This window comes from Odocoileus virginianus, chromosome 4 (assembly GCF_023699985.2).
Source record: "Odocoileus virginianus isolate 20LAN1187 ecotype Illinois chromosome 4, Ovbor_1.2, whole genome shotgun sequence".
NCBI lineage: Eukaryota > Metazoa > Chordata > Mammalia > Artiodactyla > Cervidae > Odocoileus > Odocoileus virginianus.
In genome coordinates, this window is record NC_069677.1 from 83,795,425 (window position 1) to 84,083,782 (window position 288,358).

A 288,358-nucleotide genomic window follows, 5' to 3' on the forward strand; every position below is an offset into this window, starting at 1 on the left:
TGGGATGATTTGAGAGAATAGCATTGAAACATGTATATTACCATATGTAAAACAGATGACCAGTGCAAGTTGAATGCATGAAGCAGGGCACTCAAAGGCAGTATTCTGAGAGAACTCAGGGGGACGGGATGGGGAGGGAGGTGGGAGGGGAGTTCACAATGAAGGGACACATGTGCACCTGTGGCTGATTCATGTTGACGTATGGCAAAACCACCACAATGTTGTAATTATCCTCCAATTAAAATAAATAAATAAATTTTTAAAAGTTAAAAAAGATTCTGGTGGATGCAGAGAGTTATCTTCTGGTCGCCCAAGACAAACCTCATCAGTTCCCTGCTTATGAAACCCGCTGCCTGATGACCTGGAGGGTCTGCCTCTTTCTTGGATCTCTCCTTGCCCTCGTGTACAGAGGCTAGTTTATGAACCAGCATTATATATCCCATCACTGGAAGCAGTTGCATGGGCTGAAGAGTGGAATGGCTAGCTGAAGGCTTGCTTTCAGCACCAGCTTGGAAATCAGTCTTTCAAGTTGGAGGTAATGTTGCAGACTGGTGTGTGCCTTAAACCAGTAGCACATATATCATGTATATCCCTTACAGCCAGACTGCAGGTGCCTGAAAATCAAGAGGCAGACTCTTCCACTGCAAGTGCAAGTTGGATTCTCTATCACAGTTTCTTGATCACAGTTAAGCAAAGGAGTACCAAGATGCCCCGTGTGGGTCACGGGTTCCACACGTTCTTCCTTGAGTGTGGAGCAGCCCTACCCTCTCCACTGCCCATATAATGACTTCTCCTTTTGCCTCCTGGTCATAGATTCAGGAACCCAGGGTTCCCAGACATCATCCACCATTTACATCCAGTAGAACAGGGAGTGTTCCTTTTGGGGACCAGGACACCTAACCCTGCAGAATCTAAACTTGGAGGACATGAGGCACAGAGTTCCCCAGTGGACCATTGGCAGTGATCTTAAGTGGGGCCACTCCTGTTTCCACCTTTGGGTTTTAGACTCAGGTAGCTTTCTTGTTGGGAAACAGTGCCATAGATGGCTCCCATCTTTGCAGAATTACTACCTCCACCTTGGCACTTCAGCTGTGCCTTTAGCTGACTGTCCCAGTGCCCAGTCAGGCAGCAGATCTGCGCTCACTGCACATCCTGCTGTGTAAAGTGCACCCTGCATTTCCTTTGCTCTAAGGTGGGATCCTGTGCCACAGGAACTAACACTCCATAAGCCCTTGCTGGCTGACACCTGTGGACAGGACGTCAAACCTACCTGTGCAGTATGAATCTATTTCTGTGAAAACAAAACTGCTGGCCCTTCCCGAATAGAAGAGTTCCAGCAGAGCAAACGGCTGGTTGAACGTCTCCGTGAAAGGAACCACATTGGGAGCTCTTCATTGGTCTCTTGCTGACAGGTTAGACCAAGCGAGCGGTTGGATCAGCTTTGGGCCCATAAAGAGCCTCCAGCTCCATGACGTTGGTCATTCTGTCCTTGTACCCATCGTGCCAGCACACAGGTTGTCAGTAAGCAATGCTGTCCAATGTCAACTGTTAGAATTACTGTCTGCTCGGTGACTTATTGTGTTCACAGGTGCCCTCTGGTGGCACCAACATTTATACCAAGGCCACTCTGCTTGATGCCCATCCCAGGACGTCTTCGCATGTGCTTTCCTAGTCCCCAGTCACAGAGGTCACCTAGCACTGCCCTGTGTCCACATATATTCTCACCTTGGGCCACTACTTACACACAAAAGTGAATGACAAGGAACTCTGCCCAGTGGGGGATATGTCTCCACTGCTGTCTTTGAAGGCCAGCCCTGCATGAGGCTGTAATGTAGCTGCTGTCCATTTTCATGCTGATCTCAGGTACCAAGTCAGGCTTAAAATTCAATATTAAAAAACCTAAGATCACGGCTATCCAGTTCCATCAATTCATGGCAAATAGAAGGGGAAAAGGTGGAAACGGTGACAGATTTCCTCTTCTTGGGCTCTAAAATCACTGTGGATGGTGACTGCGGCCATGAAGTCTAGAAGACATGCAACTAGAAGACAGTTGCTCCTTGGAAGAAAAGCTGTGACAAACCTAGACAGTGTATTAAAAAGCAGAGACATCACTTTGCCAACAAAGGTCCAGATAGTCAAAACTATGGTTTTTTTCCAATAGTCACGTACAGACATGAGAGTTGGACCATAAAGAAGGCAGAGTGCTGAAGAATTGATGCTTTTAAAAAACTGTGGTGCTCTAGAGGACTGTTGAGAATCCCTTAGACTGCAAGATCAAACCAGTCAATCCTAAAGGAAATCAACCCTAAATGCTCATTGGAAGGACCGATGCTGAAGCTGAAATCCAATGCTTTGGCCACCTAATGTGAAGCACCGACTCAATGGAAAAGACCCTGATGCTGATAAAGATAGAAGGCAGAAGAAGGGGGTGACAATGGATGAGATGGTTAGATGGCATCACCAATTCAATGGACATGAACTTGGGTAAACTCTGGGAGGTGGTGAGGGACAGGAACACCTGGTGTGCTGCAGTCCATAGGGTTGCAAAGAATCGGACACGACTTGGTGACTGAACACCACCACCAAGCCAGTCCATCCAGGAATGAGGCTCAAGATTTCCCCCCTCTGTCCATGTGTCCTGAATGCTTCTCCATATGGTCATAGGTGTGAAAGGAGATAGGGGCTCTGATACAGCAGCAGTGGGTGCCCTGTGGGTCTGGGCTACCTATCCTGCACTCACCTGTGACCCCTGAACAGTCTCATGTTCAGTATTGAACATCCTCCTTCCACCTGGTGGTGGATTGCTGCTGGGCCAAACCACCCCGATGATCTTGTGAGTTTGGCAGAACCCCCTAACAAGGCACTGTTTTGTCTGCATGGTCACTTGGTGCCCCAAGACCAAATGGTCCATCTCTATCAGAGCACAGAAGCACACTAAGACTTTTTTTCCCCTAAAAGGCAAATAATTCTCTGCTTCCAGGGGCATGGCAGAACCTAGGGTCCTGCTTCGTGAATCTCCTGCTGAGATGTGCCAGAAACTCCACATCATATCATTTCCCACCACCACCACCACCTGCTAGACCATATGGCTGGGGCAGCACAACTGCTTGCATCACAGCCTCAACCAATTACAAAACCTCTTACTTTTCTGGATTCTTCTCAAACTTGGAAGTCTTCCAAGTCACCCAGTATTTGGGCCAGAGCACTATTCATAGGTGTGGAATATGCCATTTCCAGAACCTGAAAAGATCCAACAGTATCTTCCTTTATTGATGGCTGGAGGTGCAAGATGCAATAATTGTCTTTGCCTTTTGGAAGGGATGCCCTAGGGCACCACTGACCATTGGATCGCTAAAAATGTTACAAATGTAGCAAGTCTCTGAATCTTCACAGGGTTTATCTGTTACTCTCTGGAGCACCTGTATCTTACCAAGGCCTCCAGCATCTTTGTAATATTATTGATGTAATGGAGCAGTGTGATATGCTTCAGGATGGTGAAGTCTTTGGACTACAAGAGAGCAAGAAAGGTAATAGCCTTCAGGCAAAACTGCATCTGTGTTCCATGTGAATGTGAAATGCTCCTGATCCTTTTGTTTCTGATGGACAGAAAAGAACACACCAAATCGGTAGCCACCCCCTGCATCTGACACAGAAACTACTATCAGGGCTACCACTCTGTTGAGTTTGCAGTGTACTGCCATCCTCCAGGATCCAATTTCTGCAGGGATCATACTGGTGAATTTAAGACTTGGAGGACCACCATGCTGTATCCTTTAGATCCTTAAAAGTGGCCCCCAGTTCTGCCACTGTCCCCCCCAACCCCAGAGATTCTATGATCTTGACTGGAACAGATCAGTTTTAGAGGTTTCCATTTGACTTTTCCCGTTGTGATAGCTTTAACCCTACAGGTCAGGGACCCAACTTGGGAGTAGTGTTAATTACCAAATATATCAATGCCAATTATTCAGTTTGGGACACGGGAAATGACCACCAAGCAGGTCCACAGAGCTGGTGGGCCTACTGTAAGCTGGACCTTGGGGAGGACTCCATTAATTATCTGGCCACCATATGCAGCCACTCTGACAGGGGAGCCGTGATGATAATGCAGATGTCTGGATATCAAAGTCAATTCAGACTTTGTGTACATCAGTCTTTAGAATATTTGGCTATCCACTTTCCCCCTGGGTGTAGTTATCAAAGGAAATGGCTATTAGACTCTGGAAAAGGACTTCAGGATTCATTTCTGTTATGTACTTGTGGTATACTGCAGGGTCCTTCTTGGTATTTGGCCACCTCTTCAGTACCACATCTGAAAACCAGCTCAGTCCAGAAACTGGCTGTTTGATCCTGATTTTCTTATTCATCCATCCTTAACTTTTTTCTGCTGGTGTCTTCAACTGCCCATCCGTTTTGCCTCTAGGGATGCTGTGTTTTATTAACCATTTCTGCAACTGTCCACAGGTCAGGGTCCCTTGGCTACCACTCAGACCTTGCTGGCCACTGTAATTTGCAGTACTGACTTCTGTCAGCTACAAGCTCCTTCCTGGCCTCTTTTCTACTAGGATTCACCCTGCCCCCCCCCCCCCCCCCCCAATGCTGTTCTGAAGCAACCTTTCCTACTGTCAGCTCTTGCCTACAGGGGTGAGCCACCACTGACTAGTGGGAATGGCCATGTGTGGGTATGCTGGCTGACGCCTCCAATCTGTGCTCCAGCATCGACTGTCAGACATGTGAGTAAATGAACCTTCAGGTCATTCCAACCTCCAGCCTTCAAGCTGTTCCAACTGAAGCCCTAGATGATGTAGGTCAATTCTACTATGCCCCAGCCCTCAGCAACTTAGGATAATAAATGATTCTTGTTTTAAGCCACTAAGTGTGTAGTAATTTGTTATATAGCAATAGACATAGCATCACTTTAGAAGTTTGCTACCAGTCTTTGCCTAGGTGTTAAATCCTGTATCTTAGAAGACTGATCATAAGTCTTCTACCAACTTTACACTCCAGTTTTCCTCTGATTTCTGCAGGGCTCCTGCCGGTGAATTAAACAAGGATGCTGGGGACCACCACTTATCAAGCACACTTATAATCCAGCCTCACAAAAACTTGCCTAGCTCCTGGCAGTTGGCTGGTTCTTACAACCTGTCATGGACTAAACTGTATCCCTGGAAAAGATGTTTAAGTCCTAACCCGCGGGTACTTATGAATGTAACCTTATTTGGAAATAGGGTCTTTACAGGCGATCAAATTAAGTATTATAATTAGGGCAGGTAAAAATCCAACCTAGATAGCATATTAAAAAGCAGAGACATTACTTTGTCCACAAAGATCCGTCTAGTCAAGGCTATGCTTTTTCCAGTGGTCATGTATGGATGTGAGAGTTGGACTGTGAAGAAAGCTGAGTGCCGAAGAGTTGATGCTTTTAAACTGTGGTGTTGGAGAAGACTCTTGAGAGTCCCTTGGACTGCAAGGAGATCCAACCAGTCCATCCTAAAGGAGATCCATCCTGGGTGTTCATTGGAAGGACTGATGCTGAAGCTGAAACTCCAATACTTTGGCCACCTCATGTGAAGAGTTGACTCACTGGAAAAGACCCTGATGCTGGGAAGGATTGGGGGCAGGAGGAGAAGGGGATGACAGAGGATGAGATGGCTGGATGGCTTCACCGACTCGATGGACATGAGTTTAAGTAAACTCCGGGAATTGGCGATTCACGGGGTCGCAAAGAGTCGGACATGACTGAGCGACTGAACTGAACTGAAAAACCCAATAACTGGTATCTTCAAAAACAGGGAATTTGGACACAGAAACAGACAAACATATAGGGAGAAAGGCACATAAACATCAAGGCAGACTGGCACAATGCATCTACAAGCCAAGTAACACCAGATTGCCAGCAAACCACCAGAAGCTAGCAGAGGAATAGAAGATCCTTCCTTCACAGCCCTGTCACTTCATTCTAACTTCCAGCCCCCAGAACTGTGAGATAAACTTCTGTTAAGCAATCCAGTTAGTGGCACTTTGTTGCTGCAGCTCTGGCAAACTAATATGTTCTTTTGAGGGGAAGGGGGTTATTGTTCAGCTGAATTATACTAAGAAATAACCATAATTATATGCCTATTGTCCAACAGATTGGGGAGTGGGGGGTTAGGTTGGTAGGGAAAGGTGAGCCACATGGGCAGGCTCCAGAGGTTCAAGACACTCGAGGGGGTAGTGTGGGATAGGGTGAGGGTGGGGGGTGAGAAAATCTTTGACGGCATCTACCCAGATTTCCCTAACCAGGATCCCAAACTTAGCAAAACAGAATTGTCTTGATTGGGTGTTTACCATCATAGACTCTTGAGCCTAGTCCTTGTCTTTCTTGTTTCAATGAAGGAAATGAGGATTTCTTCGCATGCAATCAAAGAGACTCCATCACTTTCAATGGTCTATTGGTAGCCATCAGCTGTCCATCATTTTTCTGAAAAGCATCAGTAGCATTAAGGAATACTGGAGTGGGTTGCCATGCGCTCCTCCAGGGGATCTTCCCCACCCAGGAATAAAACCTGTATCTCTTATGTCTCCTGCATTGACAGGCAGGTTCTTTACCACTATCAGCACCATTTAGATGATGCCCACTTCCAATATCTTTCCTTATAGCTAATATTTCCATCATAAAACGGTCACTAGGGCATTCATTCACTTCACTGGTTCACACTCCTACCTCAACACAGGTGAAAAATTAACTGGGGCAAGCACTGCTCATCAGAGGCCTTCTGTATTGGTCCAGTGGCCAGATCGTTCTGCTGCCTCCGTCACCTGAAGGATGTGATGTAGGAAAGTGACCCTCTGCCTACAGTTGTGGTTACTCACGTCCACCACAGTCCAGTGCTGCACCAGGCAGACACACTTCCCACCGCACTGCGCAACAATTCCCTCTGGATTCTCGAGTGTGTGTGGGGGGGTGGTGGGGCTCAGTGCAGCTCCACTACCCAACACCCCCAGGCCCCGCACGTCTGTAGTTCCCTCATGTCTGTCCTCGCACTTCCCAAGGTCACCGCACCGTCTGAAATTGCTGCTGGAGCTCCTCCCAAGGCTGTTTTGAAAAGCACTTGGGCTAACACACGTCATAACGGGTCTATAAAGGACGTCCAAAGTGGCCCGGGGTGTCTAGCTGGCTCCTGGGAGTTGTGAAAAGCCCCACGAGTGAAGCCCACTCGTGTTGGAAGGAAAGCATGTGGACGCATTCCTCAAGAACAGGCCCAGCGCGCCCGGAAGCCTCAACGTTCTCCATCTCAGCTGCACCCCACCGTCCGCGCGGATTCCACACCAGTGCCCGCTGCTCGCCCGCCTAGGGGCCTGAAGGATCGCCGCGCACTGACGCCCCCCTGAGTCCAACGGCTCTAGCACACGGGCTGAGAGAGGCCTCGTGCCCAAGACCCCAACACTGAGCCGGCCGCCCTCTCAGCGGAGCCGCCGCTCCGGCCGGTCCGCGATCCAAGCCTCCCGCGCAGAGCCTCTCGGGAGTGACTTTCTCCCGGCTCAGTCAATGGAAGTCCGGGATGGCTTCGCCGCGTCCTCGCAGCCAATGGCAGCGAGCGTCTGGTGTTGCTGGGCGGGGCCAGGCGCCCACCAGGCTGGCGACCCGCCGCACACGCGCGCTCCCCTGCCCTCTCTTCCCACCGCGCACGCGCGCTCCGTGCAGGGCCGGCAGGGCTGTCGGGGACGCGCGGGGCGGTGGCGGCGGCGGCAGAGGAGCTGCCCGCGCTCGTGCCCGCGCCCGTGTCTCTGTGGAGCCGCCTGGGCCGCCCCCCTGCCTGCCACCTTGGCTCCCCGAGGGCCGATGCGGGCCGCGGGGCTGAGGGGAGCGACGTAGCTGTCGCCCGCGCGGCCACCTGGGCTGGGCCTGGCGCGACCCCGGCCCCGACCCCGCCCGGCGCGAGGCGGCGGGACGGCAGTCCTGCTGCGGGGCCATGGCCGAGCGCGGGTGCCCGTTGGAGGCGGTGCCGCTGCCCGCTGAGGTGCGGGAGAGCCTGGCCGAGCTGGAGCTGGAGCTGTCGGAAGGTGAGCGGCCCGGAACCCGGACCCCCGCCCGGCTCTCCTCCCAGACCCCTGCCCACACCCGGCCCCACCTTAATGCGACCCGGACCCCCGCCCGGCGCTCACACCCGGGACCCCGACTCGCGTCCGGCTTCCGGCGCCCGGCCGGTGGCCGCGCTTTGGGTGTGTGGCCTCAGGCGCGGAAACCCGGACGGGGATGACCGCTGTGTCCGAGCGGGCTGCCCAGCCAGGGCCCGCGTGTCAGCGCGTAGGGACGGCGCCGGCTGCATGCCCGCGTGCCTCGGTTTCCCCTGCGAGACAGGGTGGTCGCCGCACCTACCTCTCGGGATAGTTGGGAGCCTGGAGTGCTTTAACAGGTGCAAAGCGCTGAACACTTTGAACGAGATTGTTAGCCCCTCTTAGGGAATTTTTTAAAATTAAGAAAGCATGTGCAGTAAGTGGTTGGTTGTTTAAAATAGACTGAGTAATTGGGCCTAAGAGGCGTGGGTGGCGTTACCCCCTGTAACCTCCAGGCTCAGGTCCCGAATTCCGCGTGGCTGTCAGCGCAGAGTTAGGTCTTGGCCGGGGTCGGGAGACCTCGCAGCCCTCGGAGAGAAGCATCTAAATGCGTAACTGTTTTTGAAATTTAAATACATTTTCAACTTTTAGAATCCATTTTTTCCATAGACGGAACCGGGTTTCACTGGAATCAGGCTAGTGAATTCTTACAACTATCTAATAAATATGCACAGGGTTGTGCTAACTCACTAAATCCTCACCCACCTTAGGGAGGTAGGTGGTGCTGTTATCTTCGTTTTACAGGTAATACAGCATTTACATGCAACTGCTTTGAATTTAACATCCAGATTTTTAAAAGTTCTGTGACATGTGACATTTTTCTTTTTTTCAATGAAACTGCAACTGGAAAAGGGTGGACTTGAGAATTCTTGGTGATGAGATGCTCTTGGAAAATCTGAAAAAACTGAATTTAGGAATGTTTCTGACAGGAACTACTGGCCTGAGTTTGTTCTAGTTCTTCATCCAGGGAAAATCATATAGTTACAGTTTAGATTTTACACATTTCAAATATGTTTTTGAATAGTGCTCCTAATTTCTGCTCCAGTGTGTTAGTTATTCCTTCAGGTCCTTGTTTTGTGGTTGTGTGTTTGAATTCTTCCTGGGAGTTGACAGATAAGGTTGAGAACTTCATAATTTGTAGGACAGAACACACGTTAAGACAAGTATTTCAACAAAAGAAACACTGCTCTATTGAATCCTTTTATACTGTTGTCATTTTAGCCGTATGTAGAAGATGTATATTTGCATAAAAGGTATAAGATTAAGTGTATGTGGATAGTAGCTTAAGCTGGGGAAGTGAAGACAGTGTTGAAGGGAAGGGACAGCAGAGTGTAGTGCAGCCAAGACCGGAGCCGTGGCCTCTGTCCTACCCCCTACATCAGTAAAGTTTTATTTATATAAGTAAAGGAAGATGTTACTAATGAAATATGGTTCTAAAGCAACCCAGACTAGTTTCATTTTCATTGTCATTTTAATATTTTCAAGTAGAATTGGAAAGTGGGACTTTTATTTGCCCTATGTGATGTTTCTCTCCTCCCCACACACTCACTCCCCACCACTTTAGAGAAATGTCTAAAGTAGAATGCTGCTGTGTGCAGTTGCTCAGTCATGTCCGATTCTTTGCGACCCCATGGACTCTAGCCCACCAGGCTCCTCTGTCCAAGGAATTTTCCAGGCAAGAATACTGAGGTGGGTTGCCATTTCCTTCTTCAGGGGATCTTCCCAACCCAGGTATTCTCCTGCATCTCTTGCATCTCCTGCATTGGCAGGTGGATTCTTTACCACCGCACACCTGGGAAGCCCCTAAATTAGAATAGTAATGTCAAAATTGGATGCCTTCACAGCAGTCACATTTGTCTGGATGAGTTAAAACTTAGAGGTGACAGCGGGTACAGGGTGGAGGGAGAAGGAAACAGCACAGACCAAACAATGCTGAACTGCTTAAAAATGAGGATGATGAGTGAGTAGGTGGAGCACAGGGGATCTTTAGGGCAGCAAAACTGTTCTATGTAATACGGTAATGGTAGACACAAGTCACTATGCATTTGTCAAAACCCATAGAATGTAGAACACAGAGTTAGCTATGGACTTTAGTTAGTAATAATTTATCAATACTATCTATCAGTTGTAACATATGTATCCCATTAATACCAGTCCGGGATGTGGTGTGTGCACAGAGGGGGGATATGTGGGAAGTCCCTGTATTTTCGAATACTTTTTTTGTGAACCTGAAAAAAAAAGAGAAGAGAATAATGGTGTAAAGTTTATTGTTTGTTTTGGTGGCCTGCAGAGATTTAGAGAGGAAATTCCTACACAATAGGTTACATTTGTCCCACTCCTGTGTTTTCATCCTGGTTAGTAGGTCTATTCCATGGCTTTAACTTTGTTTTTTGTTTTCCTGTATTCTGATACAGCAGGGGCTTAGCCTGGACGGAATCGAGCAGAAAGCAGAAAAGCTCCATTTGTGGATATGAGGAAGGAACTTCTTTTCACAAAGCCTTTTTTTCTCATTAAACGTCTTTGATTTCTAAAATTTGTGATCTAATTCTTAGTTTTCAAAATGACAGCCTGACATTGCCTTCATGTCGATAAACATTTGTTGTGCTTCTTAAATATTCTGTGGTATATGAAAGTTCTCAGTCCAAATTCCATTCACCTGTCAAAGCCCAGCCTGGTGTCTTTGTGTTGTGACCCTTCCCTCATACTTGTCCTGTCTTTTGGAGTTCTTGCCACTTTCTGTTTGTTTGTGTGTGTGTGTGTGTGTGTGTGCTTCTGAGTACTTAAAGACTCTTTTGATGGGCTCAGTGGCAGTGTTAATCAATGAGGTTTGTTTTTTTTTTTTTAGTATTAACCCCACCCTCACATAAGAACTGCCTTAAGCCTATAGGTGTTTTTTTTGTTAAATAGTTTACATATTTCTTTATGTATTTTTGGTTGCAGTGGATCTTTGTTGCTGTCCTTGGGCTTTCTCTTAAGCATGCGAGCTTCAGTAGTTGCAGTGCGTGGGCTTAGTGGTTGTGCATTGCTTAGTTGTTCCTCAGCATGCGGAATCTTCCCAGACCAGGGATCAGAGCGTGTCCTCTGCATTAGCAGGTGAATTCTTATCCACTGCGCCAGCAAGGAAGTCCAGAGTGTGAGTTATTGATATTATTTGGTGAAATATGTCCACGTTTGAAAGAGCTGCATAATTCTGTGAACCGATATTTTCCAAATGGCCAGTGCATCATGTTTCAGATCTGTGCATGGGTGAAAGACCCATTCAGACATATACCAATGGATTGCAACATAACAGTATGATAAGTTCGTTGATAAGGTTTTAGATTCTACATTGCAACTATTGTTTAAGAACCTGCAGTTTGCCTAGTTTGGGTGTGGTATTGAAAAATGTCCACAGTGAGCTGAAAAGACTACTGAAATACTCCTTGCTTTTCTAGCCCGTGTTTGTGTGAGGCTGATTGTGTTTCGTAGACCTTAACCACATATCCTGCAGGCCATTGAACTGAAGCAGGTGAGGAGAATCCACTTGTTTCTGAGAGGCCAGATGTTAAAGAGGCTCGTAAGAGTAAAACAACACCTGAAATCACTAAATGCTTTGGAAATTATTATTATTTATTTATGGTAGGTTTAGTGTACAGTTTTTTAAATTAATTAAATATTTAAAAATTTCACAGTTGTAATTTCTAATGTGGTAAACATTGATAGCTTACAAATAAAAGCTGTTAGGGGTCTTCAATAAGTTTTAAGAGTGTGAAGGGTTCTTGAGAGCCACACCTTTGAGAACTACTAGACCATGAAATGGCAGATAGATGGGAAAACAGTGAAAGGCTTTCTTTTCTTGGGCTCCAAAATCACTGTGGATGGTGACTGCAGCCATGAAATTAAAAGACACTTGCTCCTTGGAAGGAAAGCTATGACAAACCCAGACAGAGTATTAAAAAGTGGAGACATTACTTTGCTGACAGAGGTCCATATAATCAAAGTTGTGGTTTTTCCAGTGGTCATGTATGAATGTGGGAGTTGGACCATAAAGAAAGTTGAGCACTGAAGAATTGATGCTTTTGAACTGTGGTGTTGGAGAAGACTCTTGAGAATCCCTTGGATTGCAAGGCAATCAAACCAATCCATCCTAAAGGAAATCATCTTGAATATTCATTGGAAGGACTGACGCTGAAGCTGAAGCTCCATTATTTTGGCCACCTGATGTGAAGAACCCACTCATTGGAAAAGAGCCTGATGCTGGGAAAGATTAAAGGCAGGAGGAGAAGGGGAAGACAGAGGATGAGATGGTTGGATGGCGTCACCAACTCAATGGACATGAGTTTGAGCAGGCTCCAGGAGATGGTGAAGGACAGGGAAGCCTGGTATGCTGCAGTCCATGGGGTTGCAAAGAGTTGGACATGACTGAGCGACTGAACAATAAGACTGTGTAATATGAAAAGCTTTTAGGGAAATACCTAGATGTCAACATGTATTTCTTCTACTTTTTATAGCATTTTTTTTTTAGCTGTTGCCCAGTATAATGCAATTTCTGTTTATATTTTTATGGGCAATCAGATGTTTCAATTTATAAATTATATGTTTGAAAATCCTTAAAAGTTATACTTACTGACTAGCTGCTTGTATCAATATGTCCATCCTACTTTATGCAAAATCCATTATTAATGATTCAGGTATATTCCCTTTAGAACTGTATTTCTTGTTATAGTAAATCATCTTAATGAGTTGTCTCTTTAAAGAATTTGGATTTATACGTTTTTAAAAGAATATCAATACTAGGATTTCCACTTTAATATCCTAAAATTTTGCACATGCTGTTCATTGCCAACTTTCTGTACCTGTTGAGTTCCTGCCTTTGTTTTAAGACTAAATTTAAGCTTCACTTTCTTTTTGAAGCTCTGCCTTCCTCTGAGAACAGCCCTCCTGCCCCCAACCCAGAGTTAGGTGCTGGCTTTTTTGTTCCTTTAACACTTATTTTGTCATTCTTACAAGATTTATCACAATTTTGTATTTATTGTTTACTTGGTTTTTTCTTTGCCAGTTCATACGGAGAACTTCCAAAGGAAATTTTGATCTGTTCATCTTCCTGTCTGCAGCCCCTAGGGCATTTTAGGTATTCTAGTAGATCTTTGTTGAATTAATGGAAGAATAAAGTACTTCCCTGGTGGTCTAGTGATTAAGAATCTACCTGCCAGTGCAGGGGACATGGGTTCAATTCCTAGTCTGAGACAATCTCACATGCTGCAGGACAGCTAAGCCCATGCACCACAACTACGGAAGCCCGCCCAGAGCCCAGGCTCTGCAACAAGGAAGCCCCCTCAGTGAGAAGCCTGAGCACCACAACTAGAGAGTAGGCCCCGCTTGCTACAACTAGAGAAAGCCGGCAGGTAGCAACAAAGACCCAGCACAGCCAATAAATAGATAAATAAATAATTTTTAAAAGAGTAAAACCACACATGGTATTTATTCTCAGCTTTAAATCAAGAATCCTCATTTATTGGCTTGAATACTTAATTTTTTGGTACTAGTTTCTCAGATTCAGTGAAGCCCTGGGAGTCCTGAGCTGTGCCTCAGGGAGCCATTGAACCAGGATGGAGTGTCTGTTGCTCTGAACTCCTGGGAGGGAAAGAGTTACACTGAGATGAGTGCACTGTGAATCTGGTCCAGCCGGGGAGGACCCGCGGTGGAGCTCCAAGACTATCCACTTGGCCCTCCCCTGCTGGCCTCTGGGTCCACACTGACCCCACACGGAGGCCATGACTCCTGCTGCAGGAGTTGAAGCTGCCTCATTCCTGGGAGGGACTTTGGCTCCAGAATCCCACGTGGCCTGACGCTCCTGGAGCTGCCTGGAGTCCAGGGCTTCTCCTTCCAAACCCGCCTGTCTTCTTCCTCCACAGTCACGTTTAACAGCTTGCAGCCTCCTCTGGGCCCCTCCCCGTTTTCCCACATAAATCTCTTCACATCTGATCCTGTCACCACATCTGCTGCTTGGAGGACCTGAACTGCCTGCAGGGCCACTGGTCTAGACCTGTGTTGGGAGGGCTGTTTGTCTGCTGTTTACTCGGCAGGTCTGTCTCCTGTATCCATGACCAGGCTTTTTGAGATGGCTCCTGGGACATGGTTGTTGGTCAGCGTGTAGTGAATTGAACTGTCTGCCCTCTTCAAGGCCCTCTTGTCTGTGGCTGGCTCTTGCTTAGCGGGGCATCGCGATGTTCAACAAGAGCAGGGCTGAGCCTGCTGTCCTCTCCTCTGTGTCCCAAGCTGAAGTGCTGCCCAGGTCCACTGACCTGTTACCTTCCCAGTGTCTGTCGTAGAGGAAGGCACCATTTGCCCTGTCCATTTGCTCCCTGTTAACACCTGCTGGAGGAAGGGAAGTTGGGACTGTGAGGAGGGGACTTCAGACTGGGGGTCAGGAAATCCCTCTGGTTAGGCGGATGGTGGCGGGGGGGGGGGGGGGGGGCGCCGTGCACATGGCCGGGGGTTAGCACTCTATGCAGCTGGGTTAGCTCGGACGTGGATGTAGAGGAAGGAGCCTGGTGAATGGTGGGCCCAGGAGGGTGGACTGTGGATAAACACTGACCCTAGGGTGCTGTGGAGGAGGGCCATGCTCTGACAGGTACCTCCTGCAGGGTCTCCATCCCCGTACTGAGACCGATGGAGGCAGAGGGTGAGGTGAGGAGGGGGAGTGGGGATGCCAGCCAGGCTGCTCCGGAGTTCCGCTGTGCCAGGGGGGAGTTGTGCCTGCTGCCTGTGTGGTAAATGTTTCACGCGTGGGAGGGTACCAGGACGCTGCAGATTTGCTATTCTCGTGCTGTCATTGCTTCCCCTGTGGCTTGTGGCCTAATCTGAGCCACAGATGTGAGGTAAGGATCCTGTCTCCCCCTCGGCAGTCACGGCACCTGTGAGTGCCTACCGTCCCGCTCAGCACTGGGCACTCAGCCGATGGGCAGGAAGGAGTAGGCGGTGTCAGGGTGCCCTTCGGGGGGACAGCCCAGTCTCGAGGGTCAGAGCCCTGCTCTTGGCGCATGGAGGGCCTCCGCAGGGTCGTTCAGGTCCCTGTCGTCCTTTGACCTTCAGCCTTATCAAGTGAGAGAAGTGCACATTCAGGACTGACGGGTTTGAGTAGAGATGGGCGTGGGGCACCAGTCTGCTGGAGGGGAGAGTCCTCCAGCAGGACCCGGGTCAAGGCAGCTGCTGCCCGCGGTCATGTGGGAAGTCCGCAGGGGTCAGCCTGCCTGTTGCTGCTGAGCCCTTTTCTCAGTGCTGGGGGCTGGGGGGCTTTGTCGTTTTAGTTGAAAACTACTGAAGACGTGTCATTCTGAAAACTCTTCAATTTCATCTTTTCATCTTTGCATGACACGACATGCAACATTTATTTAATATAAAAATGAACTCATGCAAAGCCCTGGGTTCTTCTACTACGACACAGCCAAGGAAAGGGTGGGAAGGAAGCAGGCTGACGTGAGTGGGAAGTGAGCTGCTGGTCCGTCCTTAGATGAACTCTTCCTGTAGTGTTTTATTTGTCATGAGTTTGCTTCTGAGTGAGGCTGACAGTCCTTTCAGGTCAGTCTTTATGCCCTTAAATTATGTAACATTTCTTGTGTTAAAGCTGTGTGTTAAAAAGACTGGGAAAATATATGCTGTTTGGTAAAGAGAAACCTTGGGATGGAAACACCTACACTGGTCATCTCTGTCATCTGTTGATGAAGTGTCTCCTGGATGCTCCTTGGCCCCTTCCCCTTTGCACACAGGAAATGAATGGCCTGTGTTCTGTGAGTTCCTGGATTCTTGGGTCAGCACCTCAAGTCATTGCTGGGGGACCATGAACCATGCAGGGGTTTCCGTACAGACTTGGTGTATGTTACTCAGTTCAGTTCAGTCGCTTAGTCGTGTCCGACTCTTTGCAACTCCATGGACTGCAGCACACTAGGCTTCCCTGTCCATCACCGACTCCCAGAGCTTGCTCAGACTTATGTGCATCAAGTAGTGATGCCATCCAACCATCTCATCCTCTGTCATCTCCTTCTCCTCCTGCCTTCAATCTTTCCCAGCATCAGGCTCTTTTCCAATGAGTGGGCTCTTTGCATCAGGGGGCCAAAATATTGGAGCTTCAGCTTCAGCATCAGTCCTTCCAATGAATATTCAGGATGTTTTCCTTTAGGATGGATTGGTTTGATCTCCTTGCAGTCCAAGGGATTCTCAGAAGTCTTCTCCAACACCACATTTCAAAAGCATCAATTCTTCAGTGCTCAGCTTTCTTTATGGTCCAACTCTCACATCCATACAGAACTACTGGAAAAACCGTAGCTTTGACTAGATGGACCTTCATCGGCAAAGTAGTGTCTCTACTTTTTAATATGACGTCTAGGTTGGTCATAGCTTTTCTTCCAAGGAGCAAGTATCTTTTAATTTTATGGCTGCAGTCACCATCTGCAGTGATTTTGGAATCCCCCAAAATAAGGTCTCTCACTGTTTCCATTGTTTCCCCATTAGTTTGCCATGAAGTGATGGGACTGGATGCCATGATCTTCGTTTTTTGAATGTTGAATTTCAAGCCAACTTTTTCCCTCTCCTCTTTCACTTTCGTCAAGAGACTCTTTAGTTCCTCTTCACTTTCTGCCGTAAGGGTGGTGTCATCTGCGTATCTGAGGTTATTGATATTTCTCCCAGCAGTCTTGATTCCAGCTTGTGCTTCATCCAGCCCAGCAATTTGCATGATGTACTCCCTGGTGGCTCAGATGGTAAAGCATCTGCCTACAATGCAAGAGACCAAGGTTCAGTCCCCGGGTTGGGAAGATCTCCTGGAGAAGGAAATGGCAACCTACTCCAGTATTCTTGCCTGGAAAATCCCATGGACAGAGGAGCCTGGTAGGCTACAGTCCATGGGGTCACAAAGAGTCAGACACAACTGAGTGACTTCACACTCACTCTGCATATAAGTTAAATAATCAGGGTGACAATATACAGCCTTGACGTATTCCTTTCCCACTTTGGAACCAGTCCGTTGTTCCATGTCTAGTTCTAACTGTTGCTTCTTGATCTACATACAGATTTCTCAGGAGGCATGGAAGGTGGTCTGGTATTCCCATCTCTTGAAGAATTTTCCACAGTTTGTTGTGGTCCACATAGTCAAAGGCTTTGGTGTAATTAATAAAGCAGTAGATGTTTTTCTGGGATTCTCTTGCTTTTTCTATGACCCAGCAGATGTTGGCAATTTGATCTCTGGTTCCTCTGCCTTTTCTAAATCCAGCTTGAACATCTGGAATTTCTTGGTTCACATACTGTTGCAGCCTCACCTGAAGAATTTTGAGCATTAGTTTGCTGGCCTATGAGATGAGTGCAACTTTGCGTTAGTTTGAACATTCTTTGGCATTGCCTTTCTTTGGGATTGGAATGAAAACTGACCTTTTCCAGTCCCGTGGCCACTGCTGAGTTTTCCAAATTTGCTGGCATATTGAGTGCAGTGCTTTACTTCCTTACCCAGCTGTGAGGAAAGAATAGACATCCTATTTCTTTAGTCTACACTGACTGTCATGATCTAAGATCACCGTCTTGGAAAGAGAGAAGGAGCTTTTATTCCTTTTCAAACTTCAGACTTTTTCTACAGAGTCTTTGGTAAAGAACCTTTAAATTGAGAATTTGAAATGTCAGAAGGTATGCCTGTGCTTGTTGAAAACTGGCAGCTGAAAAGAGCATGTCCTGGTAAGCTCCTCCACGCGTGGGTTTATGTCCTTAGGTTTTGTCTGAACACGAAGGAGCCTACGGATTAGGCTTCTCAGGAAACGGCTAGGAAAACTAAAACTAGGACCATTTTGAAGGTTATAGAAATAGAGATTCTGACTTTATCATTAGATAATCTTGGTGTTACAGATTGAACTCTGTTCCCCAAAATTCATATGTTGAAGCCCTAACCCCCAGTGTGACTACATTCCTTTAAGGAGATGATTAAGGTTAAATGAGGCCACACGGGTTCCTGATTCAGTAAGCCTGGTGTCTTTAAGAGGGAGAGACATGGAGAGCACATGGACACGAGGGGGGCGACTGTGAGGACCCCGATGGGCAGCTGCCTGCATGCGAGGAGCGAGGCTGCGGGAGGGACCAGCCCTGCGACACCTAGGTCACACGTCCAGCCTCCAGACCTGTTGTTCAGACCTCCCAGCCTGTGACATTTCCCTTAGAGCAGCCCAAGACCCTCAGCCTGTCATCCTGTTCTCAGCAAGCTTCTGCAGACTGAACAAAAACGCTCATGAGCTAGTGAGGCTGACAGGCTGAAAAACTGGCAGTATTGTGAGGTGTATGTAGGGCCCCATCAGCTCTGATCATCAGACTGGGCCAGCAGGGCCAGTGGAGGAAAGACAGATTCTTCCGGCTTTGCTCTGAAGGCACGTGTGAGGAGGGTGAGGGAGAAGACGGCAGCATGTGCTAGACAGAGGGGGACGAGCCAGAGTAAGTAGGCTGGGCTTCCAGACAGTGTCCCCTTGGCAGGTGGTGGAGAGAACAGGTTGGAGGGTGGGGGCTCGCTGGAGGATTTGTGCAAACCCCAGGGAGGAGTTTGGACCAGACTCTGGTCTAGCCCAGCACTGAAGCAAATGCAGGTGCCACCTGCAGCCAGTGGTGGTGTGGATGAGAGGTGACGGGCCTCCTGAGGTCTGCGGGGTGGGAATGTTTTGTGCTATCCAGTATGGTAGCCATGAGCCACATGTGGTATTCAGCACTCGAAATGTGGCTCGTGGGTCTGGGGAACTAAACGGTCATTTAATTTACTTCTAATTAACGAAAGTTTAAATAGCCACATATGAGTAGTGGCTGTTGTATTGGACAGCACAGCAAAGCATATGCTCTCTAAAAGGCACTCTGCTGAATAAGAGTCATGCTCCCAAAGTATGCAGTCTTCCACCCCTTTTCTCAATAGTGGGGAGAATATTAAAATTAGATTAGTGTGTACATTTAGAACCACAAAACCTTGAAGGCAGAGATAGCCAGTTTTCTATTTTTTAAAAAGGACTAAGGGGTAGTTATTCTTGGGTGCTTTGCTTTAAGCACATGTTTGTTCATAAATGATGGAGCCAGCAGGTCATTTGTCCAGGTGTTAAGGAACAGTTGAAATACTCTAGTGTGATCTCTTGTCAGTCTCTCTTTCCTGCTTTGATTTGGATTTTTCTGGCAGCACGTAGAGAGTAGTTTGGGTGAGTGTGACAGGGGGAGCAGAAACCTGGAGCGCACACTGCCATGGCCCAGGGCAGGAGTCTGTGCTGGCTTGGAGGGCGGCTGAGCCCCTGGGGAGAGTGGGCTGGAGTCGGGTCAGCGGCCGTGGTGTGGAGGGGGGGCACTGCAGGAGGCTCTTGAGTGACTCCTGAGTTCCTGAAGTGAGTGCCGGGGAGATGCTGGGGCTGTTCCTGAAGATGTGTGCACACGCAGAACACGTCTGTTCATACCTGTTGAATGTGAGGCGTCTTGGGGAGATCCGCGCATTTGACATGCAGGACTGGCATTTCTAGAAAGGGCTGGTCTGACAGTAGAAACTTGGCAGCCATCAGTACAACTGTCATAATTGGAACAAAGACAGTTGCCGCCTGTGAAGAACTGAATAATGCAAAGAAGGCCTCTAACAAACCCTCCAGCAACCCAGACCCCAACGGGAAAGACAGCAAGGGGAGGCTGCAGGGAGACCAAAGCGGGCACTGCTGCTGGGGCAGATGCAGGAGCATGTGTGGGCGTCTGTGCACCTGAGGCAGGAGAGGCTTTCCAGACAAGGGCATTTATTCAGGGGCATAGGGTTTTCCAGGTCAGTATTCATGGCCAGTCGTCAGGTAAAGAAGACTCTTCCCTCCCCACGTCTCACTGAAATGGTGGCAGTGTTAAAGATGTAAAAAGCCGTTCACAGCAGTCTAGACTCTGGGAAGTCAGAAAGGTCAGTCATCAGGGCGAGTGCTGTCTGTGTGGGATGCGGGAGCGAGGCAGGCGAGTCACCGCCGGGAGGAGCAGGGGTGGTGGGGAGGGAGTGTGTGCGTCCACTGTCCACTGGTCTCCAGGGGCCCCTGAGAGGGAGGGGTGCTTGGAGGGCAGACCCCCCCACCAGCTGCCCGAGCAGAGCAGCTGATCCTTGGAAAGTTCACAAGAGGGAAGCTCTGCAGCTGGGAAATGCTGGAGGGAGTTCTTTCAGCTGCAAGAGGCTTCTAAGTTCTGGTCATGAGGGGTGAATGTGAATCATACTGTAGTTTGCTTTCATCTCACCAGGTGATGTGTAGAAGAACCTGCACCCGGGCGTTTACAGGGGCTCTAGGCATAACTGCCCAAACTTGGAAGCAACAGGATAGATGTCTTTCAGTAGCTGAATAGATAAATAAACTGGTACACTGGGACAATGGAATATTATAGAATATTTAGAACTAGAAAGAAGTGAGTTATCAAGGCAAGCAAGACAGGGAACAATCTTAAATCCCTTTACTCAGTGAAAGAAATCAGTCTGAAAAGGCTGCGGATTCCAGCTATTCTTGAAAACTATGGAGACAGTAAAAAGATCAGTGGCCGCCAGAGGTTCACGGGCTGGGGAGAAGGATGAGTAGGCAGAGCACAGAGGATTCTTAGGGCAGTGAGATACCCTGTGCAATAGCTTAATGACTGTTATATGTCATCATGCATTTGTCCAAGCTCATGAGGTGCATGACAAGAGGGAGGGCTTTGGAAGCTGAGGCTTCCGTGTCAGGGCCGGCTCATTTTCTGTAACAAATGCACCATCGGGTGGCGGATGTTGCTGGTCGGGAGGCTGTGCCTGTGGTGGCAGAGGGCGTATGGGAGCCCTCTGGACCTTGCCTTCAGTTTTGCTTGTAACCCTTAAACTGCTCTAGGAAAAGTAAAATAAAGCAAAAGAGGAAGAAAGAGAAACCCTGGGAATTAAGTCTACAAGCCCAGATGGTTTCACTGACAAATTTTATCAAGCATTTAAAACAGAAATAACACCAATTTTATGTAGTCTCTCTCATATATTTCTTAACTTTTAATTTTGGAATAATTTTAATCTCAGAAGAAGTTATAAAGATAGTAATAGAATTCATTCCGTTTCCTGCAATAACATATAACCATAGTATGTTATCAAACCAGCTTCCATATATTGTTAATCACAAAAGATTGTATGATTATTGTGCCAAAAGATTGAAGTTCAGAAGTGAAATAAGAAATGAAATCTGTCTAATACCTACCCCAAGCCAAATAAATCATTCTTCAGGAGTAACACTACTAATAATGTGTTGGGTACCCTCCAGACATTTTCTGCACACTCAAAAATATATCTACCTACATGCCTGCGTATAGGTTTCCCTGATAGCCCATCTGGTAAAGAATCCGCCTGCAGTGCAGGAGACCTGGGTTTGATCCCTGGGCTGGGAAGATCCCCTGGAGAAGGGAAAGGCTACCCACTCCAGTATTCTGGCCTGGAGAATTCCGTGGACTCTATGGTCCATGGGGTCGCAAAGAGTCGGACACAACTGAGCAACTTTCACTGAGCAACTTTCACCAGAGTTACATCGTTTTTTATATGTACACTGTTTTTCAGCTTGCTGTGTTTACTTAGTGGGATATCATGGATCTGTAAGTGGTTCCCCTCCCCGTTGCCCCAGGTACCAGGGTATTTTTAGGACCAACAGTGTTCTGTAGTAGTAGTGTGGGGCTGCAAACTCACCTCTTCCTGCTCGTTTTTGTGGACAGGCTGTCTCACATTGCTTTTATGTGTAATGTCTGTTGCCTGTCCTTCCTTGTTTCTGTGACCTTAAGGAGTTGTTGAGTGTTATCTGGAATAGGTTTTTAGAAACTGTGTTGCCGAGTTAGAGGCTTGATATCCTTTGGGATTTTGCCTTTGTAATTCATTTGGTTTGCGACCTGGAGGTCAGCCTGTGCCACGCGTTGTGCCCAGTGTGTGGGGTAGTGAGACAGTTGCCCACAGACCGCCAGAGAAGCACCTTCTATGGACATCCTGGCGTGTTTCCAGAGCCACTCAGGCCTGAGTGGCCAGCAGGGGAGACTCCCCTCTGCTGTGTCTGGGCCTTCCTCTGGCCTATGGGTGGGGTCGCTCCCTGTGTGCAGTGGGTCGAGGAGCATGCTCCGCTATCTATCTCTATATTGCTTACCATACCTGGGGTCAGGGACCTTGGATATGAGTCCTTTACTGGTTCATTAATATTGGCTGAAGTCTGTCTTGGATCCCATGTTGCATTCAGAGGCATATTGGGTTGGTGGTTTATGTTGGATACTTGAAAACATGTAGCTGGTCATATGTGAAAACATGTAGCTGGTTCTATTCAGTTGGTCTGGACAACTTTCAGGAGACCATGGGCACCAAACTGGGAGTTAGCATGTTTCCTTCCTGAATACTCCTTGCTGCCTTCACCACATGAGCACTCATTGAAATGGGAGCATAGGAAGAAACTGTTTCTAGGAAAATAATACTTAATCTTAAAATATCATGAGATTGGAATTGACATATACACACTTATATATAGAAAAAGCAAGGGAATCCCAAAATACACCTACTTCTGCTTCATTGACTACACTAAAACCTTTGACTGTGTGAATCACAACAAACTATGGAAAATTCTTCAAGAGACAGAAATACCAGACAACCTTACCTGTCTCCTGAGAATCCTGTATGCAGGAAAAGAAGCAACAGTTAGATCCAGACATGAAACAACGGACTGGTTCCAAATTGGGAAAGGAGTACGTCAAGGCTGTGTATTGTCACCCTGATTATTTAACTTTATATGCAGAATACCTCATGCAAAATACTGGGCTGGATGACTCAAGCTGGAATCAAGATCACTGGGAGAAATATCAGTAACCTCAGATGTGCAGATGACACCACTCCAGTGGTGGAAAGTGAAGAGCAACTAAAGAGCCTCTTGATGAAAGTGAAAGAGGAGAGGGAAAAACCTGGTTTAAACTCAGCATTCAAAAAACGAACATCATGGAATACGGTCCCATCACTTCATGGCAAATAGAGGGGGAAAAAGTGGAAGCAGTGACAGACTTTATTTTCTTGGTCTCCAAAATCACTGTGGATGGTGACTGCAGCCATGAAATTAAAAGATACTTGCTCCTGGAAAGGAAAACTATGACCAACCTACACAGTGTAACCTGTGCAGAGACATCACCTTGCTGACAAAGGTCTGTCTAGTCAAAGCTATGTTTTTCCAGTAGTCATGTATGGATATGAGAATTGGACCATAAAGAAGGCTGAGCGCCAAAGAATTCATGCTTTCCAGTTGTGGTGCTAGAGAAGACTCTTCCAAGTCCCTTGGACAACAAGGAGATTGAACCAGTCAATCCTGAAGGAAATCAACCCTGAATATTCATTGGAAGGACTGATGCTGAAGCTCCAATACTTTGGCTACTTGATGTGAAGAGCCGACTCATTGGAAAAGACTCTGAAGCTGGGAAAGATTGAGGGTAGGAGGAGAAGGGGATGACAGAAGATGAGCTGGTTGGATGGCATCACTCATTCAATGGACATGAGTTTGAGCAAGCTCTGGGAGATGGTGAAGGACAGGGGAAACCTGGCGTGCTGCAGTTTCTGGGGTTGCGAAGAGCCAGACACGACTGAGTAACTGAACAGCAACAATGATGTATAAAATAGATTAACTAATAAGGACCTACCTCTACTTAATACTTTGTAATGACCTACCTGTATGAGAAGTGAAAGTGATAGTTACTCAGTTGTGTCTGACTCTTTGCGACGCAATGGACTATATAGCCTGCCAGGCTCCTCTGTCCATGGAATTTTTCAGGCAAGAATATTGGAGTGGGAGCCATTTCATTTTACAGAGATCTTTCCTACCCAGAGGTCAAAGACCCAAAGTGTCCTGCATTGCAGGCAGATTCTTTACTGTCTGAGCCACAAGGGAAGCTACCTATATGAAAATAGAACCTAAAAAAGAGTGGTATATGTATGTGTGTGTGTGTGTGTGTGTGTGTGTGTGTATGTAACTGATTCACTTTGCTGTATAGCAGAAACTGGCCTAACGTTGGCAATCAAATATCTCCAGTAAAATTTAACAAAGAAATTGAAGGAAGTCTTGTAAAACCAAATGCTCTGCTTGTAAATAGGGATTTAGCTTTTTTAGTTTAGTGTTGCCGTATTGTTTTCATTTAAATTTGTCTCTATATATTTTCATATATTCTAGAGGAAACAATTTTTTTTAGTGGATATTGTTTAAAAAAACACATGTGCTTTAAATTTGTTAAGAAGTTGAAAGTCAATAAACAAAATCATCCAGTCCCATTCTGGACCCAGCTGGGGTCTGTAAGTGTCTGGTCAGGGTACAATGAGGAAGACACAGCCCCTGGGTCACTCTAGTCAGCAGTGGGTCAGATGTGCTCATTATAGCAGAGATTGAAAGTGAAAGTGAAGTCGCTCAGTCGTGTCCGACTCTCCGCAACCCCATGGACTATAGCCTACCAGGATCCTCCATCCATGGGATTTTCCAGGCAAGAGTACTGGAGTAGGTTGCCATTTCCTTCTCCAAGGGATCCTCCCGACCCAGGGATCGAACCTGGGTCTCCCGAATTGTAGGGAGATGCTTTACTATCTGAGCCAGCAGAGACTGGATGATAATAAAAATGAAGTGCTTAACTATTTACAATAGCAAGAATATGGAAACAACTTAGATGTCCATTGACAGATGAATGGATAAAGAAGTTGTGGTACATATACACAATGGAATATTACTCAGTCATAAAAAGGAACACATTTGAGTCAGTTCTAATGAAGTGGATGAACCTAGAGTCTATTATACAGAGTGAAGTAAGTCAGAAAGAGAAAGATAAATATCATATACTAATGCATATATATGGAATCTAGAAAGATGGTACCAAAGAATTTATTTGCAGGGCAGCAGTAGAGAAACAGACATAGAGAACAGATTATGGACCCAGGGAGAGGGGAGGAGAGGGTGAGATGTATGGACAGAGTAACATGGAAACTTTCCATATGTAAAAGAGATAGTCAACGGGAGTTTGCTCTGTGTCTCAGGGAACTCAAACGGGCTCTGTATCAACCTAGAGGGGTGGGATGGGGAGGGAGATGGAGGGAGGTCCAAGAGGAAGGGGAGATATGTATACCTATGGCTGATTGATGTTGAGCTTTGACAGAAAACAACAAAATTCTGTAAAGCAATTATCCTCCAGTTTAAAAATAAATTTAAAAATTGAAGTATTTAATGGAAAAAAATGTCAGTAGAGTGAGATTTATTATATGATATTGTTCAGGTAAAGTAAAAATACCTGGACTTTAAAGCGGCATATGTTCTACAGAACATGTTCAAATTAAAAGGCACTCGAGGCAATAGAGGAGTTTCCTGTGGGGTTGTTGGGAGAGTAAGGTGAAGGTGAGTGATGACTCACAGGATGGGGGTGGGGAGGGGCCCGACTGGGTGAGCCGTGTTCGAAGCAAGGGCTGTGTCAAGCCCAGGGCCAGACAAGACTCCCTGACCTTAGGCTCATCTTCTGTGGGTGGTGGGCTAACGTTCTCCCATAGGGCTTCAGGGAGGCTTAATGTACGTGTCAGACATTCAGAAGGGCTGGCCCTTTGACAGCTGAGGAAGTACTTGGTGCAGTGCTCGGCGTGTGATGGCAGGCTGCCTTCTGACTCCCAGCAGCCTCCTTACTTGGCTGGCTTGTTTGGTGTGAGTGATGGTGGGGTAACGAGGGACAGGGAGGGGATGCCAGGAGGGCTTGCAGAACACTTGAAGCTCTCTGTTGAAGGCAGTTCACTTGAAGAACAAGATACTAGTGGACACTGTAACGTGTTTCTGGTCAAAAACACACAGAATCCACCCGAGTGCTTGAGTTGTCCAGGAAATCAGCTGGTGTGCTTAGATGAGAAGCGTTTCCCTGCGGACATGTTTCCTGCCTTGTTCCTGGGTAGGTTAGTTCCTTTTTAGGCTGTTCTTCTTTATGATAATTTATCAGAACCCGAGTCCTGGCCTAGGCATGCCCTGTGGGCTGCGAGGGTTGGTTTCTGTGGGTCCTCACACCAAGACTCCATAGCTCAAATCTGCACAGTCACGTGGGCATCCAGTGAAATGCACATCGGATTCTGTCAGTCCGGGGTGTGGCCTCAGAGTCTACAGTTCTAACATGCTCCCCTGAGATGCTGATCTCAGATTTTGGATATTGAAGTGTTTACATACTGTTGGACTCAGCCTTCCTGAGGTGTAGTTCTCTGAGCTCTGGACCAGCTTGTCGTTGTAGAACCAGCACCACGATCACAGCGTGGACCATCTTCACCCCCACAGGATTCTCTCATCCAACTCTGGTCAGTCCTCCCAAAGCCCCTCCCATGGCGGCAATCTGACGCTTCCTGTAACAGTGTCTTTTCCAGGTGTCATGTGACCGGAACCATTCCGCATGGAGCCTTTGGAGCCTGGCTTCTGTCGCTTAGCTCTATGCCTGTGAGACCCACCCAGACTCCTGTCTGTCAGCAGTTTGCTCCTCCTTACTGCTGCATAGCGCTGACTTGTGTGGACACCTCATCCTTTCTTTATTCAGTCACCAGTAGAAGGACATAAGTGTTTCCAGGTTTTCCATTATGAATGAACTTCTAATTAAAAATTTTTGAGAACTTTAGAAGAAATGTAATTCTATTTTTCTATTGTTATTTTAGGTGACATCACTCAAAAAGGATATGAAAAGAAAAGGGCAAAGCTGCTTGCACGCTGTGTACCCCTCATTCAAGGTGAGGTTAACACAGGTCTTATGAAACTGATTTAAAAATTGATATTAGAGTTTGACTTTGGTAGTTTCATATTTTATTAATAAGGGCTGGGAAAATAATGTGTCTAATATTAAATTATAAAGTCCAAAGTCATAGATTAAAGTTTATGTCTCTGGTTTGGTGTAGATTTCATCCCCAAATAGGATTTATGTTATTTTCATTATAGTAGACCATGATTATTTTTATGATTTTAGTAAAGAACATTTCCTTACTTATGTTTGGAACATATATTATAAAGATGTGAGTTCTCCCACCTTATATTGATCTTCAGAGTCAGCACCTTCAATGTTTCAGCACAGTTTTTGGGGGTGGAATTTAAGAAGCTGATTTTAAAATTTATATAGAAGTTTGAGACTTCCCTGGCAGTCTAGTGGTTAAGACTCCATGCTTCCACTCCAGGGGGCGCAGGTTCCATCCCTGGTCAGGGAATTAAGAGCCCCACGTGGCTTGTGCAGCAAGGCAAAAAAAAAGAAGTTAAAAAATATATATATGTAAGTTTAAAGGGCTAAGGGATTCAAAATAATGATAAAAAAGAAGAATAAGGTTGGAGGATTTGCTGGTTATGATGTGAGGAGTTAATAGCACTCTGTCATTAAGACAGCCTTGTTTTGCCCAAGGGTGGATAGCTCGATTCACAAACAGAACGTGGACCCAGACAGACATGTATGGCTGTGGGGACCAGGCTTATGGTGGGGGTGGTGTTGCAGCTCATGATGCCGGCACGGTTCCTTAAGACCAGAAGCCAGATATGAAGGGCTTTAGTGAGAAAGGCAAAACTTATAGCACCTTTGGAAGATTGTATATGAAAACTCACCATCTCTAGACAGGAGGAGGGATTTCTCAAGTCCCTGGAGGTACCAAAAACGAGCAACTGAAAAGGAAAAGGTTGGTAAATTAGAGTGTGTTAAAATTAAGAATCATGTTTTATCAGAAGTTCCCATAAAGAGATTATAGACAAGCCGCAGTATAGGAGAAGATGGTCGTAACCTACATGAGAGGAAAAGGGCTGGAGTCCCGAGCCGGCGAAGCAGCAGCATCCAGGAGACCTTTTGCCAGAGTGGGAATGGTCTGCAGCCCCATTGTCCAGTCCACTGAGCACTTACACGTGTGGCTTCTGAGCACTTGAGGTGTGGTAGTGTGACTAAGACACTGCATTTTTTAAATTTAATTTTAATTATTTTAAACTTTATAAAGAGCCAGAAAGTTTCCCAGTGTGATTTTTTTTTTTTAAAGCCCAGTAGGAAAATGGCCTAAAGACTTGCATAAATATTCTACCAGAGGAAACCCTAATTGTTAGCAGGCAAACGAGAAGCCCGCTGGGCTGCTCCCAAGGCCCTCTGTGGCAGGCCAGTGCCCAGGCAGCACCGCGGACAAACAGCAGGCCTCCACCCTCGCACAGGTGCTATTGTTTTCTACTTTGAAACCTAGGTGTCTGCTTACTTGGCTATTAGAATTAGTAAACGTCTTGGTTTGTACAGAAGACAAATATCAATAGCTTTTCTCTGGCAATATTTCTGTTAATAAAATAGCTCACATTCATTATGGCAAAAAAACCTGTCAAATATTTTTAATACATTTAGCAAGAAAGCCACAGGACCTATATTAGCATCATACAATCTATTTGAAAGAAGTAACCAGGATCCTAAAATATGAAGAAATATACCAGTATCTTAGATGCAAAAATTTAATATTATGAAAGTAGTAGTTTCTAAATTAATATGTGACAAAATGTAATCCAGTCTGAATAGCAGTGGTTGATTTTTTTTCCCCCGCAAACCTGGCATTGGAAATAACTCACTTGGAGGAGAAAAGTTCTGAGAGTAGCTAGTATACTGTTGAGGAGGAATACCAGGGAGAAAGGCTTGGCCTTCAGGGTGTTAAACTTTCGTCACGTGCACTTGGTAGTCCCAACCACAGGGTGTTGGTAGATGCGTGGACAGCTGAACAGTGTAAGGGGAGGCCGTCTAGAAACGATCCAGAATTCAAAGGAGGGAAGATTTATCTAGTAACTGGTGCCGTGCCTGTGGAGGCCACAGTGGGACCCCCTTTCCTCTACAGCATCAGTGGACGTAAACTTCAGGAGTGAACTCTAAGTATGTTTGTAATTACAAAATACTATAAGATTCAGGAGAATATCGAATAATGTTTGACTAATGACATGATGAGAGACCTGGGGGGCGGCGGGGAAAGAGGTTATGATTGTCTCTCTAGAAATGAAGCACTGCAGAGTGACTGAGCTGCAGCCAGCTGGCCATGGCCTGGGGGCATGTCAGCATAGGGTGGAGCCTCTAGCTGACCAGGGCTCCCTGCAGGTCCTTTGGGGGCTCCTTGCATGCATGCATGCTCAGTTGCTCAGTCATGTCTGACTTTTTCCAACTGTAGTATGCCAGGCTCCTCTGTCCATGAGATTTTCTAGGCAAGAATACTGGAGTGGGTTGACATTTTGTTCACCAGTGGATCTTCCTGACCCAGGGATTGAACCCACATCTCCTGCATTACAGGCAGGTTCTTTACCACTGAGCCACCTGGGAAGCCCTTTGGGGGCGCCTTAGTTGGATAGAATTAATAGAATTCAAAGAATAGGACGTACGGATGGGCAGTAAACATTCAAGTATGTTCAACCCGTAGATACAGGAATGCAAATTAGTGAACTATTCTCCTGTCAGATTGGCAAGATTCTAAAATTTGTAACATCCAGTGCTGACAGAGACATGGGGAAATGGCACCCTGTGGGAATGCGATTTGCTGTGGCCTGAGAAGTTCTCTCTTGATACCTGTTAAGACTAAAAATATACCTACTCTTTCATCCAGTGGTTTCCCATTGGGCTTTATATCTTTCTTAAATTAATCAATCTCAATAAAAGCACTGTATTTTGGGATAAAAATGCAAGGATGTCCCTATATTTACACATCACTTTGCAAGTATACCTGTTTATAGTCCGTAATGCATACGATTCTGTGTTCTCCATTATGGATTTTAGGGAAATTTGTTCCAGTCAGTCCAAGAAAAAAAAAGCCAGAAGCAGTGCTGATCAGTATTGCTTCATGTTGCATACATGTATGTGTGTATATGTTCAGTTTTGAAATGCTAACTAGCACTCCAAACCTGGTACATAAACATGAGCAACAGCAGCATTCTGCGCCCACGCCTGGAGGTCGGCCGGTCTTGGGGGCAGCTCCTTCCTGTCTGCAGAGCCAGAGCTGGTGTCCCAGGGGCTCCTCAGTCACAGAGGTGCCTGGAGGCTCAGGTAGCGGAGTGAGGGCCCCACGTCTCCTTTCCCCTCTGTCCTCTCTGGGTGTCATCCTAGAGAGCTGGGGTCAGGTGGCCTTTTCATGAGCAGCGTCGGAGGTCATGACCCCCTGAAGCCCAGGTGGGGCAGTTCAGATCAGGTCAGTCACTCAGTCGTGCTCAACTCTTTGCGATCCCATGGACTGCAGCACCCCAGGCTTCCCATCCATCACCAGTTCCCAGAGCTTGCTCAAACTCATGGCCATCAAGTCAGGGATGCCATCCAACCATCTTGTCCTCTGTTGTCCCCTTCTCCTGCCTTCAGTCTTTGCCAGCATCAGGGTCTCTTCTGATCCAAAATATTGGAGCTTCAGCTTGAGCATCAGTCCTTCCAATGAATATTCAGGACTATTTCCTTTAGGATTGACTGGTTGGATCTCCTTGCAGTCCAAAGAATTCTCAAAAGTCTTCTCCATACCACAGTTCAAAAGCATCAATTCTTTGGTGCTCAGCTTTCTTTATGGTCCAACTGTCACATCTATACATAAATACTGGAAAAACTGTAGCTTTGACTAGACAGAACTTTGTCAGCAAAGTAAAGTCTCTGCCTTTTAACATGCTGTCTAGGTTGTTCATAGCTTTTCTTCCAAGGAGGAAGCATCTTTTAATTTTAGTGCTGCAGTCACCATCTGCAGTGATTTTGGAGCCCAACAAAATAAAGTCTGTCACTGTTTCCATTGTTTCCCCATCTATTTGCCATGAAGTGATAGGATCAGATGCCATGATCTTCGTTTGTTGGATATTGAGTTTTAAGCCAGGTTTTTCACTCTCCTCTTTCACTTTCATCAAGAGGCTCTTTAGTTCTTCTCTTTCTGCTATAAGGGTGGTGTCATATCTGAGGTTACTGATATTTCTGCTGGCAGTCTTGATTCTAGCTTTGCTTCATCCAGCCCAGCATTTTGCATGATGTACTCTGCACATAAGTTAAATAAGCAGGTGACAGTATACAGCCTTGACATACTCCTTTCCTGATTTGGAACCAGTCTGTTGTTCCATGTCCAGTTCTGTTGCTTCTTGACCTGCATACCAACTTCTAGGAGGCAGGGAAGGTGATCTGGTATTCCCATCTCTTGAAGAATTTTCCACAGTTTGTTGTGACCCACACAGTCAAAAGCTTTGTTATAGTCAATAAAGCAGAAATAGATGTTTTTCTGGGATTCGCTTGCTTTTATGATGATCCACCAGATGTTGGCAAGTTGATCTCTGGTCCCTCTGCCTTTTCTAAATCCAGCTTGAACATCTGGAAGTTCTCAGCTCACCTATTGTTGAAGCCTTGGAATTTTGAGCATTACTTAGCTAGTGTGTGAGATGAGTGTGATTGTTCATTAGTTTGAACATTCTTTGGCATTGCTGTTCTTTGGGACTGGAATGAAAACTGATCTTTTCCAGTCCTGTGGCGGCCAATGCTGAGGTGGGGACAGGCTGCTGCTTTTCAGGGGGTTCTAAGTGCTGGTGGCTAAAGCTATTTTTCTGGGACATCTTGAAACAATCTAGTGCTCAGGCACTGTTAAATGACCCTGCAGGCTCGTGCTTGTCCTTTACTCAACACATGACGTCCCGATGGCCTGGGTGTTGGCTGGCCATGGGTGTTTTAGTCATGGGGCTGCAACAGGCACAGAGAGCTCGCCGCCCATCAGCTTGGAGACACAGATGTCACAGGCCCAGGTGGTTAGTACCCGAAGTCTCCGAGCCTCTCATTGGCTTTCCTCCAGTGTCTGAGGGCGGCTGTCAACACCTGGGTGATGGGTTCGTGGGCTGCTTCCTGCTGGGCTTGCTGACCCCAGGGCCAGTGCGGGGGAAGGGAGAGGGTTTCGAGAAAGCTGGCCCTAGAGAGCTGGCCTCATGCACTATGTGCATCAAGCTGGGGGCCCAGAGCTGCTGACATCGATGTCTCAGCCCCGACCTCCAGATTTAGGGTCTTCTGGGCTCTGGGGCCCCGGCATGCGTGGTTGTGCAGCAGTGTGTGAGAGGTGTGTGCTATTCTGCATGGGTTTTTTCTGTTGTTGGAAAAGCAGGTTGTTTACTGAAGGTGTTTCTGTGAAATTGTTTCAGGAGTAGACCCCTCCCTGCAAGTGGAGAATCGCATCCTCGGGCCCGCACAAGCCTCGGCCCCCGCGCCCAAGCAGCCCAAGCCACGGCCCAGCAACGCCCGGGATGAGCGCTTCCGGTCAGGTAGGGCTCTGAGTGCTGCGGTCCTCTGCTCGGGCACCACAGCTCCGCTGCGGAGAGGGCCTCCTCTGAACTGTGACTTACCGCATTGTGGTTTTTCAAGAAAGAAACAAAACTTCCATAGATCTAGTACGTTTTAGTGTAGCCTGGAGTGTGAGCATGCTCCTCTCCGCAGTTGTGTATAGACATCTTAGAAGAAAGCAAAATCTTCCTCACCATTGAAATCATTTCTGTAAATGCCTGTGTCCATTTTTCTGCTGGAACTTTGGGGCTGGTGTTGGTGGATTTGCCCAGTTGGGAACCACTCTACTACTCTACGTGTTTAGGTAGTTTATTTTTCTCTAATTTTGGAGATTTCCTTCTAATTAGATTTCTGCCACTCTGTTAGTGCTTTTATAAATATTTGAATTTGTCTCTGGCATTTTATTTGAATTATCAGGACATCCATTGAAAAAATGCATGCTTCCAATGATCCTTTTACTCATTTATTATTTTTGGCAGAGCTGGGTCCTTGTTGCTCTGCGGGCTTCTCACTGCAGTGGCTTCTCCTTTTGTGGAGCACAGGACTTAGGGTTTGTGGGCTTCAGGAGTTGTGGCTCCCATGCTCCAGAGCACAGGCTAACTAGTTGCGGTGCACGAGTTTAGTTGCTCCGAGGCATGTGTGATCTTCCTGGACCAGGGATGGAACCTGTGTCTCCGGCACTGGCAGGCGGATTCTTTACCAGCAGGCCACCAGAGAAGCCATGTGCTTCCTGTTACAGATTAGGTATCAGTAGCTTTTGAACACTTTTTTGCTTGTTTAACATTTTCACTGTTGTGTGATTAAATATTTCTTTTACATTTAAACTCAGTAAGCTTTTATAAAAGAAAACTTTCAAGATAGATAAAGAAATGGCCGTTTCGTTTTAAGAATTTTTTTTAATAAAAATGAAGTTTTTATTTTATTTTTTTCCCCAATTATTTTTATTAGTTGGAGGCTAATTACTTTACAATATTGTAGTGGTTTTTGCCATACATTGACATCAGTCAGCCATGGATTTACATGTGTTCCCCATGCTGAACCCCCCTCCCACCTCCCTCCCCATCCCATCCCTCTGGGTCATCCCAGTGCACCCCGAGCACTTGTCTCATGCATCCAACTTGGACTGGCGATCTGTTTCACACTTGATAATATACATGTTTCGATGCTCTTCTCTCAGATCATCCCACCCTCGCCTTCTCCCATAGAGTCCAAAAGTCTGTTCTGTACATCTGTGTCTCTTTTTCTGTCTTGCATATAGGGTTATTGTTACTGTCTTTCTAAATTCCATATATATGTATTAGTATACTGTATTGGTGTTTATCTTTCTGGCTTACTTCACTCTGTATAATGGGCTCCAGTTTTACACATCTCATTAGAACTGATTCAAATGTATTCTTTTTAATGGCTGAGTAATAGTCCCTGGTCTATATGTACCACAGCTTTCTTATCCATTTGTCAGCTAACGGGCATCTAGGTTGCTTCCATGTCCTGGCTATTATATGTTTATAAAAATGAAGATTTAAAATGGTTGGTTAATGTGGGAGTGTGATGATGTGGTTTGAGGAAAATATTGATCAGATAATTTCTTACTGATTTAATATACATTTAAAAAAACTTCCCCACACTGACAATGATTTCTTTTTGTATTACATCAATGATGCCTGTAACATAGAACATTGGAAACGGCCCCATCAGCATTCCACCAGTGGAGCCCTGGGCACAAAATGGACACGTGTCCACGCACCCTGAGTGAGGTCACCAGAGGTCCCCTGCCTGTCCTCACCTCCCGTTCCCTGTCGCCTCTGTTTACGTGTAACTGATGCTGAGGACCTGATTTCTGCCCTTGTGAACTGTATCTGGCTCTTGTTCTTTAGTTTCTGAAAATAAGACCTTCTCCATAAATGTTCTTTGCTCATGTTTTCTCCAAGGCTTGTCTTCTCTGAATTCTCCTCCAGTGGCTTTTGTAGCAGAAGTTTTTAATTTTCATGAAGTGTGGCTTATCCCTTCCTTTTCTTTCTTGAATAGTGCTTTTGTTCTTGTATCTAAGAAATCTGTGCCAAACCCAAGGTCACAAAGACTCTTACCTGTGTTTTTTTCTAGAAGTTTTGTAGTTTTAGGTTTTTACCTTTAGGTCTGTGGTTTAGATTTTGTCAATTTTAGTGTGAGTTCAGGGTGTGTTACAAAGCTGACTTTCTTACCTGTGGGAATCCCGTTGTCCCCATGCCCTCGCTCCTTTGTCTAAATGCAGCTGCTCATGGGTGACTCTTTCTGGACTCCGTTCTGTTCTCTTGATGGGTTCGTCTGTCGTCATGGCAGTGCCAGCTCTCTTAATGATGGCAGCTTAGCAGTCATTGTTCACATGGGTATATCCACTCATTCCTCCAGGTTTATTCCTTATCATTGTTCCCTTGTATATCCTGTGCCTTTCTTCCCTCTGGCACTTTTACAATTTTTCTCATCTCAGGTTTTGAGTGATCTGATTGTTATGTGCTTTGGTATAAGTTTCTTTGTTTCTTGTGCTTGGGGTTTGTTGAGCTTCTTGAATCTGTTGCTTTATATTCTTGTGTTGGTATTGTGTAGGTTTTTAGTTCTTGATTGTTATCTGTACTTAGGTTGTTTGTTTGTTTCTAAGGCAGCCACAGTGTAAAAAGTCTGTGCTCACAGTCGAGCCAAATCTCTTGCAGGGACTCCTAGGTTTGTCTCTCTTCTGAACACAGTCTTTCATGGGTGTTTCAGTTGTATGTCTGGGAGTATTTTTATTAGACCCTGAAGTTTAAATGGTACTTTGGCTGGATATAAAATGACAGGTTCAAAACTTGTTTCTTCAGCTGTGTTGCCTTGTATTTGGTGATTACCATTGGTAAATTTAGCCTGTTTCTTGATCCATCAAGACTGTTTCTCTAGAAGCTTTTAGGATTGACTGGTTATCTTTGATGTTGGTAAAATTTTATTGTAATATGTTTAGATGTAAATTTTTCATCCTTAGTACCCTATGAACCATTTTACTATAAGGTTTCTAAATGCTATTTAAAACATCTTGTTGGGGAAAAATGTGAACATATATAAAGGTGGCCTTGGTGGTGTACTGAGCCCTGGACTTGCCCAGTGCCACGATTGCCACCATGCTCAGGCCCAGTCTTGGCTTCTTCATCAGCTCCTGCTGCTTCTTCCCTTCCTGTGTGACTCTGAAGCAAATCTCAGAGATCATGTCATTTTACCTAGATGTCCTAATACTCTTGGTTTCTATATCTGAAAAGAGTGTGTGTATCTCCATGGATAGCTCCATTATCACAGAATAATTAGCAGTAATTCCTTAGTATCAAATACCCATGTCTTCAAACTTTATAAAACAGTTTGCACCCACGATCCAGATAAGATGTACATGTCACAGATATTCCGCTGGTGATAACTTGGTCTGGGGCCTTGGCTGTGGCCTGGCTGCTCCTGGCTCCCTGGCTCTAGCAGGTCACTTCGGGACCAGTGTTTTCCCACCACAGGCACTGCAGACCTGTGTCTCTCCCCTCCCTGGGATGTTGGCAGGGTTGATCCCTTGGTTCATTTAGGGTGGATTTGGTGGCAGAACGGCTGGACCAGTTCTGTGAAGAGCAAGCAGCTTGTTCTCATCACACAGCACAGGAGAGCCGGGAGAGATGCTCGGCTCTTCCCATCCAGTTAATGTTTTTCAAAACAGTAGCTTGTGCCACTGGCATCCTCCAATGGCAGCCAGTTAGTTTTACTTCCTCTTTTTCTTCCTTTCTTTTCTCTGATCTTGTTTTTGTCCTTGGTGGTATTCAGACTGCCCCAACCTTTTTCTTTGGGGGTGCTTCTCTGTCGGCTCCAGCATTGGGTTGCTGGCCAGGAACTTGTTGGTTGGTAGGATGAGATTCTCCAGAACCCTCTGCCACTTCCTGCACCCTGGAACCCACATTTCTCGGGGTTCTTGCAGTGAGGACAGTGTTATAAGACTGCAGCCTGGATGGTAGGAGTGCTCATTGCACTCGGGCTGGTCATCATTTCTAGATATTTTTAGAGACTGAAGTAAGACATGCTATTTAAAGATAAAATGCCACATGTGTTCATGCAGATAATTTCCATTCAGATTCAGGACTGCAGTGTTCCCCTCACTCTGGAGTCTCTGTGTGTATCCCTTCTCTCCCTGTTAGCGTCTTGGTTTCTAGGGAGGAATGATGGGGTGAGGCCATCAGCCCGTCTTCGTTGGCTCTCTTGCACTTGACCACAAGTGTGGCGGTGTGACGGGACCCCTACCACCCCCCGGCCATGCGACTACAGGAAGAGCTTGGTTCCTTGCATGGCTCTGCCCATCCTGGGGCTTGACCGGGATGGCAGCTCAGACAATATGACCACAGAGCTTTAGTGCTGCTTGTAGTGGTTTATACCATAATCAGAGTGCATTAGGTTCATCTGTTTCATTTTATTTTCAGTTTTGGGGATTTCCTGGTTTAAATCTGAAAATACTTGCGAAGTCGAATCTATAAACCAAGGAATATTTGTAGAAATCTAGGACCAGTGTGTGGACCCACATGTAGGCTGACCTTGTGTTCCTTTTATACTCAATGAAACCAGATTAAAAACATGAACCTTCATCAGGAATCTTGTAACAGGTGCTTTTGCTGCTGTTGTTTCTGTGCAGATGTTCACACCGAGGCCGTGCAGGCAGCTTTGGCCAAATACAAAGAGAGGAAGATGCCCATGCCATCCAAGAGGCGCTCTGTCCTCACGCATGCATCTGTGGAGGCCTACACACCCCCAGGTACTGATTAGGGTTGGGACGGCCTGGGCAGGGTTGGGGCAGCTTGGGCAGGGTTTCCCATTGAGATGGAGCAGGCTTCTGATTGAGGTGAGGAGTGTGTGTGTGCTCATGCACGTTTCTGTGCATGCAGTGAGCTTGCTTCGAATAGCTTGTCTATATAGATTTTAATTTTTTCACTAAGATGTAATTTGTGTCTTTTAGTAAAGAGAGGAACCAGCAGTAAGTGCTTTATGGGGTGACAGAGTTCCATGAATTCAGAAATTTAAAATTATTCTCCTTGAGTTGGTCAAAAAGTTCCTTGAGTTGTTTTTTAAGAAAAAAGACACATTTCTCACTTTCATCAAGAACTTTATTGAACAATGTAGTCACCATTTTGTTCCACTACCTTCTGTTATTTTTCAGACAGTTTCATATTTCCATTCCCCAAACTTGTTATCTTTTTGATCAAAGAACTGTTCCAGGTGCCTTTTATACAGTCTTCCAGGGAACTGAAAATTTTTTCATTAAGAGAATTTTGTAAAGCCCAAAATAAATGGACATCCAAAGGTGCAATGTCTGGTGAATATGGCAGATAAATCAGAACTTCCCAGCCATACTGTAACAGCTTTTGCCTGGTCATCAAATAAACATACGGTCTTGTGTTATCCAGATGGAAGCTGACGTGTTTTCTCCTGACTAATCCCAGATCTTTTTGTTGAGTGCTGGTTTCACTTGGCCTAATTGGGAGCAGTACTTGTTGCAATTAGTTGTTTGGTTTTTCGGAAGGAGCTCATGATAAAGGACCCCCTTCCACTCCTACCATGTACACAACATCACCTTCTTTGGATGAAGACCAGTCTTTGGTGTAGTTGGTGGTGGTTTATTTCGCTTGCCACGTGATCTCTTCCATTCCCTATTATTGTACAAGATCCACTTTTTATCAGCTGTCACAGTTTATGTTAAAAATGGAATGTTTTCATCGTGTTTAAGTTGAGAATCATACGTGGAAATACAGTCAAGGAGTTTTTTTTGTTTTTGCTTTTTTTCTTAACTAATGTGGAACCCAAAGATCAAACTGATGAATATAACCGAACTGGTGCAAATTATTTTCAGCACTTGATTTGGATATTTTGTGTATGTCAGCTATCTCTCACCTGGTATAACACTGATTGTTCTCAGTTAATGTTTCAGTTTGACCATGATCAACTTCAACTGGTCTACCTGACCATGGAGCATCATCTAGCAAGAAATTTCCCTCATGAAACTTAGCAAACCACGTTTGACATGTCTGATCAGTCACAACACCTTCTGTACACACTGCACAAATCCGTTTTTGCATTTCAGTTGCATTTTTACCTTTCTTGAAATAATAAAGCATAATATGTGAAAATGTTGCTTTTTCCCTTCTATCTTCAATATTAAAGTTGGTACATAAAAATTCACTAGTTTTGATAAGTTTTTTTTTTTTTTTAATGAGTGCTGATATGACAGCTGTCACAATACAGCCTAACAAAATTGTCTTGAATGAAGTTGAAGACAGCTAAGCACTACTAGAGCCATCTTACAGAAAAAGCAGCGAACTTTTTGGCCAACCCAATATTATGTGTTATGTTGTTACCAGGTTTTAAATGGGAAAGAATAAGGCCATTTGGAGGGTTTTTGATTTGTTTTGTTTTTGTTATTTCGTTACCATTAGAAATGAAAACTCTTAATGCGGCCTCTCTTCAGGATAGTTAGTGTGTTTTAAGTTTCCTGGAAAGCTCATCCAGGTGCTGGGAGCACAGTACTGCCTGTCTGGTTATTGAAGTCACAAAGCTGGTGACAGGCATGTTTGGTTTGCCGACGTGGTAAAACATCAGCCACACCAGGTCCACAGGATAGTGCAGTGTTTTGCTGATGCTTCCTGACTTAAAAAAAAGTTTATGTTGTTGAAAAAAAGTCTTAGAAATTTATGCCAAATTATTTTCTACCAAATATAACCATAGATACTACCCAGTTTTTAAAGAACTTCCTAATAATAATGAAACCCATGATAAAATGCAGACTTGACAGAACCAGAATTCAGGTTAATTGTATTGCCCGAGGCGGGGCTCTTTTCAGAGCTCAGGCACATCCTCTAGGGTGCGCAGGTGCTGGGCAAGGCCTTGCTGGGATCAGGCACCCACGGGGCATCGGTCACCTCTGCTATTCGGGGCCCCCAGGGCCCCACGGCATGCACTAAAGTGGTCAGGGTTGGACCAGCTGCATCCCTGGGCATGGCGCCCTGTGACCAAGTTCTTCGGGGGAGCCCGGGGTGCAGCCAGCTTCCAAGCGGCCCTGGGTCTCACTCACGGTCAGTCACACGCAGGCCTTCCTGGACGTGCGGGTGCACAGGGCGCAGGCCGGGCCGGTATGGGAACCCCGCCCCCAAGGATGCCCCCCTCATGCCTGTCGTCGTTATTTTGACCACAGACACGTCATCTGCCTCAGAAGATGAGGGCTCTTTACAGCGCCCCGGGCGACTGGCCTCCGCTCCGCTGCAGAGCCGCCCCAGCGTCGAGCCCTGGCCCGAGCCGGCCATTCAGGGCTCGTCCACCTCCTCCTCCGCGTCCTCCACCTCATCTCACCCGGGAGGGCAGCCTGCCGCCACGCCCAGTGCTGCCGCTGCACTTGCCGGCCCCGCGGCCCTCACCCGCGTAGGTCAGTACAGCCGTGGGGACCCCTCCAGGCAGAGGAGCCCCCGCCCCTCCTCAGACCCACCTTCTCCTCTTTGTGTGGAAAGTGTCCTTTTGGTAACACAAGTGGTTTCTGGTGCCTCTGTGGTTTGGCAGCCCCAGACCCTGGGTGGGCCTCCCCTGGAGACCTGGACAAGAGCTGGTGCTTCTGCTCTGGCCGGGCGGCCGGCACAGGTGGACAGTCCCTGGCCATCAGGAGGCCTGCCACCTGCAACACGGCCTTTTGTTCCTCCCTTCTGTGCACAGCCGCAGCCCTCAGTTGTCCCTGCGCTGGGTGTCCCAAGGTGGGGCTGGGGCTGCAGCCATGGAGAGCCTTTCTTCCTCTGCACACAGGGTTAGACAGTCCTCAGTCTGAAAAGAGGTGTAAGTCACAGCTCAGTCATAAAGATGCCGAGACCTTTTCCAAGTCACCCAGTCCTTTAAATTATATTAATCTTAGAGAGGAAAACATTGCTAAGCTTTCACCATTTGAAGTCATATTTTTTGATGCAAAAGTCATAACTTAGTTGGCATGCAGAGTGCACATGCATTCTTGCAGGAGTGCCTTAAGAAGTACTCCTGGGGTGGTGCATTGCTGTTGTTGGGGGTCATCTGACGAGGAGGAAGAGCTCAGTCGGGGACTGCCCTGGCTGAGACCACACAGCTGGCTGTGGTGGAGCCAGGCTGACCCATAGCTTTCTGATTCCTGTTCCTTTTCTTTGCTGTTGCTGTTCTGTTAAAACCAGAACAGTGCATCTGTGGTGCGCCCATGACAGGCCAGTGTTTCTGATGGCGTCCCAGCAGGTTAAGTGCCCCTCAGGCATGTGCTGGTCTCAGGCTCTGAGCTGCTTCCATGCAAGATACTGGTCATTTGGCTGGACTGGGTGTTGTAAGTGACTGACGCCTTCATTTCCTCTGTGGGCACATCACTGATGCTCTTCGTTTGTTACTGGTTTGAGTCAGTGCCAATGTCTGTACATTTTTGTTGAGCTCGTGATGTCTTCTTAGGTGAGAACTCACGATGCCTTGACCTGCTTCCAGCATGTGGAGGAGCCAGGGTCGCGCTGTCAGGGCCGTCCTGGGCAGTTTGCTTTAGGAGAGAAGGCTCCTCTGGAAGTACCCGCCAGGATTGTTGTGGTCAGTCTCCTGGGGAGCCTACAAATGGCTGGTGATTACAGCCCACCTGTCCTCAAGGAGTTTCACAGGGGAGAGCTTGAAAACAGCATTAGGTGGACACATTCTTGCTGTTTGTCATGGCGATTACACTCTTTGGAAATGCACAAGTACCTCCACTGTGAGGCAAGCGGCAGCATTCGGTGTTCTCTTCTCTTCTCGCTTGGTCCAGCTTTCCGAAGCTCTGTCCCGGGTCCCACAGTGTGAAGAGTAGGGCAGAGCAGTCACTGTTTGCTTGTATCAGCCACTGCTGAGCTGTTGTAAACACTGCTTCCTGGTGGGTTAGAAAGAGAGGCATGTTTAGCTTGAAAAACTGACTGTAGTTTAAAATGTCTAACCAGACAGCCCTTGACTTCACAGAGTTGTAAGGTGAGCCTGAATGGGCCTCTCTTTTCTCAGAAAGGTCCTGGCTGTAAAGACTTCAGGGTGGGTTGTCGCCTCTGTGGCCGAGGGGCTCCTGACTCCTGCAGGTGAGGCGGAGCCCCTCTCCCCTCCTTCCTGCTCACCTGTGCTCACAGGTCTGAAAGTCTGACTTGCTCTGTACTTATACCTCACTGTTGTCTGTAGCTCTCATGCCCTACTTGTGTGACCTGAATTTTAAATCTGAAAAATATCCCACTTCCCTCTCCTTGTTATAAAAGTCATCCTTTTTTTAGTTTCTCACACTAGGAGAATTCTTCAATTTGGGCTAAGGAAAGAAATATAGAAAGAAGGTGGCTATAAAAAAATTATAGGTAGAAAATGTTAAAAAATATTTGTTGGTTTCAGTTTGGGGCTAGGAAAATCAAGTGCATAAAACATTTGGACACAAGTACCTGTATTTAAAAGCAGTACATTTAATTACAGTAGTTCATTTTGTAGTGTAGTTTGTTTATTTTTATGCAGCTATTTAAAAAGTTACTTTGTAGTTGAGAATTACCATTTATACCTTTTTTCATGAATATAGTTAAAATCTCTCATTTTTGCTAGATTGGAAAGGTGGGGAGATTTGTTTTTAAACTGAAAGAATTCTGTCGTAAGCATACTCTAAAATGCTGATTTCATAATATCTAGCTTTCTCAAGGATTGTGAAAACTCTTGTCATTTAAGTTAGGTTTTTCTAAATGGTGTTTTCTGCTATGTAAGTTTGTGTAGTAAGTCTGTGTTTTGTTTCCATATAAATTCATCTTTCTACATATTTAAAAAAATTTTAGATTGCGTACTCTCTAGGTTATGATGATAGATAAAAAATAAGTATCAAAATCTGTGATGGTGGGAACATTCATTTGAAGACTAAAGAGATTACAGAGCAGTATCCATTCTCGAGAGTGGACGAGTGTCACGCTAGGTCCAAACTCGGTTCTTTCCTGGTGGAAGACTGAGTTTTAGCAGTGATGCTCCAGCGGCAGTCAACCAGTGTCAGAACAGATAAACATGCCATACGGTGAAAATGGAGCCCAGAATGGACATTCAGACTACGGAAGGAGTGGTTTAAATACTTTTTGTATCTAACATAGTTTGCCTTTAAATGCGAGGTGAGTACATTCTGTCTTAAGAGCCTGATTGTAGCCCCTTAGTAATGGGACATGTTGAACTAACTCTAGGGATAGTTTTTAATCTGTGTAGGCTTATTCTGTGAAGATTGCAAAGGTTTGTGTCTGCGTGGCATTCAACTTGCTTTTTAGGGGAGTAGAGGTAGTTTATAGAAGCCTGGCAGTTTTTTCATAATATGACAAAAAATATTATTGATTTAAAATATATTTCTGCTTCATTAAGGGAGATTTCTTAGTAAAATAGTTTTTTCCTATTATGACAAAAATATTATTGATTTAAAATATATTTCTGCTTCATTGAGGGAGATTTCTAAGTAAAATCTAAGTTCTAAGTAAAACCTCCTTAGGCCAAACTGGGAAAAGTGTATTCCTCACGGCCATTCTGTGCTGTGGTTGGTGTTTCTGGCCTAGTTCCCTCTGAGAACTGGATGGCCATGTGCACGCAGAACTGTCCAGGCCATGTCCAGAGTTCAGAGTTCACAGCATCTAGTGTGCTCAGTCAGCCAGGCAGACAGAGTCGATCGGAATGCCACATTCCTTGCTTAGAGCTCAGCTACTGAAGCTTTAGTCGAATGGAGTTTGAACAGCAACTTGATGTTCATGTTCTTTTGAATTAACAGCCACTTTTATTTTGGGTTTGTGTTTCAAAAGCAGATCTGCACTCTGCCCCTCCTGATGTCACCACGGGCCTCGTGCAGCATCAGCACGCATACTGCGAGCGTCCGCAGATGACCTCCGTGAGAGGAGTCCCTCGGGGCTGCCGCGGGAGTGTCCTGGAGACGGCAGGTGGTAAGCATGCCTCTCTTCCTGCTTGAGACAGCAGAGCCCAGGCCCTGGATCTCAGGGTGCCTGGTGAGCCAGCCGTCAGGTGCAGTCCTGGTGCATTTAGACTGCCCGTGTGTGTATCATGTGGAGAAGTGATCAGGAATAGGTCAAGTCGGGAATGAGGAGAAGGAGGGAGGAGAAAGCCTTCACACTGAAGTGGATGCACAGGCTTTGGATCTGTGGTATTGTGGGAAGAGGAGAAGCTGGGGAAGTTCCTCCAGCACTGCAAGTACAGCCAGCGATAGCTGCCCCAGTCAGTCCCTTCTGCGCTTGTACTGTTTCCTTTTGAAACAGTTGCCGGTGGCTTTTATCAAAATCACATGAAGTTTTTCTTGCAATGTGCCAAATTTGAGTTGCAGAAAAATCCAGCAGTTCTTAGATCTGAGACCTTAACATGTTTCTAGGCTCCTGAGCAGCTGGTCTGATTTTGTTGGTGTCTTTCAGTTCCTTGTTCAGATATAAGAGGAGAAATGGAGTCAACGTGAAGCAGTCTTCTTGTTGGTTAGATAGATTAAAAAAAAAATTAGCTTGTTATTCTTTATATTTAAAAATTTTTAAGAACTTAGTTGAGGTGTAAATGACGTATCTACTGTGTGTATTAAAGTGTATAATTTTATAAGCTTTTAAAAAATTTTTTGTTTATTTGACTGCACCAGGCCTTAGTTGCATCGTGTGAAATCTTCAGTCTTTGTTGCGGCATGTGGGATCTGGTTCCCTGACAGGGATTGAACCTGGGTTCTTTGCATTGGAGCGTGGAATCTTGGCCACTGGACCACCAGGGAAAGCTTGACAGTTTTATAAGCTTTAAGATACATGTACTCTGTGAAATCCATACTGTAGCCAGTATACCTGGTGCTCCTGAAATCTTCCTTCCTTGTGCGCTTTTGTTACAGCTGCTTGCTGCCTTTTTTGGCTTCCCTTCAGGCAACCACTGATTTACTTCCTGACACTGTAAAGTAGCTTGCATTTTCTAGGATTTTATATAAATAGAATCACTCAGCATTTACTTTTTATTGTCTGTCTTCTGCTACCCTGCACAGTTATTTTGAAGTTCATCCATGTTCTTGCTTGTATCGTAGGTCATTCCTTTTCTTGGGAGATGAAATATCCCTGCATTTCATCTTATCAGTTCAGTTCAGTCACTCAGTTGTGTCCGAGTCTTTGGGACCGCATGGACTGCAGCACGACAGGCTTCCCTGTCCATCCCAACTCCCGGAGCTTGCTCAAATTCATGTCAATCGAGTCAGTGATGCCATCCAGCCATCTCATCCTCTGTGGTCCGTTTCTCCTCCTGCTTTCAGTCTTGCCTATCATCAGGGTCTTTTCCAGTGAGTCAGCTCTTCACATCAGCTGGCCAAAGTGTTGGAGCTTCAGCTTCAGCATCACTCCTTCCAATGAATATTCAGGACTGATTTCCTTTAGGATGGACTGGTTGGATCTCCTTGCAGTCCAAGGAACTCTCAAGAGTCTTCTCCAACTCCACAGTTCAAAAGCATCAGTTCTTCGGTGCTCAGCTTTTGTTGTGGGCCAAGTCTCACATCCTATAGATGTGAGATTTCATCCTATAGATGCACCATAGTTTTATCTTTTTACCTACTGACGGGTATTTTGGGTGTTTCCAGTTTTTGGCTGTTAGAAATAAAGTTACTGTGACTATTCCTTTACAAGTCTTTCTGTGGATATACACGTTCATTTGTTTTGGGTCAGTATCTAGGAGTAGAATAGCTGGATCATACAGTGGGTTTGAAAGAGAGAAAGTAAAGTCGCTCAGTCGTGTCTGACTCTTTGCGACCCCATGGACTATAGCCTACCAGGCTCCTCAGTCCATGAAATTTTCCAGGCAAGAGTACTGGAATGGGTTGCCATTTCCTTCTCCAGGGGATCTTCCCAACCCAGGGATCGAACCAGGGTCTTCCACACTGCAGGCAGACGCTTTATCATCTGAGCCATCAGGGAACGTTTTAGTTTTTAAAGGAATTGCCAAACTGGGACTTCCCTAGTGGCCCAGTGGTTAAGAATCTGCCTTGTAGTGCAGGGGACGTGGGTTCAGTCCCTGGTCAGGAAACTCAGATCCCACATGCTGCAACTACTGAGCCCAAGCACTGCAGCCACAACTACTGAGCCCAAGCACTGAGGCCACAACTAGAGAAACCTGTGCACTGCAATAAAAGATCCCCATGATGCAACTAAGACCCCACACAGCCAAATATAATAAGTATAAATTAACATTTAAAAAAAATAAACTGCCAAACTTATTCCCAAGTGATTTCACCTCCCTGGTACTGGTGATGAGAGTCCCGGTTCCCCCACATCCTTGCCAAGAATCGGTATTGTTGGTTTTCACATGCACCATCCTTGTAGTTGTGCAGAGGTGTCCCCTTATAGTTTTAATTTGCATCTCCCTAATGACTGATGATGTTTAGCATCTTTTCATGTGCTTATTTCCCATTTGTATATCTTTTTACAAGGGTCTGTTCAGATCTTTTGCTTGTTTTTTAAAATGTGTTGTTTGTTTTCCTAAGTTTTCAGAGCTCTTTATATAGTCTGGATATAAGTTCTGTATCATGTTTGTAATTTTTTTTTTCTCCCAGTCTATGGCTTGTGCTTCCATCCTTTAATAGTGAGAGAAGTCTTTCATTTTGATGAAGTCCAGTTTACCATTTTTTTCTTTCATGGATTCTATTTTTGTGTCGTATCTAATATATATTTTCCTGACCCGAGATCTAATGGTTTTCTCCTATATTTTCTCCTAGAATTTTGTAGTTTTTAAGTTTTATGTTTAGGTACATGATCCATTTTGAGTTGAATTTAATATCAATGCAAGATATAATCTAACTTTACTTTTCTGTGTATGGATGTCCAGTTGTTCCAGGATCATGTAATACCCCCTCAGGTTTCTTTGGCATCTTTAATGAAGATGGACCACATATGGTAGACATATGAGAAGGGTCTACTTTGGGGATCTGTATGCTGTTCCATACAGCAGGGATCAAAACCATCCCCAGGAAAAAGAAATGCAAAAAAGCAAAATGGCTGTCTGAGGAGGCCTTACAAATAGCTGTGAAAAGAGAAGTGAAAATCAAAGGAGAAAAGGAAAGATGTACCTATTTTAATGCACAGTTCCAAAGAATAGCAAGGAGAGATAAGAAAGCCTTTCTCAGCAATCATGCAAAGAAATAGAGGAAAACAATAGAATAGGAAAGACTAGAGATCTCTTCAAAAAAATTAGAGATACCAAGGGAACATTTCATGAAAAGATGGGCTCAGTAGAGGACAGAAATGGTATGGACCTAACAGAAGCAGAGGATATTAAGAAGAGGTGGCAAGAATACACAGAAGAACTGTACAAAAAAGGTCTTAATGAACCAGGTAACCACGATGGTGTGATCACTCACCTAGAGCCAGACATCCTGGAATGTGAAGTCAAGTGGGCCTTAGGAGGCATCACTACAAACAAAGCTAGTGGAGGTGATGGAATTCCAGTTGAGCTATTTCACATCCTAAAAGATGATGCTGTGAAAGTGCTGCACTCAATATGCCAGCAAATTTGGAAAACTCAGCAGTGGCCACAGGACTGGAAAAGGTCAGTTTTCATTCCAATCCCAAAGAAAGGAAATGCCAAAGAATGCTCAAACTACTGTACAATTGCACTCATCTCACACGCTAGTAAAGTAATGCTCAAAATTCTCCAAGCCAGACTTCAGTAATACGTGAACTGTGAACTTCCAGATGTTCAAGCTGGTTTTAGAAAAGGCAGAGGAACCAGAGATCACATTGCCAACATCTGCTGGATCATCGAAAAAGCAAGAGAGTTCCAGAAAAACATCTATTTCTGCTTTATTGACTATGCTAAAGCCTTTGACTGTGTGGATCACAATAAACTGGAAAATTCTGAAAGAGATGGGAATACCGGACCGCCTGACCTGCCTCTTGAAAAACCTGTATGCAGGTCAGGAAGCAACAGTTCAAACTGGACATGGAACAACAGACTGGTTCCAAATAGGAAAAGGAGTACGTCAAGCCTGTATATTGTCACCCTGCTTATTTAACTTATATGCAGAGTATAGCATGAGAAATGTTGAGCTAGAGGAAGTAAAGCTGGAATCAAGATTGCTGGGAGAAATATCAGTAACCTCAGATATGCAGATGATACCACCCTTATGGCAGAAAGTGAAGAAGAACTAAAGAGCCTCTTGATGAAAGTGAAAGAGGAGAGTGAAAAAGTTGGCTTAAAGCTCAGCATTCAGAAAACTAAGATCATGGCATTTGGTCCCATCACTTCATGGGAAATAGATGGGGAAACTGTGGCTGACTTTATTTTGGGGGGCTCCAAAATCACTGCAGATGGTGATTGCAGCCATGAAATTAAAGGACACTTACTCCTTGGAAGGAAAGTTATGACCAACCTAGATAGCATATTAAAAAGCAGAGACATTACTTTGCCAACAAAGGTCTGTCTAGTCAGGGCTATGGTTTTTCCAATAGTCATGTATGGATATGAGAGTTGGAAAGCTGAGCACTGAATTGATGCTTTTGAACTGTGGTGTTGGAGAAGACTCTTGAGAGTCCCTTGGACTGCAAGGAGATCCACCCAGTCCATCCTAAAGGCAATCAGTCCTGGGTGTTCATTAGAGGGTCTGATGTTGAAACTGAAACTCCAATACTTTGGCCAGCTGATGTGAAGAGCTGACTCATTTGAAAAGACCCTGCTGCTGGGAAAGATTGTGGGCAGGAGGAGAAGGGGACGACAGAGGATGAGATGGTTGGATGGCATCACTGACTCAATGGACATGAGTTTGGGTGGACTCCGAGAGTTGGTGTTGGACAGGGAGGCCTGGCATGCTGCAGTTCATGGGGTCGCAACGAGTTGGACATGACTGAGCGACTGAACTGAACTGAACTGATCTGTTCCAATGCGTTTTCTGTCTTTATATCAGTACCACACTGTCATGATTTTATATATGTGGGTTTTTATATGTGGTTTTATAACAAATCTTAAAATTGTGTACTGTAGTTTGCCTTCAGCTCTTCATTTAAAAAATTGCCTTACCTATTCTAGCTCCTTTGTATCTTAATGTATAGTTTAAAATCCATTTAAAATTTCTCCCATTTTTAATTTCTACCAAAATTCCTGCTTGGTTTTGATTGGTACTTCATCGACTCTCTAGATCAGTTTGGAGAGAATTGGCCTCTTCACAGTGTTGTACATTTCAATTGATAAATATGATATATCTCTCCATTTACTTAGCACTTTAAAAAATTTTTTCAGCACTGTTTTTGTAGCTTTCAGTGTACAGGTGTTGCACATATTTTGTTAAAATTATCTCAAAATATGTTATATTTTTAGATACTATTACAAGTGATATTTAAATTTTTTCCCAGCTGTTTATTGCTAATCTTTAGGAACATAGTTGATTCCTGTATGTTGACCTTACATTAATTCTAGTAGCCTTTTTGGTAGATTCTATAAGATTTCCACGTGCATGACCATGTTGTCTATGAATACAATTTTACTTTTCTTTCCAAATTGTCCACCTATAGGAATATTTGGTTTCCTGGCTTTGTCATAGTGTCTAGGACTTCCATTTGTGTTGGTTAGAAATGTTGAGAATGGACACAACTTGCCTTGTTTCCCATTTAAGGGGGAAAACATGCACTTTTTCAATTTTTTATTGTGATGTTAACCATGGATTTTTTAAAAAAATAGTTGCTCTTCATCAGGTTGGGGGCATTCCTTTTTTCCCTCTAGTTTGCTGAAAAGTTTTTATCATGATTTTTGTTAAATGATTTTTAAAATCTGTTAAGCTCATCATACGGTTTTTCTTCCCTAGTTTGTTAATATAATACATTTCATTGACTGACTTTTGAAGATTAAGCCAAAGGAGGTATGTTCTCAAGGTAAACCCCTCTTGGTTGTGGTGTCCTGCTCTCTGACATATTGTGGATTTGATTTACTAGTATTTTTTTTAGAATTCGTGTCTGTGTTTGAGATAAATACTGGTCTGATATTTTTGTATGGTTTGGTGTCAGGATAGTACTCATCTCAGCATGAATTGAGAAGCGTTCCTTCCTCTTTTGTTTTCTAATCAGAGGAAACAGACTTTCTGCCTAGAGTCAGGTCTGTGTCTTTGGAGGAGTCATCCATCCCATCTCTGCTCTCCAGTCCCCCTGTCGTCCTTGCGTGTGCGGGACCCGTGGTGCTGGCTCACTGTCTTAGTTGTTAGGGTCTCCTTTCTTCGTCTTAATCGTCTTAGCTAGTGAGCTAATTGAACTTTATCTTTCAAAGAACCCGTTTTAATTTAACTGTTTTTCTCTATTGTTTATATTTTCTGTTATGCTTATTTCTACTCATCTATGTTACTTCTCTCCTTCTACTTACTTTGTGTTTCCTTTGCTCTTTTTTTTTTTCAGTTTCTTTTTTTAAATCCAGAATATATTCATTGGGATGTTTTTCTGTTCATCTTGATTCAAGGTGCTTTTGGGGCTGCCACACCTACCTTCTTGAATCGTCTGTGCTGCTTTTGTGATGACGGAGGTGGTGCCACGGTCCCAAATGCTCTCTATAAGTCCTTAAAGAAGTTTCCAACTCCTAGTATAGGAAAATAAGCAGAACATACAGACAATTCACAAAAAAAGATATAAAAATAGCTATTACACATGCTGTTCATTCTTTTTTGTTACTAGAGAGATCCACATTGTTGGTGGGAATGCAAAGTAGGTCAGCCTCTCTGAGGGAGCAGCTGTTAAAATCTGTGTCTGTGCTTCCATTTGTATCAGCAGTGCAGCGTGGGCGTTTACCCCGAGTGCACACCTCCAGAAATCAAGAAGTGTGTACATGCAAGCTCACTCACTGCTGAGCTGTCTGTGCTTGCAAAACACTGGGGCCTGCCTGCCATCCAGGCCTCTCAGACTGTGGGCTAAACTGGGAGCAGTCACATGGTGGAGGACTGGGCAGCTCTCAGGAGCAGTGGGAACTGCCTGCCGTCCAGGCCTCTCAGATTGTGGGCTAAACTGGGTACATTCACATGGTGGAGGGCTGTGCAGCTTTCAGGAATAGTGAGAAGATCTTTATGACCTGGAATGAGGGTGTTTTCCAGGAGGTGTTATGTGAAAAGGCAAAGAGGAAAGGAACGTTCATAATTTACCACCTCCCTTGTGAGAAGCAGGAGAACAGTCAACAGGAGGGAGGAGCCAGAACGCATGGGTTGGTCCTGCAGAGATGGGGTGGGGTGGCCAGGAATTCAGGGCAGAGTGACAGTTGTTCGAGTTTATCTTTTTATATAGTTGTGATTCTTAGACACATGTTCTGCACATTTAAAACATAAACTAAAAGATGAGAAGAAGGGGGGAATCCCAAAACGGAAAAGAATTGTAAATAAATAAGTCTGATTGTATTCCCAAGAACTGCATAGCCACCCTTGAGGGGTGGGGGAGGGAGCTGTCAGTGGGGGACGCAGTACCCTCAGTCCTGGGCAAGGCTCACCAGCCCGAACTCTCGTTGGTAGCTGTTCCTGTGTTGGTTTGGGTAGGACTCGGGGAATGATGTCATGTCTGTGATGGTGCAGCACTGTGGCGTTGCTGCTGGGGGCCAGGCTCCTGCTGTGGAGAAGAGGTGTCTGACAGGGAGCTCAGCACCAGGGTGCTGTGTGGACCCCGGATTCTAAGACAGGGACCTATGTGTGTGCTGCTGCCTGCGTGCATGTGTGTGTTGTGTATGGGGTGTATGCACATCCATGAGTGTGCATGCGTGTGCATGTACACAGGCTTTTTAGCTCTGTGTGCTAGAGGAAGCAAAGACTGCAATAGCAGGGAGCGTATCTCACCACTGTCTTGGTCTTCGGTAGCTTTTCTCAGGAGAGCCGGTAAGGAAGGAAGGAAGTCAGGTGGCAACTGTTAGTGTCAGTGGGCTGCTTAAGTTGAAATATAATTGCAACCATTGCAATAAAACTTGCATCTGACAGAGCGGTGGTGGCTGTTACACGGAGGGAGAGAGCTGGATGGGGGTCAGGGTATTTGTGAGGTCTTGAAGGGTCTCCTCTCACAGTGCTTGTTAGTTGCACTAGAAAAAAATAGTGACAACAGTGGAGCGCTCGACAGCAGTGTGCCCAGAACCTCAAGAGAGCAGTGGGGGTCCTGTGCATCTGGATGTGATTCTCAGGTGCTGTTTAGCCAGCAATGAGATATCTGAATTGAATCCTGAGAAAATGTCAAGCAAATGCAGAATAAGGCATATTCTACTTAATAAAGGAAAGAGCCAGACTCTTTCAAAGTGCTGGTATCATAAAGGGGCCTGCCAGAGGCCAAGCCAGTGAATGCAGATTTCAGTTGTTGACCTCGCCCAGGAGAAGGGAGGTGCCACACGCCTCTTGGTGCACAGGGGTGTCTGGGGCGCCAGGCCTTTTTCTCACCACTTCTACCAGTGCACTCACCCATGTTCCCTGTGCCTTTTCCTCTGAGGACTTGTCACTGTGGTGGCTGCCCTTTTTTGCTGGCACATGTACGTATTTTTGCTTCTTTTCATGCAGCAGACTGTGAGGTGTTTGAGGGCAGACTTACCTGTTGGCTAACTTTACATCCCCCAGAACAGCATTTCTTAATAATTAATGAGGGCACCAAAGAGCTTTTAGCTTATGTGGGTTATCTCTGGGTATTTACCATATTAGAAATTAAAGATTTGTTAAAATATTTATTAACTTATTGAAAAATAGCAATACCGAACTCATTACATCTTAGCGTGAACAGCACAGTCACAGGAGCAGCTCCCGTGCAGTGAGGTGCCGTGAGAGAGCAGGCTTGTTTGCAGGTGTGAGAGCAGCGTCTGCATGATTCCCATCTGCTGGGTGCCCACACTGTGCAGCCTCTGGAAACCTCCACTGTGCGTGTAAAAGAGAGGAGAGGAGAGCGAATGGCATCTCGTGACCTCACGAAGCCCCTGAAAGGGCCTCGGGCACTCCTAAGGGTCCCTGGGCCACTCTGAAAACCACTGGCTCGGAATAAGTTCTGGTTCCTGGAAGGCGTCAGTACGTGTCTGTCAGATGAACTGATAAATTCCAGGCTGGCCATTTGATGGACCATCAAAGCTCGGTGAGGTTCACGAGCTGTGATGCGCTCGCGTGGTTGACCTCTGGCCTCAGCGCTCTCTTCCTGTGCTGTGACAGGTGTCCCCGTGAGCAGCAGGGTGTCCTCCAAGATCCAGCAGCTCCTGAACACCCTGAAGAGGCCAAAGCGCCCTCCCCTGAAAGAGTTCTTTGTGGATGACCTTGAAGAGCTGTTGGAAGGTGAGCGCTCCGACCCTGGCCCTCCAGTTTGTGCGAGCAGGGCACTGCCGGGTGTGATGACAGGGTTATCCCCGCGGCAGATGCAGAAAAGCATGCTCTGTGTCCAGACTCCGGTCACTGTGTGTGCAGTGACCTCCCATCACACCTGATCCCGGCACTGTGTGCACCAGGCGTAGCTAAGAGCTGGCGTCTCTGTGCCTTGCCTCCTGGTAAGACTCTATGTGTAGGAATACATCTAAGACTTCAGTTTATCTCCATGATTTAAGTTTTTATTTAAACTTTAAGTCTGAGCTGCTTGTCTTCTCTTGGTCTTAAAGCATTGTGTTTTCAGCAAAGTTTGGGCTCTTCTTTAGAATTTCTGCCTGTCATTTATGAATTTTATATATATATTTAGGAAAGAAGAGCATAGACTTACTGAGAAGTATAAATCTATAGGAGAAGAGAAGTCAGGTCCCATACAAGACTCCAGCATGTGACGTGTCATCGTGGCCTTGGGGCCACCTGGCCCCCCAGCCCTTGGTTTCAGCACCACTGCCGGGCAGTCGCCCCTTAGGCCAGCTCTGGTGTCTCCCCCTACCTGGGGGTTAGCGTGGCTGTTAGGGCTTGTCTGTGTAATCACATCACGCCTTTCAGATTCAGAGTTCAATTCCATGAATGCTTTTTAGAAAGTCTTTCTTATATTTGGGCAAATCGTGGTTACATATCCACTGAAAATATAATAGATTTTACTTTATTTTTTTTCTTCCAACATGGTTTGAGTCCAAACTGCAGTGGTTATTCTGTTCTCATCCTTCATAAGTGAGGACACCTGCTTCTCAAATGTCTTCAGGTGAAAGCCTGGGGTCCTTGTGACTGTCTGGTTACAGTCACAGGACTCATCCTGATTTCTTTCCATCCTTGGTCAGCTGGTCTGTGACTATTGTAATGATAAGGAAATTTAAAGAAGTGATGGTAGCCTTTTTAGAGTTGGTGCTTTTGAAGAAGAGAATGATAAAACGTAAGCCTAACAAGCAGAGTGTGTGCCTGGTTCTGGAAATGCTGGTCTTCACGTGTCCGTTTTGCTTGCAGTGCAGCAGCCGGATCCGAACCAACCGAAGCCCGAGGGCAGCCAAATGGCGGTGCTGCGAGGGGAGCCGCTGGCCGAGGGCTCCTGGCCGCCCTCGCTGCTGGCCGCCTTGCAGCAGTGGGGTACCACACAGCCCAAAGCTCCGTGCCTGACTGCCCTGGACACCGCCGGGAAGGCCGTCTACACCCTCACCTATGGCGAGTATCAGCAGGAGGCGAGGGGCCACACAGATGTGAGCTCGCGGGACGGGGGAGAGCAGATTCCTGACGATCTGACACAGTGGGTGGGGAAACAGCCTTGCCTCACCTTCCCACGCGCTACCCTTCCCACCAGCAGGGACCACCCCCTGTACTCCACTTCTGTGTGTGCCTTTCTGACCAGTGGAGTTCAGTTTTGTTTCATTTCGAACTTTGTAAAAATGGCATTAAGCAGTGTTTGGTTTTTTTTTGGTTTGGCATTTTTTGGTTCCATTTTCGTCTTTACGTAACACAAATCACATGCCTTGGGCTCAGTGTGTTTTCATGGAACACTTGGCCCCAAGGTACTCCTGGTGCCCAGGCCGGCGTTGCCCAAAGCCAAGGCCAGTGCCCTGCTGACCACGGGTGTGAGTACGTCCCGCCTGCCTGGGCTGTGTCATGTTCGGCGCTGTCTGGGACTCACCCATGTACCATGTGGTCAGTTCATCCTCGTCCGTGGGTGTTGTTTCATCCGTCTGCTGACGTCTGCACTGCACAGTCTGTGGACATCTGGGTTGTGTCCACGGCAGGGCTGCTGCGTGTTGTACTGTTGTGATCATTCTCTGTGGGTCTTTGGTGGACGTGTATTAGGCATCTGTGCTGCTGTGGGCATGGGGTGACTGGCCGTGCAGTTTCAACACCCCGACTCAGTGCTGGACCCTGTCTCCTTTCTCCTTCCTGGGGAGTGTGCATCACGGTGCCCAGTTCAGTGCTGACTCTGGCTTCCTGGTGCTCAGGGTGCTTCTCACATGCTTGTGGGCTATGTGAGCCCTCTTTCTAGGAAGTACCCGGATCTTTAGCTCATTTCTCTGTCCATTTGCTGATGCTTTTTATGTTTCAGTTAGGCGCCTTTTCTCCAGTACATGTTTTGCAAATGAATTCTTCCACTCTTTGTACTGCCTTTTAACACTTTTCACTGTGACTTTAGATAAATAAGAGGCCTTAGCCTAATGCAGTCTAATTTATGTATTTTCCTGCTTCTCTGTGCTTTCTGTCCAGTGTTGGAAGCCTTTGCCAAACCTTAGGTCACACAGGTTTTCTCCTGCCTTCTCATCTGGAGACGCCTTTTACTTTTCATACTTAGTGCTACGATCTATTTGCAGTTTTCTTTTGTGTAGAGTGAACTTGGACTCATTTTCTCTCCTCTGAATGTAATTGATCCACGATCATTGGTGAGAAGCAGCACTTCACCCAGGGATGGCTTTGCAGTCCAATGGCTTTTCACCAGGTGAAAGATGTGCTTGTGGGTCTGTTCTGTCTTACTGTCTGCCATTCGTCCTGGCTTCCTGAGTCACTGGAGCTGTGAGTCAGTGTCGGATGTCAGTCCTTCTGCTCTGTGATTGATTCTCAGAATTTCCTTGACTCTTCTTGGCTCTTTGCATTTCCAAGTAAACTTTAGAATCACTGCATCCATTCCAGAAAAAATCCTCCAGGAGAGTGACCGACACTGCATTGAACCCATCCGTGTCGCTCTGATTGCGGAATCCTCCAGTTCTCAACCCTGGAATATTCCCCTTTCAAGGTCTGCTTTAGTTTCTCTCAGTGAAGGCTTATACTTTTGAGTTCAGGAACCTTGAACTTCTTTTGTTAGATTTATTCCTATTGGAATGGAATGATTAAGTCTTTTCTATGCCTTGTTGCCTGTATATAGAAAAGCAATTGCTTTTTTAAATGGTGACTTTGTATCTGGTGATCTTGCTAAAGTGATACCTTAGTTCTTTTTGATCTCTTAGTGAGTAGTCCTGAGCATGCTGTTCACAGTCAAGTACCTATGGGCAGTGATCTGTCATCCTGGCCTTCCTGGTGCTTCTGTTCCTGGGGGCCACCAGTGCATTGTGAGCCCTTCCCCGTCTCAGATGGACAGCACTTGGTCTTGATGCAGATGTTTACTGTAGCTTTTTTGCTTGTTTTATGGTAGAAATTCTTCATCAGGTTAATGAAGTTCACTTCTATTCCTAATTTGCTAAAAGCTTTTTGACATGCATTGACTTTTTCTGCTTCCTCAAGATGATCGTGTGACTTCTCTGTTCTCCTCTACTAGTTTGATGAGTTGCTGTTGTTTTGTCCGTCTGTTGTGTCTGACTTCTTGCGACCTGATGGACTGCAGCACACCAGACTTCCCGTCCTTCACCATCTCCCAAAGCTTGCTCAAACTCACGTCCATTGAGTTGGTGATACCATCCAGTCATCTCATCCTCTGTCACACACTTTTTTTCCTGCCCTCAGTCTTTCCCAGCATCAAGGTCTTTTCCAGCGAGTGGGCTGTTTGCTTCAAGTGGCCAAAGTATTGGAGTTTCAGCTTCAGCATCAGTCCTTCCAATGAATATTCAGGACTGATCTCCTTTAGGATGGACTGATTGGATCTCCTTGCAGTCCAAGGGACTTTCAAGACTCTTTTGCAGCACCACAGTTCAAAAGCATCAGTTCTTTGGCACTCAACCTTCTTGATGATCCAACTTTCATGACCACTAGAAAAACCATAGCTTTAACTATATGGACCTTTGTCAGCAAAGTGATGTCTCTGCTTTTTAATACACTATCTAGGTTTGTTATAGCTTTTCTTCCAAGGAGCTAGCGTCTTTGTAATTTCATGGCTCTAGTCCCTGTCTGCAGTGATTGGGAGCCCAAGAAAATAAAATCTGTCACTGCTTTCACTTTTCTCTCTTCTATTTGCCATAAAGTGATGGGACTGGATGCCTTAATCTTAGTTCTTGAATGTTGAGTTTTAGGGCAGCTTTTTCACTCTCCTCTTTCACCCTCATCAAAAGGCTCTTTAGTTCTTTATTTTCTGCCATTAGAGTGTTGTCATCTGCATGTCTGAGGTTGTTGATATTTCTCTATTAATTTCAGCTTGTGAGTCATATACAGTCTAGATGTACTGCTTTCCCAATTTTGAACTAGTTCATTGTTCTTTGTCTGGTTCTAACTGTTGCTTCTTGACCTGCATACCAGTTTCTCAGGAGGCAAGTAAAGTGGTCTGGTGTTTCTGTCTTTTTAAGAATTTTCTACAGTTTGTTGTGATCCACAGTCAAAGGCTTTAACGTTGTCAGTGAAACAGATGTGTTTTCTGGAATTTTCTTGCTTTTTCTATGATCTAATGGATGTTGATGAGTTCCATTGGATAATTTTCAAATGTTAAGCAGCCTGTACATTCCTAGAATAGATCCCACTTGGCCCTAGTATCTTTAAGTAAATGCCTGAGTTCTGTTTGCCAATATGTTGTTTGCAGGCTTTGTACCTGTGCTCATTAGAGAGATGGGTCTGTAATTCTTTAGGAAAAGAGCTTACTGCCCACTTGTGAAGACAGCCTTCACCTGTCCAATTCAGCTTTTGGGTCCAGGTTGCATGAGGGGTGGGGACAGGACCTGTGTCCTGCTCAGCCAGGACTGTCCTTGGCAGTGTCCAGCGGCTGCAAGGCCACTGTCGACTCTCCCCTTCACAGGCCCTTCTCGAGCCTCGTTCTGCCTTGGTGCTTCCCAAAGATCCCGGCCTGAGGCCCTTGCCTCCTTGTCCTGCATCTTAAGTCTGTACCCACTATGCCCATACGACACCATTCGCTGCTCTGCTTCTTAAGTCAGGACTCCTGCTGTTTTCTTTCCTGGGCTAAATGTCCCGTCTTACCTCCCTGTTTCTCCCATCACCTCTCCTCTGGCTGCGGGACTTCCTGCATCTCCCTCTTAGAAGGGGGTCAGGGCTGTTGGGCTCTGCAGGCTTGGTGATGCCTTCTGAAAAGTTAGAGGCCAGGTTGCTGCCACTCTCTGACTGATGGGTTGTCTCATCCCTCTATGGCTTTTGGCTCTGCCTTGGGTCTGTCTTGCTGTGATGCATTTAGCTGTGATGTTCTTTGGAAGCTTCTGCTCAGGGACCACATGCCTTCTTAAATCTATGGAGTGGTATCTTTCATCAGTTTCTGGAAAATTACACCCATAAGTTCTTGATATAGTGTTTCTTCCCCGTTTATCTCTCCTGGCCTTCTGGGACTCTGACTGCATTTATATTAATACCTTCTCTGAGTCCCATGCACCTTTAATAATCTTCTTTTATATTTTGCATTCTTTTTTATATATACTTCAGTTTGGAGATTTTCTGTTTTCCTTTATTCAGATTCTCTAAACTGGTGTATTCTGAGTGACCTCATCCACAATCTTTGTCTTATATAGCGACTTGAGGGCTCTGAATGGCTTCTCCAAGGCTTCCACTTGCATGCATGGCTCAGAGATTCAGTGGACTCTTCTTGAGGCCCTGGTCTCCATGCCCCAGCAGCAGCAATTGATGGGCATAAGACCATGAGGCGCCGATATCCTATGGGTGGCAGGACCCCAAACACCCCAGTTTTTGCAAGAACAGCTGTGGAAGATCAGCGCCCCTCCCCAGGGGTCAACTCCTTGGAGTCAACTCCCCCAGCAGATGGTCTTGCATTTTATCCAGCTTTAAAATCATTTTGGATGGGAGTGCTGCTCTGCCATCCATCACTGCCCATTCCTGCTTAGCAGTGGAGCCTCTTACTATATGCATTAAGAGTCATCCGTATTGTTGTATATAGTTGTGGCTCCTTCATTCCCATTGAGGAATGAATACTATTTCAGAATATATGTATCCATCATCCTGTTGGTAGACACTATGTCATTTCCATCTTGATTGTTACAGTCAGTGCTGCCTGGTACACAAGCGTGCATTCTTGTAGAGCTTGTATTAATATTAGGAGACGAGGCGGTAGCTCGGTCTAGGATAATGACATCTTTACCTTTGTCAGGTAATTCCAGACCTTTCCAGTTTGCACTCAGCTGCCTGGTGTGTGAGTCCCTCTCCCTGCCGTTGGCTGCATTACCTTGAGCTAATCTGCTGAGAACGCAGTGATAGTCATTGTGGTGCTAATCTGGTGATGGCTGATACACTGCAGGCTTTCCCTGTTTTCATCCTTTAGGTTTTCTCTTTTGTTAAATGCTGTTGAGTCTTCTGCACATTTTTACACAGGGCTGTTTGTAGCATTTCTGTGTTCTGGATATCTGCACTTGTCAGCAGCTTGTGCTACAAGTGTTGCCAGCCACGTGTCCTGACTGCTCACGGCTGCACGGCTAGCCTCCCCCTTCCCTCCTGGGCTGGAGCACTGCTGTTCTGCCATCTGCATGGAGACCCGCCACCTGCTGGAGGGTGTGTGTGTGTGGTGTCTGTGACAGTGTGTGTATGTGTGACGTGTGTGTGTGTGTGGTATGTTGTAGTGTATGTGTGTGAGGGGTCCAGACGCACCTCTCAGCAGCTGTGGCGCTGCTGGGTCACCGAGCATCTCCCTGACTGTTCTCTTGAGTGAAGAGCAGAAATGAAGATAGGACCCACCTTGTGAATTATTGTTGTAGAGGTGAAATGAACTTCATGCCACTTGCGTAAGGGGATGAGTGAGACATAGTGGAATGAAAATGCATTCACTGTGATTTCACACTTGATTAAACTAAGAGTGAAGTGTTAATATGATCCCATTTTTAAAAAATTATGCATATTATGTGTGTGTATACACATACGTACATAATAGAAAGAATGCTTTTTTCAGCTGGCTTTTCTGTATTTTGAATTTTTTTTATAATGTTTTATTTTTCTGTTAAGAAAAATAAATCTGTAACTTGTTTCTAAGAGAAAACTATGATGTTCATTATCACATTGTGCAAAATAACTATCAATTGGCAACTATTAATATCTACATTTTCACAATAGAGTAATAATGGTATATTGTGGAGTGTTGTGATTGCTACATTAAAATGGTAATTATTAGTTTCTTAAATTTTACATTGTTTGTATTTTTATTTTATTTTAGGCAAACTTTGGAGTCGAAGTTTAAAACTAGCTTATACGCTACTTAATAAACTGACTAATAAGAACGAACCACTGCTTAAACCTGGAGACAGAGTAAGTAACCAAATGAACCTTTGTTGGAGGGAGTGAGCGAGAGTGGAGGCCAAAACTCCATTTTGTTGACATCAGTGCTGTCGATTATTTTGACTCACAGCATTAACACAAGCGGTTTAAGTCAGCAGTGAAAAGCACTGAATGTTGGGAAAGTTTGTGTCTATGCAGATAAAACGATGGTTCCTTTTATTCTCACTCATTGCACAGTCTCTGATTCTTCACTTTCTTTTCTGTTCCACTTCATATGTGTTGGTTTTAATAAAAATATTAATCTCAGGTATTAATGTTCCATTTCCAAAGCTGATATTTTGTGAGGAATTGCTGATGTTACTTTGAAATTCTGGGTGTTTTATATTCATCCCCTAGCCTGTTCCGTGTGGCCAGGAAGCCCCCTCTTTCCCGCTGGCCAGAATGGAACAGGGGAGGCTGTTGGCCTGCACTCCCACCAGTGCAGTTCCTCATCCTGCACTGCCCAGCACGGTCCACAGTGGCTCCATGGGCTGTTCAAATTAACCCAAGAGTTGTGCGAATCCTGTTTCCCAGGATCAGTCAGTCACTGCTTGTGACCGACAGCTAGCATATTTAATAGAGAAGGAATGCTGAGAAGGAGCGTTTCCGCTACTGTGGGAAGTTCTGCCCACAGTACTGCTCTCGGCAGTCTGAGCCAGACATGAGGAGGCCAGGTATAACAGGGAGTTCAGAATGGTGAAAGCCAGGCCCGCTCAGCAGTGACGTCCCCTGTGAGGAGGGGTGCCTGAAGTCAGCGCACCCAGCAGAGGAGCTGTGAGTGGACAGGATGATGCTGAGTTTCAGGCATCTCTCCAGGCGCCTCAGTCTTTAATGTAAATCAGCAGCCAAGGATGTGTAAGGACAGAAACTTGGGTGTGAAAGAGAAGAACCAAAGGGCCAAGAAATGGGCAGATAAATTAAAGGAGAGGTGGGGGAGAAAGGTCACAAGAAACTGTGAGAAATTCTTAAAGAGATGGGAATACCAGACCACCTTACCTGCCTCCTGAGAAATCTGTATGCAGGTCAAGAAGCAACAGTTAGAACTGGACAGGGAATAATGACTGGTTCCAACTTGGGAAAGGAGTACGTCAAGGCTGTATATTGTCACCCTGCTTATTTAACTTATATGCAGAGTACGTCATGAGAAATGCCAGGCTGGATGAAGCACAAGCTGGAATCAAGATTGCTGGTAGAAATATCAGTATCCTCAGATATGCAGATGACACCACCCTTATGGCAGAAAGTGATGAAAAACTAAAGAGCCTCTTGTTGAAAGTGAAAGAGGAGAGTGAAAAAATTGGCTTAAAACTCAGCATTCAAAAAACTAAGATCATGGCATCCAGTCCCATCACTTCATGGCAAATAGATGGGGAAACAATGGAAAGCAGTGAGACTTTATTTTTCTGGGTTCCAAAATCACTGCAGTTGGTTATGCAGCCATGAAATTAAAAGATGCTTACCCCTTGGAAGAAAAGCTATGACCAACCTAGACAGCATATTAAAAAGCAGAGGCATTACTTTGTCAACAAAGGTTCGTCTAGTCAAGGCTATGCTTTTTCCAGTAGTCACGTATGGATGTGAGAGTTGGACCATAAAAAAAGCTGACCACCAAAGAACTGATGCTTTTGAACTGTGGTGTTGGAGAAGACTCTTGAGAGTCCCTTGGACTGCAAGGAGATCCAACCAGTCCATCTTAAAGGAAATCATCCTGAATATTCTTTGGAAGGACTGATGCTGAAGCTCCAATACTTTGGCCACCTGATGCAAAGAACTGACTCATTGGAAAAGCCTCTGATGCTGGGCAAGATTGAAGGCAGGAGGAGAAGGGGATGACAGAAGATGAGAGGTTGGATGGCATCACTGATTTGATGGACATGAATCTGAGCAGGCTCTGGGAGTTGGTGATGGACAGGGAAACCTGGTGTGCTGCAGTCCATGGGGTCGCAAAGAGTCGGACACGACTGAGCAACTGAACTGAACTGGGGGAGAAAGGAAGGGAGGAAGAGGAAATAAACCCGCCTGGAGGAAAGATAGAGACCGAAAATAAGTTTTTAAAAATATTAGTATTAACATCCCTGGAGATCTGATGTGAGGATATATCTCTGTAAATCAAGGAAAAGATACTAATAGGGGAGACTGAGAGATGGAAAGTAGGAAGAACAGTGCAGGTTAGACTTGATCATGAAGGCTGCCCTCTAAGATGACTTCTAGAGGAGAGAGGGGAATTTTGCATCATAATAGTGATGCCAAACCATTTCCAGACCTGGGGTGAAGGACCTGTGGGGATGCAGGGGCCCACACCAAGGCACCTGCCCAGGTACTGGAAGGTGGGCATAGCTTTCAGGGAGAGTGGGCTGTCTGGGAAGACCCAGCAGCCCCAGGGCTGGGCTTCTTGGTGTGATGCTGGAGGACACGGAGCTGTATTTTCAACCTTCAGGTCTGTTCCTGGGCAGTCCACAACGATGAGGATGGGGCACTGTTTTCAGACAGGCAGCACTCGGACAGTCACAGAAGTGAGGATGGAGCACTGTTTTCAGACACATTGCACTCAGATAGTCACAGAGGTGAGGACAGGGCACTGTTTTCAGACAGGTAGCACTCAGACAGCTGGCTCTGAAGCACTGTCTCGGGAAGTTAGCAGAGGAAGTACTTGAGCATATGAATGAGTGGTCAGACAGGAGAGCTACCAGGGTGACCTCAAGCTGTGGGCCAAGGAGCAGCCCAGACTGGACCAGGAGGATGAGGCCCCAGGTAGGCCAGCTGGTCAGCAGCTGGTGAAACTGTGAGCTTACCTGCCTGGCTAGTTATTTGGAAATACTACTGACCGGGTTTGACAACCCAGTGGAGCATTTCTGAGAAAGCTGGCTGGTGCACACAGGGAATGAAGCTGGTGAAAGAGGCAGTGACTGTCCCACCAGAAGACAGGGCGGAGCTTGGCTGTGGAAGTGTAAACGGTACCAGATGATACTTTGTGTACCTGATGCTTTAGGACACACCTGCTGGAAACCCGGACTCATGTTGTGCTTTACAATGAGTCTAAGAATCACTCATTACTTTGTCCGGAGGAAAGTTCTTGCAAGGACATACTTACAGATATTTTATTGACTTGTAAGTGGATACACATAGTTGGGTTTGTTATAAAAAGGCTGACGAGATTACAGAGAGTTAGTGATCGGAGGCGGGTGGCAAGTTCATCCTCCTGTGGTAATGTATTTTTTAAAATTGAACAGACACAACTCTTTATAAGAGATTCTCTAAAAACGCGTTCAAATCAGTTGCTCAGTCGTGTCCGACTTTTTGCAACCCCATGAACTGCAGCACACCAGGCTTCCCTGTCCATCACCAACTCCCCGAGCTTGCTCAAACTCATGTTTATCAAATCAGTGATGCCATCCAACCATCTCATCCTCTGTTGTCCTCTTCTTCTCCTGCCTTCAGTCTTTCTCAGCATCAGGGTCTTTTCCAATGAGTCAGTTCTTTGCATCAGGTGGCCAAAGTATTGGAGCTTCAGAATCAGCATCAGTCCTTCCAATGAATATTCAAGTATATGCTCTACCAAACATCCAGTCTCAAGGCTCACAGTCCTTTTAGTGGGACGAACACTTATTAACATCAACCTTCAAAGGAGATCTTTGCCATTGTCAAGAAACTTGTTAGAAACTTGATTTCCAGGCCTCACATACAGAGTGAATATAGATGTAGCTCAAGTTTTGTCTTGTTAAAGGGTTGTTATCCAAGGCTCTGTGTTAAGAATCTCCTCATATACTATTCTGGCTTACCATTAGGTTTCAGGCACACTTATTGCAATGTTACAGGCTTACAAATACTCCTAAATAGCTTTTGATTTAACCAGATTTTGTAAGACATGGAAGTTGGGATGATGGGAGAAGAGAAAGAAAGAGGGCAGAGGACTCAGGGTTCGTCTGCTGTAAAAGGAAGTAAAGCGCCTGTCCAATAGCTTCAGACGTGAGATGCAGCAAGATGAGCACAGTGTCTGAAAAGACGAGAGAGTTGGCTAAGGGAGGGTTTAAGATGTGTTAGAAGTGGTTGCCTTGGGGGGTGGGGAAGGGTGTAGGGTGCTGGTTTTCATTAGTCCTTTTTGTCATTTTAAATCTCTGTGCTCAAAAAAGATTTTTTTTTTATAAAAATGTAAGATAAATGTAATAGAATATGTAATTTTGGGGGCCATGCTTGTGGCATATGGGATCTAGTTCCCTGACCAGGTATCAGACCTTGGTCCCCTGCATTGGGAGTGTGAAGTCTTAACCACTGGACCACCAGGGGGTCCTGAGAACGTGTGGTTTAAACTGTGGCAGCATGATGACCAGATGAGAGCAGGGAGGGGACCCCCTGTGGAGACTCAGGGAGCAGGCAGGTGTGGGGGGCGGGGTCTTGCGAGGTATTCTATGCCCCCAGCTCTCCGCTGTTAGCGTTTCAGTCTTGAGTGAAGATCTGGCCAATTAAACTTCAGTGTCCAGATTTTCCCTTTTGGAAGATATTTGGATATACTTTGATTCCGGGTTCTCTTTTCATGTCCAGGTGATTTTCTCCTGGGCTACTTGATGGTGGGTGGTGGTCCATCACACCGTCCCTGAGTGGTCAGAGTGGATGGAGGTGGATCTAGACCCACTGGCAGACCCGGCCCAAATTGCTTTGCCAGACTTGCTTTTTATTAGGCCCAGGAATTTATTTTTTTTATTTTTTTATTTTTATTTATTTATTTATTTTATTTTATTTTTTTTTTCCATTTATTTTTATTAGTTAGAGGCTAATTACTTTACATCATTGCAGTGGTTTTTGTCATACATTGAAATGAATTAGCCATGGATTTACATGTATTCCCCATCCCGGTTCCCCCCTCCCACCTCCTTCCCCACCCCATCCCTCTGGGTCTTCCCAGTGCACCAGGCCCGAGCACTTGTCTCATGCACCCAACCTGGGCTGGTGATCTGTTTCACCCTAGATAATGTGCATGTTTCGATACTGTTCTCCCACCCTCGCCTTCTCCCAGAGTCCACAAGTCTGTTCTATACATCTGAGTCTCTTTTTCTGTTTTGCATATAGGGTTATCGTTGCCGTCTTTCTAAACTCCATATATATGTGTTAGTATACTGTAATGGTCTTTATCTTTCTGGCTTACTTCGCTCTGTATAATGAGGCCCAGGAATTTAAATTAACATGTTTTGTTGCATGTGGAGTAAAGACTTTAACCTAAAAACTATGTAGTAGAAGTTACATGGTTGTGGAAACTTAAGAACCAAGTATTAACACACAAAGTAACATTTTCTGAGCTAAAATCTGTCTCATCAGGTATGCTGATGACTGACTTCTCCCCAGGTGGATTGCAGGGTTTTCCTTTGTGCTCTTGTAGGTGGCGCTGGTGTTCCCGAACAGTGACCCAGTGATGTTCATGGTTGCGTTCTACGGGTGTCTCCTGGCCGAGCTGGTTCCTGTCCCCATCGAAGTGCCGCTCACGAGAAAGGTAGTGCATGATGCCGGCTCGGGCTCGTGGTCCCTGAGGCTTGGTCCTGAAGCCCTGCGTCCCGTGCAGGTGTCTTCCTGTCCTTGCTCCAGGCGCCTCTTGTTGGGGGAGGACGGGCAGGCGGGCTTCAGAGAGACTAGGGCAGCTTTGCCCAGATGCCCGTTCGCGTGTCTCCCTGGGAGAAAGGTGCAAGAATGCCTGTTGGTGCTGATATCCCAACAGAAACGAACGTCTTTTCTTCTAACGAATAGAATTTGGGATCTGATGAGATTCTGTTAAACCGTTTCTCAAAATGATGTGCTTCTTGATAATAATTTTCACTTCTGGGTGAATCAGTCATTCCAGAGATGTGTTACAGCTCATTTCTTAGTGATAAACACATGACATGAGATCCTCCTGTGTTCCTATCACCTCCAAAACAGTGAGCAGATCTCATTGCTCACAGGTGGCTTCCAGTGGGGGAGGGCCTGATGTCCTAGATAGCTATTACACTTTAGATATAAATACCAGTAATGTGATTACTGAAAAGTATATTTTTCTAGGAGTAGACTCAACATGTATTTTAGAAAATCATAGTTTTCTGTTGTTTCCCAGTGTTCAGGTAATTATTAACATGAGCATTATCAGCAAGAAATATTCGAGTTCAAGAATCCTCAAAGTAAAACTTGTGAATAAATGCAGTATATCCCAAAGGGTGATACATATGATATGCAGATATTTGAATACAGGTTTCTGAGGGAAAGAGTTTGTAAAACTTATAAGAAGAAAATGATAAAACGCTACTAAAGGACGTATTCTGTGTAAAAATAATTAAGATTGTTAAAGGTCAGACCTCCCCAGAATAATCTGTATATTTTAAACACAGATCAAGTGTAAATTTCAGTGCTATTATTTTTGGAGTTTATTAAAATGCTAGTAAGAGTAATTTGCAAGAAAAACTGAGAAGTTAGTCAGTTACCCAGAACTTTATCTTTTGAACTTAAGAACTTAAATATTTCATTTTGAGGGAAATGATGCACACACCTCTCAGGCTCACCTGGTCTAGTTTTGCAGGTGCTGAGGAAAGCCGTTCTGTGTGCAAGCAAGCCCCCTGCCCCTCTGTTTCTGCAGGATGCTGGCAGCCAGCAGGTCGGGTTTCTGCTGGGCAGCTGTGGCATCTCCCTGGCCCTGACCACAGACGCTTGTCAGAAAGGCCTGCCCAAGGCTCAGACCGGAGAGGTGGTGACCTTCAAAGGTGGGCCCATGCGCGGGCAGCATGTGGCAGGGTTCTCTGCTAAACTGGGCCCTTGGGCGTCCTTTCCTGTCAGCAGCTGCCACAGAGACAAAGGGGCCTTCAGCAAAAGCGGGGTCTTGTTTTAGACCCTGGTGAGTCTTGCTCCTCACCTGGCTCAGGGTCTGTACCTGCGCTGGCCAGCCTGGCAGCCACTGGTCATTAAACATAAGTGTACCAAGGTCAAGCGAGACGGGGGCTCCTGCCCACCGTTCAGTGGCTCGGGCAGCGTGTTGGATGCAGAGGTGTTGGGAGGGAGCAGGGCCCTCTGACCCTGCCTCTGCGTGTCCATGTCTGTGCCCTCACAGGCTGGCCCCCCCTCACCTGGCTGGTGATAGATGGGAAGCACCTGACCAAGCCCCCCAAGGACTGGCACCCGGCATTGCAGGATGCGGGGCCCCGGACCGCCTACATCGAGGTATGCCCTTGCTGGGCCCCGTGCTCAGGCCCCTCCATGTGGGCTTTTCCGTCACCCCAGAGCCTCCCCTGCTGCCTCCCTGGGACCACCTGCGTGCCGTGTCGCCCCTCACCCACCGAGGGTGAGCCTGACGTCAGCTGAGGGCATCACTTCGAGGGCCCGGGCATACTGTGTGCTCTGGTTGAACCTGTGGTGGGTGAAGGACAGCCTCCAGAAATGTCACCTAATGAGCTCGTGCTTTGGAATCTTTCAGTACAAAACCAGCAAGGAGGGAAGTACGGTGGGAGTGGCGGTGTCGCATGCGTCCCTGCTGGCGCAGTGCCAGTCTCTGACCCAGGCGTGCGGCTACTCGGAAGGTAAGGGTTGGGGCAGCTCTCCGGCCCCTCCCAGAGCTCACGCAGCGAGGCCTGTGGGAGGGGAGGGACACGGCATGCTGTGGCCCTGGGGCTTCAGGGTGACCTGAGAAGGGGGCGGGGCCTGGGAACGAGCGACCCTCCGCTGCCCTCCGTCCGCTCCTCGTCTGAGAGGAGAGGGAAGTGCGCACTCCTGCGGCCTCTGGCGTGTGGCTGCTCCCTGTGTTTCCAGAGGAGCGGTCAGCTTGTTCTCTGTGCTAACTCGCAGTTGTGTGATCTGCTTTCACATTTACCAAGATTATTGACTGGTTGGGACATGGCATTTGGAAGTGCTTTGTATGTTTCCTAGAACTCCTTATTTGTTGATGATGTAATCATCTCAGGGTGTCTCTGAAAATGCACGTGACTTGTGAGGAGGGTCAGTTGGTTGTTTAACCATCTTTGTCCACTTTCAGCTGAAACATTAACAAATGTGCTGGATTTCAAAAGGGATGCCGGCCTGTGGCATGGAGTGTTAACAGTGAGTGCTGTGTCTGTACTACCTAACTGTGGGGAGGTTGCTAATGTTTCACGCCCGTGGGCAACACCAAGCCCCACTGTGGCTGGTGGAGTCAGCCCTTGTGCTGTGAGTGGAGCTCTGACACTCTCTGTGCCTCTTCTGGTGGGGCCCCCTTCCCCCACAACCACGGGTCTCTTCGCAGAGCATCCTGAACAGGATACATGTGGTCAGCATCCCGTATGCGCTGATGAAGGCGAACCCACTCTCCTGGATTCAGAAAGTGTGTGTGTATAAAGGTAACAGAGGAACGTCGTCTGTCTGTGTGCCCTTCCTTAGAGGGGTCTTTGAGTTAATCTTTGGTGATTAAGAAATAATGCAGCAGACACAGAGCTGTGGGGGGGGGGGCGGGGCCAGGGCAGGCACCCCCTGCCCCACAGCCTGACTCTCCAGTGCTGGGAATAGGGGGCTGTGGAGGACGGCTCTGTTCAGCATGGCCATAGACTCCTGACTTCATGCTGTCACATAAACGCTCCTGATTCTTAGCTCTTGAGATGGCTTGAATTTGAAGTTAGGGCTCTTCAAGCCACCAGTAGCAAAGCTGATTGTTCAAACAAAGCAGTTTATGATCCAGAGCAGGGGGGCTGCCCGCAGGGCCACACCCACCCTGCTGTCCATCCAGAGTCAGTCGGTGCTTCCCGAGCATGGCCACCCCTGCGTGATCGGGTGTCCGTAGGTTCTGCTCCAGCAGGGCTTGGCGGGCCTGCTGTGTCCTGGGTGCCCCATTCATGTCGACCACACTAATGACGTTGCCAGTTATGGAGTGTGGATGTGGGCCGTGCCCTGTGGGGGACTGTCTCTGATGACCCTGTCTGACAGATGAAAACCGAATCCAAGGGGGGTGTTTGGCAGTGCCCCCTCCCGCTAGAGGGAGCAGGGTCCCCCCGTGTCGGGGAGGGGCAGCCGGGGAGCAAGTGGCAGGTGTGGTGGGAGCAGGGGAGAGTCAGAACGGCCTCTTCACTGCTGGCTTCCAGGCAGGCCAGGTTGGGGAAGCCCAGAGGCCGGGCTGTGGGGGGCACTTGGCCTGCTCCGTGGGCCTGCCTGCCCGTGACGCAGACACATCCTGCTCCCCCACAGCCCAAGCTGCACTGGTAAAGTCCCGCGACATGCATTGGTCTCTCTTGGCTCAGCGAGGTCAGAGGGACGTCAGCCTCAGCTCCCTGCGCCTGCTGATCGTGGCTGATGGTGCAAACCCCTGTGAGTACCGCCCACCCCTCACCCCCGGAGCCCCTGTATAGTGTGGCCCTGACAACCCTGGGCTCCTGGGTACCTGACTGTTGGGAGGGCACCCCACCTTCTAGCACCCCGAAGCCTCTTATTTCCTCCATCCACCCCTGAGCCTCTCGTCCTGCCTCCAAAGCACCATAGGCCGCTGGCTCCTCTGTGTCTCCACCACACTCTTAGCGCAGCTGCTGAGCCACCAGGTGCCCCTCCCCAGGCCGGCCGGCCCGCAGACCTCAGAGCCCAGGACTCTGAGTGCCCATCACTTCCCTGGTGCGCCGAGCCATCCAGACGTCTTGTTTGTCCCCTGCTGGATGCAAGGACCCATAGCCAGGTTCCCCTCCTTTCCTGAGCCTGCCCGTGGCAGAACGCTGCAGGTTGGGGTGCAGCCCTGGTCCTGGTGGGAGCAATGCCGTGCTGACTTAGGCCCTGAGCAGGCAGCACCACCCCAGACGGTGGCTGGGCAAGCGGGCAGAGAAGCAGGGTTGAAGGGCTGGGCTGCCCCTGGAGGGAGAGGCATGTTGAAGCCACTGGCAGACTGCAGCTGCGAGGCGCTTCCAGGAGTGGGTGCTCACAGGGCCAGGCCTCATGCTGCAGAAGGTTCAACTCCGGCTCTGTAAGTGGCCGGGGTTGCCTCCCATTTGCACAACTGCCAGTAGGTGGGCAAGGCTGTCAGACCTCAGACTCAACGCCAGGGGTGAGAGTCAGCTTCTTATTTGCTAGTGATTTGAAAACACATCCTGTTTTTTGTGGAAACAGCGCCCCCCCCACCATGAGACTGACGGGTTGACTGAGGTGAAGGGGTACAGCATCCGGGCCTGGTGCCTGGCATCCTCCACACTGGGTGCCTGATGGCCTTCCGCTCAGCGCTCATGTCCACTGTGTCTCACGCAGGGTCCATATCCTCCTGTGATGCATTCCTCAACGTCTTCCAGGCCAGAGGGCTGAGGCCAGAGGTCATCTGTCCCTGTGCCAGCTCACCGGAGGCGCTCACCGTGGCCATCCGCAGGTAGCTGATCATTCGCTCTGTCTTGTAGACACTTAATTTTTCCTCGTTCAGCTGAATTACCTGTGAGAGCAAATTTGGTTGATTGGTTCCTGAGCAAGAGAAACTGTGAGCAGTGCCTGGTCTGGGGCCCATCTCCAGGCATGTTCATGTCCTAGCAGGGCTGCCCCAACTGCCACGTCTGCACCCCCTGTTGGCCACACTTGCCTCCCCAGCTGTCCTGATTTGTGACACTGTACCATGGTGCTCCCTGGACCACCATCTCTGGATTATTGCAGCCCAGGACTCGCCCTGTTCTGATGGGGTTGTGAGGCCTGAGAGAGACAGCCTCCTGCTCTGTGCTCACCCATGTGACTCCCCAGGCCCCAGCGAGGTCGCCTTCCTACCCAGTCACCTCTGCTCACCTAAGGCTGCTGTCCATGCCCCCAAGTGCCATCCTCAGGTAGAGGGCAGTGCGCTCAGATTTGCGGGCACTTTGTTAATTTCCCACTCTCAGCTCAGTTGTTAAGAGAGTGAGTTTCAGTTGTGGTCTTGTATTACGTTGTTTATTTATCCATGGCAGTAAGAAATCCTAACATGTTGATAAGAATCAGCATTAAAAACATCACCTTTATCCTCCCCAGACCGCAGGGGGGGTTCTTCATGCCTTTGTTCTGTGGTGACCTCTTTTGCTCAGCAGAGTGGTTTTTCTTACTGGAAGAGACGTGATATTTGATTCTCAGCCTCCCAGATTCTGCTGCTGCGAAACCAATCAGGCCCAACTTGGCATTGCAGCACTGGCCACTTTACTGCCCCTGGCTTCCTGTAGTCGGGAGTCGGGACCACTCTTTGGGTCAGGCTGCTGCGGCTCTGTGGCCTTTGCATGGAATGGGTGGTGCGGCCTGCTGTTCTTCTGCCGTGGCTCCAGGCCACCTCCTCTGGTCTCAGGGTCCTCTGGGCTTGCTCCCAGGAAGCATGGACTCTGCTTACCTGCTGCCTGGGGCTCTGGGCACTGTCCCAGTACCACCTGGTGGAAGCGGTCACCTTTGTGCCCTCCTTGGAAGGCACGCAGTATCACTGCATGGTCCCCGCAGCCCCCTGGTCCCCTGCTGTGGAGCACATGGGGTGGGGTGTCAGGTCTCGCAGCCAGCATCCCTACAGCCTGGCGCCAGCTGGCACTTTGCTGCACATCATCCTGTTGTCAGGGAGCTGTCCCCTCGTCAGTTAAGAAATTTTGTTTCCAGGCCGCCTGATATGGGGGGCCCTCCTCCAAGAAGAGCTGTGCTGTCCATGAGTGGCCTCAGTCATGGGGTGATCAGAGTGGACGCTGAGGAGAAGCTGTCGGTCCTCACAGTTCAGGATGTCGGCCAGGTGATGCCTGGAGGTGAGGGCACAGCAGGTCATAGTGGGGAAGGGTCTTGTACTGTGGCTGGGTGGGCTCTAAAGAACAAAAATACTGGGCTTCAGATGGTCCACGTGGGCTGGGATTTTTGTTTGTAACATGTTTTCTGTTTTTTTGCCTCCCTTTGTATCAAGGGCAGTGTGTTTGCCCCATGACCCTGCCTTGGTCCCCTCAGGGCTGGGGAGTAGTGACAGAGCTCCCCTCTGGAAGGTCGTGCACCAGGCAGTCACATGCTTGTCCCTCGGCATGGCCTGCAGCCCTCAGGCCCTCAGCTGCAGTCACCAGTGATGGGGTTGTCTTGGTCCTGCTGAGGGCCTGTTAGGTGAGCAGCAGCGGGACCCTAAAGGCTCCAGGAAGGTTGCGGGCCAGGATGGCGCGTGAGTCACCAGAGGGGCGGCAGTGGGGGAGGGTGACAGCACCGTCTCCCCACAGGACCCCGCCTCGCCCTGAGCAGTGTCACAGCAGGGAATTTCGAGCAGAGCCAGCCAGAGGCCGGTGGCTTCATGAGTAAGGGGTGCCCTACATGTGCTCTGAGGCTGCCCCTTGCCGTGGCCACCCTGTGGTGCTCCAGCTCCCCTCCTGCCTGTGCCCACCCTGCTGGCGACCCTGGAGAGCAGCTTCTGTCTCCACTCAGGCCTTGTCGTGGTGCGCCCTGGTCCCAGGCCCGGGACCATGTCTGTAGCTGCCTCCTGCAGGCTCTCGGAGCAGGCTGGGCACAGAGGGAGGGACATGGCCGCATCTGGCCCAGTGCTGGTGCTAGGGGTCAGCACAGAACAAGGATGGACATTTATTAGGTTGGTGCAAACATAATTCTGGTTTCAGAAATAAATTTTAATCATTGTAACTAGGCTCAAACACATCTTTATCAATCAAAATAGGAACTATTACAGTCAACACATTTTTTATTAATTTTTAATTAATTTATTTTAATGGGAGGCTAATTATTTTACAATATTGTACTGGTTTTTGCCATACATTGACATGAATCAGCCATGGGTATATATGTGTCCCCCATCCTGAACCCCCCTCCCACCTCCCTCCCCATCTCATCCCTCAGGATCATCCCACACACCAGCCCTGAGCACCCTGTCTCATGCTTCGAACCTGGACTGGTGATCTGTTTCACATACGATAATATACATGTTTCAATGCTATTCTCTCAAGTCATCCCACCCTCACCTTCTCCAAGAGAGTCCAAAAGACTGTTCTATACATCTGTGTCTCTTTTGCTGTCTCGCATATAGGATCATTTTACCATCTTTCTAAATTCCATATATATGAGTTAGTATACTGTATTGGTGTTTTTCTTTCTGACTTACTTCACTCTGTATAATAGGCTCCAGTTTCATCTACCTCATTAGAACTGATTCAAATGCATTCTTTTTAATGGCTGAGTAATATTCCATTGTATATATGTACCACAGCTTTCTTATCCGTTGGTCTGCCAATGGGCATCTAGGTTGCTTCCATGTCCTGGCTATTGTAAACAGTGCTGCGATGAACATTAGGGTACATGTATCTCTTTCAGTTCTGGTTTCCTCGGTGTGTATGCCCAGCAGTGGGATTGCTGGGTCATATGACAGTTTTAGTTCCAGTTTTTTAAGGAATCTCCACACTCTTCTCCATAGTGACTGTACCAGTTTGCATTCCCACCAGCAGTGTTAGAGGGTTCCCTTTTCTCCACACCCTCTCCAGCATTTATTGTTTGTAGACTTTTTGATAGCAGCCATTCTGACCGGTGTGAGATGGTATCTCATTGTGGTTTTGATTTGCATTTCTCTGATAATAAGTGATGTTGAGCATCTTTTCATGTGTTTGTTAGCCATCTGTATATCTTCTTTGGAGAAATGTCTTTTTAGTTCGTTGGCCTGTTTTTTGATTGGATCGTTTATTTCTCTGTAATTGAGCTGCTAGAGCTGCTTGTATATTTTTGAGATTAATTCTTTGTCAGTTAGTTGCTATTATTTTCTCCCATTCTGAAGGCTGTCTTTTCACCTTGCTTATAGGTTCCTTCATTGAGCAAAAACTTTTAAGTTTCATTAGGTCCCATTTGTTTATTTTTGCTTTTATTTCCATTACTCTGGGACGTGAGTCATGAAGGATCCTGCTGTGATTTATGTCAGAGAGTGGTTTGCTTATGTTTTCCTCTAGGAGTTTTACAGTTTCTGGTCTTACATTTAGATCTTTAATCCATTTTGAGTTTATTTTTGTGTATGGTGTTAGAAAGTGTTCTAGTTTCGTTCTTTTACAAGTGGTTGACCAGTTTTCCCAGCACCACTTGTTAAAGAGGTTGTCTTTTCTCCATTGTATATTCTTGCCTCTTTTGTCAAAGACAAGGTGTCCATAGGTGCGTGGATTTATCTCTGGGCTTTCTATTTTGTTCCATTGATCTGTATTTCAGGCTTTGTGCCAGTACCATACTGTCTTGATGACTGTGGCTTTGTAGTAGAGACTGAAGTCAGGCAGGTTGATTCCTCCAGTTCCATTCTTCTTTCTCAAGATTGCTTTGGCTATTTGAGGTTTTTTGTATTTCCATAGAAATTGTGAAATTATTTGTTCTAGTTCTGTGAAAAATACCGTTGGTAGCTTGATAGGGATTGCATTGAATCTATAGATTGCTTTGGGTAGTATACTCATTTTCACTATATTGATTCTTTTGATCCATGAACATGGTGTAATTCTCCATCTATTTGTGTCATCCTTGATTTCTTTCATCAGTGTTTTTTTATAGTTTTCTATGTATAGGTCTTTTGTTTCTTTAGGTAGGTATACTCCTAGGTATTTTATTCTTTTTATTGCAATGGTGAATGGAATTGTTTCCTTAATTTCTCTTTCTGTTTTCTCATTGTTAGTGTATAGGAATGCAAGGGATTTCTGTGTGTTAATTTTTTATCTTGAAACTTTCCTATATTCATGGATTAGCTCTAGTAATTTTCTAGTGGAGTCTTTCGGGTTTTCTATGTAGACGATCATGTCATCTGCAAACAGTGAGAGTTTTACTTCTTTTCCAATCTGGATTCCTTTTATTTCTTTTTCTTCTCTGATTGCTGTGGCTAAAACTTCCAAAACTATGTTGAATAGTAGTGGTGAGAGTGGGCACCCTCGTCTTGTTCCTGATTTCAGGGGAAATGCTTTCAATTTTTCACCATTGAGGATAATGTTTGCTGTGGGTTTGTCATATATGGCTTTTATTATGTTGAGGTATGTTCCTTTTATTCCTGCTTTTTGGAGGGTTTTTATCATAAATGGATGTTGAATTTTCTCAAAGGCTTCCTCTGCATCTATTGAGATAATCATATGGTTTTTAATCTTTCAGTTTGTTAGTGTGGTGTATTACATTGATTGATTTGCAGATATTGAAGAATCCTTGCATTCCTGGGATAAAGCCCACTTGGTCATGGTGTACGATCTTTATAATATGTTGTTTGATTCTGTTTGCTAGAATTTTGTTGAGGATTTTTGCATCTATGTTCATCAGTGATATTGGCCTGTAGTTTTTTTTTGTGGCATCTTTGTCTGATTTTGGTATTAGGGTGATGGTGGCCTCATAGAATAAGTTTGATAGTTTACCTTCCTCTGCAATTTTATGGAAGAGTTTGAGTAGGTTAGGTGTTAGCTCTTCTCTATATTTTTGGTCGAATTCAGCTGTGAAGCCATCTGGTCCTGGGCTTTTGTTTGCTGGAAGATTTCTGATTACAGTTTCGATTTCCATGCTTGTGATGAGTCTGTTAAGATTTTCTATTTCTTCCTGGTTCAGTTTTGGAAAGTTATACTTTTCTAAGAATTTGTCCATTTCTTCCAAGTTGTCCATTTTATTGGCATATAGTTGCTGATAATAGTCTCTTATGATCCTTTGTATTTCTGTGTTGTCTGTTGTGATCTCTCCATTTTCATTTCTAATTTTGTTGATTTGATTCTTCTCCCTTTGTTTCTTGATGAGTCTGGCTAATGGTTTGTCTATTTTATTTATCTTATCAAAGAACCAGCTTTTACCTTTGTTGGTTTTTACTATGGTCTCTTTTGTTTCTTTAGCATTTATTTCTGCCCTATTTTTTTATGATTTCTTTCCTTCTACTAACCCTGGGGTTCTTAATTTCTTTATTTTCTAGTTGCTTTAGGTGTAGAGTTAGGTTATTTATTTGACTTTTCTCTTGTTTCTTGAGGTAAGCTTGTATTGCTATGAACCTTCCCCTTAGCACTGCTTTTATTGAGTCCCATAGGTTTGGGGTTGTTGTGTTTTCATTTTCATTCATTTCTATGCATATTTTGATTTCTTTTTTGATTTTCTGTGATTTGTCAGTTATTCAGAAGTGTGTTGTTTAGCCCCCATATTTTGGTATGTTTGGTAGTTTTTTTTTTTCCTGTATTTGACATCTAATTTTACTGCATTGTGATCAGAAAAGACACTTGGAATGATTTCAGTACTTTTGAATTTACCAAGGCTAGATTTATGGCCCAGGACATAATCTGTCCTGGAGAAGGTTCCGTGTGCACTTGAGAAAAAGGTGAAATTCATTGTTTTGGGGTGAAATGTCCTGTAGATATCAATTAGGTCTAACCGGTCCATTGTATCATTTAAAGTTTGTGTTTCCTTGCTAATTTTCTGTTTAGTTGATCTATCCATAGGTGTGAGTGGGGTATTAAAGTCTCCCACTATTATTGTGTTACTGTTAATTTCCCCTTTCACACTTGTTAGCATTTGCCTTACATATTGTGGTGCTCCTATGTTGGGTGCATATATATTTATAATTGTTACATCTTCTTGGATTGATCCTTTGATCATTATGTAGTGTTCTTCTTTGTCTCTTTTCACAGCTTTTATTTCAAAGTCTACTATATCTGATATTAAGTGTTACTACTCCTGCTTTCTTGTGGTCTCCATTTGCATGAAATATCTTTTTCCAGCCCTTCACTTTCAGTCCGTATGTGTCCCTTGTTTTGAGGTGGGTCTCTTGTAGACAGCATATATAGGGGTCTTGTTTTTGTATCCATTCAGCCAGTCTTTGTCTTTTGGTTGGGGCAGTCAACCCATTTACATTTAAGGTAATTATTGATGAGTATAATCCTGTTGCCATTTACTTTGTTGTTTTCGGTTCGAGTTTATACACCTTTTCTGTGTTTCCTGTCTAGAGAAGATCCTTTAGCATTTGTTGAAGAGCTGGTTTGGTGGTGCTGAATTCTCTCAGCTTTTGCTTGTCTGAAAAGCTTTTGAATTCTCCTTCATATTTAAATGGAATCCTTGCTGGGTACAGTAATCTAAGTTGTAGGTTTTTCTCTTTCCTCACTTTAAGTATGTCCTACCATTCCCTTCTGGCCTGAAGAGTTTCTATTGAAAGATTAGCTGTTATCCTTATGGGAATCCCCTCATGTGTTATTTGTTGTTTTTCCCTTGCTGCTTTTAATATTTATTCTTTGTGTTTGATCTTTGTTAATTTGATTAATATGTGTCTTGGGGTGTTTCACATTGTTTATCCTGTTTGGGGCTCTCTAGGTTTCTTGAACCTGGGTGGCTATTTCCTTCCCCATTAAAATGGAAGTTTTCAACTATTATCTCCTCAAGTATTTTCTCATGGCCTTTCTTTTTGTGTTCTTCTTCTGGGACTCCTATGATTCGAATGTTGGGGTGTTTGACATTGTCTCAGAGGTCTCTGAGGTTGTCCTCATTTCTTTTAATTCATTTTTCTTTTTTCCTCTCTGCCTCATTTATTTCCACCATTCTATCTTCCACCTCACTTATCCTATCTTCTGCCTCTGTTATTCTACTGTTGGTTCCCTCCAGAGTGTTTTTGATCTCAGTTATTGCATTATTCATTATTGATTGACTCTTTTTTATTTCTTCTAGGTCCTTATTAAACATTTCTTGCATCTTCTCAGTCTTTGTCTCCAGGCTGTTTATCTGTAACTCCATTTTGTTTTCAAGATTTTGGATCATTTTTACTATCATTATTCTGAATTCTTTTTCAGGTAGACTCCCTATCTCCTCTTTTGTTTGGTTTGGTGAGTATTTATCGTGTTCCTTTACCTGCTGAGTATTTCTCTGCCTTTTCCTCTTGTTTAGACTGCTGTGTTTGGGGTGGCATTTCTGTATTCTGGCAGTTTGTGGTTCCTATTTATTGTGGAGGTTCCTCCCTGTGGGTGGGGTTGGACAAGTGGCTTGTCAAGGTTCCCTGGTTAGGGAAGCTTGCGTTGGTGTTCTGGTGGGTGGAGCTGGATCTCATCTCTCTGGAGTCCAATGAAGTGTCCAACAGTGAGTTTTGAGGTGTCGATGGGTTTGGTGTGACTTTGGGCAGCCTGTATATTAAAGCTCCGGGCTATGTTTTTGCGTTGCTGGAGAATTTTCATGGTATGTCTTGCTCTGGAACTTGTTGGCTCTTGGGTGGAGCTTGGTTTCAGTGCAGGTATGGAGACTTTTGGATGAGCTCCTATCGATTAATGTTCCCTGGATTCAGGAGTTCTCTGGTGTTCTCAGGATTTGGACTTAAGTCTCCTGCCTCTGGTTTTCAGTCTTATTCTTACAGTAGCGTCAAGACTTCTCCATCCATACAGCACAGATGATAAAACATCTAGGCTAATGGAGAAAAGATTCTCCACAGTGAGGGACACCCAGAAAGGTTCCTTGAGTTACATGGAGAAGAGAAGAGGGAGGAGGGAAATAGAGGTGACAGGAGGAGAAGAGGGGAAATCAAAAGGGGAGAGAGCAGTCTGGCCAGTAATCAAATCCCTGTGTGCTCTCCACAGCCTGTAACACCCAGAGAGGTTCACGAAGTTACACAGAGAAGAGAAGAGGGAGGAAGGAGATAGAGGTGACCAGGAGAAGAAGAAGGGGGGTCAAAAGGAGAGAGACACATCTAGCCAGTAATCAGTTCCCTAAGTGTTCACCACAGCCCAGAATGCCCAAAGAGATTCACAGAGTTGGGTAGAGAAGAGAAGGGGGAGGGAGAAGATAGACGTGAGCTCGGGGAGAAAAAGGAGAGTCAAAAGGGGAGAGAGCAATCAAGCCAGTAATCACTCTCCCGCGTAAAAATGGGTACTGAAGATTGGATTCCGAAAGGTACAAAATTGATAACAAATACCAAAAAGCAAAGATTAAAAATCTAGAGTAGAGGTTAGACTCTCAAAAGCACAATATTAAAAACACAAAACAAAATCGGAAAAATTATAAAAAATATATATGAAATTTGCTTTAAAAATAGTCTTTTTTTTTTTGCAAGGTAATAGTATGTTATAAGTGGGCTTCCCTGGCGGCTCAGACAGTAAAGAGTCTGCCTATGCTGTGGGAGACCAGGGTTCAGTCCCTGGGTTGGGAAGATCCCCTGGAGAAGGAAATGGCCACCCACTCCACTATTCTTGCCTGGAAAATCCCATGGACAGAGGAGCCTGGTGGGCTACAGTCCATGGGGCTACAAAGAGTTGGACACGACTGAGCGACTTCACTTTCAGTAGGTTATAAAAATGAAAATCAAAGGGGTAATAAAGGACTTAAAATTTTTTTTAATTTAAAAAGTGATAATAGTAAAAATACATCTAGGAATTTCTCTGGAGCTGTTGAGGGCAGTGTGGGGTCAGTTCAGTTTCAGATGGTTTCTTGTTCTAGCTTATACTTCTCAAGGTCTACCCCTTCCAGTGTAGTTGGTGTGAAATACAGGGTTTTAATCTGTTGTACCTGTCACTTCCAAAGTGGTTCCCTCTGTTTCTTTTGGCTTCTTCTGTTTGCAAGTCTCTTCAGTGTCTAATTTCCGCCCTGACACAAGGGGGTGAAGGTGGTCACTTATTTAGGCTCACTTGTTCAGTTGTGCTGTGGGGAGGGAGGAACACTGCAAGCAAATATCACTGGCGTGTGTGGGGAGTGCTCGCAGTGTCTGGGCCACACTGGGTTTGCCCCAGCTCACAGCATGTGTGCTTTCCCGGTCTACACTGCTCAGGCTCCAGGTTGCTCTGCAGGGGAACTCTCTAAAGTGGGTCCTGGGTTGTGTGCCCTTCCCAGGTCTAAGCCGCTCAGGTTCAGGTTCTCAGGTACTCCACAAAGGCACAGACTTGGTTGGGCCTGCGTTTGTGCCCTTTCCAGGTCCGAGCTGCTCAGGCGACCAGGTGGTTGGCGAGAGCACTCTCGCCAGGTGGGACAGTGCAGCTTATCACCTCCCCCGTCCCAGCTGCTCGGTTTCCTGGGTGCGCAGCGGGGGTGCCATCTCAGGTGTAACATGTGTCTCCTCTGGGGAGCTGATCTCTGGCTGCGGCCCTCCTGGCGGCTGTCAACCGTCAGAATCCCAGGAAGACTTAGTTAGCAACTGGGAGCCTGCTCTCCGGTTGGTAGAGGATGCCGTCTCTGGGTCTGAGATTGCCCCTTTCCAGCTCTGGCTGCCGCCCGCCTGCCTCCCTGCCTCCGGTGGGGGATGGGCCAGTCTGTAGCTGGCTAGCTCTCCTTTGGTATTTACTCAGTCCTTTGATCTGTAAGCAGGCCCAGCAGTGCCTTAGGTTACAGCTTTTTGCGGGAAAGTTCTCTCTTTTTTTTTCTCTCTCTCTGGCTATGCCACAGTTTGGCTTGCTCTCTCACGTTAGCTCCCTCAGATTGTCCTCAGGGCATCCAGGCCTGGTCCTTACCCTAAGCATGCAACCCGCCCCTCCTTGTTCAGTCCCTGCTTGCTGGTGGTGGACCGAACATCTGGGCTATGTCTCCGGTGGGAGCGCCACTAGGCACGTAATCTGTGGGTTTTATTTATTTATTTATTTTTCCTCCTGGTTATGTTGCCATCTGAGATTCCAAAACTCCCCCAGACCCGCGGTGAGAGGGTTTCCCGGTGTTTGGAAACTTCTCCCCTTTCACAACTCCCTCCCTGTGACGGGCCTCTGTCCCTAACTCTTTTGTCTCTTTTTTATCTTTTATATTTTGTCCTACCTCCTTTTTGAAGACAGTGGGCGGCCTTTCTGGGTGCCTGGTGTCTTCTGCCAGTGTTCAGAAGTTGTTTTGTGGAGTTTGCTCAGCATTCAAATGATCTTTTGATGAATTTGTGAGGGAGAAAGTGGTCTCCTCGTCCTATTCCTCTGCCATCTTAGGGAGTCAACACAATTTTGCCAGTGAGGAATAAATTTGCTTATTCCTGTAGCATAAAAATCTGTGCTTCGGGATTTGATGAACTCTTCGAAAGCATTTTCTGCATCTTGCTGGTTGTGGTAGCATTTTTCCTGCAAAAGTTGTCGAAATGCTTGAAAAAGTGGTAGTCAGTGGGCGAGAAGTCAGATGAATATGGCAGATAAGGCAAAACTTTGTGGCCTGATTTCGTTCAACTTTTGAAGCATTGATTGTGCAGCATGCAGTTGGGCGTTGTCATGGAGAAGAATTGGGGTCTTTCTGTTGACCAATGCCAGCTGCAGGCATTGCAGTTTTTAGTATATCTCATTGATTTGCTGAGCATACCTCTCAGGTGTAATGGTTTCACTGGGATTCAGAAAGCCGCAGTGGGTCAGACTGGCAGCAAGCCACCAAACAGTGACCGTGACAATTTTTTTGGTGCAAGTTTGGCTTTGGGAAGTGGTTTGGAGCTTCTTCTCGGTCCAACCACAGAGCTGATTGTTGCTGATTGTCATATAAAATCCATTTTTTGTCTCATGTCTACAGTCCGATTGATTCGTTGTTATTGTGTAGAATAAGAGAAGATGACACTTGAAAATGATAATTTTATTTGATTTGCAGTCAGCTCATGAGGCGCCCACTTACTGAGCTTTTTCACCTTTCCAATTTGCTTCAAATGCTGAACGACCATAGAATGGTTGATGTTGAGTTCTTTGGCAGCTTCTTCTGTAGTTGTAAGAGGATCAGCTTCGATGATCCTCTCAGTTGGTCATTGCTAACTCCCAGTGGCTGGCCACTACAATCCTCATCTTCAAGGCTCTCATCTCCTTTGTAAAACTTCTTGAACCAACACTGCATTGTGCCTTTGTTAGCAGTTCCTGGACCAAATGCATTGTTGATGTTGCAAGTTGTCTCCTCTGCTTTACAACCTGTTTTGAACTTGAATAAAAAAAAAAAAAATCACTCGAATTTTTGGTCTAACATAATTTCTTAGCAGAAAAACATAAAGCAAAAAATGTGCATTAAAATGATGCATAACAACCACATTTATTTAAGAATGTATTCCAATATCAAAAGGCAAAGTTCAACAGTGCAAAACTGATCTTTTGACAGTTAGAGACGTGAGTTGTCTTTCTTCCCTTGCATATATATGTCTACCCCAAACAAGGACTCCTCAGTTCTGCAGATGAGCAAATCCTAAAAGATGATGCTGTTAAAGTGCTGCACTCAATATGCCAGCAAATTTGGAAAACTCAGGAGTGGACACAGGACTGGAAAAGGCTAGTTTTCATTCCAATCCCAAAGAAGAGAAATGCCAAAGAATGTTCTAATTACTGCAAAATTGCACTCATTTCACATGTTAGCAAGGTAATGCTCAGAATCCTTCAAGCTAGGCTTCAACAGTACCTGAACTGAGAACTTCCAGATTTGCAAGCTGGATTTAGAAAAGGCAGAGGAACCAGAGATCAAATTGCCAACATCCACTGGATCATAGAAAAAGCAAAGGAATTCCAGAAAAAAATCTACTTCTGCTTCATTGACTGTGCTAAAACCTTTGACTATGCGGATCACAACAAACAGTGGAAAATTCTTAAAGACGTGGGAAAACCAGATCACCTTATCTGTCTCTGGAGAAATCTGTATGCAGGATAAGAAGCAACACTGAGAACTGGGCATGGAACAATGGACTGGTTCCTGATTAGGAAAGGAGTATGTCAAGGCTGTATATTGTCACTCTGCGTATTTAACTTACATTCAGAGTACATAATGTGAAATTCCAGGCTAGATAAAGCTCAAGCTGGAATTAAGATTGCCGGGAGAAATATCAGTAACCTCAGATAAGCAGATGGCACCAGCCTTATGGTAGAAAGCTAAGAGGAATTGAAGAGCCTCTTGATAAAAGTGAAGGAGAGAGTGAAAAACCTGACTTGAAACTCAACATTCAGAAAATGAAGATCATGGCATCTGGTCCCTTCACTTCATGGCAAATAGATGGGGAAACAATGGAAACAGTGACAGACTTTATTTTCTTGGGGTCTCAAATCACTGTGGACTGTGAAATTAAAAGACACTTGCTGCTTGGAAGAAAAGCTATGACAAACCTAGACAACTTATTAAAAAGCAGAGCCATCACTTTGCCAACAAATGTCTGTCTAGTCAAAGCTATGGTTTTTCCAGTAGTCATGTATGGATATGAGAGTTGGACCGTAAAGAAGGCTGAGCACCAAAGAATTGATCCTTTTGAACTATGGTGTTGGAGAAGACTCTTGAGAGTCCCTTGGACTGCAAGGATATCCAACCAGTCCATCCTAAAGGAAATCAGTCCTGAATATTTGTTGGAAGGACTGATGCTGAAACTCCAACACTTTGCCCCCTCATGCGAAGAGCTGACTCATTGGGAAAACCCCTGATACTGGGAAAGATTGAGGGCAGATGGAGAAGGGGAGACAGAGGATGAGATGGTTGGATGGCATCACTGACTCAATGGACATGAGTTTGAGCAAACTCTGGGAGATAGTGAAGCACAGGGAAGCCTGGCATGCTACAGTCCATGGGGTCACAAAGAGTCAGACATGACTTAGTGACTGAACAATGACACTTCTCCAGAAACAGGGACTCAAGGATAAACATCTTATGGAGTAAAGAACAAGGTCTTAGTGATTCTTAGCTTTTCTGAGGTGAACACAGGAATTTTTTAAAAGATTGGTAAAATACTATAAGAGATGATTCTTCTGATTGAAAGTATAAGGACTTCCATAGTGGGACTCATTTTATTCTTAAACTTGGGTCAGAGTCTGTATGTGTGCACCTGGTCCTGTGTATGTGTTCTGCCCTGGGTGTGCGTATATGTGTGCACACATGTGCTTACCCTGGGTGTGTGTCTGTGAATGTGCGCATGTGCTACCCAGGTGTGTGTGTGTGTGTGTGTGTGTGTGTGTGCATGCCCATGTGCTGCCCCAAATGTGTCTGTGGTCCCTTTAGGGGTGTGTGTGTGCATGCATGCACATGTGCTGCCCTGGGTGTGTGTGTGTGTGTTCATGCTCTGCCCCCCCCCCCCCGTGTGTGTGTGCACACATGTTTGGTTACGCATGTGTTTTTGCTGCTCTGGGTGTGTATGTGGGTGCTTCCCCTGTGTGTGCATGTGTGTGCACATGTGCAGACGTGTGCCCCCCAAGTGTGTGTGCATGCGTCTATGCCTCCCAGGGTATGTGTATTTGTGTGCATGTGCCCCCCCCCGTGTGTGTGCACACGTGTGGGCCCCCTCCCGTGTCAGTGTGTGTGCTTTTTGCCCTGGGGGTATGTGTGTCTGTGCTCCCCCAGGTGTGTGTGCACCTGTGTTCTTACTGTCCAGGGTGTGTGTGTGTGTGTATGTGTGCGTGCATGCTTCCCCAGGTGTGTGTATGTGTGCCTGTGCCCCCCTTGTGTGTGTGTACCTGTGTTCTTACTGTCCAGGGTGTGTGTGTGTGTGTATGTGTGCGTGCATGCTTCCCCAGGTGTGGGTATGTGTGCATGTGCCCCCCCTCTGTGTGTGTGCACGTGTGTTCTTAACTGTCCAGGGGGTGTGTGTATGTGCGTGTGCATGCTCCCCCAAGTGTGTGTATTGACAGGACAGGTACAGCTCTGAGTCAGGTGCACGGTCCTGCCCTGAGTCAGCCCCAGGGTTTTGTCCCCAGTATGTGCAGGATTTGTGCCTTTTTGTCTGGTTGTGACATGGGAGGGTCTTTGTGGGAGGGAGGTTGGACTGTGTGCAAGTGTGTGTATCTGGGGGCAGGCCAGGCGGCAGCAGCACCCTTGCTCTCTGCCCCTCTGAGGCCGTGACCTGATCTGTGAACCAGCAGAAGGGCCTGAGCCAGAGTCCGCCCCCATCCCCAGGACCATCTTCCTTGTGTGTCTTCCTCACTTGTCCTGGAGGTGAGAGTCAGTCAGGGAATGTTCAGGCGGAGGTGAAGGCTGGACTTTGACCAGTACTGTGGGTGTTTGGTTCTTGCCTGAGCAACTGAGTTCCATTCACGGGATGCTGCGCATCCTGGTGTGTGTGTCACTCTCATCAAGGCGTTTCTGGACATCTGCTCAGTGGCCAGGCTGGTAACCGGGGCTGCAGGGGCCAGACAGGCAAGGCGCCCAGAGCTGAGCACTGGGCCGCAGCTGGCCATGTTGGTGGGGCTGCTGCTTGGCGAAGACAGAAGGGGGTCACTGGGCTGTGGGAGGGGCCGCAGGAGGGACCTGCGCTGGGGTGGGGTCGTCAGGCCTGGAGTGTGAGCCGGCCTCAAAGACAGAGGTGCGCAGTAGCATCTCCCATCTCACAGGGCTCAGGAGGGCAGTGCAGGGTGGCCACGGAGCCCATGTCACTGGGAGCAGTTTCTGTCACCTGCACGAACCACATACAGAACACGCAGGCTCGTGGCCAGAGGGGTGTGGGTCTCCACGGCTGGAGCATGACTGTTGGTGTCCACCCTGTGGGTGCTGTTCACACAGGTCTCTGGATGGTCCACCTCAGCGTATGTGTGTGCCTGATTTCCAGGGTTGTTTTCTCTCTTCAGCTAACGTGTGTGTTGTGAAGGTGGAGGGTACCCCTCATCTCTGCAAAACTGATGAAGTTGGAGAGATCTGTGTGGACTCCAGTGCGACGGCGACAGCATACTATGGGCTGCTTGGGATCACCAAAAACGTCTTTGAGGTCCCTGCAGGTCCCACAGCAGTGACGGGAGGGCGGGCAAGGCATGAAGGAGTGTGGCCTTCCTCGGGGTGCCTACAGCCCTGATGGACCCTGGGTGGCCCAGGGGAGCTCCTCGGGTCTGAAGCCATTGGATCCTCAGGAGAATTCAGTGCCTTCACAGGGGTGGGAGGGGAAGCCTGGGTCCTGTAGGCCATGCTGGCAGGAGGCTGATGGAGGTCATGTCAGCTGATAGGGCCTCTGGCCCCAGCGTGGGATGGGGCTGGGTGGGGAGCCCTGTCCCCTCCAGGGAGATGTGGTGATAGCCCTTCTAGGACTGTTGTCCTCTGCATTCTGTGCAGACTGTCCCTGTCACTGCTGGGGGCGCACCTGTCTCGGACCGACCTTTCACCAGGACGGGGCTTCTGGGCTTCATCGGGCCTGTGAGTATGTCCTGCTGCCAAACCCAGGCCACCAGCCAGGCTCAGAGCTGGGGAGGGGTCTGTTTGATGTCCGTGGTGCCCAGGCCCCAGGACGGAGTTCCATCCCGCCCAGCCGTCAGTGCTGTCATGCTGGGGTTCCCTGTCCATGGCCTTGAGTCCTTTACAGACTTGACCCTCACTTGTGCCCACCTCTGACCTTCCCTGCCCTGATGCCTGCTCTGGACACCCCCCCACCCCCACCCCAGCACACCAAGCTTTGGGCCCCTTCACCCTGGTCCCCGCACCTGTGTTTCCTGTCGCCGTGGGCTGGGGGCCTGCAGGGCCTGTCTGTGAGTTGCCTGGCCTGCGGGCTGTCGGGCCTCTGTCGCAGGCCCTGAGCCACAGGGCCTGCCGTGTGTCCTCTGCCCAACCAGCGTCCTTGCCTTCAGGATGACCTGGTCTTCGTCGTGGGCAAGCTGGACGGGCTGATGGTGGTGGGATTTCGCAGACACAACGCGGATGACGTGGTGGCCACTGCGCTGGCCGTGGAGCCCATGAAGTTTGTCTACAGAGGCAGGTGATGCGCGGGTCCCCTTGCCTCACCTTTAGGTTCCTTCTCCACTTAACCCTCGAGAGGTCCCCACAGTGGAAGGAGAGCCCAGTGCTGTGAATACGCAAAACCTATTAACTCCCGTACATTGGAGAACTTCACAAAGAACAGGATGATGTTTGCAGGAGGATGCCTGAGTCAGAGTCCTCACCATCTGCAGAGTTCACGATTCCTCGAGGGTGAGACCCAGACCAAGACCTGGGTACGGAGACTGGGCCAGCACCACCCAGGAGCTGTGTGCCTGAGGGCAGAACCTCAGGGACACAGGCCAGAACGGAGGCCTTTCCCTGAGAGTTACCAGGCGCCGTGCTTTCCTAAGGTCGAGTCAGTTTACCTTTCCTGAATGTGTCAGGCAGGCACTTCACAGGTTCTCATCCAGAGAGCAGATAAGGGGGCCCAGCCGGTCGGGGCCCCAGGCAACTGGGATGGGGAGCAAGGGCCCTGTCCGGCCTGTCCAGCTCAGGGCTCTGTCCTGGAGGAGGGGCTCCATTCCTGGTTGGCCCACTCAGCCACCTGTTTCATTTTATTCTTCTCGTGGGAGTGCTTCTATTACTCAAACAAGGGTGCCTGTGAGCCTGGCCAGAGCCTTCCTGTGAATATGTTGTCGTTCAGTCACCCAGTCGTGTCCATCTCTTTGTGACCCCATGGGCTGCAGCACACCAGGCTTCCCTGTCCCTCACTATTTCCCAGAGTTTGCTCAAACTCATGTCCACTATACCTTAAAGAAATCATCAGGGACTTCTTGCCAGTGAGGGGTCAGCGTGGCTGCCGGCCCTTGCCCAGGTTGGGGTGATGGCCCTGGATGACTGACCCACCTGGGGGAAGCCAGCTGGGCAGGTGGCCCTGGTGGGTGTGTGCATCTTGGAGCTGGGGCACAGGGCACACACAGAAACTGGAGGCACTGTTAGCACAGGCGTCCACGGCGGGGACACTGGGCAGCCCGCACGTGCTCCCGCTATGTCAGGGAGACCGCCTGGCGTGGCTAGTGATACCCGATGCCACCTGGAGGGGACGCTGGCCCAATGGCTGACTGGGGTGTGGGGTGGACGTGTCTGTGGCTGGAGAGGCGACCTATCTGCCTTCACCACAGAGGAGCTGAGCACTGGGTGGATACCTGCAGGAACTCTTGCAATGTGAGGTCAAGGCACCACAACAGACCAGTTGTTCAGAAGGTGGAATAAATGTGGGGCAGAGGCGGCTGGGGAGGGAGCTGATAAGCTGGAAAGCCAGAAGAAGAAACTGCTCCAAAAGTGAAGAAATAGGAAGTCTAAAAAATTGAGAGAAAAGTGAAGTGAGCGGGGCTGGCATCCAGACAGTAACCTCAGGGAGGGGAGGGGGTGCATGTGTGAACCTGAGGCTGGAGGAGGTAGCCACAGGGCGGGTCTCCAGCCAGGATGCACCAGATGCCCCAGAAGAGGGCCTGGAGTGAAAGGATGACATGTTTAAGGTTTTCAGAGGAACTTTTAGCCTAGGTTTTAATATATTCATCCCAAGATGTCACTTAGCTGTGCAGTTGCAGTGAAAATGTTCTTGGGTATATAGGTTTCAGAAGTTTTGTAACAAAGACTGTTTTTGTGAAAACACTTTCAGGTAAGGTACTAAGAGAAATAAGATGGATGAAAGTCAGGAAATGTTAATCCTGGGTGAAGCTTGTATAAAAGAGAAAGAGTGTGTGTGTGTGTGTGTGAGTGTGTGTGTGTGCATGTGTGCACTTGTGTGCTCAGTGGCCAGAGGAATGAGTGAGCAGGTAGGTCTGTGAGGCCCAGGGCTTGTGTGGCAGACATGCCAGCTACTGGTCTTGTGAGGGAAAAGAATCTACTTGAGTCTAAAGGAAGGAAAAGGCAACACACAGAAAAGGTGAACATGTCAAATTCTTCAGAGGGAAAAGAATCTACTTGAGTCTAAAGGAAGAAAAAGGCAACACATAGAAAAGGTGAACATGTCAAATTCTTCAGTAAGACATGAAATACAAGTCCGCAGACGTCAGTCACAGATGTGAGCAGAGTCACTCATGGTGAGAGATTTCATCAGCTGGACTGAAAAATTATGTAATTAATAGATCTTCTGGACACACATTTTTACATGAAGAAATCATCGCATGGCTTAACATTACAATTAAGGAGAAATTTCTTTAATAGTGTGAGCCTCGTCTTTTCTCTGCACCCAGGTCCTGTCTGCTTTGTGAATGGAAACTCATTTTTCCACATTGGAGGAGGTTTGGTTCCTTTTACGTTCTGTGGACCACGTCTCCCTCCAGCCCCACTGCAGTTTCCATCTCGTGGGGTGGGGTGTCCGCACCCAATCATGCCGGGTGGTCATCGCTTCCCTTCCTCCCCCAGGATTGCTGTGTTCTCCGTGACAGTGCTCCATGACGACCGGATCGTGCTGGTGGCGGAGCAGCGGCCTGACGCCTCCGAGGAGGACAGCTTCCAGTGGATGAGCCGCGTGCTGCAGGTGGGCGTGGGCCCACGGCTCCGCCAGCCCCGGGGTGTGGAGCAGGAACTAGGCCCCGACGGTGCCATGTCTGCAGCAAATGTGTGCTGCAGCTGGAGGTGTGTCCCACCTCGCGAGGCCCACACGCTGCCACTCCCTGCACAGCCACATTCGTTTTCTTAAATACTAACCTAGAAGCAGCAACTCTCTTGCGGGGCTGGGAGTGAACTTTGCCTTCAGTGAAGAGCACAGACTGTACGTGCGGTCAGGGAGCGTAGTTTACTCAGCTCACTGAGTGTAACTTATACATGGAAAGAGCAGATTTGCAGGGGTCCAGACTGGTGAATTTTGACAGGTGTACACGCCCCGGTAACCACAGCTGAGAGCACTTGCGCCATTCGGGGAGCCACCCGCCGCTGTGTTCGGGGGCTGAGCTCTGCCCCCCACCAAGGGTGACCTACAACCAAGCCTCAGTGTGGGCTCCTGATCCGATTGTCTTCCTCGGTGGCGCGTTCATGAGTTCCTTGTGGTGTGTGCATCAGTGGCCCATCGCTTTTTATTGCTGAGTTGTGTTTCCTTTGCTTGTTTGTCCATATCTTGGTGACACTGGGTTGTTGGTTTGGGGCTGTTATGGATAAGGCCGCTGTGGACAATGGTGTCTGTCCAAATCTCTGGGTGAGTTCAGTCCCGGCAGCTCTCCAGAGAGGCCCCTGGTGTCCCAGCAGCTTTGGGCAGTTGTGTGGCGTGTGCTCGGCCTCGGCCCCCGGGGTAAGGACATGCCTACGGAGCAGAGCAAGTCCGGCATCAGCGAGACGAGAGAGCCCTGAGTGTCAGAGGACCAGTTTTTCTACTAATGCTGACATTTATACTTAGTGAAGATGTTTAATGTTTCATTGTGGAGTATTACTAATATACCAGTCATACAAAGAAGACTGTAACAGCCCCCGTGTGTCCACTGGCAGCCTCAGTCAACACTGACCAGTCCAGGAACCATCTGTACCCCACTGCACTCCCAGCTTCTCCCTCAGGAGAGCTTTGAAGCAAATCCCAGACTCAGAGATTTTACCTGTAAATTTTAGTATTTATTTCTTTAAAAAAGGAGTGCCAGTATCCCATCTTAAAAATAGGCATTAATCCTTACCAGATGCACTTTTACAGACCTCTCCTCCCAGTCGACAGGTTCACCTTGTTTCGTTGGTGGTTTCCTTTCCTGTGCAGAAGCCTTCTGGTTTGACACGAATCCACCTGTTTATTTTTGCTCTTGTTGCCTTTGCTTTTGGTGTCAAATCCAAAAAACCATCACCAAGACTAACATCAAGTCTACTGTAGCCTATGTTTTATTCTAGTATTATCAGTTCAGGTCTTCTATCCAAGTCCTCAGTCTATTTTGAGTTAGTTTTGTGTGTGGTGTCCAGTTTTTCCAGTGCCATTTATTGAAGGCACTCTCTTCCCATTGTCTGTCCTCGTCTCCTTTGTCATAAAGAGGCAACCGTGTGAGTGTGAGATTACTCCTGGGCTCCCTTCTGCTCCGTTGATCCATATTTTTGTGCCAGGTCCACACTGCTTTGATTACTGCAGCTTTACGATGTTTGAAGTCAGGGAGCATGATACCTCTAGCTTTGTACTTCTTTCTTAAGACTGCTTTGGCAACCCAGGGTCTTGTGGTTCTCTGCAAGTTAGAAGTGTTTATTTTAGTTTTGTGAAGAATGTCATGGGTACATTTAGTTGTGTTTTTTTTCAGTTTCTTTCATCAGTCCCTCACAGTTTTAAGTATACATGTGTCCCTCATCTCCTTGGTTAAATTTATTCCTGAGCATTTTAGTTCTTTCTGATATATTTAAATATTTAGTCACTATTCAGGTTTCCCAAATTACCTAATGTTCAATATGTTTGTTAAACTCAGGATCAAAATAAGGTAAAAGCTGCACTTGGTTGGTCCAGGTTTTTAAGTTTTCTTTAATGTGCAGACTCTTCCTTGTTTTATTTTTCTTGCAGTTTGTTTCTTGACAGGTTAGCCTGGTTCATCTCCCAGTCTGGGCTCTGACAGCTCTGCCTCGTGGTCCCGTCTCTGTCCTCCTCTGTCCCCTGTGTCATTGGGTAGATCTTGAGGCCTGGCCTGACTCGGGCTCAATTTGCTGGCCAGGGGCCTCATGGGAGGTGGATATTCTGTCCACTGGCTTGGTAGGGCTTCAAGGGAGCAGAGGCGTTTCAATTCAGTCATTCCTTGCCCATTGGTAATGCAGCTGCTTTGAAAAAGTGTCTTCTACAAAGAGTGCTGTGTCCTCTGAAGTCACCAGGGGACGTGGAGTGAACGTTGTGCAGGAAAGTGAGATCCAAGGTTGATTTCTGGATCCTGTACTGTCGGCATGGAGTAGCTCTGGTTTTTGTCTCCCTGTGAACTAGTGGTTGTAGTAACTATATTTATATGTAAGTGGGAGCCTCTCTGGATTGGCTCCTGAGTCCTCTCAACACACCTCTGGGTTCTGAGGGGTCACATGGAGAGCAGGAAGCTGGATGCCAGGGGGCGGGGGGCATCTCATGTCCCACACCTGGCCCAACTGGGACCCTTGGGGCCCTGCTGTCTCCGAGAAGTGGACTTGGGGCCACAGTCTGGGCAGTAAAGAGTAGGAACCGGACAGAGCAGATCCTCTGCCTGTAAGATCACCCACAGCGTGCGTGAGTTTATGCTGCTGGTTCCAACTCAGGTTGAAGGCCTCAGAGTTTTCCTTGTCTCTCTGACCTTTCTCCATGATGAAAGGTTGCAATGATGATGACTCCAGCAGAAGTAATCATGTCCTGGCGCCACGCTGCATACACTCCAGTCTCCATGCAACCTCTCAAGTGTGAGGTTTCGAGCACAACTTAGGATGTTTTTTCAATTCTTTTTGCCAATAGGGTGTATCCCTCTAGGACGGAATCAGTCAGATTGCTGTGTTTAAAGTCACTTTAAGTAGATTCTATCTGAGGGGTGTGCCAACCTGATCCACTTGGATTGAGTTCATTTGTTCTATTTTACTGTCAGTTGTTAGGGATTGGTTTTTAAGTTTTAAGTTTTTTGGACATAAAATATTTACATGGTTCCAACTCTGAAAGCAAAGTGTATTCAGAGGAGCCTGGCTTCTGTCCTCTGTCCACGCTTCTTCCACAGGAAGTCAGTGTCTGCTTTGATGGCTTTTTCTAATGTGAGCAGTTACAGATTTATGTTGGAGTGTGCACATGCACACGTGAGTATAAATGCTAGGAAATGCACAGCTGTCTCACCATGTTTCTCTTAGCAAAACGCCCCAGAGGTCACGGTCTGCTTGACCTTTGGGTTTGGGTGTTCTGACCCTCCTGTAGCTCCCAGCCTGGAGTTGGTCGCATGTGCTCAAGCACAGGCCCCTGTCTCATGCTCCTTCCAGGCCATCGACAGCATCCACCAGGTGGGCGTGTACTGTCTGGCCCTGGTTCCTGCCAACACCTTGCCCAAGGCTCCTCTCGGTGGGATTCACGTTTCTGAAACCAAGCAGCGCTTCCTGGAGGGGATGCTGCACCCATGTAATGTGTTGATGTGCCCTCACACATGTGTTACCAACCTTCCCAAGCCTCGGCAGAAGCAGCCAGGTTAGTGCACGTCACAGCACATCTACTGCGTCTGTAGACAGTGGCAGCCACGCTTGTGTTTAAAGGTGCAGGCCTGTTGAACCCTCTGTCCCTGGGGTTGGAGCTGAGAGCCAGAGTGAACAGCACAGCAGGTCAGTCCCCACCTCCTGCTCCCTGGAAGGAGCCCATCTCCACGCCCCAGTGTGGGGGGCCCACGTGGCACTGGATGTGGCCTGGAGGCTGCACGGTGGCCCCAGGGGCAGAAATGATGCCCAAGAGCAGACCTGGAGCTTGGGATCTGAAGAGCCGCGGGGCGGCCACCACAGCCAGCCGTGGGGGCCAAGGGCGCTGTGTGTGCTGCCGCTCAGCACTGCGATCTGCCGCAGCAGCCAGGCAGCGCCGGGGAAGCTTCCCTTCCCTGGTGGGACTCTTATATGTGTTCCGTTCCTTTGGCAGTGTAAGTCTTAAGTAAATGCTAATGACTTTTGTTGATTATTAAATATATAAAATACCATTAAGTCAAGCACATTTAATCAGTAAAACAATGAAATGTACTATGAGTTTAGCTGTGGCTAAGGCCGGGATATCCGCCTCATGCTGAATGTGTTAATCGGGTTCACTTCTGAGAGCGAGGTTCTCTCTGTCACTCAGCACCACCCTCCTACCTGGTTCCTGACCCTGTATTGTAGGTAAGAGGGAGTTGCCTGCCCGTTCAGAAGGTTACCTGTCAGAGTCATCGCTTCTCACTCAGGTCCCCTCGTGTTCCAGAGGTTGGACCTGCCTCCATGATCGTTGGGAACCTGGTCGCCGGGAAGAGAATCGCTCAGGCCTCAGGGAGGGAGCTGTCTCACCTGGAGGACAGTGACCAGGCGAGGAAGGTAAGAGGGTGGCGTGGGGGGAGGTGGGGCCTTGACCCTTCCCCACCCAGGGGTGGGATGGGGCTGAAGAGGTGCCTGGGACGGCCCCAGGCCTGACCCCTCCCTGCCTCTCCCGCAGTTCCTGTTCCTGCCCGATGTGCTGCAGTGGCGGGCCCACACCACCCCCGAACACCCGCTGTTCCTGCTGCTCAATGCCAAGGTGAGGCGGGCACTGCCGCGGTGGGCGAGGGCCCATGTCACACTCCAGCCACGTGCTCAGGTCTCCCCGGAGGACAGCGCTCCTTGACCTCCAGGCGCCCGGCAGGCGTCACGTTTGTTAGTCGCTCAGTCATGTCCGACTCTTTGTGACCCCGTGGACTGTAGCCAGCCAGGCTCCTCTGTCCATCGCATTCTCCTGCAAGAATACTAGAGTGGATTGCCATTTCCTTCTCCAGGGGATCTTCCTGACTCAAGGATTGAACCCAGGTCTGCTGCATTGCGGGCAGACTCTTTACCGTCTGAGCACCAGGGACATCTGGGTGGTGTCATTCTCTTCGTGAAAACCTCAGCTTCCACACAAGCCACAGTCACATTTCTGTGGATTTGTATTTAACAGGGAAATTCTCATTACCTTGTATTTCGATTATGAAGAGCATGCTTATAAATGGGGCTTCGCTGGTGACTCAGATGGTAAAGAATCTTCCTGCAATGCAGGAGACCCAGTTACTATCCCTGGGTCGGGAAGATCCCCTGGAGGAGGAAATGGCTCCCCACTTCAGTATTCTTGCCTGGAGAATTCCATGAACAGAGGAGCCTGGTGGACTTCAGCCCGTGGGGTTGCAAAGAGTTGGACACAGCTTAGTGACTGACACTTACACTCTTCACTTTCACACATGTAAATTCTCCTAAGTAAACCAAAAACAAATGTTTATTTTGTAAAAAGTACTTTAGACCTTCTTCCTTTGTTTGTAGCTGTAACACAACAAATAGGGCTTACAGCCCTAATCCTAGTAACTTTCAGTGGGTGTTATATGGTACCAGGAGCTTCTCAGGTTTAAAGGAGAAACTGTAAGTTATGGGCCAGTAGACAAACTATGAAAACAGAGAGTAACCACGACCACTTTGCATGACTCACTGTTACATGTGTCCCGGCCCGGGAGGACGCGTTTGCTCTGACGTTTTAGCAGCTCCAGTCTGGTTCTCAGAACTGCTTACTGTTGGCCACTGTTTCTTCATTCAAAAAATATTGATCAATATCTGCTACATATACAGTGTTAAATAAGATTTTTTTTGAAAAGGCCCCTGTTCCCCAGACGCCGAAGCAAGTCTTCCTGCTAGAAAACCAGTGCTCAGGAGAGGTGCTGTCTTGCTGCTCACATGTATCTGCAGACCTGGACAATGTTCTGGAGACGTTTGTTTATGATTGATTGAATTTCGAAGCCAATAAGTAGCATTGACCAAGATAAAGTCAGCTTGTGGGAGAATCTTAAGATGGGTGCAGCCGGGACTCTAAGGCTTGCGAGGCTGGGTACTGGGTTTACCCTCGGTGTGTGCTGGGGACCTGGATGTGAGCCTGAGGGTGTGATGGTTTAGTTTAGTTGCTAAGTTGTGTCCAACTCTTGCGACCCCGTGAATTGGGAACCTACCAGGCTTTTCTGTCCATGGGATTCTCCAGGCAAGAATACTGGAGTGGGTTGCCATTTCCTTTTCCAGGGGATCTTCCCAACCCAGAAATCGAACCCAGGTCTCCTGCATTGCAGGCAGATTCTTTACCGTGATGGGGTCCACAATTCTGGGTGATTCCTATGGGTTGTAAGAGGCTGAGGATGGGAGCAGGGGGCCAGGGCCGTGGTCTAGGCACAAGCTAGCCATTCAGAGAAGAGGACAGGGGCTGTGGATGAGTGTGAGGTGTGGTTGGAGACAGGCTTGTGAGGGCGGCCTGGGTGCAGACCAAGTGTCTGTGCAGATGAGGCGTTTCCCAGGGAGGAGGGACCACCGGTGGGAGTGTGCAGAGACACCACCAGGCCTAGGGTCGGCCACCAGTGCTCACAATTGTCTTTACAGCTAAGAGCTTGGGAGGGCCCTGCAGATCCTTTCCAAAACCTTGGAAATATTTGCATTTCTTCTGGTTTGTCAGCCTCCTCAGGTTTGAATTGTCCTTAGGACCTGAGGATGTGCTGGCCTTTGACCTGGGAGGAAGCCTGTGCCTCTGCGGGTGGTGTCCCTGGCATGAGGTGGCCCCTGGCCTTGGGGACTGGCAGAGCTCTGGGCCTTCGGGCTCCAGCGTGTGCCTGGTGTGGCGCTCTGAACCTCAGCTTGGGTGTGAGGAGTGAGTCTGACCCACCGTGCGAAGCCCCCAGGCCTTCGTGCTGGGGCCCCAGCCGAGGAGTGGTGAGAGTTTAGATACTCCGCTGGGCCGTCCTGGAGGGTAGTGGTGGTTAGTTAGGCTGAGTGACACTGTGATTCTCCTGAGGACCGAGAGCATGGGGTCGGCAGGGGGAGGGAGGGCTAGATTGGAGCTAGTCCCGGCCCAGCTGTCCTCTGCAGACCGGGTGTGGGGTAGCCCTACCAGCCACCCGTCCACCCAGGCTCCCTGAAAGACCCACCTGTGGTGACCCAGGGCTTGGAGCTGGTGGGTGGGGCAACTGAGCGTGCGTCAGGGTTCAGTTCAGGGATGTTTGTTTACTGCTTACTATTTACTTATGTGTGTTGATGTCCAGGAAAAGGGCTGCTTCTAGAGAGGGAAAGGATAGAATTGGGGGTGTATGTGGAACGGTGATGATTTATTTTATAAAAGAGACATTGAAACAATGTGGCAGAGCACTAGGTAATGAAAAAGTGGATGGCTGCTCGTCACATTGTTCTTTACAGTATTTTTATATGTAAAATATTTTGTCATAAGAGCCGAAAGGGCTTCTTCACTCGCCAAGTCTGCCTGTGGTGGGCAAGCAGTCTCTGGGAGGCACAGAGGCCAGGGAGACAGCAGGCAGAGCTCGGGTGGCACCCATCCTGGCCCCTGGCCGCAGGCTGCACGTGGAGTGTCCACGTTCCCCACCCCCGCGCCCGGCTCAGCGTGCCCACGATTGCTTTCCTAGGGCACAGTCACCAGCACGGCAACCTGCGTCCAGCTCCACAAAAAGGCCGAGCGAGTGGCTGCTGCTCTGACGGAGAAGGCGAGGCTCAGCGCCGGGGCCCATGTGGCCCTGGTCTACCCTCCAGGTAAGACCCGTGGGCCCTGCCCCCACCCTCGCCCGCCCTCTGTCCACGTCTGTACCCTGTGAGCACCCGCGGTGAGCTGTGAGTCCAGCCTTGCCTGTCGCGGTGCAGCCTGCCTTCCTCTTGCTCTTCTCACCAAGTTGTTCTTTCCCTCCCTTCCCCCACCCTGTTTTATTACCAAAAACAAAGCGACCAGGTCAGATGACGGATCTTGGCCTTTCCTGGCCCAACACCGGCTCCACTCTCCTAAAGTAGCCTCTGTCCTGACCTCCATGGTCATCGTTCCTCCCATTTCCTTATAGCTTGACCTCCCACAATAAGCATCGTTGTCATCACAGTCCAGTCCAGTTCTCTTCAGCTCTGATACATTTTTAGTCTCCTGTGACCTGCAGGCTGTCCTCTTTCCGTCTCTCCCTGGGCCCTGAGCATTCCTGCTGTCTGGAGTGGCTTGTGTGTGCCGGGCGGCTGCTCCTGGGCTCCCACGAGGAACCCTGCATCAGATTCACTCCCCTCGCAAGACCCTGAGCGCCCTTGGGTGCTTCCTCCTCTTGTATACTTAGCACATTGGCATCTATCCATGAGCTTGTCCCATGTTCATTAACTCCTTAGGGGTCACTAAATGGTGGTGTGTTAACTCTGACCAGCCATAAAACTAAACAGACACTTCCCCTGATTAGGATCTGGTCACCCAGTGGTAAAATTCGCTGTGAGAGGCGGGATGCTGCGTCTCTGCTGCTGTCAGTGAAATGAGCTCTGCGCCCTTTCGCACTCCCGTGGGAGCTGCTCCTGGGCCCTCGGGTGTGACCTCCCATCCTGACCTTGCCTCTTTCGTCTGCTGGAACCAGGTGCCTGGCCAGCTCTCCATGGAGCCTGGTGTTGGCAGCACCAGACTGGGCACTGGGAGCTCATCCTTCCTGGGCTGGCCGCTGTCCCGTTAACCCTTTCTGTGATCAGAGTTCCAATTTGAAAATGAGAGTCATTGCTTCTCTTAGAGGCAGTGCCTCCTGAGTTCATGCTGTCCCATTCATTCAGACTCAGGATTGTAGGTTTTCACAGAACCTCGTCTCCATGATGTCTCTGTCTCCGTTTGTACTGAGGGCCTTGACTTCAGGCTGGGAGTCTGTAGAACTCACATGTGCCCAAACCACTCACATGCTTCATCCTGTGTCACATGCAGGACCCCCAAATAATGGCAGTCATACATGACTGCCCCACCCCCACCCCATGTGAGTTTTCACACAGGCTTCCTCCACCCACTTTCCCTGTGGCTGTGCTGTCTCACGGGGTGGTGGGGGGGGTGGGGTGGCAGGGGACACTGCGAAGCTGGCCTCTCCTCACCCGCAGTCCGCCAGGCTTGTGTTCGGGGCCTTCCAGCCACACACATGTCCTTCTTTCCGTTCCGACGGTACTGTTGCGTTGTCTCTGATGAGTGTCTCAGGAAGGTTCATGGGGACACTGTCCCCTGAGCTCTGGCCTGTTGCTGCCAGTCTGCACACTTTGTGGTGAGAGTCGTCCCTGCTGGGGCCTCAAATGTGCCCATTTTCTCCCAGCCTCATGCATCGGGTTGGACTATGATCTGTTTTTCTTCTTCTGTGACTCACTTGCACTTTTGCTCTCAGTGGTAGGACATTTTCCCTTCTTAAAGTCCACTGTGTGATTGTAACATTGTTACAGATCAACGTTCCCACATGGAAGGCAGCTGTGCTCACCACCCTTCCTCCAGGCTGGGCCACAGGATGTGTCAAGTGCCTTTGAATACCAAGCTGCAAGCCTGCCTTCTAATCTCGGGGGAGCTTTCTCGAATCACAGAGTGTTCTCTCTTCCCTTGCTTGGATCGTCTTGGCGTTCTTTCTCCTTGCTGCTCCCATCGCGCGTGTTAGCTCTTCTCTGCCATTTTCCACCTTCTCTGTGTCCCTGTCTTGTTTGCTCTTGGGCTCCTTCCAGTTCCATCTCCATTTCTGAATTGTTTTTTAAAATAACTTCTAGTTCTTTCCTCATTTGTTTATTTCTCATTTCGGTCATTCTCTTATATCTTGTATCATTTTCTTAATGTATTGCATCTTAGCACATGCTAAAAGGGCTGCAGTTCTTATCTGCTTTGTCTGGACAGATGATGATCGACCTCTGGTTCTTTTTCTTGTACCTTGTGTGGGACTTGGCCACGGTCAGGGAGCCTCCCTTCTCCTTTCTCCTTCTCTGCCCTGCCATGGGCTGTCCCAAGCTGGGCTGGATTGCTGGTCCCAAGTCCTCAGCTGCTCTCTGATCAGACCCACAGGGGTGGGGACAAGACAACCTCCTCCGGGACCTCCCTGATCAGGATGGCCATGCCCCTAAGGGCTCCAGATCCTCCCCGACTGCCTCCAGCCCCGGCTGCCCAGTGCAGCCCGACACCCCGTCCTTGCGGCAACTCTGTTCCGCCTGCTGGGTGCTGCTCTGACTCTCCTGCCCCTCTGCCCTGTCCTCTCCTGTCTCATCTTGGGGTTTCAGTCCTGGCAGTTTCTCTCCTGTGTCTGGCGCCCAGGTGAGGGGCACTCAGAAGACCCTGCACTTTTCAGTGGCAACCTGTCCTTCCCTGAGCCAGGAATCCCAGGTTTCTGCAAGTGCTTCCACAGGGTTACAGGGGATGATCACCGCCCTCCCCTCCCCTCCCCTCCCCACTTCCTGTGTTTGTGGTCCTTTCACTTGGAAGCTTGTTGGTTCCAGCTCAGGAGTTTTACAAGGAAATACCCGGGTCTGGGTCCTCTCTCACTTTCTTATCCACTTAATCCTCATCTCAGGAGAATGTTCTTTCTCGTTACTGCCTTTTCTTCATCTTTTTCCTGCTTCTGGAATGCCGGAGTCCTGTTTTGGGGGCTGTTCTCTGAGACCCAGGTCTCCTGCGTGATGGCTTCCTTCATGTGTCCTCGGTGCCACTCCTGGGAACCCAGCCCTGCAGCACCGTCTCCCTTCAGCGTGTCTGCTGGGACGTGACTTGTGCTGGGCACTTTCTCTGCTGGTAAAATCCCGGGGCTGCTGTGGAGTTCTTCCCACACAGAGCCTGGCTGATTTCTTGACACAGATGCTAGGTGACGTGGATGCTCCAGGATTCCCACTGGCATCGCAGTTACTCCTGCTGGTTCCAGTTCCAGGAGTGTGAGGTCATTTTTGTCCAGAACTGATGGCAGTTCCCATTCTTTCCTTATCCTTGGACGCAGTGCAGGGCACGCACCACTGACCGAGAGGAGGCACGGGGGACACACGGGCAGGCTGGGGAGGGGGCGGGTGGACATGCTGAAGTGACAGGAGGAAAGGAGGAAAGACGGATGGGGGCCTGATGCTGCTCTCTGCTTTGGGGCATTTTTGACGCTATTCGTAAAAAGTGATAGTGCATGGTGAAGGTCTGAGTGTACATTTTAAAAACTTCGTAGCAGGAGGAGAGTGTGATTGACAGCTGGAGGGCAGACCACACCCTGCTCGAGGTGGGAGGGGGCAGGTGTTTGCAGGTGCACATAGGACCTGGTGTGCATCTCCTGTGAGGGGTGTGTGACCCTGCAGGAGCTGCAGGAAGTGGGGTGCAGGCAGGGGATAGCAGGAGCTGCATGAGCTCAAGGGTTCGAGCTGCTGGCGGTGCTTTCTGTGTGGCGCGTTGGGCAGGGTGGCCGTGCTGGTGTGAGGATGCTCGCACATGTCAGCCTGCCTGTCAGCTCATCTGTCCCCTGAGCTGCCCACAGGCACAGTGAGGATGGCTGGTCCCTGGTGGGGGAGCCTGGGCCGTAACAGTGACCACACTGAGCGCCCCTGGCCCTGTTGGAGCATCGGGGCTTGTAGTGTGGTGAAACCCACGAGCTGGGTCAAACACTGCATATTTAGTTTGACTCAGGAATCAAAACAGCCTGAGCCTGATGTTTTGTAGCCTAGTGATGCCAGGCAAGGCCTTGTCTCAGTTGAGGGCAGTGTCTTCAGGGTGTGGGGTGCAGGTGGTCTTAAGTATGAATGAGGTCAAAATGGGAAAGCTAGATTTTAAGTGTGGTTCGGTTCCCCCTGGTTTTAATTACAGAGAATTTTAAATACATAGACGAGTTGAAGGAGCTGTGAGTGGTCCCACATTGTGTTGAGAGATTGAGAGCAGGGCAGGGACATCCTGGCCCCTCCCTGCGGGTGTAGGTCTCCCCAGGGAAGGACTAGCCCCCACGTTAGGGTGGAGCTGCAAGGAGGAGGTGTGGCGTTTCTGGGGTGGGCAGCTCACCTTCAGAGTGTCCTGCCAGCCTCACCCACCCACCTACAGACTGCCCCGGAGGGCAGAACGCGCTGCTCCACGAGGCCTGGGCCTCCCGTCCGCCACGGGCTCCTTTGGGCTATGGCTGCACCCCACCCACCCCCTTGTCTCCTTGGATCTGGGCCGGGGCGACCTGTCCCTCCCAACAGAGCTGTTTGGGGTGCACGCTGTGGTGCGAGGAGGGTGGTGTTGTTCACACACAGTAGGTGGACCCACAGCCTGGACATTTGGGGCTGCCTTTGACCCGCTGACACCCTCTGATCGTGTCTCCCCAGGGGTGGACCTCATTGCTGCCTTCTACGGCTGCCTGTACTGCGGCTGCGTGCCTGTCACCGTGCGGCCCCCACACCCCCAGAACCTCGCCACCACACTTCCTACTGTCAAAATGATTGTGGAGGTAGGTTGGCATCGCGGCCTGACTGTGGTGGGCCTGAGTGCGGTGTGCTCCCAGGCGCTGTCTCAGCTGTGCCCTCAACCCTGCGTCCTGCAGGTCAGCAAGTCTGCGTGCGTGCTCACCACGCAGGCCATCATGCGGCTGCTCAGGTCCAAAGAAGCAGCGGCCACCGTGGACGCCAGGACCTGGCCGACCATTCTGGACACAGGTGTGTGTGTGCTGCCCCTTAGGATCAGCCGTCTCCTTCCTTTGTTGCAGGGATTGCGCTGTCACCACCCAAACACAGAAGCTGGGTGAGGAAGCTTGAGTAGGTGGTGAGAGGAGCCTGGCCAGTGGGGTACTGGCAGCCCATCCAGCACCTCGAGCCTAAAGCAGGTGCCCAGAGTGGAGGGTGGCCAGTGGGGAGCAGAGGTCCTTCCGAGGCCATGAGCCTGTAGACAGACGCCTCCTGCTGCACTCAGCGCCTTGCTGCACGCAGCAGTGGGCAGTTGTGGGGACCAGACCGCTTCCACAGTGCATACCCCTGCCGGGTTGCCAGGAGAGTCACATGGGCCCTCTGCCTGGGCCTGCTGGGTCAGCCTGAGGGTTGAGAGGGTCCCAGCCCCTCCCTGTCAGGACACCCCAGACCAGCCGCTTTCTGCAGGCTCTGTGGGGAATTCAGGGTACACGGCCACACAGGTGCCTGCTGGCGAACAGACAGGGTCCCTCCTTCCCCATCATGCCTGTGGGTGTGGCTGCCTGTCCTTACCCACCAGGGCACCGCCCACAAGAGGAGGTTTAGGACCATGTGTCCATGACCACCTGCTTGATACCACTATAGGCTCTGGGAGCTGGCCCGGGCAGCTGGTGGCAGGGGGTCTGGGGTGGGCTCGGGGCAAACAGGCTCGAAGGAGTCCTGTTGCCTCACTCGCTCCCTGCCCCACCTCACCTGTGCCCACCTGTGCATGGCCAGCGCTGTGCCCCGTGGTCCTGAGGGAGTGGGATGAAGTTGGGTGAGGGAGCTTGACCCAACTTCTCAGTGCTCACTGCGCAGAAGTGGCAGTGAGCCTGGCTCATCACAGGCTCCGGGACCCAGCTGAGTCTCTGCTCCTCCGAGGTCCTGGGAGGGCTCTCACGGGCTGCCTTCTCCCGTCTGTGTCCACCACACCCACTGTCAGCCGCCACACACTCAGTGTGGTTAGCGAGGGTCCTCTCCACGTGGCCTCCCCCATGTGCACATGCAGCCTGACCTGTGCTCTGAGCTCCCTGCTCCCCTTTGCCTGCGAGCACTGAAGTGGCACCCCTACCACCTGTGTCTCCTGGTCCCCAGATGACATACCCAAGAAGAAGGTGGCCAGCATCTTCAGGCCCCCGTCCCCGGATGTGCTCGCGTACTTGGACTTCAGCGTGTCAACGACAGGGATCCTGGCAGGTGTGAAGGTAGGTCCTCTGGCTGGAGCCCCCGTCCGCTTCATCCCTGACACAGAGGGTGCTGATGCGGGTCTCTGCAGGCCCTTCTTCCTCCCAGAGCTGGAAGCAGCAGTTTTGCTCCTCAAAGTTTGTGTTAAATATCAATAAACCCCCAAATCAGGTTAGCCTGAAGAGTAATGCATGTCTTGATGTTTTATGGTGATACCTAAACTTTCTGATTCATGACTCTGGCCTCAACAACCAAGTGGCTTGGATGAGTCTGTCACCAAAAGCTCTGTTAAAATTCTTTATTGCCCTGAAGTCTCGCCTAGAAGGTTTTTAGCGTGCATTCCTGGGGATCTTTTGGTGCATGTGGCTTTTACTCCTTCAGATGTCGCATGCGGCCACCAGTGCCCTGTGCCGCTCCATCAAGCTGCAGTGTGAGCTGTACCCGTCCAGGCAGATCGCCATCTGCCTCGACCCCTACTGTGGCCTCGGCTTCGCCCTGTGGTGTCTCTGCAGGTGGGTGGAAGGTGGATGTGCGGGTGGGTGGAGGGTGGGTGTGCAGGTGGGTGAAGGGTGGATGTGCAGGTGAGTGGAAGGTTGGTGTCAGGTGAGTAGAGGGTGAGTGTACAGGGGGGTGGACTGTGGGTGTGCAGGTACAGCTCCACCCACTCCTCCTTACCACCTGCTAGCTGAATTGCTTCTCTAAAGTTCCCCCCCCACCCATATCTCTGAGATACATTGTTAAGGGTCCAGGAAGCAGAGGATACATGTGTGAGTGGCTGGAGTGTGGGTCTGAAATTGAGTTAAAGGGTAAAAGTGCATTTTTATTAAATGCACACTCTCTGTTACTACCATTCCATCCAGGACAGGGAAGTAGGGACCCATCTTCAGGAGGAGAAGCCAGCCCTGCCCGCAGCGGGCCCCTCACAGTGACCCCGGGTCCTTGAATGTGGGTCGGGGGGACCTGCGTCCCACGGGCGGGTGAGCAGAGCAGGAGGGGCACTCTGCCTGGAGGGGCAGATCCCTGAGGGGCGGGATGCGGTGCTGACCCGCCCCGTCGCTGCCCCAGCGTCTACTCGGGACACCAGTCGGTACTGGTGCCCCCGCCGGAGCTGGAGACCAACGTGTCCCTGTGGCTGTGGGCCGTCAGCCAGTACAAGGCGCGCGTCACCTTCTGCTCCTACTCCGTGATGGAGATGTGCGCCCGGGGCCTGGGCGCGCAGACGGCGGCGCTCAGAGTGAGTGCGGGGGGCCTGGAGAGCCCCCAGGGCCAGTTCCGGAGGGAAGAGGGGGCTGGAGACAGAAAACCCTCCCAGGGGGCCCTGCCCTGCGCTGAGAGCTCCACCCCCACGCATACCTGCGGAGCTCCTGCAGCGGCCCCTCCCTTCTTCTGGGGTCTAGTGGTCTGAGGCCTAGTGGTCCCCAGGGCCTGGGGCTGGAGTGTCGCGGCGGAGGACGGGTGTGGGGGCGCAGAGGCGCAGACCCCAGGGGCTGGGGTTCCGTGCGGTTCGGCCCTTGAGCGCAGATGCAGGCGTGGCACACGCGCTCCTCCCGCAGATGAAGGGCGTGAACCTGTCGTGTGTGCGCACCTGCATGGTGGTGGCTGAGGAGCGGCCCAGAATCGCGCTCACACAGTCCTTCTCCAAGCTGTTCAGAGACCTGGGCCTGCCCGCACGCGCCGTGAGCACCACGTTCGGCTGCAGGGTCAACGTGGCCATCTGCCTCCAGGTAAGGCAGCGGGGCTTCCTCTGGGCGCCTGTGCACACCCTGCGCTGCCCTATCCTCTGGTCCCTTCTGCCCTCCAGCCTTTTGCATTTTCTAAATATGGCTTTGAGAACTGAGCATTTTCGTTTAAAAAAGATTCTGTTCTTGATGAACAAAGGCTTATTTGGAAAAAGGGCAAGTTTTCGAAAAGTGACAATTACGGAGAGGAATTTATAAGCTGGATACAGTATGTAACTAATATTCTAAAGCAAGATTAAATTTATTGCTTTGTAAGACACCTGGCAATTTTAAATGGAAACATTAATGAGTGTGATAATTTATATTGCCCTAAATTCATTCTTGAAACACTGAGGTATTTTACTTTTTAAAAGGAAACAAAATTTCAGAACAACTCATTATAGCAGTGGTATTCTGCTTCTTCAGGGGCCTGGGGCTCTTTTCCAGGCTAGTATCTCAATCCCTGTTCTTTCTAAAATGCATTGCATGCACCTGCTCCCGCATTCAGGGTTGTTGGGAGGAAAGGCCTCAGGAGAACCACAGTCCCTCGTCCCCCAGCCCCAGTCCTGACCAATGCCTGCCGGGCGCAGGGCGTGTCTGGACTGGGGAGATCAGTGTCCTGTTGTCCAGTTCCTGAGACACCCTCTCCACAGTATAGATGGCTGACCGTCCAGGTCTCGCTTGGACCCTTACCGAGTGGCGGGAAGAAGTGGATGGGTCCCTCGGGAAATCCCTCCTGATGTCGATGGTGCCGCTGCACCTCGACGGGTGGTGTGGGGGTGGTGGCCGTAAGCGCAGCCCTGTGTCCGCTCAGCGTCTGGGAGCCGGTCCTCCTTCCTGGCTGTTGCTGTGTGCGCTTCGAGATGCAGTGATGCGTTTTGCTCTCTCTCAGCTCCTTCCTCACGTGCCTGTGCTCTCTGTTTGTGTTTCCTGTGGCGTCTCTTCCCTGTCTCGCTCTGCTGGCCTCCTTTGTGTCTGTCAGCCCAACAGGCTGGGAAAGCTGGCTGAGCAGGTATGACCTTGACCTCGACCTCGAGGTGCCTCTGTGCTTCTGTGAGTCCACGTGGCCTCTCGTGGTCTCTCTCCTTTGTAAAAACGAGTTTAAGAGCAGAGTAGTTTCAGAAGTATTTAGCATTCACAGTCTGCTGCCTCTGGAGGAAGAGCCGTCTTCATTCCAGGACAGACGTCGGTGACGTTGTCTGGGATCGCCAGAGGATGGTGTTGGGGCAGAGTGTCGGTGTAGTTTGACGTTCAATGTCTAACAGAAGGGACGGGCTGTCCTCTGTCAGGGCCAACGTCAGGTGTCAGGTGAGAGGAGCGGAGTGGCAACATCATTGAGCATCCTGCTGAGGCCTCGCCCCTGGAGGGGCCGCACTGTGCTCAGCCCTCAGAGAATTAGGTCCGAGCAAGCACGGCTCAGGGACATGCCCCCAAACCCACGGTGGTGTTTTCTCAGGGACCGGTGGGAATCGAAGCTGTTGGGACTGAAATGTGAGATTGTTTGACTTGATCTCTCCCTTCAGTGCTGGGGGAGGTTTCCCGCCACGTCAGCAAGTCTTGTAGGTGTTTGGAGGAAGGCAGACGCCTGCTGAGGGCAGAGCAGTTGCCTTCTGCCCCCACCCGCGCCCCCTGGCTGGGAGGAACTGTGCCTGTGTGCATGCCACACCCCTGGAAACAGTGGGCGGGAGGTTTGAGTGAACGTTCCTCTGCTCCCCTTGCAGGGCACAGCCGGCCCAGACCCCACAACTGTCTATGTGGACATGCGGGCACTGCGCCATGACAGGTAACAGCCCCCGGCCCCCTTCAGCCTGGCCCTCCCCTGCTCACTGTGTCCTTCCTTTTTAAAATAAGTTATTTTATTTATTTATTGGCTGCACCACGTCTTCACTGCAGTGCTCAGGCTTCTCATTGCAGTGGCTTCTCTAGTTGCAGGGCACAGGCTCTAGGTGCTTGGGCTCAGTAGTTGTGGCACATGGCCTTAGTTGCCCCTCAGCATGTGGGATCTTCCCGAACCAGGGGTGGAACCCATGGCCCCTGCATGGGCAGGAGGATTCTTAACCACTGGACCACAGGGAAGTCTCACCATGTCCTCCTTTAATCAGTCATTTCCACGACCAGGAGGGGAACGACCTTCCAAGAGTGACCGAGCATTTGACACTTGGATTTTTATGGGTAAAAAACAAGAAGACCCGTCTCCAGGCAGGATGTAGGCATCCTGTCAGCAGATGTGTCCTGGGGGCCACGGTGTGTGTGCCTACAGGTCTGGGTCCCTCCCAGCTTTAGAGCCAGATCCTGGTTCTGACCCTCACATTCAGCTTGAGGGAAACCATGTTGGACCTTCCTGGAGGGCGAGGCCAGCTGGCCAGGGGCTCCTGTCCTGAGCGCTGCTAGTTGAGCCAGGCACCTGAAGTCACTGTCCCAAGGTCACAGCAAGATCATGATCGACGGCTAAAGGCTTGGCTGTCGTCATGGGACTGGCCGTCACAGTGCTAATCAATTCTGATTACCTTATGAGTTGCCTTCTTTAGAGATTGTTGTCTGTGTAGTCAATTTTATTTGTTTTCCTTGTTCATTTATAGGGTACGTCTGGTGGAACGGGGTTCTCCGCACAGTCTGCCATTGACTGAGTCTGGAAAGGTAGTGGCGTGGGGCTTGGCTTCCAGCTTATGTCCCCTGAGGTCCGGCTGGCCTCACCTCCTTGCATACACACACACACACACACATACACACTCGCACACACACACAGACACACATACTCACATGCATTCACACAATCACATACACAGGCACACACGCTCAGACACACTTACACATCCTCACATATAGGCACACATACACAGACACATACAGACTCATGCACACATACACTCACACACCCATACACACACACTCACACACATACGCACACACACGTACATGCACACACACTCTCACCCACTCTCTACATCTTTCTGTCCACATCTGAGCTCCAGCCCAGAGGGAGGACCTCAGATGCAGACCTGCAGGAACAGCATTGCTGGGTCTTGAGGCCCTGGTGCCTTTGTGCGGTCTGGAGCAGCCCCCTGGGGCCTGGAAGAGCTTCTCCCCTGGCTCAGGTGACAGCCAGGCAGTATCCCCAGTGGCAGTTCAGCATTAAAGCAGCCCAGGCCTGGTTCCAGCGCAGGAGCTGTGCAGGGGCTTAGGTGGTGGGGCCCTGAGGCCACCCAAGGGCACCCAGAGAAAGACTGGGCCACCACGAGGGCTCAGCAGGCATAGACCCAGGAGAGCAGGCATCTTCAGAACCAGGGGAGGTTCGGAGGAAGGAAGAAGGCTCCCAGGAGCGGTCAGGCAGGGTGAAGGGGGAGGGACTTGAGGGGGCCGCGCGGCAGAGCAGAGCCAGCACAGCTCCCGGCCCTGCTCACACAGGCTGTGCGCGTGCCTGCCTCAGGAGGCTGTGCCCAGAGAGAGACAGGGCAGCAGGGGCAGCACTGAGCGAGCCCGGGTGAGTGTGGGAGAGGAGCTAGTAAAGGCTGTGCACCCCCTGAGGGCGGCCCCAGAGGAGGAGCAGGGGCGTGGGGAGCAGGCTCAGCTGGTGTGAAGGTCCTGGGGCCACAGAGAGGCCAGTGTGGCTGGAGCTTCACGGACTAGAGGAAAGGAGGCAGTGTGTGGGTGTCGGAGGGAGGGGCTGGGGGCTGGAGATGGTCCCGGGCTCCCCCACCCTTCCCTGGGTGCACAGACATGTCCCACTGCCATCTTCATTGTCCTTTCTGTAAACATGGTGGTTTTTCTCAAAGCAGTTCTTAATTCTTTCTGGTACATTTTTTTCCTATCACATGTGGCTCTGCACTCAGTTTTTATGGACTTTCCCCCCTCCCCAGTATTTCTGTTACAATAACTTGCGCCTGATGTACTGGGGTTCTGGGAAGAGCTCTGGGTCCTCAGGGTCCAGGTTGGTAACATGGGGAGAGGTCAGAGGCTCAGCAGCATCCCATGGGCAACAGAGCCTGACCTGCCTTCCATGACCCCTCGCCTCTCTCCCACCTGCTGGAAATCTCCACCATCATCTCGTGTTTTATACCCAGGGAAACTAAGGACACAGAATAGATATTCAGAAGCAGCCAGTGTAGTCCCAGGTCCCAGCAGTCCGAGGTCCAGTGGGGCCCCAGGCCCCAGGTGGGGGTGCTGGACGTGAAGCACCCTCCCCCAGCCTTCTCCACAGCCTCTGGTGGGCATGGAGCCCCAAGTCTGGGGGCAGGAATACCTCTTGGTGGCCAGGTCTCCTTCCAGAACCAGATACTCTGGGGCCGGGTGGAGGCCCAGCAAAGCTGTGTTTGGACTCCCTGCCCTCAAGAGCCTGAGAGAGTCCTCAGGGAAAGATGCCCTCCTCCCCTCCCAGCATCCAGAGTAGAGTTCATTCTCAGGAGCTGGGTGATCTTGCTAAGAGTCACAGTTTATTTTTATTTATTAAAAGCTCTTATTTCTGTTAAAATTCAGTCAGATTTAGGCCGGCTTCTGAACCGAGTCACGTCCTTTAGATCAGCTTCGAAGGGCACTGTCTTTGCCACTCTCGCGTCAGGAGGGCCACGTGCCCTCTGACCAGCACGGTTCTCCTTCCAGATTCTCCCGGGAGTGAAGGTCATCATCGCCCACACAGAGACCAGAGGGCCCCTGGGAGACTCGCACCTGGGGGAGGTGAGGATGGGGACCCCACCTCTCGCCGGCTGCTGGGTGTGCATGCAGGTTGCTCCCCGTTCTTCCTCTATGATGAACTGTATACATTGCAGCCCTGCAGCTCTCACTCGGGTCCACGGAGGGGAATGGTTTGTTTGAAGGAGAGAATTCTTTGCTCTCTGGGCCTCTGTCGTGACTTAGTTCAAGCGCCTTACCCCTACCCCACTGTGTGCTGCCGTGTCTTGGGACACATGGTGCCTGGCACTTGTGATGACCGACCCCCTTGTGTTCTGGGCCCCAGATCTGGGTGAGTAGCCCCCACAATGCCACCGGGTACTACACAGTCTACGGGGAAGAGGGGCTCCATGCCGACCACTTCAGTGCCCGGCTGAGTTTCGGAGACACCCAGACCGTTTGGGCGAGGACTGGCTTCCTGGGCTTCCTTCGAAGGACAGAGCTCACCGATGCCAGTGGAGGTGAGGGCTCCTTTGCAGTGCTCACCCCCAGTCCTGGGGCCGCCACAGCTAGGAGCCCATACAGGCAGTGTCTTGGGACCTCCTGCCAGCTCACCTCACCCCTTCCTAGGAGCAGGGTTCTTTAGGTGCTCTGATACGGTTTCTCTGAAAGTTGCTCCTTTTCCTTCACTCTTCCTGGATCCTGGCCTCTGCTGAGGGTGTGGGGGTACTGGGAGAGGCTGTTGGGCCCCCCAGGCAGAGCCATGGGCATGTCTCACCAGCCATGTATCAGGGCCTCCCCATACATCCCCCCAAGGTCACAGAGTCCACGGCCACAGCAGGCTGGCCAGATGCAGTCAGAGCTCTGGGAGCCCCTGTAGCCGCTGCCTCGTCTCCGAGACAGTAGGAGTTGTTGTTCTGTACTCTTTACACGTGGGCGCGCACGGCAGGAGGCTTCAGCAGGGAGCCATGCTGAGGCGGTGACCTGTGCCATCTGCAGAGCGACATGACGCGCTGTACGTGGTGGGGTCCCTGGACGAGACGCTGGAGCTGAGGGGCATGCGCTACCACCCCATTGACATCGAGACGTCCGTGATCCGTGCGCACAGGAGCATCGCTGAATGGTGAGGGCCCGGGGAACCAGCTGGCAGCTCTGGCGCGGTCGTGCACGTGTGGGCAGCCACCTCCTCTCCAGGAGCAGACCCCAGACACACTCTGCGAGTCACGCACTGGAGACCCCTTGTTTGGGTTTGCTTGGTTTTTCCTCTTCTCTTAATCAGTCTTAAACTAATAGTCTGTCCCCAGATGCACAGGCAAAATGTGAGTGCCCCACGGTTACTCTGAAATGTCTCTGCGTTTACATGGATTTCCTAATTTAAATGATCAAGACGCATGATTTCCTCACTTTATAGGGAGGTTGCATTGGGAAAAGTACAGCTTTCAATATCAAATAATATTCTTGATTTTTCTTGTTGTTCAGTTGTTAGGTTGAATCCAACTGTTTGTGACCTCATGGACTGCAGCATGCCAGGCTTCTCTGTCCTCCACTATCTCCTAGAGTGTGCTCACACTCATGTCCACTGAGTCGGTGATGTCATCCAACCATCTTGTCCTCTGTAGCCCCCTTCTCCTTCTGCCCTCGTTCTTTCCCAGCATCAGGGTCTTTTTTCATTGAGTGAGCTCGTCACATCAGGTGGCCAAAATATTAGAGTTTCAGCTTCAGCATCAGTCCTTCCAGTTGAAACTGGTTCTGATGTGATGTAGCCTCAGAGTGTAGGCTGTACCTGAGCTCATGGCTCTTGTGAGGAGAAAAATTCCCTCACCGGGCCAGGTGGATGATAGAGACCACTTGAGGCTTGTAGTGAGACTTTTGGACTCTGTGGGAGAAGGCGAGGGTGGGATGATTTGAGAGAATAGCATTGAAACATGTATATTATCAAGTGTGAAACAGATCGCCAGCCCAGGTTGGATGCATGAGACAAGTGCTCAGGGCTGGTGCACTGGGAAGACCCAGAGGGATGGGGTGGGGAGGGAGGTGGGAGGGGGGACCGGGATGGGGAACACATGTAAATCCATGGCTGATTCATGTCAATGTATGGCAAAAACCACTACAATATTGTAAAGTAATTAGCCTCCAACTAATAAAAATAAATGGAAAAAAAAAAGAAATAGAGTTTATTGAAAAGGAGCAGAGAAGACTTCCGTCACAGACATCAGAAGTGGGTAGAAAGAGTACCCACGTTGCTAACTTGAGCAGAAAATTATAAACTTTTCAGTTGGCTGCTAAGAATAGGTAAAAAGAATATCTCAAGATTGTAAAAGTTCCACGAGACCCTTTCCCAAGGCATCCTGAGATAACTTCAGTTTGAGATTAGCCAGAAGGAACGAGTTCCTGTTGAGGAGGAAAGCATGCCTTTAAGCAAGATATTGTTGCTATATAATTATTAACACGGTGCCTGCATGGCTGCTAAGATAGAATTTGGACCTCACCCCTTAGGGGCCTTGGACTACATATCAACCTGGCTGAAGGTAACTATATCACAATGAGAATTCAGGGTTGATTTCGTTTAGGATGGACTGGTTTGATCTCCTTGCTGTCCAAGGGACTCTCAAGAGTGTTCTCCAGCACCACAGTTAGGAAGCATCAATTCTTCAGTGCTCAGCCTTCTTTATGGTCCAGCTCTCACATCCATACATGACTATTGGAAAAACCATAGCTTTGATTATACAGACCTTTGTTGGCAAAGCAATGTCTCTGCTTTTTAATATGCTGTCTAGGTTTATCATAGCTTTTCCTCCAAGGAGCAAGTGTCTTTCAGTTTCATGGCTGCTATGATTTTGGAGCCCAAGAAAATACAGTCTGTCACTGTTTCCACTTTTCCGCCTTCCATTTGCCATGAAGTGATGGGACCAGATGCCATGATCTTAGTTTTTTTAATGTTGAGTTTTAAGCCAGCTTCTTCACTCTTCTCCTAACCCTAACCCGTCTGGTCCCATCAGTTCATAGCAAATTGGAGGGGAAAAATGGAAGCAGTAACAGATGCTTCCTCCTTTGAAGGAAAGCTGACAAAGGTCTGTATAGTCAGAACTATGGTTTTTCCACCTGATGCAAAGAACGACTCATTAGAAAAGACCCGGGTGCTGGGAATGATTAAGGACAGAAGGAGAAGAGGGTGGCAGAGGATGAGATGGCTAGATGGCATCACCGACTCAGTGGACATGAGTTTGAGCAAATGCTGGGAGACAGTGAAGGACAGGGAAGCCCGCTGCACTGCAGTGCCAGGGATCATGAAGAGCTGGACACGACTTAGTGACTAAGCAACAACTGCATTCGGACTCTGGCTGACTCTGAGGACTACTCCATTTCTTCTAAGGGATTCGTGACCACGGTAGTAGATACAGTGGTCATCTGAATTAAATTCACCAGTTCTCCTCCCTTTTAGTTTGCTGATTCCTACGGTGTCAGTGTTCACTCTTGCCATCTCCTGCTTGGCCACTTCCAATTTACCTTGATTCACGGACCTAAGATTCTGGATCTCTACGCAATATTGTTCTTTCATCAGATGTTCTTTTCACCACCAGACCCATCCACAACTGAGCTTCATTTCCACTTTGGCCCACTGCTTTATTCTTTCTGGAGCTCTCAGTAATGCCTTCTGCTCTTCCCCGGTAGCCTGTTGGACTCCTTCCGACCTGGAGGGGCTCATCTTCTGGTGTCATATCTTTTTGCCTTTTCATACTGTCCCTAGGGTTCTCTAGGCAAGAATGCTAAAGAGGGTTGGTCTTCCAGTGGACCATTTTTTGTCAGATTTGTCTTGATTCTTGGCGAGAACTTTAATTGGAATAGATATTCCAATGAAACACACTTAGCCAAACCTTTGAATTGTAACTGACTTGAGCAGAGGATGACACCAGTGAACCTACTTCAGGATGTTTCAGTGGCCTCTGTCTGACATCATTTCCTGTGTGTCCTTGGCCCCTGAAGCCAGTGCCCAGCCCCATGTGACACCATTCGCCTTCTCCCTGCAGTGCCGTGTTCACGTGGACCAACCTGCTGGTGGTGGTGGTGGAGCTGGATGGGCTGGAGCAGGACGCGCTGGATCTGGTGGCCCTGGTGACGAACGTGGTGCTGGAGGAGCACCACCTGGTGGTGGGTGTGGTGGTCATCGTGGATCCGGGTGTCATCCCCATCAACTCCCGCGGGGAGAAGCAGCGCATGCACCTGCGTGATGGCTTCCTAGCCGACCAGCTGGACCCCATCTACGTGGCCTACAACATGTGAGCCCACTCAGCCCCAACCAGCTGGACCCCACCTGCGTGATGGCTTCCTAGCCAACCAGCTGGACGCCATCTACATGGCCTACAACACGTGAGTCCACTCAGCCCTGACCAGCTGGACCCCATCTATGTGGCCTACAACACGTGAGCTCATTCAGCCCCGGCCCAAAAGTGGCCTCGCGAGCCATCAGAGGGGCTGGGGTGCATTTGCATCCCCTGGGGAGAGGACCCCAGGCTCCTGAGCACAGGGCCCCCCCACGCACTTACATACCCATCTCAATCTAGAAACCACTTCCTGAATTACTCAAAACCTTTTAATCATCTGGGACATTTACAGAAACATGAATGTCAATATTGCAACAGATGGTGTGACTGGGGAAGAAGCCTGGTGCAGGCACTGCAGGTGCTGTAGGTGTCATCCTCTGCTGTATTATGAATTTGCACTTTTTTTAGGCTAAAAATACAGTTCTTGATTTTAAAAATTCAACTCTTTATGACCATTTCAAATGACAAGGTCATACTTAGAATTTATGCCAGAAGGAGTTTGAGGCCCAAGGACAGCTGCTTCAGTTCTGATTCACAGGGAAGAGCAAAATACAGAAAGGCTGGTAGGCAGGGCAGGATCCTGGCCTGGCCCCCTCTTCCCCACCCCCGACCTGCTCTGGGCCCCAGACCAGGCTCAAGCGTACACACTTCCTCTCTGAACACAGGTATGCTGGCTGCCTGCCTGTGTCGTCTCTAACCTTGACAGGGTCCATCAGGTGAGCAGCTGTTTCAGAAAGATAAAGGAACGCTGAGTTTTAAACCTCTTTCTGAGTTTCTGACTTCTTGCTGTTCAGCTGAAGTGCTGATTTTCATGACCACAGTATAGGATCTTCTCGCTGTCCAAAAATGTACTGAGTTACTGTTTTTATTCCACATCAGTAGATGTGGACTCACCGGTGGACTGAGGATTACCCAAGCGGTGGTACAGCCTGGGGCCCGGGAGAACTTTGCTGGCCACTGTCACATCCTGAGTTGTGTGCCTGTAAAATTTGGCCAAATCATGTTCACTTATTTTATTTGAACTCAACTAAACTGAGTGATATAATATTATAGTAAATCTAAATCAGAGAACATGAAATCCTTTAGATACTTCTAAGAATTTAAAGTGAAGCTTGAATCTAAGACAGAGTATTTTTGTATCACTAATAAAAAATGTTACGAGTTGTCGGGACTGTGGGTCAGAAGGTTTATGAATCACACGCTTCCTAGAAACAGCCAGGTTTTTCTGGAATTAGCCTGAATCAGTGCCTAATAGTTGTTAATTCTTTACCATTTAAAATTCTCCACCAAAAAGGCCTGGCTGACTGGGCTGACTCTCACGTCTCTTTCTTGGCTACAAGTAGCTTGTGCTCAGTAGCTCTTGGCGTGCCCTGTGGTACGTAAGAACATACTGGAATTGAACAGTCCTCGTGTAATTATGTATATAACATGTGTAACTTATTGGTTGACATACAGAGGTTCTAGCAGTGGACTAAGGGATATTCCTCATAACAGAATGGCCTGTAGGAGAGGAACCACCCAGCCCTTTATGTTGTCATTTTATAGCAACAGGCATTGTAAAATTTTTGTATTGAAAGGTAAGTGGCAGTAAGACATGTCTTGTAAATTAAGATTTTAAGAAGCATTAAAATGTTTTAAAATTACTCTCTGGGAATTCTGTATGTCAGAGAAAATTTTTATATCATTATGTTAATAAAAGTTATGGACTGTTTGTAATTCTGCCATTTGAAATGTGTGAAAAGGTTTTTAAAATTACCCCAAATAGCAGGTATTTTATTATGCATTTTTCTTTGCTGAATATAGAAGCATTTATGCTGAAGCATAAAATCTACAAAGCACATTAAAGTATAAAAAATAAAATTTAAATCTCCCATAATCCTACCTCTCGTTAATGACAGTGTGTTAGTATTTGATGTAAATCCTTTCAAGGTTTTATTTTTTTCTTTAAAAATACTTTTACAAAATTAGGTCAGTCATATACTTTTATAATCAGCTTTTGTACTTAATAAATTAGACTTTTAATCTGTTACATATATTCTTCTACATGTTGTCACACAGCGGGTGGGGGCAGCTTGTCCTCACAGGCTCTGTCGGCATCCTTTCAGCCCCGCTGCCATGAGCCTCCTCATGGGTGCACGTTCATATGCACGGCCTGCCTGGGGCTCAGCTCTGCTGGGGTGAAGCTGTGGGCACTCCATCCTTGGAAGGGCGCAGGCAGAGTGGAGAGGCTGTTCCTGGAAACCTGAGAGCACTGGCAATAAAAAATGATCCCTGTCAGTCAAATAACTATCCTGTCTAGTGGTGCTGTATATGTTTTCTTGTGTTTGTGGTCATTTTACTTTCTCATTTGATGTGCTTTACTTGGCAGTTCTTATTGTGTGCAAGGGTTATTTTTTTTTTAATTGATTTGTAGGACCTGGTTTATGTTAAGGATCAGAACCTCTGTATAATCCATACTTTTCCTACTGGGCCATTTGTATCTTGATTCTCTGTTTTTATTTTTAATTGAAGGATAATTGCTTTACAATATTGTGTTGTTTGTTTTTTAAATGTACTAATTATTTTGTGCAAACTAAGGTTACTTGTACTTAATTTCATATGAGTATAGCTGACTTGTTTCGGAGAGATTGTCCCAGGATGGTCAGCTCAACCCTTTGGGGGAATGACTTACCTCCTGTGTTTGCCTCTTCCTGTCAGAGTCTGCCAGAGTCAGACCCTCTCGCCAGGGCCTCTCCCTGAGAGCAAGTGTTGTTGGCGAATCATGCACATGCTACTTGCTGGTGCAAAAAGAAGAGAGGAGCATTCTCGTTCTACCTGAGATCATGCTGCATAAGTTTTAGGTCTTGAGTTAAAGAAGAAACACTTCCTCTAAACTGGATGCAATAATGGTGTAATAACACCATGTATAGCATTTGTCCTCTTTGCTCTGATACTCATTTGGCTTCCCGGGTGGCACTAGAGGTAACGAACATGCCTGCCAATGCAGGAGCCATAGGAGAAGTGGGTTTGATCCCTGGGTCAGGAAGATCTCCTGGAGTAGGAAATGGCAGTCCATTCCAGTATTCTTGCCTGGAAGATCCCATGGATAGAGGAGCCTGGCTGGCTACAGTCCATAGGGTCGCAAAGAGTCGGACGCAGCAAATTACTCAGCACTGTTGATACTCAATTTCAGTAATAAAGAATTCTTTTAAAAGGTAACTATATGCAAAACTTCAAAACCTCTTTATATTCAAGAGCAATCGTCTTTAAACGTCTGAGCAGGTAGCTGGACAACCCTCCCCCCATGGGAAGTCTGAGAGCCTGCAGCCTCACCCAGGTGAGCTCAGTCCTTTCCTCACCTCAATTCCCCACCCTCCCCCCACCCCGCCACTTCCCTACATCCAGCAGTGCCCTTTGGGTTCAGTGTAAGAACCATTCCACATGAGTCATGAGATGTTTTGAAAGTATTTCCCAGGGCCATGTGAGGCAAGAAACTGAGGCATTAACCCTTAGTTTTAAGTGCCAGCTAAGTGAGGGCACCTTACTTCTCAGGCTCTCATATCTACTAAAGAGCCACATGTCATGAGTGTTCATTGCAGATGCCACAAGACAAAAGTTGAAAAAGGGCCACAAGGGGCCAGATGAAGCTTTGGGGAGGAGGGAGCACAGGTGTATTGCCACCTATGGCCACTCCAGCAGCAGCGAGCTGGACCTCCAGGCGTGCACCCAGGTGCTGCAGCGACCCCCAGGGGAGCAGAGGATAGAGGCCATCTGGAGGCTGTTGTGCTGCGATGGAGTGGGACACAAGTTCAGACACAGTGGTTAGCATTCACTTACATTAGAAGGTAAAGAAAGAGCGTCAACTTCTGGCATGATGAGCTGAGAAACTCTGTGGACATGCTAGCCAGCAAAATGGGTGGAAATTTAATTTTAAGCTTTTGGAAATGGTCGTAAGAGCATATACAACAAATGAAGAAACATCTAAATGTGACAGTTAAGTAATAAAAACAAGTCTGTTGTTTGAACCAAGACTGTTCCTTCCCTCCCACCTCTCAGCTGAGCCAAGCAGAAAGTCTACTGCACACAGGTGGACCCAGGGACACAGGCTTCTGTCCCACCAGTTATCTGTTGGTACAGATATGTTCTGGGTGAGACCAGATGAGAGATAACATGCTCTGTTCTTCTCTAGTGGATGGAGTCTCCACCTTAAGCAAATGATTATAACTATATAGGGCGCCAGGTGCCCTTCTAGCTCATGAGATGGGAGGGACATAGTGCTTCTAACTATAGGGCGCCGGGTTCCCTTCCAGTTCATGAGATGGGGAAGAGACACTGGGAAGACCTCAGGCTAATGACCCCTGCTCCACTGAGCATTTAGCTCCTGAAGCCAGGGAGTCACCCAGATAGATGGGAGCCACTGTTCTCACTCCAGGGCCCAAAACCCTGCTCAGAGATCTTCCTGCTGGGAGAAGCAAGCTGTAAAACAGGTAACTCCTCACCTCTTGTAAAAGAGCAGACTTTCTTTGCACCAGAGCATGGAGGAGGTCAGTCAGAAGGGCACTCTTGAAAGCAGTACAAGTGTGGTGAAAGGCAGTTAGGAGGAGGTTCATAGAGTCAATGAAGACACAGACTGAATTACAGGCCAACTAGTTAGCAGGAGAACCAGGGGATGAGACAGCGAGGAAGAGCCCTCCTGAGAACAAACTTCAAACTCTGACCTTGGGAACTCTCTCTTCTGTAAATCCTGAATTAGGTCATTAGGCTATAGAGCAGCTTATGCCCCCAGAGCATTGCTGACAACAGTAGAGCAATCAGCTGGGAATGGATGGAGCTTCAGCGCTGAGTGTGGTCAGGGAAAGAGAGTGGAGATCACTGCAATACCGCTGTCATTTCAGGATGATTTCAAGAAGCAACAGTTATAACTGGACACGGAAAAACAAACTGCTTCCAAACTGGGAAAGGAGTATGTCAAGGCAGTATATTGTCACTCTGCTTATTTTCCTTATATGCAGAGTACATCATGTGAAATGCTGGGCTGAATGAAGCACAAACTGGAATCAAGACTTCCAGGAGAAATAGCAATAAACTCAGATATGCAGATGACACCACCTTTATGGCAGAAAGTGAAGAGGAGCTAAAAAGCCTCTTGATGAAAGTGAAAGAGGAGAGCAAAAAAGCTGGCCTAAAATTCAACATTCAACAAAACTAAGATTATGGCATCCAGTCCCATCAGTTTAGTTCAGTCACTCAGTCGTGTCTGACTCTTTGTGACCCCATGAAGTACAGCATGCCAGGCCTCCCTGTCCATCAACCAACTCCCAGAGTCCACCCAAACCCCTGTCCATTGAGTCAGTGATGCCATCCAACCATCTCATGCTCTGTTGTCCCCTTCTCCTCCTGCCCTTGATCATTCCCAGCATCAGGGTCTTTTCAAATGAGTCAGCTCTTGGATCAGGTGGCCAAGATATTGGAGTTGAAGCTTCAAAATCAGTCCTACCAATGAACGCCCCGGACTGATCTCCTTTAGGTTGGACTGGTTGGATCACCTTGCAGTCCAAGGGACTCTCAAGAGTCTTCTCCAACACCACAGTTCAAAAGCATCAGTTCTTCAGCACTCAGCTTGCTTTGTAGTCCAACTCTCACATCCATACATGACTACTGGAAAAACCATAGCTTTGACTAGACAGACCTTTGTGGACAAAGTAATGCCTCTGCTTTTTAATATGCTGTCTAGCTTGGTCATAACTTTCCTTCCAAGGAGTAAGCATCTTTTTATTTCATGGCTGCAATCACCATCTGCAGTGATTTTGGAGCCCAGAAAAATAAAGTCAGCCAGCCACTGCTTCCACTGTTTCCCCATCTATTTGCCATGAAGTGATGGGACCGGATGCCATGATCTTAGTTTTCTGAATGTTGAGCTTTAAGCCAACTTTTTCACTCTCCTCTTTCACTTTCATCAAGAGGCTCTTTAGTTCTTCACTTTCTGCCATAAGGGTGGTGTCATCTGCATATCTGAGGTTATTGATATTTCTCCCGGCAACTTGATTCCAGTTTGTGCTTCTTCCAGCCCTGTGTTTCTCATGATGTACTCTGCATATAAGTTAAATAAGCAGGGTGACAATATACAGCCTTGACGTACTCCTTTTCCTATTTGGAACCAGTCTGTTTTTCCATGTCCAGTTCTGACTTTTGCTTCTTGACCTGCATACAGGTTTCTCAAGAGGCAGGTCAGGTGGTCTGGTATTCCTATCTCTTTCAGAATTTTCCGCAGTTTGTTGTGATCCACACAAAGGCTTTGGCATAGTCAAGTCCCATCATTTCATGGCAAATAGATGGGGAAACAATGGAAACAGTGACAGACTATTTTCTTGGGCTCCAAAATCATTGCAGATGGTGACTGCAGCTATGAAATTAAAAGATGCTTGCTCCTTGGAAGAAAAGCTATGACCAGCTTAGACAGTGTATTAAAAAGCAGAGACATTACTTTGCCAACAAAGGTCTGTCTATTCAGCTATGGTTTTTTCCAGTAGTCATGAATGGATGTGAGAGTTGTACCATAAAGAAGGCTGAGCATCGAAAAATTGATGCTTTTGAACTGTGGTGGTCACTCGCCGCAACTACAGAAAGCCCATGAGCAGCAATGAAGACCCAGCGCAGCCAAAAATAAATTTTTAAGAAGGATGATTAGAGGTCAAAAAAGTCAAGTAAATAAATAGATATGAGACACACAGAAAACAAAAGTGAAATGCCAGAGGTAAATCCAACTATATCAATAATAACAGTAAATGTGAATGGGTTAAACGATTCATTCAAAGGCAGATTTTTTTCATTCTGTCTATGTGCATTACCCTACTAAATGCTATTAAAAAGGCATGTTCTAGATTCGAAAATACAAATAGATGGAAAGTAAAAGACTGGAAAATATATTTCATGCAAATAGCATATTTCTTGTATCAGAAAGCCATAGTGGCTTTACTAATTTTAGGTAAAATACACTTTAACACGAAATCAATAGAAAAAAATAAAAAGGGACATTTCATGATGATGACGGAATCCACCCATTAGAAAGACTAGTGATTATAAATGTGTGTGCACCTCACAAAAGGGCACTGACATATACAGAGCAAAAGCTGGTGGAAAAGAAAGGATGATATTGGGACATCAATACACCATTTTCTACAATGGATAGAATAACCAGGCAGAACTTCAACAAGGAAATGGAGGAGTTGGACAGCACTGTACAGCAACCGGACCTAACAGACATTATAAAACACTCCACCCAAGAAGAGCAGGATGCAGGGTCCTCTTGAGTGCTCACAGAACAGTCTCCAAGCTAGATTCTATGTCAGGCAATAGAGCAAACCTCAGTAAATTCTGAAAAGATATGAATTACTCATGTATAAAAGATACGATGCATCAATTCAGTATTCTTGTCTTGAGAACCCCATGAACAGTATGAAAAGGCAAAAAGGTAGGACATTGAAAGATGAACTCCCCAGGTTGGTAGGTGCCCAATATACTACTGGAGATCAGTAGAGAAATAACTCCAGAAAGAAGGAAGGGATGGAGCCAAAGCAAAAACAACACCCAGTTGTGGATGTGACTGGTGATAGAGGCAAGGTTCAACTGTAAAGGGCAATATTGCATAGGAACCTGGAATGTTAGGTCCATGAATCATGGTAAACTGTAAGTGGTCAAACAGGAGATGGCAAGAGTGAATGTCGACATTGTAGGAATCAGCAAACTAGAATGGACTGGAATGGGTGAATTTAACTCAGATGATCATTATATCTCCTACTGTGGGCAGGAATCCCTTAGAAGAAATAGAGTAGCCATCATGGTCAACAAAAGCGTCCAAAATGCAGTACTTGGATGCAATCTCAGAAATGACAGAATGATCTCTCTTTGTTTCCAAGGCAAACCATTCAATACCACAGTAATCCAAGTCTATGCCCGGACCAGTAACGCTGAAGAAGCTGAAGTTGAATGGTTCTATGAAGACCTACAAGACCTTTTAGAATTAACACCCAAAAAAGATGTCCTTTTCATTATAGGGGACTGGAATGCAAAAGTAGAAAGTCAAGAAACACCTGGAGTGACAGGCAAATTTGGTCTTGGAGTACAGAATAAGCAGGACAAAGGCTAATAGAGTTTTGCCAAGAGAACGCACTGGTCATAGCAAATACCCTCTTCAAACAACACAAGAGAAGACTCTATACATGGACATCACCAGATGGCCAACACTGACGTCAGATTGATTATATTCTTTGCAGCCAAAGATGGAGGAGCTCTATACAGTCAGCAAAAACAAGCAGACTGTGCTCAGATCATGAACTCCTTATTGCCAAATTCAGACTTAAATTAAGAAAGTGGAGAAAACCACTAGACCATTCAGGTATGACCTGAATCAAATCCCTTATGACTATAAAATGGAAGTGAGAAATAGACTTAAGGGACTAGATCTGATAGACAGAGTGCCTGATGAACTATGAACGGAGGTTCGTGACATTGTACAGGAGACAGGGATCAAGACCATCCCCAAGAAAAATGCAAAAAAGTAAAATGGCTGTGTGAGAAGGCCTTACAAATAGCTGTGAAAAGAAGTGAAAATCAAAGGAGAAAAGAAAAGATATACCCATTTGAATGCAGAGTTTCAAAGAATAGCAAGGAGAGATAGGAAAGCCTTCCTAAGTGATCAGTGCAAAGAAATAGAGGAAAACAATAGAATGGGAAAGACTAGAGATCTCTTAAAGAAAATTAGAGATACCAAAGGAACATTTCATGCAAAGATGGGCTCAATAAAGCACAGAAATGGTATGGACCTAACAGAAGCAGAAGATATTAAGAAGAGGTGGCAAGAACACACAGGAACTGTACAAAAAAGATCTTCTTGACCCAGATAATCACGATGGTATGATCACTCACCTAGAGCCAGACATCCTGGAATGTGAAGTCAAGGGGGCCTTAGGAAGCATCACTATGAAGAAAGTTAGTGGAGGTGATGGAATTCCAGTTGAGTTATTTCAGATCCTAAAAGATGATGCTGTGAAAGTGCTGCACTCAGTATGTCAGCAAATTTGGAAAACTCAGCAGTGGCCACAGGACTGGAAAAAGTCTGTTTTTATTCCAATCCCTAAGAAAGGCAGTGCCAAAGAATGCTCAAGCTACCGCATGATTGCACTCATCTCACACACTAGAAAAGTAATACTTAAAATTCTCCAAGTCAGGCTTCAGCAATACATGAACCTTCAACTTCCAGATATTCAAGCTGGTTTTAGACAAGGCAGAGGAGCCAGAGGTCAAATTGCCAGCATCCGTTGGTTCATCAAAAAAGCAAGGGAATTCCAGAAAAACATCTCCTTCTGCTTTATTGACTATGCCAAAGCCTTTGACTGTGTGGATCATAACAAACTGTGGAAAATTCTGAAAGAGATGGGAATACCAGACCACCTGACCTGCCTCTTGAGAAACCTGTATGCAGGTCAAGAAGCAACAGTTAGAACTGGACGTGAAACAACAGACTGGTTCCAAATAGGAAAAGGAGTATGTCAAGGCTGTACATTGTCACCCTGCTTATTTAACTTACATGCAGAGTACATCATGAGAAACACTGGGCTGGATGAAGCATAAGCTGGGATCAAGTTGCCAGGAGAAATATCAATAATCTCAGATGTGCAGATGACACCACCCTAGTGGCAGAAAGTGAAGAAGAACTAAACAGCCTCTTGATGAAAGTGAAAGAGGAGAGTGAAAAAGTTGGCTTAAAGCTCAACATTCAGAAAACTAAGATCATGGCATCCGGTCCCATCACTTCATGGAAAATAGATGGGAAACAGTGGCTGACTTTATGTTTGGGGGCTCCAAAATCACTGCAGATGGTGATTGCAGCCATGAAATAAAAAGACATTTACTCCTTGGAAGAAAAGTATGACCAACCTAGACAGCATATTAAAAAGCAGAGACATTACTTGCAAAGGTCTGTTAGTCACGCTATGGTTTTTCCAGTAGTCATGTATTGATGTGAGAGTTGGACTGTAAAGAAAGCTGAGTGCTGAAGAATTGATGCTTTAGAGCTGTGGTGTTGGAGAAGATTCTTGAGAGTCCTTTGGACTACAAGGAGATCCTACCAGTCCATCCTAAAGGAAATCAGTCCTGGGTGTTCATTGGAAAGACTGATTTTGAAGCTGAAACTCCAATCCTTTGGCCACCTGATGTGAAGTACTGACATTTGAAGAGACCCTGATGTTGGGAAAGATTGAAGGCAGGAGAAGGGGACGACAGAGGATGAGATTGTTGCATGGCATCACCAACTCAGTGGACATGAGTTTGAGTAAACTCTGGAAGTTAGTGATGGACGGGGAGGCCTGGCATGCTGCAGTCCTTGGGGTCACAAAGAGTCAGGCACCACTGAGTGACTGAACTGAAGAATTGGGAATATAAGTTTAGACTTGGAAAGAGGAGAATAGAATCGGTAGAAGAGATTCTAGAGAAGTCTAAGTATCTCCTTGTAGTCCTGAGATCTTTCTCAGTAAGATTTACTAAGTGCCTGCACACAAGGCCATTTCCACTTTGGATAACAGACAAGTTAGTGCCCAGTGGGAGATGAAGTCACACAGCCCCTTCCCCATAACTCTGGCTGCCTGCCATTGCATTTCAGCGCAGCGCGTGCGAGTTAGCCTGCCTGCCACCGAGACCGGCTTTGGTAAGAATGCGGGTGTGAATGGGGTCTCAGGGCTGCAGGGAGGTGCTCAGACTTCTCGAGAATCTCTCCTACTCATTCTGTTCTCTTTCCAAGTCTGAACTCATGCTCCTATCTCTTGCTGCTGCTGCTGCTGTCACTTCAGTCGTGTCCAACTCTGTGTGACCCCATAGACGGCAGCCCACCAGGCTCCCCCGTCCCTGGGATTCTCCATGCAAGAACACTGGAGTGGGTGCTCCTATCTCTTACATCACCCCATTTCAATATCTTCTTTGTATTGGTTTTATAAAAAATTCTTATGATTACATTGTGGTTTTACTACATCAACTTTTAAAATTTCTTTATCTTCGTTCTTTTAGTCTGTTAGTAATTTCCCTTTTACTGAATTCTTCTTTTCTCTTAAAATTTCTTCCTTGGCTTCTTTGGTCATTTCTATTTCTCGTCTTTAATTTTTGTTCACTTTACAAAAAAATCTCTTCTATGTAATTAAGATAATCATGTATGTTTGATTATAGATCAAAATATGTCATGTATTGATTGGGTAAACTTCTTTACCCTTTTTCTTTTGTTATTTTTTTCTTTGTCCTTAACACTTTAAGAGTGTATCTTAACCCCTATCCTATTTTTATTTCTTGTCTCTTTTCTTGGTGGCATTTTCTCTTCAACTTTCATGCATTTGTTTTTTAGAGTTTTCGTTTCTTTTACTTAAAAGAATGATGTATCCAATGATTTTTCCTACCAATTAATTTTTCAAGTCATTTCCTTCATTCTTCCATTTATCTACTTCTGCAATGTGTATGTCACTCTTTTTTCTTTCTGCTACTAATTACAGAATTTCTACTGTTTCCATGATCTTCTCCACCATCATCTATTTTCAGAAGAGTATTTGTTGTCCTTTTGTTTCTGTTTCCCTTGTCCTTTGGTTTATACTGAATTCTGTTATCTCTTAACCTAGATAAATTTTTCATATCCTAATATATCTGTATACCAGAATTTGCAGTCATGTTTGTGGCAGAAGCCTGGTGTGCTGCAGTCCATGGGGTCTCAAAGAATCAGACACAACTGAGCAAGTGAGCTGTACTGACTCCCCACAGTGTCTCCAGTCCACCCCCCCCATATGCCCCTCTTTATGTCCCTCCCATGGCCCCTCCCTCCAACCCTCCCCTTTATATACCTGCCATGGCCCACCTCTCCTCTTTATTCCCTCCGTTTATGTCCCTCCTCATCAGTTCAGTTCAGTCGCTCAGTCATGTCCGACTCTTTGCAACCCCATGAATCGCAGCACGCCAGGCCTCCCTGTCCATCACCAACTCCCAGAGTTTACTCAAAATCATGCCCATCGAGTCGGTGATGCCATCCAGCCATCTCATCCTCTGTCGTCCCCTTCCCCTCCTGCCCCCAATCCCTCCCAGCATCAGGGTCTTTTCCAATGAGTCAACTCTTCACATGAGGTGGCCAAAGTATTGGAGTTTCAGCTTCAGCATCAATCCTTCCAATGAACACCCAGGACTGATCTCCTTTAGGATGGACTGGTTGGATCTCCTTGCAGTCCAAGGGACTCTCAAGAGTCTTCAAAACCACACTTCAAAAGCATAAATTTTGGGGGGCTCAGCTTTCTTCACAGTCCAACTCTCACATCCATACATGACCACTGGAAAAACCATAGCCTTGACCAGATGGACCTTTGTTGGCAAAGTGATGTCTCTGCTTTTCAATATGCTATCTAGGTTGGTCATAACTTTCCTTCAAGGAGTAAGCGTCTTTTAATTTCATGGCTGCAGTCACCATCCGCAGTTATTTTGAAGCCCCCCAAAATAAAGTCTGACACTGTTTCCACTGTCTCCCCATCTATTTCACATGAGGTGATGGGATCAGAAGCCATGATCTTAGTTTTCTGAATGTTGAGCTTTAAGCCAACTTTTTGACTCTCCTCTTTCACTTTCATCAAAAGACTTTTCAGTTCCTCTTCACTCTCTGCCATAAGGGTGGTGTCATCTGCATATCTGAGGTTATTGATATTTCTCCCAGCAATCTTGATTCCAGCTTGTGCTTCTTCCAGCCCAGCATTTCTCATGATGTACTCTGCATATAAGTTAAATAAGCAGGGTGACAATATACAGCCTTGACGTACTTCTTTTCCTATTTGGAACCAGTCTGTTGTTCCATGTCCAGTTCTAACTGTTCCTTCCTGACCTGCATACAGGTTTCTCAAGAGGCAGGTCAGGTGGTCTGGTATTCCCATCTCTTTCAGAATTTTCCACAGTTTATTGTGATCCACACAGTCGAAGGCTTTGGCGTAGTCAATAAAGCAGAAATAGATGTTTCTCTGGAACTCTCTTGCTTTTTCGATGATCCAGCGGATATTGGCAATCTGATCTCTGGTTCCTCGGCCTTTTCTAAAACCAGCTTGAACATCTGGAAGTTCTTGGTTCGTGTCAAATTCTCTGTTTTATGTCCCTCCCATGGCCAGACTCCTCCCCTTTATCCCCCTCCCTTTTATGTCCCTCTCATGGCCCCACCCCTCCACAGTTCAGTCACTCAGTCCCATTCTTTGCGACCCCATGGACTGCAGCACTGGAGAAGGGAATGGCAAACCATTCCATATTCTTGCATTGAGAATGCCATGAACAATAATGAAAAGGTAAAAAGATATGACACTGAAAGATGAACTCCCCAGGTCTGTAGGTGCCCAATATGCTACTGGAGAAGTGTGGAGAAATAAATCAAAAAAAAAAAAAAAAAAAAGAAGAGATGGAGCCAAAGCAAAAACAATGCCCAGTTGTGGGTGTGACTAGTGATGGAAATAAAGTCCTATGCTGTAAAGAGCAATGTTGCATAGGAACCTGGAATGTTAGGTCCATGAATCAAGGTAAACTATGAGTGGTCAAACAGGAGATGGCAAGAGTGAACATTAACATTTTAGGAATCAGTGGACTAAGATGGACAGGAAAGGGTGAATTTAATTCAGATGACCAGTACATCTACTACTGTGGGCAATAATCCCTTAGAAGAAATGCAATAGCCTTCATAGTCAACAAAAGAGTCCAAATTCAGTACTTGGTACAATCCCAAAAATGACAGAATAATCTCAGTTTATCTCTAAGGCAAGCCATTCAATGTCACAGTAATCAAGGTCTATGCCCCAACCACTAATGCCAAAGAAGCTGAAGTTGAAGGGTTCTATGATGACATACAAGATCTTCTAGAACTAACACCAAAAAAAGGTGTCCTTTTCATCATAGGGGACTGGAGTGCAAAACTAGGAAGTCAGTAACAAACCTACCTGGAGTAACAGTCAAGTTTGGGCTTTGAGTACAAAATGAAGCAGCGCAAAGTCTAACAGAGTTTTGCCAAGAGAACGCACTGAACATAGCAAACACCCTCTTCCAACAACACAAGAGACAACTCTACACATGGACATCATCAGGTGGTCACTACCGAAATCAGGTTGATTATATTCTTTGCAGCCAAAGATGGAGAAGTTCTATACAGTCAGCAAAAACAAGACCGGGAGCTGACTGTGGCTCAGATCATGAACTCCTTGTTGCAAAATTCAGCCTTAAATTGAAGAAAGTGGGGAAAACCACTAAACCATACAGGTATGACCTAAATCAATTCCCTTATGATTATACAGTGGAAGTGACAAATAGATTGAAGGGATTAGATCTGATAGACAGAGTGCCTAAAGAACTCTGGAGGTTTGTAACATTGTATAGAAGGCAGTGATCAAAACCATCCCCAAGAAAAAGGCTACGCCTGTCTGAGTGTCGCTTGGGGGAAAAAAAAAAAAAAAACCATCCCCAAGAAAAGGAAATGCAAAAAGGCAAAATGTTTGAGGAGGACTTACAGATAGTTGAGGAAAGAAGAGAACCTAAAAGCAATGGGGAAAAGGAAGGATATACCCATTTGCATGCAGATTCCAAAGGATAGCACGGAGAGATAAGAAAGCCTTCCTAAGTGATCAGTGCAAAGAAATAGAGGAAAACAATAGAATGGGAAATTCAAGAAAATTAAGATACTCAAAATTATAGATACCAAGGGCACATTTCATGCAAACATGAGCACAATAAAGGGCAGAAATGGTATGGACCTAACAGAAGCAGAAGATATTAAGAAGAGGTGGCAAGAATACACAGAAGAACTATACAAAAAAGATCTTCACGACCCAGATAATCATGATGGTGTGATCACTCACCTTGAGCCAGACATCCTGGAATGTGAAGTCAAGGGGACCTTAGGAAGCATCACTACAAACAAAGCTAGTGAAGGTGATGGAATTCCAGCTGAGCTATTTCAAATCCTAAAAGATGATGCTGTGAAAGTGCTGCACCAAATATACCAGCAAATTTGGAAAACTCAGCAGTGGCCACAGAAACTGGAAAAGGTCAATTTTCTTTCCAATCCCTAAGAAAGGCAATGCCAAAGAATGTTCAAACTACCACACAACTGCACTCATCTCACCCACTAGCAAAGTAATGCTCAAAATTCTCCAAGCTAGGCTTCAACAGTATGTGAACTGAGAACTTCCAGATGTACAAGCTGGATTTAGAAAAGGCAGAGGAACCAGAGATCAAATTGCCAACATCCGTTGGTTCATCAAAAAAGCAAGGGAATTCCAGAAAAACATCTCCTTCTGCTTTATTGCCTATGCCAAAGCCTTTGACTGTGTGGACCACAACAAACTGTGGAAAATTCTGGAAGAGATGGGAATACCAGACCACCTGACCTGCCGCCTGAGAAATCTGTATGCAAGTCAAGAAGCAACAGTTAGAACTGGACATGGAACAGACTGGTTCCAAATAGGAAAAGGAGTATGTCAAGGCTGTATATTGTCACCCTGCTTATTTAACTTATATGCAGAGTACATCATGAGAAACGCTGGACTGGTGGAAGCACAAACTGAAATCAAGTATGCTGGGAGAAATATCAATAAACTCAGATATGCTGATGATACAACCCTTATGTCAGAAAGCAAATAGGAATTAAGAGCGTCTTGATGAAAGAGGAGAGTGAAAAAGCTGGCTTAAAGCTCAACATTCAGAACTCAGGTCATGGCATCCAGTTGCATCAGTTCATCGCAAATAGATGGGGAAACAATGGAAACAGTGAGAGAATTTATTTTCTTGGGCTCCAAAATCACTGTGGATGGTGACTGCAGCCATGAAATTAAAAGACACTTGTTCCTTGGGAAAAAAGCTATGACCAACCTAGAGAGCATATTACAAAGCAGAGATATTACTTTGCCAACAAAGGTCTGTGTAGTCAAAGCTATGGTTTTTCCTGTAGTCATGTATGGATATAAAAGTTGGACCATAAAGAAATCTGAGAGCCAAAGAATTGACGCTTTTGAACTGTGGTGTTGGAGACTTTTGAGAGTCCCTTAGACTGAAAGATCAAACCAGTCAATTTCTAAAGGAAATCAGTCCTGAATATCTATTGGAAGGACTGATGCTGAAATTACAATACTTTGGCCACCTGATGTGAAGAACTGACTCATTAGGAAAGAGCCTATGCTGGGAAAGATAGAAAGAGCAGGGGATGACAGAGAATGAGATGGTTGGATGGCATCACTGACTTGGTGGACATGAGTTTGAGCAAGCTCTGGGAGTTTGGTGGTGGATGGGAAGCCTAGTGTACTGCAGTCCATGGGGACACAAAGAGTCAGACATGCCTGAGCAACTGAACTGAACTGAAAAGACAGCTTTCCCCTTTATGTCTCTCCAATGGACCCACCCCTCCAAACCCCTCTCTTTTTTGTCCCTCCTCCTGTTCCTGCCCTGTCATGCCCTCTGTTCCCCACCTAAGCTTCAACCCTGGCCTGGGGGGTGCCGTATCTGCAGCCCTGATGAAGACAGGCTGCGTGGACTTTCCTCCTTTTTCCAGTTTTGCAAGAATACAGCTTTTATTTCATGCTTAACCACCAAGTAGATTTGTTACAGTGCTTTTTATTTAATGCAGTTACAAGCAATCAATTAGTTTATGATTTCCAAATTTGTGTCCTTAAAAAAAGCATAACAGAAAAAGGATGGATAAGCATAATGCTTAATTTGAATTTTCCTGGGAGTGATTCTTAATATTTGTAACTTGATTTTTTTTCAAAATGGTGGCAACAAAAGCATAAAGGTCGTAAAATTCTCTGGCTTCACCAACAGCAGAAAGCAGACCCTGTCTGCACAGAGATCAAGAATGACCTTCACCGCACATCAGACACGTCCGTCATAACCTTCATTCTACAGACAGAACAGGAGGCGCAGGTGCTTGGGTATGGCTGTCTCCAGGGGCAGAGCTGTGACCAGCCCTGCCCCCTGCTCCCCTGCCCCAAATCCCAGAGATCCAGCAAAGTGTGGTCCTGTCGGGAGAGTCCCACTGAATGTAGAAGTCTGATTCTCAATTCTTATTACAGTTATAATGTCAGCATTTGTCATCTTATGAGACAGATTTTCCATTTAGAACTGTTAGCTTAACTGCATATGCAAACATCACCGCTCACCTGTTGGAAAGGGCTCTAAATGTGACCATGCTCTTTGGTAGGTGGGACAGACTGTCAGGCCACCCAACCACATCAGGTTTCATTTGCTCCAGTGATGAGAAGATTTAATGACGGGCAACGTTTTCAAAGGACGGTGGACAAAGCTCTGTGTTTTTAAATGTGGCAGCATGTGGAACCCACAATGCTCCAGTCCCTTTTGGTAGTCAGTTTGTTTTTTCTAGGTGAGGGGTCTCCACAACTTGGACAGCTAGCACAGCACATGCTTTGTGACTGAGAAATGACTTTCCTAAGTTATAGTTACCAAGAGTCCCTGGGACCAGAAAGCTAACACTATGCCTAGTAATGCAGAAGTAAGGCTGGGGGCACTAAAAATGGTCCTTGGAAAGAGGTTTCAATTGTTCCCTCACGAAGCAAATCAAGTTTCCTAATTAGCTACAACACAGAAAGCTCAGCTCCTACGGCCCTGCAAGCCCTGCCTCTGTTCCCCTGGTCAAACTTCGTCTCTGCTGCAAACAGCTCCGCTGCTTTCTCTTCCTTATTCCTGTGTGAAGAACTCGTGACAGGCGGCGGTAATCATGGCAATGAAAGCCATAAATTCCTGGAAGTCACATTCGCCGTCCCCATCACTGTCCAGTGTCTCCATGACTTTGTCCACAGCCTCCTGCTCTTTGATTTCCTGAGAGAGAGAAGACAGGTTGTCCAGTTTGCTTCTAAATGAACGTTAGGGCCACAAAGACATGATCTTGGCTGGCTTTAATAATTTTGTATTAGAAACAACCTAACAGCTTCCCTGGTGGCTCAGTGGTAAAGAATCCGCCTGCGAGTGCTGGAGACGCGGGTTCCATCCCTGATCTAGGAGGACCCCACATGCCTCAGAGCAACTCAGCCCTTGCACCACACCTACTGGGCCTGTGCTCTAGAGCCCACGCACCACAGTACCCGTGTCCTAAGCCCACGTGCCCTAGAGCCTGTGCTCCACAACGGGAAAAGCCACGGCAATGAGAAACCCCGGCCTGCAGCAACTAGAGAGCAGCCCTGTGACACAAAGAAGACTCAGCACAGCCACACACACACACACACAATTAATTTAGAAACAACCTAAGACATGAAATGCAAAATTCCAGAAAGGTTTTCTCCAGTGACCAGGAGGCTGTTGGTTGGCAGAGGTCACTAGGGGTCTGAGCCTTCTCTCCCACTTTCCTTAAGGTGCAGTGGGGTTCTGGCTACTAAAAGACTGAATGGAACAGCCAGGATCTGAAAAACTACAGGCTGTTTGTGCTAAAAAAAAAAAAAAAAAGGAAGAGTATAGTCTAGATCAGCCTGAGTGCATTATATGCAAATGCCTTGAAAGCAAAAATAAACTTTTGGCCCCTATAAGTTTTTCACTGTTTCTGCATGTGGAAGGCCCTATAGTGAAGGCTTCCAGTGGATTTTTGAAAGTAGTTTCTGGCTGAAATAACTCTCAGGAACATGCACTAAATTTATTCACTTCTTGTGTTTTTTGGCACTTGAGTTGCTTCAAGGTGTCTGGGGCTCTTCTTGACATTATGCCCAATGTGGACTCAAATGAGTTGTGAAACAGAGGGACAGACAGTGCAGGAAAGATGTGCACACGCACTGAAGAGAAGCATAACACTGTCGACTCTTCAGAACACCCAGTCCTCAGGGCAGGAGCGCTTGGCCTGAAGAAGTCGAGCATAACGCACAATGGCTGCCTTAGACATAAAACATGTAAAAGACTGAGGTTCCCATGAGGGGTTGGGTGCCACCTATAAACATCTGCTAAAAGATTAATTTCAATTACGGGAAAGATTTGCCTCCAAACAGAAACTACTTCATAAAAACTGGGCCAACGATGTTCATGATACCTTGATATACTTACCATGATTTACTTTTATTTTATAAACTGTGTTTCCCACATGCTAAGCTTTTTCTATGTTTTAAATAAATAATTAATGACAGTAGCTACATTTGTTGAGCTGCACTTGATAAGCGTTGTCTCATTTCAACAATTCTTTTCACAGAACGATCTAGGACCTTCTGATTCTTAAGTGAGGTGGTGGGAAGCAAGGTAAGTAAAAGTGTGAGCAGGCAGTTACCACTCTGAGAACTTGGGTGCCTGAGAAAACCAGCTTCAAAATCAGACTAGGGAATCCCCTCTGAAGTCTGCAGGCCATTTCCTCTGATGGTGGTGCCATTTGCAGCCGTGGAGTGTTTGGGTGGGGAGAGCCCTGCACACTCGGGGCACGGAGCCTGGGGCTTGTCCTGCACCAAGGTCTAGCCTGCCCAGGAGGACAGCTCACATGTCTTCCCAGGAATTAGCTCCTGGTCAGACATGAGTGCACTGGTGCATTGTATGGCCATTTCCTCTGGGGGCAAGATCACTTCAGTAACCTTGCTTCTGGGCACCAAGGGAATATTAGGTACCAGGTGGACTGCAGTTCCTTGCCTTGAATACACAATACGGATACAGCAGAGATGACGTGTGGCTGAGCCAAGGGCAGTGAAGGTTGTGAGTGGGGAAGAGTCCTCAGCAGAGCATCTGGACACACGTCCACCAGAAGGGGAGCTGCCAGGGCGGGGGGCTCATCAAATGTCCTCACGCAGCTTCCCAAGTTCCCTCCAGGGCACCTCACCCCACAGGGCCCCCTGCAAGGTCCCAGGGCCTCTCTCATGAGCAGCTTGTGGCCTCTTGGTGATGACCCAGGTCCTGGGGCCTGCATCTCTCCCAGCATCGACTGTGCTGAGAGCTCAGTTACACCTGGCATCTTCTCACTGTGGTGGATCTAACCATGTAGAGAAAGCCCAAACAGTCCTCTTCCCAAGAACAAAAGCTTATTTTTAGCAGTCTTCTTGTATGTTCAATGTGTGATAAGTCATGGTATATTTTCCATCCCATTTTGTCATTGTTATTGCTGTACGTTCTCAGTCGCTACAGTCGTGTCTGACTCTTTGCGACCCCATGGGCTATAGCCCGCCAGGGTCCTCTGTTCATGGGATTCTCCAGGCAAGAATACTGGAGTGGGTTGCCATGTGCTCCTCCAAAGGATCTTCCTGACCCTGGGACTGAACCTGCATCTACTGCAGCACCTCACTGCAGGCAGATTCTTTACCACTGAGCCAAAGGGGAAGCCACCCTATTGCTGTACATCCTTAGGTTTTCCCAAGAACCTGTACTCTTGCATTTGAGACAGCAGTTTTCCCTGGATGCTCTTACTGTACACAAAATGAAAAGTGTGGGGCCTACCTAAGCCAGCCTCTAGTGAGGGCTCACTTGTGAAACACATTTTCAGAAACAACAGAGGTGTCCTGACACCAACCTGGAGCCATGTTCAGGGCAGCTCAGAAGAGAAAAGGGACAGAAGACAGGAGAGCAGGTTACTTTAGTTTTAAAAAGCAAGACTCACCTCTAAAAAGTGGGTAAGTTCATTGTTGATGAGCTCCTTGAGTTCTGATTTCTTCAGCTTGCGCTTGTCCCCTTCCTTCCTGGAATATTGATGGAAGACTTCGATGAGGGCCATCATGGCCTTCTCTAACTCAGACATCTGGGGCCGACAAAGAAAAATGCTTTGTAGAACAGAGCAGTTGTTACCTACACAGACCTTACCATCGGGGGCAACTGGCTTTGGCTCACCTCCCCTTTTGGGCTTAGAGGGTGTGGCTTTTCATCACCCCTTGAACCCGCTCCCCACCACCCCTCACTTCTCTGTCTTCTCTTCCCAAGCCCTCTGGCTTCTGGTTGCATTTGGGGGAAACTTCAACCAAAATACAGAGAAAGAGAAGTGAGGCGGCTGGGGACTGAGTCCTCCCCCATCCCTGGGAGACTCCCCACCCTGTCCTGAAAGGACTGCAAGATAAGGTAACAGTGGAGGGAAGCAAGTTTTTGAATTAATTACAATGAATAGGAGCCAAATAAGGATACGGAAGTCAATAGTATTCCTATGTTCTGTCAATAAGCAATTAGAAAATGTAGCAGAAAAGTCGTTTCACAGCAGCACACACATATTTCTAAGCATAAGTTTAGCAAGAAAAGTGTAGGTCCTTCCAAAAGCTACTGAGGTCATAAAATGTAGGAACTTACTTTCTTTCAAATGTATATATAAATTTAACTCATTTTTAACAAAAATGTTTCTGATTTTTTTTGTGGGGGAGGGGGGGCCAGCGAGGAACATGACCAAAAAACAGCTAGAAAATTCAACTGAAAAAAATAAATATGGTAGAATTGCCACTTTTTTTTTTTTTTTGAAAAAGAAGATCAAGGAAAGGTACCTTGAATTTGAAGGTATTATGCAATCATCTGATGAAGTTATTGTAGGGGAGCAACACTTGCCACCCCAAAATGTCTCTGGGACGCAGATTATTTTCATCGGAAAACAATGCAGGCCCCCAGGACTCAGGAAGAAATTCTGACCCTCCCCTTAGTTGCCTGAATCGGAATTTAGATGGAGGGCCTATTGCAGGAATGGAGCAACCACCAGAGAGAGGCCAGCGAGGAATGTGGGCCAGGGTTGAGGGAGGGCGGGAAACCCTGGGAGGCCTGAGTCCACTCTGTGTCCCATCACCCCTGCTGGCGCAGCAAACTGGTTCACCATCTCTGTATGAACCGCTTTCCTCCCCGCTGAAGCCCCAAACCACTGCTCCCAACATCCTCCCTGGTCTTGAACTGACGATGGTACTGAAGGTGGGCATTTTGGTGACTGAGAATTTTCCTGGGTCTCTCCCATGTATATATGTTTTTAAACTTTGATTTGAATTTCTCCTGTTTACCTGTCTCACGTTTATTTAGTTCTTAGACCAGCGAGAAGAATTTAGAAGGGTAGAGGAAAATGTCTTCCTTCCCAATACCAGCTCTGATGCCAGAACAAATGTGGGCAGAGGCTGGACCACCTCCAGGCACTTTGTATTCTTGGCGGCGCTGCCTCCAACAGAATAGCGCCTTTTCTCTGCATTTATCAAGGTAGGAAGCTTTTGTCTCCCCCCCACAATATGTACCTTATACCACACAGTCTGCAAGCCAAGGAAACAGCTGTTCAACCCTGGGAAACAGACAGTTTACAAAGGACAGCTTGTCAACTGTTTCACAAAACGGAAGGACGCTCAGCCAGAGAAATTTGCTAGCTTTTGATCTTGAGTTCTAATCATTAAAGAATCTTTGCAGTGTCATAGTTAAAAATAAAGAATTATGTCTAATTTGTGAAAAGCCATTCCTGTATTGAAATCATTTATATTTAAAAAATCAATTGGAATATAAGATTTAAATTATTTATTTCTGACTTTCAAAGGAAAAGGATTGAGGATTTTTGCCTTGGCCTGATCTTTGCTATACTTACCCTATTAACAATCAGTATGCTTTGTTTTGCTCTAAAGTCCCTAAAAATATCACATGTAGACATAACAATTCAGATGGATTAAATCTTTAATATTTCATACTTTCTTAGACTTTGCATTCGAGTTCTTGATTATTAATTTTTTTTAAAAAGTAAACAAAAAACTCAAGAAACTTTTGCATGGTCCTTATGCTTCTCAAGCTTCATGATGACTGGGAAAGATGAGGCTAAAATATTTGTTGTGTGAAGTATGACTAGTGGCATTTTTTTAAAGGAAAGGCATAAAATATATATCTCATATGTAAAAACGCCATAAAATGTGATCTTCTTCATTAAACACACTACAAATTAATTTTTACAAGTTTTTCCTGTTAAAGTCTTCCCAATTGATGGTTAAAAGTTGTTTAAGAGAACTGGAAATCAAATATCCAATTCCCCTTTCGCTTCATTCCGTGAATATTCTACATCAATCTTTTATTTCGAAAACAGGAGAACTGCTGGGCGTTAGCTCCTCAGAAGGTCACATCACAGGAGATGTGGGAATCCCTCTAGACAAGAGCCTTACCTCCCCAGGAAACCTGAGGAAGGTTAAACCTACCACAGACTTCAATTTCTTTGGCTCAGTTGTAATTCAATTGCAAAGACCTCCTCACTCGCGCTGACCTGGGGGAGGGCGTCCGAAGACGCCGGCTTCGAGCTCAGGGCGCCTGTTCCCCGCTCCGCGGAGGACGCAAACCCTCTTCAAAGAATTAAGGAAGAGGCCGACTTGCAGCAACACTGAGCCGCAGACCCGACGTTTCCCCGACTGTAGTGATGAGTCACCGAGAGAAAGTGATTCATCTGTAGGATGAATCTCGCTGCCTGGAGTTGAAGCAGCTGTGTCCGCAAGGCAGTAGGAGAGTTATACTTCTGAAATGCTGCCAGAATCCTATGGACAGAGGAGCCTGGCAGGCTACAGTCCATTGGGTTGCAATAGTCGGACACGGCTTAGCGACTAAACCACCACTCTAAAGGGGTTTTTAAACTACCACCCAGTTCCCAAGCCCACCCTCCGGGTCTTGCCCCCAAACACCAGAGTAGGTTCCCCTAAGTGTCCTCACGTCAGTGGTCCTTGGCTGTCGCTCCGGTCACCTCTGGCTTCGGCGTCCTGAATGCCGGGACTAGGGCAGAAAGAGCCTCTTATCCTCTCGCGGGGGGGCGTGACCGGCAGCCCCCCCAAGAGTCCGGCAGCCAATGGGAACCGAGGGCGGGGCGCTGGCGGGGGCGGGGGCGGGGCCTGCGTCTCCCTCTCCTGGCTCCGCAGCCCGCGGGGGCTGGACACACAGGGCCGCATTGACGGCGCCACCCGGGACTAGCTCGGGCAGCCAGGCCCGCACTCGGGCCAAGCAAGAAAAAGGCCTGTAGGGCAGAAAGTGGGGAGTCAGCTTTTTGTTCTGGTTTTAAATTTATACGTGAATATTGATGTTCCTCTAAAGGCAAGGATGGTGGTGGGTAGAGGAGTGGGACTAGTGATTGATTCCGACAAAGCGAATGTGCAGACAATAGCAGGATGAATGCGGGAATTCAGGGCCCGAATGCACCTGCTCTGGCCCCACCCGCGAGTGGGACACCCGTGGACATCAGTACCTCGAGTTTAGTCACTGAACCCAGCGTCTGCAGGCCCTGAAACGCGGGGCGAATGGTTTAATACTACCGAGGGCATATGCTAGGCGCCGCCGAAGGATTCCTCGCCCCTCCGGGGTGAGCGGCAATAGGCTGTCAGGGCTGGACAGTGCCCCAGGCACGTCCTGTCCGCGTGCTCTGGTTTAGGGCCCGTGCTGGCGGGGTTAGGGGTGGATGGGGGTGGGGCCCTCACCGAGGCCTCACAAGCGGCCAAGGAGGGCTGAATACGGATTCCACACTGTGGTCCTCTCAACAGCCTTTCTTTAGACACATTATACACAGACTCTCTTTCCTTTTCTCCTTTGCCTTTCATTTCTCTTCTTTCCTCAACTATTTGTAAGTCCTCCTCAAACATTTTGCCTTTTTACATTTCTTTTTCTTGGGGATGGTTTTGATCACCGCCTCCTGTACAATGTTACAAACCTCCAGAGTTCTTTAGGCACTCTGTCTATCAGATCTAATCCCTTCAATCTATTTGTCACTTCCACTGTGTAATCATAAGGGATTTGATTTAGGTCATGCCTGAATGGTCTAGTGGTTTTCCCTACTTTCTTCAGTTTAAGGATGAATTTTGTAACAAGGAGCTCATGATCTGAGCCACAGTCAGCTCCCGGTCTTGTTTTTGCTGACTGTATAGAGTTTCTCCATCTTTGGCTGCAAAGAATATAATCAACCTGATTTCGGTAGTGACCACCTGATGATGTCCATGTGTAGAGTTGTCTCTTGTGTTGTTGGAAGAGGGTGTTTGCTATGTTCAGTGCGTTCTCTTGGCAAAACTCTGTTAGACTTTGCGCTGCTTCATTTTGTACTCAAAGCCCAAACTTGACTGTTACTCCAGGTAGGTTTGTTACTGACTTCCTAGTTTTGCACTCCAGTCCCCTATGATGAAAAGGACACCTTTTTTTGGTGTTAGTTCTAGAAGATCTTGTATGTCATCATAGAACCCTTCAACTTCAGCTTCTTTGGCATTAGTGGTTGGGGCATAGACCTTGATTACTGTGACATTGAATGGCTTGCCTTAGAGATAAACTGAGATTATTCTGTCATTTTTGGGATTGTACCAAGTACTGAATTTGGACTCTTTTGTTGACTATGAAGGCTATTGCATTTCTTCTAAGGGATTATTGCCCACAGTAGTAGATGTACTGGTCATCTGAATTAAATTCACCCTTTCCTGTCCATTTTAGTCCACTGATTCCTAAAATGTTAATGTTCACTCTTGCCATCTCCTGTTTGACCACTCATAGTTTACCTTGATTCATGGACCTAACATTCCAGGTTCCTATGCAACATTGCTCTTTACAGCATAGGACTTTAGTTCCATCATCAGTCACACCCACAACTGGGCATTGTTTTTGCTTTGGCTCCATCTCTTCATTTTTTTTTTTTTTTTAGAGTTATTTCTCCACACTTCTCCAGTAGCATATTGGGCACCTACGGACCTGGGGAGTTCATCTTTCAGTGTCATATCTTTTTGCCTTTTCATACTGTTCATGGGGTTCTGAAGGCAAGAATACTGAAGTGGTTTGTCATTCCTTCATCCAGTGGACCACATTTTGAAGGGTTGGAGATCAAGTTAATCACCAATGGCCCATGATTTAATCCATTGATGCTGCCTCCATATAATAGAACCTCCATAAACATCCCCAAGGGAAGGAGTTTGGAGAGCTTCTGGGTTGGAGAGCAGGTAGAGGTGGGGAGGGTGACTCCCAGAGAGCAGGAAGCTCCTCGCGCCCCCTGCACCTGTCCTCTGCACCTCCTCCATCTGGCTCTTCCCCAGTTGCATCCTTTTACAATAAGCTGGTAACCTAGTAAGTGAATTCTTCCCTGAGTTCTGTGAGCTGCTCTAGCAAATCGCTGAACCAGAGGAGGGTGCATGGCATCCCCAATTTATAGGTATCCACAGCTGGGGTCTTACAGTGACTGCTGAAGGGGAGCAACCTTGTGAGTGGATGGTGTCAGAAGGGAGTCAGATCACAGGACACCCAGCTGGCATAAACCATACATTTGGTGTCAGAGTGCTTTCTGCTGGTAGAAAACAGCTCACAGCACATCACTAGGGGGTCTATACACTCATAACTTAACTCTTGATTTCTGGCATCACTGCTTTCTTCCCCTCCATTTTGTCTCTTCTGCCAAGTTTATTCTTTCCTTATAGCATCTTTTAAATTTTTTTAAATTTTGAGATCACTTTATTTTCCAGGCAGCCATTTAATTTTTATTTTATACTGGAGCACAGTTGTATAACAATGTTGTGCTGAAATCACTTTAGACTAACAAGAGTATAGTAAAAAAAAAAAAATAAATCCTTTTATTTTTCTTGTTATCAGTCTGGTTCTAATCAAGAGACAGAAACCACACAGTAATTCAAACAGGACAAGTTTAACACAAAGAATTATGAAACTACAATAGGATCGTAACTGCGTAGCGGAATCTAAAGAGCTGCAGGGCGAGGGGGCCGGTGTGAACTCAGGGTCTGGCCGCACACGTAGGAGAAGCAGGTGAAACAGCCTCCACGCCAGGCCAGGCTGCTAGGCTAGCCAGGGCAGCCCTTGCCGGCCACATCCTGGAGCCGGACACCAGCAGATGTTGTGAAGGATGGAGAAGCAGGATGGGACAGACAAACATGCTTCCTCAGGAGCAGGAGAGAAGGCCCCCCTCCAAAGTGCAAGCGCAGGCTCACCACGGGGTGACCTGATTAGTGGCCACTGAAGGCAGCAGCACTAAGGGGCCAGAATCCACATCAGGCACAGACGCCCTGCCTGGCACTCTGCATCCATCAGCAGCATTCTACACACATCCGGACTCCCCTGCAGCAGCTAAAGAAGCCGAGAAGACACAGCTCCCTTTGTTACAGTGAACTAGTTCTTTCCCCAGAGAGAAGACGCACAGCCCTACAGTTACTGTATCCGTCGCTGGCTCACTTATGGTTCCACAGAAAATTCAGTTACCTAAAGATTAAATTGAAATGCTAACTTCCAACAACTTGTTTATAAGACAGGGAAGTAGAGAAAAGAAAATGATCAGGAGATAGACACAACATGTAACAAGCAAAAACATGCCTAGCTGCTCTAGCCTTCATCTGTGTAATCAGCCCTGAGGTCCTGATAGATACCCCTGACCATCCATTCCAAATCTCCCCTGCCCTCAGCAAGAACCTGCTCCAGATTCCTTATTGCATAGAGTGAGCCAAACCTTCATCCCTGAGGGGTTGGAGTCCTCAGTACTCCTGCTTTATTTAATTATAATAATTCAGCTTTGGTTGCTCTGTGTTTTCATTAACCATTACTACTGGTTGTGGAGGTATTAAGAGGAGCCCCCAGAATGCCCAGGTTCCAAAGTCCTTTGCTGCCCTCACATAGCAGTAACACAAACCCCCTCCCTCTCCCCGGTAATTGGGATCAATCATTCAAGCCCATAGATGAACCAGTTTTTCTTTTTGCTTGTTGGTTCAAAGGTGTGAGGAGCCCCAAGTGGCCAGTGGCAATCCTGGCTTCCAGTTCAGTAGGACCATTGCTCTGCACCGTGGTGGAAACCTCCCCCCTGGACAGTAAGATTTCCAGATGATCTCAAAGCTGCCAAGACAAGAAAGAAAAGTCTGCCAGGAGGGTATGAAGTGTACCAGTGAGAGGACCACTCATCCTTCTAATTCTCAGTTCCCAGACCGATGCATTCTGGCTCTGGGGGACACAGCATCATAGAACAATTCTTAACTCAAAGTACAGATCATATCCTGCCTCACGGAACCCATCCTTTCAGGATGCTGCCTTCTACCTGGGATCAGAATCTAACTTTCGGCCAGGCCAGCCACTTCTGAGTCACGGCATGTGTGATAAGACTGCTCTTCATTTGCTGGGACTCCTGTCCCTGGCTGGGACACAGAGCCGTTGTAGTGGATAAACTCTGTGAGGTCATGGATGTTGGATCTCCTGCTGCAGCAGTGCAGGCAGGGAAGTAAAATCCATACCCAGAGTGTATGTTCATTCCAGTGAGGACAGATTTCCACCCTTTCTATGATGGCAGAGGTCCAGTGTAATCCACCTGCCACCAGGGGCCTGGCTGATCACCTCAGACTCAGTGTTAGTCTTGGCTGCCAGTAGACAAAGCACTCTACGGCAGCAGAGGTGAGGGGAGCAAGTGTTGCTGAGCCCTGCCCACCCCACCTCTGCCATGTGGCCACTGTATTTGTGGATACATCAAGTGAGCACTGGAGCAGCTGCAGTGGCTGGCTGATGCCCACGAGGCAATCCATTTCCACCTGCTTATTAGGAGCCTCTTCTGCAGGGCATGCCCAGAGTTGGGGGGGCGGTTCCCCAGAACATGAGCATGTTCACAGACTGCTCTTTCAGAGAGGTCCATCCAAACACCTCTTCCAGGGCCTTCTTGTGACCAGTTTTCAATCCTGTTCCTTCCAAGTTGCTGAACAACCAAATCATTAGCAGCCACCCATGGATTAATACAGATTCCTACTCTAGCCACGTCTCTCTACAGACACAGTGGACAACCAACCAAACTGTCTCAGTTCTGTCCTGAGAGGACTTTCCTTCACCATGTCTTTCGGGGTGACCCTTGAGTGGAGCTGCAGTGCTGCCTAACCTTAACCCTAACCTAACCCAAACTGCTGCTACTGGTCCTCGGAAACTGGCTGGAATGCAAAGGCATTATTAGAGAATCCACAGCTGCACACCAAGTGCCAGGGTCATGTCGACTTTCTCTGTCGCAGACGCCTCACCAGTCATAGCAGCTGCAGTTGAAGCCACAGGTGGCTGTGTTTGTGAGTCCACAGCCCGTCTCCTAGACCAAAGTGGCAAGTTAAATGGGCTTGTGATGAGTATCTGCCCTGTCCCTGCCACCTCCCCACCACTGCTTATGCCAGCCCTTTGATGGCGGCGTTAGTCTCTCGGGTGATGTACAGCCTCAGGTTCACTGCCGAGATAAGAAGGGGAAGCTGTCCCGGAAGTATGGCCCACAGAGAGCGTGGGCCCTGAGCCTTGGGCTTGAGTCGAGTGGCCTGGTCCACAGCCTGGCCTCACACCCCGTGAGGTGGGGCCTGGGCCATGGGCTTTGGCCCTACTTCCCAGTTGCCCCACAGGCAGAGCAGGCCTGCTGGGGAAGCACAGAACTTGCTCGCCTCTGAGCAAGGAGCAGCTGCAGGCTTCAAGCAGATGCAAGGCACCAGCCCCGAGGGCCTTGGCCTCTTCCCCAGAGTCACAACCAGGACTCTGACTTTGTCCTTCATTGTGCACAAGAAAAGCTTCAGGCTGCTCCTGCAGAGGTAAAAGGCTAGTTTGGGATTCTCTCATCTAACTTCTGGATGCCTGTGCGCTGGGCCTGCCCTCTTGGCACAAACATCAGCTTCCTGGGGTAGCCCACTGCAGGCTGTGGCCCTACCCCACTCTGGGGCCCACAGGGTGGAGAGGAGCTGCCAATCAGAAAGAGATTGGCTTTCAGGTGCTCTTGAGGGCCCAGGGTGGCATCCTCAGATGTGGGCTCTGAGCTGATACCGAGTCTTGGGGCCACAAACTGGCACTGGGGCCAGCAGTCAAAGGAGAACTCTGGCAGTAAGAGGGAGTCTCAACCCATTCAGGGGGGCCGGGTGGTGCACAGAGCTCCCTGGAGCTGTTTCTTAGCTCCTGAATGCACTGCTGAGACAGACATACGTGGCCCCCGCTGAATCCCCTCTCGGGCTACCTTCCCTGTGGCCTGAGAGCCACTGTGATAGGGAGCTCAGGAAAGTCTCCAGAACAAGACAAGTGTGTCCACAGACATCCGTGCATGGAGCCCTCCATCGCCACGGTGACCCAGAGTCAGTACAGGGCCTGATTCTGGTTCACACCTGTCCTTGGATGGTGTTGTTGTTCAGTTGCACAGTCATGTCCATCTCTTGGCAACTCCATGGACTGCAGCACGCCAGGCTTCCCTGTCTGTCACCATCTCCCAGAGTTTGCAGAGACTCATGTCCATCGAGTCGGTGATGCCATCCAACCATCTCATCCTCCATCATCCCCTTCTCACCTGCCTTCAATCTTTCTCAGCATCTGGGTCTTTTCCACTGAGCTGGCTCTCTGCAGCAGGTGGTCAAAGTACTGGAGATTCAGCTTCAGCATCAGTCCTTCCAAAGACTATTGAGGGTTGATTTCCTTTTGGATTGGTTGGTTTGATCTCCTTGCTGTCCAAGGGGCTCTCAAGAGTCTTCTCCAACACCACAGTTCAAAAGCATCAATTCTTCAGCACTCAGACTTCTTTATGGTCCAACTGTCACATCCATACATACATGCCTACTGGAAAAACAATAGCTTTGACTAGGTAGACCTTTGTTGGCAAAGCAATGTCTCTGCTTTTTAATATGCTGTCTAAGTTGTAGCCTTTCTTCCAAGGAACAAGCGTCTTTTAAATTCATGGCTGCAATCACCATCTGTAGTGATTTTGGAGCCCAAGAAAAGAAAGTCTCTCACTGTTTCCATTGTTTCCCTGTCTATTTGCCATGAAGAGATGGGACCAGATGCCACAAACTTCGTTTTTGAATGTTGAGATTTGAGCCAGCTTTTTCACTCTCCTCTTTCACTTTCATCAAGAGACTCTTCAGTTCCTCTTTGCTTTCTGTCATAAGGGTGGTATCATCTGCATATCTGAGGTTATTGATATTTCTCCCAGCAATCTTGATTCCAGCTTCTGCTTCATTCAGCCTAGCATTTCACATACTCTGCATATAAGTTAAATAAGCAGGGTGACAATATACTGCCTTGACAAACTCCTTTCCCAATTTGGAAGCAGTCCAGTTCCATGTCCGGTTCTGATTGTTGCTTCTTGACCTGCATACATATGTCTCAGTTGGCTAGTAAGATGGTCTGGTATTCCCATCTCTTGAAAGAATTTTACACAGTTTGTTGTGGTCCACAAGTCAAAGGCTTTGGCGTAGTCAATAAAGCAGAAGGAGATGTCTTTCTGGAACTCTCTTGATTTTTCAATGATCCAATGGATGTTGGCAATTTGATCTCCGGTTCTTCTGCCTTTTCTAAATCCAGCTTGAACATCTGCTGAAGCCTTGCTTGGAGATCTTTGAGCATTACTTTGCTAGTGTGTGAGATGATGAGTGCAATTGTGGGATAGTTTGAAAATTTGGGCATTGCCTTTCCTAGGGATTGAAATGAAAACTGACCTTTTCCAGTCCTGTGGCCGCTGCTGAGTTTTCCAAATTTGCTCGCATATTGAGTGCAGCACTTTCACAGCATCATCTTTCAGGATTTGAAATAGCTCAATTGGAATTCCATCACCTCCACTAGCTTTCTTCATAGTGATGCTTCCAAAAGCCCACTTAACTTCACATTCAGGATGTCTGGCTCTAGGTGAGTGATCACACTATCGTGGTTTTCTGGGTCATTAAGATCTTTCTTGCATAGTTCTTCCATGTATCCTTGCCACCTCTTCTTAATATCTTGTGTTTCTGTTAGGTCAATACCATTTCTGTCTTTTATTGTGCCCATCTTTGCATGAAATGTTTCCTTGGTATCTGTAATTTTCTTCAAGAGATTTTTAGTCTTTCCCACTCTATTGTTTTCCTCTATTTCTTTGCATTGATCACTGAGGAGGGCTTTCTTATTTCTCCTTGCTATTCTGCATTCAGATGGGTGTATCTTTCCATTTCTCCTTTGCCTGGAGAAAGGAATTGCAAACCACTTCAGTATTCTTGCCTTCAGAACCCCATGAACAGTATGAAAAGGCAAAAAGATATGACACTGAAGAATGAACTCCCCAGGTCTGTAGGTGCCCAATATGCTACTGGAGAAGTGTGGAGAAATAACTCCAAAAAAAAAAAAAAATGAAGAGATGGAGCCAAAGCAAAAACAATGTCCAGTTGTGGGTGTGACTGGTGATGGAACTAAAGTCCTATGCTGTAAAGAGCAATGTTGCATAGGAACCTGGAATGTCAGGTCCATGAATCAAGGTAAACTATGAGTGGTCAAACAGGAGATGGCAAGAGTGAACATTAACATTTTAGGAATCAGTGGACTAAAATGGACAGGAAAGGGTGAATTTAATTCAGATGACCTTTATGTCTACTACCATGGGCCAGAATCCCTTAGAAGAAATGCAATAGCCCTCATAGTCAACAAAGTTCAAATGCAGTACTTGGATGCAATCTCAAAAATGACAGAGTGATCTCAGTTAGTTTCCAAAGCAAGCCATTCAGTGTCACAGTAATCCAAGTCTATGCCCCAGCTACTAAATCTGAAGAAGCTGAACAGTTCTATGATGACATACAAGACCTTCTAGAACTAACACCAAAAAAAGGTGTCCTTTTCATCACAGGGGACTGGAATGCAAAAGTAGGAAGTCAAGAGATACCTGGAGTAACAGTCAGTTTGGGCTTTGAGTACAAAATGAAGCAGCACAAAGACTAACAGAGTTTTTCCAAGAGAACGCACTGAACATAGCAAACACCCTCTTCCAACAACACAAGAGACAACTCTACACATGGACATCACCAGATGGTCAATACCCAAATCAGACTGATTATATTACAACCAAAGATGGAGAAACTCTATACAGTCAGCAAAAACAAGACCCAGAACTGACTGTGGTTCAGATCATGAACTCCTTGTTGCAAAATTCAGGCTTAAGTTGAAGAGAGTAGGAAAAACCACTGGATCATTCAGGCATGACCTAAATCAAATCCCTTATGATTACACAGTGGAAGTGACAAACAGGTTGAAGGGATTGGATCTGATAGAGTGCCTGAAGAACTATGGACAGAGGTTTGTGACATTGTACAGGCGGCAGTGATCAAGATCATTGCCAAGAAAAGAAATGCAAAAAGGCAAAATGGTTGTCTGAGGAGGCCTTACAAATAGCTGAAGAAATAAAAGAAGCTGAAAACAAATGAGAAAAGGAAGGGGGGAGCTAAGATGGTGGAGGAATAGGACGGGGAGACCACTTTTTCCCCTACAAGTTCATTGAAAGAACATTTGAACGCTGAGCAAACTTCACAAAACAACTTCTGATCACTAGCAGAGGTCATCAGGCACCCAGAAAAGCAGCCCATCATCCTTGAAAGGAGGTAGGACAAAATATAAAAGATAAAAAGAGAGACAAAAGAGCTAGGGACAGAGACCTGTCCTGGGAAGGGAGTCGTAATGGAGGAAGTTTCCAAACACCAGGAAACCCTCTCACTGGCGGGTCTGGGGGAAGTTTTCGAATCTCGGAGGGCAACCTAACTGGGAGGAAAAATAAATAAAACCCACAGATTACATGCCTAAAAGCAACTACCAGCAGAAAACTATCCCAGATGCCCGCATCTGCCACCAGCAAGTGGGGACAGAATGGAGAGGAGTGGGCGGCATTGCTTAGGGCAAGGAGTGGGCCTGAATGCCCTGAGGGCAATTGGAGGGAGCTAACAAGAGATAGCAACTTAAACTGTGGGATAGCAAGAGAGAGAGAGAAAATTAATTGGCCCGAACCCACTGCGGGCCCGCTCACAGAACAAAGGAAGAACTGAGCAATCCCAGAGAAGAGCTAGCCGGCTGCGGGCCGCCCCGTCCCCCACCAGAGGCAGGAGGCAGGGGGGAGGGGAAAGGGGCAAACTTGGCCCCAGAGATGGATGGCACCCCTACCAAACTGCAAACAGGCTCCCAGTTTCTAATCAAAGACTTCCTGAGATTCTGGATGGTTGGCATCCGCTGGGAGGGTCGCATCCAGAAATCAGCTCCCCAGAAGGGACACAAGGCATACCCGACCAGCACGCGGGGAAACTGAGGCTGGGACCACGGAGGGGAGAAGGCGCACCGCACCCGGGGAGCATGCGCCCGTCAAGCTCCTGGCTGCCTGAGCTGCTCGGGCAGGGAAAGCACAAAACTCAGGCCCAACCGAGTCTGCGCTTTTGTGGAGGACCCGAAAACTGGAACCGCAGGCAATGCAGGGCCCGCTCCCTATAGAGCACCCTGGAGCCTGAGCAGTGTAGACCGGGGAAGCACACACCCGTGAGGGGGGCAAACCCAGTGTGGCCGGAACACTGCTCCCCACACAGGCCAGTGACATTTGTCTGCAGCGCCCCTCCCTCCCCGCAGCAGGACTGAACAAACAAACCTAAAAAAGAGACCACCTCTGCCTGCTTGTATCAGGGTGGAAATTAGACACTGAAGAGACCAGCAAACAGAAGCCAAATAAACAAAGGGAACTGGTTCAGAAGTGACTGGTGCAACAGATTAAAATCCTTGTAGGTAACACCGACTACACCGGAAGGGGCCTATAGATATTGAGAAGTATAGCTGGAACAAGGAGCTATCTGAAACTGAACCGAACCCACACTGACCGCAACAGCTCCAGAGAAATTCCTAGATATATTTTTACTTTTTTCTTTTTTTTTTAATTAAAAAAACAAAATTTTTTTCTTTTATTTTTTGTTTTTTATTTTTTCTCTTTTATTTTCTTTTAAAATTCCCTATTACTCCTCCATTACTCCTTAACTTTCATTTTCATTTTCATATATTTTTACTATTTTTTTAATTAAAAATTTTTTTTCTTTTTTTACTTTATTCTCTTATTTTCTTTTAAAGTCCTCTATTACTCCTTAATTTTCATTTTCATTTCACTATAACCTTGCAAAAAAAAAAGAAGAGGCCCTATTTTTAAATCAAACTACATATATATTTATAAAATTTTTGTGTTTTTGTTTTTAATATTGTATTTTTAAGAGTCTAACCTCTACTTTAAATTTTTAATCTTTGTTTTTCAGTATTTGATATCAATTTTGGACATTTAAGAATCCAATGTTCAGTACCCATTTTTACACAGGAGTGTGTTGATTACTCTCACCCACTTTTGACTCTCCATTTTCTCCCTCAGATCACCTCTATGTCCTCCCTCTCCCTTCTCTTCCCAATCCAATTCTGTGAATCTCTGTGGGTGTCTGGGCTTCGGAGAACACTTAGGGAACAGAGAACTGTGTCCATCTGTCTCTCTCCTCTTGAGTCCCCCTTTTTCTCCTCCTGCTCATCTCTATCTCCCTCCTCCCTCTCCTCTTCTTCATGTAACTCTGTGAACCTCTCTGGGTGTCCCTCACAGTGGAGAATCTTTTCACCATGAACCTAGAAGTTTTATTATCAGTGCTGTATAGTTGGAGAAGTCTTGAGGCTACTGGAAGAATAAGACTGAAATCCAGAGGCAGGAGACTTAAGCCCAAGACCTGAGAACACCAGAGAACTCCTAACTACAGGGAACATTAAGGAATAAGAGATCATCCAAAAGACTCCATACCTACACTGAAACCAACCACCACCCAAGAGCCAATAAGTTCCAGAGCAAGACATACCAAGCAAATTCTCCAGCAAAGCAGGAACATTGCCCTGAGCATCAACATACAGGCTGCCCAAAGCCACACCTAACACATAGACCCATCTCAAAACTCACTACTAGACACTCCATCACACTCCAGAGGGAAGAAATCCAGTTCCACACACCAGAACACCGACGCAAGCTTCCCTAACCAGGAAACCTTGATAAGCCAATCGTCCAACCCCACCCGCTGGGAGAAACCTCCACAATAAAAAGGAAACACAGACCACCAGAATACAGAAAGGCCATTCCAGACACAGCAATCTAAACAAGATGAAAAGGCAGAGAAATAACCAGCAGGTAAAGGAACATGAAAAATGCCCACCAAGTCAAACAAAAGAGGAGATAGGGAATCTACCTGAAAAATAATTTAGAATAATGATAATAAAAATGATCCAAAATCTTGAAAACAAAATGGAATTACAGATAAGTAGCCTGGAGACAAAGATTGAGAAGATGCAAGAAATGTTTAATCAGGACCTAGAAGAAATAAAAAAGAGTCAATTAAAAATGAATAATGCAATAAATGAGATCAAAAACACTCTGGAGGGAACCAACAGTAGAATAACGGAGACAGAAGATAGGATAAGTGAGGCAGAAGATAAAATGGTGGAAATAAATGAAGCAGAGAGGAAAAAAGAAAAAAGAATCAAAAGAAATGAGGACAACCTCAGGGACCTCTGAGACAATGTGAAATGCCCCAACATTTGAATCATAGGAGTCCCAGAAGAAGAAGACAAAAAGAAAGGCCATGAGAAAATACTCGAGGAGATGAGCTGAAAACTTCCCTCAAATGGGGAAGGAAATAGTCACACAGGTCCAAAAAACCCAGAGAGTCCCAAACAAGATAAACTCAAGGCGAAACACCCCAGGACACATGTTATTCAAATTAACAAAGATCAAACACAAAGAACAAATATTAAAAGCAGCAAGGGAGAAACAACAAATAACACACAAAGGGATTCCCGTAAGGATAACAGCTGATCTATCAATAGAAACCCTCCAGGCCAGAAGGGAATGGCAGGACATACTGAAAATAATGAAAGAGAATAACCTACAACCTAGATTACTGTACCCAGCAAGGATCTCATTCAGATATGAAGGAGAATTCAAAAGCTTTACAGACAAGCAAAAGCTGAGAGAATTCAGCACCACCAAACCAGCTCTTCAACAAATGCTAAAAGATCTTCTCTAGACAGGAAACACAGAAAGGTTGTATAAACATGAACACAAAACAACAAAGTAAATGGCAATGGGACCACACCTATCAATAATTACCTTATCAACATCACTCATTATCAGAGAAATGCAAATCAAAACCACAATGAGGTACCATTATACGCCAGTCAGGATGGCTGCTATCCAAAAGTCTACAAGCAATAAATGCTGGAGAGGGTGCAGAGAAAAGGGAACCCTCTTACACTGTTGGTGGGAATGCAAATTAGTACAGCCACTATGGAAAACAGTGTGGAGATTTCTTAAAAAGCTGGAAATAGAACTGCCATATGACCCAGCAATCCCACTTCTGGGCATACACACCGAGGAAACCAGATCTGAAAGAGACAAGTGCACCCCAATGTTCATTGCAGCACTGTTTATAATAGCCAGCACATGGAAGCAACCTAGATGCCCATCAGCAGATGAATGGATGAGGAAGCTGTGGTACATATACACCATGGAATATTACTCAGCCATTAAAAAGAATTCATTTGAATCAGTTTTAATGAGATGGATGAAACTGGAGCCCATTATACAGAGCGAAGTAAGCCAGAAAGATAAAGACCATTACAGTATACTAACACATATATATGGAATTTAGAAAGATGGTAACGATAACCCTATATGCAAAACAGAAAAAGAGACTCAGATGTATAGAACAGACTTGTGGACTCTGAGAGAAGGCGAGGGTGGGATGTTTCAAGAGAACAGCATCGAAACATGTATATTATCTAGGGAGAAACAGATCACCAGCCCAGGTTGGGTGCATGAGACAAGTGCTCGGGCCTGGTGCACTGGGAAGACCCAGAGGGATCAGGTGGAGAGGGAGGTGGGAGGGGGGACCGGGATGGGGAATACATGTAAATCCATGGCTAATTCATTTCAATGTATGACAAAAACCACTGCAATGATGTAAAGTAATTAGCCTCCAACTAATAAAAATAAATGGAAACAAACAAACAAATAATTACCTTAAATGTAAATGGGTTGAATGCCCCAACCAAAAGACAAAGACTGCCTGAATGGATACAAAACCAAGAACCTTATATATGCTGTCTACAAGAGACCCACCTCAAAACAAGGGACACATACAGACTGAAAGTGAAGGGCTGGGAAAAAATATTTCACGCAAACGGAGACCAAAAGAAAGCAGGAGTCGCAATACTCATATCAGATAAAATAGACTTTAAAACAAAGGCTGTGAAAAGAGACAAAGAAGGACACTACATAATGATCAAAGGATCAATCCAAGAAGAAGATAAAACAATTATAAATATATATGCACCCAACATAGGAGCACCGCAATATGTAAGGCAAATGCTAATGAGTATGAAAGGGGTAATTAACAGTAACACAATAATAGTGGGAGACTTTAATACCCCACTCACAACTATGGATAGATCAACTAAACAGAAAATTAACAAGGAAACAGAAACTTTAAATCACATAATGGACCAGCTAGACCTAATTGATATCTATAGGACATTTCACCCCGAAACAATCAATTTCACCTTTTTCTCAAGTGCACATGGAACCTTCTCCAGAATAGATCATATCCTGGGCCATAAATCCAGCCTTGGGCAAATCAAAAAAATTGAAATCATTCCAGTCATCTTTTCTGACTACACTGCAGTAAGATTAGATCTCAATTACAGGGAAAAAAATTATTAGAAATGCAAACATATAGAGGCTAAATAACACACTTTTGAATAACCAACAAATCACAGAAGAAATCAAAAAAGAAATCAAATATGCATAGAAACGAATGAAAATGAAAACACAACAACCCAAAACCTATGGGACACTTTAAAAGCAGTGCTAAGGGGATAGGTTCATAGCATTACCTCAAGAAACAAGAAAAAAGTCAAATAAATAACCTATCTCTACAGCTAAAGCAACCAGAGAAGGAAGAAGTGAAGAACCCCAGGGTTAGTAGAAGGAAAGAAATCTTAAAAATTAGGGCAGAAATAAATGCAAAAGAAACTAAAGAGACCATAGCAAAAATCAACAAAGCTAAAAGCTGGTTTTTTGAAAAAATAAACAAAATTGACAAACCATTAGCAAGACTCATTAAGAAACAGAGGGAGAAGAACCAAATTAACAAAATTAGAAATGAAAATGGAGAGATCACAGCAGACAACACTGAAATACAAAGGATCATAAGAGAGTACTACCAGCAGCTCTATGCCAATAAAATGGACAACTTGAAAGAAATGGACAAATTCTTAGAAAAGTATAACTTTCCAAAACTGAACCAGAAAGAAATAGAAGATCTTAACAGACCCATCACAAGCAAGGAAATCGAAACTGTAATCAGAAATCTTCCAGCAAACAAAAGCCCAGGACCAGATGGCTTCACAGCGGAATTCTACCAAAAATTTAGAGAAGAGCTAACACCTATCTTACTCAAACTCTTCCAGAAAATTGCAGAAGAAGGTAAACTTCCAAACTCATTCAATGAAGGCACCATCACCCTAATTCCAAAACCAGTCAAAGATGCCACAAAAAAAGAAAACTACAGGCCAATATCACTGATGAACATAGATGCAAAAATCCTTAACAAAATTCTAGCAAACAGAATCCAACAACATATTAAAAAAAATCATACACCATGACCAAGTGGGCTTTATCCCAGGAATGTAAGGATTCTTTAATATCTGAAAATCAATCAATGTAATACACCACATTAACAAATTGAAAGATAAAAACCATATGATTATCTCAATAGATGCAGAAAAAGCCTTTGACAAAATTCAACATCCATTTATGGTTAAAACTCTCCAGAAAGCAGGAATAGAAGGAACATACATCAACATAATAAATGCTATATATGACAAACCCACAGCAAGCATTACCCTCAATGGTGAAAAATTGAAAGCATTTCCCCTGAAATCAGGAACAAGACAAGGGTGCCCACTCTCACCACTACTATTCAACATAGTTTTGGAAGTTTTGGCCACAGCAATCAGCAGAAAAAGAAGTAAAAGGAATCCAGATAGGAAAAGAAGAGGTGAAACTCTCACTGTTTGCAGATGACATGATCTTCTACATAGAAAACTGTAAAGACTCTACCAGAAAATTACTAGAGCTAATCAAAGAATATAGTAAAGTTTCAGGATATAAAATTAACACACAGACATTGCTTGTATTCCTATACACTAACAATGAGAAAACAGAAAGAGAAATTAAGGAAACAATACCATTCACCACTGCAACAAAAAGAATAAAATACTTAGGAATATATCTACCTAAAGAAACAAAAGACCCATACATATAAAACTATAAAACACTGATGAAAGAAATCAAAGAGGACACAAACAGATGGAGAAATATACCGTGTTCATGGACTGGAAGAAACAATATTGTCAAAATGACTATACTACCCAAAGCAATCTATAGATTCAATGCAATCCCTATCAAGCTACCAACAGTATTCTTCACAGAACTAGAACAAATAATTTACAATTTGTATGGAAATACAAAAAACCTTGAATAGCTAAAGCAATCTTGAGAAAGAAGAATGGAACTGGAGAAATCAACCTGCCTGACTTCAGACTGTACTACAAAGCCACAGTCATCAAGACAGTATGGTACTGGCACAAAGACAGAAATATAGATCAATGGAACAGAATAGAAAGCCCAGAGATAAATCCACGAACCTATGGACACCTTATCTTAGACAAAGAAGGCAAGGACATACAATGGAAAAAAGACAACCTCTTTAACAAGTGGTGCTGGGCAAACTGGTCAACCGCTTGTAAAAGAATGAAACTAGAACACTTCCTAACACCATACACAACAATAAACTCAAAATGGATTAAAGATCTAAATGTAAGACCAAAAACTATAAAACTCCTAGAGGAGAACATAGGCAAAACACTCTCCGACATAAATCACAGCAGGATCCTCTAAGACCCACCTCCCAGAATATTGGAAATAAAAGCAAAAATAAACAAATGGGACCTAATGAAACTTAAAAGCTTTAGCACAACAAAGGAAACTATAACAAGGTGAAAAGACAGCCTTAAGAATGAGAGAAAATAATAGCAAACTAAGCAACAGACAAAGGATTAATCTCAAAAACATACAAGCAACTCCTGCAGCTCAATTCCAGAAAAATAAATGACCCAATCAAAAAATGGGCCAAAGAACTAAACAGACATTTCTCCAAAGAAGACATACAGATGGCTAACAAACACATGAAAAGATGCTCAACATCACTCATTATCAGAGAAATGCAAATCAAAACCACAATGAGGTACCATTACACACCAGTCAGGATGGCTGCTATCCAAAAGTCTACAAGCAGTAAATGCTGGAGAGGGTGTGAAGAAAAGGGAACCCTCTTACACTGTTGGTGGGAATGCAAACTAGTACAGCCGCTCTGGAGAACAGTGTGGAGATTTCTTAAAAAGCTGGAAATAGAACTGCCATATGACCCAGAAATCCCACTTCTGGGCTTACACACCGAGGAAACCAGAATTGAAAGAGACACATGCACCCCAATGTTCATCGCAGCACTGTTTATAATAGCCAGCACATGGAAACAACCTAGATGCCCATCAGCAGACGAATGGATAAGGAAGCTGTGGTACATATACACCATGGAATATTACTCAGCCATTAAAAAGAATTCATTTGAATCAGTTCTAATGAGATGGATGACACTGGAGCCCCTTATACAAAGTGAAGTAAGCCAGAAAGATAAAGACGAATACAGTAAACTCACACATATATATGGAATTTAGAAAGATGGTAACGATAATCCTATATGCAAAACAGAAAAAGAGACACAGATGTGCAGAACAGACTTTTGGATTCTGTGGGAGAAGGCGAGGGTGGGATGTTCTGAGAGAACAGCATTGAAACATGCATATTATCTAGGGTGAAACAGATCATCAGCCCAGGTTGGATGCATGAGACAGTGCTTGGGGCTGGTGCACTGGGAAGACCCAGAGGAATCGGGTGGGGAGGGAGGTGGTAGGGGGGATCGGGATGGGGAACACATGTAAATCCATGGCTGATTCATGTCAATGTATGGCAAAAACCACTACAATACTGTAAAGTAATTAGCCTCCAACTAATAACAATAAATGGAAAAAAAAAAACAAGAAAAGAAAAGGAAGGATATACCCATCTGAATGCAGAGTTCCAAAGGATAGCAAGGAGAGATACGAAAACCTTCCTAAGTGATCAGTGCAAGGAAATAGAGGAAAACAACAGAATGGGAAAGACTAGAGATCTCTTCAAGAAAATTAGAGATCCCAAGGGAACATTACTCGAAAAGATGGGCACAATAAAGGACGGAAATGGTATGGACCTAACAGAAGCAGAAGATATTAATGCAGTTTATCTCACACGAACTAACTTAATTTCGCCAGGCCCCTGGGAAATCAGAACATCCCCATATGAGTGATTAGGAAGGCAGATGGACCATGAGGATAAATGCCCCTTGGTCATCTGAAGCAGAGGAATGGAGAAACACCTCCTTTCTGCTTAATTATTCTCCTAAATTGATGGGGTAGACAAATGTGAAGATATTCCAGGAGGGAATAAGAATCGTTACTAGCCGGTCCGAAGGTGAAGAAGAAAGTAGGAAAATTTTAGGATGATAAAAGGAAAATTTTTCACTTTTTTTCCTCTATTCACTTAGATCAACAACATAATGTACTGCCTGAGGACAATCTTGGATTTAAATTTCTAGACAAACATCCTAGTATCATTAACATCGTTAAGAAAGGGAGGTGGGTCTTTGGTGAGGGCAGTGGACTTTGCAACTTCAACATTCGGTTGGATCATGGATCAGTATCATCTCCCATTGGCAAATAGTGGGAAAAAAAAGAAATGTGGCAAGAATACACACACACACACACACACACACACACACAAATACACAGAAGAACTATACAAAAAGGATCTTAATGACCTAGAAAATCATGATAGTATGATCACTCACCTAGAGCCAGACATCCTGGAATGTGAAGTCAAGTGGGCCTTTGGAAGCATCACTATGAAGAAAGCTAGTGGAGGTGATGGAATTCCAGTTGAGCTATATCAAATCCTAAAAGAAATGCTGTGAAAGTGCTGAACTCAATATGTCAGCAAATTTAGAAAACTCAGCAGTGGCCACAGGACTGGAAAATGTTGGTTTTCTTTCCAACCCCTAAGAAAGGTAATGCCAAAGAATGCTGAAACTACTGCAGAATTGCACTCATCTCACACGCTAACAAAGTAATACTTAAAATTCTCCAAGCCAGGCTTCAACAAAACATGAACTGAGAACTTCCAGATGTTCAAGCTGGATTTAGGAAAGGCAGAGGAACCAGAGATTAAATTGCCAATATCTGTTGGATCATAGAAAAAGCAAGAGAATTGGAGAAAACATCTCCTTCTGCTTAATTGACTATGCCAAACCCTTGACTGGGTAACAACAAACTGTGAAGAAGTCTTCAAGAGATGGGAATACCAGACCATCTTACTAGCCTCCTGAGAAATCTGTATACAGGTCAAGAAGCAACAGTTAGATCTGGACTGCTTCCAAATTGGGAAAGGATTTCGTCAAGGCTATATTGTCACCCTGCTTATTTAACTTATATCCAGAGCACATCATGTGAAATGCCGGGCTGAATGAAGCACAAGCTGGGATCAAGATTTCCAGGAGAAATAACAATAACCTCAGGTATGCAGATTACATCACCCTTATGGCAGAAAGCAGAGAGGAACTGAAGAGTCTCTTGATGAAAGTGAAAGAGGACAGTGGAAATGTTGGCTTAAAACTCAACATTCGGAAAATGAAGATCATGGCATCCAGTCCCATCTCCGCATGGCAAATAGATGGGGAAACAATGGAAATAGCAAGAGATTGCCTTTTCTTGGGCTCCAAAATCACTGCCAATGGTGACTGCAGCCATGAAATTAAAAGACGCTTGCTCCTTGGAAGAAAAACTAAGATAAGCCTAGATGGCATAGTAAAAAGCAGAGATGTTATTACTTTGCCGATAAAGATCTGTCTAGTCAAAGCTATGGTTTTTCCAGTAGTCATGTGTATGAATGGATGTGAGAGTTGAACCATAAAGAAATTGAGTACCAAAGAATTGATGCTTTTGAACTGTGGTGTTGGAGAAGACTCTTAAGAGTCCCTTGGACTGCAAAGAGATCAAACCAGTCAATCCTAAAGGAAATCAGTCCTGAATATTCATTGGAATATTGAAGCTGAAGCTCCAATACTTTGGCCACCTGATGTGAAGAGCTGACCCATCGGAAAAGACCCTGATGCTGAGAAAGACTGAAGGCAGGAGGAGAAGGGGATGACAGAGGATGAGATGGTTGGATGGCATCACCGACTCGATGGACATGAGTTTCATCAAGCCCCAGGAGTTGGTGATCAACAGGGAATCCTGGTGTGCTGCAGTCCATGGGGTCACAAAGAGCTGGACATGACTGAATGACTGAACTGACTAACTGACCAGCCCTTCTCCCCTCTGTGAAGTTTGGAGTGGGGCTTACATTCCAACTTCCAGTCTCAGTGGTCTCCTCAGGCAACCAGCCCCATCCTGAAGCTTTCCAGGGGCCCAGAATCACCGCCTTAGCATAATCTCAGGTGTGCTTGATAGGGCTTATTATGAAGATCTTCCTCTCACTCCTGCCACTCCGGGAATTACAGGGGTCATAGGAGTTCTGTGCCAGGAATCAGTGTGTCCATGCTAAGTCACTTCAGTTGTGTCCGACTCTTATGACCCAATGGACCAGAGTCAGCCAGGCTCCTCTGCCCATGGGACTCTCCAGGCAAGAATACTGGAGTGGATTGCCATGTTCTTCCCCAGGGAATCTTCCCAACCCAGGGATCAAACCTGAGTCTTTTATGTTTCCTACATTGGCAGGCAGATTCTTTACGACATCACCACCTGGGAAGCCCAGAGACAAAAACCAAATACATATTTCTTGTTATATTACAATTTCACACAATGCAATGAGAATTTGTAAATATAAACAGCCTATCTGCAAAAGGAATATGTACTATTGCCCAAGTAATTAAAAAAAAGCTTAGGGTGACAGAGTAACGTCAGGGCTGGCCGTTGGATTGCCACCACTACAGATGTTTTCTGAGAGGCTGAGACCAAGGGGCTGGGTGTTGGCCTGGAAGGAAGGTGTCTACTGTGAATACCACTGAAGCAACTCACCAGTCTTTGATGTCTCTATGGTCAAGAGCTATCTGCTTGACTAGTGGTCATGGCATTGTTGAGAAATGTCTACAGGACTTCAGGGATAACTGGGAAGTGGTGAAGGATGCTCAGACCCTGCAGCATGTCCAGTGCCAAAGGCCCCCAAGTGACGTATAGTGAGGCTCTGCTGGCCGAGGGAGGAGGGCTCCTGACCAGGGGCTCCAGCATCACTCTTGGCAGGGAGATGTGCTCCTCCCAGACTATCGAGTCCCAGTGGATAGGGATGCTGGTGGGTCAACAGGACTCTCTTGGATGTACAAAGCTCCTTCCAGCTTCCTTGAGCTCAGCCTTCATCCACCTAGCAAACCTATAGCAACAATTAATTCAATAACCAGTTCTAAGCCTAGCTGAATTGGCTTAGGGGGAAGGAAGAGTCGTTTTGACTGGAGTTTTCCAGGGGGAAAGGCCTGGGCAGCAACACTGTTCTCTTGCACAAAGGACAGTGCCATCCACCACCAAGCTGCTCACGAGGTGGGTCAGAGCGACCCATGTCCACAGGGAGAAAAGGATGCCTGTGTTCCAGTGGGATGTGGGAGAGGGACAAAGGGCTTCTGTTGTAACAAATGCAAGTGTCAGGAGAGGATAATTCATTGCCTTTCCTCCTCGGGAAAGCTGCTCCCACCATCAGCTTTGGGGCTGGAGTCGAGCTGGGTTCAAGTCCAGTCTCTGTGGGCAGAACTCTGGCAACTGACTTGACCTCCCTCAGCCTCAGTAAGAGGGGAAATTTGTGTGTGTGTGTGTATAGTCCACTGTACCTAATGAGCCCAGATAACGGTCATTATCATCATGAAAGTTACTATTCCCAGACATCAAAGGAACCTGCAACTTTTGGGTGAGCTCCTGGTACAGAAGGAAGACCAAGAAAAGCAAAGAACAGCAAAGAAAAGAGGGTCAGGGGCTTTTTTCTGAGCCAGATAATTGGAGCCAAAAGTGCAGAATCAGCTCACTGGCTAACTTAGAAAACCTTGAGTCCAGGAGGCCCCAATCTGGCCAATTGTGATAGAGCATCTGTATTTTATGGGTATCATGTTTTATTATTTTTACACCACATCAAATTCCATGAATCCATTTAGTTTCTAACCAGTCGCTCCAAAGTCAGAGTCCCTCCCAGAAGGGCAGGCACAGCGTGAGCAGAGCTGGCAGCTGCCATGGTGTTGGGCTTGCTCTGGGTCCATGGCGACAGCAGGGTCCAGCTCAAGACAAGAGAGCTTTTGTTTTGAGAAGGTGCTGGGGTTGGTGCACAGCAGCACGCCCCACACGAAGCTGCTTCCTCAGTCCACTTTGGGCGTGTGGTTTGTTTCCCTGGAATCGAGTCCAGGGATGTGAGAGCAAGTGACCAATGCCGGGAAGGCACCCGAGGAGGCTGGCCAGTGTGTCCCTGGCAGAACTCAGCACAAGCATTCATCTGAGTATGCTTTGTATAACTTTTAAGGACTCAGAAACTTGCCGTTGTGAAATAAAATTCATACATGCAGCAAGCCAAGAAAAATGTAAACATGAAGATTCTTCTCTGCCCGTTGGCCTCCCCTCCCCTGCACTGTGCATCTTGTACCCACATTAGGCGTGAAGCAGACCACCCCCCACCATTGGCAGGGACCCCTGCTAACCTTAGGCAACATCACACTCCCAGCACCAACAAGACAAATCCTTAAAGGCAACATTCCTCCTTGAATTATAAAGGGTCACAGGATCCACACGATGGTGCTTAAATCTGATTTATGTAAACTGTCAACAATATGTCTTTTAAAGTACAGCCTCAATCTCACAAACCTTATATAAACTGTCTTGACTTCTAATGGGCAGGCTTTCTGTGATGTTCTTCCCAGGTTATAATCCTCAAATTTGGCTTGAATAAAAAATTCCAATTCTTTCTTAGATCAACTGGATAATTTCTCATTGACACCATAAAAACACGTCAGGGTTAAGGTTAAAGAAATCACTAGATTAGCCTCCTTGGTTTTTTTACGCAATGGTAACGCTTTGTTTAACTGCTCTGTAAGCACCGCACGTTTTAACAGCCTTGTCCCACGTGGGCCCAGCTCAGCACACAGCATTCAAGTGCATAAAGCCAAGTGAGCCACAACGGAACCCACTCAATCGATTGTTAAAATTAGTCAGTAGTGAGGATTCCTACACCTTGTTTTCAAAACAGCTATGTGGACCTGAACCCTCTCCAACAACAATGATCCAGGAGATGGAATGAGTCAAATTATACAAGACTTACATAAAACTTTACCAAATAAAACAGAGAATATTAAAGATAAGAATGTTTAAATCCAGCAGCCTTATTCCTAGCAGTTTTCCTACTGTGGGACAATAATATTTTTTGCTTTTTAAAAAACAAACCAAGTTTGGAACTTCCCTGGCAGTCCAGTGGCAAGACTCCATGCTTCCACTTCAGGGCCATGCTTTGATCCCTGGTCAGTTCAGTTCAGTTCAGTTCAGTGGCTCAGTTGTGTCCGACTCTTTGCGATCCCATGAACCGCAGCACGCCAGGCCTCCCTGTCCATCACCAACTCCCAGAGTCCACCCAAACTCACGTCCATTGAGTCGGTGATGCCATCCAACCATCTCATCCTCTGTTGTCCCCTTCTCCTCCTGCCCTCAATCCCTCCCAGCATCAGGGTCTTTTCCAGTGAGTCAACTCTTCACATGAGGTGGCCAAAGTATTGGAGTTTCAACTTCAATATCAGACCTTCCAATGAACACCCAGGACTGATCTCCTTTAGGGTGGACTGGTTGGATCTCCTTGCAGGCCAAGGGACTCTCAAGAGTCTTCTCCAACACCACAGTTCAAAAGCATCAATTCTTCGGCACTCAGCTTTGTTTATAGTCCAACCATCACATCCATACACGACCACTGGAAAAACCATCTCCTTGACTAGATGGACCTTTGTTGGCAAAGTAATGTCTCTGCTTTTTAATATGCTGTCTAGGTTGTTCATAGCTTTCCTTCCAAGGAGTAAGCATCTTTTAATTCGATCCCTGGTCAGGGGACTAAATCCCATGTGCTGCTTGCAGTGTGGCCAAAAAGATTAAAAACAAAGTTAAAGACATTGTAAATAGTTGGCCTGATTTTTAAAATTTTAGTATAAATGAAATAGATCCACAGGTATATTTCTTACTGAATAGTACAATTGAGGGCTAATATAAATATAAATGTAAAGAGTATCTAGATAAAATCATAAGAAGGATAAACTATTTTTGGAAATTAAGACAATGTAGCCTCCACAATAAAGTCAAGTAAGTTGATACAGTTCCTGGGATGTGTGTACTACCTACCAGCAAGGTGGTCTCAGGACGGTCAGCCCCTCACATGGGGATGGCCTTTTTGCAGAACCCCTGGAAGTTTTGACTGTTTTGACCTCATCTTAGAAGTCATGTAGGGTCCCTATCATCGTTTCCCACTGGTTATCGGCAGGTGGAGGCTAGCTGCCATCACAAGGAGGGGACAGAGTGCTGGCAAGCCCACACTGGATGACAGGGTGTGGGAAGGAAGGCACTGTCAGGGCCAACTTTGGACAAAGCACTCTGCCCTCCAGCCAAGCCACAGAGACATGCACAGTAACCCCCCAGACCCGCAGGACTCACCCCACTGCTCGCCAGAGCCCCAGCAATTGGGCCAGCGTGCTGAGTCTCCTCAGACGTGATTCCTCAGAACAGTGGTTGAGGATTCAAAGCATGTGACCTGAAGAGACAAGTTACCTGACCCAGTCCTCTTGCCCCGCGTCCAGTGGGCGAATGGGTTAGGAGAACCCTAATGAGACAGTCCAGTCCGAAGGGGAAATGGGAGGCCCGGCACACACACCAGCCTCTCGTCAGGCCGTACAGTGGCTGGGAATGACTCCCCACCTCTCCACTTCGCCCCCTTTCCACATCTCGGCCATTTTCCTTTTCCACGAAAAGCAGTCCATGTTTGTAGCTGCTGCCTGGCTGAAGAAGTTCCGGGTCCAAATGACGCTTTCTGTTTTGTGCTGTCTCTGGTTCTTTCAGCGCAAGCTGCTGTTGATTGCTGGTTCTGTTGTCTGAATAACTGCGGGTTTTCTACAGAGTTCATTGATGTTCACGGCACTTGACAAAACCTAAACCTGAATCTCTTTGAAATGGGCCCTTCTCTAATTGGCCCTGAGGCAGCTTCTGCAATCAGCGCCCTCAGGTTTGGAAGGTGATTGATACGATAGCATCTGAGGGGCCCATGTCCAAAGTCCACAGGAAGCTTTTGCTCACAAAACAGGTGTGAGCACCAACTGAACTATTGCGGAGTCTTTGAAGGCTTCACAATCCCATCTCATCTTATTCCTGCCCTGAGGTCACTCGTCCCCAACAGCCCGTGGAGTCAGCCTTTGCCCTGAACCTGCTCATTGTTCGAGAAATCTTCTTCTGGGAGAGAAGGGGCATGAGAAATAGTTCCATTTTTGAGCCAGCCATGGCCCTTTGTAGCTCTTTTAAGTTCTGTTTGGAAATTGGATTATCGTCCTCAAGCTCCTCTCCCAAACTGTTCTTAGGCACATAGCGAGGAGACCCAGCTGACACTCTGATGCTGCCAGGAAGCCACTTCAGTAGACCTGAAGTCCACTTCCATGCAGGTCTCCTTGGGACCCAGTCCCCACGGCTGGATAACGGAGGCTCTTTCCTCCTCTTCTGGTACATTGCCTCGATTTCCTTGCCTTGGCCTCCAGGTGTGCAGGCCTCCTGCTTCCACCTGATTCCACGCTAGGGCTGCAGGCTTTAGGCTCCCGTTTTGGCAGCACCGACAATGAAGCACCAAACTCTGCCCTGGTTCCCACTGCTGTGTAGGAAGCCCCCAGCGGACGGTGTAAAACCCTAACCCTCTTCCTTATTCTCACCAGGCACACCATGAGGGAGCAGGGACCCATCTTGCTTCAGCTCCACGATGTGCGGGCCACAGCTGAGAAACCTGGAGCAGTGGGACACCTCAAACAGTGGGAGTGGGTGGCCCAGAGCCCTCTCAATCACATGTCTGGCACCTGTATGGGTTTCCAAGTGGCTTGGACTTTCACAGTGACTGGGTCCTGAGAGCAGGTGTTTCAGCAGAACCAGAGGACATTGCACAGCCTCTTGTGAGCTGGCTTCAGAGGTCACTGCTGGTCTCCTATTCTATTGATTAAAGCCCACCCAGATTCAGGCAGAGGGAATGTTATGGGAAGAGTGTCAAAGAATTTACAGTTATTGAAAACCCACAGTTCACCCTCTAGCTGTACATTACTTGCAAACAGTGGAGGGTGTACATTTTTTTAAAGACGTTGAAAGATTAGTTTCAACTGAAGTGTCTTTTACATTGTGTGGCTTACATGGTATACTGCATACATTTTTTTTTTTCGGATCAAGGTTATTTTTTATTGCACATTTACTACACACATTTTTATCCATTTAAAGATACAGAACACTCCAGTGTCCCAGAAGACTTCTTCACAGCATCCCCTTCACAGCATCTATCAGAGGCACACATGCAATTTTGAGGGGAGGAACACAAACCTATTAGTGGGACTGTTGAATTGCAGGGTAGGCTTAGGCCTAACTTTACCAGAAACTGCCAGTTTCTAACTTAATTGTACCAGTTTGTATCCCACTTTCTCCCCAACAATGTGTAACTCCAGTCCCCAAGATACCAACACTTCAGGATTTTCAGTCTTTTAACCATTCTAATGGGAGTGTGGTGATAGCTCACTGTGACTTTAATTAGCATTCCTTGATGTGTCTATGAGCTTGTGTTGTATATGCCAAACTGTCCCCAAATTGAATGTTTTACAATAAAAATCATTTACTTATCTCATGATTCTGCATGTTGGCTGTTTGGATTTATTCAGCAGGGTTTTCAGGAGGGCCTCACCTGCACCCATTCCGTCTGTAATCACTACTGGCCACAAGGTGGCTTTGGTTCTGGAGGTAACCGGTTGTCAAACGTGTGTGTGGTGTGCATGTATATGTGTGTGCCTGTGCGTGTGTGTGAGGCAGCCATCTATCTCTGCCTAGCCACCTCTTCACATGGTGGTACAGGTTTCAAACCACGAGGTTGGAAACTGTGTGGCTTCTGGAATCCTAAACTTGGAAATTGTACAAGGTCATTTTTCAACTTCTGTGGATGTAATTATTGCAAGGCCAGCCCAGATTTAGGGGGTCCATTTCTTGCTGGGAAACCTGCAGAGTACTGTGGGCATTTGGTGGCAAAAACTAAAGAGAAACTTCGTCTAAAGCAAGTCAGAAAGCCCAGGATGGGGAGCTCTCATGCCTCACAGCTCCGCTCCCATTCCCGGAGAGGAAGCTGACTTCACCAACCACAGGAGGAGGACTTCCTCCCTGCCTGGCGGCAGCTGGGCAATAAACAGCCGTTATCCCAGAGCCTCCCTTCCCTCCCATGGACTTCTCCTTTACAGGAGCCCGTCCAGCTCCCCCTTTGGTCTGTGAAGTGACCTTCTTATCCCTGTCCTCTGGACTTGCCTATGGTTTGCCATAACCTGCATGTCCTGAATTGCAATTCTTCTGCAAATTTCTGAATAAGTCCGTTTTGCTTGTAAGATAACTGGCTGTTTTATTTTTCAGGGTGGCATTTGCAGTGTCCCACACTTAGCCTTCTACCCATGAAACATTTACATTTCTAAACACAAAGAATTTGCTTGCCCTATCCCAGGAAGCTCCCCCCCCAAAAAGTCTCATCCAGTTGTGGCATCAAGCCTGAAGCTCAGGACCTCATGATTCATGATTCCCATCAGGTCTAGTGGCCACTGGGGCTCCGGAGAAGTATCTCTTCTAGTTCCAGGAATTTGTGAGTTGGGAAGACGAGGAGTCTGAATTTCCTGCCAGACCCAGCACACGCTGCTGAGATGGGAGCTGACAAACAGGACCCTCCCGTGCATGCAGGGGTGGTGCACGAGGCACCTGTCCTCACCTACTGCCCACAGTCCTGAAATTGCAGGGGAGTGTTCCCAGGTCCATGGTCTAGGAGTCAGTGCATTTGGATTAGTGCCTAGTTCTGCTCCTTGGGCTTCCCTTATAGCTCAGTTGGTAAAGAATCCACCTGCAATGCAGGAGACCTGGGTTCAATCCCTGGATTGGGAAGATCTCCTGGAGAAGGGAAAGGCTACCCTCTCCAGTATTCTGGTCTGGAGAATTCAGTGGAGTGTATAGTCCACGGGGTCGCAAAGAATCAGACATGACTGAGTGACTTTCATTTTCACTTTTCTGCTCCTTTCAGGCAGCTGCCATCTCAAGACCCCGCTGCTCCCTGGAATGGCATGAAAGCCCCTGTCTTTCCTTTTCCACAAGAAATGGCTCCTCAGCATGAAGGAGTTGGGGTCCATGGCAGCCTTGTTTCATGTTGAACGATCTCAGTCCCTTTTAGTTCAAGCTGGTGGTGCTTTCACCAACGTAAATTTTGTGAGCACTGTTCATTGTGTGAACACACCACAGTTTGTGTCTCCAATCTCCTGGTCACTGACACTTGGCATGGTGCCAACTTTTTTGTTATGAAGTTGCTATAAACATTCTTGGGTAAGGCATCTTTTAACATGTTTTTTCATTTCTTTTGGACAATGGCTGTGGTGTCTTTTCTGGGTCTTCCAAGATCATCCATGTTGCTGCAAATGGCAATATTTCCTTCTTTTTATGTATATCACAGCCTCTTTATCCATTCATCTGCTGATGGATATTCAGGTTGTTTCCATGTCTAGGCTATTGTGAATAGTGCTGCTATGAACAATGACATGCATGTATCCTTTAAAATTACTGTTTGTTTTGGATATATCTCCAGGAGTGGAATTGCTGGATCATGTGGCATCTTTATTTTTTGTTTCCTAAGACACTACCATACTGTTCACCACAGTGGCTGCACCAGTTTACACGCCTACCAACAGCTTACAAGAGTTCCTTTTCCTCTGCATCCTTGCCAACATTTGCTACTTGCAGATTTTTTGATGATGATCATTCAACCAGGTGTGAGGTGATAATCTCATTGTGGTTTTAATTTGCATTTCCCCGATGATTAGCAATGTTGAACAACTATTCATGTGCCTGCTGGCCATCTGCATTTCCTCTTTGAAAAAATGTCTGTTGAGTTTTTCTGTGTATTTTAAAATCAGGTTATTTTTTTGATGTTGAGTTATATGAGCTGTTTATATATGTTGGATATTAATGCCTTACTGGTCATAGTATTTGCAAATATTTTATCCTATCAGCAGGTTGTCTTTTCTGGTTTGTGTATCCTTATTTGTCTCTTTTGATGAGAAGGGCTTTAACTTTTGATTGTCTGATACACCTGTCAGCAATCTATGGTCAGTCAGCCCTTTGCCTGGATTTGTAAATAGAAGTTTTATTGAAACACAGGTGCAGACATTCATTTCTGCATTGGCCAAGCTGTTCATGCTATGACCAACAACAAGGTCAAGTGATTCTAGCTGAGGCTGCCTGCAAAGCTTAGAATATTTACCATCTGGAGTGCTCTTTACAGAAATGTTTGCTGACCACTGGTCTAATTTACCAATTTTTAACTTTATTGTTAGTGTTTTTTATGTCTGAGGAATCTTTGCTGCTTCTAGTTTTAAAGTTTTATCTTGATTCATTTCAAATAGGTTTTTATGTCTTGTGTGAGGCAGGCAAATAGATTCATGTTCTTGCAGCCCACCTTTTGAAAAGACTCTTCAACCCAAGAAGGTGCTTGGGCACCTTGGTTGGAAATCAATGACTGTAAAAGTCTGAGTCTACTCCCGAATTTTCTTTTCTGTTCCACTGATCTCTTTATCATTTTGCCAGTTCCACACTATCTTGATTGCAGTATCTTTATAAAAATTCTTGAAGAATTGTGGAGAATTGACTTCTTACATATATTGAATTTCCAATATGTGAACATGGAATCTCTCTTCACTTCCTTAGATCTTTCAATGATTTTCTCAGCATTTAAAATTAATTGTGGTGGAGGAGGAGCTATGATGGCGGGGGAATAGGATGGGAAGATCACTTTCTCCCCTACAAATTCATCGAAAGAACATTTGAATGCTGAGCAAACTTCACAAAACAACTTCTGATCGCTAGCAGAGGACATCAGGTGCCCAGAAAAGCAGCTCATCGTCTTTGAAAGGAGGGAGGACAAAATATAAAAGATAAAAGGAGAGACAAAAGAGCTAGGGATGGACATCCGTCCTGGGAAGGGAGTCGTAATAGAGGAAGCTTCCAAACACCAGGAAACCCTCTCACTGGTGGGTCTGGGGGAAGTTTTCGAATCTCGGAGGGCAACCTAACTGGGAGGAAAAATAAATAAAACCCACAGATTACATGCCTAAAACAACTACCAGCAGAAAAGTACCCCAGATGCCCGCATCCGCCACCAGCAAGTGGGGGCGGAACGGAGAGGAGCGGGCAGCATTGTTCAGGGTAAGGACCAGGGCTGAATGCCCTGAGGGCAATCAGAGGAAGCTAACATGAGATAGCAACTTAAACTGTGGGATAGCAAGAGAGAGAGGGAAAATTAACTGGCCCAAACACACTGCGGGCCCGCTCACAGAACAAAGGAAGAACTGAGTTATCCCAGAGAAGAACTAGCCGGCTGCGGGCCGCCCCATCCCCCGCCAGAGGCGGGAGGCAGGGGGAGGGGAAAGGGGCAAACTCGGCCCCAGAGACGGCACCCCTACCAAACGGCAAACAGGCTCCCAGTTTCTAACCAAAGACTTCCTGAGATTCTGGATGGTTGACATCTGCCGGGAGGGTCGCGGCTAGAGGCCAGCTCCCCAGAAGAGACACAAGGCGCACCCAACCATTGTGCGTGGAAACTGAGGCTTGGGCCGCGGAGGGGAGAAGGCGCACCGCACCCGGGGAGAGTGCGCCCGGCAAGCTCCTGGCTGCCTGAGCTGCTCGGGCGGGGAAGGCACAAAACACAGGCCCAATGGAGTCTGAGCTTTTGTGGAGGACCTGAAAACCTGAATCTGAGCGGCTTAGGCCTGGGAAGTACATGCAACTCAGGGCCCTCCCTAAAGAGCAGCCTGGAGCCTGAGCAGTGTAGCACACGCCTGTGAGCGGGGGCAAACCCAGTGTGGCCGGAACACTGAGACTGCTCCCCACACAGCCAGTGACATTTGTCTGCAGCGCCCATCCCTCCCCACAGAAACACTGAACAAGCGAACCTAAAAAAGAGACCACCTCCGCCCGCCTGTGTCAGGGCAGAAATTAGACACTGAAGAGACCGGCAAACAGAAGCCAAATAAACAAAGGGAGCTACTTCAGAAGGGACCGGTGCAACAGGTTAAAATACCTGTAGGTAACACCGACTACACTGGAAGGGGCCTAGAGATATCGAGAAGTGTAGCTGGAACAGGGAGCTATCTGAAACTGAACCGAACCCACACTGCCCACAACAGCTCCAGAGAAATTCCTAGATGTATTTTGACTTTTTTTTTTAATTAAAAAGATTTTTTTGCTTTTCATTTGTTAATTTTTTAATTTTTTCTTTTATTTTCTTTTTAAATTCCCTATTACTCCTCCATTACTCCTTAACTTTCATTTTCATATATTTTTACTATTTTTTTATTTAAAAAAATTTGTTTTCTTTTTTTACTTTATTCTCTTATTTTCTTCTAAAGTCCTCTATTACTCCTTAATTTTCATTTTCATTTCACTATAACCTTGAAAAAAAAAGAGGCCCTATTTTTAAATCAAACTACATATATATTCCTTAAATTTTTTGTTTTTGTTTTTAATATTGTATTTTTAAGAGTCTAACCTCTACTCTAGATTTTTAATCTTTGTTTTTCAGTATTTGATATCAATTTTGGACATTTAAGAATCCAATGTTCAGTACCCATTTTTACACAGGAGTGTGTTGATTACTCTCACCCACTTTTGACTCTCTGTTTTCTCCCTCAGATCACCTCTAATTTCCTCCCTCCCCCTTCTCTTCCCAATCCAATTCTGTGAATTTGTGGGTGTTCTGGGATACAGAGAACACTTAGGGAACAGAGAACTGTGTCCATCTGTCTCTCTCCTCTTGAGTCCCCCTTTTTCTCCTCCTGCTCATCTCTATCTCCCTCCTCCCTCTCCTCTTCTTCATGTAACTCTGTGAACCTCTCTGGGTGTCCCTCACAGTGGAGAATGTTTTCACCATGAACCTAGAAGTTTTATTATCAGTGCTGTATAGTTGGAGAAGTCTTGAGGCTACTGGAAGAATAAGACTGAAATCCAGAGGCAGGAGACTTAAGCCCAAGACCTGAGAACACCAGAAAACCCCTGACTACAGGGAACATTAAGGAATAAGAGATCATCCAAAAGACTCCATACCTACACTGAAACCATCCACCACCCAAGAGCCAATAAGTTCCAGAGCAAGACATACCAAGCAAATTCTCCAGCAAAGCAGGAACATAGCCCTGAGTGTCAACATACAGGCTGCCCAAAGCCACACCTAACACATAGACCCATCTCAAAACTCACTACTGGACACTCCATTGCACTCCAGAGAGAAGAAATCCAGTTCCACGCACCAGAACACCGATGCAAGCTTCCCTAACCAGGAAACCTTGATAAGCCAATCGTCCAACCCCACCCGCTGGGTGAAACCTCCACAATAAAAAGGAAACACAGACCACCAGAATACAGAAAGGCCACTCCAGACATAGCAATCTAAACAAGATGAAAAGGCAGAGAAATACCCAGCAGGTAAAGAAACATGAAAAATGCCCACCAAGTCAAACAAAAGAGGAGATAGGGAATCTACCTGAAAAATAATTTAGAATAATGATAATAAAAATGATCCAAAATCTTGAAAACAAAATGGAGGTACAGCTAAATAGCCTGGAGACAATGATTGAGAAGATGCAAGAAATGTTTAATCAGGACCTAGAAGAAATAAAAAAGAGTCAATTAAAAATGAATAATGCAAAAAGAAAAATGAATAATGCAATAAATGAGATCAAAAACACTCTGGAGAGAACCATGAGTAGAATAACAGAGACAGAAGATAGGATAAGTGAGCTAGAAGATAAAATGGTGGAAATAAATGAAGCAGAGAGGAAAAAAGAAAAAAGAATCAAAAGAAATGAGGACAACCTCAGGGACCTCTGGGACAATGTGAAACACGCCAACATTCGAATCATAGGAGTCCCAGAAGAAGAAGACAAAAAGAAAGGCCATGAGAGAATACTCAAGGAGATAAGAGCTGAAAACTTCCCTAAAATGGGGAAGGAAATAGCCACACAGGTCTAAGAAACCCAGAGAGTCCCAAACAGGATAAATCCAAGGCAAAACACATCAAATTAACAAAGATCAAACACAAAGAACAAATATTAAAAGCAGCAAGGGAGAAACAACAAATAACACACAAAGGGATTCCCATAAGGATAACAGCTGATCTATCAATAGAAACTCTTCAGGCCAGAAGGGAATGGCAGGACATATAAAGTAATGAAAGAGAATAACCTACAACCTAGATTACTGTACCCAGCAAGGATCTCATTCAGATATGAAGGAGAATTCAAAAGCCTTACAGACAAGCAAAAGCTGAGAGAATTCAGCACAACCAAGCCAGCTCTTCAACAAATGCTAAAGGATCTTCTCTACACAGGAAACACAGAAAGGTTGTATAAACGTGAACCCAAAACAACAAAGTAAATGGCAACAGGACCATACCTATCAATAATTACCTTAAATGTAAATGGGTTGAATGCCCCAACCAAAAGACAAAGACTGCCTGAATGGATACAAAAACAAGACCCCTATATATGCTGTCTACAAGAGACCTACCTCTTCTCTTGGTGGGAATGCAAACTAGTACAGCCACTATGGGGAACAGTGTGGAGATTCCTTTAAAAACTGGAACTAGAACTGCCATGTGACCCAGCAATCCCACTCCTGGGCATACACACCGAGGAAGCCAGATCTGAAAGAGACACGTGCACCCCAATGTTCATCGCAGCACTGTTTATAATAGCCAGGACATGGAAGCAACCTAGATGCCCATCAGCAGATGAATGGATAAGGAAGCTGTGGTACAAATACACCATGGAATATTACTCAGCCATTAAAAAGAATGCATTTGAATCAGTTCTAATGAGATGGATGAAACTGGAGCCCATTATACAGAGTGAAGTAAGCCAGAAATAAAGACCAATACAGTATACTAACACATATATATGGAATTTAGAAAGATGGTAACGATAACCCTATATGCAAAACAGAAAAAGAGACACAGATGTACAGAACAGACTTTTGGACTCTGTGGGAGAAGGCGAGGGTGGGATGTTTTGAGAGAACAGCATCAAAACATGTATATTATCAAGGGTGAAACAGATCACCAGCCCAGGTTGGATGCATGAGACAGTGCTCAGGGCGGGTGCCCTGGGAAGGCCCAGAGGGATGGGGTGGGGAGGGAGTTGGGAGGCAGGATCAGGATGGGGAACATATGTAAATCCATGGCTGATTCATGTCAATGCACGGCAAAAACCACTACAATATTGTAAAGTAATCAGCCGCCAACTAATAAACATAAATGGAAAAAATAAAAATAAAAATTAGTTGTAGTACAAAGCCTCTCACTCTGCCTTTACTTTGCTTAAAACTAAATATTAAAAAAACCTAGATTATGGCATCTGGCCCCATTCAGTTCAGTTCAGTGGCTCAGTTATGTCTGACTCTTTGCGATCCATGAACCGCAACATGCCAGGCCTCCCTGTCCATCACCAACTCCCGGAGTCCACCCAAGCCCATGTCCATTGTGTCAGTGATGCCATCCAACCATTTCATCCTCTGTTGTCTCCTTCTCCTCCTGCCCTCAATCTTTCCCAGCACCAAGGTCTTTTCAAATGAGTCAGCTCTTCGCATCAGGTGGCCAAATACTGGAGTTTCAGCTTCAACATCAGTCCTATCAATGAACACCCAGGACTGATCTCCTTTAGGATGGACTGGTTGGATCTCCTTGCAGTCCAAGGGACTCTTAAGAGTCTTCTCCAACACCACATTTCAAAGGCATCAATTTTTTTGGCACTCAACTTTCTTTATAGTCCAACTCTAACATCCATACATGACCCCTGGAAAAACTATCACCTTGACCAGATGGAGCTTTGTTGGCCAAGTAATGTCTCTGCTTTTTAATATACTCTCTAGGTTGGTCATAGCTTTCCTTCGAAGGAGTAAGCGTCTTTTTATTTCATGGCTGCAATCACCATCTGCAGTGATTTTGGAGCCCCCCCAAAATAAAGTCTGACACTGTTTCCCCTCTTTCCCATCTATTTGCCATGAAGTGATGGAACTGGATGCCATGATCTTAGTTTTCTGAATGTTGAGCTTTAAGCCAACTTTTTCACTCTCCTCTTTCACTTTCATCAAGAGGTTCTGTATTTCCTCTTCACTTTCTGCCATAAGGGTGGTGTCAGCTGCATATCTGAGGTTATTGATATTTCTCCAGGCAATCTTGATTCCAGCTTGTGCTTCTTCCAGCCCAGCATTTCTCATGATGTACTCTGCATATTAGTTAAATAAGCATGGTAAGAATATACAGCCTTTATGTACTCCTTTTCCTATTTGGAACCAGTCTGTTGTTCCATGTCCAGTTCCAACTGTTGCTTCCTGACCTGCATACAGGTTTCTCAAGAGGCAGGTCAGGTGGTCTGGTATTCCCATCACTTTTAGAATTTTCCACAATTTATTGTGATTCACACAGTCAAAGGCTTTGGCATAATCAATAAAGCAGAAATAGATGTTTTTCTGGAATTCTCTTGCCTTTTCAATGATCTAGCAGATGTTTGCAATTTGATCTCTGGTTCTTCTGGCCTTTTCTAAAACCAGCTTGAGCATTTGGAGTTCACGGTTCACATACTGCTGAAGCCTGGCTTGGAGAATTTTAAGCATTACTTTACTAGTGTGTGAGATGAGTGCAATCATGCGGTAGTTTGAGTATTCTTTGGCATTGCCTTTCTTTGGGATTGGAATGTAAACTGAACTTTTCCAGTCCTGTGGCCACTACTGACTTTTCCAAATTTGCTGGCATATTGAGTGCAGCACTTTCATAGCATCATCTTTTAGGATTTGAAATAACTCAACTGGAATTCCATCACCTCCACTAGCTTCATTTGTAGTGTTGCTTCCTAAGGCCCACCTGACTTCACATTCCATGCTGTCTGGCTCTAGGTGAGTGATCACACCATCGTGATTATCTGGGTTATGAAGTTCTTTTTTGCACAGTTCTTCTGTGTATTCTTGTCACTTCTTCTTAATATCTTCTGCTTCTGTTAGGTGTATACCATTTCTGTCCTTTATTGAGCCCATCTTTTCATGAAATGTTCCCTTGGTATCTCTAATTTTCTTGAAGAGATCTCTAGTCTTTCCCATTCTATTGTTCTCATCTATTTCTTTGCACTGATCGCTGAGGAAGGCTTTCTTATCTCTCCTAGCTATTCTTTGGAACTCTGCATTCAGATGGATATATCTTTCCTTTTCTCCTTTGCTTTTTGCTTCTTCTTTTCTCTGCTATTTGTAAGGCCTCCTCAGACAGCCATTTTGCTTTTTTGCATTTCTTTTTCTTGGGGATGGTCTTGATCCCCGTCTCCTGTACAATGTCATGAACCTCCGTCCTTAGTTCATCAGGCACTCTATCAGATCTAGTCCCTTAAATATATTTCTCACTTTCACTAAGGGTCTGTTTTATAAATGCATTAATCCCATTCATGAGGGCTGTACTCCCACGGTGTTATCTCATCTGAAATGCTCTGGTTCCTAACACCATCACCTTGGGGTTAGTATGAGTTGTGGAGTTATGCAGACATTCAGTCCATAGCAGTATGTTTTCATTAACATTCAGTGTGGAATTAAAAATGTTATCTCTTTGGTTTCTTCCTTTCACCCATGGATTACTCCGAAGTATGCTGCTTAATTTCTAAACATTGGGACATTTTTAGTCTTCTTATTGTATTGATTTATAATTTTATTTCACTATGGTCAGAACACAAACTCTAAGATTTCAATCTTTGCAGTGTATTTTATGGAGCAATCTATGGTCTGCCCTGGGTAACATTCCATATGACCTTATTAAGGTGTACTCTGAAGTTGTTTGGTAAATTTTGGATACTTTGATTGTTAATTAAAACACGGGTGTGACAGTGTTGTTAGATATTCTGTATCCTGAATGTTTGTCCAGTTGTTCTTTCAGTTACTAAAGGACAGATGACACTTGATGTTACTTGGTGCTATTCTACACAAAATTTTTAGATCACGATTTCCAACTGTTGTTACCATATTGAGCCTTCATCTAGGGACCTTAAAAATTCACCTTGTAATTGTAGTACTTTTTTGTGGGTTATCTTGGATTATCTGCATATACAATCATGCCACCTGTAAATAATGACATTTTTAGATTTTCAGTTTAGTCTGCACATTCTTTGTCTTTCTCTAGCCTTCTTGCATTAAATAAGACTGCCAATTGAATAGACAAGCTGATAGAGGAGAATCTTGTCTTGTGCCTGAATCCAGGAGGAAAGCATTCATTTTGTTGTTAAATATTATCGTGTGTCCTTTCACAGACTAAGACATTTCTATTTCTAGTTTTGTGAGAGTTTAGTGGGTCTTGAATTTTATGAAATATTTTTTCTAGCACCTATGTAGTACTCATATGTTTTCCCCTCATAATCTGTAAAGTGGAAAGAATATTGATTTTTAAACGTTAAACATTCTGTCATTTCTAGTATAAACCACACTCAGTCATGATAATCATTTTATTTATTATTGGATTATTTTTGCTTATGTTCAGTTAAAGAAAGACACACAACATAAAAGTTGTGAGTTTATGCTTTAGTCAAGGTCTTGCTGAGCACTATAGCTTGGGAGACAGCCTGTTAGTGGCTCTGAGGAAACTGCTCCAAAGACTAAGGGAGAAGCAGTTTATATACGATTTTGGCCTGGGAATATAAAGAGTCAAGCATGTATCTTGGTAAAACATTACTGTTAATCACAAAGAACAGATATCTCAAGTTAGTGACTTTAGTACTTTTCTATGTATGGGAGGATGCAGGGATCTGGGTTACTGAAATTCTTCCTGAGATATGCATCTAGAGGCCTGTGTATCCAAACCATAGACTGCCAAACCCTTTAATCTTCTCAGGGTGCACTGTCCTTCAGCTGCTGTGGTCTGCGCCTTAACTCCGTGGGACTGCGTGCTGAGTAAAGCTCTATGTTGCAGCCATTTTAACTTCTTTCTGCCTCAACTAGTATTTTATAACAGGGCGATGCTGGTCTCGCAGAACCAGTTAAGAAGTATTTCAGTATTCTCTAGTTTCTGGAAGATTTTGTGTAACACTATTATTATTTTTTTTAGACTTCCTTTTATTTGTATTTGTTTGAAATTTGTTGTTCATGTTAGTATGTATGCATTTAATGACGTTAACTTATAATGAAAGCGTTAGTCACTGAGTCATGTCCAACTCTTTGCGACCCCATGGACTGTAGCCCACCAGGCTCCTCTGTCCATGGGGTTTCTCCAGGCAAGAATACTGGAGTGGGTCACTATTATTATTTTTCCTTACATGTTTGGAAGCATTTAATAGTGAAGCTGTTTGCTCCTGGAGTATTCGTTGCAAGATTTTAAATTATGAAATAATTTCTTTAAGATCTAGAACCATGCAGCTTATCTAACTATTCCTGTTCAGTTTTGGCAAGTTGTTCAAGGAATCTAATTTATTAAATTTTTTAGACAAAGTTTCATAATATCAGTTTATTATCTTAAAAAAAATCTATAGCATCTGTACTTCCTTTTTCATTCCTTATACTGCTAATTTGTGTTTCTGCTGTTTTTCAATTATAAAATAAAAATTTATTACCTTAACCATTTATAAATCTACAGTCAGTGGTATTAAATAGTTCACATTTCTGTGCAATGATCACCAGCATACAGCCGCCGAAACGTCATCTTGTTAATCTGACACCTACACCCACTCACACCGTCTACCCGACCCCGGCCCCCGCCGCCCTACTTTCTCTAGGATTTTGACCATTTCCTTCTACCTTTCCAGCTCCAGCCGCCCCCTGCCCTGGAAAGAATGACACGGGATTTACACTTCACCGTGTGGTTGGAAAGGTTACTGAATTATTACAAGAAAAGCACAGGAAAGCTTTCCGGTCCTGCTCCGGCGGAAATCAGCCATTTCTGTCACTCCCAGCCGGTTTCTGACCCCCGGACCAGGACGTCGCCCACCCTACGCCGTCCGACCCCCTCGCCCCATGGGACGAGAGCTCGAACACAAGCCGGCAACCGAGCGCAGAGCTGGAGCTCGCGCGACAACCGAAGGCGGGACCTCAAAATGAGTTTGCGCACCGAGCTCCACCCAGGACTGAGTCTTCAACGGGATGAGCCCGAGCGCACCGCGCCTGCGCAGTTCAGGGCGTTGGCTCACTCTCCAGACCAGGGGGTGGGCGTGGACGGTGGCGCATGCTCGCGGAGCCGGGTCCAGGGTGGCGCCTTCTACGGCGGGGTTGGGGCGGGCAGTCTGTTCACAGAGCGCCTGCGCGGAGAGAGGGCGGTGGCTTGGGTTCTTGGTGGATGCCGGCTTCCACTCCGTTGCGGAGGTGTGGACGCCGACCTCAGCGGAGAAACGCGACTGAGGTAGGTTTCCCATGGGCAGCTCGGGCGGCTGGACAGCGCATAAAGCTGGGCATGCCAAAGGAGGGGGGGGTCCTCTCCCGAGGTGTGCGTCAGCCGGCGGACCAGGCCGCCGTTATCTTTCCCGGGCTCCCGGCGCCTTCCTGCTTCTGCTAGCCCCCGACCGCGGGCTCGGCGCCCCGCCCACCAGACCACGCCCCCCATTCGCGCCACGCCCACGACACCGCACCCTTTGCCTCACTGCCCCGCTGTCTCCCCAACCACGCCCACAGGGCCCGCCCCTCCCACAGCCACGCCCACTCTCCCGTCTCTCTTTGGCGTCCGGAACCACCGTCTTCGAGCACAGGTCCCATTCTCTTCCCCCACTACCCGTTCCTGTCTCGCATCACGCCCCGCCCCTCCCTTCATCCTCCCTTCACCTAGTTCTGTCTCCAGCCCACGGGCCACCTGCCCTTCAGGGCCCTCTCCCCCAACCCTGCCCCGCCCCTTAGCCGAGCACCGCCCTATTATTTCCGCCCCGCCCACCCTGACCCCAGCCATCAGTCCGGCCCCGCCTCATCTTCCGGCCCCGCCCCATCCTGGCCTCAGTGCAGTTTCCAGTGAAAATGCAATGTATGTGTATTAGTATTTGTAATTATAAATGTCACAAAAACAAGTACTAGGTATTGATTGATAATGTGAAGCACTCATTTTAAACGAGGAATTGCTGTGTAATTGAAAAAACACACATCCATCGCAGAGCACAATGTGAGTTACACTGTCACTGGAAAAATAAGATTGAAACTGAAAAGTCTCTGGGAAGTACAGACCTTGGTTCCTGTTAGTGGAAACACTTTAAAGCCCCAGATACGAAATTTTAATTGGAGTCACAGTTGTCAGGGTTCCAAGTTAAGGGTTGACATCAATTTATTGTTTTAAATTTGTCTAGTGATCTAACAGAAAGTAACAAGCTTTGGCCAATAAACATTTAACATTTTGCAGGCTACTGATGAAAATATACACTGTTTGGAGTTCATAAATTTTAAATGTTTTCAGTTGATTTAGTAAGAGCTGTGTTTATAAATTTCATTTCTGTTCATTTTCACATTTTTTACATTTACTTCCATTTGGTAGAAGACTTTTTCATGGACCTTAAAAGATAAGTGAACATTATGATGCAACATAACAAGCATTTTCTCATTCTCTCTTTTTTAAAAAATAGAAATGAAGGGAAAAATGAAACATTAAAGCAGCAGTTATGTACAGATCCCAAAGGAACCATGGCAACACCAGGTGACTGCCCCAGAAGTGAGTTGCAGGTAATTTCGGTGCTGCTATTCGAGAACTTGTATTTAAAGACTGGGACCATTACAGAGAGTGGAGCTCACTCAGTCACGGAGTGATAATGATTTCCTTGGACCTTGGAAGGTGGCCACCACCAGGGGCTGCTTAAACAGAGAAAATGCACTGTGAGGTCACAGAGGACATTCTGAATTGGGCGTTGTAAACACCTCCCAGGAACCCAGGGTTCCATTTTTGGCACTTGAGCTGGTGAAGCAAGCACAGGTTTTTTTTTTTAGTTGTTAAAAACATCCCAGACAGAATATGTTAGACACAGCTTGGATATTAGAAAAGATTTATATATTTATGCTTCTTTTCTGCTTGTAACACGTATCATTCAAGTTAACAGTAAAAAAAAAAAAGTCACCTTAAATTTCAAGGAATGTTGATTATGTAAAATTAAAAATCAATAATCTAATAAATAATGTTTTTAAAAAACATTTTCATGTCTTTGATATCAATTTTGACATTTCTTTTTTTCTCTTTTCATTCTAATTATTGTTCTAAATTCATGTGGTTTTTATATATAGAAATTTTATTTGTAGTTGGATCATTTCACTTATCTGTTTCTTAAAATTATCATAAAATATTTTAATTTTGTGGATGTCTTAATTTTCTTTTGAGAAATTAAAAAGTACTGGAACATTTATAGAATCAGTTCAGTTCAGTTGCTCAATTGTGTCTGACTCTTTGCGACCCCATGGACTGCAGCATGCCAGGCCTCCCTATCACCAACTCCCAGAGTTTACTCAAACTCAAGTCCATTGAGTCGGTGATGCCATCCAACCATCTCATCCTCTGTCATCCCCTTCTCCTCCTGCCTTCAATCTTTCCCAGCATCAGGGTCTTTTGAAATGAGTCAGTTCTTCACATCAGGTGGCCAAAGTATTGAAGTTTCAGCTTCAACATCAGTCCTTCCAATGAATATTCAGGACTGATTTCCTTTAGGATGGACTGGTTGGATCTCCTTGCAGTCCAAGGGACTCTCAAGAGTCTTCTCCAACACCACAGTTCAAAAGCATCAATTCTTCTGTGCTTTAGAGTCCAACTCTTTCTTTAGAGTCCAACTCTCACATCCATACATGACTACTGGAAAAACCATAGCCTTGACTAGACCATTTTTGGCAAAGTAAGGTCTCTACTCATTAATATGTTGTCTAGGTTGGTCATAACTTTTCTTCTAAGGAGTAAGCGTCTTTTTATTTCATGGCTGCAGTCACCATCTGCAGTGATTTTGGAGCCCCAAAAAATAAAGTCAGCCACTGTTTCCACTGTTTCCCCATCTATTTGCCATGAAGTGATGGGACCAGATGCCATGATCTTAGTTTTCTGAATGTTGAGCTTTAAGCCAACTTTTTCACTCTCCTCTTTCACTTTCATCAAGAGGCTCTTTAGTTCTTCTTTACTTTCTGTCATAAGGGTTGGTGTCATCTACATATCTGAGGTTACTGATATTTCTCCCGGCAATCTTGATTCCAGCTTGTGCTTCCTCCAGCCCAGCATTTCTCATGATGTACTCTGCATATAAGTTAAAGAAGTAGGGTGACAGTATTTATAGAATAATACTGCAAAAAATTACATATTACAGAGAAATGGAAACTTGCTAACATTTTGTCATATTTACTTCAGAATATAAGTATGTGTGTGTATATATATATATGAATGAATGAAAAAACCATGAATAAAGTCTGTTCTCCAGTCCCATTCTTCTTCTATCTCAAGGGCAAGCACTACTATAAATTATGAATTGATCTTTGTGTTTCTGGACCGTTTTTTATACTTTTATACCTTATGTAGGCATCTTTGAGCAATATATGATATTGTATGAGTGAGCTTTTTAGAACTTACCAAAGTGGTGGAAATTTGAAAATTTCTGGGCTATCCAGAGTATGTTGCTTAATTTCCAGACATTTGGGAAATTTTATATTTTTGTTATTACTTTTGGTTTTACTTATGTTTGGTCTGAAAATGCAACATTTCAGTCTTTGGAAATTTACTCATGCCTGCTTTATGGTCTCATTGTAAGGCCTATTTGGCCTTACACTGGTCTCATTGTAAGCTTTATGGTCTCATTGTAAGACCCTGTGTGGCCTTGGATGTTGCGTGTACACTTTCAGAGACTAAGTTATTCTGTAGTTGTGGGGTGTAGTGTCCAGTGTTGTCACTGTCAGATGGGTCTTTTTTTTTTTTCCCTAAGTTTCTCACTTGTATCCAACTCTTTACGACCCCATGGACTTCTTCAGACCAAATGCTGGAATGGGTAACCTTTCCCATCTAGGGATCAAACCCAGGTCTCCTGCATTGCAGGTGGATTCTTTACTAGCTGAGCCACAAGGGAAGCCCAAGAATACTGGAGTGGGTAACCTATCCCTTCTCCAGCAGATCTTCCCGACCCAGGAATCGAACAGGGTTCTTCTGCGTTGCAGGCGGATTCTTTACCAACTCAGCCATCAGGGTGTCATCACCGTCATATGGGTCATTAGTATTGCTCAGATCTCTGGATTCTGTCTGATGTTTTGTCCATTTGTTCTGTCAACTACTGAGAGAGATGAGTTTCAAGAATCTCTGCTGTGATTGTGGATTTGTCTTTTTTTTGTTACTTCATTTGGATCTATCACTTTTTGCTTCATATATTTTGAATCTCTGTTACTTGGTACATATGTTTAGATTAGTATTTGTTTACTAGATTAGTTGACCCTCTTATTTTTATGAAGTCTCTCTTTTTACCTATTAATACTTCTTGCCTAGCATCTACTTTGTCTTATATTAATGTAGCTCTACCAGCTTTCTTATGGTTAGTGTTTGCATGGCACACAGACACATATATATCTATATTTTCAACTAGTCTAGCTCTATATATTTAAAGTATTCCTCTTGTAAAGAGCCTGTAGTTGTGTCTTTTATTTTCCTGTTAGGTAATTTTTGCCATTTAATTAGTGTTCAGTCCATTAACATTTAGCATAATGAGTCTAACATCTTGCTGTTTGTTCCTTTTTGTCACAGTTCTTCCTTTTTATCTTTCTACATTCTTGCCTTTTAGATTAATAACATATTTTCTATAATTCCATGTTATCTTCTCGATTGACTTTTTAGCAGTACCTTTTTATTTCATTCTAGTGGTTACCCAAGAAATTACGTTTTGTATCCTTAACCTATCTCAGTCTTTTTTTTTTTTAACCTTTTCACAATGTAAGAATCCTCCAAATTAGTTCCGTTTACCAGCCCCTATTTTTGTGCTGTGTTGTAACATATTTTACTTCTATATATATTATAAACCCCACAATAAATTATTACTGTTTCTCTGTACTATCAGAAGTCTTCTTTATAAAGTGTAAGTAATAGTGTTTCCCCACATATTTACCCTTTCTGGAGTCTTTACACATACCACTCTGCAAAAACCCACGTTGGTCACTCCATGCACTGCTGGCGAAGTGCCTCACCCTTTATGGAAAGAACCTGACAGATGCTTGATGAAAACTGTGCCTGTGTTTCAGCCATGTCAGTCTATCCCATAAAGATAAAATGTCATCGGGTCAGGATAAAATGTGCGCAGATGTTTGTGGACATAGAGAAACTCCATCAGTCGGGGATGACTGAAGACTCAGGAAAAATTCTGCTGTGCAATGTTAAGTAGACACTGAACATTATCAGTTGGAGTTCTGCAGGTGGGGAGTTTCCCCACAAGGTATTATGTGAGTGAAAAAAGAAAAAATTTAAAAAGTGGCTGTGAAATCTTTGACAGAAAGCGATGTCAATAGAAAAACTAAACTGAGTGTGTATGCATGTCTGCGGCCACAGGTGTGACCTGAGCAGGAGAGGTGTGGGGCCCTCCTGCTGCCGCATGCTCTACATGGACAGCTGGCAGCCGAGGGTAGGGGATGGTGGGGAGCCAGCGGCAGTGAGAGGTGCTGAATGGGAGGAGAGTGAGTGGGAAAGAATCGAGTAGAGAGATGAAGAGTGACAGAGGCAGACGGAGAGAGAGGCAGGGAGAGGCAGGGAGAGGGAAGGCTGCCCCCATCCCCTGCCTTTCTCACTTGCTCCGAGCAGGAGGAGGAGGACCCTACCGCACAGGCTGAGGAGGAGTGCCTCGAGGGGGCGGTGCACCCGGAGGAGTTCGTGGCCATCGCAGACTATTCTGCCACTGACGAGACGCAGGTAGCCATGTGGGTTTATTCTGTGTGGGTTCAGCTTGTTCGGTGGCAGGATTAGATATAAAATTTGCAGAAGTCAGCACATCTAAATAAAGAAGTATTCAGATACTTCACAGCAACAGGAGACCCTCCAGTGACCCTTCCAGCCTAACAGATTCAGCTCCCAAACCTGATGTGTAGGCTCCTCGGGTGAGGGATGGGGTGGGGGAGGAGGTACCTGCTTCACTTTCCGCTTTGAAAGCCTTCCTTGTAACCTATTTAGTTAAGGAAAATTGGGTGTAAAATAAAAACATCTACTTGAATGCCGCTTTCTTTACTTTGTAATAGTAATTTCTTAGCATAAGCCTCTAGCAACTGAATCAGCTACCACTTAACTGAGTTACAGTGAATGGGCTGTTAGAAATTCTGTTCTAAGAAATTCAAGCTGTTTGAAAATGTTTGATCTTTCTTGTTAAGGTCTGCTTCTGTTTCTTGTAGATTTCCACAGAAATCTCGAATTCCTAGTGTGATTGTCATAAACTGTCAGTTGATGTCCTTCTCATTGACTCCTTATTGCACTTGCTGTGATTTGGGGCCAGTGATGGGGCTTGATCGCTGAGCCACACTGAAATACCAACTGCAGGTTTTTCTTTAGTTTTCATTTCTATATATGTTTCTCCAGCTCAGCTTTTTGAGAGGGGAAAAGATCCTCATCCTGAGACAGACGACTGCGGACTGGTGGTGGGGCGAGCGTGCAGGCTGCTGTGGGTACATCCCGGCGAACCACCTGGGGAAGCAGCTGGAGGACTGGGACCCCGAGGATTCCTGGCAGGATGAGGAGTACTTCGGCAGCTATGGAACCCTGGTACTGCCTCCTGCCCGCCCAGCCAGGCGGGGCTGCTTGCTGCTCTCTGGTTTTAGGTTCTAACTTTAAAAATAATTTCTGGGCTTCAGCTCAACTGTTCAGAGTGGGGCCTGCAGATGTTTTCTTCAGCTCAGCTGCTCAGCTCTGCCATCCAAGTGCTGAAGCAGCCTTAAAAATTTCAGCGATCAGGTCTGTGTTCCAATAAAACGTTATCCATAGACACTGAAATTTGCCTTCCATATGATTTCATGTGTCGTGTTTTTGGGTTTTTAAAAACCATTTAAAAATGTAAAAGCCAATCCTGGCTTGCAGGCCATACCAAAGCAGGTGATGGACTGGATTGGCTGTAATGTACCAACTCCTGGTTTAGAGATACTATCTGAGCAATGGAGTTATAAACTTTTCTCAGTGTTTAAAAGTAGTAAATTTTACTGTAAAAATAAAATGTAAAACAATATAGATCAATAGTATTACCTATAAATAACTAGCTTATTAGTTTGGTTTTTTCCAGTGTAAATAAAGACCCAAAGTCCTATGGTTCAGACAGCCTTGTTTATATTTTAGACTAAATAAAATAGATACTTGAATGATGAATGTTGCAAATACGGTAGATTCAATTCTGTAAAGTTATAAAGCAACGTTAAAAGGTGTTGTTTGTGAATGTGTATAGAAGTGGTGGATCTGGAGATCAGGGACCGGATTCCCCTTAGAATTTGGATGATGGTTACAAGCGTTGGAGAAGGAAATGGCAACCCACTCCAGTGTTCTTGCCTGGAGAATCCCAGGGAGGGGGTCACACAGAGTTGGACACGACTGAAGTGACTCAGCAGCAGTAGCAGTACTGGTAAAGAGGGTCTGTGTTTGGCGAGGCCAGGTGGGAAGCCTGGGGTGCTGGCAGGGTTCAGGGTGGGTGTGGGTGCGAGAGTGCTTGCGCTGTTACTGTCAGGTAAAATCTCCAGGTGCTTTTCAGCGTACCTTTTGTAGATACGTACTGTGCATGTGTGTGCTCCGTGGTGTCCAACTCTCTGTGATCCCACGGGCTGTAGCCCATCAGGCTGCTCTGTCCATGGGATTTCACAGGCAAGAATACTTTAGTGGATTGCCATTTCCCGCTCCAGGGGATCTTCATGACCCAGGGATCTTACCCTCATCTCTTGCATCTCCTGCATTGGCAGACGCATTCTTTACCACTGAGCCACCTGGGAAGCCCCCATCATACTGGATCATTAAAAATGTTAAATGAAAAACCGCTGATGCGTGTACATGCTTGTCCAGTCTCTTGGTTATGTTCAACTTTTTGTGACCCCCATGGACTGCAGCATACCAGGCCTCCCTGTCCCTCACTAGGTTCTGGAGATTGCCCAAGTTCACATCCTATTGTTCAAATTCATGTCTAAATTCATACTATCCAATGATCTCATCCTCTGTCATCCCCTTCTCCTCCTGCCCTCAGTCTTTCCCAGCATCAGGGTCTTTTCTAATGAGTCGGCTCTTCGCATCAGGTGGCCATAGTACTGGAGCTTCAGCATCAGTCCTTCCAATGAATATTCAGGATTGCTTTCCTTCAAGATTGACTGGTTTAATCTCCTTGCTGTCCAAGGGACTCTCAGGAGTCTTCTCCAGCACCATAGTCCAATAGCATCGATTCTTTGGTGCTCAGCCTTTTTTATGGTCCAACTCTCATATCCATACATGACTATATGAACTTTTGTTAGCAAAGTGATGTCTTTGTGTCTTAATATGCTGTCTATGTTTGTCATAGCTTTCCTTATGAGAAGGAAGCGTCTTCTCATTTCATGGTTGCTGTCACCATCCACACTGATTTTGGAGCCTAAGAAAAGAAAATCTGCCACTGTGTACATGCTTAGAGGTTTCCATCTAGTAAGAAAGAGTTAATGAGAAGCTGAGGTCTGTCTCCTCTGTGAGATTTCTTTCAACAGCAGCATAGATACTTCTTTCAAGTCTAAGCTGCATCTGTTTTATTCTTTTAAATTTATAGAAAAGGAGTAGTCCTGATATAATTATCACCTTTCTCACCTAGCTGTACTGTTTTGAAAGCTTGTTCTTTTCAATATCTCCAGTGTGTTGATTTTAAAAGGATCATATTTGCTTTTCATCATGCGAAGCAATGCTGTAGTGGATGTTCTCTTACATGAATCCGGGTCCCCTTTGCTAGATTCCCACTGGAATGGGAATGGGGTGGGTTTGAGGGATGTGTGTATGAGTTTTTCTGGGGTGGATCAAGCCAAGCCACCTGCTGGGAAGGTCAGCTGAGTGTGCTCCTCCCAGCGGCACAGAGGGTGCGTTTCCTGCAGGTCTTGGCAGAAAAAGCTGCCAGCTGAAACAATATTTCCCATCTTAAAGGCAAAAAACACATATCTCAGTTTTGATTTACATTTTTAGCATTTCCATGGCCTGATCTGTTTATTTTTTGAAACTAATTTTATTACTGTTTTGTTGTGTTCCCGCTTTGCCCCTGCCCCCTTGGTTGGCATTTTAATGTGTTTTATGGAAAGTGTGTGTGTATTTCGGGAGGAGGGACATCTTTGTGATGATATGCCAACTCTCCTCGTTTCTTAACCCTTGTGTTATGTCTCTTTAAGTTTTAAGATTTTGATCATACATGGTTGTGTACCTTTCTAGGTGAATCTGTAGATGTTTTTATGTATTCTTGTAAGTAGTTTGGTGAAGTGTGCCGTTCCTATCTGTTGGATTAAGTTAGCTGATACTGTTGTTCACATCTGTGTCTCTTAACGATTTTCTACTTCTGTCAGTTACTGAGAGAAGGGTATGGACATCTCTGGCTGTAATGGTGAATTTGTGTTTCTTGTTGCATTTCTCCTGGCTTCTGCTTTGTGCATTTTGAAGCTCTGTTGTGAAGGCACAGGAGCCTTTAGAATTGTCCTGTTCTCTTGCTGCAGCGATTCTCGTGTGGCTATGACCTAGAGGCTCCCCACCACCCCCATCCTCAGTCGTCTGCTGTTCATGTCATGACCTGACGCTCTTTGCTCTCAAGTGTATTGTATCTGAGGTGAATGCAACCACACCTCTTCCCTGGGTTCCGTATCCTGGTTCTGACCCGCAGGCAGGACATCTGGGTCTCAACTTAGTCCACTTTGGTGGTCTCCCTCTGTCTGTCTGTCTGTCTGTCCCTGAGGGGCCATGGGCTCGCGAGGCCCACGCAGGCTCCTGTTGGCACCGACCTGATCGGGGTTGCCAGGCCTCTGTCACCGCCACCTCCCCAAGTGCTGCTGGGGCTGGGTCTCCTTGGGGGGTGTGTGGGGGCGGTGCTGGGGGTGCCCCCTGTGGCCTCCTGAGCTGCGTGGAGGAGCCCTGCTCTGCCACCCTGGGGATGCATTCGATTCCCGGGGGGTGCCGTCACCTCCCGCAGCCTCTCCCAGTCTCGTCCATTCTCTCTTGGAGGATCTTGGCCACGTTGTGTCAGGTCAGGAACGTGGCCGTTTCTCCCGTGTCCACGCCACCTCCAGGTCCAAACTGCTTCTTTGCTCACCTGACTGTTGGAGAGGTGCACCCTGCTGAATGGGAGGGGTTCCAGAAGCTTCTGCCTCATTCCTTCACTGTCTACTCTTATCTGTATCTGTTGGTATTTTTTGGTCTTCTGATTTTTGCTCATATTTTTAGGCATGGGGTGGTGGGGCTTTATGGGGTCAGGTCAGGCTCTGATTGTCCAAAGCCAGAGTGTAGCGTAGCCCTAATGACAGACAGTGATGCTTCCTTCACATGTATTTCGTCTAGAAACTTCACTTGGAGATGTTGGCAGACCAGCCACGAACGACTAAGTACCATAGCGTTATCCTGCAGAATAAAGAGTCCCTGAAAGACAAAGTGATTCTGGACGTCGGCTGTGGGACTGGAATCATCAGCCTCTTCTGTGCACATTATGCTCAGCCCAGAGCCGTGAGTAGGGAGCTTCTGAGCAGGGTCTTGGTGAAGCCTCCACTGCTTAGTGAAAAGGGCAGCGTGTTTCTGAAGGCTGAGCCCACCAGAGGCCATGCTGTGGGTTTGATGACTCACAAACAGCACAGAGTGGAATAGGACAGGACAGTGAGCTGAAACTGGTGGGATGTTTTTGTGAAACGTTTACTTCAGTTATGTTAGAAACATGTCAGGGCTGGGCAGCTTGTGTAGACTGCTATCCTGGTGTCACGGTGTCCTCCCGCCCCAAATGTGACCCTGCCAGGGTCAGGGTGGACCGCTCTCTGGGACTCCTGCTGGGCTCTGGTCCTCTGCCATTTAAAGCCCGTCTGAGCCGAGCAGCCCCTCTCAGTGGCCCCAAGGCAGGTGGATGAGGCTCACAAGTGGAGCTGCAGCGCAGTGACTGCCCGAGTTCCGATCCTGCCAGAACCCAGACGTAGCATTCAGGACTTCTTAGATCCCCAGTTGGTAACTAGCTGGGGTGGGCGGCCCACATGGGTGCAGAGGCTCTCTCCACCTTCATGCAGCCCTGTGCCTGCATTTTGGCAGAAGGTGGAGTCAGGGTGAGAGGCAGGCCCTCCTGGGGCTCCATCAGGGGACGGGGTGGCCATCCACTGGCCGCCGTCCAGCACGCTGCCTTTCCTGTCTCTGATGCTGGTTCTGACTCTGCTGGTGACTTGGGCTCGGGGAGAGTGGACGGCTGGCTGTGGTGTGGGGCTGAGGCACACATGGATGGTGTTTCTGTCCCGTGTAGGTGTTTGCGGTGGAGGCCAGTGAGATGGCCCAGCACACGGGGCAGCTGGTCGTGCAGAACGGCTTTGCTGATGTCATCACCGTGTTTCAGCAGAAGGTGGAAGATGTGGTGCTGCCGGAGAAGGTGGACGTGCTGGTGTCTGAGTGGATGGGCACCTGCCTGTTGGTAAGGGGCCATGGGGACTGCTGGGGTGGCTGGTTTGGGCTCTGGGATATTCGTACATCATGATTAATTTTGACTTTTTCCTAAGGTGACATGTCAGTGATTTCTTGTGTGAACCTTGGCTCAATATCTTGAATTTTTAACGGATTAAAAAAAAAATGCCTTTATGGGAAATCTAAGTCAGAGTGCATGTATCTTTCTGGTGAGTGATTTACATAAATTTCTGTTCTCTGTGAGAACCTGCGAATACCCAGTGTGTGATGTTAGGCTGTGTTTTCAGCGCTAGCAGAGCCTGTCCCTCTCCCAGCTGGTCTGCCCCCTCTCCATAGCCCCCCAGTCTGCATTTTGGTGACCGGCCTGAAGCCCAGGCTCTCCCGAGTTCCCTCCCCAGTCTCACCTGGGCTGGGGTGGGGAGTTTGCTGGTCTTGCCCACCCACCCCACACAGTGGTTTTTGCCTAGCTCTCTGTGCTTAAGGGTAAGTGAGAGATGAGTGGGAGCTGGGCCTGCAGGCCCGTGTCTCCTCCGACCCTCCTCGGCCCACCCCCTTTCTGGGACCTAAGATGTTACAGTGAAATGTGGTCTGAAGTTTAGTCTCTGTAAAAACTCAGAGAAGTGACATATGGATGAAGGGGAGGGGAACACCACCGGGGTTTCCAGCAAGAAGTTTGTTTTAAATAGTAAGGAACTAACTTATATGAACAATAAGAATGTTGGTCCTCACTTCTTACAGATTGCAGAGATTTGGGAAAGTGACAGCAAATGACACTGAGCCTTAAGATTTCTGTCTGGATGATTTATCTGTTGTTGAAAATGGGGCATTGAAGTCCCCTACAATTATTATGTTGTGCTTATTTCTCTTTTCAGATCTCTTAATATAATTTTCCATATGTATTTAGGTGTTCTGCCTTTTGATGTTTTAATTGAGCATTTTATATGACTCCGTTTTCTCTCCTTTCTTAGCGTATCAGTTATACTTGTTCCGTTTTTCTTTTTTAATTGGTTGCCCAACAGTTTCCAAGGGCTTCCCTGGTGGCTCAGTGATAAAGAATCCACTTGTTGTGCAGGAGACCCAGGTTCAATCCCTGGGTCGGGAAGATCCCCTGGAGAAGGAAATGGCAACCCACTCCAGTCTTGTGGCCTTGGAAATCCTGCAGTCCATGAGGGGGTTGCAAAGAGTCAGTCATGACTGGTCACAGAGCACAACAGTTTCCAATATAATTACAGCTGATTCAAGTCTGTTTTCATCTAACACTGTGATGATTCATGGGTAGCGTGAGTTCTTTATGAAAACAAAATAATTCTGACTTCTCCCTCCAGTCCCTTGTATCAGCATTTTCATTCATTTGTTACACATAAGCATAAATACACGTACATGGTCAGGTACTGTGTTGCTATTATTTTGGACAAATTGTTAGATTTGTTAGATTACATTGTTAAATTGTTAGATTAATTAAGAATGGGAAAAATAAAAGTTCTAGCTTTATCTTCACTTATTTCTCTTTTAGTGCTTTCCTTTCTTTATGTAGATCTGCGTTTCTGATCTACAGGCAGACCTCAGAGATAGTGCAGGTTCAGATCCAGACCACCATGATAAAGCACATATTGCAATAAAGCAAGTCACACCAATACTTTGGTTTCCCAGTGCATATAAAGTTATGTTTACCCTATACTGTAGGGTGTGCAATAAGCATTATATCTAAAATAACAGTGTACATAGACTAATTAAAATACACATTATTGCCTAAAAATGCTAACCATCATCTGAGCCTTCAGCGAGTTCTAATCCTTTTGCAGTCATAACATCAAAGATCTTTAATCACAAGGACTTCCCTGACAGTCCAGTGGTTAAGGCCCTGTGCTCCCCATGCAGGGGCCCAGGTTCAATCCCTGGGCAGGGAACTAAGATCCTATATGCAGCACAGGGTGGCTTAGAAAACAGCAACAACAGAAGACCAAGAAATATATTAAATATTTCGCTCCACTCTCTTCTTGCTTTCAAGGTTTCTGAGAATTCAGGTGAAATTTTATCTTTGTTCCTCAGTAGCTAGGTGTTTTTCCCCCAGCCTCTCTCAGGACTTAATCTTCTGAGTCTCTATAGTTTGAAGATGACATGCCTCTTCATACTTCCCTCCCCGCCCACCACACATTCATCCTGCTTGGAGTGCTCTTCATGACTGGATCTGTGGGCTTGTTTTTGATATTGTTGTTCACTCGCTCAGTCTTGTCCAACTCCTTGTGATCCCGTGGACTGCAGCACGCCAGGCTTCCCATCACCATCTCCTTGAGTTTGCTCAAACTCATGTCCATTGAGTCAGTGGTGCCATCCAACCATCTCATGCTCTGTTGTCCCCTTCTCCTCCTGCCTTCAATCTTTCCCAGCATCACGGTCTTTTCCAGTGAGTTGGCTCTTCACATCAGGTAGCCAACATATTGGAGCTTCAGTTTCAGCATCAGTCCTTCCAAAGAATATTCAGGTTTGATTTCCTTGCTGTCCAAGGGACTCTTAAGAGCCTTCTCCAACACCACAGTTCAAAAGCATAAGTTCTTTGGCACTCTGCCTTCTTTATAGTCCAACTCTCACATTCATACATGACTACTGGAAAAACAATAGCTTTGACTGTTTGGACGTTTGTTAGTGAAGTAATGTCTCTGCTTTTTAATATGCTGTCTAGGTTGCTCATAGCTTATCTTCCAAGGAACAAGCATCTTTTCATTTCATGGCTGCACTCACTGTTCGCAGTGATTTTGGAACCCAAGAAAATTAAATCTGTCACTGTTTTCACTTTTTCCTCTTCTGTTTGCCATGAAGTGATTAGACCAGATGCCGTGATCTTAGTTTTTTGAATATTGAGTTTTAAGCCAGGTTTTTCACTCTGTCACCCACATCAAGAGACTCTTTAGTTCTTCTTTGCTTTCTACCATTAGAGTGGTATCATCTGCATCTCTGAGGTTGTTGATATTTCTCCCAACAATCTTGATTCCAGCTTGTGAGTCATCCAGCGCAGCATTTCACATGATGTACTCTGTGTATAAGTTAAATAAACAGGGTGACAATATACAGCCTTGTTGTACTCCTTTCCCAATTTTGAACGAGTCAGTTGTCTTTCATAAGGTTCTAACCATGTGTAGGGAAAGAGCAAATTAGCCAAGATGGCGTGGTCAGGGTCTTGCGTCCCACATTTTGTAAATACATGGTTTTGTAACAGTGGAGATCACTTATAGCACTGTGCATGCACATCATGTTGTAGTTGCTTGGTCAGGGACCACTTTTGTTCTGGAAACATATGTAAGCCCCACCTGAGAAACCCTTTTTGCCGCCGCATCCGCCATTAGAGAATAAACACACATCTGTAGTCCCTACAGCTCCTCGAGTTTTCTTCCAACCTCCCTGCTCGTGCCTTACTTACCCTGGGTTCAGCAGACAGTGTGAACCGTGTAAGTTTCTAATACTGCAGTGGTTTTCTGTTCCCTCCTCTAGTGGACCACGTTTCGTCAGAACTTTCCACTATGAACCATCCACCTTGGGTGGCCCTGCATGGCATGGCTGATAGCTTCATTGAGTTATGCAAGCCCCTTCACCACGACAAGGCTGTGATCCATGAACGGAGTTGACATTAATTTGGGGAATTTCTCAGTCATTTTTTCAACTGTTTCTTCTCGTCCCACCTCTCATTCTTCTCTTGGTATTTTTGCTCTGTGTCTGTTATACCTTTTGTGTTCTGTAGCCCTTCAATGTGTTGTCTTTTTCAGCCTGTTTTCCTTTGCTTTTCAGCTTTGGCAGTTTCTGTTTTCATTTCCTCAAGCTCAGGCTTATTGCTCAGCTGAGGGCCCTTACTAATGAGCCCATCAAAGGCATCCTCCACTTCTGTTACATTGTTTTGCTCTTGAGCATTTATTTTTGGTTCTTTCTAAGAATTTCCATTTCCCTGTTTACATTGCCCATCTGTTTTGCATGCTGTCTGCTTTGTCCATTAGATCCCTCAGCGTATTAATCATAGTTGTTAAGTTCCCAGCCTGAAAATTACAGTTGCATACTGGTGTCTTCCTCTGTGGCTCAGTGGTAAAGAATCTGCTTGCAATGCAGGAGACCTGGGTTGGGAAGATCCCCTGGAGAAGGGAATGACAACCCACTCCAGTATTCTTGCCTGGAGAATTCCATGGACAGAGGAGCCTGGGGGGGCTGCAGTCCATGGGGTCGCAAGCATTCTAACACAGCTGGGCGACTGACACTTTTACTGTGTCTGAATCTGGTTCGAAGGTTTGCTGTGGCTCTTGCACTGTTCATGTGTCTTGTGTTTTTTTCCTGACAGCCAGGTGTGATGACTGGATAAAGGGTCTGTGTAAACAGGCCTGTAGAGATGTGATGGTGAGATATGGAGGGGGTTGCTCTGGGCTCTCAGTGTTGAGTGATCCTGGGCCTCTGGACTGTGAACCCCACAGGTGCTTCTCAAGTTTTCTCCCCTTTTGGGTGGGAAAGGATTGCTGGAGGATGCTCGAGTTGGATATTATTTTTTCCCCAGCTTTAGGCTCTGTTAAGTAGTCTTTCCTGAGGGCAGACCCTGTTAAGGAGAACGGAATACTCTGGCGTATTTCCAGTGGTTTCTTTTGAGCTTGTGAGAAGCACTGGGTCTTTTCTCTGGTATTTACGGTGGGGACCCTGTGATGGGGCCTGCCCGGAGTCTTGGCCTCAGCTTGTCCACGCTGAGCCCCAGCAGCCTGTCAGCCACGGTTCAGCTTCCTCCCTGGCTCTGGTTCCAGGGGATTTTCTGCTCTGGTGAATTATGATTCCCTCTGCAGCTCTTCCTTGACTTACAGTGAGGCTGCGTCCTAGCAAACCTGTCTTAAGTTGAAAATACCAGAGTTCAAAATGCATGTAACACACCTCAGCTCTCGAGTGTCACAGCTGAGCCTCACTGTCTTAGACGTGCGCAGAGCACTCCCACTTGCCTACAGTTGGGCAAAGTCACAACCAAAGCCTGTTGAAAACGAATGTGGAATGTCTCATGTAGTTGACGAATACTGTCCTGAAAGGGAGAGGCTGTCAGTGTGTGGACCATTCACCCTCATGATCGCATGACTGATGGGCCTTGGCCTGTGTGGCACGTGTGTGTTGCACTGTGTATCACTAGCTGGGAAAAGATCAAAATTCAAAGCATAGTTTTTGCTGAATATCCATTGCCCTGTCATGAAGCTGAACCATCGTAAGTCAGGGGCCGTCTTACAGGCCTCTCAGTTTTTCCAATTTGGGGGTGGCCGTTTGCTCTGTGACCTAATTTCTCTTAGTGGATTTTAGAAGAGTTGTTGACTTCTCAGTTTGGCTTTTTACTTGTTAGAACAGAATGGCCGCTTCCCCCAGGGCAGGAATGAAGTGGGAAGGGGTGCTCCCCTGTTCCTACTCAACATTGTCCTGGGAAATCTAACCATTGCTGGAGAGAAGGAAGAAATGGGAGCTAAACAGAGTGAAGGCACAGGAATAAATTCTGTTCTCAGACGATGTGATTGTTTTTGTAGAAAATGCCAGGGAATCTCCAAAAACTTTCCTAGACTAGTGAGCAAGTTTAAGACGATCATGGAGTACCAAGTCAGCCTACAAAAGCCAGTCACGTTTTTATACACTAGCACTGTTCACGACTCGTTACAGGGGCTCCAGAATGATGACGCTAGACAAAACATGTGCAAGTTCTGGATTCTGACTCCACGTGATTGTGACGACAATGCTGATGACACGCATTGTTCATGAGCTGGAGACGGCCTATTAAGGATGCCCCTTCTCTCCAGGTTCATCTATAGATTTAATACAATTTCAGTAAAAGTTCAAGCAGGATTTTTTTGTAGATACAGATAAGCTCATTGTAAAATTTATGTGCAATGTAAATAAACTAGCCCTGGAGAAGAAAATGGCAATCTACTCCAGTATTATTGCCTGGAAAATTTCATGGACAGATGAGCCTGGCAGGCTGCAGTCCATGGGATCACAGTCAGACATGACTGAGCACAAACAGGCTAGAATAGCTGATACAGTTTTTGAAAAATATTTATTTGGCTGTGCCGGATCTTAGTTGGGGATCCTTGTCATGGCATGTGGGATTTTATTTCCCTGACCAGGGATTGAACCTGGGCCCCCTGCATTAGGATCACAGAGTCTTAGCAACATAACCACCAGGAAAATGCCACAATTTTTAAAAGAAGAACAAAATCGGAAGAACTGTACTACCTGACTTTAGTATAAAGCTCTGGTGGTCAAGACTGTGAACCTGGTGAAATGATAGACATGTAAGTCAGTGGAACAGAATGGATAGTAGATTCCTACAGATGCGGTCAACTGATTCTTAACAGAGGAACAAAGTCAATTTAATGAAGAAAAGATAGTCTTTTCAACAAATTATAGTGGAAGAGTTGGCCGTCCATAAACCAAAAAAAGCTTCAACTTTAAGCCTCATATCTCGTCTTGAACAATGAACTCAAAATTGATTATATCTAATTGCTTAAATATAAAATGGTAAAACTTTTGGAAGAAATCATAGCAAATGTTAACGATTAGTCAAAGGGTTTTTAGGTGTGACTCCAATAGCATACTCTATTAAAGGAAAAGTTGATAAATTGGGCTTCATCAAAATTAAAAAGTCTGCTCTGTAAAAGACAATGTTAAGAAAATGAAAGGCCAAGATTAGGAGGAAATATTTGCAACTCATATGTACAGTGTGCACCCTGAACATATGAAGAATCCTCAAAACTCAACACCCCCGAGGGGCTCTTGGGCCGCTTGCTGCTTTTGACATGTGGGTCACGTGACCTCCGCGGCACTCCTGCTTTGCTGTTCCACATTTTGAGGAGTGACTTCGGTCAACTTAAAGCATGGTGAAAATTTTGAGAATACCTCGGACAGAGTGATACTGTTTGAGGGTTAAGACCCCAGAACGCTTGTGGTGACAGCTGTCTCCTGGGTGGGCAGGGTGGGCGAGAGGGCAAGTTCCCTGGCCGTCGGCCGTGCCCAGTTCCGAGGAGCAGTGTGGGTCAGTGGGCTTAAACCCAGTGACCACTGTTGTGACGGTGTCAGAGAGACCCTCCGGTGAGCTGGCAGCTCGTCCTGTCCGTGACAGTCCCCGGGGTATGAGTGCCCTGGCGGGGGGAGCAGACACCAGCTCAGCCACTCTGTCTCCTGTGTGCCTCCCTCCGTGCAGTTTGAGTTCATGATCGAGTCCATCCTGTATGCCCGGGACGCCTGGCTGAAGGAGGACGGGGTCATCTGGCCGACCACAGCCGCCCTGCACCTGGTGCCCTGCAGCGCCGACAAGGACTACCGGAGCAAGGTGCTCTTCTGGGACAACGCCTATGAGTTCGACCTCAGCCCTCTCAAGTGAGTGTGGGGCTCCCAGCCTCCAGGGCACAAACCCCAGGCCAGACCCTCACCTCACTGCCCTCAGGCGAGCGTGGGGCTCCCGGCCTCCAGGGCACAAACCCTCAGCCAGACCCTCACCTCAGTGCCCTCAGGCGAGCCTGGGGCTCCCGGCCTCCAGGTCACAAACCCTCAGCCAGACCCTCACCTCAGCGCCCTCAGGCGAGCGTGGGGCTCCCAGCCTCCAGGGCACGAGCCCTCAGCCAGACCCTCACCTCAGTGCCCTCAGGCGAGTGTGGGGCTCCCAGCCTCCAGGGCACAAACCCTCAGCCAGACCCTCACCTCAGTGCCCTCAGGCGAGTGTGGGGCTCCTGGCCTTCAGGGCACAAACCCTCAGCCAGACCCTCACCTCAGTGCCCTCAGGCGAGCGTGGGGCTCCCAGCCTCCAGGGCACAAACCCTCAGCCAGACCCTCACCTCAGCGCCCTCAGGCGAGCGTGGGGCTCCCAGCCTCCAGGGCACGAGCCCTCAGCCAGACCCTCACCTCAGTGCCCTCAGGCGAGCCTGGGGCTCCCGGCCTCCAGGGCACGAGCCCTCAGCCAGACCCTCACCTCAGTGCCCTCAGGCGAGCGTGGGGCTCCCGGCCTCCAGGGCACGAGCCCTCAGCCAGACCCTCACCTCAGCGCCCTCAGGCGAGCGTGGGGCTCCCAGCCTCCAGGGCACGAGCCCTCAGCCAGACCCTCACCTCAGTGCCCTCAGGCGAGCCTGGGGCTCCCGGCCTCCAGGGCACGAGCCCTCAGCCAGACCCTCACCTCAGTGCCCTCAGGCGAGCGTGGGGCTCCCGGCCTCCAGGGCACGAGCCCTCAGCCAGACCCTCACCTCAGTGCCCTCAGGCGAGCGTGGGGCTCCCGGCCTCCAGGGCACGAGCCCTCAGCCAGACCCTCACCTCAGTGCCCTCAGGCGAGTGTGGGACTCCCAGCCTGTGGGACCGAACCCCAGACCAGACCCTCACCTCCATGCTCTCAGGCGAGCGTCAGGCTCCCTGCCTGCAGGTGCGCAGGCCACAGGGCCAGAAAACCCTCACCGCTGGGAGTTCAGTTTGTTCACATGACTGAGAAGGCAGCCTATTGCCTTCCTGGCCTTTAGGCTGAGAACAGAATTGAAATGACCTGTTTATAAGGCCCCAAACATGATAGGAAGCATCAGGTAATGTGGGCCATTAAAACAGACAGATGATCCCACGAAGAGCCATGAGTGTTTAATAAGGGCCAGAAAATGTGTTAGTGGAGTCCCTGCTGGCCTTTGTCACAGAAAGCAGTGCCCCAGAATGTGTGGTGGCCGTCCCAGTTTCTGAGTTACTGTCACACCTGTGGCAGAGCTTCAGGTTTTGACATAAATGGTCTCCTCACAAGGGCCTCCCGTTTCTCACATTTCCTCCTTGAGAAGGATGATGTGTGTATGTGGCTGCCTCCCCTCCGAGGCCAGCAGGAGGCAGAAAGGGGAGGCCTCGCAGTTGTCCTGGGGCCAGGGAAGGGCCCCTCATCAGAGATGGCTGCTCACCTGCCAGATGACCAGGTGGGGCTTGGCAGCAAGATGGGGGCCTCTGGGACGTTCTGTTTTTTATTAAAAACTCAAAAAAAAAAAAAAAAAGAAAAAAATATCAGTGTAGAGGTATGGAATCTTCCCTCACGTGTTGAGTCGTCGCATTCTCAACCCAAATCCGGAAGCAGGTGGAGCGGGGAGTCTCCGACAGCTGCTCTGTGGATTGTGCAGGACTGATGTGGCGGGAGCGAGGGAAGATCTAGAAAGGGCAGGGGGATCCTTATATTGCCTGGTATTAATGTCTGGTAATTAAAGTGACCAGGGAGGGCAGAGGAAGCTCTGAGCAGGGTCTGCAGTGTCTGGAAAAGGGCACCGTGATCTGGGGGTGGGAGGACTGTGGCCGTGCATTTCCCAGGGACGTTGGTGGGCCCCTTGGAGGAGATGTGTTCTCTCACACCACTCCCTGAAATTTAATTTCCCGTGGCTCCTGTGTCCTCCGGGTATGTGAGTGGGACACAGAGGGACACGCCTGTGGCTACCACTCTCAGCTGCTGCCCACCAGAGCCGGCCTCCTCGGGCCTCCTTGGCCCTGCCTTTTGCTCTCGGGGCTGCAGACGGTGAGTTAGGATTCCTGCTAACACAGAGGAGGGAGCGTGACAGCCTGAGATGGGGGCTGTGTCATCTCAGATGCTGAGCACTTACTTTTTTCCCCCAGATCTTTAGCAATTAAGGAGTTTTTTTCGAAGCCCAAGTATAACCACATTTTGAAACCAGACGACTGTCTCTCTGAGCCATGCACCATATTACAGTTGGACATGAGAACTGTGCAGGTCGCCGACCTTGAGGTGAGGAGAGATGACCCTTCCTTCCTTCCCCATGTATTCATTCAAATAAATGAGTTAGATTCGTTGCTATTGATTTTCGCAGTCTTTGTAATCTATTCTGATTTTGTTTTTAGTATTTTTAGGTTATTTTCTTTATAGCTAACCTCTTTAACATCTTCAGTTATTTTTAGATTTATGTTTCATATTCTCGGCATGTACAAATTTAGATAAATTATGTGTCATGATAGGATTTGAATTAAAATTTTTCCCTAAGTTTTTTTAGCTCCCACTGATGACAAAATTCTTATAATTCTCTTACCATCTGTGGCCATGAGGGGGCGTGTGTGGATTCTGGACAACCCCATTTTAAGGGGTCCCTCCAAAGCGGAGGGACCCGCTTATGGAACTTACAATACAAAACCATGGGCAGACTGAACCTGAGGCTTCAATTTGTGTTGGGATCATAGAGACTCAATCTGGAATTTCCTGTTTGTACAGAAAATTGAGAAAGTGTTCTGCGATTTGGGGACAGAAAATCAGGCTGATGAGACCTAGATTACCCCAGACTTTTCTGATTGCAGCATTTGAGTTCAGAATGCAAGCTGTAGCGTTTCTTTTCTCTGGGTTTTTGACACATTCGGCTAAATTAGCAAGTTACAGATTTGTGTCGTAGCTACTGAAGTAGACATTGTGGCTGCCCAGGGTGGTGGTGTGGGTCTTGGATGGCCACCTGGAGGTGGCCTGCTGCCCATGGGTCCCATGCGCCCAGGGCGGGCACCCACTTCTCACCTGTTGCTTTGAACACAGACGATGAAAGGCGAGCTGCACTTTGACATACAGAAGGCAGGCACGCTGCATGGATTCACAGCCTGGTTCAGCGTCCAGTTTCAGAACCTGGAGGAGGACGAGCCACAGCTGGTGCTGAGCACTGGCCCGCTGCACCCGTGAGTGTGCCGCCCCCGCTCACCATGGGCCGCAGAGGAGGCCTGACAGAGTCACGAATGTAAAGAGCTAGACGTGTCAGAATGGACCCAAATCTCTCCAGACCCAGCCGAGCCCGAGGCCGGGCGTGTGGGTGGTGCTGGGTGCTGGGCAGGGCTGTGTGTGGAGGTGAGTCTGGGTCGCCTTGGCCCCTGCACTGGTAGGGGAGCCCCTGATGCCCTGGATGGTCAGCTTCCACCTTCTCTCCGTGGCCCCACTGCGGCTGCAGCTCAGAATTCCAGGGGCTTTTCCTCTGACTCTCGGAGAAGGTGGATGTTTCCTGAGATACAATTTTCATGTAGTAACATTTCAGAGCTACACTCCTGCTCCTGCGTGTGGGGATGCAGCTTGTGTTGTCTGTCTGTGGGGCTGGAGCACTGGAGCCCCAGGAGCACTGCCTTCACATGCAGACTCCACTCCCCTTCACATGAACCTGCTACTTGCCTGCACCATGTGGTTGGCAGAAGTGAGCACGGCCTCAGGCAGGGTGGCGGCCGCCTGGGTCAGACCCCACTGTGGCCTTTGGGCCGGGGAGAACCTGGGCATCCTTTGTGAAAGTTGAGCAGGAGGAGGAGCTGAATGGCCAGAGTGGACTCCAGCCAGGCCTCCTCCCAGGCCCGTGAGCCGGGTGTGCCTGACATTTCCGACTCGAGCGTTGGGTGGGGATCATCCGCACACAGGTGGTGTGGGGGTGGGGATGAGGGGACATGTGGGCTGGGGAAAGGAGACCACCACTGTGGCTGAGGTGGGGTGCCTGTGCATCAGAGAGACTGTGACGAAGGGAAAGAGGCCACAGAGAACCTTGGTGCTGGTGTGACTGGGCTCACCCCAGGCACTCGTGTGTGCGAGCCATAGAACTTGCCGAGTTTGGGGTGTCCCTGCTCGCCCAATGCTGCCCTTGTCTTGCTCACACTCAGCCAAATTCAGAGAAGTAATGACTTCTTTAGGGCACGATTTCATGAGTGTGAATCTCTCTCTAACAGCATGAACTGGGACCGTGGGCATCACAGTTCAGGGTCAGTGGCCTTGGATGGGCACTGCTCTGCCAGCTCGTGGAGGCTGGGTTGACCCAGAGAGGGGCCAGGACCTGTGTCTGGCCACATGCCCTTGTGGCCTGTCCACCTCAGGTACCAGGGAACCTGAGCAGCATCCAACAGCTGCATCCACCCACCTTCCCGGCCAGGCTGTGACCCCACCTGGGTCCCATGCAGCCGTATGATCCCGGGGCGGGGGTGTGGGGGTCCCATGGCATCCCCAGAGGGGGCAGGCTTAGATGACCCCTCGCCCTGTCTTGCAGCACTACCCACTGGAAGCAGGTGCTGTTTATGATGGATGAGCCTGTCCCCGTCCTCGTGGGAGATGTGGTCACGGGCACAGTGGTGTTGCAGAGGAACCCCGTGTGGAGGCGACACATGTCTGTCACCCTGAGCTGGTTCATCACTTCTGCACAAGACCCTGCGTTGCAGAAAGTAAGATATTTAGCTCTAGAGTCTTGTGCTCTGATGCTGTCCTGGAAGGTGGCGGGTCTGTGGGGGTCATAGTGGTGGGTGACTGTTCCCACCCCAGCAGACTCCATGCCAGAACTGGTCTGTGTTGTTTTTCTAATCCTCATGGCAGGAGGTGGACCCTCCTGGTCACAGGAAGCAGTGGTGCAGGGAGGTAAGTTCTCCCTCTGAGACTTGGCTGGTCAGTGAGACCAGAGACCAGGAGACTCCGGGTGCAGAGAGAGACAAGGGCTGGGCCATAGTGCGGCCTTGCTCACAGCGTGCGCCTTGCCATGGCCCCCGTGGATGTGTAGTGGAGCCGAGTCCTGGCCGAGGCTGCAGTTTGAGGCTGAAGTGAGCATGGCTGGCGGGGCCTTGTGGTTCGTGGCTCAGAGGCCACTGAGAATCCTCTTCCTCACTCAGGTTCACGCAGGAGAGATAATAATCAAGCAAACCATTTTGTGCTTGGCTTTATGCTGAAAGTGGAAATGCTTGTCATTAAAAGAAAAACCTTCACCTGAATGCCGGCCTCTTGTCCAATATTAAATTATTATTAGGAAATACTGCATGTTCATGAAACTGACATGGCTTGCTGTCTGATTGGTTTGTTTTCATTTCCTTTGTCTTTCTCAGGTTGGGGAGAAAGTCTTTCCCATCTGGAGATGACAGGACAGCTCTGTGGGGGACGTCCATTGCATCTTGGGGGACATACGTGACTCTGAGGAGTCACTCCTGGAAGGATGCGTGTCCTGGGAAAGCCATGGACTTGCTCCAGGATGGGGTGGTGACACCCTCACCCATGGGCTCAGGGCTTCAGGGTCCTCCCCATACGCCCGGCGCTGCGGGGCCCGCACTCACCATTGTCACTGCCCTGCCTGTCCTGAAACCTGGGCTGTGTTTCCAGTGTCCACTGTGGGTAGTTGGTGGCCCACTGTCCCTCAGCCAGGCCCGTCCTGAGCTCACAGGACATGCTTGTCAACCCTGTGCTGTGAAGGTGGATGTTCATGCATCGTGTGTGCGTGTGTCCTTCCCGCCCTCGGCTCATCGCTCAGCTCATGGACGTGGCGTCCCAGATCGTCGCAAGAGCTGGAGGTGTGATGCATGTGGTGGGGCTCTGCATGGGGTAGTCCACTTGTAGCAACGTCTTCCAGATAAGTTATGGGTCAGCACATAGAACATGCTCAATAAATATTTTTTAATAAATGAATGTCAGTGTATATCTTGTTTCTGCGCACATACTTTATTTTTCAGAAGCATATGCATTGCTTTATAACCTTTTCTGGTATGTGTGATTTTGATTTTTAGTTAACTTTTTATTAAAATATAAATTATATACCCCAAATTGCACAAGTCATGAGTATACAGATGAATGAAGTTTCACAAAGTAGGCACACGTGTAAACCAGCCCTTGGACCAACACCCTTCAGTACACTGGAGGCCCCCAGTGCCCCTCCCACCCCGAACCACCACTAAGGGTGATGCCGGCTTCTGTGACCAGACTTTAGCCTGGATCCAACATTGTGTGAATGGGATTGTACATTGTGGACTTGCTGTAGGCTGAATGTTTATGTCCTCCCGAAGCTCCTGTGTTGAAAACTAATCCCCGGTAAGGTGGGGTTAGGATGATTCCATCATGAGGATGGAGCTCTATGCATGGATTTCATGCCCAGAGGTCCAGAGGCTATTTTTCTGTGACCCATGGAATCACACAAGTCTGTCCTTAAACACAGTGACAGGATGGGGGCCAGAGAGACACTGCTGTTCCCATGGGAGGCTGGAAGGAGTCAGACAGTGAGGGGTCCCAGGCACGTCCGGACACAGCATGTCGAGTTCCATCAGCTTGTAAGGCTGGACAGGAATCCTCTGGTTTGATGCTTTGCCTTCCAGTCCCACTGGATGGCAGTAACCCTTCTGCTCCGGCCACCCAAGCAACTCACTGTGACCGCCACCCCGAGACCTTGGACAGCATCATTCCAGTGAAACCAGAGACACCCCTCCTTCCCGCCCTGTGAAGGGGAAGCAGCCTTACCTCACCTGGGTGGGGGGTTAGGGGGTGGGCAGTGGCATCTCTGGTGACCCTGAGTCGCCGCTAGGGGTCACTCTTCCCTTTCTTTGGAGGAGAATGGTGTTTGCAGCTGAGCAACTCTGTGCTGTCAAATATAATGGTTGGTGCCTTTTCCCTCCTGCTTCAATATTTGCACTTTGTCTTTGGTTTCAGCTGTTTTATTACATTGTCCTGGCTCCTTCAGTCTGTGAGCTGATATTATTTGTCAGTCTTAGAAAATTCTGGACCGTTCTTAACTTTACATGTTTCTGCACTGCTGTCTGTCTTGTGTGTATGAAGTTGTTAACATATTTGTTGGAAAGTGTTCGCTGGCCCCATGTGACTGATGGTCGTCCCGCCTGCTTTCTACTGACCCCCTCCACCTCCCAGTCCTGTCTTCCGCTGCATCTGATCCTGGGCTCCCCGGCACTTCCCTGGCATCAGTCCCAGGGGAGTGTGAGTCCTAGGACACAGAGCCCTGCCTCCCCCAGCACCCAGGAGAACCAAGCACTGTCCAGACGGGCTGTCAGCCCAGGGGGACATTCAGACCTGAGTCAGGCAGGGGCAGGGCCTTCCCTGTGCTGTGTGTGGAGCTGCTTTCAAGGGTAATTTCCAGGCTCGTGTGCGGTCGACGGTCAGAGCTGTGGTGCAGGCCGGGGGTGTGAGCCTTGAGGACAGCTGCCTTCGGGAAAGGCTGGTGACCTTCCTTAGAACCACCAGAGGCAAAGTGTGGATGGTGGGCCTAGATGGACACTGAGACTGAGGTGGGGTTTAGACCAGCTCGAGCAGTGGGATGGGAGCCAGGGCATGTGGGTGGTCGTTGGGCAACTTCCAGGGGGATAGGCAGGGACTTGGAGCGCCCAGGCTTGGAGCTGGATGGTGGGTCCTGAACCTCAGAGGGTCAAAGGCGTTGTCCTCCATAAGGAGGACCCTGGGTCGTGCCCCAGCCATGCCGGGGCCTCTCATATGACATGAGAGGCCAGCGAGTGCAGACGGTGAGGACGCAGGCCTTGGGGAGGAAGTTCAAGGAGAGGGCAAAGGTCAGACATAACGGCCAGGGAGCAGGACCACCATGGATGGCGCAAACAAAGTGGGCAGTGAGCAGGGATCAGAGGCCTCAGTTCTCACCTCTTCTCTCCACACTCATCCGGTCACATCTGAAACGGAGAGGAGTGGCCACAGAGGACCGTAAGCTGAGAGGGTGTCTCCTTGTCTCCAAAGAGACTGGAGCAGGGCCCATGGTCACCAGAACCCGCACCCAGCCCAGCGCTGCCCCGGACGGCAAGGCCCACAGCCCTTTGCTAGGCAGGCGCCCGTGGCCCCCACCTCTCATTCACCCAGGATTCTCCGCTCCAGAGTCGAGCACCAGGAGGCGAGTCTGCAGGTGCCATTGCTGCCCTCAGAGAAGTAACCGAATGGAATGTTCCCTCCACTTTGGTTGACGATGTTACCACTAATCTAGATTTATAAGGCACTTTATCCTCAGTGAGATAATATACAAATATTTATAAGTCTAAAATGATGACGGGGCTTCCCTCTTGGTCCAGTGGTTAAGAATCTGCTTTGCAATGTAGGGGATACTGGTTCGATCCCTGGACAGGGAAGATTCCACATGCCTCAGGGCAACTAAGCCCACCCGTTACAACTACTGAGCCTGTGCCCTGAAGCCTGTGCTCTGCAATGAGCCACCAAGATGAAGCCCATGCATCACAGCTAGAGAGTAACCCCTGCTTGCTGCAGCTGAAGAAAGTCCGCAGGCAGCAACGATATGACCCAGTGCAGCCGAAAATAAATAAATTAAAAAAAATTAAAATGATGACAGGACACGTTTTGCTACACCATCAGTTTGGTTTATTCGGTCAGTTGTGTCCATCTCTTTGTGACCCCGTGGACTGCAGCATGCCAGGCTTCCCTGTCCATCACCAACTCCAGGAGCTTGCTCAAACTCATGTCCATCAAGTCGCTAATGCCATCCAACCATTTTATCCTTTGTCATCCCCTTCTCCTCCTGCCTTCAATCTTTCCCAGCATCAGGGTCTTTTCAAACGAGTCAGCTCTCTGCATCAGGTGGCCAAAGTATTGGAGCTTCAGCTTCAGCATCAGTCCTGCCAAAGAATATTCAGGACTGATTTCCTTTAGGATTGACTTGTTTGATCTCCTTTCTAGTTCAAAGAACTGAGTCTTCTCCAACACCACAGTTCAAAAGCATCAATTCTTTGATGCTCAGCTTTCTTTATAGTCCAACTCTCACATCCATACAAGACTACTGGAAAAACTTGACTAGACGGAATAGCCTTGACTAGACGGACCTTTGTTGACAAAGTAATGTCTCTGCTTTTTAATATGCTGTCTAGGTTGGTCATAGCTTTTCTTCCAAGGAGCAAGTGTTTTTTAATTTCATGGCTGCAGTCACCATCTGCAGTGATTTTAGAGCCCCCAAAAATAGTCTCTCACTGTTTCCATTGGTTCCCCATCTATTTGCCATGAAGTGATGGGACTGGACGCTATGATCTTAGTTTTCTGAATGTTGAGTTTTAAGCTAACTTTTTCCACTCTTCTCTTTCACTTTCATCAGGAGACTCTAGTTCTTCTTCACTTTCTGCCACAAGGGTGGTGTCATCTGCATATCTGAGGTTATTGATGCTTCTCCTGGTAATCTTGATTGTATCTTGTGCTTCCTCCAGTCCAGCATTTTGCATGATGTACTCTGCATATAAGTTAAATAAGCAGGGTGACAATATATAACCTTGACGAACTCCTTTCCCAATTTGGAACCAGTTCGTTGTTCCATGTCCAATTCTAACTGTTGCTTATTGACCTGCATACAGATTTCTCAGGAGGTAGGTAAAGTGGTCTGGTATTCCCATCTCTTTAAGAATTTTCCACAGTTTTTTGTGATCCACATAGTCAAGGCTTTGGCATAGTCAATATAGCAGAAATAGATGTTTTTCTGGAACTCTCTTGCTTTTTTGATGATCCACCAGATGTTGCTACACTATAATAAGTTTTAATTAAATAACAATAGGAGCAACCTAAAAATCTACATTTCTAAAAATGAAATTTAAAAAAAGAGTTAAAAAGCTGCTCATTGTTCAGTTGTGTCTGACTCTTTGTGACCCTATGAACTACAACATGCCAGGCTTCCCTGTCCTTTACTATCTCCTGGAACTTGCTCAAACTCATGTCAATTGAGTTGGTGATGCCATCCAACCATCTCATCCTCTGTTGCGCATTTGTCCTCATGCCTCAATCTTTCCCAGCATCAGGGTCTTTTCCAATGAATCGGCTCTTCACATCATGTGGCCAAAATATTGGAGCTTCAGCTTCAGTCCTTCCAGTGAATATTCAGGGTTGATTTCCTTTAGGATCAATTGGTTTGATCTCCTTGCAGTCCAAGGGACTCTCAAGAGTCTTCTCCAGCACCACAGTTCAAAAGCATCAATTCTCCAGTGCTCAAAATGCCACTCATGTTACACAAAATTGGACATTTGAATGTTCCTAGAATCTAGTTTCTGCTCCTGATGACATTGCGCTAAGCATATTTCTGGATCTGCCTCTTATTCAGCCTGTGCATGTGCCTGGCATAGGGCTGAGTGCTTGGTGTGGGGGTGGGGTGGGGACCCCTCAGCTGCCCCTTGCATCCCCCTCCCCAGAGTCCCCTCCTCCCACCCAGCCTTGAGCTGAGAACTGTGCTTTCTGTATCCACTGAAAAAATAAAGCAACTGTAAGAGGAATCCCTCCCTTTGGAGAATAAAACCAAAGAACACAGCTGGTCAGCACACAGTGCCCTGCAGAGAACATTCCTATGTTTACCTCAAGGCTGATGGAGGCTGCGGTCTGGATGTCTGTGGCAGGGGGTGGGTGGTGATGGTGGTAAGAAGAGGCAGCTCTGAGGAGGTGACTTGAGGGAAGGGCCCCTGTGGTGGGGCTGGCAGCCTCTGGGCGCCTGTCTGTGCTGGGTCCCCCACCTCAACCCCCTTTCCCAGTAAAGCTGAAAAGCTGCAGAACCCTCAGCAGATGTTGTTCACAGTCTGACCAGCCTTCAAGGGCCCAACTCCGGCAGCCACGCTGGGGACAGACTCGACCCCTCCAGCTCGGGATGGAGCACAGGTGAGGCCCTGTGTTCTGGGCGGGTCGTGTTGAGGGGGACGTGCCACTGGACAGAGGCAGAAGGGAGAGAAATGAGTGAAGATGCAGGTGTTCAAGCTGAGGGGACTTTCTGAGTGCCACATGGAGCACACTGGGGGAAATACACCAGGAAACGCTCACTTCAGAACCCCAGTGCTGAAGACAAGTTTCTAAGAGCTTCTGGGGTTGAAGGGAGGAAGGTTGGGGCATTACCTGTGTTAGGGAAAGAGCAAACCAGCCAAGATGCTGTGGCCAGGCTCTCTCACCCCACAGCCACTCGCTCTTACCCCACATTTTGTAAATACATGGTTATGTAACAGCTGAGATCACTTACAGCACTGCACATGCGTGTCCCCATGTACCTGCTTGGCCACGGGCCTCTTGTTCCGTAAGAATATATAAGCCTGAAAAGCCCTTGCGGCTGCCTTAAAGCTGCGTCAAGACTGTGTCTGCTGGGTCAACCAAGAGAGAATATGGCGCGTCTGCTGCTATGGCTATGCACCAGCCTGGAGAGAATAAAGACGTCTGCAGTCCCTACAGCGCCTTGAGTTTTCTTCTAGCTACCCCACTCGGCCTGGCCTACCCTGGGCTCAGCAAACAGTGTGCACAGTGATACAGACAATTGGTGTAGTTGGCAGGATACCCAGCAGGTAGAGGAGCCTGAGGCTCCAATGGATGGAGAAAGCCAGTGGCCACCACATAGTATGTGGTACTGGTGGCCACAGTCCTCTCAGCGTGGGACCTTGTGGAAGACTAGGAGGTTGTGGATGGGTCACCGGAGAGTATTGAAAAGGCATTCCAGGTGGTGAATCCCCATTTGCAGGACAAAGCAGCATGTACTGCCACTGGCAATGTGGGGTGGGTTTTCCTGACTGCCTTGAAGGCAAATATGGATAGGGATGCTGGGCAAGTGCGCGAGTTGCAGAGATGAGAAGAGCTAGAGCAGCGTATACACACTCTGGAGCAAGAGACGCGTGGCCTTGAGGAACCCAGTGCCTTTGAACTATGAGGTAATGAGGGACGCTGAGGATTGTGAGACCGCGGGTCCCCAGCTCTCCACGAGGCCCATTGTGCAGCAGAAAGTGAAGTATGAGCAGCCTATGCTCGGTGAGGGGCATCCTCAAGGGACCCCGAATGTGGCTGAGTTCATGACGTATCAACTCAGATGACCTGGGTAAGCAGTTTCAGCAAAAGTAAGGGGAATCCTTGGCAGCATGCCTTTTGTGACTCTGGGACAGAGGGGTGGACAGTATCCTTTGTTCCAGGGATGAGACAGAAGAGTTGGCATCTATAACCACTCACCCCTCATTGAGACAAAGTTTGCAGAATGCTAGGTGACTCATGCAGGGTGTGCCTAACCAAACACACACCCTGATGGAATGGATTAACGCTGTATCTGCACTGTGTGGTTGAACACAGGCAAGCCCCCGGATACTGTGAGTAAATGGCATACCTATGCCAAATTGACCCAAGTTGTGAGAGAATTGGGCATGAAGCAGTTGATATTTAACCCAAATATTCGAGTATTTTACTGGCGGCATATGAGATACCATTTTGGACAATGCTTCGTCCACCACTTTTGGATCCCTGATTGCTATTCTTGCGCCCTATGTGGGGTGCCCCATCTATGAAGTGACCTCAACGGTGGCTAAAAATTGGGAGAAATAGAGGGACTGTGGCAGGTAAAAGCTGTCAGGATTAGGAAGACCCTGAAGAGGGGCCAAGCTGGTAAGGCCCCATCTGGATGACATGAATGCAAATGCAGGCTGATTTGCTGACAGTTGGAGTTGACAGAAATAAAATTGATAAATAGCCTAATGCTCTGCTCCTAGAGCTACGGAGGGAACTGAGACCAGTGCAGCAGTTTACCGGTTATGGGAAGCACCCACAGCAAGAGACATGGGCGGTCCAGTTAGAAGATTACATGGTTCCCAAGGATGTTCTTTTAGATGCCCTTTTCCACTTTGAATAGGGCTCAGAGCAAGGCGTCTGCCCAAAGAGCCCAAGCAAGGTACCAGAGGCCCCATCCACTGGTCACTGGCTAATGTACAGAGGGTAATGGCTCTGGTTGACACCGCGCCAAAGGCAGCCTTGTTTACAGAAAGTTGGAGCAGTTTCCCCGTCCTCGTGCACACAGTGATGGCTATGGCAGCCAAATGTAGCATATTTAGGCTGTATCCTATGATGTAGATTTTTGCTTCCTAGGTGGCTCACAGTAAAGAGTTTGCCTGCAATGTGGAAGACCCAGGTTCGATCCCGGGGTCAGATCCTCTGGAGAAGGAAATGGCAGCCCATTCTAGGATTCTTGCCTGGAAAATCCCGTGGACAGAGGAACCTGGTAGGCTACAGTCCATGGGGTCACACAGAGTCAGACATCACTGAGCGACTAACTCAAAAGTGTGATGTAGATTTAGTAGAGCAGTATACTGTAAAGTCTGACACTGTTTCCCCATCTATTTGCCATGAAGTGATGGGACCAGATGCCATGATCTTAGTTTTCTGAATGTTGAGCTTTAAGCCAACTTTTTCACTCTCCTCTTTCACTTTCATCAAGAGACTTCTTAGTTTCTCTTCACTTTCTGACGTAAGGGTGGTGTCATCTGCATATCTGAGGTTACTGATATTTCTCCCAGCAATCTTGATTCCAGCTTGTGCTTCATCCAGCCCAGCGTTTCTCATGATGTACTCTGTATATAAGTTAAATAAGCAGGGTGACAAAATACAGACTTGACATACTCCTTTCCCTATTTGGAGCCAGTCTGTTGTTCCGTCTCCAGTTCTAACTGTTGCTTCCTGACCTGCATACAGGTTTCTCAACAGGCAGGTCAGGTGGTCTGGTATTCCCATCCCTTTCCGAATTTTCCACAGTTTATTGTGATCCACATAGTCAAAGGCTTTGGCATAGTCAATAAAGCAGAAATAGATGTTTTTCTGGAACTCTCTTGCTTTTTTGATGATCCAGCAGATGTTGGCAATTTGATCTTTGGTTCCTCTGCCTTTTCTAAAACCAGCTTGAATATCTGGAAATTCATGGTTCATGTATTGCTGAAGCCTGGCTTGGGGAATTTTGAGCATTACTTTACCAGGATGTGAGATGAGTGCAATTGTGCGGTAGTTTGGGCATTCTTTGGCATTGCCTTTCTTTGGGATTGGAATGAAAACTGACCTTTTCCAGTCCTGTGGCCACTGCTGAGTTTTCCAAATTTGCTGGCATATTGAGTGCAGCACTTTCACAGCATCATCTTTCAGGATTTGAAATAACTCAACTGGAATTCCATTACCTCCACTAGCTTTGTTCATAGTGATGCTTTCTAAACAGTGGAAACAGTGTCAGACTATTTTTTTGGGCTCCAAAATCACTGCAGATGGTGATTGCAGCCATGAAATTAAAAGACGCTTACTCCTTGGAAGGAAAGTTATGACCAACCTAGATAGCATATTAAAAAGCAGAGACATTACTTTGCCAACAAAGGTCTGCCTAGTCAAGGCTATGGTTCTTCCAGTGGTCATGTATGGATGTGAGAGTTGGACTGTGAAGAAAGCTGAGTGCCAAAAATTGATGCTTTTGAACTGTGATGGAGGAGACTCTTGAGAGTCCCTTGGACTGCAAGGAGATCCAACCAGTCCATCCTAAAGGAGATCAGTCCTGGGTGTTCATTGGAAGGACTGAAGGACTGATTGGAAGTTCAGCTGACGCTGAAACTCCAATACTTTGGCCACCTCATGCGAGAGTTGACTCATTGGAAAAGACCCTGATGCTGGGAGGGATTGGGGGCATGAGGAGAAGGGGACAACAGAGGATGAGATGGCTGGATGGCATCACTGACTCGATGGACATGAGTTTGAGTAAGCTCCGGGAGTTGGTGATGGACAGGGAGGATCATGGGGTTGCAAAGAGCCAGACATGACTGAGTGACTGAACTGAACTGATACTGTAAAGGCTGTGTCTTTCTGAGCTTTCTTCCAGCTTCCCCACTTGTGCCTTGCCTACCCTGGCATTCAGTGAACAGTGTGAACAGAGAGACAACCTGCAGATAAATATGAAGCAGAACCAGCCCCCCTGACCTCCCAACAGCCAGTGTGCCCTGAACATGACTCTAGAGCCAGTGAACCACAGGGCGAGGGCCAGATGAGGACATTTCCAGACCCAAAGGCGCTCTTCCGCTCTGGCTTTCCATGTTCCACTCACATCAGCGTGTCTTTCTCCCCACTTATGGGGCAGTTTGCTGACTTTTCTTTCCTAAATGTAGGTCCCATGAGGCAGGCCTTTCTCTCTTGTTCTACTCTGCCCCACGTGCCTGCCTCCCGGCAGATCCTAGAGGAGTGTTTGTTAAGGAAGAAACTGTATTTGTTACAGGAGAAACAAACTGAGCAGCGGGGACTTCCCTGGTGGTCCAGAGGTTAGGAATCTGCGCTTCCCCCACAGGGAACTAATTTCTGGTCCAGAACTAAGGTTCCACTGAAACCAAATACAGCAGAGAAAAGCAAGTGAGGACAAGTGCCGCCTCCTGATACTCACACCTGGAGAATGAGCACTTGAGGTACAGACGCAGGATTAGAAATAACAGCTATAGGAGAGGCACCGCTAATGACCAAGGATCAGTCAAGCTTGCATTAAAGCAAAATCTGTGTCTGTTTCACATAGTTTTTATTTGCGAGATATAATTTACATACCACACATTCCACCCCTTTAAAGTGTTACTACTGTCGACTGAAAAAAAAAAGCACAACCTAAAAGTTGAGACTTATGTTTCATTCTGCAGACTTTCTGAGGATTTCAAGCCCGGAAGGCAGCCTCTCAGAATAGCTCTGAGGGACTGCTTGGAAGAGGCAAGGGAGGAACCAAGATATATAGGAACTTTGCAGCAAAAAACCAGGTGATCAGAACATCAAAAGTTTACTGTTAATTAAGGAAAACTGTACATTTCAAGCTAAGGAACTTAGTGCTTGTCTGTGTGTGGGAAGATGCGGAGTCTGGGCACACTGAAGCCGGTCCTGTGATCTGCGATTTCAGCTCCCGGGGCCGCTGCCCCGTGCTTTCCCGTCCTGAGTCCCCTCAGGGCTCACTGTCAGGGCAGGTGTAGTGGCTGGGTGGCCGCAACATCCTTTGTTCACTGACATGGCAGCAACATTGTCCATTCAACGCTGCACTCACAGAGTTGGACAGCATCACCACAATCTAATTTTAGAATATCTTATCAACCCCTGAAGAACCCTGTCCCCATTAGCAAGCAGTGAACTCTCTCCCAACCTCCCCACACCACCCCCACAACCACTAATCTATTTTCTGCATATGGATTTGCCTCTTTGGGCATTTCATATAAATGGACTCCTACAATATGTGATAGTTTGTGACTGGCTTCTTTCACTTAATGTTGTCAGGATCAGACTGTAGCATGTGTCAGAACCTCATTCTTTTTAATGGCAGGGGAGCACTCCACATTTTGCTTATTCATTCATCTGTGACTTTCCCCACTATTTGGCTGTTATGAATAATGATGCTACAAATATTCTTGTAAATTTTTGAGCATGTATGTTTTCATATCTCTTATGCAGATACCAGGAGTGGACTTTCTGTCACATGATAACTGTATGTTTAACTCTTTGAGGAAGTGTCAAACTGTCTTCCAAAGTGGCTACACCAGTTTATATTCCCATCAGCAATATATGAAGATTCCAACTTCTCCACATCCTCACCAGCTCTTGCATTGTCTTCCTTAAAAAGTGGTTTGTGGCTGTCTGAGTAGGTGTGACGTGGCATCTCACTCGGTTTCGACTTTCCCTTCCTGAATGACCGTTAATGCTAAGCATAGGTTCATGGGCTTGCGGGTCATTTCTACACCTCCTGTGGAGGAATGTCTGTTCAGACAATTTCCTATTTATTAATCTTTTGTTACTGAATTGTGAGAGTTCTTCATGTATTCTGCATATGAGTCCCTTGTCAGATATGCGATTTACAAATATTTTTTCCACTCTGTGGAGTTTTCATTTTGCAGCACAAATATTTTTAATTTTGATGATATCCAATTTATTTTTTCTTTTTGTCACTTTGTTTTTGGTAAATCTAAAAAGTTCTTGCCTTACCCAAGGCCCTGACGATTTACTTCTGTGTTTTCTTCTAAGAGTTTATGGTTTCAGTTCTTATATTTTGAGTGACCCATTTTGAGTGAATTTTTGTGTACGGTGTAGGGAGGTGTACAGCTTCATTCTTTTGTGTGTGGGTGTCTGGTTGTCTGGCATCATTTGTTATAAAGACTCTTCTTCCCCTTTTGAATGGCCTTGGTGCCCTTATAGAAAGTCTGCTGAGCTCACGAGATGAAAGAGAATAATATGATAAAAGTAAAAGAGAATGCAAGTAAGAGAAGCAACCATCAGCTCATGAAAAAACAAAAGAGAATAAAGATAAATGACGTTTATCAGTTGAAGAAGTTTAAAAAGTAAGCAAAGCAGGAAGAAGGCTCAAATAAAAATGAAAGCAGAAATTAATTTAGAAAGACAATAACAGAAAGATCTCTGGAAAGGTGCAAATATTTGGAAAGTAGAACACATACTTCCAGATAACCCAGGGCTCAAAGAATAGGACATTACAATCTATTTTCAACTGAATGAAAATATATAAAAATTTTCATTTTTATATGTGGGATGAAGCTAAAGCAGCACTTAAGGGAAGTTTATACCATTAGAGTCTATAAGTGAAGTCGTTCAGTCATGTCTGACTCTTTGCGACCCCATGGACGGTAGCCTACGGACCCCATGAACGGTAGCCTACCAGGCTCCGGGTCCGTGGGATTTTTCAGGCAAGAATACTGGAGTGGGCTGCTATTTCTTTCTCCAAGGGATCTTCCCAACCCAGGGATCGAACCTGGGTCTTCTGCATTGCAGACAGACGCTTTACCATCTAAGTCACTAGGGAAGCCCCTATTAGAGTCTATATTACATACTAAATGCCACAGAACTATACACTGAAAAACGGTTAAAACTGTATATTTTATTTTAGGTACATTTTATCACAATCAAAGAAGAAAGTCCTCCACTTAAGGATCTCAGTTTCTACCTGAAGAAACTGAAAGAGAAGAAAGAACATATTAAACCCAAAGTGAAATAAAGTAAATAATTAATATCAATGGGGGAATAAATGAAACAGAAAATAATAAAACAATGAAGAGAATAAATGAAGTCAGTTGGCTCCTTGAGATTCATAAGCATGTGGGGACCTGGGATCAGCTGTCCCCTGAGACCACAGCCATTCCGTCTGCTCCGAATCCTCCCTGCCGTGTACAATGCCCCTGTCCTGTTCCAGGGGCCTGACAGGTGGCCTGTCCCCTGACACCACCCGTGCCAAGGCCTGGACACTCATGTAATTTGCAGAACAAGTGAGTTTCTGTTGAAAGTTTCTGTTGAAAGGTATCCCAAAGCCCCCCTGGGATACCAACCATGCTCCAAATCTAAACTAAAAAGTCATGATGATGGTCAGATATGATTCTGGAGGGTCAGAGTGCTGTGTAACCCTGCTCTGGGCTGATTCTGGACAGGTTCTTGCGAAGAATGGAGAGTGTGTGTTTGTGTGTGCGTGCATGCCTGTGCTTGTGCATTGTACACAAATGTGTGACTATGGCCTCAGAGGGAGACTCAGTCCCCCCTGGGCAATCTCTCAGCTGCCCCCCCTGGGCACGCTCTCACCCGTCCCTCCTGGGTATTTTTGCACCTGTCCCTCCTGGGCACTCTCTCACCTGCACCTACTGGGCACCTCTTACCTGCTCTGGTGACCCCTTTCATGCTCTCTTTGGTTCTGCATAGCCCAGGCCCCCGGTAAGCTTTGGGGAGCAAATTATCAGTCACCAATTCTCAAAGTGCTGTGTTTATGTTTTTTTTTTTCCTTTCATGGGTGCCTTTAAAAATCAAAGATCTCAGACTCAGCCCAGATGTAACGAGGGACAATGGTTGTGGGAGAAGCAGGCCCTCGTCCTGGGGGCTAGGTCAGGGCTGGGCTCCAGTGGTCCTGGTCAGTGTTGGGTTAAGGTGACTTTTGATCCGGGGTCCCCGCTGTGGAGCTTCTGTCCAGCAAGCCCTTTACATTCTCGAGCTGACAGCTGTGAGCCTCTGCCCCCGAGGGCCACATGGCCGTCTCAGTTTTGTGACAGGAGGGCCTCATCTGAGATGCACTTGGCTCTTGTGGGGCCCCAGGGGTCCAGACAGTGGTTTAGGGCTTCTTTCTCTAGAATTCAGCTGTTCACGGCACCAGCCATCTCTTTGCACGGCAGGGAGTCCACTAATGCGTGTGCAGCCATGTGAACCCAGAGATAACCCTCACAGCAGGGGCCACCAGCCACCATGATCTCTCTGCAGGTCGATGAAGAGAAATAACCCCGAAGGGTTTTCAGCAGTGGGCTGGGCTCAGGGGTAGAAGGCCTGTCACTCTTCCAGGGGCTCAGCCTCTCAGGTTTGCTTTCAGTTTGGTCAATTTTGGCACCGTGAGTGTGTGTGGCCACACAGGCTCAGCATGGGGACACAGCCCCACACCTTGGCCACCTGTGGGCCCAGAGGGGATGCCTTCTGGGCATCCCCCACCAGGACCCTGCTTCTTGGTGACCCTTGGACCCGGGGTGCAGCCTGGGCTCATCCACTTGGGCCTGTTGGGGATTCATATTCCTCCCCATGCATGAGCAGGGTCTGCTGGGCTCTGGGGCCCCTCCACCTTGAGGCTGACTCTCAGGAAATGGCCAGTGGTTGGTAACAGGAGAGGCAGGAGGGCCCCAGCAAGTCAGGACCCAGCAGACACCCAGCAGACGCAGGTCCAGTGGAGAGTTTATCAGCACACTTGCAGGGAGCTGTGGCACCCCCGCGGAGGGGTGAGGTGGGGTAGGGACTCCTGCTCCCTTTGATCAAGATCAAAGCCAAGAGCCAGGAAGCCCATGGTTCTGTCCCTACAGGTCAGCCTTCAGGGCAGGGAGGTGCACGTGGAGGGCAAGTGGAAGGTGTCCTGCCTGGTCAGCCCAGGCCAGGCCAGAGAAGCTCAGCAGCCCTGCCCACCTGGGCTAGTGTCAGTCGTCTGTCCCTATACTTTGCCCCACAGGAAGGGGCCAGGTCCCTGGGTGGAGCCGTCAGAGGGCAGAGGGTGTCTGATGTGCTGGGGCTGCCCGTGTGCACCCCTCACCTTGGGTGAAGAACAAGCTGACTGTACTGGGAGGGGGGAGGTTCCTGGGTGAGTGAGAGGGGCAGGTGTGAGGATACTTGTTGGGGGGAGTCAGAGATGCCCAACAAGGATTGGGGGGCTAGATGAGGGGCTGCTGCCCTTGCCCAGTCTGCAGATCTCTCCCAGGAGATTAAAGCTTATGATCTGGTCTCTGTCATGGCCCACAATGTCAGTGAAACGCTGTGTCCCAGAATCCAGCTGTGAACAGCACAGTGTGAGTGTTTCTGTGGTGATTGCTCTAATTTCACAGGAAATGTGGCAACTACAAAGTGACCCCAGGCAAAGGCCAGGAGGCTCTGGACTGGACCTGAGGAAGGAGGCAGGAAGGAGGACCTGAGACCCTCCCTTGGGGCACGGCAGCAGGAGATACCACAGGCATGGGTTTGTTGGTGCTTAGCTTAGACACTTCCTTGTAGTATACAGCCTACCCGCTCAGACACTGTATACTATACAGCATATCAGCTTAGACATTTGTTTATATTATACAATATATTTCAATTTAGACACTTTGTATTATTCAATATATATCAACTTATACATTTGTTTCTATTATACAACATATTAGCTTAGACATTTGTTTATATTATACAACATATCAGTTAAGACATTTTATACTATACAACATATCAAGCTTAGACACTTGTTTATATTACACAGCCTATCAGCTTAGACACTTTATGTTATACTACATATCAACTTAGACATTTGTTTACATTATTCAATGTATATCAACTTATATATATGTTTATATTATACAACTTATATCAGCTTAGATATAGACTCTTGAGAGTCCCAAGACTCTTGAGAGTCCCTTGGACTGCAAGGAGTCAAACCAGTCAATCCTGAAGGAAATCAGTCCTGAATATTCATTGGAAGGACTGATGCTGAAGCTGAAGCTCCAATACTTTGGCCACCTGATGAGAACTGACTCATAGGAAAAGACCCTGATGCTGGGCAAGATTGAAGGCAGGAGAAGAAGGGGACAACAGAGGACGAGATGGTTGGATGGCATCACTGACTCGATGGACATGAGTTTGAGCAAGCTCTGGGAGTTGGTGATGGACAGGAAAGCCTGGCATGCTGCAGTCCATGGGGTCACAAAGAGTTGGACACGACTGAGTGACTGAATTGAATTGATATCAGCTTAGACACTTGTTTTTATTATTCAATATATCAACTTTTACATTTGCTTATATTATACAACATATCAGCTTAGACATTTGTTTATATTATACAGTATATATCAAGGGAATTCCAGAAAAACATCTACTTCTGTTTCACTGACTATGCTAAAGCCTTTGTGTGGATCACAACAAACTGTGGAAAATTCTTAAAGAAATGGGAATACCGGACCACCTTACCTGCCTCCTCAGAAACCTGTATACAGGTCAAGAGGCAACATTTAAAACCAGATATGGAGCAATGGACTGGTTCCAAATTGAGAAAGGAGTATGTCAAGGCTTGTCACCCTGCTTACTTAACTTATATGCAGAGTACATCATGCAAAAAGCAGGGTTGGAGGAATCACAAGCTGGAATCAAAATTGCCAGGATAAATATCAGCAACTTCAGATATGCAAATGAGACCACTCTAAAGGCAGAAAGTGAAGAGGAACTGAAGAGGCTCTTTTTTTTTTTCCTTTTCATTTATTTTTTATTAGTTGGAGGCTAATTACTTTACAATACTGTAGTGGTTTTTGCCATACATTGACATGAATCAGCCATGGATTTACATGTGTTCCCCATCCCGATCCCCCCTCCCGCCTCCCTCCCCATCCCATCCCTCTGGATCTTCCCAGTGCACCAGCCCTGAGCACTTGTCTCACGCATCCAACCTGGGCTGGTGATCTGTTTCACCCTTGATAGTATACTTGTTTCAATGCTATTCTCTCAGAACATCCCACCCTCGCCTTTTCCCACAGAGTCCCAAAGTCTGTTCTGTACATCTGTGTCTCTTTTTCTGTTTTGCATATTGGGTGAAGAGGCTCTTGATGAGGGTGAAAGTGGAGTGTGAAAAAGCCAGCTTAAAACTCAACATTCTAAAAACTAAGATCATGGCATCTGGTCACAACACTTCATGGCAAATAGAAGGGGAAAAAGTTGAAAATAGTGACAGACTTAATTTTCTTGGTTTCCCAAATCACTGTGGATGGTGACTGCAGCCATGAAATGAAAAGACACTTAATCCTTGGAAGGAAAGCTATGACAAACCTAGATAGTGTATTAAAAAGCAGAGACATCACTTTGTTGACAAAGGTCCATGTAGTCAGAAAGTGTTGGGGCTTCCTTGGTTACTCAGATGGTAAAGAATCCGTCTGCAAATCAGGAAGCCTGGGTTCGATCCCTGGTGATGGGAATATCCCCTGGAGAAGGAAATGCTAATCCACTCCAGTATTCCTGCCTGGAGAATTCCATGGACAGAGGAGCATATTTAAGTTATCTGATAGAAGTCGTTTAGGTTGACATTAGTGAGATATAAACTTTTTTCTTTAGAAACTGTCCATACATAAGCTGCGCAAGAAATACTGACCTAATGAAGACACGTGTCCACAGCTTTGCATGGTGGTGAGAACTAATCAGGATGTGCTGCATCTTGTTGTGAAACCAGAACCCCCACCACCATCCACTACTGCTAGTCTTGAGACAGTTGCCTTTTATTTAAGTGGACTTTACTTCCCAGCCTACATCACAAGGATGTGGTGAGGATCAAGTATAAGGAAATGCTTTGGAATCTTCAAGGCAGATACACACTCCATCCAGCATCCGTCTGTCCATCTGTCAACTCTCTGTGGAGGTCCTTTAAGCCCTTTGCTCGCATCATCCCCATACACGCTCATGAACGTGGTGCCCGCAGAGCCCTCAAAGTCACATTATCCCTCTTTACAGATGAATAAATGGAGCTTGAAAAGGTTAAGAGGTCTCCCCAAGGTTACCCAGCTGCCAGGCAGGCACCAAAGTGACCATGTGTTGTGACAGGCACTGGAATAATGGATGGTGATTTTGGGTGTGTTAAGAGAAGGCCCCTTGTGGGTCGGAAAGGGCTGGGGAGGGGCAGACATCAGCAGGCTTCCTCACTGCTCTGAAGTCCTTGCTTTCTTCCTAATGTACGAACCTCATTTGAGCTGTTCAGCTCCACTACACGCAGCCCAGAGGCCCGTGAGTAATGCTGGAGGAGTTGGGACCTCTGGGGAGAGCACAGAATCAGCTTTTCAGGAAGATGGATCACAGCAGTGAGGAATAATATAGTGTGGCCTGGGAAACATGCTCCATTTTTGAAAGACTAAAATGTAATTTTATGAACTCACACTGAAAGTGAGCAAATTCTGTTCCATACAAGAAGCTTTTTGTGTGGATTCAGAGCAAAGTGGATTATGGCGATGATGCTAAGGGTGATCTTGATGATGATGGAGGGCGTGCTGATGACAGTGGCAGTGAAAATGACCACAATTTATTGCTACTTTGGGCCAGACTCTATATGAGGCTTCGTAAAACAGGTATTATTATTCCCAATGTCACAGGGAGGGAATGCGCTACATATTAAAAAATACACAAAAGTGGAGGTTTAATGAAGCTGTAACTGGAATAAATGTGTTACTTTTTAATGTACTAGGACAAAATTAATATTAAATAACTTCTACTAAAATAAATAGGAAAACATGCCATAGCCCTCAACAATGTACTTCCTTTTCCATCCAATGACAAAAATTCATCTCCAAAATTCACCCCCCGCAAAGTGGGGGCAAGCATAACGTCAGCATTTTCAACACGGTTTTTAGTAATTTGATGCTTCATGTTGCCCTTTTCATATTTGGGGGAACTGCATTTGTTTAAGTGTTCTCCACTAAAGTTCCCTTAAGAAGTCCATGTTTCTCAGATTCTCCAGAGAAAGAACCAGTAAGATGCACGTGTATGTATGTCTATATCTTCATCTGTATGCCATCTGTGTCTGTCTCTAGTTCTTGTGTTCTCTCTCCCTCTCTCTGTTCTAAGGAATTGGTTTATGTGGTTGTGAGTGAAAATATTAGTTGCTCAGTCATGCCCAACTCTTTGCAACCCCATGGACTGTAGCCCACCACACTCCTCTGTCCATTGGAGATTCTCCAGGCAAGAATACTGGAGTGGGTTGCCATTCCCTTCTCCAGGGGATCTTCCCAACCCAGGGATCAAACCCGAGTCTCCTGCATTGCAGGCAGAGTCTTTTCCATCTGAGCCACCAGGAAAGCACTTATGTTGTTGTAGAGACTGGTGAGTCCAAACTGCACAGGGTAGGCTGGCCAGCTGGAGACCCAGGAAGGAGCTGATGTCGAAGTTCAAGTCTGAAGTCAGTCTGCCATCGGATTCCTCTCTCCCTTGGGGGAAGTCACTCTCTTTATTTATTAAAGTCACTCACTTTATTTTATAAACTGTGCAGGATAATATTCTGCTTTACTCAGAGTGTGCTAAGTGTTAATCACATCTAGAATACAGCTTCACAGAAATATCTAGGATAATGTTTGGTTGTGGCCTGGCCAAGTTCACACAAAATTAGCCATCACAAATACCATTCACTTATTTGAAAAAAAGTTTAGTTATTTAAATATTCTTGGGGAAGAAAGCTCCCTGCATGTAATCAAGTATTTAGAGTTAAATTCTACTCTGCAGGAAACACAGATGACAGAAGGACTGGCTAATCAGCAGCCCAAAGAAGCTAGACCTGAATTTAGGGATTTTGTGGGATGAATGTTCAATTACCTGAACATGTCAGTAACAGGACAAACCATACATACACACAGTGAGGAAGAGAGAACAGAGAGAGGTCTGTGACAAGAAGAAGATGCTTGAGAAACACAAGAACAAAATACAACATGTGGATCACGTTTGGGTCCTAATAGGAATAAAACTAACTGTGAAACAGCATTTTCTTTTTAGATGATTTTGGAAGTCTGAATTTGAAATGTGCACAAGTTGATATTAAGAAATTATGGAACCCTGTGACTAGCAAAAGCTTCATAAGACTAGTAGACACTTTCTGGAAAAACGTGTGCTTGGTTGCATGTACTCTCCCTTCACCAAAATCACATGTATACTGACCTCCCCACTGCCCCTTTGGAGCAGTCTCTCAGAGCTATCTGAGGTGCTGTCTCTGAGCTGCAGTCCTCATTTTGCCCCAGGTAAAAACTTAACTCACATGCAGAAAAAGAATTTATGGTAAATATTCATAGATGTGAAAATACCATTGTGGTTTTAGGAAGAAAATGTTTTTTGGTCACTATTTGAGACACAACTGCTGCTTTTTATAGGTGAAATGACATAATGTTTAGGATTTACTTTGAGATTACTCAAGCAAAAAGAAAGGTGAGGGTTAGGGAAACAAATATGGCAAATGCTGACAACTGTTGAGGTTGGGTGATGTGTGTGAGGTTCTTTGTACTTTCTACTTTTGTGTATGTTCAGACATTTTCATCAATAAAAATTAAAAAAATCTATTTAGCATTGAAATTTGCAAGTTATCATGTATATATAAACAGATACAAATAAATCTATTAAAATATAATACTTATTTCCCTTATCAAAAATCTTATATAATTTGAATTTGTGTCAGTAAAATTGTATTTGTTGAAATTCTTTTTTTTTAATATCTGAATTTTTTATTTTTATTTTTTTCCCAATTATTTTTATTATTTGGAGGCTAATTACTTTACAATATTGTAGTGGTTTTTGCCATACATTGACATGAAATTCTTTTAGGCATCATTCAAATGCACTTTGTACTTTCTTTTATGTAAGATTAACGTCACCTGTTGCCTAGTTTTCCTGAAAAGAAACTCAGAATGGAAGCCCGTGTAGTGGAAAATCACTCCAAGAAGCACACAGAGCCTCTGAGGGGCACTGGAGACAGGCTGAGATGGAGATTGTGATTTCTGGAAGCCTAAGGTGAAGGCAATGGCACCCCACTCCAGTACTCTTGCCTGGAAAATCCCATGGACGGAGGAGCCTGGTAGGCTGCAGTCCATGGGGTCGCGAAGAGTCGGACACAACTGAGCGACTTCACTTTCACTTTTCACTTTTATGCATTGGAGAAGGAAATGGCAACCCACTCCAGTGTTCTTGCCTGGAGAATCCCCGGGATGGGGTCGCACAGAGTCGGACACGACTGAAGTGACTTAGCAGCAGCAGCAGGGTGAAGGAAGGAGCTGACTGTGGTGGTTTCTAAAGAGACACCAATGCCCCACCCCTTATCTCACTGTGCCCCTTCCCCTGCACCTCCATCACAATGGGGTGTGGTCCCCTCCACTCACACTGGCCGTTGGACATAAGCAAATGTGACCAAGCAGAAGTCTGAAAGGGCTTCTGCATCAGCTGTGCCTTCTGCAGCTCGTCGGGACCTCTGACCATTACCAGGTTAGGTCAGGCCTCTGAGCTGGAAGGGCTTCCCTGGTGGCTCAGAGGGTAAAGAGTCTGCCTCCTATGCAGCATACCCAGGTTTGATCCCTGGGTTGGGAAGATCCCCTGGAGAAGGAAATGTGCTGGAAACATGAAGACCCGGGGGTAGCACCAATGCCCGTCAGAGTTAGGTCATCCAGGTCCATTGTCTCCTGTGGCACCTGTAAGGAGTCACTATAAACTTCCTGGCTGAACGCAACAAAAATTTATTCTCTTATAGTTCTCGAGGTCAGAAGTCCAAAATCAGGTTGAAGGTTCAACTGGGTTCAATCAGGTTCAATTGGGTTGAAGCCAGGGTGTCCACAGAACTGCACACCTTTTCTAGCATCTGGAGCTGCATGCCTTGCATTCTGTGTCTCTCTGACCCAACTTTACATGGCCTCCTCGGTTCTGTCTGAACCCTTTCTCTGACCTCTCTTACAAGACACTGTGGCTGCAGGGAGGGCCAGTCAGGTAATCCAGGAAGATCTCCCACCTCAAGATCCTTAATTCTGGGGCTTCTCAGATGGCTCAGTGGTAAAGAATCCCCCTGCCAGCGCAGGAGACACGGAAGGATGCGATCCCTGATCTGGGAGGATCCCTTGTGCCACAGAGAAACCAAACTCCTGAGACACAACTGTTGAGCCTGTGGAGCTGCAACTATTGAAGCCCGCATGCCCTACTGAGGCCCGTGCTCCACAACAAGGGAAGTCACCGCAGTGAGAAGACCCTGCTCGCTGAAACCAGAGGAAGCCCGTGCACAGCAAGGAAGGCCCAGCGCAGCCATAACTGATTAATTGAAATAAAAAGATCCTTGATTTTATCTTCCACAGAGACATCCTTCCCTATGTGGTAACATTTATAGGTTTCAGGGTTTCCGACCTGATACCTGGTGGAGGCATTTTCAGCCCCAGCCCCAGAGTTGAGTCCCGGTGCCTGCTTGTGTGGAGAGAGCCTGAGTAAGACCAACTGAGGACTCTCCACTAACCCTGTCGAGTTGCTGACTATGGAATCCTAAACTGCAATAAACGACCCCTGTTTTAAACCATTGCATTTTGGAGAGGTTTCTTTATCCTGCAAAAACTCATTGATGCAGGATGATTTTGTTTGATTAACAGCACCTGAAAACCACTTCTCATCCCCTCCCCCACCCATCCTCCCATCCCCGCATCCCTCTGCCTTGGGTATATTTTCACAAAATGTGTTGTTTACTCATTTCCTTAGTAATTAGAAGCATCTTTCCCTTACATCTGCCTTTATCTCTCATCACTAAAATTATGAACCAAATTTTACAGAATAAAATCAAATTCATACAGGAAAGATAAGAAATCAGCAAACACCTTTTTGAAGTCATATACATTGTTTACATATTTACATGTACATGGACGTACGTGCTTTTTCTCTAGTCATATATCACACAAATAGGATTGTTTTGAGATAGAAAATATACTGCAACTTTAAGTAGAAATCTGATACACAGAAGGTTATTTTTATGTTAATATTGAAAGCTTTTAGCCCTACGCATGAGCTGACAGGATTCACTCCAGAATCAGATGATGACTGTACCTTCAAATCTGTATATGTGTGTGTGGTGTCGTATGTGTTTGGGTGACTGTATTTGTCTTGTCTCTGTTGCACATGATATGTGTGGGCAGTGTGTGTGTGTATGGTACATGTGTGATGTGGAGTGTGTGTGATGTGTGAGTATGTCTGCTCCACTGATCATTTATCATGTATCCAGTTTTTCAAACTTCCACCCCATATCTGACACCTCCTGACCCAAACCTGGGCTACCTCACCTTTTGTTCCATCCCCTGTCCCTTTTGGACTGTCATCTCCTCCTTTAGTTCAGTTCCAGTTACTTTTGCTGTTTTAAAGGTCTTCGGTTTGTGAAGGAGTTGTGGACCTATTTATTGAAGGCATGTTTTTCTGGTCATTTGCAAGTGTTTGGGTGGGTGGGTTGCCCCACGCTGACTCAGGAGGGCACTATTCTAGTTGACAGGATGCCAAGTGCCTGGACAAGGCATTCAACTTGGCCTACCGTTACATAGTCAGGGCCCAAACAGAGGCAGCTCCTGGGTCCCACCTCTCCTGCAGCCCATCCCCACTACCACCTGGAGCATTATACTTCTGAGGGTCCCACATGTCTCATGGACACTGAACTGTGTTCATCTACCCTGCTGACAGCCTGGCTGTAACCTCTGCATGTGGGTCTTGTCCTCTGGGGAGCAGCACTGTCCAGTGACCATCTCAATGCCCATCGAAGCCCCTCATCTCATTCTGTAAAATCCTCTGTGTGAGTCCCCTGAAGATACTGTGAAGCATGGTGTAGGGAAAGAGCAAATTAGCCAAGATGGCATGGTCATGCTCTCTCAACCCACACTCTCTTGCTCTTGCCTTCTGTTTTATAAATAATGATTATGTAACAGCTGAGATCACCTATAGCACTGCCCATGCATGTCACGAGATACTCACTTGGCCACAAGCTACTTTTGCTCTGTAAGCATGTATAAGCTTCACTTGGAAAGCCCTAGGGGTTGTATTGCATTATGGCTGCATTATGGTGGTAAGGCTGCGTCACGGCTACGTCTGCTGGGTCCCCCACAAGAGGAGAGAACACAGCGTGTCTGCTGCTATGGCAAGTGTGCCGGTCAGGAGAGCACAAATGTGTTTGCGGCTCTTGTGGCTCCTCGAGTCTTCTGCCAGCTTCCCTGCTCGTGCCTTACCCACCCTGGGTTCAATGAACAGAGTGCACAGTGAGACACAGCAAGACAATTGGTGTAGTTGGCAGGATCAGCAAGACACATGGAAGTGTTTCTGCATTTTTGGATGAGATAATTTTCAGGACATGAACAAAATGTACCCTATACTATGTGGGTATAAGTGATTTTTCTATTGAAATCCAGATGTAAGTTGAGGTCACCCTATTTGTTGAGAGTTAACATGGATTTGCTCAGTAAACTTTGATCAGAAAAATTCTAAAGCTTCAGAGCCATTAAAGGACCTCTTGGAGGTTCCAGGATATTCCAAGTGTTCTGTCTTCTGCTGTTTTTGGCTCACCTAACTCCCGTGAACATTGTCTTCTGTGTCTCTCTCACTGTCACCACTTTCTATCCGGCTCCTAAGCACATGCTTGTGTCATCAAGATAGTGTGGAGTGAGTACTGATAGCTTCCAGTGAACTGTGTCAGACTTGTGGCCTCCAGAGGAGAGAAATTCCATCCGGGGCCAGAGACGAGGCTTGATCACTGAGAGCTTTTATGTAGCAGAGTTTTATTATGGTGAAAAAGGGACAGAGAAAGCTTCTGACATAGACACCAGAAGGGGGCAGAGAGTGCTCCCCTCACTAGTCTTATCAAGGATTTATATATTTCTACCGGATCCACTCCCACAACACATATTTTAAATTAAGCAAGATTAGAACTAACAATAGAAAGGTCTTACCAGACCCACTCCCACAACCTATGTCATAAGATAACAAGGACACAATAAAGGACAGAAGTGGTATGGACCTAACAAGCATATGGTATTAAGAAAAGGTGGCAAGAATACACAGAAGAACTATACAAAAAAGATCTTAATGACCTAGATAACCACAATGGTGTGATCACTCACCTAGAGCCAGACATCCTGAGATCCAAAGTCAAATGGGCATTAGGAAGCATCACTACGAACAAAGCTAGTGGAGGTGATGGAATTCCAGCTGAGCTATTTCAAGTCCTAAAAGATGATCAAATTGCCAACATCTGTTTGATCATCGAAAAAGCAAAAGAGTTCCAGAAAAACATCTATTTCTGCTTTATTGACTATGCCAAAGCCTTTGACTGTGTAGATCACAACAAACTGTGGAAATTCTTAAAGAGATGAAAATACCAGACCACCTTACCTGCCTCCTGAGAAATCTGTATGCAGGTCAAGAAGCAACAGTTAGAATTGGGCATGGAACAACAGACTGGTTCCAAATTGTGAAAGGAGTACATCAACGCTGTATATTGTCACCCTGCTTATTTAACTTATATGTAGAGTACATCATGCGAAATGATGGGCTGGATGAAGCACAGGCTGGAAGGAAGATTGCAGGGAAACATATCAATAACGTCAGATTATGCAGATGACACCACCCTTATGGCAGAAAGTGAAAAAGAACTGAAGAGTCTCTTGATTAAAGTGAAAGAGGAGAGTGAAAAAGCTGGCTTAAAACTCAACATTCAAGGGCGGTCCTAAAATGGCAGAGGAATAGGACGGGGATACCACTTTCTCCCCCACAAATTCATCGAAAGGTCATTTGAAAGTTGAGTAAATATCACAAAATAACTTTTGAACGCTGGCGGAGGACACCAGGCACCCAGAAAGGCAGCCCATTCTCTTCGAAAGGAGGTAGGACAAAATATAAAAGATAAAAAGAGAGACAAAAGAGTTAGGGACGGAGAGCCTTCCCAGGGAGGGAGTCCTAAAAGAGGAGAAGTTTCCAAACACCAGGAAGCCCTTTCACGGCGGGTCTGTGGGGAGTTTTGGAATCTCAGAAGGGCAACATAACCAGGAGAAAAAATAAATAAAACCCACAGATTATTTGCCTAACTGCAACTCCCAGCGGAGAATGCCCTGAGGGGAATCTGAGGAAGCTAAAGTGAGATAGCAACCCAAACTGTGGGATAGCCAGAGAGAGAAAAAAAAAGAAGAGGAGAGAGAGAGAGAACTTTCCAGCAAAAAGCTCTAACCTAAGGCACTGCCAGGCCCGCTCACAGAACAAAGGACTGAGCGAATACCAGAGGAGAGCTAGCCAGCTGTGGACTGGCCCATGCCCAGCTGGAGGCAGGGAGGCAGGGAGGCAGGGAGACAGGTGGGCAGCAGCAAGAGCCGGAAAGGGGCAAACTCGGCCCCAAAGACGGCATCCTCTACCAAACTGTGAGCAGGCTCCCAGTTGCTAACTAAGTCTTCCTGGGATCCTGGATGGTTGACAGCCGCCAGGAGGGCCGCAGCCAGAGATCAGCTCCCCAGAGGAGACACACGTCACACCTGAGATTGCACTCCCGCTGCGCACCCAGGAAAGCGAGCGGCTGGGACAGGGGAGGTGATAAGCTGCACTGCCCACCTGGGGAGAGTGCTCTCGCCAACCACCTGGTCGCCTGAGATGCTCGGACCTGGGAAGGGCACAAACGCAGGCCCAACCGAGTCTGTGCCTTTGTGGAGTACCCGAGAACCTGAACCTGAGCTGCTTAGACCTGGGAAGGGCACACAACCCAGGGCCCACTTTATTACTATTATTCTTTTCCATTTACTTTTATTAGTTGGAGGCTAATTACTTTACAATATTATAGTGGTTTTTGCCATACATTGACATGAATCAGCCATGGATTTACATGTGTTTCCCATCCCGATCCCCCCCTCCCGCCTCCCTCCCCATCCCATCCCTCTGGGTCTTCCCAGTGCACCGGCCCTGAGCACTTGTCTCATGCATCCAACCTGGGCTGGTGATCTGTTTCACCCTTGATAGTATACTTGTTTCAATGCTGTTCTCTCAAAACATCCCACCCTCGCCTTCTCCCACAGAGTCCCAAAGTCTGTTCTATACATCTGTGTCTCTTTTTCTGTTTTGCATATAGGGTTGTCATGGTTACCATTACCATCTTTTAAAATTCCATATATATGCTTTAGTATACTGTATTGGTCTTTATCTTTCTGGCTTACTTCACTCTGTATAATGGGCTCCAGTGTCATCCATCTCATTAGAACTGATTCAAATGCATTCTTTTTAATGGCTGAGTAATATTCCATGGTGTATATGTACCACAGCTTCCTCATCCATTCGTCTGCTGATGGGCATCTAGGTTGCTTCCATGTCCTGGCTATTATAAACAGTGCTGTGATGAACATTGGGGTGCACGTGTCTCTTTCAGATTGGGTTTCCTCAGTGTGTATGCCCAGAAACGGGATTGCTGTGTCACATGGCAGTTCTATTTTCAGTTTTTTAAGGAATCTTCACACTGTTTTCCATAGTGGCTGTACTAGTTTGCATTCCAGGGCCTGCTTTAGACAGTTCCCCTGCAGAGCAAACTGGGGCCTGAGCAGTGGAGACTGGGAAAGCACACATGCCGTGAGCTGGGGCAAACCCAGTGTGGCCCAGACACTGTGAGCACTCCCCACACACGCCAGTGATATTTGTTTGCAGTGTTCCTCCCTCCCCACAGCACAACTGAACAAGTGAGCCTAAATAAGTGACCACCTTCACCCCCTTGTGTCAGGGAGGAAATGAGACACTGAAGAGGCTTGCAAACAGGGGGAGTCAAAATAAACAAAGAGGGAACTGCTTTGGAAGTGACAGGTACAACAGATTAAAACCCTGTAGTTAGCATTGGCTACATTGGAAGGGACCTATAGACCTTGAGAAGAAGTATAAGCTGGAACAAGGAAATATCTGAAACTGAACTGATCCCACACTGCTCTCAACAGCTCCAGAGAAATTCCTAGATATATTTTACTACTATCATTTTAAAATTAAAAAATATTTTTTTATTTTTAAGTTTCTTATTGCTCCTTTAATTTTCTTTTTTAAAACCTACTATTACCTTGCAAAAAAAGACCCTATTTTAAAAGCAAACTTAATACATATATATATATATTTTTTAATAACTTTTGTGCTATACTGAAAGGATGTTACTGTGCTCCATTACACTGTGCAGAAAGTTACTTGCCTCTCCTTAGAAATACCATTCCTTCAACCTGCTTTCTCCACTCCCTGCTTCCCTGCTTCTGTGAATCTGTGATGCGTGACTTTGCGGGGAGGAGGGGAATCAAAGGCTCTTCAGTGGGGCAGGCTGAGTACAAGCCCAGGATACTTCTTGAGTAACAGAGCATCTGCCCCCTCACTTCCAGAAGACTAGGGTTTCACATTTAATCCTCCATGCCCACCTCTTTGCTGATCCACAACATACTCTGTAATGTGCATAAAAATAAGAGTCTAGGTTTTTTTGTTTTTTTGACTGTGCTTTGGGTAGATCGACACCAAAGTGAAACCCGGTACCTCCTCAGTGGCACCTGCAGCCCCTGCCCCAGCCCGTGGCCACCACCTCAAAGGTGTGTGACCATGCTGTGGACATTCCACATCGTTATTGTAGGCATTAAACAGTTACTTCCTGGAGGAGGAAATGGCAACCCACTCCAGTATTCTTGCCTGGAGAATCCCATGGACAGTGGAGCCTGGCTGGCTATAGTCCATGGGGTTGCAAAGAGTTGGACACGACTTAGCAACTATCTAGAAACAGTTATCTATGCATTTTGGATAAAAGTTTCATAATCCTCAGTGTATTATAAAGGTCAACTAGATCTAATCAATTTTTGAATTTCTCTTTTGAGCAGCTGTAACAATTCATAATACATCATCCTGTCCGAGACTCTTCTATTCATTCTCCTGGAACTTGGCTCCCAGAGTAGGAAGGGCACACGTTCTCCTCCAGAGGACATGGGAACAACAAGCTCGTCTGTGCTCACCCACGTCACCCAATCCCTGGAACACAAGTTTAATTTGCAGGAAGGGGTTAAGACCACCTCATCTTTCAGCAACAGCACACAGAAGTGAATGAGCAGTGGGTCCAGGAGCAGGACACTATGCCCACCACATGATAGAGAAGTTTAGAAGAGGAAGTTTCCCAGAAGACAAGAAAAAATATCCTGTTTTCAGAAGAATGAGCCCTTCTTTCTGAGCCAAAGTTCTGCAAGGTGGTGGAACACTTGGATTCTCACAAGAAATGATAAAGCAAAGGAAGGAAAGAAGACGGGTGTCCACTCAGGCTGCTGTGCAGAAGACAGCTAGGCGGGGACCCTGCATGCCTCTTCTGTGGGCAGCCTGAGAGGTGACCTGGAGCCCGGGATTCGCACATCAGGTTGGACACTGACACAGCTGTGTTCTGGTTCACCCATCACACCTGTGTTGGGCATGCTGCCTCCCACCTCTGTCTGAGATTCAAAAGCAATCATGCAGCTTTTGTCTGGACAGAAGGCTAACCCCAAGTGCTAGTGTCCATGGCCTCCTCTCACGTCTTGTCTTGAAATTACAGCTGCCACCTACCTGTGAAGTAGCTCTTCACCTTCAGGTAGCCCACGATCAGCCTGAGGACGGAGAGCTTGTCAAGTCCAGCTCGCACATCCTCCGGGAAGGGCAGCAAGCTGCTGAGTTTGCTCAGTTCTTGATTGAGGTGGTCCCGGTGTCGTTTAGAAGGGTTGGACTTAGCACCCTCTGGAGGTTGTGGCCTAGGACGTGCGGAAAGGGAAAAGTGATCATCTTCCCATCCTCCTCTGCAATTTATTTTAAAAAACAAACAAACAAACAATTTTTATTGGAGTGTAGTTGATTGACAATGTTGTGTTAGTTTCAAATGTACAGCAAAGTGAATGAGTTACACATGTATATATATCCACTTGTTTTTAGATTCTATTAGGTCATTACAGAGTGTTGAGTAGAGTTTCCTGCTTATAAAGTTATCTTCTTTATGTACTTTTCTCCTTCCACAGATGTATAGAAGGCAGTAATAATGTGATGATGCCAGGTGAAGAGGAATCAGTCAGTTCAGTTCAGTTCAGTTCAGCCGCTCAGTCGTGTCCGACTCTTTGCGACCCCATGAATCACAGCATGCCTGGCCTCCCTGTCCATCACCAACTCCCAGAGCTTGCTCAAACTCATGTCCATTGAGTCAGTGATGCCATCCAACCATCTCATCCTCTGCCATCCCCTTCACCTCTGGCCCCCAACCCTTCCCAGCATCAGGGTCTTTTCCAATGAGTCAACTCTTCGCATGAGGTGGCCAAAGTATTGGTTTCAGCTTCAGCATCAGTTCTTCCAATGAACACCCAGGACTAATCTCCTTTAGGATGAACTGGTTGGATCTCCTTGCAGTCCAAGGGACTCTCAAGAGTCTCCTCCATCACAGTTCAAAAGCATCAACTTTTTGGCGCTTAGCTTTCTTCACAGTCCAACTCTCACATCCATACATGACCACTGGAAAAAACCATAGCCTTGACTAGACGGACCTTTGTTGACAATGTAATGTCTCTGCTTTTTAATATGCTATCTAGGTTGGTCATAACTTTCCTTCCAAGGAGTAAGCGTCTTTTAATTCATGGCTGCAATCAGCATCTACAGTGATTTTGGAGGCCAAAAAAATAAAGTCTGACACTGTTTCCACTGTCTCCCCATCTATTTCCCATGAAGTGATGGGATCAGATGCCATGATCTTAGTTTTCTGAATGTTGAGCTTTAGGCCAACTTTTTCACTCTCCTCTTTGACTTTCATCAAGAGGCTTTTCAGTTCCTCTTCACTTTCTCCCATAACGGTGGTGTCATCTGCATATCTGAGGTTATTGATATTTCTCCCAGCAATCTTGATTCCAGCCTGTGCTTCTTCCAGCCCAGCGTTTCTCATGATGTACTCTGCATATAAGTTAAACAAGCAGGGTGACAATATACAACCTTGACGTACTCCTTTTCCTATTTGGAACCAGTCTGTTAGTCATCGTTTGATGTAACTTGCTTTTGGAAAGGAACTGAACCTACTATTGGCTACATATAATTCCCTGGAAATGTATCCAAGTCACAGTTTGCATGCACTAGATGGCCCACTAGTGCGGCTGAGAGGAGCTACCCTGCGCCAGAGGTAAGGAGCAGCGGCTGCGCTTTGCTGGAGCAGCAGTGAAGAGAGACCCCATGTCCAAGGTAAGAGAAACCCAAGTAAGAAGGTAGGCCCTGAGAGAGGGGATCAGAGGGCAGACAGACTGAAACTAGAGTTACAGACAACTAGCCAATCTGATCACATGGCCCACAGCCTTGTCTAACTCAATGAAACTAAGCCATGCCGTGTGGGGTCACCCAAGATGGCTGGGTCATGGTGGAGAGGTCGGACAGGATGTGGTCCACTAGAGAAGGGAATGGCAAACCACTTCAGTATTCTTGCCTTGAGAACCCCATGAACAGTATGAAAAGGCAAAAAGATAGGACACTGAAAGATGAACTCCCCAGGTCGGTAGGTGCTCAATATGCTAGTGGAGATCAATGGAGAAATAACTCCAGAAAGAATGAAAGGATGGAGCCAAAACAAAAACAACACCCAGTTGTGAATGGGGCTGGTGATGGAAGCAGGGTTCAATGCTGTAAAGAGCAATGTTGCATAGGAACCTAGAATGTTAGGTCCATGAATCAAGGCAAATTGGAGGTGGTCAAACAGGAGATGACAAGAGTGAACATCAACATTCTAGGAATCAGTGAACCAAGATGGACTGGAATGGGTGAATTTAACTCAGATGACCATTATATCTACTACTGTGGGCAGGAATCCCTTAGAAAAAATGGAGTAGCCATCATAGTCAACAAAAGAGTCCGAAATGCAGTACTTGAATGCAATCTCAAAAATGACAGAATGACCTCTGTTCGTTTCCAAGGCAAACCATTCAATATCATGGTAATCCAAGGCTATGCCCCGACCAGGAACACTGAAGAAGCTGAAGTTGAACAGTTCTATGAAAACCTACAAGACCTTCTAGAACTAACACCCAAAATAGATGTCCTTTTCATTATAGAGGACTGGAATGCAAAAGTAGGAAGTCAAGAAACACCTGGAGGAACAGGCAAAGTTGGCCTTGGAGTACAGAATGAAGCAGGGCAAAGGCTAATAGAGTTTTGACAAGAGAACACACTGGTCGTAGCAAACACCCTCTTCCAACAGCACAAGAGAAGACTCTACACGTGGACATCACCAGATGGTCAACACTGAAATAGATTGATTATACTCTTTGCAGCCAGAGATGGAGAAGCTCTATACAGTCAGCAAAAACAAGACCGGGAGCTGACTGTGGCTTGGATCATGAACTCCTTATTGCCAAATTTAGACTTAAATTGAAGAAAGTGGAGAAAACCACTAGACCATTCAGGTATGACCTAAATCAAATCCCTTATGACTATACAGTGGAAGTGAGAAATAGATTTAAGGACTATATCTGACAGACAGAGTTCCTGATGAACTATGGATGGAGGTTCGTAACATTGTACAGGAGACAGGAATCAAGACCATCCCCATGGAAAAGAAATGCAAAAAAGCAAAATGCCTGTCTGAGGAGGCCTTACAAATAGCTGTGAAAAGATGAGAAGCGAAAAGCAAACGAGAAAAGGAAAGATATACCCATTTGAATGCAGAGTTCCAAAGAATAGCAAGGAGAGATAAGAAAGGCTTCCTCAGTGATCAGTGCAAAGAAATAGAGGAAAACAATAGAATGGGAAAGACTAGAGATCTCTTCAAGAAAATTAGAGATACCAAGGGAACATTTCATGAAAAGATGGGCTCAATAAAGGACAGGAATGGTAGGGACCTAACAGAAGCAGAAGATATTAAGAAGAGGTGGCAAGAATACATAGAAGAACTGTACAAAAAAGATCTTCATGACCCAGATAATCATGATGGTGTGATCACTCACCTAGAGCCAGACATCCTGGAATGTGAAGTCAAGTGGGCCTTAGGAAGCATCACTACAAACAAAGCTAGTGGAGGTGATGGAATTCTAGTTGAGCTACTTCAAATCCTGAAAGATGATGCTGTGAAAGTGCTGCACTCAATATGCCAGCAAATTTGGAAAACTCAGCAGTGGCCACAGGACTGGAAAAGGTCAGTTTTCATTCCAATCCCAAAGAAAGGCAATGCCAAAGAATGTTCAAACTACCGCACAACTGTACTCATCTCACACGCTGTTAAAGTAATGCTTAAAATTCTCCAAGCCAGGCTTTAGCAATACGTGAACCGTGAACTTCCAGATGTTGAAGGTGGTTTTAGAAAAGGCAGAGGAACCAGAGATCAAATTGCCAACATCTGCTGGCTCATCGAAAAAGCAAGAGAGTTCCAGAAAAACATCTATTTCTGCTTTATCGACTATGCCAAAGCCTTTGACTGTGTGGATCACAATAAACTGTGAAAAATTCTGAAAGAGATGGGAATACCAGACCACCTGACCTGCCTCTTGAGAAACCTGTATGCAGGTCAGGGAGCAACAGTTGGAACTGGACAGTTGTATGTATATCTCCCAATTTATCCCTTCCCCTTGCAATTTCACTTCTGCATCACCCAGGAGACTCCTATAATTCTAAAATTCCTGGAGTTTCTGAGGCAGGAGCCCTGTCTACAGTTTCAGGTTCTGTTGGTCTATGAAGCCTTGCTGCAGCTCTGCCCACTGCCCTCCTGGCTGTGGACACTGGTCACAGACGGGGCTGCCTCACACATGCACGCAGGTTAGACCTGGTGGCCCTCTGGCCCAGGCCTGGTGCTCTGACTGATCATCCCTCCTCATTTCCCATGGCCTGATACATTTGCATTCATATGAAATTAGGAAATCTCTATATTGCAATCAACACAGAGAAGATGGAAATGCCATTTGGAAATTATAGCTTATTAATAATTGAGCCACACACGCAAGTGTATAGTCTGTATCTGTATCTATCCATATGTAGACTTTCTTTGTGCACACACACACACACCCCATATCAAAATATATCATAATCAAATTGCTGAAAACCAGTGACAGAGAGAAAGGTCTTAAAAGCAGCCAGTGGAGAAAGACAGATTACACACAGATGAATAAAGAGAACGGATGCTGGCTTATTATCTGGAAGGACATGCACCAGAGGGCAACGCCCTGGGAGAAGGAGGCAACCCAGAATTCCAATCTGGAGAAGATCCTCCAAAAGAGAGGGCAAAGTAAGGACATTCTCAGACAAACAAAAAGGTAAAGAATGTATCTACAGAATATCTGAGCTATAATAAGTACTAAAGAATATCTTAAGCTGAAGGAAAATGTTACTAGACACAAATGTGGATCTATGTGAAAGAATGAACAATGCTGCTGCTGATACAAATGAGGTTAAGAACCAGACAAATTTAATTTAAAAGATACTTGACTGCTCAAAGAAAAATTAGTAGCGTGGCCTGTGGGGTAGAAGTGAAACGTATCAAAACAACAGCAGAAAGACTGGGACAGAAAACAGTAGGTTATTGAGTGAGGTGTGTACAACACCCATGCAGGTATTTAGTAATAAGATTTACATTTAAACCTTATGGCAACCACTGAAAAATAAAGTACAACTGATAAGCCACAAAAAGACATGACGTGCTAATGGCATTAAATCCAGAGGAAGGAAGGAAACAGAACAATTACCAAAGTACTGTGGATAGAGATAACTTTACCACATTGAATTTTAACCTTTCTACTAGCTTTGTATCTGGTCGATTTACTACCATTACTGTATATTTACCTTTACCAAGAAGATTTTTCCTTTTGTAACTTTCATACTTCTTGTTGTGTCCAGTAAAGTTCTGCTTGGAGAAGCCCCTTTCACATTTCTTACAAAACTGGTTTGATGGTGCTGAGCTCGTAGTTTCTGCTTGTCTGTAAACTTCTGATCTCTCCATCCAATCTGAATGAGAGCCTTGCCATGTATTGAATATAGGTCTTTCCCTTTCATGATTTTAACTATATTGTGCCACTCCCTTCTGGTTTGCGGGGTTTCCGCTGAAAAAGTAAACTAATAACCTCATGGCAGTTCCTTGTATGTTACTTGTTGCTTTTCCCTGCTGCTTTTAATAGCCCCTATATTTAACTTCTGCCTTTTTAAGTACAGGGCAGCTTGGCATGGTCTTGTTTGGGTTGATCTTGTTTGGGCCTCTCTGAGTCTCCTGGACTTGAATATTTCTCTCTTTTCCCAGGTTAGGGAAGTTTTCAGCTATTATGTCTTCACACGTGTTCTCTGCCCATCATTCTCTCTTTTCTCCTTTTGGTACCCCTATAATGTGAACGTTAGTACCCATGATGTTGTCCCAGAAGTGTCTTAAATAGTCCTCACTTCTTTTAATCTTTTCCTCTTTTTTTCTGTTCAGCTTCAGTGATTTATACTACTCTGTCTTCCAGTTAATTGATCTGTTCCCTGCATCATCTAATCTACTGTTGATTCCTTCTAGTGTATTTTTATTTCAGTTATTGTATTCTTCATCTCTCTTTCTTCTTTATATTTTCTAATCCTTTGTTAAAACTCTTAACTTCTCTTTTATTCTTCTCCCCAGTTCTTTGACCATCTTTGATCATTAACAACTTGAACTCTTCATCAGGTAGATTTTTCATGTCCATTTCACTTCCACTGAACTTCCACGGTCCAAAGCTCAGAGTAAAATACAGGTGATCTGTGTTTCTAGCTCATGTGACAAGCTTACAAGGCTGAGTTCTTTCATTTCAAATAGATTCCTCTGTCACCTCATGTTTTCAATTTTGTGTACTTCATAAGTTGGTTATGTTTGCTGACCTTGAATAAGTGGCCTTTTGTAGGAGATGTTCCATGTGTCCCAGCGGTGCACTCCCCTCTGGCCCAAGGATACCCACGATGGGCTGCATGGGTCCTTCTGTTGTGGTGGGAGGTCTGGTAGACTTGACTGGTCCCTCGTCTGGTTGACAGCCAGGCCCTGCCTTGTGTTGAGGCTGCTGGCCACTGGGGGTGGGCCTGGGCCATGAGGCAGTTGGCTGCAGAGACTCTGGGGGCCCTGGAGCTGCTGCTGGCCCACTGGCATGTGGAGCTGGGTTCTGAGATTCCTGGATCTGGTGTCCAGGAATGGACTGGTGGGCTGGGCTGGTTCCTGACACAGCTGGCTCTGGGGTCTGGAGTATCCCAAAGATGGTGCTGGTACTCTGGTGGGTGAATCCAGATCCTAGGGTAACTGGTTGAGGGTCCAAGGAGCCCCACCATTGAAGTTAGTCTGCTGGTGGGTGGGCTGTGTCCTATGCAGCAGGCTTATCCTGAGGCTCCCAGGATTGGTTCCAACAGGCTGGTGTGTGGGCCTGGTCCTAGCACTAATGAGCTAGAGGGAGGATTCCGCAGTGGGACGTGTCAGTACCAGCGGTGGAGCTGTCCCGCTGTCTGTGTCCCCAGGGTGAGCTGCACTTGCTTCCTGTCTCTCCAGGAGACTCTCTAAGATCAGCAGGCAGGTCTGACCCAGCGTCCTTTTGAATGACTGCTTCTGTCCAGGGTCCTGGAGTTAACAAGACTTTCTGTGCGCCCTTTGAGAGTGGGGTCTCTATTTTCCATAGCCCTCTGGCTCTCCTGAAAGTAAACTCTGCTGGCCTTTAGAACCAAACATCTGGAGGCTTGTCTGCCCAGGGCAGGAGCCCCAGGCCTCCTCACTCCTTAGGGAGAACCCCTTGCAGCTGTAATTATCCTCCCATAGGTGAGCTGCCTACCTGGGATACTGGACTTGACTAAACCCCGATTCTGCCTCCTCACATCTTGTTGTGGTTCCTTCTTTATATCTTTAGTTGTAGAAGATCTTTTCTGCTAGCCTTCAGGTCTTTCTCATCAATAGCTGCTCTGTAAACAGTTGTAACTTTGGTGTTCCTGTGGGAGAAGGTGAGATTAGGGTCTTCCTACTCTTCCATCTCGGCTACTTCCTAAATCAACTGGAATTCTCATTCATTGGAAAACGATTTCACGGTTTCTTAAAGTGTTAAATATGACCTAACAATTATACTCCTGGGTACTTATTGGAATGAAACAAAAACATACGTCCACAAAAAGCCTTATACAAGAATATTCATAGCAGTTTATACATAATGACCCCAAGCTGAAATCAGTCCAGACGTTCAAATGTAAAAACATGGATTTTAAAACTCTAAGACATTAATAAAATAAAGTAATTTACCATGGAAAGGAACAAACCACCTATACTTGTAGCAACACAGATGAAATTTAATTGTAAAAGAAGTCAGACTCAGAAAGTACACATTGTATGATTCTACTTCTAGGAAGTTCTAGATTGGGAAAAACCTAATCCCTTGTGTTAAGAGCCAGATCACAGGTTGCCCTGAGGAGCTGGAAGAACTTTCTGGGGTTAAGGAAATGTTCTATATTTTGATATCTTTTCATTAAGTTGACTGAATAGTTAACTCAGATCTGACCATTTCTCTATAGGTAAATCGATAAAAATGATAAATAGGAAAACATTTAAAAATGTTTACCCACAAAACATTCTTCCCACAAAGAATTCCTAGGCTTGGATGTCTCAAAGGTGATTTCTATCAACTACCTAAGGAATGCATGTGTGTGTTAGTTGCTTAGTCATGTCTGACTCTTTGTGACCCCGTGGACTGTAGCCCACCAGGCTCCTCGGTCCATGGGATTTTCCAGGCAAGAGTACTGGAGTGGGTTGCCATTCCCTTCTCCAGGGGATCTTCCCAACCCAGGGTTCAAATCCAGGTCTCCTGCATTGCAGGCAGACTCTTTACTGTCTGAGTCACCATGAATACCTAAGGAATAAAGGTCCAAATTTACGCAAACATGGAGAATTGAAAAGGGCAAATATCCCCAAATGGTTTTTATGAGACTAGCATAACCTTCATCCCTAAATTTAACAGAACAGTTCAAGAAACAAAAGTACAGGCAAATCTCATTAACAAACAGACATGTTGAATCATAAGTTTAAAAGTAACAAACCAGGACTTGAACAGTGGTGCAGTGGTTAAGAATCTGCCTGCCAACGCAGAGGATGCGGGTTCGATCCCTGACCCAAGAAGATTCCACATGCCACAGAGCAACTAAGCCCGTGCATCAAAACTATGGAAGCCTGTGCTCTGCAAGAGGAGAAGCCACTGCAATGAGAAGTCCGCACATGGCAACTGGAGATCAGCCCCTGCTTGCAGCAGCTAGAGAAAGCCCGTGTGCAGCAAGAAGGCCCGGCACAGCCAAAAATACATAAATAAGAAATAACAAACCAAATGCACCAGTACATGAAAAAACAATGCCTTGTGATCAGGTTGAACTTGTCTCAGGATACAATTTGGTTCAACATCAGAAAATCATTAAGGTAGTTCATTACATTAAAAAGTTAAAGTATAATTATCTCAAGAGATGAAGGAAAGTATTTGATAAAGTGTGACATCCTTTAGTAACACAAAAGTATTAACAAAGTTGGAATTGAGGGGAACCCCCCCCCGCCCCGCAACAGCCTACAAAGGGCACTAGCAAAAAACTTAGAGCAAATAGCACAGTTAGTGGTTAAACACTAAGAACACTTCCTGTGACACCAGAGCACGAGAATGCCTGCCACCCTGACTGTCTCAACACTGCGTTGAAGGACCTAGCCGGTTCAGAGGAGGAGAAAAACAGACGATGATGACTGACGTGGAAAAGGAAAAGCAGCCACTAGAGCAGATCATCTCTTGCGCCCACGGGCAGAGCCAGATGTCAACTTCGGGCGAGTGGCCCCGTCTCCACCCTGGGAGGCGCTGGAGAGCCCCCAGGGGATCCAGTGCTGCTGCTCTGGAAAACCGCACTTTGGGAACCGCTGCTCTCCAGGGAAGATCAGCAGGTTGTAATGGGCTGAATCGTGTCCTCTCCCCCAAACTCACACTCTGAAGCCCTAACCCTCAACACCTCAGAATGTGACTGTACTGGGGGATGATTTGGGGGGTAATTAAGCTAAAATGAGGTCATTAGAGTGGGCTCGAGTCCAATCTAATTGGTGTCCTTAGAAGAGAAAGGGGCAGATGACTCTGACAGAGGGTAGGGCAGAGAAAGGCCCTCTGGAGAAGAGGAGGTGAAGGTGAGCCCCAGGATACCGGCTGGTGGGGAGGGAAGCCTTGCAGTGAGAAGTGCTTGGTGTGGCCTCCTGAGGGCTCTAAGGGATGGGACGCGACTGCAGAAGGGTGGAGTCCAGGACCAGCATGGAGTCTCCATCCTTTTAGGGGGAGTGGTGAGTGACGGCTTACTGAGTGCAGGGTTTCCTTTTGGGGTGATGACAATGTGCTGCAGCTAGACAGAGATGGTGGCTGCACCACACTGCACAGAGAACATGTTTGGCTGCAACAGTGCCGCTCACAAGCTCCAGCTCAGGCCACTTGGGAACCAGTCAGGAGAGCCTGGTTCTCTTGTAGCAGTGAACCCTTGTATGGAAGTTTGGGTGTGCAGAGCACCTGGATTTGACTGTGCGAAGATGTAAGGCTTTCAACTGAGGTTTATGTTTAACCACACACACACACACACACACACACACACACACACACACACCCTGCATCACTGGAGAAGCCTGTCCCCAGCTGAAGGGAAGATGTGCATTATTTTTTTTTTTTTTTTGTTAACACAGGGAGTTCTTTTTAAATTTAATTGTTCATATCCAGCTTCTTTTCTTTTTTTTTTCCATTTATTTTTATTAGTTGGAGGCTAATTACTTTACAACATTGCAGTGGTTTTTGTCATACATTGAAATGAATTAGCCATGGATTTACATGTATTCCCCATCCCAGTCCCCCCTCCCACCTCCCTCTCCACCCCATCCCTCTGGGTCTTCCCAGTGCACCAGGCCCGAGCACTTGTCTCATGCATCCAACCTGGGCTGGTGATCTGTTTCACCCTAGATATACATGTTTCGATGCTGTCCTCTTGAAACATCCCACCCTCGCCTTCTCCCACAGAGTCCACAAGTCTGTTCTATACATCTGTGTCTCTTTTTCTATTTTGCATATAGGGTTATCATTACCATCTTTCTAAATTCCATATATGTGTGTTAGTATACTGTAATGGTCTTTATCTTTCTGGCTTACTTCGCTCTGTAAAATGGGCTCCAGTGTCATCCATCTCATTAGAACTGATTCAAATGAATTCTTTTTAATGGCTGAGTAATATTCCATGGTGTATATGTACCACAGCTTCCTCATCCATTCATCTGCTGATGGGCATCTAGGTTGCTTCCATGTCCTGGCTATTATAAACACTGCTGTGATGAACATTGGGGTGCACGTGTCTCTTTCAGATCTGGTTTCCTCAGTGTGTATGCCTAGAAGTGGTATTGCTGGGTCATATGGCAGTTCTATTTCCAGCTTTTTAAGGACTCTCCACACTGTTTTCCATAGTGGCTGTACTAATTTGCATTCCCACCAACAGTGTAAGAGGGTTCCCTTTTCTCCACACCTTCTCCAGCATTTATTGCTTGTAGACTTTTGGATAGCAGCCATCCTGACTGGCGTGTAATGGTACCTCATTGTGGTTTTGATTTGCATTTTTCTGATAATGAGTGATGTTGAGCATCTTTTCATGTGTTTTTTTGCCATCCGTATGTCTTCCTTGGAGAAATGTCTGTTTAGTTCTTTGGCCCATTTTTTGATTGGGTCATTTATTTTTCTGGAATTGAGCTGCAGGAGTTGCTTGTATATTTTTGAGATTAATCCTTTGTCTGTTGCTTCGTTTGCTATTATTTTCTCCCAATCTGAGGGCTGTCTTTTCACCTTGCTTATAGTTTCCTTTGTTGTGCAAAAGCTTTTAAGTTTCATTAGGTCCCATTTGTTTATTTTTGCTTTTGTTTCTAAAATTCTGGGATGTGGGTCATAGAGGATCCTGCTGTGATTTATGTCGGAGAGTGTTTTGCCTATGTTCTCCTCTAGGAGTTTTATAGTTTCTGGTCTTACATTTAGATCTTTAATCCATTTTATTTTTGTGTATGGTGTTAGAAGGTGTTCTAGTTTCATTCTTTTACAGGTGGTTGACCAGTTTTCCCAGCACCACTTGTTAAAGAGGTTGTCTTTTTTCCATTGTATATCCTTGCCTCCTTTGTCGAGGATAAGGTGACCATAGGTTCGTGGATTTATCTCTGGGCTTTCTATTCTGTTCCATTGATCTATACTTCTGTCTTTGTGCCAGTACCATACTGTACCATTCACCATTGCAACAAAAAGACGTGCATTAAAATCAGTAGCTCCTGAGCTGAGGCTGCCAACACTTCTCGAGGGAGGACACATGTCTCTGGGGGAGGGGCTCCCCATCCTCAGACCCAGGGTCATTTCATAGATTAAAGGGCAGATGGAGGAGGAGTTGTCACCAACACTTCCAGACTGACAGAACGGTGCCACGGAAGTCTCTGGAGCATCCTGTGTATCATGCGTGCTCAGTCGTGTCTGACTCTGAGACCCCATGGACCGCAGCCCTCCAGGCTCCTCTGTCCCTGGAATTATCCCGGCAAGAACACTGGAGTGGGTTGCCACTTCCTCCTCCAGGGGATTTTTCTCATCCGTGATTGAACCCTTCTCTCCTGCAGCTCCTCAAATTGCAGGCAGATTCTCTACCCACTGAGCCAGCATCCTGAACAGATAATATTGGACCAGGCGTTGGCAGCTGCATTCCTTTCTCCACACCTCCCCAGGGCTCTTATTCAAAGTTTATGCACATTTAACAAGTGAATTGACTCAAAGGCCAAGGTCCTAATTCTTTCTTAAGCCATGCGTATTTCCACACAATACAGTGACAGAACTAACATTGTCAGCAAGCCACGCAAAGCAGGCGCAGGCTCTGCATCGCGGCTCCACAGGAGAGTGGCTGGAGCAGGGATGCTGCCATCAGCTGTGACCCGGTTTCTGGGGAAGACCAGCCAGCCAAGGGGGTGGGGAGGGGATTCAGTACTCAGCCCTCCACCTCCCAAAGTGGAGTCTGCTCACCAGGTGACCTGTCCCACAAGATCTGCCCTGGTCTGTAGGTAGGATCCCAGACTCTTCAACAAACTTCAGAGATGGGCTGGGTCCAAGTGAGGTGGCAGGCAAGGGTGCAGCCTTCTTACCATCCAGCCTGAGGACCAAGTACAGTAGTACATGTGAAATCATTCTGAAAGCAAGAGTGTAATGTTTTTGCAAAAGGAAGGATGTTACTCCAGTAAATGACTCTGACACGGCAGACAACGAGCTGTGTGCTAACCGAGAATCTTTGTTCAAAGTCCTCAGACCATCTCATGTCCGCTCTTGTTTATAGTCTTTAAGGAAACAAGAGTACAGTTTCTAAGAAAACAATGCTGGGTACTTTGGAAAGAGTCAGGGAAGCCTGGCTGAAGAAAACAGCTGCTGTTGGATTAAGCGATCCTGTGAAACACGGGGAGAAAACTCATATCTGGAATGTGGTGCAAGCTCTTTAAACTGTAGACAGTACATTATGGGAACGATTTGTGCAATAAAACGGACCAGCGTCACGAGATTGGCAAGTTCATATACGCTGGTGCGTTCACTTAAAATAAAATGTGTAAGTTATTCGAAACACTCTCGTCCCCGCCATATTAAGCGCCTTTTCCGATTAACCAGTGATTACAGGTTCGCTGACCTGGAGAGAGAACATATGACAGGCTTCTGGGATACAGGCGCTCCCTCGGAGAAGCTGCGCGGCAGCTTTTTGAGTGTGTATGTGGTGAAATGCACATAACAAAAATGCTGCCATTTTAGTAATTTTAAAGTGTGCCATTCGGTGGCATTAAGTACATGCACGATATTGGGTCCCCAGTACCACTGTCTAGTTCCAAGACTTCTTCATCCCCCAAAGGAAACCCCTTACCTTCGATCAGGCGCTGCCCCGGCCCCGCTTCCCGGCTGCTTTGGGTAGATCGACAGGATATAAAAGGAATCATGGAACAGTTTCTCTTTTGTATCTTGCTTCTCTCAAGGCTTTTTTTTTTTTTTTTTGTATTTTAAAAATAAATGTTAACTAGAAATTTCTCAGACATGGACGCGCCTCCGGCGCTGGGAACACTGCGCCCCCCTGAGTGAGAAGCGCGGGTCTCCAGAAGCGCGGGTCTCCAGGGCCTGGGAAGCGCTCGGAAGACCGCGCGGCTTCTTGCAGCCTCAGGGGCCGCCCCAGCACTCCGAGCCGCGCAAAGACCCTCGGAGCTCTGGCCAGGGGCTCTGCCCAAGGAGCCTCTCCTCCACTGGACTTCCTATCCATTGTCCTCAGAAGCGTCCTCCCGCCACCCCCACAGGGCCTGGAGAGGACTCTTCCGGGTCAGTTCGGGCCAGACGCACACCCGCAGGGGTCCTCACCCCTCGGGGTCCTCTCCCAGTAGGCCTCGACATCTAGTCTGTAAAGGGGAAGGGTCTCCTATAGCTGGAGACCTGTCCCTTCCAGCCGCACTGTGATCCGGCACCCCCACCGCACGAGTGCGCGCTCGGAAAACCCAGCCTTAGTCTCGGGCGCCGGCCCCGGGGCACAGGTCACAAATCCCGAAACCCGGTGATTCCGGGACCTAGGGTCACCAGCCCGACCCCAGGCCGAATTCGGCTTTGAGCTTGTGAGGAACCCAGCAGGGGAGTTAGGGGTGAGGGGGGGACTCTAAAACGAAATCTATCCTTCCGGAGTCAATAAAGTCGGCGATCGAACTCCCCACCCGCAGAGAGCCGGGTTGAGGGCCGCGGGAGGACTAAGACCCCCTCCGCACCCCCAACCAGGTTTCCGGGTCTTCGCTGCCCTCCCACCCCCCACCTCTGCCACGCACATACCTCTCGGGCACGGGTTTTTTCCTCTTCTTCACGACGTACTGGCCCCCGGTGGAGAGCATGGGGCCCGCAGGTGGCCTCACAAAGGGGCGCGGGGCGGGGATGCCGCCCAGCGCCTGGAAGCTAGTCGGCTCCCCTGGCTGGTCACTCCTGGGGGTCGCCAGCGCGGAGGTCTGGGCGCGCCGCTTCAGACTGTGACCGCGCAGGACACGAGCGCCGAACCCGCGTGCACCTTGGAAGCATCTGCACTCGCCAGTCCCAGGGCGGGAGAGCGCGTTGCCGCGGGCGACTGGAAGGATCTCCAGGAGTCCCTCCTCGGTGCCAGAGGCCGAGGGGCGTCTGCCGGGCGACGCCAAGGGTTGGCCTCGGGCGAGAGATGAGGAAGCAGGCGCAGAAGGGGCGGGCTCCCTCGGGGGCTCAGTCCAGGCTTTCTCAGACGAAGGTGTGCGCCGTAGTCGGAGGTAGCAGCTCACTTCGACACCAGGCTAATTTGGAAACCGCGCGTCTATGGACGAAGACATCGCCGGAAGGAGCCGGGAGAAGTCCTTGTCCCCGCGCGCCGCCCCTCCCCACGCTTGTCCTTGGATCGATAAGAATCCAGACCCCAGACTGACTCCCTTTTCCCGCAGCGTCGCGTCCAGAAACTGCGCTCTACGGGGCAGCAGGTCGCCAAGGCGCAAACGCGGGACAGGAGCCTTTGGAATGCGGTGAGGTGTCGGCGATGGAGCGGGGCGGAGGGAAGAGCTGACAGGACCCGCCCGGCCCTGCCCCGCCCTGCCCACCGACGCGCCCCGCAGCCCGCAGTCCAGCCGCCTGGAGCGTCCAGATCGGACCCAGGGAGCAGACGCGTATCTCCGGGAAGCGAAGGCCTGGTGGGTACCTAAGTCTGCCTGGGAGCCTTTGTACTTAATTCTGCTGGATGCGGCTATGTGTGTGAGGAGCTCCGGGTGTTTTTAGGAGCGAGGTATTGTATAAATACTGGAAATGCCTTGGGATCATCCACACCCACCGGTGACGGGTGAGATGCGATTACCCCAGCGTGTGACGTATGTGTGCGCGAGAGAAAGCCCACATGCATGCCTACTCTGGAACCAAGGGGTAGACTGTAGTGAATGTGTCTCGTTTTCTGTTTACTCTGTTAACAGAAAAATAAGAAGAAACAAACCAATAAAATAATTCCAGGTATTTGTATCTTTTTCTCAATCTCAAGGAGAAAGAATTTAAGATTTCACCAGCAAGTGTGATGGTTGGTATAAGTGTTATGTAGATGCACTATCAGATTAAGCACATTTCCTTTTATTCATAGTTTCCCAAATCCTTTTCCGTTTTATCATAAATAGATGTGTAGTTTTTACTGTGATATTTCTTTTTTTTTTCAAGTTTTTTTGATGTGGACCATTTTTAAAGTTTTTATTGAATTTGTTACTACCTGTTTCTGTTTTGTTTTGGTTTTTGGCCCAGATGCATGTGGGATCTTAGTTGCGTGACGAGGGATCAAACACCCACTCTCTGCACTGGAAGGTGAAATCTTAACCACTGGACCTCCAGGGAAGTCCCTACAGTGATATTTTTGCATTGAAATGCTATGATTTATTTGTTTTTTCTGTTGATATGGTTAATTGCTTAAATTGATTTTTGAACACTGAATCAATTTGCTTTTCGGGAATAAATCCATTTGATCCAAATGTACTACCTTTATTGTTCTACGTTGTTAAATTTAATTTTTTAATATTTTGCTTAGGAATTACAGACTTGACCTTCAGTTTTTATTTCCCTTTCCATTAATGTCTTTGTGAAATTTTATATCAAGGTTATACCAGTCTTATATGCTGAGTTGGGATTGTTCCCATTTTTCACTTTCTCTGGAAGAATTAACGTTTTTTATTTCTGCAATCCAGCCTGGATATCTTGGTGTGAAGCTGACCCAGGTGGGAGGAAGGCAGAACCTACCTGTAACAGAACTGAGGAGTAGAGAGAGGGTCATCTGAAGGAAACAAAGTCAGAATGTGTAGGACTTTTACTACCTGGCTCTTTCCACACAAAAAGGACACAGTGTCCAGTCTGGAGGCTTGGGGAAGCTTCTTGACTCCGTGTCCATGCATGGCTGACTTCCCTCCTACACCAGCCAGCACCAAGCATCAGAACTGTGTGAACTCCATTCTTTGCCTATTCTGGCTCCTTCTTTGTTGTAATTGTGGGACCCAAATAATTAAGGGACCCAAATCTCGATTCCTGCTGCTTCCCCCTCAAAGTGCTCACTATTTCTGGGGCTGGAAGTTGCACCAAGCATGGCTGATCATTTTTAGAAAATAAAGAAGAGAATACTTCCCAAGGCATTTTGGGGCCCAGCACAACCCCGATACTCAACTAGACAAGGACATAGCAAGAAAATAAAATTGCAGGTAGTATCTCTCATGAACATGGAACAAAAATCTCAACAAAACACTAGCAAATTCATACATGAAAAGAATGACATATAACCACTTTCTTGTTGTGCCACCTTTGTAGCTTACTTAACTGCTCTGAACACTGTGTTAAGTCACTCAGTCCCGGCCAACTCCTTGCAACCCCATGGACTATATAGCCCTCCAGACTTCTCTGTCCTTGGGATTTTCTAGCAAGAATACTGGAATGGGTTGTCATTTCCTTCTCCAGGGGATCCTCCTGACCCAGGGGTCAAACCCACATCTCCTCTGTCTCCTGCATTGGTAGGTGGATTCTTTACCACTGAGCAACCTGGATAGTCCATTTACCAAAAAAAACCTCCCTGAGGACAGTGCTTGGATACCTGTTACAGTCTTTGCTTTCCTCAGTAGCAGGTACAGGGTTTGGGCCTGTAGCAGAACTCTACATCCAACTGGGAATGGCCACTGGATGAAAGTAGGCATGTCAGCTAAGGAGAGATAAGAAAGCCTCCTTAAGTGAAAAGTGCAAAGAAATAGAGGAAAACAATAGTAGAATAGGAAACACTAGAGATATCGTGAAGAGAACTAGAGATACTAAGGGAACATTTCATGCAAAGATGGTTACAATAAAGGACAGAAATTATATGGACTTAATAGAAACAGAAGCTAGTAAGAATAGGTGGTAAGAATACACAGAAGGACCATACAAAAAATGTTCTTAATGACCCAAATAAACACAATGGTGTGATCACTCACCTAGAGCCAGACAGCCTGGAGTGTGAAGTCAAATGGGTCTTAGGAAGCATTACTGCAAACAAACCTAGTGGAGGTAATGTAATTCCAGCTGAGCTATTTCAAATCCTAAAAGAGGATGCTATGAAAGTGCTACACTCAATATGCCAGCAAATTTGGAAAACTCAGCAATGGCCGCAGGACTGGAAAAGGTCCCAAAGAAAGGGTTAGTTGATCTCTGGTTCCTCTGCCTTTTCTAAATCCAGCTTGAACATCTGTACAGTTGCACTCATTTCACATGCTAGCAAAGTAATGTCGAAATCCTCCAAGTTCGGCTTCAACAGAACATGTACTGAGAACTTGCATATACACAAGCTGGATTTAGAAAAGGCAGAGGAACCAGGGATCAAATTGCCAACATCTGTTGGATCATAGAAAAGCAAGAGAGTTCCATAAAAACATCTACTTATGCTTCATTAACTATCCCAAAGCTGCTGACTATGTCGATCACAACAAACTGTGGAAAATTCTTCAAAGAGATGGTGATACCAGACCACCTTACCTGCCTCCTGAGAAACCTGTATGCAGGTCAAGTTAGAACCGGGCATGGAACAATGGACTGCTTCCAAATTGGGAAAGGAGTGTCAAGGCTGTATATTGTCACCCTGCTTATGTAACTTATATGCAGAGTACATCATGCTAAATGCCAGGTTTAATGAAGCACAAGCTGGAATAAAGATTGGAGGGAGAAATATCAATAACCTCAGTTATGCAGATGACATCACCCTTATGACAGAAAGTGAAGAGGAACTAAAGAGCCTCTTGATGAAAGTGAAAGAGGAGAGCGAAAAAGCTGGCTTAAAACTCAACATTCAAAAAACTAAGATGATGGCATCCAATCCCATCACTTCATGGCAAATAGATGAGGAAACAATGGAAACTGTGACAGACTTTATTTTCTTGGGCTCCAAAATCACTGTGTTGGTGATCGCAGTCGTGAAATTCAAAGACGCTTGCTCCTTGGAAGAAAATCTATGACAAACCTTGACAATGTATTAAAAAGAGACATCACTTTGCCAGCAAAGGTCTATATAGTCAAAGGTATGGTTTTTTCCAGTAGTCATGGATGGATGTGCAAGTTGGACCATAAAGAAGGCTGAGTGCCAAAAACCTGATGCTTTCAAACGGTGGTGTTGGAGAAGGCTCTTAAAAGTCTGTTCAACAGCAAGGAGATCAAACTGGTCAATCCTAAAGGAATCAACCCTGAATATTCTTTGGAAGGCCTGAAGCTGAAGCTGAAGATACAATACTTTGGCCACGTGATATGAAGAGCTGACTCATTGGAAAAGACCCTGAAGCTGAGAAAGATTGAAGGCAGGAGAAGGGGATGACAGAGGATGAGATGGTTGGATGGCATCACCCGCTCAATGGACATGAGTTTGAGCAAACTCAGGGAGATGGTGAAGGACAAGGAAGCCTGGCGTGCTGCAGTCCATGCAGTTGGAAAGAGTCGGACACAACTGAGTGACTGAACAACGTTGCCTGTAATGGGTATAGAGTTTTTTTCATAAGATAAAAAAGAGTTCCATCCATCAAGAGGTGGATGCTAGTGATAGCAGCATAGCATTATGAATATATTCAATACCACGGAACTGTATACTATAAAGTGAGCAAGGTGGGAAATTTTGCATAAGGTATGTTTTACCAAAAAAAAAAAAAAAGAAGAAAATACTTAGAGAAGAATGAAAAAGAGAACACCAAAACTTTGCAAAACAGTGAAGCAGTGCTCAGAGAGAAATTTATAAGGGTAAATATGAGTAATTTTTTTTTAAAAAAAGAAGTCTCCCAATCCAATAAATAACTTTACTCCTTAAAGGTGTAGAAAAAGAAGAGCAAACTTAACCCTAGGAAGCAGAAGGATTGAGCTCTTGAGAAATGCAAGAGCTTGGATGGATCCAGAGAATGTTATGTGATAAAAGAAAATCCCTTAAGATCATATGTGGCAAAATTATATGATTATACTTAGATAATGCTCTTGAAAAAATTAAATTGTAGTGAATAAGAGGTAGCATGAAAGGAAACTTTGTGTGGATGGAACAGTTTTGTATTTTCTTTCTTGGCTACACTGCAGCTTGTGGGATATTAGTTTCTTGACCAGGTGGAGAATCCAGGTCCATGGCAGTGAAAGCCCAAGTCTTCACCACCGGACCCCCAACTTTGCATCTTGATGGAGATGATGGCTACATGAATCTATACCAGTGACAAAATATGACTATACATACACATCAATATAAAAATTTTATAATTATGAAAGATGCAACATTGGGAAGGGTTAATGGGACTTCTCTGGACTATTTTTACAACTTCCTGTGAATACATTTATTTAAAAATAAAAGGTTTATATTTTAATATGTAAATTTTTCAAGTGTTTGATACTGCATAAATTACATCACTGTTTTATGCTGCAAATTAAAATAAAAATTCGTTTGGTCATTGAACAAGATAAAGCAATACATTCGCCTTATATGGAATTTTCAGAAACCTGAAATTCAGCTTTGAACAGTCACCACCCCAGCCTCAAGGATGATACATGGTGATCAGCATAACACTGAATATTGACATAATTTTTGTCAGCCTTAGAGAATTAACTTATGATTATCTTCCTGGCATTGTTCTAGAACCCTGGGGGATAATTACCAACTCAGGAAGAATCTGTTGCCTCAGGAGGTGATTGCACACTTGAAAATGACGAATCTAATAACTAACAGGAGACACACGGCATCAGAGAGGGCGACTTAGGCTCCCCTGGGCGTGCCAGACTGCGTCCCGGTGCTCAGGCCACTTCCACTTTGGATAACAAACAACTTGGTGCCCTATGGGAGATGAAGTCACAGCCCCTTCCGCATAACTCTGGCTGCCTGCCATTGCTTTTCAGCGCAGTGCGTGCGAGTTAACCTGCGTGCACCGGGCCACTGAGACCAGCTTTGGTAAGGATGCGGGTGTGATTGGGGTCTCAGGGCTGCAGGGAGGTGCTCAGACTTCTCTGGAATCTCTCCTACTCATTCTGTTCTCCTCTTTCCAAGTCTGAACTCATGCTCCCATCTCTTACACCCCCCATTTCAGTTTCTTCTTTGTATTGGTTTTATAAAAAAAAATTTATGGTATGATTACCTTGTGGTTTACTACATCAACTTTTAAAATTTCTTCAGTTTATCTTCGTTTTCTGTTCTATTAGTAATTCCCCTTTTACTGAATTCTTCTTTTCTCTTAAAATTTCTTCCTTGACTTCTTTGGTCATTTCCATTTCTCTTCTTTAATTTTTGTTCATTTTCCAAAAAAAGAAAACTCTTCTATGTAATTAAGATAATCATGTATACTTGAGTATAGGTCAAAATATCATGTATTGATTGGGTAACCTTTTTGCCCTTTTTCTTTTCTTTTTTTCTTACACTTTAAGAGTGTGTCTTAACCCCTATTCTACTTTTATTCCTTGTCTCTTTTCTTGGTGGCATTTTCTCTTCAACTTTCATGCATTCATTTTTCAGAGTTTTTGTTTCTTTTAAGTATATATCCAATGAGTTTTCCTACCAATTAATATTTCAAGTCATTTTTTTCATCTTTCCATTTATCTACTTCTGCAATGTATATCACTCTTTTTTCTTTCTGCTATTAATTACAGTATTTCTGCTGTTTCCATGATCTTCTCCACCATCATCTGTTTCAGAAGAGTCCTTTTGTTTCTCTTTCCCTTGTCCTTTGGTTTATACTTAATTCTATTATCTTTTATCCTAGCTAAATTTTGCTTATCCTAATACCAGAATTTGCATACCAGAATTTGCAGTTATGTTGTGGCAGATATCTTCCTCCTCCATTGTTGTTGTTCAGTTGCTAAGTCATGTCTGACTCTTTGCGACCCCATGGACTGCAGCACTCCAGGCTTTCCTCCTCCATAGGACTGGTTATTACATTCACTTTATAGTAATTGTAACATGGTCAAATTTTAAAAATATTTTTGTTTGTATTCCTTTCTTTAAACATTTGAGAAAAATGTGTCTGGCCTAAACTCTTGAAGATATTCTCTATATTAATTCTCTATATTAATTATTTAATTAATTAATTCTCTATACTAATTCTCCATACTAATTAATAGATTTGTTTGTATAAAATAGATGTTCAGTGCATTTCCTGATAAAATAATGGCATTATATCAGAAATATCTAAGATCATTTGTAGAAAAGAACACTGTTTTTCTGAAAGACTCTTTTCCCACTTTACTTCCTCCATCACATATCAGGACAAGGAGAATGTGTATATTGATTTCCAGGAATTCTAATATGTTTCATAGGGACCTACTGGACCAAAATCACTGTATTTAATGATTTAGCATTATAATGATTTATTTTGATATCTCCTAGAACAACTATTTACACATTCTTCTTCTTACAAATTTCTTTGACTATTCTTGACATTGTGCATGTCTTTCTACAGTTGGAATAATCGTTTTTCAGATATAGTTTGGATTCTGTAATATTCATATATTATTTCTGAAAACTTGTCATCACTAACATATTATAGCTTTGAGTCTTTGAATATAAGGTACCTTAACATTTATTTAGGGCTTTAGTATTTCTTAACAGAGTCATATACTGTTTCTTTTAGTGCTCTCATGCCTTTTGTCTTTGTATTTATAGTTGCTTGATATTTATAGTTGCTTGCTATTTAGAGAGTATCTCAACCTTAAACTTTATCCTATAGAAATAGAGTTTGTTTCTGACATCAACAAATTTACTGCTTATTATATAGTGATATTTTTATCCACTTGTGAAGCTCTCTTACTTCTATTTTTTTGAACCCCAGATTCTTTGGACTTTATATACATAAAATAATGACACATAATGGGGAAAATATGTTTCTTCCTTTCTCAAACTTACGCTAGTCCTTTTCTTGCCCCGTTTTGTGCATTATCTCCTCTGGTACAAAGATAATGAAAAATTACCCTGTTTTCTTCCTGCTCAGAAAGAGTAAGTTCACAGGGTTTAACCATTGTACAGGATGATTATGGACCAAGGGTTATAATTACTTTTACTAGGTTAAGCAGGTACAATGCTTATCCTTACTTTTCTACAAGTTGTTTTACCTTTGAATGCATTTTGGATTTTATTAAGAAATTTTGATGCAAGTACTGGGATGTTCATACTTTAACTTGTGAACATAGTTATTTCATTGAGTAATTTCTTCTTAATATTAAGGTAAATTTGTCTTCTTGAGACAAAGCTGTCTAATTTTTGGAAACTATCTTTTATATATTATTGGATTAATTAACTGATTTGTTCAGGATTCCATCTTCATGGATAATATTGATATGTCTTTTAATTTTTATGTATCATCAGACTTATTTTTTTTCAATGTTATACCACTGCAATAAATGTGTTGTGGAATTACTTGTACCATGATGTTTTGATAGAATTCACTATGACATTCTCTGGTTCTAGAAGTTACTTGTGGAAAGGTTTCTGACAACCTCATTGTAAGGGCTGCTTCTTAAGAATTCAATTTAGGGTAATCCATCAGTAGTCACTTTTTCATCTGAAAAAGTGATTGAAAAGCATTCTTTAGAATTTTTTTGTAGTGACTGGGATGGTTTGGGGCTATGTATGCATGTGCGTGCATGTGTGTCTTAAAACATTCTTATTATAACTTTATAGTGATATTTTCATCTATATTAAGTTTCTAGAACACCAATTGTTTTCCTTTATCACATCAAATCTATAATTCTGTTCTCTGTGACTTCAATTATGGTTAAAACATTCTCAAGAATGAAGTCTGTCTCTACCTAGAGCTAAATTCTTTCATTTCTTAACTTTTTTTTTAAACTGTGGTAAAGGTGGTTCAGATGGTTAAGAATCCACCTGCAATATGGGAGACCTGGGTTCGATCCCTGGGTTGGGAAGATCCCCTAGAGAAAAGAACAGCTACCCACTCCAGGATTCTGGCCTGGAGAATTTCATGGACTGAGGAGCCTGGCAGGCTGCAGTCCATGGGGTTGCAAAGAGTCAGACACGACTGAGCTACTTTTCACACCACATACATAAAATACACATAACTTCCCAGGTGGCTTAGTGGTAAAGAATCTTCCTGTCAATGCAGAAGATATGAGTTTGATCCCTGGGTCAGGAAGATCTCCTGGAGTAGGAAATGGCAACTCACTCCAATATTCTTGCCTGGAGAATTTCATGGACAGAGGAACCTGATGGGTTAGAGTCCATGGGATTGCAAAGAGTTGGATTCAACTGAGCACACACCCACACGCAAGCAAAATACACATAACATGCAATTCACCTTTTGGGCCTTTTTTAGGTCTACAGTTCAGTGACCGTATATACACAATGGTAGATGATTGTCACCAGACTACTGAGTTCCAGAACTTTTCTATTGTTCCAAATGAAAACCTAGCACCCATCAAAGCAGTCACTCCCCATTCCCTCTTCCCTACAGCCTCTGGCAGCTGCTAATCTGCTCTAAAGGTGAGCTTGCCTATTCATGTCAGTAAGATATGGGCCTTTTGTATCTGACTTCTTTTATGAGCATAATGTTTGCCAGCTTCATCTATGTTGCAGCATATATCGGTGTTTCATTTCTTTCAATAGCTAAAAACTGCATTTTGCTTATTCACTCCTCCATTGATGGACCTTTAGGCTATTTCCACCTTTTGGCCATTGCAACTCTATATGCTACAAATATTTGTGTACAAGTTTTTGTTTGAATACCTATTTCCATTTATTTACAGGGATTCCCTGATAGCTCAGTTGGTAAAGAATCCACCTGCAATGCAGTAGACCCTGGTTCAATTCCTGGGTGGGTAAGATCCACCGGAGAAGGGATAGACTACCCACTCCAGTATTCTTGGGTCCCTTGTGGCTCAGCTGGTAAAGAATCCACCTGTGCTGTGGTACACCAGGGTTCGATCCCTAGGTTGGGAAGATTCCCTGGAGAAGGAAAAGGCTACCCACTCCAGTATCCCGGCCTGGAGAATTCCGTAGACTGTATAGTCTGTGGGGTCGCAAAGAGTTGAACATGACTGAGTGACTTTCACTTTCACTTTTTCCATTTGTTTGAAAATATGCATAGGAGTACTATTGCTGGATCATGTAGTACTTCTTTATTTTATTTAAGGAAGAACCCCTAAATTATTTCCTGTGAAGGCTGAACCACTTTAAATTTCCACTAGCAATGTTTGGAGACTTCCAACTTCTCCACACACCTGTCATTTTTTTCCTTCTTTTGGATTATTATAAACCTAATGGATTTGAAGTGACACCTCATTGCCGCTTTGATTTGCATTTTGCTAAAGAATAATGATATTGAGCATATTTTCATGTTCTTCTTGGCCATATGCCTATCATTTTGGGAGAAGTGTCTGTTCAAGTTCTTTACCCATATATTAATTGGGTTATTTTTTAAATATATTTTTATATGTATACTTTATATACATATATTTATATATGTGCTTTTTATATATATACTGCAGCTACTAGACCCTTATCAGAGATATTATTTGCTAATACTTTCTCCCACTTCATGGGTAGTCCCTTCAGTTGCTTGATCGTGTCCTTTGATGTATAGAAAATTTTAATTGACAAAGTCCCATTTTATATTTTGTTGTTTTGTGCTTTAAGTGCCATATTTAAGATACCATTGCCAAGTTCAAGGACATGAAGTTTTGTCCTTTTTTTCTTCTAAGAGATTTATAGTTCTGAGTTTTACTTATGTGATCCATTTGGGGTTAGTTTTTGAATATGATGTGAAATAAAGGGCCAGCATACTCATTTGCATGCAGATAGTCTGTTGTCCAACACTGGACATTGTTCTCTTCCCTACTGAATTTCCTTGGCATCCCTGTCAAAAATTATCTGGTCACTTGATGTATGTGTATTTCTGGGTTTTCTATTCTATTCCATTCACTGATATCTTTGTCTTTATGCCAGTTTCACACTGTTTTGATTACCGTCATTTTGTAGAAAGTTTGAAATCAGGAAATGTGAATCTTCCAACTTTGTTCCTTAAGGTTTCTTTGGCGGTTTGAGGTCCTTTGAAATGCCATAGGAATTCTAGGATTAGCTTTTCCATTTCTGCAAGATGGCCATTGGGGATTTGACAACATTGAACCTGTAGATCACTTTGGGAGTAATGCCATTTTAACAATATTAAGTCTTCTAATTCACAGACAAAATGGATGTGTTTCCATTCATTTATGTCTTTTTTAATACCTTGCTACTATATCTTTTATATTTAGTGTATAAATCTTTTACCTCTTTCATTAAATGTTTTCCTAGGTATTATATTCCTTCTAACACTATTGTAAATTTCATTTTCTAATTTTTTTTGGATTGTTCATTGCTAGCATATAGAAATACAGCTGAATTTTGTGTGCTGATCTTGTATCCTACAACTTTGGTAAATGTATGTATTGGTTAAAAGTCTTTTTGTAGATCCTTTAGGATTTTCTATATATAGAATCATATCATCTATCAATAGAGCTAGCTTTACTTTTTCTTCCTAATATTGATGACATTTTTTTTCTTGACTAATTGCTATGGCTAAAAATTATAGCTTGATATCGAATGGAAGTGGTGAATCAGGCATCCTTGTCTTGTGCCTGATCTGAGGAGAATGAAAGCTTCCAGTCTTTCACCATTTAGTATGGTGCTGTGTGTATATGTGTTAGTCACTCGGCTGTGTCTGACTCTGCGACCCCATGGACTGTAGCCTGCCAGACTCCTCTGTCCATGGAATTCTCCAGGCAAGAATACTGGAGTGGGTTGCCGTTCCCTTCTCCAGGGAATCTTCCTAATCCAGGGCTTGAACTACCTTTGGGTTTTTCATATAATCCCTTTCTTGTGTTGAGAAAGTTCTCCTCTCTTCCTGGATTATTCGGTGTTTTTTTTTTTTTTTATCATGAAAGGATGCTGAATTTTTTTCAAATGCCTTTGAAGCATCATTGAAATGGTGATGAAGATTTTCCCTTCATTCCATTAATGTGATATATTATATTGATTTATTTTCATATGTTGAACTACTCTTGCATTCCCAGGATAAATTCCACCTGATCGCAGTGCATTATTCTTTTAGTATGGTACTGGATTCAGTTTGCTTTGAACCTGTTCAAACTGTGATTCATGCTGTACTTTCCACTCTGCAGTGGAAGTAGGAATGGACAGACCAGCCAGACTCCATTCCAGATAGGCTACAACAGTAATAGGGGCAGCTTGGTGCTACTATAGGTATAGCCTGGATGGGTCCCTGGGGTATCTGGGCTGAAGGCAGAGATGGAGTAGCATTGATAACAGTGACAGGGAGGCATTTTTATGTCAGTTTTTGAAGTCTTCTTCATCTTGCTAGATGTCATGTGTGAAAATAACCAATACTCTCTGTTGACATTGAGCCACAGATATTCTAAACAGAGACAAAATCCTCTAAGATAATGAATTTCAGACCCAAGCTATTTAAGATACAGTAAGGACTTCTAGTTTCAGCTCAGAGTCCATGCACCAAATACAATCCAAGGGCAGAGGAAATTAAACATAAAGTAAATATAAGCAAGTAAATAATAAAGATTAGAGGAAAATCAATGATTTTAAAACAGGAAAACAATAGAGAAAAATCAAAATCAAGAAAATTAATATTCCTCTACACAGTTTGACCATGAAAAAAAGAGAAGATGCAAACTATATAACAGGAATGACAGAGAGAGAACATAACTCATGATTCCCAAAGCATTTAAATACTAGTAAGGGAATTTCACAAGCTTCCCTGGTGGCTCAGCAGTAAAGAATCTGTCTGCAATGCAGGAGCTGAAGGAGAAACGGGTTCGATACCTGGGTCAGGAAGACCCCCTGGAGGAAGGCATGGCAACCCACTCCAGTATTCTTGTTTTTCTGGAGAATCCCATGGACAGAGGAGCCTGGTGTGTTGCAGTCCATAATGTCACAAAAGGTCAGACACAACTGAAGTGACTTAGCATGCACACACAAGGGTATTCTGCAGTCAACTCTAAGCCTGTAAATTTGATCATTTGCATGAAATGGACTAATTCCTTTAAAGACAAACCACCAGGAGTCACTCCAGAGGAGAAGGGGGTGACAGAGAATGAGATGGTTTGATGGCATCACTGACTCAATGGACAGGAGTTTGAACAAACTCCAGGGGATAGTGTAGGACAGGGAAGCCTGATGCGCTGCAGTCCATAGGGTTGCAGGAAGTTGGACATGACTTAGCAACTATACTAGAACAACAACAGCAGAACTAGATAGCCTGAATAGCCCTATACCTACTAAAGCAATCCAGATCCAGATGGTTTCAGTAGCAAATACTACCAAATGTTTACAGAATAATACCAATTCTATACAAGCTCTTCCACAGAATGTAAGGGAAAGGAACACTTCCCAAATAATGTTAAGACTTCTTTAATTCTAATGTCAAAACTAGACCAGAAAACAACAGATCACTATCTTTCCTGAAAACAGACACAAGATTTTGTGTCCAAGCTAAATATTGGCAAACAGAATCCAGCAGTACATAAAAAGTGGAAAAAAACATCATAATGAAGTTGGAATCACTCCAGAACTGAAAGGTTGGTCTGAATTTCAATCAAGGTAAATCACTTACTAACATACAAAATAAGGAAAATTAAATGACTATCCAGATGCATAAAATATTTGACAAAATTCAAAGCCCATTCATATATTTATTTTTTAAAATTTTACTTTATAATATTGTATTGGTTTTGCCATACATTGACTTGAATCCGCCATGGGTGTACATGTGTTCCCCACCCTGAACCCCCCTCCCCCCTCCCTCCCCATCCCATCCCTCTGGGTCATCCCAGTGCACCAGCCCCGAGCACCCTGTATCATGCATTGAACCTGGACTGGCGATTCATTTCACATATGATAATTTACATGTTTCAATGCCATTCTCCCATATCATCCCACCCTTGCCCTCTCCCACAGAGTCCAAAAGACTGTTCAATACATCTGTGTCTCTTTTGTCTTGTATACAAGGTTATCATCACCATCTTTCTAAATTCCATGTATATGCATTAGTATACTGTATTGGTGTTTTTCTTTCTGGCTTACTTCACTCTGTATAATAGGCTCCAGTTTCATCCACCTCATTAGAACTGATTCAAATGTATTCATTTTAATGGTTGAGTAATATTCCATTGTGTATATGTACCACAGCTTTCTTATCCAGTCATCTGCTGATGGACATCTAGGTTGCTTTCATGTCCTAGCTATTATAAACAGTGCTGCGATGAACATTGGGGTACACGTGCCTCTTTCAATTCTGGTTTCCTTGGTGTGTAAGCCCAGGAGTGGGATTGCTGGGTCATATGGCAGTTCTATTTCCAGCTTTTTAAGAAATCTCCACACTATTCTCCATAGTGGCTGTACTAGTTTGCTTTCCCACCAACAGTGTAAGAGGGTTCCCTTTTCTCCACACCCTCTCCAGCATTTATTGCTTGTAGACTTTTGGATAGCAGCCATCCTGAATGGCATGTAATGGTACCTCATTGTGGTTTTGATTTGCATTTCTCTGATAATGAGTGATGTTGAGCATCTTTTCATTGTTTGTTAGCCATCTGTGTATCTTCTTTTGAGAAATGTCTGTTTAGTTCTTTGGCCCACATTTTGATTGGGTCATTTATCTTTCTGGAATTGAGCTGCATGAGTTGCTTGTATGTTTTTGAGATTAATTCTTTGTCTGTTGCTTCATTTGCTATTATTTTCTCCCAATCTGAGGGCTGTCTTTTCACCTTGCTTATAGTTTCCTTTGTTGTGCAGCAGGTTTTAATTTTAATTAGGTCCCATTTGTCTATTTTTGCTTTTATTTCCAATATTCTCGAAGGTGTGTCATAGAGGATCCTGATGTTGTTTATGTCAGAGAGTGTTTCGCCTATGTTTTCCTCTAGGAATTTAATATTTTCTGGCCTTATGTTTAGATCTTTGACCCATTTTGAGCTTATTTTTGTGTATGGTGTTAGAAAGTTATCTAGTTTCATTCTTTTACAAGTGGTTGACCAGTTTCCCCAGCACCACTTGTTAAAGAGATTGTCTTTATTCCATTGTATATTCTTGCCTCCTTTGTCAAAGACAAGGTGTCCATAGGTGCGTGGATTTATCTCTGGGCTTTCTATTTTGTTCCACTGATCTATGTTTCTGTCTTTGTGCCAGTACCACACTGTCTTGATGACTGTGGCTTTGTAGTAGAGACTGAAGTCAGGCAGGTTGATTCCTGCAGTTCCATTCTTCTTTCTCAAGATTGCTTTGGCTATTCGAGGTTTTTTGTATTTCCATACAAATTGTGAAATTATTTGTTCTAGTTCTGTGAAAAATACTGTTGGTAGCTCTTTAGGAATTGCATTGAATCTATAGATTGCTTTGGATAGTATACTCATTTTCACTCTATTGATTCTTCTGATCCATGAACATGGTATATTTCTCCATCTATTTTTGTCCTCTTTGATTTCTTTCACCTGTGTTTTATAGTTTTCTATATATAGGTCTTTTGTTTCTTTAGGTAGACATATTCCTAAGTATTTTATTCTTTTCATTGCAATGGTGAATGGAATTGTTTCCTTAATTTCTCTTTCTGTTTTCTCATTGTTAGTGTATATGAATGCAAGGGATCACATCCTTGGCCATAAATCTAGCCTTGGCAAATTAAAAAAAAATTTAAGCCATTCCAAGCATCTTTTCTGACCACAATGCAGTAAGATTAGCTGTCAATTATGGAGAAAAATTATTAAAAATTCCAACATATGGAGGCTGAACAACACGCTGCTGAATAACCAACAAATCACAGAAAAAATTTAAAAAGATATCAAAATATGCATAGAAATGAATGAGAATGAAAACACAACAGCCCCAAACCTATGGGACACTGTAAAAGCAGTGCTAAGTGGAAGGTTCATAGCAATACAGGCTTACCTTAAGAAACAAGAAAAATGTCAAATAAATAACCTAACTCTACACCTAAAGCAACTAGAAAAGGAAGAAATGAAGAACCCCAGCATTAGTAGAAGGAAAGAAATCTTAAAAATTAGGGCAGAAATAAATGCAAAAGAAACAAAAGAGACCATAGCAAAAATCAACAAAGCCAAAAGCTGGTTCTTTGAGAAGGTAAATAATATTGACAAACCATTAGCCAGACTCATCAAGAAACAAAGGGAGAAAAAATTCAAATCAACAAAATTAGAAATGAAAATGGAGAGATCACAACAGACAACACAGAAATGCAAAGGCTCATAAGAGACTATTATCAGCAACTATATGCCAATAAAATGGACAACTTGGAAGAAATGGACAAATTCTTAGAAAAGTACAACTTTCCAAAACTGAACCAGAAAGAAATAGAAAATCCTAACAGACCCATCACAAGCACGGAAATTGAAACTGTAATCAGAAGTCTTCCAGCAAACAAAAGCCCAGGACCAGATGGCTTCACAGCTGAATTCTACCAAAAATTTAGAGAAGAGCTAACACCTATCTTACTCAAACTCTTCCAGAAAATTGCAGAGGAAGGTAAACTTCTAAACTCACTCTATGAGGCCACCATTACCCTAATACCAAAACCAGACAAAGATGCCACAAAAAAAGAAAACTACAGACCAACATCACTGATGAACATAGATACAAAAATCCTTAACAAAATTCTATCAAACAGAATCCAACAACATATTAAAAAGATCATACATCATGACCAAATGGGCTTTATCCCAGGAATGCAAGGATTCTTCAATATTCACAAATAAATCAATGTAATACACCACATTAACAAATTGAAAAAGAAAAACTATATGATCATCTCAATAGATGCAGAGAAAGCCTCTGACAGAATTCAACATCCATTTATGATAAAAACTCTCCAGAAAGCAGGAATAGAAGGAACGTACCTCAGCATAATAAAAGCTATATATGACAAACCTACAGCAAACATTATCCTCAATGGTGAAAAATTGAAAGCATTCCCCCTAAAGTTAGGAGCAAGACAAGGGTGCCCACTCTCACCACTACTATTCAACACAGTTTTGGAAGTTTTGGCCACAGCAATCAGAGCATAAAAAGAAATAAAAGGAATCTAGATTGGAAAAGGAGAAGTAAAACTCTCACTGTTTGCAGATGACATGATCCTCTACACAGAAAACCCTAAAGACTCCACCAGAAAATTACTAGAGCTAATCAATGAATATAGTAAAGTTGCAGAATATAAAATTGACACAAAGCCCATTCATTTAAAAAGCTCTTAGTCAACTAGGTGTGGAAGGAGACTCCCTTAGCTTAATAAAGTTTAACTAAAAAGTGTACAGCTAACATTATATTTAATGGGGAGTGATGGGAGTTTTCCTCCTACCGTGATTTTTTAAATACTGACTTAAACTTTTCATTTTGAGATAATTATATATTCCCATATAGGTATTAGAAATTAGATGCCATGTACCCTATACTAAATTTCCTCAGTAACACCTCACAAAACTACAGTGCAATATCATAAGCGGGATGCTCACATAGATACAGTCAAGATACACAGATGTGATTTAGTCGTGTCTGACTCTCCATGGGATTTTCCAGGCAGTATTACTGGAGTGGGTTACCCCTCTCCAGGGGATCTTCCCAACCAGGGCTCAAACCTGGATCTCCTGCATGGCAGGCAGCTTCTTTACCAACGGAACCATCAGGGCAAGATACAGAACATCCCATCTAAACAAGGATGCCTCATGATGTCCTCTATAGCCACACCATCTCTCCTTTCACCGTTTCCTGTACTTAACCCCTAGCAACCACCAATCTGTTCTCTATTTCTATATTTTGTCATGCAAAAGTATTATATAGATATAATCATAGAGTGTGTAGCTTTTCACATTGGTCTGTTCACCCAACATTTTCCCCTGGATTCATACAAGTTACTATATTTATCAATAGTTTGCTTCTTAACTTTCTGAAAAGTGTCCCATTGTATGGATGTATTGCAGTTTGTTTAAACCATTCATCTGTTGAAATAAAGATGTCTAGGTTTCCAATTTGTGGCTATTATGAATGACACTGCTATTAACACTAGAGTACAGGTTTTGTGTGAAAATAAGTTTTCATTTCTCAGAAATAAATTCCCAGGAGTGCTGTTGCTGAGTTATATGGCAATTGCATGGTAAGTTTTTTTTTTTTTTTTTTTTGGAAGAAGCTTCCAAACTCTTTTCCAGAGTGACTGTGATTTTATATTCCAAATAGTTATACATGAGTGGTATGAGTGGTATGTTTTCCCACACACTTGTTACTTTTAAAATTTCAGTTATTCCAATGGGTGGGTAGTTGTATTAAATCTGACTCTATGTTTTGGATGCTTGCTGTCAACTTTTAGGTTGCCTGCTCACCCTTCCCCTCATGACTCACGCCTGTGCAAGTTGGCAAGGAGTTCCAAGTGCTCTTGCCTTTGCCCTCGGTAAGAGACTCAAAGCACACAACCCCCTGCTGGCAAGTGTGCAACCTCACCCAGACCACACTCCATCACGATTAAAAAAAACAAAAACAAAAACCCTAATCTCCTTTATATTCATTTTTCTATCCATTTTCATATCATCTTGGGAGGCTTGTCCTGCTTTTCCCAGACAGAGCCTCATTCTGTGAATAATAAGCCTCCTCCTATCCCTTGGTCTGCCATCAGTCTTGACTTATGATTTAAGGAAATAGTCGAGTAGCAGGATAAGGGCGTCGTGAGATACCGCAGGACATAGCACTTACTGGGTGGTGAGACGGGTGATTCTGAATTTTTCTGTTTCAGCAAATCAGTGGATCCCATTGCATCAGGTAAGAGATTTAGGATATGATGGAGGTAATCTCTAACGTGGCTATTGATTTTGAGTTCGATCATAATATCTACTTTAATTATTTCTGTTTTAGTCGAACTTATAACAAACATGACAATAAAATATAACTAGTGTCAGATATGTTTCATTTGGCAGAATTTTTGTGTAACATTTATATATGCTTCAATAACTATTATTTGTAAAATGAGCTATATAATACAATAAACATTTGGGAAGAATATCATTGTATAGATGCTACTGGTTTTTCATATGCATAGAATGATATGAATATTAGATTATGTAGGTTAAGAGTTACAATTTTAAATTAAACTGTCTCTTGATGTATACGATCAGCAGAACATTTATAAGAGAAATTGACTGGAATAAATGGTGAATACATATGTTACTTTCTGTCTTCATAAACATTAAATTCTGCTCTTTACAAACCCTGAAGTTCCCTTAAAAGGTCTGATGTAGCCGAACACTTACTCATTGCAGGAAGGTTTCTGGAAGCTTGATAATTCACAAACACAATTATTTTGAATCTTTATGTTCATAATCAAATTATTTACCTGTAGGATGTGCTGGCCTTGGTTTGAAGATCTAAGAGAGACTGAAAGACAATGATTTCCAGTGACAAGATTTTTGGGATCTTCTTCTTTTTTCAAATTTGTATTGGGCTCATGGGGAATTTCTTGTTATTTATTTTGTATATGTACATCTTTTTAATTCTCCCCCATAAGAAGAAGCTCACAGATGTGATTCTTACCCACCTAACTTTCGCTAACACCCTGACGCTTGTATGCAGAGGGGTTCCAAATATACTGTCATCCTTTGGAATTAGTCCTGAGATGGGTAATATTGGATGTAAAGCAGTGCTTTATATCCAGAGAGTTACTCGAAGTATTTCTCTGTATACAACCTCTCTCCAGAGTACCTTTCAGGCTGTGACAATTACTCTGAGTAATAGTAAGTGGGTTTGGCTCAAAGTAAAAATTTCTACATTTATTCAACCCTCTTTACTTTTTTCCTGGATCATCAACATGATCATTTATTCTGAGATCATCTTAAGAAACATGGCCAACAGGAATATCACTGATGCTAGATCTGGGTATTATGCTGCTTATTGTAAAACTGATGCACCTCATCACCACATAGTAGCAACATTTCTAAGTGCAATATTCACTCGAGATTTGTTTCTTCTCTCTCTCATGACATGTAGTAGTATCTACATGGTGAATATTCTCTTCAGACATCACAAAACAGCTCAGCATGTTCGCAGTACCACCCAATCTTCACAAGGCTCTCCTGAAATTAAAGCTACCAAACTTATTCTCATGCTGGTGAGCTGCTTTGTTTTCTTTTACTGGATCAACGCCTTTCTCACTGTTTATTTATTTACTGTGGGCAAGAACAGTTGGCAACTTGAGAGCTTTGGTAACTATATTGCATCATGTTACCCGAGCATCTGTCCTTTCTTACTGATTAAAAATGAAAATAGAATTTCCAGAATAAATTACATCAAAACAAGGATCAGAATTTTCTCTTTCTAAATTAAATGATCATATGACCACTCTGTGGTATTCTCACCACTGGAGTAATGTGCGTGAGTACAGAGTAGCTTGTTTTTCAATGACTTGAGTTAAAGCAGGTTAGCTCCAACTGAAGTGAGCTAAGAAGGCTTAGATTATGATGTCATGTATATAAGATTTAAAACTTTATAAAACAGTAACACATATGGAATGTAGAATGTTTTGCAACATAGGAAACATTATTAAATCATAAAAGTACAGAAATTGATATTTCACAAAGAAACACTGGTTCCCACTTTTGAGTAAGCTAACCCTGACACTAAGGTATGAAATATATGTTATAATATAATATAAGCTATGATATAATCTGTGTACTATACTTTGGTATGTTAGAAATATTTCATATTTAGTTTTAAAAATATATAAAATTCATGTTTGCTTATCAATTCAGAAATGTCTTCAAATTTTACGATAATTGCTTACCTACATTTAAGATATGGAACGAACAGAGAGATAAACAGCATCTCACAACACCTATCAGATTTGTTTTGGTCCTGAGGACTGTTCAGCATACAAGTGAACTTGGGCTCTAAATTCCAGATTAAAAAATAAAGGGGGCCAAAATTAAGTTCCCAAGATTTAGGTACCTCCTGAAAGTAAAGACCAACAGGAGAGCTTCTCACAGTTACCTTTGCTCTAAAGGGCTACACGTTTGGTAGCAGACGGCACAGCAGAAGTGTTCATGTAAGTAGGTGGTTTGGGTTTTGAGTTAGGGGCTCAGCTTTGGGTTTGGGCTTGGGGCTACGGTTAAGATTCAGAATGCAGTCTGGTTTTGAGTTAATGTTAGGTTTAGAGTTAGGATTAGGGCTAAGATTAAGCATCAGATTTGTGGTAGGGCTCTGGCTTATATTTGGGTTGGGGCTGGGGTTAAGGTACAGTTGGGGGTAATAGTGGTTACAGCTTAATTGCTTGTGCTTTTGGTTTCATATAAGAATTCTTTGCAAAATTGTTATCATGAATATTTACCCTTGTTTTCTTGTGTAGCTTTCTTGTTTTTGCTCCTATATTTAGATCGGTGAAATAGTTTATATATTTTACTCTTTGTATGTGATTCAAAGTAAAATGCTAATTTTTTTTCTTTTCTCTTGTTTTCCTTTCCTTTCCATCCCTTCCCTTTCCTTTCCCCTTCCTCTATTTCTCTCCTTCCTTCCTCCCTGCTTCCTTCTTTTCTTGGTTGGTGACTTGCTATCCCTTTGTACCAGCATGCATGTTTAAATACTCTCGCTTTTCTCAGTGAATTATTTTGCAAATTAATTTGCAAATTTCTCAGTGAATTATTTTGTGAAAAACTGTTCAGCATAGATGGAGATGTGTGTGTATTTTTGTACTCTCAAGTCCATTCCATCAGTAAGTTTTATATTTTCTGCCATGCCACACTGTCTTGACTACTGTCCCTTTGTAGTATGTCTTCATATTGGGAAATACAAATCTTCCTTCTTCATTTCTCTTTTTTCATGTTTGGCAATTATAGGCCTTTGTATTTGCCCATGAATTATGCAATCAGATTGTCAATTTCTACAAAGAAGTATTTCAGGATTTTGATAGGATTATGGAAATCTGGAAGTATGTTTGGGGATTATTGCCATCTTAGCATATTAAGGATTCTGATGTGAACATTGGACATGTTTTCCGTGTATTTACATATGTAATTTCTTTCAACACAGTTTTGTAGTTCTAAGAGTATAGCTTTTGCTCCTTTTTGAAATTTATTTCTAAGCACTCAATTCTTTTTTGATGCTTATCATGAATGGAATTTTAAAAAAATTATTTTCTGACTTTTCTTTGCAAGTTGTCTTTGTCTGCTTGGGCCATCACAACAAAATACTGCAGACTGGGCCACTTAAACAACAGAAATTTTTATTTTCTTACAATTCTGGAGGTTGGAAAGTCCAAGATTAAGGTTCTGACAGAGTTCAGTTTCGAGGGAGATTTCTCTTCCTGGCTTGCAGATGGCCATTCGCTCGCTGTGTACTAAACATTTTGAAGTGAGAGAGACAGGGTCTCTAGCATCTCTTTCTGTTTTATAATGACAGCAATTCTATTCATATTGGGTCAGAGTTCCACTCTTATGATCTCATTAATCTCAGTCACTTCACAAAGCATCCTATTTGCTTGATAGCATATTTGGAAGTTAGGGAGTTGATATATGATCTTGGGGCAACACAATCCATTTCACAGCACAGAAAAAACAATAAAACTTTATTCTGCTGCCTTGCTGAAGTCATTTCTTAGTCTCCCCCCCCCCTTTTTTTTTAGTGTATTCCTTTGGGTTTTCAATATATAAGATCATGTCATCTGTGAATAAACATTTTCTGTTTCCCTTTCCAATCTGTGGTCCTTTTATTTAACTTTCTTACCTAATTGCTCCAATTAGGGTCTTCAGTGCAGCACTGAGAACTGGCAAGAGTGGACATTCTTCTCTTGTCCCTGATCTCAGGGGCACAGCATCCATTCATTTGCCATTTGATGTGATGTTAGCTGTGGGTTTTTATAGATGCCCTGGATCAGTTTGAGGAAGTTCCTTCTCCCTAGTCTGTTGATTATTTTATCAGGTACTAGGTGAGAGGGTTGGAAAGACAATGGCTAAGAAGAGCTGCAAATCCTGGCCAATGATGCAGTGAGCTCCTTGCTGTATTTTGAAGCAGATGATGTGAAAAGAAGACTAATAATGCTGACCTCTACTGATCTCTTATCATGTGCTCAGCACTCTCCTAAGTGGTTTACATGCCTGACTCATTCAATCATCACAGCCATCCGAAGTTGTTCAAGTGCATTTATTAGCCTTCTTTCTCAGATGAGGAAACTAAGGCTCACAAACATTGACTCTTATATCTGGTTGGTAGAGCTGGGCTTCAGATGGACTTCAGAATCTGAGCAATATATCACCCCCTGAAGGAGGAAGGCACTTGGGGCCTGAGGATCTTGATGGAGGGGAAGGAGTGGGGTTAGAGTGCTGCAGGAGAGGTGGCTGTGGTCAGAGGGATGTAATCAATGAGTGTTCATGCCCAAGACACTGTCTTAAGTGATTGGGATGAATCAGTGACTGAATTAGGCTAAGTTTATCTGAGCCAACATTCAAACAATGCACGACAGATAGCAAACCATAGCTACAGCAGGTGACGCCTATAGTTACATTAGAATATACATAAATACTATGTGGTAAGGTGGAAGATAGGAATGCAGAGGATAGGGAGGGGCAGGACTGTCCGTGTTAGTCATGTTGAAAAGCTACATTTACACTAGTTAGTTGCTCAATTATGTCTGACTCTTTGCGATCACATGGACTGTAGCCCGCCAGACTCCTCTGTCCATGGAATTCTCCAGGCAAGAATACTGGGGTAGGTTGCCATTCCCTTCTGCAGGGGATCTTCCCAACCCAGGGATCGAACCTGGGTCTCCTGCATTGCAGGCAGAGTCTTTACCAACTGAATCACCTAGGAAACCATTTACATTTACACTAAGGGAGTGAAGAATAAGCTGTGAAGAGTTATGGAAGGAATATCCAGGAGGAGGGATTAAGAAATGCAAGACCCTTAAGTGGGAGTTGCCAGGTATGTTTGAGGCCAACAAAGAAGCCAGTGTGAATTATGTTTATGGCTTTATAGTTTTGGGGATTTTTGATTTTTTTTTTTGGTTTGTTTGTTTTGATGGATAAACATTTGTGTATTTGGGTTAAGATTATAGGTTAGGTTTTATGGTATAGTTTAGGGGTTAGGTTTTTGGGATTAATGACTAGACTTTAGGGATCATGTGTTAGGTTTAAAGGAAAAGATGTTAGGGATTAGGTGTTTGGTTAATGGGTTATGGCAGGGGTCAAGGTATGGGTGCAGGTTAGGATTCAGGTATGGGTTAGTGCTGTTGTTTCAACCACTAAGTCATGTTCAACTTTTTGCAATCCCGTGGACTGAGGTTGTTGATATTTCTCCTGGAAATCTTGATTCCAGCTTGTGATTCATGCAGTCCAGCATTTTGCATGATGTACGCTGCATGTAAGTCACTCAGTCGTGTCTGACTGTTTGTGACCACACAGACTGCAGCACTCCAGATTTCCCTGTTCTTCACTGTCTACCAGAGTTTGCTCAAACTCATGTACATTGAGTCAGTGATGCCATCCTGACTTGGGCCAGATCTGTGTATTTGTTGACCATTCAGTTTAAATGTTGCGATGTCCAGTTTGTCATATTTTATGGCTTTCTTGGGTTCCCCAGTTTCTCAGTTTTTCCAGACATTGCAACACCATCCCTCGACGATTCTACTTTAGGGGCTTCCCAGGTGACGTGGTGGTAAAGGCTCCACCTCTGCATGCAGCAGAGTCAGACACAAATGAGGGACTGAACTGAACTGAACTGTGCTGGGTCTTCGGGTGCAGGCTCTTCTCTAGGCATGGTGAGCACGGGCCATAACTAGTTGTGGTGTGTGGGCTTCTCAGTGAAATGGCTCCTCTTGTTGTGGGGCACAGGCTCTAGGGCTCATGGGCTTCAGTATTTGCAGCATGTGAGCTCAGTGTTGTGGCTTCTGGCATCTAGAGCACAGGCTTAGTCTTGGGGGCCCACGGGCTTAGTAGCTCCACAGAAGGTGGGACCTTCTTGTACCAGGGATCTCCTGCTTCTCCTGCTCTGGCAGGTGGATACTTTACCACTGAGCCTCCAAGGAAGCCCTCAGGCATCTTTTGGATTCTAGTTTTCCACACATGTATTTGGTGAGAGAGGCCACAATCAAGAGGCCTGGGAGCTGGGAGTCCTCAGCCACAGTTCTGACTGTGCCATCAAAAGCTCTGGGGCCTTTGGTGAGTACCTCAACTTTCCTGACAGGAGACTAGCGCACCAGGTAAAGCGTCTGCCTACAATGCAGGAGACCCGGGTTCAATCCCTGGGTTGGGAAGATCCCCTGGAGAAGGAAACGGCAACCCACTCCAGTATTCATGCCTGGAAAATCCCATGGACTGAGGAGAACCTGGTAGGCTACAGTCCATGGGGTCGCAAAGAGTCGGACATGACTGAGCGACTTCACTTCACTTCACTTCAACTTTCCTGGGACTGTTTCCTCCCCTCAAAAATGCCCTGCTGTTGGACTGCAGCCCGCCAGGTTCCTCTGTCCATGCGATTTCTGAGGCAAGAATACTAAAGTGGGTGCTCTTTCCTTCTCCTCAGATTCACATTTTGAAGGTATTTTCTCCTGGATTGACGTTTTCATGAAGGAAGGGGGACCCCTTCCAGGGCTTGAGAATGGATTCTTGTCTGACACTTGGAAATGAATTGTCTGAGGAGACGAGTACTGTCAAAGTCAAGAGACTTTATTGGGAAGGGCTGCCTGGGTGGAGGGCAGGAGGGTGAGGGAAACTGAGAACTGCTCTGCCGCGTGGTTCACAGTCTCAGGTTTTATGGTCATTGGATTAGTTTCTGGTTTGTCTCTGGCCAGTCATTCTGAATGGGGGTCCTTCCTGGGGGCACACACGTCACTCAGCCAAGATGGATTCCAGCGAGGGGGATACTGGGAGGTTGGTAGGACCTATGGACTGGAGTCTCATATCTCCTTTGGACCTTTCCTGAATTCTGATTGGTGGTAGCTTATTAGTTCCTTGTTCCTTACCAGTACCTTTTGTTGTAAGATGACTCCTGCAAAGTGGTTTCTCTGGTGCCTGGCAAGGGTGGGTGGTCAGTGGTTCCCTTAACAGTTTGTCCTTGGTTTTCTTGAATAAGGTCCTTCAAGGAGTAAATGTATAAAATTTTAAAAGTCAGTGTTTTAATTACTTTATATTAAAAAATTTGTTAAAAACTCATTACCAGACCAAAGGTCATGTAGATCTTCTGTTGTTTTCTAAAATTTTTATAGTTTTCTAATTCAATTGTGGTGTCAGTTGCAAAGTTTGTGTTTATGTTCATTCCATTCTGTATGGTTTTTTTAAACATTTATTTTTAATTGATTTATGATTGCTTTACAATATTGGTTCGATCTGTCATACATCAACATGAATTAACCATAGGTGTGCATATGTCCTCTCCGTTTTGAATCTCCCTCCCACCTCACACCCATTCCCACCTGTCTAGATTGTTACAGAGCCCCAGTTTGAGTTCCCTAAGTCATAGAGCAAATTCCCATTGGCTGTCTATTTACATATGCTGGTGCATATGCATCATGCTGCTCTCTCCACTCATCTCACCCTCTCCCTCTTCTCCCCCAACCTTGTCCATAAGTCTGTTCTCTATGTCTGCATCTCCATTGCTGCTTTGCAAACAGATTCATCAGTACCATCCTTCTAGATGCCATATATATGCTCTAATGTACGATATTTGCTTTTCTCTTTCTGACTTACTTCACTGTTGAATAGGCTCTAGATTCATTCACTTCATTAAATCTGACTCAAATGTGTTCCTCTTTATGGCTGCATTCCAGGTAGTTTTTAATTGCTCCTTAGCCATGTTTTGAGAAGGGTCATGGAGATATTCGGCTGCATTTCAGTTTGGGCTTCCAGTCCAGTGTACACAGCAGAGCTGCATTCTGGATGAGACCTCTGGGGTTTGTGAGCATGGTGCTGGCTGCTCTTCTCTGGTGGCCCACAAGGGGGGCCAAACCCCCCTCTGAACCGCAGGGCAGTGGCACATTTTGCCTTCAGACTCGGCTCCGTGACCAGCTGGCAGGAGCTTTGTGTCCTCAGGACCCTCAGGGCTTAGGTTCTGGATAACGGGGCAGCGTCCACGCTGAGAGTAGTGGGGTTGCCTCAGTGCCCACCAGCAAGGAGGCACTGCAAGAAGGAAAAATGAGGACGAAGTAGATGTTTCCTGCATCCATCTGAGTGCTGACCGGAGGTCCATCTCAGAGGACTCAGGAGGGAAAGAGCTCCATGTGGGAAATGGTGGGTTTTTAGTTAGGTTTCCGTATGATATAGAGGATGACCAGTGATGTTCTTTAGTGTAGGGTGGCCAGTTTTCCGGTCACTGTTTCTTGAGGGGACTGTCCTTTCCTCTTGCATGTTCTTGGCTTAATTTTCATGAAATAACTGGCCACATATTGTGGGTTTATTCCTGGGCCCTCTATTCTATGCTTGTAGTCCGTGAGTCTATATTTGTGCCAGTTCCTCACTGTTGTGGTTACTACAGCTCCGTGATGTAGTTTGAAGTCAGAGAGGAAAATACCTTCAGGTGTGCTCTTCTTTCTCAGAGTCTTTTTGGCTGTTCAAGGTTCTTAGTTGTTGCAGGCTAATATTAGGAATATTTCTATTTCTATGAAAAATGCCATTAGATATTATGTTGTGATTGCAGTGAGTACATTTGCTGATGGCTTTTGCTGGAATGGACATTCTAATTACTCATTGTTCCAGTGCTCGAGCATGGAATATGTTTCTGTTTATTTGTGTTTTCTTCGGTTTCTTTATCAGTGCTTTCTAGTTTTCTGACTACTGGTCTTTTATGTCCTTGGTTAAGTTTGTTGCTAGATGTTTTATTCTTTTTGATACTATTATAAATGGCATTTTCTTAATTTTTGTTTCTGAATGTTATTAGTGTATGGAAACACCACTGATTTTTTTTTCCCCAATTATTTTTATTAGTTAGAGGCTAATTACTTTACAGTATTGTAGTGGTTTTTGCCATACATTGACATGAATCAGCCATGGATTTCAAATTATTCAACTTTAATGAATGTATTCTAAAAACTTTTTGTGAAGTTATGTGGAAAATTTTATTTGTAAAATTTCTTTCTCCTCCACTAGGTTATCCAGAGACCCCAAGACATGGTGGCTACTAATAGACTCTTCCCACAGTGTTTCTTCATAAATGTGGACTTCTACAAGGGCAGTGAGCATCACAACTTCCCTTGTACTTGATCTAGGTAAGTCTTGGCCTCTATAAGAAAGTCTCATGCTTGTCTTTTCTGATTTTCTTCTGTGTATTGACATAGTTGTTTTGATAAATAACTTACTTTCCAGTAATTTAAAATGTACAAAAAAACTCCTAATAATGGTAAAAAGAAAAAAAAAAGCACTCATGTTTACCATATCACCTAAAATACTCCATGTGTTTTATCCAAAATGGATGCATTCTGCTGTGTAACCAGCTCATAACCGCCAAAATCAGGAAATCATATGGTTTCCACATTATAATGTAATTCACAGGCCCACTTCCACTTTCAGCATTTGTCCAAATGTATGAATATATCTTTTTCCCACCCTCATCTAGCTTTTGTTTCGAGTGTTAGAGAGATTTTCAGTCATTTGGACAACCTTGTGAATTTATTTATTTATTTTTTAATTTATTTATTTTCATCGGAAGCTAATGACTTTACAATATTGTAGTGGTTTTTGCCATACGTTGACATGAATCAGCCATGGGTGTACATGTGTTCCCCATCCTGAACCCCCTCCCACATCCCTCCCCATCCCATCCCTCAGGATCGTCCCAGTGTACCAGCCCTGAGAACCCTGTCTCCTGCATTGAACCTGGACTGGTGATCTGTTTCACATATGATCATATACATGTTTCAATGCCATTCTCTCAAACCATCCCACCCTCACCTTCTCCCACAGAGTCCAAAAGACTGTTCTATACATCTGTGTCTCTTTTGCTGTCTCACATATAGGGTCATAGTTACCATTTTTCTAAATTAAAGCAGACAAGGTGAATATGATCTGGGTGGCAATTTCTGTATGGATTTTTTTCAGTAAAGATATTTGTAGTGTTTATTCATGTTGTAACATGTATCAGTACTACATTCTTTTTTCCATTGTAATTAAAAATAGATAACATGCCATTTAGTATTTAAATCATTGTAAGTGTACAGTGTTGTAGTATAAACTACCTTCACTTGTGCAAACCCATTTACTAACATGTGCACTTTGTATGTGCTTTGGTGAAACCCAGGGCATTGAGTCAGTGCTTGAAATGGCTCAGGATATCATTTTAGATACCATCTTAATCTAAAAGCAAAACAAGGACTTCCCTGGTGGTCCAGTGGCTAAGTCTGCCCTCCCAGAGAAGGGGACACAGGTTCAATCCCTGGTCAGGGAACTAGATCTCACATGCCAAAACTAAGAGTTTGCATGCCCCATCTAAATATCTGGCTTGCCTCAAGGGAGGTCAAACTAGTGCAGTCTCATAAACAAACAAATAAATATTAAAAAAATAAAAACAAGAAAAGAAGGGTATGGTTGTTGTGCAGATTTATGTCTTAGCCTTTCCTTTCAATAAAAGAGTTTCACAAGACTGTCTTCCTTCTATCTAGTATAGAGAGAGACTTCCGTTGAAATGAGATTTCTCTTGTAAATGTGACTCACAGAAGAGCATCTTGACTTGAGTTTCAGAGACGATCACGTGTCCTCTTAAAAAAAAGTTAGGTCCAAATAATTCTCATGCTGAAGAGGTGTATTCTGGGGTCTCATTTGCTCCCCTCAGTTTGGATATATCCCAGTTTGCTTAAACAGTCATCTATGGAAGACATCCTGATATTTGAAAGTTTGTAGCTATTACAATTATTGGACACTTTTTCAAAGCAGTTTTCTAAATACCAGAGGTGCAATCCTCAGCTAAGCCTTGTTTAGCTTTGGGAAAAAAAAAAAAAAAACAGCTAAGTTGCTCTGTGGCATGTGGCATCTTCCCGGATAAGGGATCGAACTTGAGTCTCTTTCATTGTCAGATGCATTCTTTACCACTGAGCCACCAGGGAAACCCCTGGGTTTTTTTTTTTTTTTTTAAGTTTACTGGTTCTAATAGGTGTGCAGTGCTACTTCACTGTAGTTGTAATTTCTAATTTCCAATGTATATGATTTTTTAGTATTTTTGATACGTTTACTATCTGTATGTTTTCTTTGGCCAGGTGTTCAGATTTATACTTTGTCCCAGGTTTTTTTGTATTATTTGGGTACAACCCTTTATCAGATGTGTATTTTGTAAATGCATTTCTCTGTTTGTGGCTTGTGTTTAGGTTTTCTGAACAAGGTCTTTTACAGAGTTTAAATGTTTAATTTTTTTAAAGGTCATGTTATAAATTTTATATCCTTTTTTGGATAAACTTTAGTTTTTTTTTTGGTTAAAATTCATAAGTAAAACTGAGGTACTATAGATATAGCTTTGCATTTTGTCTGTTGAGAAGTTTGAGTGAATTTGGTGTAAGTTGTAAAATTTCTTTCTTCTTTCATTTGATTACGTATGGTTTCCAGTTATTTATATAACAACTTTTGGACACCTGACAGTAAGTCAGTTTCCCCAAGTGAAACTGTGTCCATGAAACATCAACTCTTTTCAACATCTGGGAATCACTTTCTGTTTTTTCTGTCACTTTCTGTTTTTTCTGTCTTTGAACTGGACTTGCTTTGAGAAGATTGCACCATCTCATATGAGCTGAATCACAGAATGTTTGTCCCTCTTTGGTCTGGTTTGTTTCACTTAACAACTATAAGGTCCGTCCACATTGTAGCATTGTTACAATTACCTGCTTTTAAAGGCTAAATCATATTCCATTGTGTGTATACCACAGTTTATTTATGGAATTGTCTGTCCATGGACACTTGGATTCCTTCCATTTCTTGGCCAGTGTGAATAATGCTGTTGTGAATATAAGTGTAGAAATATGTTTATTTTTTTCAAAACTTTTAGGTACATAACCTGAACTGGAATTGACATATTGTATGTTAATGCCATTGGTTAGTTTTTGAGGAATTTCTGTAATGTCTTGCACAGTGGCTACACCATTTCACTGTATTTTTGGTATGGTAGAATATTGCTGAAGCTTTTGAATGTACCCTATTTTGCATATTCATTCATCCACTGATGGACAGTTGAATGGGCTGTAACTTTGGTCTATTGTGAATAACGTTGCTATGAACGTTTGTGTACCAGTTGTTGCTTAAACATCTGTTTTCAGTTCATTGACATGTATATCCAAGAGTGGTGTTGGTGAAATAAACAGTAAGTATATTTTTATTTTTCTGAGGAAACGCCAAACTATTGTACATATAGTCCATACTATCACCATATCCACAAGCGAAGTGTAAGGTTTCCAATTTTCTACGTTGCTGTTAATGTTTTGATCTTGATTATAATCATTTAGTGAATGTGAACAAATATTGCATTGTGATTTTAATCTGTATTTCCATCATTACAGAAAGGAAATATACCTAAGACAATTTTTAACTCAAACCTCAGCATCGTGCTTAGTAGCCACAGCTGTTGCATTACCAAAAACTACTAACAATCACCCTATATATTAAAAAGAAATTCCAAAAATCACTCATCAAACTTCATTAGGAAAGCACAACCAATTAATAAATGGTTATTATAAATCCAATCCATCTTAATAAATCCAAGCCCACGACAAATTTATGAAGATTTTGAAAAAAACTTATGAAACTAACAACAGAATGCAATGAATGTCATCAATATTTTACATGGAATGGAAACATGGCAATGAAATGAAAAATCATCACTGTGTTTTGACTGTAAGAAGAAATGACCAACATTTGAAAATTCGAGATGTTAATCATAATTGTTAACAGTGCATTTATTGATCTACCGTCCCCATCAAATATCATAACAAAATTCCCATTTGCTTTGTATTTGTTTACTTTTGTAAATGAAATCACAACAGATTTCTAGCAATTAATTATACATGAAATACAAATCTTAGGTACCAATATATAAACAATCGTGGATTATTTGTTGCTTACATGGAAATGGAGGTTCCATGTTCTTTATTTATTTATTCATGTAGCAAGAAGCCTGCAGTGTGGATTTTACACATTATGATTAGATTTATAAACATTAGAATCAGCTGTTTATTTAATAGCTATAGTACTTATAGGATACCTGTTACAATGAGGCTAAATGGCCTTTTGAGGAGAAACAGTTCCGTCAAATTTTGTTTTAGCCACTCCTTCCATTGGCACTAACCATCAAAAAAATCTGGTCCTCAGTCGATACTTTGCCTTCTATTTTGTCCTCCCATTTTTTATTGCAGTTTTAGCAGTCAATTAGGTACTAATCTTTCATGAAATAGAATCTAGTAATCCAATAGGGATCCCATCCAGTTACAGTAAAATCTCACTTCATCCTAACTACAAAGTTGAGGATCCCTTGGTTGCTTTGTTCTTATTAATCGTCTTACTAATTCTAATAGTATTCTCATCTGACCCTTTAGGAGACCCAGAAAATTATACTCTAGCTAACTCCTTTAACACCCCCCTCCTTCACATCAAACTGAAATAATACTTGTAATTTGCATGTGCTATTCTGTGATCTGTTCACAATAAATGGGTGTATTATCTTTAATGTTCCAAGTAGTCATTTTGGCAGTTGTCCCTGTAGTCTGTATATCAAAATAATAAAGTGTAACATTCGTACCTCTTCGATTCCCAGTAGTGGACCTATTAACACTAATATGAATTGGAAGAAAGTCCATTGATCACCAATATATTATCATTGAAGAACTAGCATCTGCTCTATACTTTTTTGTATTTGTTGTTGTTTTAGTACTAATAAGCATTATTAAAAGTAACCTGCTAAAATTTAAGAGTCTTTGTAAGAAATGGGAAGTAATATGTCTCCTTAAGACTCAGGGAAGATGCTCTAGCTCTCCCATCAGCATACAAAGTTGAAATTCAGCTTAAACGGTTCCCTGAACAATTTGCTTATGGGGCATAAGCAGGTTAGGGTGTCTCCAGTGGTAAACATTTCATTGTCTTAGACCCACTTTAGGTAATAACAGAAGTAAGGACAAAGAGTGGGTTATCTGGCCCTGTTAGGGGCATTAAAGTATTTCAATAATAAGCTGGTTGAAGCAATGTGGCCTACAAGGGGGGAGGGTCCTGGTTGTAGGAGTTAGTAATTGGCTTAAGAATAAATTGGTAAGAGGCAACAGACCAGATGTTCCATAAAAGTGGAGTGGAGATTTGATCTGGGAGATGTTTGTAACTTTAGGAGAAGGGTGGTAAGGGTTTGGGCTCAAAGAGCCTGCAGGGCTAACTCCCAAAGTGGCAAACATTATCCCCGCAAGTCCAGTTGCATCCTCTGAAGGGATGCCAACTGATGGACTTCTAGCAGGCACTGTGTCACCCACCCTAGCGGGTCCACTGAGAGATGCTGTTGTTGCACATGTTGTAGGAAGCATGGAAGGCCTGAATATCTAGAGGGACTGGTTATTATACAGTCCTTTCCTCCCAAGGGCCAGCTATTTTCTGGTTGTCCCTCCAGAAGATTGTAGAGGCAACATTGTGGGCCTAGACGGGGCTCACGAAAAGAAACAGGAGGGAAGGGGGCAGGGCACAACGTTTGAAAGAATGACTTAGCACAAGGGCATAACGTAAACCAATTAAAATCAATTGGGTCCAAGATGACAAGTCAAATTCAAGTAAACCTTAATGCCCAATCTGTAAGCTAAATGACACACCCAGATGTGGCAGGACAGCTCCAAGACACTGTCAAAAGACAGAGGAGTGGGTGGTTCTCCAGTGGTTGGGATGATCCTTCCACTCATTAGCATATGGATTCACCCAACTCGAAAAAACTAGCCAGACCACATTCCATGGCTGAAGCATTTGCCCTCGGCAGTGGCCCACACCCTGCAGAGTGTGTTTCTCCCCAATCCTAACAAACCCACCTCTTACCTATCCTTGTGTCTCTAACTGAATTTTTGCAGAGAGACATCAGAGCTTGAGCTTCATTAGGTCCTGAAGCCAGGGCATCATGGGTTTTGGCCGGGCTCAAGTCCCGGGAGAAAGGAGCTGAAGGACAGGAGGAAAAAGCAGTGGGGAAAACGTGCCAAGGAATCCCCTTCACAACCTACCGGAAAATCTGCTAAATACCTGACCTGTGCTCGCAGTTTTCGTTGTCCTGATCCTTGGCACAAAGATTAAGGACAGAAGAACCCCCACCGGCTTGGGTAACAGCTACTGGGGCCCAGCAGATAGTGGAGCCTTTGGGACGTACTGAGGAGTAGCCTCTCCAGAGTCCCTCAATTACACCCTCTGCCGGCCCGCCCGCGGGGGGTTTGAGGACATAAGAAATGAGGGATTGTAAAGGAATTAAGATTTTGTTAGGCATATGTCCTTCCAGCCATAGGAGCGAGGATCTCCTGTCTTAACCGGAGGTCTTCTGGAATCTGAGACTGAGCTGCGTGAGCTTTCTGCTGAGTTCGGTTTTCACTGTCCCAGTGTCCAGCACGTTGGGCTTCTTGTCACTTCCCCTGCGCTGGGTTTTCTTTGCGTTCTGCTTCCACTGCAGGAGCTTTTGCCGAGTTGGGCTCCTGCTGTGTCTGGCCTGCTCCTTGTGCGGGGCAGCGCCAAGGTTGTTTCAGCCAGGTTAAACCCAAGTCACAGCACCATAGATGTCAGGGGAGTGTGCAATTTCTCAGTTCTGTTTCATCACAACAAAAATTTGAAGTGACGGGCCAGCGTTAAAGCCCTCGGACAGACCGTGTCACAGCTCTCGGACAGATCAGTGTTACAGCTCTCTGTTGTGGCTCAGTTTTATTTAGAAAATAAAGGAAAATACATCCTCGAGGCGTGAGGGCATGACGACCCAAAAGACACGAAGAGAAGAGGAGAGAGAGAGCAAGAAGAGAGAGAGAGAGAGAGAGCAAGAGAGAGACCCCCAGCGCTTTGGCTCCTCTTTTTATACATTGTTTTTTCCTCCCCCCTGGGCCAGCCCTATGTAAATTGGGCTAGCCAGGAGCGCTGTTTGTTCTACTTGAGGTCCTCACTCTGGTCCTCACACCTTCCTTTGTTCTATTTTCTTTTCCCTTCCTTGTCTTTTAGCCACTGCCATTCTGGACTCCTTTTTCCTATTCTAACTACCGAACAAAACTATTTATTGCAAGTCATAATTAGTTGAAGGAAAAGTTTTTCTTACACCTAGAAAACACAGATTTAAGCCAATAATTCTCTCAGATAAAAACCATCAAATTACAACCATACTTACCAGCTTACTCAGTTCTATGTAACTAATTCTTTCTGTTAACAGTTTTATGAAGTTCTCAGGTTTCTCAATATAATTTTTCTTTTTTCTTTTTCTTTTTTTTTTTTTACTCAGTTCAGTATTATGTTCTGAAAGTCAGAAACTTGTAAAGTCCTTTTCATAAATCTTGAAGGAGAAACATTTTTCAAAGGCCTAACGGTGAAACCATCACTGTATATATTAACAAAAGACTTAAAGAAGGAAGTTTATATCTCATCACTGCTGTGACATAAACACCTTCATAACTAAAGTTATGATCAATCATATTTTATCAGGACATATTATTTATTTGGCAACACTTCCCTTAAAGTTTAACATACCAAATAAAACTGATTAGTTTAATAGATCCCTACTTTGCCAACAAAGGTCCGTCTAGTCAAGGCTATGGTTTTTCCAGTGGTCATGTATGGATGTGAGGGTTGGACTGTGAAGAAAGCTAAGTGCTGATGAATTGAAGCTTTTGAACTGTGATGTTGGAGAAGACTCTTGAGAGTCCCTTGGACTGCAAGGAGATCCAACCAGTCCATCCTAAAGGAGATCAGTCCTGGGTGTTCATTGGAAGGACTGATGCTGAAGCTGAAACTCCAATACTTTGGCTACCTCATGCAAAGAGTTGACTCATTTGAAAAGACCCTGATGTTGGGAGGGATTGGGGACAAGAGGAGGAGGGGATGACAGAGGATGAGATGGTTGAGGCCTGGCATGCTGTGATTCGTGGGGTCGCAAAGAGTTGGACATGATCTTAGTTCAGTTCAGTTTAGTTCAGTCGCTCAGTTATGTCCAACTCTTTGTGATAGCCTGAACTGAAGCACACCAGCCCTCCCTGTCCATCATCAACTCCCAGAGTTTACTCAAACTCATGTCCATGGAGTCGGTGACGCCATCCAACCATCTCATCCTCTGTTGTCCCCTTCTCCTCCTGCCCTCAATCTTTCCCAGCATCAGGACTTTTTTTCCATTGAGTCTCTTCTTCACATTAGGTGGCCAAAGTATTGGAGCTTCAGCTTCAGCATCAGTCCTTCCAGTGAATATTCAGGACTGATTTCCTTTAGGATGGACTGGTTGGATCTCCTTGCAGTCCAAGGGACTCTCAAGAGTCTTCTCCAACACCACAGTTCAAAAGCACCAATTCTTCCTCTCTCACCTCTCTTTATGGTCCAACTCTCACATCCGTACATGACTACTGGAAAAATCACAACTTTGACTAGATGGCCCTTTGTCAACAAATGAATGTCTCTGCTTTTTAATATGTTGTCAAGGTTTGTCATAGCTTTTCTTCCTAGGAGCTAGCGTCTTTTAATTTCATGGCTGCAGTCACCATCTGTAGTGATTTTGGAGCCCAAGAAAATAAAGTCTCTTACTGTTTCCATTGTTTCCCCATCTATTTGTCATGAAGTGATGGGACCAGATGCCATGATCTTTGTTTTTTGAATATTGAGTTTTAAGCCAGTTTTTTCACTCTCCTCTTTCACTTTCATTAAGAGGCTTTTTAGTTCCTCTTCACCTTCTGCAATAAGGGTGCTGTCATCTGCATATCTGAGGTTATTGATATTTCTCCCAGCAATCTTGATTCCAGCTTGTGACTCATCCAGCTGGGCATTTTGCATGATGTACTATGCATAGAAGTTAAATAAGCAGGATGGCAATATACAACCTTTCCCAGTTTGGAACCAGTCCCTTTTTTTCATGTCCAGTTCTAACTGTTGCTTCTTGATCTGCATACAGATTTCTCCAGAGGCAGGTCAGATAGTCTGGTATTCCCATCTCTTTAAGGATTTTCCGCAGTTTATTGTGATCCACACAGTCAGTTTTTGGCATAGTCAATAAAGCAGAAATAGATACTTTTCTGGAACTCTCATGATTTTCCTATGATCCAGGAGATCATAGGAAATTTGGCAATTTGATCTCTGGTTCCTCTGCCTTTTGTAAATCCAGCTTGAACATCTGGAAGCTCACAGTTCACGTACTGTTGAAGCCTGGCTTGAGGAATTTTGAGCATTATTTTGCTAGCGAGTAAGATGAGTGCAATTGTGCAGTAGTTTGAACATTCTTTGGCATTGTCTTCCTTTGGGATTGGAATGAAAACTGACCTTTTCTAGTCCTGTGGCCACTGCTGAACTTTCCAAATTTGCTGGCGTACTGAGTGCAACACTTTCAAAGCATCATCGTTAGGACTTGAAATAGCTCATCTGGGATCTCATCACCTTCACTAGTTTTGTTCATAGTGATGCTTCCTAAAGCCCTCTTGACTTCACATTCCAGGATGTCAGGCTCTAGGTGAATGATCACATCATCATGATTATCTGGGTCATTAGTATCTTTCTTGTGTAGTTCTTCTGTGTATTCTTGCCATCTCTTCTTAATATCTTCTGCTTCTTATAGGGCCATACTATTTCTGTCCTTTATTGTGCCCGTCTTTGCATGAAATGTTCCCTTGGGATCTCTAATTGTTTTCCTCTGTTTCTTTGCTTTCTTATCTCTCCTTGCTATTCTTTGGAACTATTCATTTAGATGGGTATATCTGTCACTTTTTCTTTTGCCTTTAGCTTCTCTTTTTTCTCAGCTATTTGTAAGGCCTCTTCAGACAACCATTTTGCCTTTTTGCATTTCTTTTTCTTGGGCATGGTCTTGATCACTGCCTCCTGTACAATATCACGAACCTCCATCCATAGTTCTTCAGGCACTCTGTCTATCAGATCTAATCCCTTGAATCTGTTTGTCACTTCCACTGTATAATCATTAGGGATTTTATTTAGGTCATATTTGTATGGTCTGATGGTTTTCCCTACTTTCTTCAATTTAAGCCTGAATTTGGCAATAAGGAATTTAAGTCTGAATTTGGCAATAAGGAGTTCATGGTCTGAACCACAGTCAGCTCCCAGTTTTGTTTTTGCTGAGTATATAGAACTTCTCCATCTTCGGGTGTAAAGAATATAATCAATCTGATTTTGGTGTTGACCATCTGGAATGTCCACACATAGAATTGTCTCTTGTGTTGTTGGAAGAGGGTGTTTGCTATGACCAGTGCATTCTCTTGGCAAAACTGTTAGCCTTTGCCCTGCTTCATTTTGTACTCCAAGGCCAAACTTGCCTGTTACTCCAGGTATCTTGACTTCCAACTTTTTCAATACAGACCCCAGTGAAAAGGGCATTGTTTTTTGGTGTTAGTTCTAGAAGGTCTTCAACTTCAGCTTCTTTGGCATTACTGGTTGGGGCATAGACTTGGATTACTGTGATACTGAATGGTTTTCCTTGGAAACAAACAGAGATCATTCTGTCATTTTTGAGATTGCACCCAAATACTGCATTTTGGACTCTTGTTGACTATGAGGGTTATTCCATTTCTTCTAAGGGCTTCTTGCCCACAGTAGTAGATATAATGATTACCTGAATTAAATTTGCCCATTTTGGTCCATTTTAGTTCACTGATTCCTAAAATGTCGATGTCCACTCTTGCCATCTTCTGTTTGATCACTTTCAATTTACCTTGATTCATGGACCTAACATTCCATGTTCCTATGCAATATTGTTCTTTACGGCATAGAACTTTACTTCCATCACCAGTCACATCCACAACTGGGTGTTGTTTTCTCCATGATCTTAGTTTTTTTTTTTTTTAAATAATTAGTTTTAAGCAGGCTCTCTCAGTCTCCTCCTTCATCCTCATCAAGAGGCTGTTTAGTTCCTCTTAATTTTTTGCCATTAGAGAGGTGTCATTTGCATATCTAACATTGTTAATATTTCTCCCAACTATCTTGATTCCAGCTTGTAACTCATCCAGCCAGGGATTTCTCATGATGTGCTCAGCGTATAGATTAAACAAACAGGGTGACAGCAGACAGCCCTGTTGTATTCCTTCTCAACCTTGAACCAATCAGTTGTTCCATACAGGGTTCTAACTGTTGCTTCTTGAATCGCTGCGTATAGGTTTCTCAGGAGACAGGTAAGATGGTCTGGTATTCCCATCTCTTTAACAGCTTTCCACAGTTTATTATGGTTCACACAGTCAAAAGCTTTGGTGTAGTCAATGAAACAGAGGTAAATGTTTTTCTGGAATTCCCTAGCTTTCTCCATAATCCAGTGAATGTTGACAATTTGATCTCTGGTTTCTGTTCCTTTTCTAAATCCAGCTTGGACATCTGGGAGTTCTTGGTTTGCATCATGCTGAAGCCTAGTCTGCAGGGTTTAAAGCATGACCCTACTGTGTGGGAGATGAGTGTAATTGTCTGATGGTTAGCACATTCTTTAGTACTACCCTTCTTGGGATTTGGGATGGGGCTTGACCTTTTCCAGTCCTGTGGCCATTGATGGGTCTTCCAGATTTGCTGACATATTGAATGCCACACCTTGATGGCATCATTCTTTAGGGCTTTTAATAGTTCTACTGGAATTCCATCACATCTACTAGCTTTATTAGCAGCGGTGCTTCCTAAGGCCCACTTGACTTCAGTCTCCAGAATGTCTGGCTCTGTGTGGTGGACCACACCGTGTGGTTCATCTTGAACTTTTTTATACAGCTCTTTTGTGTATTCATTCCATCTACTCTTGATCTCATCTGCGTCTACTAGGTCTCTACTATTTATATCCTTTATTGTGCGCATTGGACAAAATGTTCCCTTGATATCTCCAATTTTCCTGAAGAGGTCTCTGGTCTTTCTGCTTCTGTTGTTTTCTTCTAGTTTTATACACTCTTCATCGAAGAATACCTCTACTGCATATTCATAGGGGCTTCAATTTAAGTCATACCTGGCTTGCCTAGTGGTTTTCCCCACTTCCTTTAGTTTAAGCCTGAATTCTGCTATGAGAAGCTGATGATCTGAGTCACAGTCAGCTCCAGGTCTTGTTTTTCCTGACTGTGTATAGCTTCTCCATCTTTGGCTACAAAGAATGTAATCAATTTGATTTTGGTATTGGCCATTTGGTGATATTCCATGTGTCTGGTGATAAAAGTAAAGTATGATACTGTAAAGAACAATATAGTATAGGGACCTGCAATATTAGGTCCATGAATCAAGGTAAACTGTGTCAACTACAAGTTGGCACTTACCAAGAGCATTGACAATGAGTGAACAACAAAGGTATTTGCCATCTGCCTCTATGGAGATTGAACCCCATGCTGCTATAACTGTTGACCTTCAACAGCCCTGGAGGGAGTTCAGGGTGGAGTGAGGCATCCTGTGCTCCAGGGAATCTGGTGGGAGAGGTCTTTAGATAGTTGGCTGTTTTTAGGAACAGATTTTATGATCTCCATCCTTGCATCTCCTCATAACTAGAGAAGCACTAAATCCCTTCATGGTGACATCAGATACTCATGACTAACAAAAAATCTTTTGTAAAATGAGTGCTTCCTGGTATTGCACTCCCCCTTCACCAAAATATATATTTAACTTCCCCCACTGCCGCTTTGGAGCAGTTCTTAGAGCTATCTGAGATGCTGCCTCCCAGGCCGTCCTCATTTTGCCCCAAATAAAACTTAACTTGCAACTCTCAAGCTGTACATCTTTTTTAGTCAACAACTGGAAGTGGTCAAATAGGAGATGGCGAGAGTGAACATAGACATTTTAGGAATCAGTGAACTAAAATGTCCAGAATGGGTGAATTTAATTCAGAAGAAAAATTATATCTACTACTGTGGGCAAGAATCCCTTAGAAGAAATGGAGTAGCCCTCATAATCAACGAGAGTCCAAAATGCCACATTACCTGCCTCCTGAGAAACCAGTATGCAGGTCAAGAAGCAACAGTTATAACTGGACATGAAAAAAACGGACTGGTTCCAAACTGGGAAAGGAGTACGTCAAAGAGTACGTCAAGGTTGTATATTGTCACCCTGCTTATTTAACTTATATGCAGAGTACATCATATGAAGCACCAGGCTGGATGAAGCACAAAGTGGAATCAAGATTGCTGGGAGAAATATCTATAACCTCAGATATGCAGATGACACCACCCTTATGGCAGAAAGTGAAAAGGAAAGAAAGAGCCTCTTGATGGAGGTGAAAGTTCAGTTCAGTTCAGTCACTCAGTCGTGTCCGACTCTTTGCGACCGCATGAACAGTAGCACTCATCTCACATGCTAGTAAAGTGATGCTTAAAATTCTCCAAGACAGGCTTCAGCAATATGTGAACTGTGAACTTCCAGATGTTCAAGCTGGATTTAGAAAAGGCAGAGGAACCAGAGATCAAATTGTCAACATCTGCTGGATCATTGAAAAAGCAAGAGAGTTCCAGAAAAACATCTATTTCTGCTTTATTGACTATGCCAAAGCCTTTGACTGTGTGGATCACAATAAACTGTGGAAAATTCTGAAAGAGATGGGAATACAAGACTTAACTTACAAACCGAGTCTGAATCTGGACTTCTGGAATGGAAGTTTGTCCATTCCTTGTCTCAACTGCCAAGCCCTGAGGGCAGCTGGCTCTGCTTCAGGGAGTCTTGAAGGAAAGAATCTCAGGACAACATATGGTCCCAACAGCTTCTAGGGTCTTGCCCCTATATTCCCTGATCGGGGCCAGCAAGCCATGAGTAGCAAGGTTTTTGGCAGGCTAAGCCAAATTTTTCCCTAGTCCAAGTTCGCTCTGATCACCACACGACAGGCCAATGAATTTGTTGAGCGATGAGGTGTTGAGGCATGGACTTCTCAGCTGACTGAGAAGTCAGGCTAGCACCCCAAAATAACCATCTTGTCAGGGCCTGGTTGCCAGGTCCTTTATGGATCAGAGATGGCAGGGAGGTGAGGTAATAAAGGAAAAAGACTATTCAATCCTTGAAAATGTTCCCTAGAATGGCAAGCCTCAGGGAGGGGAATGTGTTAGTTTCACTTCCTACAGTCCTTCACAGGTAGGCGGCTCAGGTCTCAGGCTGTTATACGTTGCTTACTGTTACAAAAAGGGTTAAACTCACAGAAGCAGAGCCATTGTAAGTTTAAAATTAACTCTTCCGGTTATGCTTCCAACAGCAAAGATACACAACCAGAAAAATCTCCAGTGAGAGGTTAAAGCTGGAACAAGATGTGGTACATGTATACAGTAGGCTATTTCTTACTCATTAAAAACAGCTACTGAAATTAGGGAATTAAGACACTGTTAGCCAGAGGGACAGATTTTGAAGGATCATAGGCAAAGGGAAGTCAGTCAGGCAGAGGAAGACTATGGTATAGGATGTACCTTCCCAGAAGAATAAAAATAGAAATATAAGGCAAAAAATTTACAAAAAATATTTATAAAAAAACACGAAGGGTTCCAAGGGAAAAAAAAAGTAAATGGCCTTGAATGAATTAGGAAGCCCTTATCCTCATGTGAATCTGTAATAGATAATCCACAAGGAATATTCTTTTCTCTCCTTCTATCCTTCCTTCCTTGCACAGATACACAGAAATCTGTAACTCTATGAGATAATCCACAATAATTATCTCCTAAGTTTTTTCTATGTATACACAGAAAAGTATAACTGAGATAGATAGTTCAGAAGGACCTGATGTTCTGCACTCTTCTCATCCTTCTATGGCAAAAATAAATAAATAAATAAATAATAATAGAGATACCCCACCCCATAAATACTATGCCTGAGTCAGGAGGGTGTAACTCTGACAACAACCACAAGATTGCAAATTGAGTGTGCTGCACCGCAGCATCGACAAGACGGTAATAGAAGGAGAGAGGAGCAGTGCCTACTCTTTTATCTCCGTCCTCCCTGACTTGGGATGCTACCATGTCCCTGGAGCCTGGACAGGCTTGGGTCTCACTGCTGCACTGGGGGTGGTTGACCGAGCCTGGCAGGGTGCCCTTGGTTGACCCTTTTAAAGGTCTACTTTCTCCTATGTTCTGGCTGGGGCCAGAGTCCTGCGTGGCATCAAGGCCTCAAGGAATTTGAAGGCAAGGTTCAGCTAGCTTCGACCTCTCCTGGTGCTGGGGAACCCCAGCACAAGCCTTGTTCCTGAGAGTGCAGCCTCCTAGCACTAACACCTTAGCACCCTCAGCAGTGTACTGTGGTCCTGGAAAGATTAGCCAGGGCAGGCTTTAGGGGGAAAGATTACTGAGACTCAAGCCGTTTTGGGTTAGTTCAGGCACACTCCTCCCTATTTCATTGCCCAAGAAGCAAACTTTCCCTAAGGTTTTGGTTACCCCAGGAGCCAAAGGTAGGCTGAATAATATTGCTGCCTTTTGGAGATTTTCTGTAACTACATTTTCTCTGGTGTTCACTGGCAACTCAGATCATGAGGGCTGGATTTCTGTTAAAGACAGTAATTAACATTACCTGCCTCAGAAAATGTCTTGGGGCAGGTAATGGAGAAATAAATTCCAAACAGTAACGCAGTTGTCAAAGGCAAATTCTCCTGAAAACTTTTTAGGGAGAAAAAAAAAAGTCAAAACAAAATCAAACCTCCACAACAGGAGAAGATACTAAGGATCCCTGATTTCTGAAGGAGTGCCATTCAAAATGGCAAATCAAATCCTACCAGTCACAGTGGTCATCATCACCAATCTACAACCAATTAACGTGGGAGAGAGCCTGGAGGAAAAAGAATCCCCTTGAGCTGTCTCTGGGAATACACATTGGCAACAGTCAGTATAATGGATAGTTTCTGAATGCCTGAAAAAAATAAAACACAACTCTCAGAGAGATTAAAGCTAGGATCTGACATTCCCATGCCTTAGCCTATATCCTGAGGAAACCATTGTTCAAAAGGCACTGACACCCCAGCAAAGCTTCAGCACTGCTTCCAATAGCCGAGACACACTCCCAGCAAAATCTCCAACGAGGGACTAAAGCTGAAACAAGGTGTGGTACATATATAATAGACTATTTCTCACTCATAAAACACCGCCCCTGAAATTAGGTAATTATGACAGTAGTAGCCACAAGGATGGTCCTTGAAGGATCATACACTAAAGTAAGTCCGTCA

The 288,358-nt window shown here is 45.6% G+C and overlaps 4 protein-coding genes across 10 annotated transcripts; 2 read left to right on the plus strand and 2 right to left on the minus strand.

The window, feature by feature from the left end:
* Window positions 1–7,671: 7,671 nt before the first annotated feature.
* On the plus strand, window positions 7,672–115,542 carry DIP2A (disco interacting protein 2 homolog A). 7 transcript variants are annotated; one of them, XM_070466938.1, is made up of 39 exons: window positions 7,672–8,040; window positions 26,744–26,815; window positions 32,196–32,315; window positions 36,986–37,105; window positions 39,536–39,763; window positions 43,134–43,271; window positions 52,466–52,585; window positions 53,654–53,848; window positions 59,694–59,785; window positions 65,166–65,276; window positions 66,387–66,510; window positions 66,855–66,964; window positions 67,218–67,320; window positions 67,773–67,837; window positions 68,019–68,112; window positions 68,951–69,070; window positions 69,989–70,103; window positions 71,324–71,463; window positions 85,090–85,226; window positions 85,565–85,645; window positions 86,074–86,201; window positions 88,574–88,688; window positions 92,069–92,270; window positions 93,018–93,127; window positions 93,246–93,326; window positions 96,202–96,325; window positions 100,853–100,974; window positions 101,068–101,179; window positions 102,281–102,390; window positions 102,752–102,882; window positions 103,436–103,604; window positions 103,924–104,094; window positions 105,071–105,100; window positions 105,810–105,871; window positions 106,668–106,725; window positions 108,685–108,759; window positions 109,040–109,214; window positions 109,693–109,816; window positions 112,722–115,542. In XM_070466938.1, the coding sequence occupies exons 1-39, from the start codon at window positions 7,950–7,952 to the stop codon at window positions 112,972–112,974; spliced, it is 4,728 nt and encodes a 1,575-aa protein (XP_070323039.1). In that variant the 5' UTR covers window positions 7,672–7,949; the 3' UTR covers window positions 112,975–115,542. The 7 variants fall into 7 exon arrangements, with proteins under 7 accessions (XP_070323039.1, XP_020732821.2, XP_070323040.1 ...); XM_020877162.2 differs by having other exon boundaries at window positions 43,137–43,271; XM_070466939.1 differs by lacking the exon at window positions 105,071–105,100.
* A 14,076-nt stretch (window positions 115,543–129,618) lies between these two features.
* Window positions 129,619–136,719, minus strand: S100B (S100 calcium binding protein B). The gene is made up of 3 exons (XM_020873517.2): window positions 136,611–136,719; window positions 133,591–133,728; window positions 129,619–130,859 (listed from the first exon to the last, which is right to left on the minus strand). The coding sequence occupies exons 2-3, from the start codon at window positions 133,726–133,728 to the stop codon at window positions 130,719–130,721; spliced, it is 279 nt and encodes a 92-aa protein (XP_020729176.1). The 5' UTR covers window positions 136,611–136,719; the 3' UTR covers window positions 129,619–130,718.
* Window positions 136,720–176,451: 39,732 nt separating this feature from the next.
* PRMT2 (protein arginine methyltransferase 2) lies at window positions 176,452–201,067 on the plus strand. The gene is given in 13 exon segments (XM_020911812.2): window positions 176,452–176,478; window positions 176,480–176,529; window positions 177,728–177,824; window positions 181,894–182,001; window positions 182,659–182,841; window positions 186,598–186,759; window positions 187,532–187,696; window positions 194,876–195,051; window positions 197,287–197,416; window positions 198,203–198,339; window positions 199,674–199,845; window positions 199,994–200,035; window positions 200,494–201,067. Coding segments are annotated over 13 exon segments (1,467 nt in total). The 5' UTR covers window positions 176,452–176,466; the 3' UTR covers window positions 200,527–201,067.
* Window positions 201,068–229,660: 28,593 nt separating this feature from the next.
* Window positions 229,661–244,631, minus strand: LOC139034689 (aryl hydrocarbon receptor-like). The gene is made up of 2 exons (XM_070465906.1): window positions 243,931–244,631; window positions 229,661–229,872 (listed from the first exon to the last, which is right to left on the minus strand). Exons 1-2 carry the CDS (start codon window positions 243,987–243,989, stop codon window positions 229,674–229,676), a joined length of 258 nt encoding a protein of 85 aa, XP_070322007.1. The 5' UTR covers window positions 243,990–244,631; the 3' UTR covers window positions 229,661–229,673.
* Window positions 244,632–288,358: the final 43,727 nt, after the last annotated feature.

Coding starts and splice junctions, on each gene's coding strand:
- DIP2A (XM_070466938.1), top strand. CDS start 7,950: ATGGCCGAGCGCGGGTGCCCGTTGGAGGCGGTGCCGCTGCCCGCTGAG. Junction 43,272..52,465: donor TGTCCTGGAGACGGCAGGTG/GTAAGCATGCCT, acceptor GTGCTGTGACAG/GTGTCCCCGTGAGCAGCAGG. Junction 85,227..85,564: donor TCACCAAAAACGTCTTTGAG/GTCCCTGCAGGT, acceptor CATTCTGTGCAG/ACTGTCCCTGTCACTGCTGG.
- S100B (XM_020873517.2), bottom strand. CDS start 133,728: ATGTCTGAGTTAGAGAAGGCCATGATGGCCCTCATCGAAGTCTTCCAT. Junction 130,860..133,590: donor AACTTACCCACTTTTTAGAG/GTGAGTCTTGCT, acceptor TCTCTCTCTCAG/GAAATCAAAGAGCAGGAGGC.
- LOC139034689 (XM_070465906.1), bottom strand. CDS start 243,989: ATGCTCTCCACCGGGGGCCAGTACGTCGTGAAGAAGAGGAAAAAACCC. Junction 229,873..243,930: donor AAAAAACCCGTGCCCGAGAG/GTATGTGCGTGG, acceptor CGCACGTCCTAG/GCCACAACCTCCAGAGGGTG.